General features: G+C 42.6%; 10 protein-coding genes across 18 annotated transcripts in view; 4 read left to right on the top strand and 6 right to left on the bottom strand.

Moving 5' to 3' along the window:
* Window positions 1-20,485: 20,485 nt before the first annotated feature.
* LOC121305322 (transcription factor Maf-like) lies at window positions 20,486-27,218 on the bottom strand. The gene is made up of 3 exons (XM_041236931.1): window positions 27,129-27,218; window positions 23,837-24,052; window positions 20,486-20,782 (listed from the first exon to the last, which is right to left on the bottom strand). The coding sequence occupies exons 1-3, from the start codon at window positions 27,216-27,218 to the stop codon at window positions 20,618-20,620; spliced, it is 471 nt and encodes a 156-aa protein (XP_041092865.1). The 3' UTR covers window positions 20,486-20,617.
* Window positions 27,219-54,359: 27,141 nt separating this feature from the next.
* si:ch211-119o8.4 (somatostatin receptor type 5) lies at window positions 54,360-55,695 on the bottom strand. The gene is made up of 2 exons (XM_041236922.1): window positions 55,479-55,695; window positions 54,360-55,256 (listed from the first exon to the last, which is right to left on the bottom strand). Exon 2 carries the CDS (start codon window positions 55,170-55,172, stop codon window positions 54,468-54,470), a length of 705 nt encoding a protein of 234 aa, XP_041092856.1. The 5' UTR covers window positions 55,173-55,256; window positions 55,479-55,695; the 3' UTR covers window positions 54,360-54,467.
* Window positions 55,696-60,126: 4,431 nt separating this feature from the next.
* On the bottom strand, window positions 60,127-84,917 carry LOC121305271 (copine-6-like). 2 transcript variants are annotated; one of them, XM_041236843.1, is made up of 16 exons: window positions 84,546-84,917; window positions 81,943-82,099; window positions 81,551-81,751; window positions 80,480-80,554; window positions 78,018-78,092; window positions 75,940-76,023; window positions 75,374-75,463; window positions 74,937-75,035; window positions 74,245-74,331; window positions 71,609-71,668; window positions 71,129-71,262; window positions 69,205-69,259; window positions 67,125-67,176; window positions 65,060-65,193; window positions 61,522-61,758; window positions 60,127-60,879 (listed from the first exon to the last, which is right to left on the bottom strand). In XM_041236843.1, exons 2-16 carry the CDS (start codon window positions 82,093-82,095, stop codon window positions 60,748-60,750), a joined length of 1,668 nt encoding a protein of 555 aa, XP_041092777.1. In that variant the 5' UTR covers window positions 82,096-82,099; window positions 84,546-84,917; the 3' UTR covers window positions 60,127-60,747. The 2 variants fall into 2 exon arrangements, with proteins under 2 accessions (XP_041092777.1, XP_041092776.1); XM_041236842.1 differs by having other exon boundaries at window positions 60,128-60,879; window positions 81,943-82,102; window positions 84,546-84,916.
* An 8,173-nt stretch (window positions 84,918-93,090) lies between these two features.
* Window positions 93,091-144,885, bottom strand: carmil3 (capping protein regulator and myosin 1 linker 3). Of its 5 annotated transcripts, none has more exons than XM_041236790.1 (39): window positions 144,163-144,881; window positions 141,314-141,408; window positions 130,090-130,140; window positions 124,668-124,727; window positions 123,710-123,831; window positions 123,369-123,466; window positions 123,188-123,258; window positions 122,382-122,455; window positions 121,638-121,713; window positions 121,195-121,283; window positions 120,533-120,627; window positions 120,252-120,338; window positions 117,899-118,008; window positions 117,663-117,740; window positions 116,974-117,050; window positions 115,285-115,389; window positions 114,632-114,701; window positions 114,066-114,147; window positions 112,792-112,888; window positions 111,796-111,850; window positions 110,261-110,433; window positions 109,624-109,692; window positions 109,438-109,531; window positions 109,061-109,159; window positions 107,383-107,511; window positions 107,134-107,247; window positions 106,627-106,802; window positions 106,372-106,459; window positions 105,833-105,967; window positions 103,807-103,873; window positions 103,414-103,625; window positions 103,041-103,123; window positions 102,261-102,690; window positions 97,061-97,205; window positions 96,401-96,531; window positions 95,404-95,530; window positions 93,850-93,954; window positions 93,445-93,546; window positions 93,091-93,218 (listed from the first exon to the last, which is right to left on the bottom strand). In XM_041236790.1, the coding sequence occupies exons 1-39, from the start codon at window positions 144,206-144,208 to the stop codon at window positions 93,181-93,183; spliced, it is 4,155 nt and encodes a 1,384-aa protein (XP_041092724.1). In that variant the 5' UTR covers window positions 144,209-144,881; the 3' UTR covers window positions 93,091-93,180. The 5 variants fall into 5 exon arrangements, with proteins under 5 accessions (XP_041092724.1, XP_041092725.1, XP_041092726.1 ...); XM_041236791.1 differs by having other exon boundaries at window positions 96,401-96,528; XM_041236792.1 differs by having other exon boundaries at window positions 93,109-93,218; window positions 93,445-93,559; window positions 144,163-144,882.
* A 4,091-nt stretch (window positions 144,886-148,976) lies between these two features.
* LOC121305190 (zona pellucida sperm-binding protein 4-like) lies at window positions 148,977-154,017 on the top strand. The gene is made up of 7 exons (XM_041236733.1): window positions 148,977-149,355; window positions 150,104-150,228; window positions 150,771-150,926; window positions 151,092-151,155; window positions 151,452-151,679; window positions 152,385-152,563; window positions 153,668-154,017. The coding sequence occupies exons 1-7, from the start codon at window positions 149,151-149,153 to the stop codon at window positions 153,986-153,988; spliced, it is 1,278 nt and encodes a 425-aa protein (XP_041092667.1). The 5' UTR covers window positions 148,977-149,150; the 3' UTR covers window positions 153,989-154,017.
* A 10,261-nt stretch (window positions 154,018-164,278) lies between these two features.
* Window positions 164,279-166,140, top strand: LOC121305318 (E3 ubiquitin-protein ligase TRIM39-like). The gene is made up of 4 exons (XM_041236928.1): window positions 164,279-164,295; window positions 164,632-164,658; window positions 164,745-164,771; window positions 165,115-166,140. The coding sequence occupies exons 1-4, from the start codon at window positions 164,286-164,288 to the stop codon at window positions 165,600-165,602; spliced, it is 552 nt and encodes a 183-aa protein (XP_041092862.1). The 5' UTR covers window positions 164,279-164,285; the 3' UTR covers window positions 165,603-166,140.
* A 4,006-nt stretch (window positions 166,141-170,146) lies between these two features.
* On the top strand, window positions 170,147-183,785 carry LOC121305306 (E3 ubiquitin-protein ligase TRIM39-like). Of its 2 annotated transcripts, XM_041236912.1 has the most exons (10): window positions 170,147-170,377; window positions 172,787-172,892; window positions 173,400-173,435; window positions 173,972-174,085; window positions 175,381-175,416; window positions 178,337-178,399; window positions 181,901-181,927; window positions 182,278-182,304; window positions 182,391-182,417; window positions 182,760-183,785. In XM_041236912.1, exons 2-10 carry the CDS (start codon window positions 172,826-172,828, stop codon window positions 183,245-183,247), a joined length of 885 nt encoding a protein of 294 aa, XP_041092846.1. In that variant the 5' UTR covers window positions 170,147-170,377; window positions 172,787-172,825; the 3' UTR covers window positions 183,248-183,785. The 2 variants fall into 2 exon arrangements, with proteins under 2 accessions (XP_041092846.1, XP_041092847.1); XM_041236913.1 differs by lacking the exon at window positions 178,337-178,399 and having other exon boundaries at window positions 170,148-170,377.
* An 8,732-nt stretch (window positions 183,786-192,517) lies between these two features.
* On the bottom strand, window positions 192,518-198,775 carry abhd4 (abhydrolase domain containing 4, N-acyl phospholipase B). Of its 2 annotated transcripts, none has more exons than XM_041236877.1 (7): window positions 198,648-198,775; window positions 197,785-197,873; window positions 196,200-196,638; window positions 195,543-195,727; window positions 194,680-194,791; window positions 194,204-194,390; window positions 192,518-193,698 (listed from the first exon to the last, which is right to left on the bottom strand). In XM_041236877.1, exons 1-7 carry the CDS (start codon window positions 198,668-198,670, stop codon window positions 193,609-193,611), a joined length of 1,125 nt encoding a protein of 374 aa, XP_041092811.1. In that variant the 5' UTR covers window positions 198,671-198,775; the 3' UTR covers window positions 192,518-193,608. The 2 variants fall into 2 exon arrangements, with proteins under 2 accessions (XP_041092811.1, XP_041092812.1); XM_041236878.1 differs by lacking the exon at window positions 198,648-198,775 and adding an exon at window positions 198,570-198,645.
* A 4,299-nt stretch (window positions 198,776-203,074) lies between these two features.
* LOC121305323 (dolichyl-diphosphooligosaccharide--protein glycosyltransferase subunit dad1-like) lies at window positions 203,075-205,504 on the top strand. 2 transcript variants are annotated; one of them, XM_041236932.1, is made up of 3 exons: window positions 203,076-203,415; window positions 204,594-204,751; window positions 205,330-205,504. In XM_041236932.1, the coding sequence occupies exons 1-2, from the start codon at window positions 203,205-203,207 to the stop codon at window positions 204,722-204,724; spliced, it is 342 nt and encodes a 113-aa protein (XP_041092866.1). In that variant the 5' UTR covers window positions 203,076-203,204; the 3' UTR covers window positions 204,725-204,751; window positions 205,330-205,504. The 2 variants fall into 2 exon arrangements, with proteins under 2 accessions (XP_041092867.1, XP_041092866.1); XM_041236933.1 differs by lacking the exon at window positions 205,330-205,504 and having other exon boundaries at window positions 203,075-203,415; window positions 204,594-204,757.
* Window positions 205,505-206,942: 1,438 nt separating this feature from the next.
* The window catches only part of LOC121305258 (protein-glutamine gamma-glutamyltransferase K-like), a 28,320-nt gene continuing 7,762 nt past the window's right edge, over window positions 206,943-227,500 (bottom strand). Inside the window, exons 2-14 of the mRNA XM_041236816.1 lie at window positions 222,147-222,412; window positions 220,833-221,024; window positions 216,654-216,905; window positions 214,832-214,950; window positions 214,398-214,505; window positions 213,446-213,623; window positions 212,165-212,303; window positions 211,468-211,660; window positions 210,905-211,058; window positions 210,426-210,710; window positions 209,683-209,843; window positions 209,043-209,179; window positions 206,943-208,640 (exon numbers count right to left, since the gene is read on the bottom strand). Coding sequence (XP_041092750.1) covers window positions 208,496-208,640; window positions 209,043-209,179; window positions 209,683-209,843; window positions 210,426-210,710; window positions 210,905-211,058; window positions 211,468-211,660; window positions 212,165-212,303; window positions 213,446-213,623; window positions 214,398-214,505; window positions 214,832-214,950; window positions 216,654-216,905; window positions 220,833-221,024; window positions 222,147-222,411 — 2,328 coding nt within the window. The 5' untranslated portion in view covers window position 222,412 and the 3' untranslated portion in view covers window positions 206,943-208,495. The remainder of the gene's footprint in view (window positions 208,641-209,042; window positions 209,180-209,682; window positions 209,844-210,425; window positions 210,711-210,904; window positions 211,059-211,467; window positions 211,661-212,164; window positions 212,304-213,445; window positions 213,624-214,397; window positions 214,506-214,831; window positions 214,951-216,653; window positions 216,906-220,832; window positions 221,025-222,146; window positions 222,413-227,500) is intronic.

Genomic DNA, 227,500 nt, shown 5'->3' with positions numbered 1-227,500 from the left:
CTAATTGCTTATGCCTCAAAAGTATAGAAAATGGCTATTATTCCCCACAAACTTTGCTTTTGTGACCAGGACAGTGATATTTCAAAATATCACTATTTCCAATGGGAAAACGGGCAAATGTGTGTCTTTTCGTTCACATAAAGTCAGAAAAAAAACAACAACATATGAATCCAAATTAACATTATACTAAAGTAATACAAAAATGACTACAAAAGATTTAGAAGTGAGTAGTTTTTCGAGATTTACGATTATACTGCAAATTTACTCATATCGTGCTTACTCATCCATTGCGTGTTTATTTATTTTTTTAATTACGGTTTTGATCAGTGTCGCTCTCTCGCTTAAAAAAAGCAAGCTAATAATGCATTGCATACATCTCGATCATCCCTCCAGCACCACATTGCTTAGCGCTGTACAAGAGGCACTATGACAGGTGAGTTCCCTATTACAATGGGATCTGTAGCGCTGTACGGGAGGCACTATGACAGGTGAGTTCCCTATTACAATGGGATCTGTAGCGCTGTACGGGAGGCACTATGACAGGTGAGTTCCCTATTACAATGGGATCTGTAGCGCTGTACGGGAGGCACTATGACAGGTGAGTTCCCTATTACAATGGGATCTGTAGCGCTACGGGGGGCACTATGACACTATGACAGGTGAGTTCCCTATTACAATGGGATCTGTAGCGCTGTACGGGAGGCACTATGACAGGTGAGTTCCCTATTACAATGGGATCTGTAGCGCTGTACGGGAGGCACTATGACAGGTGAGTTCCCTATTACAATGGGATCTGTAGCGCTGTACGGGAGGCACTATGACAGGTGAGTTCCCTATTACAATGGGATCTGTAGCGCTGTACGGGAGGCACTATGACGGGTGAGTTCCCTATTACAATGGGATCTGTAGCGCTGTACGGGAGGCACTATGACAGGTGAGTATTACAATGGGATCTGTAGCGCTGTACGGGAGGCACTATGACAGGTGAGTTCCCTATTACAATGGGATCTGTAGCGCTGTACGGGAGGCACTATGACAGGTGAGTTCCCTATTACAATGGGATCTGTAGCGCTGTACGGGAGGCACTATGACAGGTGAGTTCCCTATTACAATGGGATCTGTAGCGCTGTACGGGAGGCACTATGACAGGTGAGTTCCCTATTACAATGGGATCTGTAGCGCTGTACGGGAGGCACTATGACAGGTGAGTTCCCTATTACAATGGGATCTGTAGCGCTGTACGGGAGGCACTATGACAGGTGAGTTCCCTATTACAATGGGATCTGTAGCGCTGTACGGGAGGCACTATGACAGGTGAGTTCCCTATTACAATGGGATCTGTAGCGCTGTACGGGAGGCACTATGACAGGTGAGTTCCCTATTACAATGGGATCTGTAGCGCTGTACGGGAGGCACTATGACAGGTGAGTTCCCTATTACAATGGGATCTGTAGCGCTGTACGGGAGGCACTATGACAGGTGAGTTCCCTATTACAATGGGATCTGTAGCGCTGTACGGGAGGCACTATGACAGGTGAGTTCCCTATTACAATGGGATCTGTAGCGCTGTACGGGAGGCACTATGACAGGTGAGTTCCCTATTACAATGGGATCTGTAGCGCTGTACGGGAGGCACTATGACAGGTGAGTTCCCTATTACAATGGGATCTGTAGCGCTGTACGGGAGGCACTATGACAGGTGAGTTCCCTATTACAATGGGATCTGTAGCGCTGTACGGGAGGCACTATGACAGGTGAGTTCCCTATTACAATGGGATCTGTAGCGCTGTACGCTGGAGGCACTATGACAGGTGAGTTCCCTATTACAATGGGATCTGTAGCGCTGTACGGGAGGCACTATGACAGGTGAGTTCCCTATTACAATGGGATCTGTAGCGTTGTACGGGAGGCACTATGACAGGTGAGTATTACAATGGGATCTGTAGCGCTGTACGGGAGGCACTATGACAGGTGAGTTCCCTATTACAATGGGATCTGTAGCGCTGTACGGGAGGCACTATGACAGGTGAGTTCCCTATTACAATGGGATCTGTAGCGCTGTACGGGAGGCACTATGACAGGTGAGTTCCCTATTACAATGGGATCTGTAGCGCTGTACGGGAGGCACTATGACAGGTGAGTTCCCTATTACAATGGGATCTGTAGCGCTGTACGGGAGGCACTATGACAGGTGAGTTCCCTATTACAATGGGATCTGTAGCGCTGTACGGGAGGCACTATGACAGGTGAGTTCCCTATTACAATGGGATCTGTAGCGCTGTACGGGAGGCACTATGACAGGTGAGTTCCCTATTACAATGGGATCTGTAGCGCTGTACGGGAGGCACTATGACAGGTGAGTTCCCTATTACAATGGGATCTGTAGCGCTGTACGGGAGGCACTATGACAGGTGAGTTCCCTATTACAATGGGATCTGTAGCGCTGTACGGGAGGCACTATGACAGGTGAGTTCCCTATTACAATGGGATCTGTAGCGCTGTACGGGAGGCACTATGACAGGTGAGTTCCCTATTACAATGGGATCTGTAGCGCTGTACGGGAGGCACTATGACAGGTGAGTTCCCTATTACAATGGGATCTGTAGCGCTGTACGGGAGGCACTATGACAGGTGAGTTCCCTATTACAATGGGATCTGTAGCGCTGTACGGGAGGCACTATGACAGGTGAGTTCCCTATTACAATGGGATCTGTAGCGCTGTACGGGAGGCACTATGACAGGTGAGTTCCCTATTACAATGGGATCTGTAGCGCTGTACGGGAGGCACTATGACAGGTGAGTTCCCTATTACAATGGGATCTGTAGCGCTGTACGGGAGGCACTATGACAGGTGAGTTCCCTATTACAATGGGATCTGTAGCGCTGTACGGGAGGCACTATGACAGGTGAGTTCCCTATTACAATGGGATCTGTAGCGCTGTACGGGAGGCACTATGACAGGTGAGTTCCCTATTACAATGGGATCTGTAGCGCTGTACGGGAGGCACTATGACAGGTGAGTTCCCTATTACAATGGGATCTGTAGCGCTGTACGGGAGGCACTATGACAGGTGAGTTCCCTATTACAATGGGATCTGTAGCGCTGTACGGGAGGCACTATGACAGGTGAGTTCCCTATTACAATGGGATCTGTAGCGCTGTACGGGAGGCACTATGACAGGTGAGTTCCCTATTACAATGGGATCTGTAGCGCTGTACGGGAGGCACTATGACAGGTGAGTTCCCTATTACAATGGGATCTGTAGCGCTGTACGGGAGGCACTATGACAGGTGAGTTCCCTATTACAATGGGATCTGTAGCGCTGTACGGGAGGCACTATGACAGGTGAGTTCCCTATTACAATGGGATCTGTAGCGCTGTACGGGAGGCACTATGACAGGTGAGTTCCCTATTACAATGGGATCTGTAGCGCTGTACGGGAGGCACTATGACAGGTGAGTGTCCCTATTACAATGGGATCTGTAGCGCTGTACGGGAGGCACTATGACAGGTGAGTTCCCTATTACAATGGGATCTGTAGCGCTGTACGGGAGGCACTATGACAGGTGAGTTCCCTATTACAATGGGATCTGTAGCGCTGTACGGGAGGCACTATGACAGGTGAGTATTACAATGGGATCTGTAGCGCTGTACGGGAGGCACTATGACAGGTGAGTTCCCTATTACAATGGGATCTGTAGCGCTGTACGGGAGGCACTATGACAGGTGAGTTCCCTATTACAATGGGATCTGTAGCGCTGTACGGGAGGCACTATGACAGGTGAGTTCCCTATTACAATGGGATCTGTAGCGCTGTACGGGAGGCACTATGACAGGTGAGTTCCCTATTACAATGGGATCTGTAGCGCTGTACGGGAGGCACTATGACAGGTGAGTTCCCTATTACAATGGGATCTGTAGCGCTGTACGGGAGGCACTATGACAGGTGAGTTCCCTATTACAATGGGATCTGTAGCGCTGTACGGGAGGCACTATGACAGGTGAGTTCCCTATTACAATGGGATCTGTAGCGCTGTACGGGAGGCACTATGACAGGTGAGTTCCCTATTACAATGGGATCTGTAGCGCTGTACGGGAGGCACTATGACAGGTGAGTTCCCTATTACAATGGGATCTGTAGCGCTGTACGGGAGGCACTATGACAGGTGAGTTCCCTATTACAATGGGATCTGTAGCGCTGTACGGGAGGCACTATGACAGGTGAGTTCCCTATTACAATGGGATCTGTAGCGCTGTACGGGAGTCTTACCACACCGGCTCTTCTGCACAGCGCTGTCGGCGCAATGCTTCAGTGCGAGAGGTCCCCCGGGTCCCCACGACTGCCACGGGGTGCAGGAGAACAAAAGACCGTAAGAAAGTTTACAAACGAGGGGAGGAAGCCCCATCTTGCTCGTTTGGTTGTTAGTAGCTTATTGATCCCAGAATCTCATCAAGCAGCTTCTTGAAGGATCCCAGGGTGTCAGCTTCAACAACATTACTGGGGAGTTGATTCCAGACCCTCACGATTCTCTGTGTAAAAAAGTGCCTCCTATTTTCTGTTCTGAATGCCCCTATTTCTAAACTCCATTTGTGAGAGAGAGAGTACACGATCAGGATAAATAGCCGCTGAAACAGTTTATATGTAATGTTTTAAAAACACAACATATTCCGCCAGACCTGGTCATTCAATCAACACAGTTAGCGTCGATATAATCAATAGCATCAGCAGATTATAAAGAAGTTTAGGAAATATAATCTAATGTACACATAAACTGTGACATGTTTGATAAGGTAAGCTAGAAATCAAAACAAAAAAAATCTTATATTTTATAAATATCTTCTTTACAATCCGCAAACTGTGTTGATTGAATCGCGCTATAAGGCCAAAGCGTGCGAATTCTGGCAGAATTTCGTTTTTTGCAAACATGAATTTAATTTAGTTTGCAATGGTTAACAACACAAACACCGGCGGTGTAAAACGCAGTTTAATGAGGAAATACCGACATTTACCCGAAACGTACATTCTTTTTCTCCAAAGCTAGAAGTTTCTTAATTGCATGTCTCAAAACTGAACGAGTTGTCACATCAAAGCGCTCGTCTTTGCAAACACTTTTAGTTAGCGCTAGTTTGTTAATTGCGTGGTTCGGCGTCTTAATTATACCAAGTGTCGTTTATCTCAACGCTTACTTCTGAAGTGCAAATTACAGCAAGAAGCAGCAGCTACTGTTCAAATTGCCGGAGTCGAGAAGAGACAGATCGGACCTGTACGCGTTTCCTTTACTTCATCCTGCAGTGTGTAGGCACGACCAGCAGAGGGCAGCAAAAGAGCGCCGCTCTTACTTCACAACACAGATTGACTATAGATATTAATTTGCTAGGATTTAGCTTGCTTACATTTGAAATATCTATCTATCTATCTATCTATCAGTATCTATCTTTCTATCTATCTATCAGTATCTATCTCTCTATCTATCTAGGAGGTATTATGTTTTTCCCCGCTCTTCTCCAGCTCAGATTATGCAAAGTTGTAGAGGCCGTTGGCAAGAGGAAGTTACAGGGGAATGGCTGATAATCCTTGCCCTAGGAGTTTAGCTTCGCCGCACATAAAACAAAAGTCCCCGCTATATATTTAGATAGCAGCGTTTGGGCCTTCAACGAACCACATAAATACGGGGGTAAGATTCAACGCTTATCAAAAAAAAAAACAAAATCATTCGGCTAGAGCCTCTGCTATCCGATCGATATCTATCTATCTATCTTGCTATCCTCTAACCTCGATCGCGCTATCTTCTCTCTATCTCTTCAGATAGCTTACTCTCTTTCTATCTCTCGAGATTTACGCTATCAGCGGTCAGTATCGCTCTCTCGATAGTCTATCTATCATAAATCTATCTCTCTATCTATCTATCTATCTATCTATCTATCTATCTATCTATCTATCTATCCTATAGATGATATACAAAGCATAGCTTCTCTCGAGCGTTAACTAGAGGATAAACGGCAAGTGATGATCGATAGCGTCAACAGATAGTTAATCTACTTTTCTTGTGAGAGATAATCTCTCTCTCTCTAATATCATGAGAGAGATCTATAGAGAGATCTATCGATCGTACATATCGAGTACGGATAGACTAGCTACTCTAAACTATCTATCTATCTATCAGACTATCAGGATCACAGTAACGCGAGCGAGCCTATCGAATAAGCTCGGCGAGTCATACAGATGAGCTAAACTATATAGAGCTAGATCCGCATTAGATTGACCAGCTAGAAAATAGCAAGGTATACGAATCGTTATATCTATCTCTCTATCTATCTATCTATCGAGATATGACATAGCGACGATATAGTGCGAAGCGAGCGAATCGTGGCATCGTCCGTAGCGACTTACGATCTGAATTAGAATCCTATATCGATGTTTAATATATATCTATATAGTCATAGAGTCTTAATATTCTATCATCTATCTATCTATCTATATATCTATCTATCTATCTATCTATCTATCTACAATATATATCAGTATCTATCTCCAGTATCTAGATCTATCTATCTATCTATCTAGATCTTATCTATCTATCTATCTATCTATCTATCTATCTATCTATCTATCAGTATCTATCTATCTATCTATCTATCATCTATCTATCTATCTATCTATCTATCTATCTATCTATCTATCTATCTATCTTCATATCTATCTATCTATCTATCTATCTATCTATCTATCTATCTATCAGTATCTATCTCTCTATCTATCTATCTATCTATCTATCTATCAGTATCTATCTATTGATACAATAGATAGCTATAGCATATCTCGATCTATCTATATATATATAACTAGATCTACTAGCTAATCTATAGATCCTAACTAAGATAATAGATCCAGATGAGTCCTAGCATAGGTAGTCTCTTGCTAGATCTAGATATAGTCTATATCTATGATCGAATCATAGATCTATGCTATATTATCATAGAGTACTATCTATCCTATCGATCTTCTATCTACTCATCTATATAATCTGTCTAACTATCTATCTATATCTATCTATCTATCTATATCTATCTTATAATATCTATAAAATAACTATATATATATATACTTATCATCTATCTTCTATCTAGTCATAGTATCTAGCTATCTATCTATCTATCTATCTATCTATCTATCTATCTATCTATCTATCTATCTATCTATCTATCTATCTATCTATCTCTATCTATCTATCTATCTATCTATCTATCTATCTATCTGTGTATCTATCTATCTATCTATCTATCTATCTATCTTCTCTAGCAATTATACTATCTGAGACATCCTACTATATAACTATCCAATTATCATCTGGCACTTATCTATACTCTATCATTAGCTATAGTAAATCTATCTATCTATCTAAATCTATATTATCTATCGTTACCAGCCTATGTCTTTTCACTATATCTATAGGATCTGAACCTTAAGTACATTTATTAATTATGCACATGGGCTATCAATACTCTACATCTGTAACTTGCATTGTAACTGCATTTTACTATCACTGGACTGGACTGGAATCATTACATTGTAACTGCAGTTTAATATCACTGGACTGGACTGGAATTACATTGTAACTGCAGTTTAATATCACTGGACTGGACTGGAATTACATTTTAACTGCAGTTTAATATCACTAGACTGGACTGGACTGGAATTACATTGTAACTGCAGTTTAATATCACTAGACTGGACTGGAATTACATTGTAACTGCAGTTTAATATCACTAGACTGGACTGGAATTACATTGTAACTGCAGTTTAATATCACTAGACTAGACTGGGCTGGAATTACATTGTAACTGCATTTTAATATCACTGGACTGGACTGGAATTACATTGTAACTGCAGTTTAATATCACTAGACTAGACTGGACTGGAATTACATTGTAACTGCAGTTTAATATCACTGGACTGGGCTGGAATTACATTGTAACTGCAGTTTAATATCACTAGACTGGACTGGACTGGAATTACATTGTAACTGCAGTTTAATATCACTGGACTGGACTGGAATTACATTGTAACTGCAGTTTAATATCACTAGACTGGACTGGAATTACATTGTAACTGCAGTTTAATATCACTAGACTGGACTGGAATTACATTGTAACTGCAGTTTAATATCACTAGACTGGACTGGAATTACATTGTAACTGCAGTTTAATATCACTGGACTGGACTGGAATTACATTGTAACTGCAGTTTAATATCACTGGACTGGACTGGAATTACATTGTAACTGCAGTTTAATATCACTAGACTGGACTGGAATTACATTGTAACTGCAGTTTAATATCACTAGACTGGACTGGAATTACATTGTAACTGCAGTTTAATATCACTGGACTGGGCTGGAATTACATTGTAACTGCAGTTTAATATCACTAGACTGGACTGGACTGGAATTACATTGTAACTGCAGTTTAATATCACTAGACTGGACTGGACTGGAATTACATTGTAACTGCAGTTTAATATCACTAGACTGGACTGGAATTACATTGTAACTGCAGTTTAATATCACTGGACTGGACTGGAATTACATTGTAACTGCAGTTTAATATCACTAGACTGGACTGGAATTACATTGTAACTGCAGTTTAATATCACTAGACTAGACTGGACTGGAATTACATTGTAACTGCAGTTTAATATCACTGGACTGGACTGGAATTACATTGTAACTGCAGTTTAATATCACTAGACTGGGCTGGAATTACATTGTAACTGCAGTTTAATATCACTGGACTGGACTGGAATTACATTGTAACTGCAGTTTAATATCACTGGACTGGACTGGAATTACATTGTAACTGCAGTTTAATATCACTAGACTGGACTGGAATTACATTGTAACTGCAGTTTAATATCACTAGACTGGACTGGAATTACATTGTAACTGCAGTTTAATATCACTAGACTGGACTGGAATTACATTGTAACTGCAGTTTAATATCACTGGACTGGACTGGAATTACATTGTAACTGCAGTTTAATATCACTAGACTGGACTGGAATTACATTGTAACTGCAGTTTAATATCACTAGACTGGACTGGAATTACATTGTAACTGCAGTTTAATATCACTGGACTGGACTGGAATTACATTGTAACTGCAGTTTAATATCACTAGACTGGACTGGAATTACATTGTAACTGCAGTTTAATATCACTAGACTGGACTGGAATTACATTGTAACTGCAGTTTAATATCACTAGACTGGACTGGAATTACATTGTAACTGCAGTTTAATATCACTAGACTGGACTGGAATTACATTGTAACTGCAGTTTAATATCACTAGACTGGACTGGAATTACATTGTAACTGCAGTTTAATATCACTAGACTGGGCTGGAATTACATTGTAACTGCAGTTTAATATCACTGGACTGGGCTGGAATTACATTGTAACTGCAGTTTAATATCACTAGACTGGGCTGGAATTACATTGTAACTGCAGTTTAATATCACTAGACTGGACTGGAATTACATTGTAACTGCAGTTTAATATCACTGGACTGGACTGGAATTACATTGTAACTGCAGTTTAATATCACTGGACTGGAATTACTGGAATTACATTGTAACTGCAGTTTAATATCACTAGACTGGACTGGAATTACATTGTAACTGCAGTTTAATATCACTGGACTGGACTGGAATTACATTGTAACTGCAGTTTAATATCACTGGACTGGGCTGGAATTACATTGTAACTGCAGTTTAATATCACTGGACTGGGCTGGAATTACATTGTAACTGCAGTTTAATATCACTGGACTGGGCTGGAATTACATTGTAACTGCAGTTTAATATCACTGGACTGGGCTGGAATTACATTGTAACTGCAGTTTAATATCACTGGATCTGGAATTACATTGTAACTGCAGTTTAATATCACTGGGCTGGAATTACATTGTAACTGCAGTTTAATATCACTAGACTGGACTGGAATTACATTGTAACTGCAGTTTAATATCACTGGACTGGACTGGAATTACATTGTAACTGCAGTTTAATATCACTGGACTGGGCTGGAATTACATTGTAACTGCAGTTTAATATCACTAGACTGGGCTGGAATTACATTGTAACTGCAGTTTAATATCACTGGACTGGACTGGAATTGTAACTGCATTTTAATATTGGGCTAACATTGCACTGCAGTTTAATATCACTAGACTGGACTGGAATTACATTGTAACTGCAGTTTAATATCACTGGACTGGACTGGAATTACATTGTAACTGCAGTTTAATATCACTGGACTGGGCTGGAATTACATTGTAACTGCAGTTTAATATCACTGGACTGGGCTGGAATTACATTGTAACTGCAGTTTAATATCACTGGACTGGACTGGAATTACATTGTAACTGCAGTTTAATATCACTTGACTACTGGAATTACATTGTAACTGCAGTTTTATATCACTGGACTGGGCTGGAATTACTTTGTAACTGCAGTTTAATATCACTGGATTGGGCTGGAATTACATTGTAACTGCATTTTAATATCACTAGACTGGACTGGAATTACATTGTAACTGCAGTTTAATATCACTGGACTGGACTGGAATTACATTGTAACTGCAGTTTAATATCACTAGACTGGACTGGAATTACATTGTAACTGCAGTTTAATATCACTAGACTGGACTGGAATTACATTGTAACTGCAGTTTAATATCACTAGACTGGACTGGAATTACATTGTAACTGCAGTTTAATATCACTAGACTGGACTGGAATTACATTGTAACTGCAGTTTAATATCACTGGACTGGGCTGGAATTACATTGTAACTGCAGTTTAATATCACTGGACTGGACTGGAATTACATTGTAACTGCAGTTTAATATCACTAGACTGGACTGGAATTACATTGTAACTGCAGTTTAATATCACTGGACTGGACTGGAATTACATTGTAACTGCAGTTTAATATCACTAGACTGGACTGGAATTACATTGTAACTGCAGTTTAATATCACTGGACTGGACTGGAATTACATTGTAACTGCAGTTTAATATCACTAGACTGGACTGGAATTACATTGTAACTGCAGTTTAATATCACTAGACTGGACTGGAATTACATTGTAACTGCAGTTTAATATCACTAGACTGGACTGGAATTACATTGTAACTGCAGTTTAATATCACTAGACTGGACTGGAATTACATTGTAACTGCAGTTTAATATCACTAGACTGGACTGGAATTACATTGTAACTGCAGTTTAATATCACTGGACTGGACTGGAATTACATTGTAACTGCAGTTTAATATCACTGGACTGGACTGGAATTACATTGTAACTGCAGTTTAATATCACTGGACTGGACTGGAATTACATTGTAACTGCAGTTTAATATCACTGGACTGGGCTGGAATTACATTGTAACTGCAGTTTAATATCACTGGACTGGACTGGAATTACATTGTAACTGCAGTTTAATATCACTGGACTGGACTGGAATTACATTGTAACTGCAGTTTAATATCACTAGACTGGACTGGAATTACATTGTAACTGCAGTTTAATATCACTAGACTGGACTGGAATTACATTGTAACTGCAGTTTAATATCACTGGACTGGACTGGAATTACATTGTAACTGCAGTTTAATATCACTGGACTGGACTGGAATTACATTGTAACTGCAGTTTAATATCACTTGACTGGACTGGAATTACATTGTAACTGCAGTTTAATATCACTGGACTGGGCTGGAATTACATTGTAACTGCAGTTTAATATCACTGGACTGGGCTGGAATTACATTGTAACTGCAGTTTAATATCACTAGACTGGACTGGAATTGCATTGTAACTGCAGTTTAATATCACTAGACTGGACTGGAATTACATTGTAACTGCAGTTTAATATCACTAGACTGGACTGGAATTACATTGTAACTGCAGTTTAATATCACTAGACTGGACTGGAATTACATTGTAACTGCAGTTTAATATCACTAGACTGGACTGGAATTGCATTGTAACTGCAGTTTAATATCACTGGACTGGGCTGGAATTGCATTGTAACTGCAGTTTAATATCACTGGACTGGACTGGAATTACATTGTAACTGCAGTTTAATATCACTGGACTGGACTGGAATTACATTGTAACTGCAGTTTAATATCACTGGACTGGACTGGAATTACATTGTAACTGCAGTTTAATATCACTGGACTGGACTGGAATTACATTGTAACTGCAGTTTAATATCACTGGACTGGACTGGAATTACATTGTAACTGCAGTTTAATATCACTGGACTGGGCTGGAATTACATTGTAACTGCAGTTTAATATCACTGGACTGGACTGGAATTACATTGTAACTGCAGTTTAATATCACTAGACTGGACTGGAATTACATTGTAACTGCAGTTTAATATCACTGGACTGGACTGGAATTACATTGTAACTGCAGTTTAATATCACTAGACTGGACTGGAATTACATTGTAACTGCAGTTTTAATATCACTGGACTGGACTGGAATTACATTGTAACTGCAGTTTAATATCACTAGAGACTGGACTGGAATTACATTGTAACTGCAGTTTAATATCACTGGACTGGGCTGGAATTACATTGTAACTGCAGTTTAATATCACTGGACTGGGCTGGAATTACATTGTAACTGCAGTTTAATATCACTGGACTGGACTGGAATTACATTGTAACTGCAGTTTAATATCACTGGACTGGACTGGAATTACATTGTAACTGCAGTTTAATATCACTGGACTGGGCTGGAATTACATTGTAACTGCAGTTTAATATCACTAGACTGGACTGGAATTACATTGTAACTGCAGTTTAATATCACTGGACTGGACTGGAATTACATTGTAACTGCAGTTTAATATCACTGGACTGGACTGGAATTACATTGTAACTGCAGTTTAATATCACTAGACTGGGCTGGAATTACATTGTAACTGCAGTTTAATATCACTGGACTGGACTGGAATTACATTGTAACTGCAGTTTAATATCACTAGACTGGACTGGAATTACATTGTAACTGCAGTTTAATATCACTAGACTGGACTGGAATTACATTGTAACTGCAGTTTAATATCACTAGACTGGACTGGAATTACATTGTAACTGCAGTTTAATATCACTAGACTGGACTGGAATTACATTGTAACTGCAGTTTAATATCACTAGACTGGACTGGAATTACATTGTAACTGCAGTTTAATATCACTAGACTGGACTGGAATTACATTGTAACTGCAGTTTAATATCACTGGACTGGACTGGAATTACATTGTAACTGCAGTTTAATATCACTGGACTGGGCTGGAATTACATTGTAACTGCAGTTTAATATCACTAGACTGGACTGGAATTACATTGTAACTGCAGTTTAATATCACTAGACTGGACTGGAATTACATTGTAACTGCAGTTTAATATCACTAGACTGGACTGGAATTACATTGTAACTGCAGTTTAATATCACTAGACTGGACTGGAATTACATTGTAACTGCAGTTTAATATCACTGGACTGGACTGGAATTACATTGTAACTGCAGTTTAATATCACTGGACTGGACTGGAATTACATTGTAACTGCAGTTTAATATCACTAGACTGGACTGGAATTACATTGTAACTGCAGTTTAATATCACTAGACTGGACTGGAATTACATTGTAACTGCAGTTTAATATCACTAGACTGGACTGGAATTACATTGTAACTGCAGTTTAATATCACTAGACTGGACTGGAATTACATTGTAACTGCAGTTTAATATCACTAGACTGGACTGGAATTACATTGTAACTGCAGTTTAATATCACTAGACTGGACTGGAATTACATTGTAACTGCAGTTTAAGCCAATAAGAGGTCCGATAATGGATTTTAAAGATGGTTAGCACTCTTTTAAAGAGGGCCAGTGATTAATGTTGCTACAGTAAGAGGTAAGATAATGGATTTTGAAACCTTACTGGATCACAAAAGTGTTAGCTTGTAACATAATTTCAGATAGTATCCTGAATTAGAAAGAAAAGGTAGTTTTGTTCTGGGTGACAAATGAAAGTGGTTTTCATGACTCATCCAGAAAAGCAGCTGCAAATTACTGGGCGACGTCAAGCCGATAAAAAGACAAAAAACAAACAAAAAAAGTTTGAGTTAGCTGGCTGCGTCAGAGTCAAGGAGAAACCCATTAAAAACAGACTTAACCATTTCTTGCAATGTGCAGCAAAATTCCACTAACAGTGTATTACCCTGTTAAAACTGTAGAGAGAAAACCGCACAATGGCTTGAGATACAGTTGCACAGTAGAGACACAGACAGGTACTGTAGCACGCTGTCTGCATTGCCATTGAAGATCATTGAGGGTATAGTCAGCACACTGTGGTCCCATTCTACCAGCCTCACCCCATTGCAGCTGCCCTATACTTGTGCTACCATTGCAGTGTAATACAGAGCCATTGCAGTGCCACTATCTGTCTGCATTGCCATTGAAGATCATTGAGGGTATAGTCAGCACACTGTGGTCCCATTCTACCAGCCTCGCCCCATTGCAGCTGCCCTATACTTGTGCTACCATTGCAGTGTAATACAGAGCCATTGCAGTGCCGCTGTCTGTCTGCATTGCCATTGAAGATCATTGAGGGTATAGTCAGCACACTGTGGTCCCATTCTACCAGCCTCGCCCCATTGCAGCTGCCCTATACTTGTGCTACCATTGTAGTGTAATACAGACCCATTGCAGTGCCACTGTCTGTCTGCATTGCCATTGAAGATCACTGAGGGTATAGTCAGCACACTGTGGTCCCATTCTACCAGCCCCACCCCTGCAGCTGCCCTATACTTCTGCTAGCATTGCCCCCAGTGAAATACAGAGAGGTATGTGCTCCATACTAGTGTCAGGACCCATTTGCAGTGCCACTGTAGCCTGATTGCCAACCGCGATCACGGAGGGTATATAATACACCGGTGTGGAGGTCCCATAACGGTAAAACCAGTCCCATGCTAAAAACCCCATTGTGCAGCTGCCTATATGTTGTGCTAACGTCGACGTAGCTTGCACCGACTTGCAAACAGACCCATTGGCAGTGAAGATCACTGTAGTCTGCAGTTGTCCATTCTGCGTCTAACTTTGCAGTGGCCAGTGAATACAGACCCATTGCTGTCTGTGGTCCCATTCTACCAGCCTCGCCCCCATTGCAGCTGCCCTATACTTGTGCTACCATTGCCCCTCAGTGTAATACAGACCCATTATTGCAATGCCATTTAGCATGTTTTAAAGGTGATAGGGTCCAATTTGGACTGCCAATAATACAGAGTCCCTTTATATTTTAAACTTTACCCTCAATGATCTTGCTGTGCTATTGACAGTGCTATGGCAGGTGAATCAGTCCCATGCTGTGCTATTGACAGGGCAGTTTAAACCGGGCAGTTTAAACCGGATTTAAGGCTGGGAAGGAGAGCAGGAAATCACTTGAGGAAGTTCGAGTGTAAGTCAGGCTCATGTGACTTTCAATCGGGTGATTCAGCTCCTGTGTATTCTGCTTGAATTTCTCCGATTTCAAAACGCACTGTGTCTAATTAGCTAAGACTGGAGGATTGTGTTTTTGTGATTGTGTCTGTCTGGCACACAAGCCAGTGACTGACAAACAGAACATGAGAGTGAAGGTTTTCTGTCTCTGTCTGTCTGTCTGTCTGTCTGTCTGTATCCCGCTCCGCAGACTGTCCTAAGACTGAGAGTTCTCTCTCCTCCTCTCGCCCCTGTCACCCAGTGTTCCTCCTCCCCTCGCCCCTCTCTCCCTCTCTCTCCTTCTCTCCTCTCCTATCTCGCCCCTCTATCACGCCCTCTCTCCCTCTCTCCTCGCCACCCCTCTCCTTCCCCCTCTATCCCTCTCTCTCCCCCTCTCTCCTTCTCCACCCCTCTCCTTCCCCCTCTATCCCTCTCCCATCTCCCTCTCCCCTTCGCCACCTCTCTCCTTTTCCCTCTATCCCTCTCCCCTCTCCCCTTCTCCACCCTCTGCTTCCCCCCTCTTCCACCACTCTCCTTCCCTCTCCCATCTCCCTCTCCCCTTCTCCACCTCTCTCCTACCCACTCTATCCCCCTCGCCTCCTCTCACCTCTTCCCTTTCCTGTTCAAATTGCCCTTCGGTTCAGATTTTTATTCTGTTAGGAATATGATTTCGGAATCTGGTATTTACATACTGTGCAGAATCTGAGGGTTGTGATAACTATAACCTCAATGATCTTCAGTGGCAATGCAGACAGACAGTGGCACTGCAGTGGGTCTGTATTACACTGCAATGGTAGCACAAGTATAGGGCAGCTGCAATGGGGCGAGGCTGGTAGAATGGGACCACAGTGTGCTCACTATACCCTCAATGATCTTCAATGTCAGACAGTGTCACTGTTCGTGTCTCACTATGTGTGTGTCTCTATTCTTTCACAGTATGTGTGTGTGTGGGGGGGGGTAAGTTGAAAAGTTACTTTGTTTCGGAGCATGTAAATAGCTGACAGGGCTAGTTTGGCCCCCCCACGTGGGTCAGTCCTAGATTAGCCCTCCGGCCCCCCCTCCTCTCTCACAATAGCTGGGCCAATGCTCCTTCAATGGGGTTTTCATAGAACTAATCCCTCTCATTGAGACAGTGCAGCCTGGGCTGAATGAGGTCACAGGGACTGTGCACAGACAACTGTACTGCTCTCCATCTGTGTGTGTGTGTGTGTGTGTGTGTGTGTGTGTCTGTGTCTGACTCTGCATCACAGGGAACTGCACAGAGATCTACACTACGAGACAGAGACACAATACAGGACAGGTCCCTATCTGGCTGCCTCTCCCCCTCTCCTCTCTCCCCCTCCTCTCTCCCCTCTCTCCACTTTACTTCTCCCCTCTCTCCTCTCTCCCCTCCTCTCTCCTCTCTCTCTCCTCTCTCCTCTCTCTCCTCTCTCCCCTCTCCCCTCTCTCCTCTCTCTCCCCCTCTCCCTCTCTCCCCTCTCTCCTCTCTACTCTCTCCCCTCTCTCCTCTCTCCCCCCTCTCTCTCTCCCCTCTCCCCTCTCTCCCCTCTCCCCCCTCTCCCCTCTCTCCCTCTCTCCTCTCCCTCTCTCCTCTCTCTCCCTTCTCTCCTCTCTCCCCTCTCCTCTCTACTCTCCCCTCTCACCTCTCTACTTCTCCCCTCTCTCCTCTCTCCCCCTCTCCTCTCTACATCTCCCCTCTCACCTCTCTACTTCTCCCCTCTCCTCTCCTCTTTACCTCCCCCTTTCTTTCCTCTCCTTCCTCTCTTTTCTTTAGTGAGCACTTGGTTAATTTTCACACAGTTGTATTAAATGGAGCCTCCTGTCCGTTCTGAATTATTAATTTGAGGTTTCAGAAAGCTGGGCAGCACATGAAATCTGATCACCTCTGAATGAATAAAAAAATATAGAAACATTCATTAACCTCCCCTACACCCTATTGACAGTGCTATGGCAGGTGAATCAGTCCTATGTTGTGCTATTGACAGTGCTATGGCAGGTGAATCAGCCCCATGCTGTGCTATTGACAGTGCTATGGCAGGTGAATCAGTCCCATGCTGTGCTATTGACAGTGCTATGGCAGGTGAATCAGTCCCATGCTGTGCTATTGACAGTGCTATAGCAGGTGAATCAGTCCCATGCTGTGCTATTGACAGTGCTATGGCAGGTGAATCAGTCCCATGCTGTGCTATTGACAGTGCTATGGCAGGTGAATCAGTCCCATGCTGTGCTATTGACAGTGCTATAGCAGGTGAATCAGTCCCATGCTGTGCTATTGACAGTGCTATGGCAGGTGAATCAGTCCCATGCTGTGCTATTGACAGTGCTATGGCAGGTGAATCAGTCCCATGCTGTGCTATTGACAGTGCTATGGCAGGTGAATCAGTCCCATGCTGTGCTATTGACAGTGCTATAGCAGGTGAATCAGTCCCATGCTGTGCTATTGACAGTGCTATGGCAGGTGAATCAGTCCCATGCTGTGCTATTGACAGTGCTATGGCAGGTGAATCAGTCCCATGCTGTGCTATTGACAGTGCTATGGCAGGTGAATCAGCCCCATGCTGTGCTATTGACAGTGCTATGGCAGGTGAATCAGTCCCATGCTGTGCTATTGACAGTGCTATGGCAGGTGAATCAGTCCCATGGTCTACACCCTATTGACAGTGCTATGGCAGGTGAATCAGTCCCATGGTCTATACCATATTGATAGTGCTATGGCAGGTGAATCAGTCCCATGTTGTACACCCTATTGACAGTGCTATGGCAGGTGAATCAGTCCCATGGTGTATACCCTATTGACAGTGCTATGGCAGGTGAATCAGTCCCATGGTCTACACCCTATTGACAGTGCTATGGCAGGTGAATCAGTCCCATGGTGTACACCCTATTGACAGTGCTATGGCAGGTGAATCAGTCCCATGGTGTACACCCTATTGACAGTGCTATGGCAGGTGAATCAGTCCCATGGTGTACACCCTATTGACAGTGCTATGGCAGGTGAATCAGTCCCATGGTGTACAGATAGACAGATATATTTGAAAAAGTTGTTTTAATACCCCATTGTCATATAGGTTTTTAAAATAATTTTATTCACACATTTTAAAACCTGAGAATATAATACATCTTTTCATTTTGTTTGCAATATGTCACTTTTTCCCCCCCACTACTTTTTTTGTAGTAAATAATAAGCAAGTCTAAAAAATGATTTCTAATAAGCACTTCTGACGACAATAAATATGTATTAAAAGCTCGGTATTAATGCCAGGCTAGAGAAAGTGGTCTAACCCTTATACAAATTCACCATGATATAAGCGCCTTGAGATCACTATGATAAAAGGCTCGATAGAAACGCAAATAAATAGATAAATACAAAATCTGCATGGTCCTTTCCCCCCCCAAAGCTTTTTCCCATGGCTATGCAATGCATTTCCCATAGTTTGCCATGTTTATTAAACTACTCTGTGCTTTACTATGCTTAGTTTTCACTGTGCTTTATTACGCTGTGCTGTGTTTTTACTCTGGGGAACTTTTATAAGGGTTAGTTTACCATGGTTTACCAGACCTCTCTGTTTTATGCTTCCCTATGCTATACCACACTTATATGTGCTTTACAATGCTTCCCTATGCTTCACCAGACCTCTCTGTGCTTTACAATGCTTCCCTATGCTTTACCAGACCTCTCTGTGTTTTACAATGCTTCCCTATGCTTCACCAGACCTCTCTGTGCTTTACAATGCTTCCCTGTGCTTTACCAGACCTCTCTGTGCTTTACAATGCTTCCCTATGCTTTACCAGACCTCTCTGTGCTTTACAATGCTTCCCTATGCTTTACCAGACCTCTCTGTGCTTTACAATGCTTCCCTGTGCTTTACCAGACCTCTCTGTGCTTTACAATGCTTCCCTATACTTTCCCACGCTTTCACTGTGCTTTACTAGTGCTTTTACTGTGGGAAACGTTTACTGTAAGGGGGAACGTTGATAATCCTCAGTGTCACAACTATTAGGAGGCTAGTTCGGATTTACTGAATACAAACTTTACATAATTGCAAACTGAACAAAATGTTGGTAGTAACAACTATAATAATACTGATATAAAATAATGATATAATAATAATAATAATAATAATAATAATAATAATAATAATAATAATAATATAAAACTTTAAACTATAAGCTTCTTCAAAACCCTTTATTTAAGAGACTGACAGCTGTCAGAAATTCAGATTCCTTCAAATATATTTGATATTTGTACTGGTTCTCTCTTTCTTACTCGCAGGGGGCAGCTTTTGGCTCTTTCAGGGATAAGGATAGGGATTGAATTCAGGGTTTTAACAGCGCTTGGAATTCTTTTATTGCCTACTTTTCATAAGAGTCACAATTCTGATGTCAGAGTTTAGTTTTCGTCCCTCCAAACCAGTTTCATCCCGTTTGCGTTGTCCTTCGAATGGGAGTCCAGTGGAACGGTAGGCCGCCCAACAAATTCTGAAGTCTTCCTAGGGCTGGAGGTGATTTTGTAGATTTTCAGGATTGTTGGTTCATTTTTTAATATATATTAATATATGTATTGGTGATTTCTTATGATTTGGTGATTTCTGATTTTTTGTTTGGTGATTTTGTTTCTTTGGTTGTATTTGTCTTCTCTCTCTCTGTCACTCACTCACAAGAACAGTCCTGTGGTGAGGTAGTTCTGTGTGATTTTTAGTTGATGAATTTAGGATGATTTTTCAGATGATTTCAGCTGATTGATATTCTACTGTTCATAATACAGAGTGATGGTTTAAACGTGATTAACATTTATTATTATTATTATTATTATTATTATTATTATTCAGATTGTCCAGGTGATTTCAGATGACTTTAAAGGTAATTCATGTGATTTTTCAGGTGATTCAAGATGACTTTTCAGGTGATTGTATGTGTGATTTTTGCTGATTTCTTCCAGGAAGAGAGGTAGGCAGGTTGCGAGGTGATCCCAGAGCCTCTTCTTGTTATGTGATTTTGTCGTGTGATTTCGGGAGACAGTTCAGGTGATTTTGGGGGGGGGGGTTGATTTTTCACAGGAAGTAGTCCCGTGGGGAGGTGGGGCCGGGGTTGCCTGGCCCCCCCGGAGGAGTCTCTGTGTTCTGGGACAAGCTGCTCGAGACAAGCTTCTCGTAGCGGGCTTTGTACGCATCTCTCTCCCTCAACACTCGGGCAAGTTCACACTGCAACTGATCCAACTAGAGACAGAGAGACAGAGAGAGAAACCATCAATACTGTGCACTACAGATAAACATAACTACACAGAGAGAGAGAGAGAGAGAGAGAGAGAGAGAGAGAGAGAGAGAGAGAGAGAGAGAGAGAGAGATAAAAACCATCACTATGATGTGCACTACAGTACAGAACTAAACCTTAAAGAGAGAGAGAGAGAGAGAGAGAGAGAGAGAGAGAGAGAGAACCAACAAAACTGTGGCACTACAGATAACATAACTACACCACAGAACAGAGAGAGAGAGAGAGAGAGAGAGAGAGAGAGAGAGAGAAACCATCATACTGTGCACTACAAATAACACATAACTACAATGAGTACTGATGGACACTTAAACATAACTTACAGAGAGAGAGAGAGAGAGAGGAGAGAGAGAGAGAGAGAGAGAGAAACCATCAATACTGTGCACTACAGATAAACATAACTACACAGAGAGAGAGAGAGAGAGAGAGAGAGAGAGAGAGAGAGAAACCATCAATACTGTGCACTACAGATAAACATAACTACACAGAGAGAGAGAGAGAGAGAGAGAGAGAGAAACCATCAATACTGTGCACTACAGATAAACATAACTACAGAGAGAGAGAGAGAGAGAGAGAGAGAAACCATCAATACTGTGCACTACAGATAAACATAACTACACAGAGAGAGAGAGAGAGAGAGAAACCATCAATACTGTGCACTACAGATAAACATAACTACACAGAGAGAGAGAGAGAGAGAAACCATCAATACTGTGCACTACAGATAAACATAACTACACAGAGAGAGAGAGAGAGAGAAACCATCAATACTGTGCACTACAGATAAACATAACTACAGAGAGAGAGAGAGAGAGAGAGAGAAACCATCAATACTGTGCACTACAGATAAACATAACTACACAGAGAGAGAGAGAGAGAGAGAGAAACAATAATACTGTGCACTACAGACTAAACATAACTACACATAGTATTATGTGAAACCAGCCTACCAGATAAACATGTCTCTACACACAGAAGAGAGAGAGAGAGCTTTGAAACCATCAATACACGTGTGTCCTACAGATAACATACTACACACAGACAGAGAGAGAGAGAGAGAGAGAGAGAGAGAGAGAAACCATCAATACTGTGCACTACAGATAAACATAACTACACAGAGAGAGAGAGAGAGAGAGAGAGAGAGAGAGAGAGAGAGAGAGAGAGAGAGAGAGAGAGAGAGAGAGAGAGAAAGATCTCAAGAACTACAAGACATGGTCTATGTGCACTACACATAAACAGATCGAGAGAGAGAGAGAGAGAGAGAGAGAGAGAGAGAGAGAGAGAGAGAGAGAGAGAGAGAGAGAGAGAGAGAGAGAAGAGACTGTGCACTACAGTTAAACCCAACGACACAGAGAGACAGAGAGAGGGAGAAACCGTTAATAATACTGTGCACTCAGAGAGTCAACAACAAAGAATTAAACATGTTAAAACCACAACAGGATCTACAAAAACAGACTGAGTGTGTTGATATCAGTGTTTTGTGTGTTTTTAAATTAGATTGAATGATATATAATGTTTCTAAGTGTTTGGTGGCTCCCTTTGATCAAGCTGAGAGTGTACTTTTTCACTTGATTTATCTGTGGGTTGTTTTCTACTGTGTAGCTGTGTTGTTGTGTAGCTGTGTTGTTGTGTCGGTGTGTTGTATTGTTGCATTGTCTCTCTACTTTGTTGTACACCGCTGCTAGAATTCTGACTAAGCCAGGAAAAGTGACCATATTACCCCTGTTCTGGCTTCTTTACACTGGCTCCCTGTGCAGTATAAAATTGATTTAAAGATTTTGCTGTTAACTTACATGACTTGAATGAATTAGCACTGAGTTATTGCAGGAGTTACTGACCCCGTAACTGATCAGAGGATGTGGGGCTGCTAGTTATTCCTCAGATCAACAAAAGCAACACGGGAGGAGGGAGGGCTTTTTCTTGTAGAGCTCCGAAATTATGGGATGCTCTGCCTTCGTTTGTCAGGGAAGCTGGGACCGTTACAGTTTTCAAGTCAAGACTAAAAACGCACTTTTAGAAAATGAGTTTCTTATCTTAGTGGGTTTCAATGTATACAAATGTACTGTGTGTTTTGTTGTTGTGTAGCTGTGTTGTGTAGTTTGCGTACCTGCTGTGCCAGGTGGCTCTTCTCTGACTCCAGCACGTGTTTCTGCTGTGCTGTGTTGTATTGTTGCATTGGTGTGTAGCTGTGTGTTTTGTTGTTGTGTAGCTGTGTTGTGTAGTTTGTGTACCTGCTGTGCCAGGTGGCTCTTCTCTGACTCCAGCACGTGTTTCTGCTGTGCTGTGTTGTATTGTTGCATTGGTGTGTAGCTGTGTGTTTTGTTGTTGTGTAGCTGTGTTGTGTAGTTTGTGTACCTGCTGTGCCAGGTGGCTCTTCTCTGACTCCAGCACGTGTTTCTGCTGTGTTGTGTTGTATTGTTGCATTGGTGTGTAGCTGTGTGTTTTGTTGTTGTGTAGCTGTGTTGTGTAGTTTGTGTACCTGCTGTGCCAGGTGGCTCTTCTCTGACTCCAGCACGTGTTTCTGCTGTACTGTGTTGTATTGTTGCATTGGTGTGTAGCTGTGTGTTTTGTTGTTGTGTAGCTGTGTTGTGTAGTTTGCGTACCTGCTGTGCCAGGTGGCTCTTCTCTGACTCCAGCACGTGTTTCTGCTGTGCTGTGTTGTATTGTTGCATTGGTGTGTAGCTGTGTGTTTTGTTGTTGTGTAGCTGTGTTGTGTAGTTTGTGTACCTGCTGTGCCAGGTGGCTCTTCTCTGACTCCAGCACGTGTTTCTGCTGTGCTGTGTTGTATTGTTGCATTGGTGTGTAGCTGTGTGTTTTGTTGTTGTGTAGCTGTGTTGTGTAGTTTGTGTACCTGCTGTGCCAGGTGGCTCTTCTCTGACTCCAGCACGTGTTTCTGCTGTGCTGTGTTGTATTGTGCTTTACAATGGTGTGTAGCTGTGCTTTAACAATGTGTGCTTTTTGCTTTGTTGTGCTTCCCTAGCTGTGTTGTGTAGTTTGTGTACCTGCTGTGCCAGGTGGCTCTTCTCTGACTCCAGCACGTGTTTCTGCTGTACTCTCTTGAAGCGGCAGGACTGCGCGTAGCCACGGTTCTTCAGCGTGCGTCTCTTCTGCTTCAGCCTCACAATCTCCTCCTTGCTGAAGCCACGCAGGTGACGGTTCAGCTCGCGCACAGACATGCTCACCAGCTGGTCATCTGAGAATCGCTCCTCCAGACGCAACTGCGCTGCCACCTAGGGACAGGAAGAGGAACACACACCGGTATGTAAACATTTACCTGTGCGGCAAACCTCTCTGTGCTTTACAATTTAACTATGCTTTACCAGACCTCTCTGTGCTTTACAATGCTTCCCTGTGCTTTACCAGACCTCTCTGTGCTTTACAATGCTTCCCTGTGCTTTACCAGACCTCTCTGTGCTTTACAATGCTTCCCTATGCTTTACCAGACCTCTCTGTGCTTTACAATGCTTCCCTATGCTTTACCAGACCCCTGTGCTTTACAATGCTTCCCTATGCTTTACCAGACCTCTCTGTGCTTTACAATGCTTCCCTATGCTTTACCACCTCTCTGTGCTTTACAATGCTTCCCTTTGCTCTTGCTTTAATGCTTCCCTATGCTTTACCAGACCTCTCTGTGCTTCCCTATGCTTTACCAGACCTCTCTGTGCTTTACAATGCTTCCCTATGCTTTACCAGACCTCTCTGTGCTTTACAATGCTTCCCTATGCTTTACCAGACCTCTCTGTGCTTTACAATGCTTCCCTGTGCTTTACCATACCTCTCTGTGCTTTACAATGCTTCCCTATGCTTTACCAGACCTCTCTGTGCTTTACAATGCTTCCCTGTGCTTTACCAGACTTTACAATGCTTCCCTGTGCTTTACCTCTCTGTGTTTTACAATGCTTCCCTGTGCTTTACCAGACCTCTCTGTGCTTTACAATGCTTCCCTGTGCTTTACCATACCTCTCTGTGCTTTACAATGTGCTTTACCAGACCTCTCTGTGCTTTACAATGCTTCCCTGTGCTTTACCAGACCTCTCTGTGCTTTACAATGCTTCCCTGTGCTTTACCAGACCTCTCTGTGCTTTACAATGCTTCCCTGTGCTTTACTACACCCCTCTGTGCTTTACAATGCTTCCCTGTGCTTTACCAGACCTCTCTGTGCTTTACAATGCTTCCCTGTGCTTTACCAACCTCTCTGTGCTTCCCTGTGCTTTACCAGACCTCTCTGTGCTTTACAATGCTTCCCTGTGCTTTACCAGACCTCTCTGTGCTTTACAATGCTTCCCTATGCTTTACCAGACCTCTCTGTGCTTTACAATGCTTCCCTATGCTTTACCAGACCTCTCTGTGCTTTACAATGCTTCCCTGTGCTTTACCAGACCTCTCTGTGCTTTACAATGCTTCCCTATGCTTTACCAGACTTCTCAAAACTTCAAAATGTTCAATCACAGTAGGACCAAACTAAGAAACTAAGTCAAGTTCACTGGGCAATGCTGGCAGGACCACACTATATAACACCAATATAAAACCCTGTACAGAACTACAGCAGCTACCCAACATGGTGTCTATATAAAGTTGTAATCTAGTGCACTAGCATTGCCTGCTGTATGCTGGGCAGAGCCTGGCTTGGCTATACTGTACACTGGGCAATGCTGACAGGACCTTCTCGATTCCAGTCTGACAAGAGTAAAACTATATCCTTCCTGAGTCACATGTACAGGGCACAGACACACACACAGACACGCATGCACACGTGCAGACACACTCACACACACACGGAGACACAACAGACGAGTCCCACATGCGTTTAATTTTTCCACCCTCCCCCTTCCTTCCTTCTTTATAATCCTGGTGTCCGTAGCTGACAGTAAGCAGGCTTATTGGTCACAATTATAGCAAAATATAATCTGCAGATCCAGTGCTAGTTATGAGATTATGCAGCTCATGGTAGTTCAGGGAGTTCTACCCAGAGCATGCAAACATGTTTACCATCGGGCACAGCCTGAAAAAACTACAGTAAATGTTCCTCTCATCACATCAATTCCCCACCCAGCTCGGGAGACCTGAAGCTTCTACTTAAATCAATTTCTATTCATTGCAATTACTGTATCAAAAAGATATGAAGAATCAATTACTGATTCAGTGATCCCAGACTGTGTTAAGCACAAGGCAGGCAATGCTAGTGCACTAGATTACAACTTTATATAGACACTATATTGGGTAGCTGCTTGGAACAATAATAAACTATTATTGCATTGCTGTTGTAGTACCACTGTCTATTTGCATTGTCATTGAAGAACACTGAGGGTATAGCCAGCACACTGTGGTCCCATTCGTCTAGCCTCATCCCATAACTAGGGGTTACTTCTGGTAGATGTTTATGTTAGATTCCCTCTGTGTAAACTGTTCAAATGTTATGTTTTAGTTTCTAATAGTTAACTCTAAATCTGACGTGCAAATTAGTTGAATCATGATGCCTAGTCTATGCTATCAGTGTGTTTGGTAGTTTTACAGACTGTTGGTCTCAGTAGAGAAGTGATTGTTTGGGACTGCAGATAGTCATTGAATACAGCGGTGGCCTTAATATTGTATTCAGGGGTGGTCTTAATGCTTTCATACTGAGGTGGCCTTTAAGCAAGGTTTCAGTGTGTTTACATTTTTAAAAGAAAACAATAAGACACAGTACTTGAGTAAGTACAATAAAACCCACTCTGAATAAAACCCTAAACCGCCCCTTACCTGTTGGTTGTGATGATGGTGCTCGAGGTGGTGATGCGCCTGGCTAACCAGCTCCTCCACTGACACTGGAGAAGTCATGGCCACTCCCAGGTACCCTGGAGGATCCATGCCGCCCCCAGCGGCGGGATGTGAGATCTGCAGGCTGGGGTGGTGATGGGGTGGGAGCTGGGCGGGGTGGCCTTGCTGGGAGTGAGCCCCGGGCCCCGCGCGGAAGGAGTCCAGGCTCTGGAGCTGAGTCACGCCTGCCGCTGCCGCTGCTGAGTTGATGAGCGCCTCGACCGCGTCCTCAGGGCTCAGCCCCAGCGGGTCCGAGCCCAGCTGCTGCTGCAGCGTGGCCATCCAGTACAGCTCCTCCAGCGAGCTGCGCGACTCCGACCCCAGACTGGCAGAGCAGGACGCTCCCGGGCCACTCGTGTCGCTGAAGGTGGGGGAGGGGGGCACAGAGCTGCAGGGGGTGGAGTTCAGGGACCCCCCCACCACCGCGCCGGGGAGCCGAGGGGCCGTGCACCCCCCGGGGTTCGGGGGAAGGGTCTCCGAGGGAGGCTCGCGCTTCACGTCAAACTTCATCAGGTCGAAGTCGTTCACGTACTCCATTTCTAAAGGGCTGGTGGGGAGCGAGTCCGGCAGCTGGAGAGAGGCAGACATCTTCTAGAGGAGCAGGGGGAAGAGCCTTTAATGAGCAATGCGTTGAGCTGAGGTTACTTTTAGTGTAGTGTATTATAGCATAGCAGAGTATAGTTTAGTATAGTATAATTTAGTAAAGCACATTATAGCAGAGTTTAGTTTAGTTTAGTATAGTTTAGTATAGTATAATTTAGTAAAGTATAATATAGCAGAGTATAGTTTAGTATAGTATAATTTAGTATAGTATAATTTAGTAAAGTATAATATAGCAGAGTATAGTTTAGTATAGTATAATTTAGTAAAGTATATTATAGCAGAGTATAGTTTAGTATAGTATAATTTAGTAAAGCACATTATAGCAGAGTTTAGTATAGTATAGTTTAGCATAGTATAATTTAGTAAAGTATAATATAGCAGAGTATAGTTTAGTATAGTATAATTTAGTAAAGTACATTATAGCAGAGTATAGTTTAGTATAGTATAATTTAGTAAAGTATATTATAGCAGAGTATAGTTTAGTATAGTATAATTTAGTAAAGTATATTATAGCAGAGTTTAGTTTAGTATAGTATAGTTTAGTATAGTATAATTTAGTAAAGTATAATATAGTAAAGTATATTATAGCAGAGTATAGTTTAGTATAGTATAGTTTAGTAAAGTTAGTTTAGTATAGTATAATTTAGTAAAGTACATTATAGTATAGTTTAGTATAGTATAATTTAGTAAAGTATATTATAGCAGAGTATAGTTTAGTATAGTATAATTTAGTAAAGTATATTATAGCAGAGTTATAGTTTAAAGTATAGTATAGTTTAGTAAAGTATATTATAGCAGAGTATAGTTTAGTATAGTATAATTTAGTAAAGTATATTATAGCAGAGTATAGTTTAGTATAGTATAATTTAGTAAAGTACATTATAGCAGAGTATAGTTTAGTATAGTATAATTTAGTAAAGTACATTATAGCAGAGTATAGTTTAGTAAAGAAAGTAATTGATAAACTGTTTTAATAATGAGCACCGCGATTTGTCTTGTGCCTTGTTCAGATAGCGTGGTAGAAATAGTCGGGCAGGCTGGTGATGTTTAAGTTTATTTCTCTCTGATCAAGGCTGAGGCCGAAAACCTTGCAGCTCATCATCAAAACAGTTTTCAGTTGATCAATTACTTTTCTTTTTAGTAAAGTATTTCTGGTCATTGGTGAGTATCCAGTTTTATTCTGATTCTGTTGCAAATAAATATACAAATACAATTGAAAAAGAAACCCGTAATAAATCGCCTGTCTGTCGATCGCAATAAAACCAGAAGAAAACGTTACATGTAGGCTATACCTAAATACTAGTGTTATCAAAATATAAATCACATCTGAATATTAACATATGTTTAGAATCTGCTGCAAAAGATTAATGTCACCCCCAACGCTGTTAAGAGGGGATTAGTAAAATTTAAAATAAAATGATCTTAAAATTTCAAACATCTATATATATATATATATATATATATATATATATATATATATATATATATATATATATATAGCTTATATATTTTATATATTAGCTAATATCTTATTGCCAAATCAATATTTCATTGATGTCAACTTGAAGTACCAGATCTTCTTTTCCTGTTGAAAAGTTATAAACTTTACATACGATAATCAATATAATTGAAATTGATAAGAACTAGAATATAATAATAAGTTCAATCTGTGTGTTCCTCGCTATTATTTTTATACAGCTCTCGTTACATTGTAACCCATTGATCGAACTTGGAGCATATGTAATAATTGGGTAACTAGCTTGATTCTCTTATTATTATTATTATTATTATTAATAATAATAATAATCCTTATTATATTATAATAATAATATATAATTATTATACTATAATAATATTATGTAATTATTTATGCAAATTCTATAACCTTTAAGGTATACGGACATCGGGATTAAATGTAGTAATTTCAATTCCAGACAGTTAAGGTCATATGAATGTGTATACTCTCTATGTGTACTTTGACTGAAAGATTAGTGGGATATATATTTATATATATAATGTGTGTGTGCGTGTGTGTGTGGTGTATGTGTGTATGTGTGTGTGTGTGTGTGTGTGTGTGTGTGGTGTGTGTGTGTGTGTGTAACCATACTCCCGTCTGACTATATGAAATTTATGGGGGGATAGCGCATGGGATATATGTGTTCTCTCTAATGGTGTTAGGAAATTTGATAATATAAAGATATGACGTTTAAGACGATGTCGTATTTTTGTGACGAATGAGAGACCTCAATGTACCACTAAATGGTACACACACACACACACACACACACACACACACACACACACACAAGCGTTTGTATTCCTATACTATTCCCTACTTCCTATACTTCTCATTGACTCTCACTGTATTTTTATTGACTATTTCTAACTCCAGTCAGACAAAACTCCACACAGGGTGAAAAGTCGACAACAAACTCAATATTTTTTGGCACTTTTAGTTTTTTTTTTTGTAAAGGCATATTTAGTACTTAAAAAGGTGTTTTACAAAGCGGGGACGTCCCCACAACGTCGTTTTTTCAGGAGTCACTATCTTTGTGGGGACATTTTCTCAAATTTTGTCCGCACGCTGATAATAATACCCCCCCCCCCCCCCCGCCACACACACACACACACACACACACACACACACACACACACACACACACCACAACAACACAACACACACACACACACGAGAGCTATGAGTGTCTTATCTGCTAGTTTAGTTTGCGGTTAGAGCCACGCAGCTAAGCGGTCAGTTATCTTTTGCCAGCACCTTCTGTCTTCAATGGGAGCTCGATTCAACCGGGTGACAAACTCCGCAGCGCTGTCATGTGTTATTGAAAAACAATAATAACAATTAACTGTTTTTGTTATATTAGTGAAAACAACGTTTTTTCTTTTTTTTGGTTTTGGGTTGGATGTTTGCGACTAAACAACGCTCTGTTACTGTGCTTACTGATTTGAATTAATACGTACACTATAAAAAATATATATATATATATATATATATATATATATATATATATATAATATATATATATATATATATATATATAGAATAAAATAATAATAATATATAATAATAATAATAATAATAATAATAATAATAATAATAATAATAATAATAATAATAACAACAGTTCGGAAGAAGATGTTTTGTTCGGAAGAAGATAACGTCAAAAAGGCATTTTAATGGAGAGTCGGTTATAGGTGATGCAAAGTCACAAATCGCATGTCAAAAATAACGCTCCCTTTGTCTTTACTGCTTAAAATTGTCGGCGGACGGGAATAATTTCGTTTTTCAAACTCTTAGTTAAAAAAAAAAAAAACAAACAACAAAAAAACTAAAACAAAAAAAACCCCAAAACAACCCCGTTCAACGGATGCGACAGTCACTCTACATAGTGTGAAATACAAACGGGGACGATGCTGTCGCCAGAATAGGGTTATAATACCGACCAATAGACGCTGAGCCTGTGGGCGGGGTCATGTGGCAGGCTCACCTGAAGTCAGGTGCCTTATTCTTATAAGTCCTTCTTCTTGGTGTCTGCGTTAGTTTGTTACATTCTCCCAGAGTTTAGTTTCATAAAGCCGCAGACACAATTATAACTGCATTTTGCTGTAGGTCAAACTCACTCCCACGGTCGAGCCGCAATCAGACTGCGTGACCTACAGCTAACAGGAAGCAGCAGTCATGGGCCAGTGATCATGTTAATAAAGCTAATAAGAGGTGAGAGAATGGATTTTAAAGATGGTCAGCGCTCCTTTAAAGGGAGGGGCCGGTGATCCTGTTAATAAAGCTAATAAGAGGTGAGAGAATGGATTTTAAAGATGGTCAGCGCTCCTTTAAAGGGAGGGGCCAGTGATCCTGTTAATAAAGCTAATAAGAGGTGAGAGAATGGATTTTAAAGATGGTCAGCGCTCCTTTAAATTGTCCTAACATATCTTCAATGGCAGACAGACGGACAGTGACATTGCAATGGCAATAATGGTTCTGTGTTGTTCTAAGAGGCAATGGCAGCACAAGTATAGGGCAGCAGCAATGGGATAAGGCTGCCATTGGTAGAATGGGGTGCTATTATCATTATTGCTGCCCCTTCTCTCCTGTTGATCTCTTGTTATCATTGTAACTGATATAGCAATAGATCAAAGCAGTACTTTTCAATTTTTTTTTTTACTGTATTGTAGTTTTATACCCCTCTTGCTACAAACTACTGTCTCTTAACTAAACTAACAGAAGTGTCCAGTTGACTCCCCTCTCTCTCTCTCTCTCTTTCTCTCCCCCCCCTCTCTCTCTCTCTCTCTCTCTCTCTCTCTCTCTCTCTCTCTCTCTCTCTCTCTCTCTCTAAGTGCTAGTTAAAAGGAGAAGGTTTGAATTTTTTGTTGTGTTTACTGTCCCCTGGTTGCTATATGAGAAACTACAGAAAATGCTTTAGCCAATAATACTAGCATAACATATTTAAAATCCATTCTCTCACCTCTCATTAGCTTTATTAACAGGATCACCGGTCCCTCCCTTTAAAGGAGCGCTGACCATCTTTAAAATCCATTCTCTCACCTCTTATTAGCTTTATTAACAGGATCACTGGCCCCTCCCTTTAAAGGAGCGCTGACCATCTTTAAAATCCATTCTCTCACCTCTTATTAGCTTTATTAACATGATCACTGGACCCCTCCCTTTAAAGGAGCGCTGACCATCTTTAAAATCCATTCTCTCACCTCTTATTAGCTTTATTAACATGATCACTGGCCCCTCCCTTTAAAGGAGCGCTGACCATCTTTAAAATCCATTCTCTCACCTCTTATTAGCTTTATTAACAGGATCACTGACCCCTCCCTTTAAAGGAGCGCTGACCATCTTTAAAATCCATTCTCTCACCTCTTATTAGCTTTATTAACATGATCACTGACCCCTCCCTTTAAAGGAGCGCTGACCATCTTTAAAATCCATTCTCTCACCTCTTATTAGCTTTATTAACAGGATCACCGGTCCCTCCCTTTAAAGGAGCGCTGACCATCTTTAAAATCCATTCTCTCACCTCTTATTAGCTTTATTAACATGATCACTGGCCCCTCCCTTTACAGGAGCGCTGACCATCTTTAAAATCCATTCTCTCACCCCTTATTAGCTTTATTAACATGATCGCCCTATACTCATGCTACCATTGCCCTCATTGTAATCCAGAACCATTATTGCATTGCTATTGCAGTGTCTCTGTCTGGTGAATCTTAACTAAACATGCAAACAGTAGTGAAGATGATAGTTAATAGTGTAGATAATGAGTTTTAATAGGATTTGACAGAATTAATGAAACACTGCTCATTAATTAAGATGTGCTGCTTCAGCATTCTTCAGTCTTAATACAGAATTAGGAGATTTACGAGTTCAAGCACACACTGAGACACACACACTGAGAGAGAAGTACTCTCTAGCACACTGAGATACACACAATGAGACACACACACTGAGACTAAATGTGTGTGACTTACTCTATGTGTGACTCTCTCTGTGAGTGTGACGCTGGTGTGTGTACTGCTCTGAGAGTTTACTCTCACTGAGACACACACACCAGATACACACACACTGAGAGATACACACACTGAGACACACACACTGAGAGACACACACTGAGACACACACTGAGCTCTATGGTGTGACTCTCTATGACACACTGTGTGGGTGACTCTCTATGTGTTGACTCTTGTGTGTGTACTCTGTGTGTGTGACTCCTGTGTGTGGTGTCTCTTCCACACACTGAGACACACACACTGAGACACACACACTGAGACACACACACTGAGAGACACACACACTGAGACACACACACTGAGACACACACACTGAGACACACACACTGACACACACACTGAGACACACACACACAGAGACACACACACTGAGAGACACACACACAGAGACACACACACTGAGAGACACACACACAGAGACACACACTGAGACACACACACTGAGAGACACACACACACACTGAGAGACACACACTGAGAGACACACACTGAGAGACACTGAGACACACACACTGAGAGATACACACTGAGAGACACACACACTGAGAGACACACACTGAGAGACACACACACTGAGACACACACACTGAGAGATACACACACTGAGAGACACACACACTGAGAGATACACACTGAGAGACACACACTGAGAGATACACACAGAGACACACACACTGAGAGATACACACACTGAGAGACACACACACTGAGACACACACACTGAGAGACACACACACTGAGACACACACACTGAGACACACACACTGAGACACACACACAGAGACACACAACACGACTGTGTCTATGTGTGTCTCCTGCCCGTCTTGTGACTGTCTCTCTGTGTGTGTCACTCTCCTATGTGTGACCACTCTATGTGTGTTACACGTGTGTGACTCTCTGTGTGACTCTCTATGTGTGTGACTCTCACTATGTGTGACTCTCTATGTGGACTCTCTCTATGTGTGTGTGTGTGTGTGTCTCATGTGTGTGACTCTCTGTGTGTGACTCTCTATGTGTGGTGACTCTGGTGTGTGACTCTTGTGGTGACTGGAGACACACAGAGATACACACAGAGAGACACACACACTGAGAGACACACACTGAGACACACACACTGAGAGATACACTGAGACACACTGAGAGATACACACTGAGAGATACACACTGAGAGATACACACTGAGACGCACACACTGAGACGCACACACTGAGAGATACACACTGAGACACACACACTGAGAGACACACACTGAGAGAGACACACACACTGAGACACACACACTGAGAGAGACACACACACTGAGAGATACACACTGAGAGATACACACTGAGAGACACACACTGAGACATACACACTGAGAGATACACACTGAGAGACACACACAGAGACACACACACACTGAGAGATACACACAGAGACACACACACTGAGACACACACACTGAGAGATACACACTGAGAGATACACACAGAGACACAACACTGAGAGATACACACAGAGACACACACACTGAGACACACACACTGAGACATACACACTGAGAGATACACACAGAGACACACACACTGAGAGATACACACACTGAGACACACACACTGAGACGCACACACTGAGACACACACACTACACACAGAGACACACACACTGAGAGATACACACTGAGACGCACACACTGAGAGATACACACTGAGACGCACACACTGAGACACACACACTGAGATATACACACTGAGACGCACACACTGAGACACACACACTGAGACATACACACTGAGAGACACACACTGAGACGCACACACTGAGACACACACACTGAGACACACACACGACACACACACTGAGAGACACACACACTGAGACACACACTGAGACACACACACTGAGACACACACTGAGACACACACACACTGAGAGACACACACTGAGACGCACACACTGAGACGCACACACTGAGACAGCACACACTGAGACACACACACTGAGAGATACACACTGAGACACACACACTGACCGCACGGTGTGATACGGGCCACACTGAGACACCAGGCACACACTGACTACACACACACTGACTTCACAACTGCGAGCACACACTTAGACCACACACTGAGAGATACACACTGAGACGACAACACACGTAGAGACCACACTCTGTCACACACTGCGTGTGCACTGGTGTGATGACTCTGTATGTGGTGACTCACACTCTATGTGTGTGGACTCGGGCACTGTGACCACTCTGGTTGTGACTCGACTATGTGTGGACTCTACGTGTGTACTCCACACTGGTGACTCTGTGTGTGACTGCCACACTGTGTGTGACTCTGCTATGTGTGACTCTGTGTGTGTGACTCTGTGTGTGTGTACTCTGTGGGTGTGACTCTGTGTGTGTGACTCTGTGAGTGTACACGTCTGCCTGAGAGACACACACTGAGACACACACACTGAGACACACACACTGAGACACACACACTGAGAGACACTGAGATACACACACTGAGAGACTGAGACACACACACTGAGACACACACACTGAGACGCACACACTGAGACACACACACTGAGAGACACACACACACACACACTGAGACACACACACTGAGACACACACACTGAGAGATACACACTGAGACACACACACTGAGACACACACACTGAGACACACACACTGAGACACACACACTGACTGACACACACACTGAGAGACACACACTGAGACACACACACTGAGACACACACACTGAGACACACACTTGACACACACACTGCGTGTGACTCACACACTATGTGTGACTCTGTGTGGTGCACACACTGAGACTCTGTGTGACTCTGTGTGTCTCTGTGTGACTCCTGTAGTGTGACTCTGGTGTTGTGTGACCACTGTGGGTGTGACTCTCACATGTAGTGACTCCTGTGTTGTGTGACTCTCTGTATGTGTGACTCTCATGTTATCTCTGTGTGTGTGACTCTGTTTGTGGACGACTGTGTGTGTGTGACTCTGTACACACACTCTGCGTGTGTACTCTCTATTTGTGTGACTACACAACTGAGTGTGACTCACTGAGACTCTACCACACTGAGTGTGTTGACACACTGAGTGTGACTCTGCCACACACTGAGACACACACACTGAGACACACACACTGAGACACACACACTGAGACACACACACTGAGAGATACACACTGAGAGACACACACTGAGAGATACACACTGAGACGCACACACTGAGAGATACACACTGAGACACACACACTGAGACGCACACACTGAGACACACACACTGAGAGATACACACTGAGACACACACACTGAGACACACACACTGAGACATACACACTGAGACGCACACACTGAGACACACACACTGAGAGACGCACACACTGAGAGATACACACAGAGACGCACACACTGAGAGATACACACTGAGACGCACACACTGAGACACACACACTGAGATCTCCACACTCTCTCACACACTGAGAGATACACACAGAGACACACACACTGAGACACACACACTGAGAGATACACACTGAGTGAGACACAAATATTGAGAGATACAAACTAAGAGATACACACTGAGCTACATAGATCACACACACACACACTGGGATACGCAAAGGATGTGTGACTTCTCCAGGTGTGGCTGTCCATGTGACACACTGAGAATGGAGTGACTCTGGGACCGCTCTGTGTGTGTGACTCTATGCGCTGAGTGAGCTCCTCTGTGTGATAATGATAGACAGTGCTGGATCGCCCTAATGGGTCCGAGTAGCTAGTGTGAGTTGAGGGCTCTCTACTGATCCTGTCATGGTAGACGCGGTCTCTAGAGATCTCGGGCCAGTGTGTCTGAGATACAGGAGAATGCCCTCGAGGACTGATAGAAGTATGCGAGGAGAGGAAGGGAGACTATGAGTCTGCTCTTTCTTCTTAGTGAGCTCTCAGATATGTGACTCTAAGAAACCAGCTGGAGAGACTCGAGTGTGGTCTCGCTCCCTCGCTCCTCCTCTCTCGACTTCCCGAGTCTCTTAGAGCTCTAGGTCCTGCTCTCAAGCTCTCTCTAGTAAAGTACGACAGAGTTAGATATGTCTCTCTCCACCTATCATCCTCTTTTCTTAGAAGACTCTCTCCTGGATCAGAGGATGAGAAATAGGCGAAGATATATTTAGGGGCTCCCCCTTGGAGAGTCGGGGATAGCGAGATAGGATGTACAGAGGAGAGAGCGATCCATAATATATAAAACTATGCAGATCCCTCCCCTGTCTCTCTCTCTACCTCTCTCTCCCTCCCCTCCCCTCTCTCCCCGGGTTTGCTCTCTCCCCTGTCTCTCTCTCTACCTCTCTCTCCCTCCTCTCCCCTCCCCTCTCTATCTCTCCCCTATTGCTCTCTCCCCTGTCTCTCTCTCTACCTCTCTCTCCCTTCCCCTCTCTATCTCTCCCCTATCTCTTTCTGTCTCTCACTCCAGTTCTATCCAGCGGGATTATGCCTGAATCAACATGACCTCACTGCAGAGCGAGGGACAAAGAGGGAGGAATGCAGCTTCCGCCTCTCCCTCTATCCCTCGATCCATCTATCCACTCGCCCATTCACACCATCACAACACTGCCTAGCCATCTTTCCATCTCTCTATCTCTCCATCTCTGTATTGGTGAGATGGAGAAAAAGAAAGGCTGAAAGAACACTGTTTGGCATTGCTGTATAATATACTAAACTATTGATTGAAGCTCAGGGGGGCTGTCTGAATGTGTTTGGTGTTGCTGTATAATATATAAAACTATGCAGATTGAAGCTCAGGGGGGCTGTCTGAATCGTGTTTGGTGTTGCTGTATAATATATAAAACTATGCAGATTGAAGCTCAGGGGGGCTGTCTGAATCGTGTTTGGTGTTGCTGTATAATATATAAAACTATGCAGATTGAAGCTCAGGGGGGCTGTCTGAATCGTGTTTGGTGTTGCTGTATAATATATAAAACTATGCAGATTGAAACTCAGGGGGGCTGTCTGAATCGTGTTTGGTGTTGCTGTATAATATATAAAACTATGCAGATTGAAGCTCAGGGGGGCTGTCTGAATCATGTTTAGTGTTGCTGTATAATATATAAAACTATGCAGATTGAAGCTCAGGGGGGCTGTCTGAATCATGTTTGGTGTTGCTGTATAATATATAAAACTATGCAGATTGAAACATATTAAGACAATAGTCTTGTACAATTAAATGGGGGTGAGGTGAGGGTGAGGGGAGTCAGGTGAGGTGAGGGTGAGGGGAGTCAGGTGAGGTGAGGGTGAGTGGAGTGAGGTGAGGGTGAGTGGAGTGGAGTGGAGTGAGGTGAGGGTGAGGTGAGGGTGAGTTGAGAGTGAGGTGAGGAGGTGAGGGTGAGGTGAGGGTGAGGGGGGTTAAGTGAGAGTGAACATATTCCGACAAAGTCTTGTACACTTAAAATGGGGGTGAGGTGAGGGGTGAGGGGAGTCAAGAAAGGGAGAGTTGAGTGTGAGGGTGAGTACGGAGTGAGGTGAGGTGGTGGCGTTTAGTGTAGTGAGGTGATTGTGATGTGAGGGTGAGTTGAGAGTTATGTGAGGCGGGAGGTGAGGTGAGGGTGAGGGGGGGTTAAGTGAGAGTGAGGGGAGTGAGGGTGAGGGTGAGGGGTGAGGTGAGAGTGAGGTGAGGGGGTGAGATGAGGGTGAGGGGAGTGAGGTGAGGGTGAGGTGAGTGAGGTGAGAGTGAGGTAAGGGAGTGAGGTGAGGGTGAAGGGAGTGAGGTGGGGGTAAGGGGAGTGAGGTGAGAGTGAGGGGAGTGAGGTGAGGGTGAGGGGAGTGAGGTGAGAGTGATGTGAGGGGGTGAGGTGAGGTGAGGTGAGATGAGGGTGAGTGGAGTGAGGTGAGGGTGAAGGGAGTGAGGTGAGAGTGAGGAGAGTGAGGTGAGGGGGTGAGGGTGAGGAGAGTGAGGGGAATGAGGTGAGGGTTAGGGGGTTGTTAACTGGCTAGATTATGTTATAAATTACACATTGAGAGCTGTAGACACCAGCTAATTCAGTTAGACAGTTAAGCCTACAGCTTTGCTGTCAGTCTGATGGGAATGTTTAATCAGATTAAGACATTTATCCAAAAAATCTAGTTAAATTCCCTACCCTACCTCATCAGAGCAGATTAGCACCCTGACACCAGAATTTCACAGCATCTGTTTTATATATTATACAGAAACACAAAATACGATTCAGACAGCCCCCCTGAGCTTCAATCTGCATAGTTTTATATATTATACAGCAACACCAAACATGATTCAGACAGCCCCCCTGAGCTTCAATCTGCATAGTTTTATATATTATACAGCAACACCAAACACGATTCAGACAGCCCCCCTGAGCTTCAATCTGCATAGTTTTATATATTATACAGCAACACCAAACACGATTCAGACAGCCCCCCTGAGCTTCAATCTGCATAGTTTTATATATTATACAGCAACACCAAACACGATTCAGACAGCCCCCCTGAGCTTCAATCTGCATAGTTTTATATATTATACAGCAACACCAAACACGATTCAGACAGCCCCCCTGAGCTTCAATCTGCATAGTTTTATATATTATACAGCAACACCAAACACGATTCAGACAGCCCCCCTGAGCTTCAATCTGCATAGTTTTATATATTATACAGCAACACTAAACGCGATTCAGACAGCCCCCCTGAGCTTCAATCTGCATAGTTTTATATATTATACAGCAACACCAAACACGATTCAGACAGCCCCCCTGAGCTTCAATCTGCATAGTTTCCCAAATGGAATGGAATGGAATGGAATGCTCCTAACAGTGCTGCAGTTGTATAGAAGGTTAGAAGAGAATGGATATCTTCAAGCTCTGTTATAGTTCAGGAGGAAAAACTAATACAGGGTTTTAAAAAACGATTATCTTTCTTTCTTTTTTATAGAAAGTGAATGTTACTTGCTGGCATTACTGTGAATCTTCATTGATTCTGCCTCGCATGACTTCACCAGTGCAGCTGTACCTTACAGGAGCACTGACCATCTTTCAAATCCATTCTCTCACCTCTTATTAGCTTTATTAACAGGATCACCGGCCCCTCCCTTTAAAGGAGCGCTGACCATCTTTCAAATCCATTCTCTCACCTCTTATTAGTTTTATTAACATGATCACTTGCCCCTTCCTTTACAGGAGCGCTGACCATCTTTAAAATCCATTCTCTCACCTCTTATTAGCTTTATTAACATGATCACTGGCCCCTCCCTTTAAAGGAGCGCTGACCATCTTTAAAATCCATTCTCTCACCTCTTATTAGCTTTATTAACAGGATCACTGACCCCTCCCTTTACAGGAGCGCTGACCATCTTTAGAATCCATTCTCTCACCTCTTATTAGCTTTATTAACATGATCACTGGCCCCTCCCTTTACAGGAGCGCTGACCATCTTTAAAATCCATTCTCTCACCTCTTATTAGCTTTATTAACATGATCACCAGCCCCTCCCTTTAAAGGAGCGCTGACCATCTTTAAAATCCATTCTCTCACCTCTTATTAGCTTTATTAACAATAGGATCACTGATCCCTCCCTTTAAAGGAGCGCTGACCATCTTTAAAATCCATTCTCTCACCTCTTATTAGCTTTATTAACGTTATCACTGGTCTTCCCTTTAAAGGAGTGCTGACCAAGATATTAAAATCAGCTTAATTAACATAATATAAGTAACAAAAAATATTTTAATGATTGGTTAGGACTCCTTTAAAGGGAGGGGCCAGTGATCATGTTAATAAAGCTAATAAGAGGTGAGAGAATGGATTTTAAAGATGGTCAGCGCTCCTTTAAAGGGAGGGGCCAGTGATCCTGTTAATAAAGCTAATAAGAGGTGAGAGAATGGATTTTAAAGATGGTCAGCGCTCCTTTAAAGGGAGGGGCCGGTGATCCTGTTAATAAAGCTAATAAGAGGTGAGAGAATGGATTTTAAAGATGGTCAGCGCTCCTTTAAAGGGAGGGGCCAGTGATCCTGTTAATAAAGCTAATAAGAGGTGAGAGAATGGATTTTTAAAGATGGTCAGCGCTCCTGTAAAGGGAGGGGCCGGCGATCCTGTTAATCAAGACAAGAGTTTAAATAATTGAATGTTTAACATTAAGTATATTTTCAGTTGTATTTGAACATATTTATTTGTACTTCATGCTCTTGACGATCACCTGTATTGATTTCCATTATGACAATGGGTAGCTGATTGCCTTAATAGGCCGAGTTTGAGCAGCTCCAAGCTTGTTCATTATTTGATATAGGAGGGGGGGAAGCTGAACTGCTTAGTGGACATAACTAAGAGTAATACTTACCCATCCAAATTATCCGGTTCCCTCGTCGTATAGGTTCGAACAAGTAATAAACATATCCTCCCCCCTCCCCCACCCCCAACGTCCCCCCCTCCTACCCCCCTCACACCCTCGGACATGGCTGGTGTGAATAGACAGACCCTGTCAATCTGTTGTAATCAAGATGTTAGCTATTCCTCAGCCTGGTTGCAGGGGTTATAATGAAGGCTTGTAGGTAGTTAGCCTAATCTGGGATCAGATCAGGACTTAGTCTAGCTGCCAGAATCAGACCCCCAGAACGGGGCACCCTGTGACAGATGGAGATTAGAGGGGGGGGGTTAGAAAAGAGGTGAGTGACAAAATTAGCCTTTTAGTTGCCAAGGAAGAAAAACAGTTCTATTGGGTTTAAATAGCATTGTCTTGTGTACAGTGCAGCACAGCGCAGCGCAGCGAGGCTCTGCCCGGCACACAGCAGGCAATGCCAGTGCACTAGATTACAACTGTATATAGCCAGGGTAGAATGCTGTAGATCTAATGATAGATGGACACACAGATCAGGGAAGCTTGGTTTGAAGCTCTCCTCTCAGCAGCAGAGAGAAGGGAGGGAGGGTGGGAGAGAGGGATGAGCGTCACTCGTTTGTCCCATTATCCCCCATCGTAGCCTTCATCCTATTCATTGTGACAGCGCACGTGTGTTAGCGTGTAGCTTGTGAGGCAACACATGTGCATAGGTATGATTGTCTTGAGGTAAACTAACCCTTATAAAAGCTTCCTCATAGTAAAAGCACAGCAAAGTGTAATACAGTACAACAGTGAAAGCATGGTAAAGCATAGGCAAGCATTGTAAGCACAGAGGTGTGGTAAAGCATAGGGAAGCATTGTAAAGCACAGAGAGGTCTGGTAAAGCATAGGGAAGCATTGTAAAGCACAGAGAGGTCTGGTAAAGCATAGGGAAGCATTGTAAAGCACAGAGAGGTCTGGTAAAGCACAGGGAAGCATTGTAAAGCACAGAGAGGTCTGGTAAAGCATAGAGAAGCATTGTAAAGCACAGAGAGGTCTGGTAAAGCATAGAGAAGCATTGTAAAGCACAGAGAGGTCTGGTAAAGCATAGGGAAGCATTGTAAAGCACAGAGAGGTCTGGTAAAGCACAGGGAAGCATTGTAAAGCACAGAGAGGTCTGGTAAAGCACAGGGAAGGATTGTAAAGCACAGAGAGGTCTGGTAAAGCACAGGGAAGGATTGTAAAGCACAGAGAGGTCTGGTAAAGCATAGGGAAGCATTGTAAAGCACAGAGAGGTCTGGTAAAGCACAGGGAAGCATTGTAAAGCACAGAGAGGTCTGGTAAAGCATATTAAAAAACAAACCATGGCAAACTAATCATTATAAATGGTCTCATGGTTAAAGCACAGTAAAGTGTATTTTTTTTAATCTCGATTCAGAGTGCGTTGATAACAAAATTCCACTTGGTGGTGCCAAAGTATTAGTGGTGTACAACTATAATTGTTTCAAAATCAGAGTCATCGGGACTGCTGGCTGGCCAATTTATTAGACCCTTGAAATCAGATTGTATCTTGCACACTGCACCCTATGATATATATATATATATATATATATTATATATATATATAGATATATATATATATATATATATATAAATATAGGTAATTACCTATATTATACCATGTAATTTGATTAAAGAGTCTAATAACTTTACATACAAGGTAAAGTATTCGACATAAGCGTAGTTAATGTCCCAGACAATATATTATATAATTAATGTATATGTATACAAGTACGTATATATATATATATATATATATATATATATATATATATATATATATATATATATATAATAATATATGCGGTGAATATTCACAAATTAACGGGGTAAAGTGTTTAATTGCCCCACTAAGAACAGAGGTTTATTAGGATAGCAATTATCAGTGGAATTCCTAATTCATTATGTTTTGGGTAATTATCAGCAGACTGCAATGCGAAGTATAGATATGCAAACCAGGCTGAATTCTTTACAAATTATTTTAGTCATTTCATTTTTTAATGTACTGTCAAGTCGGTTTATAATTTAAACTTGGCTTCAGTCTCCCTTGCCTGCAATTACACCAGTTGTTAAGGGAGGAGAGATAAGAGGGGAGAGAAAGGGAAGGAGAGAGAGGAGAGAGGGAGGAAGGGGGAGGAGAAAGAGGGGAGAGGGAAAGGAGAGATGGGGTATGGCGGAGGACGGAGGATCGGAGAGGTGGAGGAGAGAGAAAGAAGGTAGAGAGGGGGAGGATAGGAGAGAAAGGGGATAGGGGAGAATACCATTATACATTTTTACCACTGTAACCTCTATTACACACTACTGTATCAATCTGGTGCTTCAGGCATCGGACCGCTGTTTACATCTAAAGTCTGATACTGTCTTTAGCAAGCTGAAGCAGGAACTGCATACTCTTACTTTACATTGCTTGCTATTTGCATAATGCCTGGGTTTTATCCCTGTGGCACAAAGCCAGCCTGCCTGTCTGGCACCAAGCACGCCTTGCCGCATTTCTCCAATTGTACACTGGAGAAACGTCTCTCCTGCAGCTTTCCACGGCGCTATCCCCTCTCATAGAGAGGTGGCTGCGTCCTCACCCCACGGCCTCGGGACACTGCTGTGGTGTCTCAGTAGGTAGCAAAAATGGGCTATTTGTATGGTACAGAGGACGGGTTCAATCCCAAGTGGGATGGTGGCCTCAGACCAATCCTTGTCCGCAGGCAGGTCAATCTTTATCTGAGCCGGACGAGGTTCAAAATGTTGACGATGCAAAATCTGTTGTAATCATTCAGACCCGGCGACCGGTTCACCAGGGTGGACCTCAAACACGCCTATATCCACATCCCCATAAATACCAGCGCAACTGGGAACACCGTACGCGTTCAGGGTCCTGCCGTTTAGGCTCTCTCTAGCTCCCCATACCTTTTTGAAGCACAGGAAAGCTGAACAGGCTCTACTGAGACTCAAAGGTGTCAGAGCACACATTGTATTATTTGGACTACTGGCCCACTGTACCCAGGCCAAAGCTCAGGCAGACATTCACGCGCTACTGGTCACCAGCCAACGGTTGGGTCTTACAGTGAATCACGCGAAGAGCCTGCTCACGCCTTCCCTCCTAACTAGGAGTGTGCTTGGATTCCACTCTGTCTGATGGCCGAGTGCAGAGAATAGTGTTTAGAGCTCAACAGAGCGCTCATGTTAATGACGTCCTGGAACTTCTGGGCTTGAGGCACTGCCTTTTGTGCTTGTCCTTGCAGACGACGCAACAGTGGTGACTTACATCGACCACAAAGGTCGCCCTCAGGTCTCCCAGTCCCGTGGCCAGTAAACTTTGTTCCGTGCGCACGAGAACCTGCTCTCACCGTGGGCAGTACACATGCCCAGGGTGAAAAAAACTGGCTAGCTGACCTCTCAAGGAGGGTCCCAGTGCCTCAGTGTGGAGGCTTCACCCTGAGGGTGGCAGCCTCATTTGGGAGAGGTTCGGGAGAGCAGATATATTCTCTCCCAGGAACCCACTCACTTCCCCCTCTGGCGATCTCCATAACAGGAGGCAGGGACCTGCCAGGGCAACTGTTATATGCCTTTCAACCGCTCACCTTGCTCCCACTGTGTGTGGAGGAAATCGGCTGCCTTTGTTCCTCGCTGGAGGTTGAACGTGGTGCTCAATGCCCTCTTGAAGCCTTTATTTGAGCCCACGCAATTCAGCTGAGTGGAAATGTTATCACTCAAGAGACTGTTTGCTTGCTATCACCTTCGCAAAGTGGGTGAGCACGATGCAGGGTTTCTCCTTAGCGAGAACCTTTTTAATTTTTACAGAGACCAGGTCAAGGGTTATGATCCTGTCTTTTACCAGATATTAGCATTCCATGTCAACCAGTCTGTGGGTTTGGAGGCCTCTGGTCTGACAGGGAGCTGCGGTTCCATGCGCTCTGCCCAGTGCGAGCCTGGACGATGTGTTGTCTGCTGTGGGACTGTCCCATGGTCAAGCCTTGTCTAGCAGAGGTTGTGCAAGTGGATAGCAGACACAGGCAGGATGGCCTAAGAGCTCACTGCCCATGCCTTCAGGGGCATGGCAACTTCGTGGGCTTTATTCCAGGGTGCATCTGTCAATCAGCACGTTTACATGACAAAGCGTTTTCCGAAAACTAATGCTTTCGGAAAACCGAATCAGAAAACTGATTTTCCTACATGATTAACGATAGAAAATCAATTAGAATTCAACTGTATACATGGATTGACGTTTTCGGAAAAGGCAGGATATTTTTGCATGCAAAGTACTGTAGTAGCCTAAGCACGATTTGAACAGACCGGACGTTTCTGCGACAGAGCGGAGACCAATCCAATAAATCAAGTGCTGTATCGAAGTGTCAGGTCTTCAATTCAAAGACTACTGTCCTATACCTCTATTCAGATTCCCCACAATGTGCAATCAGCCTTTCCACCCTGTTCTGTATTACCACTTCCTTTCAGACATTATTTAAAATTCTCAGGTCATTGTAAAGCTGGAAAACATTTGTTGCTTCACTATGGGCTATCAACAAATACACACAGACCTTAACAAATGTATTACTTGATCCCTAACTAGACAAACTGATGCATGCAGACTGACTTATTATAGTTTTCTCTGTTTTCTAAAACCACGTGCAGGAGAAAAGGATCAAAGTGTGCACATGCGCAGGATGCCATTTCAATAAGTTTTCCGAATTATGTTTACATGACATACTTTTTGATAGCTTTAAGAAAATTAAATCAGAAATTCCTAGGCGCTGTTTTCCGAAAAATGACTTTCGGAATATTCCGATACATTTTCCGAAATACTGTGTTTACTTGACTTTTGATATCGGAATTAGTTTTCCCAAATGTATCGGAATTCTTATGTTCATGTAAACTCAATGAACGACATTTGCAGTGCAGTGGTGTGGTCTACTCCCCTTACCTTTTAATAGGATCTATGGGTTGTGGGTCCACAAAACCCTGGCTTTGGAACAAAAATACTAAGGGGGGAAGCTAGCGGGTCAACCCTCACAAATAGACATAGCCCTAGCTACTGGGGTTCCTATGGTAACACTCAAGTCGTTCTGCGATATTGCCCTTGCGAAGTCTCTGGTACACTAAACCATAATGGTTACATTTCATACTTGATAGGGAACGTTAGGTTATTGTCATATCCCTGGTTCCCTGAAATAGAAATGTAACCATTAGTCTTGAAGGTCGCTGTGTCCATGATTGCAGCATGCTTGAAATGATGATGCTGCCACCTGTGTCTGCATTCTTCGTGTGCCCTCGGGGGCGGGCGTGTCTGTGTCACAAGAGGTTGGCGCAAGGCTTTGTTGTACTTTAGCAGGTTTAAATGTCCGTTTCAGGGAACCGGGGTTATGACATTTCCCTCCAGTTGACCGTTCTGGTGTTGAGAGCGCTCTCTGTTGCATTGTAACAGTTCAATGGTGAGTCAGTCATTAATTGTTCACAATTGATGCCATTCACTGTAATTCAGGATTAAATCCTCGCTCTGATTCTAATTAACCTCATTGTGTCAGATAATTCTATTTCCCTGTGCCTTTATTTTTACATTTTTATATATTTTTTTTATTCAAGGTTTCTCAATTCAGTTGTTTTGCAGGATCAAGAGCTGACAATTCAACAGATTGGGGTCAACTGAAGAGTTTTATTCAGAGTGCAGGTGTGATTTCAATTGACTCTCTCTCTCTCTCTCTCTCTCTCTCTCTCTCTCTCTCTCTCTCTCCCTCTCTCTCTCTCTCTCTCTCTCTCCCTCTCTCTTTCCATCCCCCCCCCTCGCTCACTCTCACACTCTCTCATATGTAAAATTATTTTTCTTATAAAAGTGTGTCCTCTTTCCCTCTCTCTCTCTCCCTCCTCCTTCAGCCCCTGTATCTATCCCTCGCTCTCAAATTTTAATTAAAATCTTCATCATAGCAAAGCTATTGCAGAAAATGCACAGACATAGTTAACATTTATTCATTCATAGACATATTATAATCAAACCCTCTCGCTCTCCCACCCCTCTCTCTGCTCATTGTGTGTGGTTGCGTTGCTAGGTAGCAGCAGGGCTAGAGGCTTGAGTAAGTGTACATTCATTGTAGCTGCTCCATACTTGTGATGCTTTCAATAACAGTCATTGTTAAACTGCCTGGAGAGTTATTAGGGAAAATGTCATGCATTCATACACCCCGGGTTGGTGGAGCCCCCTTGTGGTGGATTTTAGTACACAGAATTTAGTAAGTTGCAAAAAAAAAAAAAAAAAAACTGTTTTAATAAACCCTTGCAGGATAAGATCAGGTTCTTTTGATGGTTCAAAACACCTTTTGTTTTAATAAGTGATGTTACCACAACCTTGGGCTAGTGCGTTCTTCTGTCACATAGACAAGATAAGAAACTGGTTTATTTTATGGTCTACACTATTATTACCTTATGATCAGAATCCTTTGTTCTTTGTTAATTAAAATACTGATTACGATCACAGGTACAAAGTGCCTCGGCTGGCCTTATCTTCAAAGACTTTGGTTCAGCAAACAAAATACTTCCTATTGCAGTGTCTCGATTCTAACAGCATCCCAAGAAGCTCTTGTCTGTCTGTGCTGGACCTTGCTAAAGATCTTCTTCAGCACCAGCTATTGAGAGTTAGAACTTGGGGGTGAATGGCGTCTGCATGTCTTGAGAATCGCGTGTCCATTTATGAGGTCTTATAAGATTGAAGTATTTAAAATCTGAATAGCCAAAGCTTGAAGTTCAAAAGAAAAACAGACCAGAGGTCACTGTGTGGACATGAACTGAAGAGACAGAGGAAAGGAGACACGTCTTCACACGGAGAGTGTGGAGAGGATGGAATGGGTTACCAAGGGCTCGCAAAAAAAATCAGTCAGCTGCTAGGAACTGGATGAGCTCCGATGAGCCAAACAGCCTCCTCTCGTCTGGGAATCTGTCTCTGAATGCTTGATTTCTCCGGCACTGCAAGCAATAATTGCTTTGGAATAATTTCCCTCGATTTAGAACATAAGAACATAAGAACATAAGAAAGTTTACAAACGAGAGGAGGCCATTCGGCCCATCTTGCTCGTTTGGTTGTTAGTAGCTTATTGATCCCAAAATCTCATCAAGCAGCTTCTTGAAGGATCCCAGGGTGTCAGCTTCAACAACATTACTGGGGAGTTGATTCCAGACCCTCACAATTCTCTGTGTAAAAAAGTGTCTCCTATTTTCTGTTCTGAATGCCCCTTTTTCTAAACTCCATTTGTGACCCCTGGTCCTTGTTTCTTTTTTCAGGCTGAAAAAGTCCCTTGGGTCGACACTGTCAATACCTTTTAGAATTTTGAATGCTTGAATTAGGTCGCCACGTAGTCTTCTTTGTTCAAGACTGAACAGATTCAATTCTTTTAGCCTGTCTGCATATGACATGCCTTTTAAGCCCGGAATAATTCTGGTCGCTCTTCTTTGCACTCTTTCTAGAGCAGCAATATCTTTTTTATAGCGAGGTGACCAGAACTGCACACAATATTCAAGATGAGGTCTTACAAGTGCATTGTACAGTTTTAACATTACTTCCCTTGATTTAAATTCAACACGTTTCACAATGTATCCGAGCATCTTGTTAGCCTTTTTTATAGCTTCCCCACATTGCCTAGATGAAGACATTTCTGAGTCAACAAAAACTCCTAGGTCTTTTTCATAGATTCCTTCTCCAATTTCAATATCTCCCATATGATATATTTATAGAAGTTATAAAAAAAGGAAGCGTATTAAAAGATCTTCGTGTTGAGAAGGGGTTTTGTTATCTTATATTTAACCTGCAGTTTGATACATTGAATTGATTGACGCTCCTAGAGATGAACAGAGAAAACGAATAGGAGAATTATAAATCCAGCTGTGCAATTGCCTTAGGTCATTTTCGTTAATGAGGCCATCAAAAACAAATTGGAAATTTAACAAAAAAATAATTGCTGTTGCAGAATTGAGATTACTCATACTCTAGTGCTGGGAGACTACGAGATGGGAGAGGAGGGTAGAGAGATGGTAGGGAGAAAGAGAAAGAAAGGGGGAGAATGGGTAGAGTGAGATGGTAGGGAGAATGGGAGTAAAGGAGAGGAGGGTAGGGTTAGTGGGAGAAGGGGGAGAGGAGAGTAGGGATAGTGGGAGAAGGGGGAGAGTGGGAGAAAAGGAGAGGATGGTAGGGATAGTGGGAGAAGGGGGAGAGTGGGAGAAAAGGAGAGGAGGGGAGGGTTAGTGGGAGAAAGGGAGAGGAGGGTAGGGTTAGTGGGAGAAGGGGGAGAGTGAGAGAAAGGGAGAGGTTGGTAGGGTTAGTGGGAGAAGGGGAGAGGAGGAAAAAGAGAGTAGGGTAGGGAAAGTGGGAGATAGAAAGGGAGAGTCGAAGAGAGAATGTACTTCCTTGGTCCGCTGGAGTGTGACATTGCCCCCACCCCTTCAATCTTTCCTCTTATTAACCAACCAGCTGTTGCTTCCCCTGTTGACTGACATGCTGTCAGAAAGTGACCCAGAAAACACTGCTGGGGTGACCTAGGAAGTGCTTGTGTAACACATTTCATGGAAGGCAAGGCAAGCAAACTGAGAACTTTCTCTAATCTGGAGTACAACCAGATGTCATTAAAATGAAAATACATGTTTGCAAATACAGGTTTCTTTCAAAACTGCACATTTGAGACCCTGTGTAGGGAATGCAAGTGCACAGTTCAGGAATTATTTTGTCAGCAGTAAATCAATCAATCAATTAATCAAAACCTTTAACTATCCAGATTAGTCAGTTCAGAACAAATTCTCATTTACAGTGATGACCTGACAAGAGCCTCACCACAGCACAGCAAACACCACAAACACGATAAACGAAAAAACACGTAATCAGCCATTTATGTAAGGTGTTAACACATTTTAAAATCAGAACGCCTGCAGATATTTTACAGAAAATGTATTAAAACAAAACAGTTTGTGCTCTAATCCCGCTCAGAAAGTGATCAGAGTAAGAACTGCAGAGCGGTTTGTGAGTGCGTGTTGATGTTTGAGAGGCAGGGAGTGTTTAAAGCTGTCTCTTCCTGTGTAAAGCTGCTTTGCTGTGGCTGCGTTAATTCCCTCAAAGACTGGCCTGTCATAACAAGCAGAGCAGCTCCGTATAGCAACCAGGCCAGCCGTCGCCAGGCAAACTGCCCCGTCACCATGGAAACGTGGCAGGCCTCATTTGCGGCCTAGTGGCCCTGCTAAATTAAATCCAGCAGCAAACATGTCTTAATTTCTCTCTCCACTTCACCCTCTCCCTCTCTCGCATAGGGAAGCATTGCAAAGCACAGAGAGGTCTGGTAAAGCATAGGGAAGCATTGTAAAGCACAGAGAGGTCTGGTAGAGCATAGGGAAGCATTGTAAAGCACAGAGAGGTCTGGTAAAGCATAGGGAAGCATTGTAAAGCACAGAGAGGTCTGGTAAAGCATAGGGAAGCATTGTAAAGCACAGAGAGGTCTGGTAAAGCATAGGGAAGCATTGTAAAGCACAGAGAGGTCTGGTAAAGCATAGGGAAGCATTGTAAAGCACAGAGAGGTCTGGTAAAGCATAGGGAAGCATTGTAAAGCACAGAGAGGTCTGGTAAAGCACAGGGAAGCATTGTAAAGCACAGAGAGGTCTGGTAAAGCATAGGGAAGCATTGTAAAGCACAGAGAGGTCTGGTAAAGCACAGGGAAGCATTGTAAAGCACAGAGAGGTCTGGTAAAGCATAGGGAAGCATTGTAAAGCACAGAGAGGTGTGGTAAAACATAGTAATAAACATGGCAAACCAGGATAAACTATGCTAAAAAGATGCCTGGATAGCACTCCTTCAATGGTAATGTTTCTATAACATCCACCCCTCGCTTTGCATTCAATATGAGAGCTCTCAGTGTGAGGAAAACGTCAATGACCATGACGTATATCAGAATAGAATAGTGTAGAATAAGAATTACCAATGAAATGTTTAATGACCAGATATATGGAAAAATATCATGTGACACACAGACAGATGACTAGATGGACAGACAGCCACCTTCATAAGCACATAATCTGATATTCTCAATAACTGGACTTGATAACGTTAATACCAAGCTTCATGATGTTTGCACAAGCGGTTTACCCAGAAATGTGTATAGTAGTATAGCCACTCGAAAAGCATAGTGGAAAAATGCAAAACTTTCGTAAAGTTCTTTCTCTACCCCGTTCTCTCTCTTTTTCTTAATCGTTCTTTATGTAATTTTGGTATTTTTGTCTGTTTGGTTTTGAATATTGATAATAATAATAATAATAATAATAATAATAATAATAATAATAATAATAATAATAATAATAATAATAATGTTATCTCCCTCTCCCTCCTCTCTCACCATCCCTCTCCCCCTCCTCTCCCCGTCTCTATCACACAAATTGCTAATTATCTGCCCTAACGAGCACTCATTTGCATACTAATTCAATTTCACCCATTCTCCTTATCTTGACAGCACTAACTAACGGATGGATGCTGTTTGTTATCGAGAGAGACAGGTGTCCACTGTCAGATCAACGCTATTCTTCGATGTTTTTGTTTGAATCTGAATTCCCCTTACTTGAAGCTAGCAAGGTGTTACTGGGTTCCAACGGGAACCCGGGGTGGGGTTTCCAATGGGGAACCCAAACGGTTTTTATACTTTTTCCTGCATATTGAATATATATAGGGACATATATATATATATATATATATATATATATATATATATATATATAGTACGAAAACTATCCGGAATATTCTGTCGAGGCCTTAAGAACCGCTCCGGACTGTGTTGATCGTCTAACAAGAACAAAAAGTATTATTAGACATGATAAACAACAACAGCGATTTGCATATTTTGACCATTTTCCAAGATGTTCAGTTCTAGTGGTTTCATATGCACAATAAATCAAATCTACAGAAGCAATGGGGTGTTCGAATAAATTTGCACACTACTGTACATAGGAAACATGAGCTCAAATGGCAGTCTAATGATAGATACACACATCCATGTGTGGCAAAGTGGCTGTATCTTCGTGAGTGTGTCTTCGTTTGTAAAAGGATCTGAGTCATACAGATTGCTTAACGATGCAAAACATTAACCTAAAAGTGAAACGTACATGCACAGCTAGTCCAGGCATTACAGTTCCATTATAGTGCGAAACCAGTAAACAGAAAGCTTTCGTTTTCAGAAGAGATTGCGTTAAAACAACTAGTGGATGCTTAAGGCTTACATCCTACTGTAGAAAAGGTGTCTGCTATTAAGAACGCACCAGACCTAATAATACATCTGAACTGTGTTCGTTTCTATGGTTACTAAATTACCAAGGAAGGGTTTTAGACAGTGAAGCCGCTATCCTGAAGCCATTGAATGAACTGCTACAAAAAGAACAGCAAAGGAAATGATCAGCCGGATGCGAAGAAGCATTTGTTTACTACCCAGTTGGTTTATGTTGTCTTCACATTTTATTATTTTAGTTTTCTTTGAAAACCACCACCCCAACCGTTACCCAGATGGAGTGTGCATTCATTACAGCCACGGCCTCACAGCTGACCAGTTTTGCTCTGGAATGTACACGCCATCACAATATATTTATTATTTATATAGCGCCTATAGAAAGTCTACACCCCCTTCAACTTTTTTCACATTTTGTTTTGTGGGGTGTAGACTTTCTATGGCATTTATATATATATTATAGATATAGAGATATATATGAGATATGCAGATTTAGAAAGAGAGATTTTAGCGAGAGAGAAGATATATATAAACCCACAGTCTATAGATATATAAGATATATATATAGAATACACGTATGTTACTCAGGTCAACACATCAGTGAAATCGGTCACAATGTAAAATGAAATTATATTACCATTTGTAAGATGGCATAATAAATTTGTACGTCAATATAGTTTCTATAACATCCACCCCTCGCTTTGCATTCACAGTGTTACTTTTTATTTAAAACTAATAATAAACCATTCTGCATTATTAAATACATGCATGAGATACAGGTGGCAATTTACAAAACATGATATTTCAAAGAGATAATCAAAAGTAGATTAATAATAATAATACCGCCACTGTATCCTCTCCACAGGTGTGGTGTTAATAAAAACTACCAAAATGGTTTAACAAGCCTATCAGTAACACAGTGAGAATGTCGCTAGTGCTAATAAGAGCTGAGGGAATGGAGTTGGGATTTTAAAGATGCCTGGATAGCACTCCTTCAATGGTAATGTTTCTATAACATCCACCCCTCGCTTTGCATTCAATATGAGAGCTCTCAGTGTGAGGAAAACGTCAATGACCATGACGTATATCAGAATAGAATAGTGTAGAATAAGAATTACCAATGAAATGTTTAATGACCAGATATATGGAAAAATATCGTGTGACACACAGACAGATGACTAGATGGACAGACAGCCACCTTCATAAGCACATAATCTGATATTCTCAATAACTGGACTTGATAACGTTAATACCAAGCTTCATGATGTTTGCACAAGCGGTTTACCCAGAAATGTGTGCTTATGACCGCCACTGTATCCTCTCCACAGGTGTGGTGTTAATAAAAACTACCAAAATGGTTTAGAGAAGAGTATGTCAGCGCTCCTGTAAAGGGAGGGGTCAGTGATCCTGTTAATAAAGCTAATAAGAGGTGAGAGAATGGATTTTAAAGATGGGCAGCGCTCCTGTAAGAGGGGCCTGTGATCCTGTTAATAAAGCTAATAAGAGGTGAGAGAATGGATTTTAAAGATGGTCAGCGCTCCTTTAAAGGGAGGGGCCAGTGATCATGTTAATAAAGCTAATAAGAGGTGAGAGAATGGATTTTAAAGATGGTCAGCGCTCCTTTAAAGGGAGGGGCCGGTGATCCTGTTAATAAAGCTAATAAGAGGTGAGAGAATGGATTTTAAAGATGGTCAGCGCTCCTTTAAAGGGAGGGGCCGGTGATCCTGTTAATAAAGCTAATAAGAGGTGAGAGAATGGATTTTAAAGATGGTTAGCGCTCCTGTAAAGGGAGGGGCCAGTGATCCTGTTAATAAAGCTAATAAGAGGTGAGAGAATGGATTTTAAAGATGGGCAGCGCTCCTTTAAAGGGAGGGGCCGGTGATCCTGTTAATAAAGCTAATAAGAGGTGAGAGAATGGATTTTAAAGATGGTCAGCGCTCCTTTAAAGGGAGGGGCCGGTGATCCTGTTAATAAAGCTAATAAGAGGTGAGAGAATGGATTTTAAAGATGGTCAGCGCTCCTTTAAAGGGAGAGGCCAGCGATAATGTTAATAAAGCTAATAAGAGTAAGATAATTAAGTTTAAAAGGTGATAACACAAGGCTCAAAATGAAAGAGTCAGTTCTGGACCTCCGTGCAAGGCAGCGGCCCGACCCTGTTGCTTCTCCTCAAGCAGAACCTGTGGGGTTGTCTGAAGATGCATTTGACATGGTTCCAGGCTGTCCGGGACAGAAGGAAGTAGAGGAAGGGATTCCAGCAGGGAGCCAGGCAAATCAGAATGATGGCCCACAGCGAGGTCACCTCCCACAGCAGCATCTCGGAGCAGGCAGGGCTCAGGTTCATGAACTCGATGATGTAGTAGGGCAACCAGCTCACCGCGAACGCCAGCGTGGAGCCCACCAGAAGCGCCGTGGCTTTGCCATTGTGCCGGCGGACCGCGCACAGCCCTGCCCCGGCACTGTGTCTCAGGTGCCCCACGATCCGACCGCAGTTCAGCGCGATGGCCACTAGAGGCAGAATATAATAAACCAAAAACGCCGGGATCAAGAAACCCAAGAGCTTCTTCCAGCCCACATTCCAGGGGCAATTGCCGTCGAAGCGCACATAGGTGACTTTGGGCAGCGCCATCGCAAAGGAGACGCACCAGATCCCGCAGACAGCCGCCAACAAGTGGCTGGCTTTTATGCGCCGCTTGGGGGCAACCACGGTGAGGTAGCGGATGGCGGACATCGCGGCCAGGCTGAACACGTCCACCCCGGCCGTCACAGAGGTCACGAAGGCCAGGCTCCCGCAGGTCCCGGCCCCCAGGCTCCAGCCCCGCATGCTGGCAGTGATCAGGGCACAGGGCAGAGTGACGAGCGCTAGCAGGTCAGCCAGGCTGAGGTTGAGGAGGAAGACTCTGCTGGGCTTCCGAGGTGCCGGCGGTAAAAGGAAAACATATATATTATCCATTTTTATATACAAATCCATTTTTTGTTCTGAATAAATAACTTAAAATTATAATTTAACGTCAGAAACCATTTCAGAATTTCAGAACAATATTTTCAATAATTCTTTTACGATTACAGATTTTCTGTGCTGGTTTTCTGATCCATTTTTCTGTAGTTTTTGGAGATAGTCCAAACTCACCCAGTGCAGAGGTGGGTAGTTTTCGTTTTTCAGTGCAGATCCTTCTTATTAAGTGGAGTCAGTGTGTTATTGCTTCTGTTTTGCCCTCTCTTACACTTACACGAGTTTCAAAGATAAATGCAGATTCTCTCCAGAAACTTTGCTGTTTGTGTTGTAGACACTCTGAGGTCAATTTCTATTGAGTTATGTGCTGTGATAATCAAACAGTATCCCTCCTCCTCCCTCGCTCTCCTTATCCCTCTATCTCCCGCTCCCCCAGATCTCTCCCTTCCACTCTCTCTCCTTTCCCTCTCCCTCTCCCTCCCCCTCTCTTCCCTCAGCTATCTCACTTCCCCTATCTCCCTTCCCTTCCCCCTCTCCCTCCCCCTGGCTCTCTCTCTCCCTCTCCTTATCCCTCCCTCCCCTCCCTTCGTCTCATTCTCTCACTCTCTTAATCTCATCCTCCCCTTCCCCTATCTCTTCCTCCCTCCCTCTGTATCCCTCCAGCTCTGTTTCCTTCCTCCTTCCTTTCCCTCTCCTTATCCCTCTATCTCCCCCTCCCTACACTTCCTCTCTCTCGCTCCCTCCCCAAATCTCTCCCTTCCCCTCTCTCCCTCCTTTCCCTCTCCTTCTCCCTTCCCCCTCTTCTCTCAGCTATCTCCCTTCCCTTCCTTCCCTCCCCCTAGCTCTCTCTCTCTCTTCCCCTCTCTCCCTCCCTCTCTCTCCCTCCCTCTCTCTCCCTCCCCAGCTCTCTCCATTCCCCTCTCTCTTCCTCCTCTCCCTCCTCTCACTCTTCCTTCCTCCCTCTGTATCCCGCTCCCTACCCTTTCCCTTTCTCTCTCCCTCCCTCTCTCTCTTCCTCCCCTCCCTCTTTCTCTCCCTCTCCCTCTCCCTTCCCATATCTTCCCTCAGCTATCTCCCTCCCTCCTTCTATCTCTTCTTCCCTCAGCTATCTCCTTCCCTCCCTCCATCTCTTCTTCCCTCAGCTATCTCCCTCCCTCCCTCCATCTCTTCTTCCCTCAGCTATCTCCCTCCCTCCCTCCATCTCTTCTTCCCTCAGCTATCTCCCTCCCTCCCTCCATCTCTTCTTCCCTCAGCTATCTCCCTCCCTCCCTCCATCTCTTTCTCCTCCTCCCACTCTCTCTCTCAGATTCAAAGGGTCTTTATTGGAATGACAAGGCCTGCAAGTGTTGCCAGAGTTAATGTGGTAAATGTACAGGATTATTTCTCCCCCTCCCTCTGTCTCTCCCTCCATGCTAAGCTTGCTTTCTTTCTCATTTAGACTAACAGAAGTGAATCTACCCAGTCAAACCCCATTTCCCTGTTTCTTATGGTACCAGACTTCTGTCTCTCCTCGTTAACCCTATTGAAGTGTAATCGACCCCCATTTCCCTGTGCATTTTTGTAGTGTTGTCATAGCTGTTATGTGATTCTACTGAAACTGTATTTTTCTTCTCTGTTTGTAAAGAGTACTTATTATCTTTTCAGGAATAAAGATATTTATTGAGTGGGCACAATAGTGGGCTAATGGTTGCCTTGACAACCAGAACCTTAAGTTAGCTATTCTGCGTTATTCATTAAGTCAGAGCTGTACAGTTCACTGAACACACTGGACACAAAATTAGGAACACCCAGGGTATGTAGCCCGCACTTTCACTTGACAGACAGACAGACAGACAGAGTCCCACATGTTCGGTCTGACATGCAGTATAATTCCTTGGACAGAGTCACCTCTGTTAGCTTAATGAAGAGACAAACACTATGCATAAGATGCAGGGAAAGGGCGGGGTGGGGGCGGGGGGGGGTTGAGCGAACAGATTCACCGAAAGAATAAGAAAGCAAGCGAAGAAAAGAAGGAAAGAAAGCAAAGAAAAGAGAAAGTAGAAAAAAAAGGCAGAATTGACCCGTTGTGCCTCTCTTTAATTGATCTGGAAAGCTTCTGAAATCAATTACTGGCTCTCTCCCAGCTTGGTGATTATAGTTCTTTAAAAATCTATTTCTTCACCATCTGTCAAGGGGCCCAAATCCAATGAATATGATTAAAAAAATCAAATATTGAGCAACGTCACCCCTATAATTACCGCACTCTGACGAGCAAACAGCCCCAATTAAGATTTTTATTTGAATCTTAGGGATGGAGATACAGTTCATAGATGCGCAATGAAAACACATGGTCATTTTCTTAATTAATAAATTCTCCTTAGCAACACCAGATATAAGAAACACCAGCAATGATTCAGACAGTCCCCCTGTGATTCAATAGCAATCGTTTTATATATTATACTGGACTGTGGCTCCAGCATATACTGTTCTATATTATACTCTATTACTGTATACTTTGATCTACAGATTCTTCAATTTGCAGGTAATTGCTTTAACTAGTGCAATTAAAATGTCCTTGATGGCATTTAAGCTGAACTGAAATCATTTGAATAATGGAAATTAATTTTAAAGAGGCCTTGTAGCACTGTTAGAGGGAGGGGCCGGTGATCCTGTTAATAAAGCTAATAAGAGGTGAGAGAATGGATTTTAAAGATGGTCAGCGCTCCTTTAAAGGGAGGGGCCGGTGATCCTGTTAATAAAGCTAATAAGAGGTGAGAGAATGGATTTTAAAGATGGTCAGCGCTCCTTTAAAGGGAGGGGCCGGTGATCCTGTTAATAAAGCTAATAAGAGGTGAGAGAATGGATTTTAAAGATGGTCAGCGCTCCTTTAAAGGGAGGGGCCGGTGATCATGTTAATAAAGCTAATAAGAGGTGAGAGAATGGATTTTAAAGATGGTCAGCGCTCCTTTAAAGGGAGGGGCCAGTGATCATGTTAATAAAGCTAATAAGAGGTGAGAGAATGGTTTTTAAAGATGGTCAGCGCTCCTTTAAGGGAGGGGGTGATGTTAATAAAGCTAATGTGAGAGAATGGATTTTAAAGATGGTCAGCGCTCCTTTAAAGGGAGGGGTCAGTGATACTGTTAATAAAGCTAATAAGAGGTGAGAGAATGGATTTTGAGCGCACCTTTAAAGAATGGTTAATTTTAAAGATTTTAAAGATGGTCAGCGCTCCTTTAAAGGGAGGGGCCAGTGATCATGTTAATAAAGCTAATAAGAGGTGAGAGAATGGATTTTAAAGATGGTCAGCGCTCCTTTAAAGGGAGGGGCCAGTGATCATGTTAATAAAGCTAATAAGAGGTGAGAGAATGGATTTTAAAGATGGTCAGCGCTCCTTTAAAGGGAGGGGTCAGTGATCCTGTTAATAAAGCTAATAAGAGGTGAGAGAATGGATTTTAAAGATGGTCATAAAGGGAGGGGTCAGTGATCCTGTTAATAAAGCTAATAAGAGGTGAGAGAATGGATTTTAAAGATGGTCAGCGCTCCTTTAAAGGGAGGGGCCGGTGATCATGTTAATAAAGCTAATAAGAGGTGAGAGAATGGATTTTAAAGATGGTCAGCGCTCCTTTAAAGGGAGGGGCCAGTGATCATGTTAATAAAGCTAATAAGAGGTGAGAGAATGGATTTTAAAGATGGTCAGCGCTCCTTTAAAGGGAGGGGATGTTCAGTGAGGGGCCAGTGATCATGTTAATAAAGCTAATAAGAGGTGAGAGAATGGATTTTAAAGATGGGCAGCGCTCCTGGGATAGGGTTTCTATTTCATAGTAATGGCATTTGCTTTGCTCAGCTAAGCGTTGACCATCTGCTGCTCTGCAATGTTTGTGTGTCTCAGAGGTCGTTATGAGATTTATTCAATTTCCTGTCATCTGTGTTTATGAGGGCTGTAAAGTAAAAGCGATAGCAGGGTGAAGGGGAAATGTGCTGGATGCGTTAGCAAATAGATCAGATGTACCCACTGTAAGAGTGTAAACCCACACTGAAACCAACTCCCACACACCACAAAGAGACACACACCCCCAGAGATATCACACACATAAACACAATACACAGATAACACACTGTGACAGGATAGCCAAAGTGAGGAGACTCAGAGACAGAAGCTGCAGCGAATAATATACTTCTAATTAAATAATAATTGCCAAACACAAAGGCACAATGGCCAAATCAACAGAACAAACACAAAACACTGAACAATAAATTCTAAACACAAAATACACTCTCTCACACAGGTCTTCTTACTCTTACAACCTCTCCCTTTTATACAGGTGCTGCAACTAATTGGACAAGTCATCAGCTACAGTACCTTTCACACATTCCTCACACAAACTCATTCACTCAGATCCACACACCAGACTCCCATCCACTCTAAACACCACAAAACACAAAGACAGGCTGCACCCTGTCACACACACAACAAAGAAACATACAGAGAAACACACACAGGAACACACAGAGAGATAGTACACACAGAAACACACACTCTCTTTGCATTCCTGTAGAGTACCCTGACTGAAATCATCTTCTTCTTCTTCTTCTTCTTGTTTCAGAGTCACTTTGTATCGTTCACTCGTCACGTCCTGGGGACTTTTTCAAAAGTTTAAAGCAAACCCTGCTCCCCCCCCCGCAACATTAAGTGACCCCAGCATGGACATTAATTAGACACACAGCAGACAGGTGATTGCATTGAAATACAACATCTAAACTTTTTTGTTGATTTGTCTGATTTTTTGTAATCATCAGGATCGATAGATCGATAGATAGATAGATAGATAGATAGATAGATAGATAGATAGATAGATGCAAGAAATAGAGGGCAATAATTCTAGAAATCACTGTCTTAAAAAACCCACGTGGAACTGGAACCCTTCGTAGGGTCGGAACAGAAGTGATGTGTGGTATCCCTTTAAGAGTTAAGGACAAGGGCTCCATTCCTACTTTTATTTTGTTAGTATTTTATTTCAAACACTTTGAGGGTTACACACTGATAATAAAGGAGGACCATGCACGGTAAACCATTGTGTGAATACACTGATTGAATAGGATGAGAGATACAGAGAGATTTGTGCATGTACGTATGTATGTATGTGCGTGTGTATGTGTGTGTGTGTGGACAAAATAACCATAACAATCCATAACTAGCAAACACGCAATAGCACTGAATGTGGAAATGCTGAAAGAAACAACCAATTCAATGACAAATGGTTCATCTTTATGAGGGTCTTCGACATTGAAAAAGACTCCCAGTTGAACGGTTTGTCATTGAGTGATAATGCTGCTATACTAAAAGGTAAGAAAATGGATTTTAAAGATGGCCAGCAGTGAGAATGCTGCTATACTAAGAGGGAAGGGAACAGGTTTGAAAGTCCTGGTCAGCTGAGTGCTGTGTGTCTGTGGTTACTGGTTGGGTTTGTCAGTCGTTGGCTGGGGGACTGGGAGAGCTGGTTTTGTGCTGCGTTGGTCCGATTCCTTTACTGGCGTAGTATTCCACCACCTGCTTAGGAACCTCTGCCAGGACACACTTTGCAAGGTCTGAGGCAGGGACCTGGGAGACAGAGAGACAGAGAGACAGAGAGAGAGAGTGAGAGACAGGGGACCAGAGAGAGAGTGAGAGAGTTTGAGACACGGGACCAGAGGGACAGAGAGACAGAGAGAGAGTGAGAGACAGGGGACCGGAGAGACAGAGTGAGAGACAGGGTATCTGAGAGACAGAGAGATTGAGAGAGTTTGAGACACGGGACCAGAGGGACAGAGAGAAAGAGAGAGAGAGTGAGAGGCAGGGGGCCGGAGAGACAGAGAGACAAAGAGAGAGTGAGAGACAGGGGACCAGAGAGACAGAGTGAGAGACAGGGAATCTGAGAGACAGAGAGATAGAGAGAGTTTGAGACAGGGGACCAGAGAGACAGAGAGAGAGTGAGAAACAGGGGACCAGAGAGACAGAGAGACAGAGTGAGAGACAGGGTATCTGAGAGACAGAGAGACAGAGAGATAGAGAGAGTGAGAGACAGGGGAACAGAGAGACAGAGTGAGAGTGAGAGACAGGGGACCGGAGAGACAGAGAGAGCGTAAGAGTGAGAGACAGGGCTGTCAGGAACATCTATCAGGGATCTGAGCAGAGAGAGAGATAGACAGACATGCAGACAGACAGACAGACAAGCAGACACAGACAGATGGATGGGGGACCCACGTTTTTGAAGTCACTGAACGGCACAAACTGGACGATGTCCCTGAGGGCCGGCTGTCCCTTGGTGGACAGCAGCGTTCCCTCGTCCCCGTCCAGCAGCCTCATGTCTGTGTAGTCTGCGTAGCCCACGCCCACGATGATGATGGACATGGGCAGGCTGGACGCATTGACCACCGCATCGCGCGTATCTGCCATGTCACTAATCGTGCCGTCAGTCAGGATCAGCAGCATGTAGTACTTCTGTTAGGAGAGAAACAGGGCTGAGAATCACAGGGAGAACCGACTCCCACAGAGAAACAGGGCTGAGAATCACAGGGAGAACCGACTCCCACAGAGAAACAGGGCTGAGAATCACAGGGAGAACCGACTCCCACAGAGAAACAGGGCTGAGAATCACAGGGAGAACCGACTCCCACAGAGAAACAGGGCTGAGAATCACAGGGAGAACCGACTCCCACAGAGAAACAGGGCTGAGAATCACAGGGAGAACCGACTCCCACAGAGAAACAGGGCTGAGAATCACAGGGAGAACCGACTCCCACAGAGAAACAGGGCTGAGAATCACAGGGAGAACCGACTCCCACAGAGAAACAGGGCTGAGAATCACAGGGAGAACCGACTCCCACAGAGAAACAGGGCTGAGAATCACAGGGAGAACCGACTCCCACAGAGAAACAGGGCTGAGAATCACAGGGAGAACCGACTCCCACAGAGAAACAGGGCTGAGAATCACAGGGAGAACCGACTCCCACAGAGAAACAGGGCTGAGAATCACAGGGAAAACTGACTCCCACAGAGAAACAGTGAGATAATAAATCTTTACAGCTCTGACGCTTTCGAGAAACAGGGCTGAGAATCACAGGGAGAACCGACTCCCACAGAGAAACAGGGCTGAGAATCACAGGGAGAACCGACTCCCACAGAGAAACAGGGCTGAGAACCACAGGGAGAACCGACTCCCACAGAGAAACAGGGCTGAGAATCACAGGGAGAACCGACTTCCCACAGAGAAACAGGGCTCAGATAATGTATTTACCTAGTAGCACTTCCTGTTCACAAAACAGATCTTTTTGCACCATCTGGTACTGCTCTAACTTCTCAATTTGTCTGGTTCGCCTTCCAGAAAGTCTGCTTTACTTCCTGGGTCACCCTAGCGGTGTCTTCTGGGTCAATGCCTGAAAGCATGCCAAACCTTTACCACAGAGAACAAATAGAGATACACCTTAAAGTAAATACCTGTGTAAACTCAGAGAACGGGCTTAAAACATAAGAGAGAATGCCAGACTTCCACTGAGAAAATTTCTATCTGTGTATTTGAGTACAAGCCCTGCTTTCAGAATAATGTTGCCGCATCTTCTTGTGTCCAAAACAGACGTAATCCTGGTTAAACTTGCTTTCTTAACCTTTCTCCAAATTGTGTCCTTGGCCTGACTTCCCCGAAAAGTCTGCTTTACCAGCTGGGAATCCCACTACGTGAGAACGACTCCCACATCAATGGAAACTGGAAAGCAATGACCAGTAGAGCTCTGCCCCAGAAGCAATGGTCCTAAACGAGGAGACCCGTCAGCGGAACCATTTTAAAAAAGAAATCCCCTTGATTTTTCACGAGGGAAACAGACTCCCACAGAGAAACATGTGCTTGATAATCACAGCTCTATAACTTCGTCGACTTCTCAGAGAGAAACAGTTTTTTGAGAAAGTCTCAGGGGATACACCCACGTCCCCCACTTAGAATGAACACATGTTCTACTAGAAGAACTCGACATCTAAAAAAAAAATGAGAATCTGGCTGTGTGAGTCCGACTGGAAAGCATCAGACCTTAAATACTGAATATCCTGCACTTGCTGGCTGTCTCGACTCTTCTGGCACGAAAACGGACTGGGCTCACAGAGTAGTCACTCTAACTCTACCTCTATATCTACGGCATTCGAACAGTCTCTCGAGTTATCTCTGGTCCTGGTCAACGAGCGTCTCGGGGTCCAGTGAAACAGAAAATCTGGCTTCGATGAGGGGGGGGGAGACCTCGAGATCGCTGTCATAGGGGACCAGGCCTGAGATCACAGAGAAGAGATCCGGGGGCGACGGACTCGAGGGTGTCTACATTCAGAAGTGCACTTTATAGCTGTATAATCACAGGAGATCCGGGTCTTGACTCTTACTATGGAGTTCGGGGGGGAAGAAACTCGAGATATCGCCAAAGAGCTCACAGGTGAGAACGAAACTCGAACAGAGACATCTAGTCTCAGAAAGGGGCTTCTCTTGGGAACTCTTCTCGGAAGAAAAAGGGGTCAGGTCTTTGACTGGTTCTCATCCTCAGGAGGTCTGGGGGACTCCCTAAGCAAAAAAGGTGTTACTGGGAAGATGGGGGTGTTCGACAGGGACAGTGAGGCTCTGGGTCTCGTTTCGAGAACAGGGCGAGGGGAAGGGGCACGGGGTAACGGCGGCACGGGACTAGTGAATCTGAGGGGGGGGAAGGGGGGAAGCTCAACACCCGCCAGCTTTCGTTACTCCTACCTCTCTTATCTCAGTAAGATGAATTCAAAACGTAATAAATCTACCTAAAGTTCCTCAAATCACCATTCATACTCGTCCAGATCTGGTGAAATGGGCGCTGTTCTTGGCTATCTTTCGATTCGTAAGTTACAAATGCAGTCCGAATGTAACGGGGGAAGGGGAAGTTGGAGAACACGGGGGGCTGGTTGCGAAAAGCCCAGGGGGAAGGGAGATACCGTTTAGGCGTCCAATAACCCCCCTGTTCACACAGACAACGGATTCCTGTACTGCAAAGATCGCTACCTCCACAACAATTCGAGCACTGTTTCCATTTACTAACCCCTATAATATGTGTCAATTTACTAAAAGGTAAACCTTCTAAAAGCCAGGGAAGGCGTGGTCCTCTGGGTCAAATATGCCTCTAAAGCAAGCCCATGGTAAACCTCTTTTTCAAAGCCCATTTCCCCCCTAAAACAAGGTCAAACCTGTAATGAAGTACAACAAAAATTGAAAACTAAAAGCCGGGGTGAAGACATTGTAAAAAAAAAAGCAACATGGAAGCCCATTAATCAAAGCAACAGAGTGAGATTTCTTGGTAAAGCATTGGGAAAGCATTGGAAAGCACAGAGATAGGTTTTTTTCTGGTAAAGCAACAGGGAAGCCATTGTCAAAAGCCACAGAGAAGGTTCCTGGGGGTTAAAGCCCCAAAAGGAAGCATTTTGGGTAAAGCCAGAGAGGTTTTCCTGTTAGAACACATTTTGCTTCATAAAGTGGAACCCCCTGAACGATGTTACGTTAACATATGGACTCACACACCGCTTTGTAGTTTTCTATATACTCTGGTAGACTTTTTGTAGTTTCTTTGATCACATGATGTTAAATAAAAGATCTAAATTATGTTCGAGAAGAGAAATTTTTTGTTTTTGGTGTTTTTTCCAGAGTAGAATTTCAGACACTACGTTTTGAAAGTCCGTCTCGACAAGATGGATTTGGAAAGCTGAGAGCCCTTTAACTGCTCAGTGATGAGTGAGGTAGGGTTAGGGTTACCGTGGCCGCGTTGCTTTTGAGCTCTTCTCTAGCCAGGCTGGCGACTCGGTTGATGATTGGAGACACGTTGGTAGGGCCGTAAAGCTGGATCTTGGGGAGGCAGCGCTTGTAGGCGTCAATAACCCCTTTGATCTCTGCCAGACACACAGACAGAACGGATTTTATTCTGCAAGAGCTGCTAACCTCAGCAAAGCTGAGTAGAGCTACTGTTACCATTACTAACCCTTATAATAATGTCCCATACTAAAGTATAAAGCATTCTAAAGCACAGAGAGGTGTGGTAAGGCATATTAAAAAAACAAGCCATGGTAAACTAACCCTTTTCAAAGCTTCCTCATAGTTAAAGCACAGCAAACTGTAATGAAGTACAACAATGAAAGCATGATAAAGCATAGGGAAGCATTGTAAAGCGGTGTACCATCAGGGTAAAAGCTTTAAAGCACCAGACGAGGTTTTCCCCATCTGGTAAAGAATTGGGAAGCATTGTAAAGCACAGAGAGGTCTGGTAAAGCACAGGGAAGCATTGTAAAGCACAGAGAGGTCTGGTAAAGCACAGGGAAGCATTGTAAAGCACAGAGAGGTCTGGTAAAGCACAGGGAAGCATTGTAAAGCACAGAGAGGTCTGGTAAAGCATAGGGAAGCATTGTAAAGCACAGAGAGGTCTGGTAAAGCATAGGGAAGCATTGTAAAGCACAGAGAGGTCTGGTAAAGCATAGGGAAGCATTGTAAAGAACAGAGAGGTCTGGTAAAGCACAGGGAATCATTGTAAAGCACAGAGAGGTCTGGTAAAGCACAGGGAAGCATTGTAAAGCACAAAGAGGTCTGGTAAAGCATAGGGAAGCATTGTAAAGCACAGAGAGGTCTGGTAAAGCATAGGGAAGCATTGTAAAGCACAGAGAGGTCTGGTAAAGCATAGGGAAGCATTGTAAAGCACAGAGAGGTCTGGTAAAGCATAGGGAAGCGTTGTAAAGCACAGAGAGGTCTGGTAAAGCATAGGGAAGCATTGTAAAGCACAGAGAGGTCTGGTAAAGCACAGGGAAGCATTGTAAAGCACAGTAAGCTGGTAAAGCACAGAGAGGTCTGGTAAAGCATAGGGAAGCATTGTAAAGCTAAAGCACAGTCTCTGTCGAGAAGGTAAAGCACAGGGAAGCATTGTAAAGCACAGAGAGGTCTGGTAAAGCAAAGGGAAGCATTGTAAAGCACAGAAGAGGTGTGGTAAAGCACAGGGAAGCATTGTAAAGCAAAGAGAGGTCTGGTAAAGCACAGGGAAGCATTGTAAAGCACAGGAGAGGTCTGGTAAAGCACAGGGAAGTATTGTAAAGCACAGAGAGGTCTGGTAAAGCACAGGGAAGCATTGTAAAGCACAGAGAGCTCGGTAAAGCACAGGGAAGCATGGTAAAGCACAGAGAGGTCTGGTAAAGCATAGGGAAGCATTGTAAAGCACAGAGAGGTCTGGTAAAGCACAGGGAAGCATTGTAAAGCACAGAGAGGTCTGGTAAAGCATGGGGAAGCATTGTAAAGCACAGAGAGGTATGGTAAAGCATAGGGAAGCCATTGTAAAGCACAGAGAGGTGTGGTAAAGCATAGGGAAGCATTGTAAAGCACAGAGAGGTCTGGTAAAGCACAGGGAAGCATTGTAAAGCACAGAGAGGTCTGGTAAAGCACAGGGAAGCATTGTAAAGCACAGAGAGGTCTGGTAAAGCACAGGGAAGCATTGTAAAGCACAGAGAGGTCTGGTAAAGCACAGGGAAGCATTGTAAAGCACAGAGAGGTCTGGTAAAGCATAGGGGAAGCATTGTAAAGCACAGAGAGGTGGTAAAGCACAGGGAAGCATTGTAAAGAACAGAGAGGTCTGGTAAAGCACAGGGAAGCAGTGTAAAGCACAGAGAGGAGCTCTGAAGAGCAGCTCCTGGATTCACAGCCAAAGCAACTCAGACTGGCAGATCACTAGATAGCGCTGGCTCGTACTTCTATAAACACACTTTATAAGAAAGTAAAATAACAGAAAGATGTTTTGACAAAATTTGGTTAAATTAACATGAGTAAACGCTCCAGCTTATCTTACCTTCGCATTCAGGATTGCTGGAGTTGAAATTAATAGGAAAATCATGCGAGACCTGCCAAGAGGGACAACAAAGACAGTTACAAGAGAATCGAAAGAATACAATCATGCAAAATCAGCAAATCGGTACGCAGCATTGATTTTTCAAGTGGTATTTATTCCTATTTTGTTATTAAATAATGCTGATAATGTGATTTCTGACGTTGATATGTAACAGATGCTTGTTGCGGTTTCAGTATATTCTGTGTGCTGGCTAGCCAATAAAAAGGCTGCTCTGCCAGAAAAGACGAACAAGAACATGTGCGTGTGGTGTTACTGAGGAAACAGGTAGAAGGAGCGGACGGTATATGAGGGACATCTCGCTACCGCCATCTAGTGTTGGTGGTGTGAGCGTGCAACCTCAAGGACCATAGTGCCAGGGTTAATGGTCTACCATATTAAGTAGATAGAACCTGGTAAATGTATGCAGAATAGGCCAGCTAGCTGCATTACAAATGCCGGTCAACAAGGCATCTCTAAAGAGGGCCCACGAAATAGCCACACCTCTGGTTGAGTGGGCGCCCACCTTACCAGGTGGGGGAAGGCCGGCATTAGTATAGGCAGTCAAAACCATGTCCACAATCCAATGGGACAGTCGCTGCTTAGAGAGGGCTTGACGTCGGGTCCGTTCTCCAAACAAAGAGCTGGTCAGACTGACTCAGCGCTCTCGTTCTATCCACACAGCATCTCAACGCCCGAGCTGGGCAGAGGGAATTCAATCCCCTATCTGACTCCTCCGCAAAGGGAGGGATATGGAAAGCTCCTGGTTCCACTGACTGATTCAAGTGAAAAGCTGTAATCATCTTGGGGGAGGAAAGCAGGGTCCGTGCGCAATGATACCCTGTTCCCATTGCCCCAATGGACTGCATGGACTGTGCCTGTAGCTCACTAACCTAGCTAGCAGAAAGGCTGTCTTCATAGAGATATGCCAGTTCTATGGAATGTATGGGCTCAAATGGAGCATCCATCTAGACTCCATTCGGGGAGGACGTCCTTTATCGAAGGATGTAAACGCAGAGTACCTTTTAGATAACAGGTTGCCAGAGCGAACAACTGTATTTTTCACATCCCTCTTTATAGAGGTGCGCACTGATAAATCCTCTCCTGATCACTCGTTTTATCACCAAACTCCTCAATAATGGGATCCCAGTCATTATTTTATTAGTGTAACATCTCAAAGCTCTGCAGGTGTCTGTGATGTTCTGAGTGCTGGGTGCAGAAGCAGCTCTCTCCTTTGTTATGTCTGTGTTATCTCTGTAGCGTACAGGGCTATGAGATCCGTCTCACTCGGCCATTGAAAGGTTTTCTCTGCTTTTTCTGGAGAAAAAACGACTAGAGACCCGGGCTTGACGTCTTTTTGTTGATGCGGGACAGGGTCCAGACATTGGACTGGAAAGGGAAAATTGTAATGTCAGACCCGGTCCGCCACAGGATCGCGAAGGGTTAATGGTGTTAAACCTGTAAAGACCGTTAAAACTTCAAATTAAATGAGTCTGTGTGATTTTCTTGATTATTATAAAAAGTTGTCTGGATGTATTGTAAGCCTAGTGCATGAACAATCCACTTGCAAGAGTTTAAAACATCTCTGTCCTCCTCAAACATCTCCCCTGAGTTTAAGAGTGTGAATCTGACACGGTGTTAATTGTCTTAATTTATCAGGCGCTAATTTGAAACAGAAATGTAGCAGATCACATCTATGATACAGTGAGAGTGTACAGGACCAGAGTTAATTTCTTACAAACTACCTGATAATTCAATATTTGTAGTTATGAAAATATTTAAGCCTCGTGGTTATGAATGAGATTTACTCACTTGTTTTAACCATTTCTAACCTTAAAACGTTTATTGTATTGCTAAGATAATATGCCATTATTTGCACCCAGTGTAATGTTACTACCAATAAATTATCAATGCTGCAGCTTATCTGAATTCAGAATATGTACATTAGGACAGCTGACCTCTACTGCAGAATTACACCAATACAAATTTCAATTAAAGAAAGTGTACTGATGCCTTCATTCACAGGGAATCGTCAGTCGCCTACCTCATAGTTCGGAGGGATTCTGGCACCAAAGCCAAACGCTGGGAAACGTTTATCACTGAAAAAGAAAATGAATTTCGATTTCGTTCACGATCTTCACAAATGAACAGTACGCAAGAAAAAAAAAAAACCTTGCTAATAAAATAAGGCTGCCAAATTTAAAAAAAAAAGCTATTATCAAAAAAAAAAAAAAAAAAAAAACTGAAGAAAAACGGTGACCACCTAAAGAAGGTGGATGAAGTGCTATGGAGTTCTGTACACAAATGCACGATTTCATTTTTTTAGACATGACATTTGTCCTTGCTACGTTGCGTTATACAAACTCTGTTTAAAAATGTTACTAATGGGTTTTAAAGATACTATGGTACCGGGGTCTTGGACCTCCTGCCCCCTCCCTGTATAAAGAATTATGTTCCACAATAAATGTGATCTGACATGCTTTGCCCAGAAAAACATACGTGAGTTAAAACTAGTTACGGAATGCCACCGATTGGCCTATTAACCAATGGTCTGGAAACAAATGCCTATACGAAGATAGTTTACAATACACTTACCAGACCTCTCTGTGCTTTACAATGCTTCTGTTACCAGACCTCTCTATGCTTTACAATACTTCCCTATGCTTTACCAGACCTCTCTGTGCTTTACAATGCTTCCCTATGCTTTACCAGACCTCTCTGTGCTTTACAATGCTTCCCTATGCTTTACCAGACCTCTCTGTGCTTTACAATGCTTCCCTATGCTTTACCAGACCTCTCTGTGCTTTACAATGCTTCCCTATGCTTTACCAGACCTCTCTGTGCTTTACAATGCTTCCCTGTGCTTTACCAGACCTCTCTGTGCTTTACAATGCTTCCCTGTGCTTTACCAGACCTCTCTGTGCTTTACAATGCTTCCCTATGCTTTACCAGACCTCTCTGTGCTTTACAATGCTTCCCTGTGCTTTACCAGACCTCTCTGTGCTTTACAATGCTTCCCTATGCTTTACCAGACCTCTCTGTGCTTTACAATGCTTCCCTATGCTTTACCAGACCTCTCTGTGCTTTACAATGCTTCCCTATGCTTTACCAGACCTCTCTGTGCTTTACAATGCTTCCCTATGCTTTACCAGACCTCTCTGTGCTTTACAATGCTTCCCTGTGCTTTACCAGACCTCTCTGTGCTTTACAATGCTTCCCTATGCTTTACCAGACCTCTCTGTGCTTTACAATGCTTCCCTATGCTTTACCAGACCTCTCTGTGCTTTACAATGCTTCCCTATGCTTTACCAGACCTCTCTGTGCTTTACAATGCTTCCCTATGCTTTACCAGACCTCTCTGTGCTTTACAATGCTTCCCTATGCTTTACCAGACCTCTCTGTACAATGCTTCCCTGTGCTTTACCAGACCCCTCTGTGCTTTACAATGCTTCCCTGTGCTTTACCAGACCTCTCTGTGCTTTACAATGCTTCCCTGTGCTTTACCAGACCTCTCTGTGCTTTACAATGCTTCCCTATGCTTTACCAGACCTCTCTGTGCTTTACAATGCTTCCCTATGCTTTACCAGACCTCTCTGTGCTTTACAATGCTTCCCTGTGCTTTACCAGACCTCTCTGTGCTTTACAATGCTTCCCTGTGCTTTACCAGACCTCTCTGTGCTTTACAATGCTTCCCTGTGCTTTACCAGACCTCTCTGTGCTTTACAATGCTTCCCTGTGCTTTACATGCTTTACTGTTCTTTTACTGTGGGAGACTTTTATTTGGGTAAGTTTGGGGTAAAACTGTCAATAAAATCAATATTAAGAAACAGCTAGTTTGCTTTTAAACACTCAATGTAGAAGTTAATCAGCACGGATTGATTTTCAGTTGTAAAGGTGGGGGAAGGACAACGATTCTGGTTTGGAAATCAACACATCACTGAAGGACAGGTACGAGTACAGGTTTGTACCTGTCGTAGTCTTGACAGATCTCCCCGACAGCAGATAGGGCCTTCAGATATTCGTTGGGCTGTGATTGGTCGATGTAGTGCAGGGACTGGTTGTTCTGAGGGTCGCCATTGGACGCTGTGAAATCGATCGCAACCTTGGAACCAATCAGAAACGAGTTTTCTCAGCCTACAGCTACTAAACACTTAATAGTGCTGAATTTAGAATCGTAATAAATTCAGTGACTTGAGGACCTTGGGAAAGACTTCTTGTGGAAACGTTTGCTTTGAATTTATTTCTTTCAGTATTTTTAGTGTTTTTTTACTAAATCTTGCATAGTTTCTGATTGAAGTTCGGGATGAACTACCATTAATATCACAAGACTCACTCAACACCCACAGGAGAAGAAACAGACTCTGGAAACAGAACGCTGGCCTGTTTGACTCAGTGTCTTCTAGTTTTAGAAAGGTATTTTGTATAAAAGGTAGAACACATAAACTTACTGTGAAATGAATCTGACACCCTCCCATAATGTAATCTAAAAATGTGTGGATTTTCTCAACCTGAAAAAAAAAAAGAAAAATGAACAAATTAGGGCAGTAGGGCATGGGACTGATCCACCTGCCATAGCACTGTCAATAGGGTGTAAACCATGGGACTGATCCACCTGCCATAGCACTGTCAATAGGGTGTAAACCATGGGACTGATTCACCTGCCATAGCACTGTCAATAGTACACCATGGGACTGATTCACCTGCCATAGCACTGTCAATAGGGTGTACACCATGGGACTGATTCACCTGCCATAGCACTGTCAATAGGGTGTACACCATGGGACTGATTCACCTGCCATAGCACTGTCAATAGGGTGTACATGGGACTGATTCACCTGCCATAGCACTGTCAATAGGGTGTACACCATGGGACTGATTCACCTGCCATAGCACTGTCAATAGCACAGCATGGGACTGATTCACCTGCCATAGCACTGTCAATAGGGTGTACACCATGGGACTGATCCACCTGCCATAGCACTGTCAATAGGGTGTAGACCATGGGACCGATTCACTAGTTAGCTAGATTCTGAGAATTAACATAATATAATAATATATTAATATATACACAAATGTGTCTACACTGTGAGTGATCTATTCTGATCATGAAGCATATTTCAAACACGTAATTTCCATGTTCAGCTTTGCTATTGGCATTCTGAACACGTCGCTTCATTACCCTAAAAGCTGACAGCATTTGAAAGTCAGCATAACCTGAGACAGCTACCAGAATGACAATATGCAGAACACGTGATTTACTGCAAGACAGGGATTTTAAATATCTTCAACGAAAGGATATGCTTGTCCTCTTACAAAAAAATATACAAAAGAATTTTACGATCAAACTATTTCCTCTCTCTATTCCCTTCTCTCTCTTCTCTCTCCACTCCCTTCTCCTCCACTCCCTTCTCTCTTCTCTCTCCACTCCCTTCTCTCTCCTCTCTCCACTCCCTTCTATCTCTCCTCTCCACTCCTCTCTCTCCTTTCTCCACTCTTCTCTCCTCTCCCTTTTATCTCCCCCCTATCTAGAGTGATGGGAGATAGAGATAGAGAGGTTAGGAGAAGAGAAAGGAGTAGAAATGGAGAGGAGGATAGGCTATCTCTCTCTCTCTTTCTCTCTCTCCCTCTCTCTCACCCTCCTGCCCTCCTCCCCCCCTGAAAGGAGGGTTCCCACACACCATACCCCACCCCCACCCCCCCCCCCCCCCACACACAACACACACACACACACTCCTCCAGCCTTTCTATAAATATATAAGTATTTATAATCTTAAAAGGAGTTTGCATAACTAACCCAAAACCAAGACACAGTGTGAAAATTAAGCAGAGACTTAGGACAGAGGGAAGGAGGCACTTCTTCACAGAGAGTGGAGAGGGGATGGAATGGGCTACCAAAGGGTTACAAAGGGCTACCGAGCCACGTTGCCGCTGCTGAATCATTGGGATCCTTTGACCCGACTTGGTGCTCGTGTTTTTAGAGTCAGTCCTGTGCTGGTTTCCCACTCTACTGCTTGTGTTTGGTATATTGTAGCACGGGACCCTGTGATAGCTGACTGGTGTTTTAAACCACAGCAGCACTCAGAGCATTCCCAGTCCTCTATTAGAGCTGGTGACAGGGCTAAGTAACTGTGATCAATCTTCCTATTAGACCCTATGGAGCCACCTCTACTCTCACGAAGGCAGTGTTCTGGCTTTACTGTCAAACAGGACAGTACCATCTCCATTATCAGCTGGAAGTCAGCCGAGTCATTATGAAGCTTTCGCCTGCTTGCTTGATGGTCAGTAGAGCTCTTTGAACCATGTCTAACTAAATGAATCACAGTCAGTGTAGCACTGAAGGATCTGCAAGGAGAGGTCAATACTTTTTTTTTTTTAAATAGCTTTGCAAAAAAATATCGCTAAAAAAATTGAATTTCTGTCGGAAGATGCTTCATGCATGGAAATGTGATGGCAATGCAGAATATAAGATTTCAGTTGAAGCATACAATGGAATACATTAATCAAGATACATGTTGTTTCTCTCTTTCTCTTTCTCTGTTTTCTCTCCATCTGTGTTTAGTTCTTTCTCTCTCTCTACGCAAGCTTGTTACTCAAGATGTACTGAAGAAACGTTTGACAGCGTCTTTCAATACATCGAGAAAGACTTCTAGTCAAAACCGTTGTCTTTGTATTTTTACACACTGAAATGTTGTAAAAAAAAAAAGAAAGGTAGGGAAAGAAAGATAAAAGAAAGAAAGAAAGGCAGACTTTAAATTAATGGAGGCTGAAACCTGATTTTTATAGGGCGCTGTGTTCGGAGTGTTCTACAAGCTGTAAATCTCACACCCCATTGACACTCATTATTCTCCAGAGCGCAGTGAGTCTGCATCTGAACTGCTGAGCTCACGCTGCTGGACCTCACTGTGAGATGAATAACAGCTCTCACACTGCAGCTGCAGTCAACAGCTGAGCTGAGTCTCTCTGGAGAGAACACACAATGTCGCTGTCATTAGCGCTGGGAAAGTGCAGGCTCGGGGCTGTGTCATTGACATTACTGTATTAAAAGCCCAGGCTTGGGATGTGGGTTGGCTGCCTGGTGCCTTACATTGCACTGCGTAAGGATGAGGATCCCTGAGTTCTTGTAGTTGCGCTTCTTTGCTTTGTATTTGGGGTTGATACATTCCCACCGCACCTGCAAGAGAGACCAAACACATGTGAGGGATCCTAACTGTCTGTCTGTCTGTTCATCTCCCTGTTTTTTGATTTAATGAAACTGAAGAATGTACATCAAGAAAAAACTGTAGCATCTAAATACCTTCTCCACTCTCCTCTCCCCTCTCCTCTCTCTCCTCTATCCTGTCCTCTCCCCTCTCCTCTCCTCTTTCCTCACCACTCTCTCCTCTCCTTTCTCACCCCTCTTTCTCTTTTCTCTTCTCCCCTCTCTCCTCTCCCCTCTCTCCCCTCTATCCTCTTCCCTCTTTCCTCTCCCCTCCCCTCTCCCCTTCCCTCTCCTCAATCCTCTCTCCTCTCTCCTTCTTCTCTTCCCTCTCTCCTCTCTCCTGTCTCTTCTTCCCCCTCTCTCCTCTCCCCTCTCCTCTCTCCTGTCTCCTCTTCCCTCTCTCCTCTCTTCTCTCACCTCCTCTCTTCTCTCCTCTCCCCTCCCCTCTCCCCTCTCTCCCCTCTCCTCTCCCCTGTCTCCTCTCTTTCCCTTCTTTCCTCTCTCCCCTCTCTCTTCCCTCCTCTCCCCTCTCCTCTCTCTTCCCTCCTCTCCCCTCCCCTCTCTCCCCTCTCTTATACCTCTGCTCCTGTGTTAGCTGAGTGCATGTCATTGAAGGTTGTGTAGATTTCTCCTATGAAGTCATGCTTTCCACTCGAGTCGTAGTCGTAGACAAGGAACTGCAAGAAGAAAACACACAAGAAACTTCATTGAAACAATATGTCTTTATAATCCAAATAAAATCATGTTACAATCTGGTTATATTTTTATAATCTGGGTACAAATCTAGTAACCTGGGTAAAATCAGGGGTGAAAATCAAGGGTCAAATCGAGCGGTTAAATTTTATAATCTGGGTAAAATCAGGTGCTAACATCTTTAAAATCTGAGCAAATCAGGCGGTTCTACAGTGATTCATAACTTGTACAGCATTGTCAACGTTGCATAAACTGCTTAAAATCTTGGAATAATTTGGAATAATGTTGCAATGTTTTTCTAGACCCTCTTCTGCAGTGTTACCTTGAGGGTCTTATTAAAGTCGCAGCTGCAGAGGGAGTTGAGAGACACTCTGAACGGCTCCCACTGCGGGTTCAGATTGTTCTTTACAACCTTCAGAGAAAAGAGAGAGGAATAAATACAGCTCCCCCACACAACTGCAGGCACAGCGGGGAACTGCAGCTACAATACTACTGCTGCTACTACTACTACTACCATAATAATAATAATAATAATAATAATATAATAATAATAATAATAATAATAATAATAATAATAAAAACAAGTATGTCAGCAACATCCATCCTCCAGCTGTAAAAATCCAACACCAGATGAGAATGAAGAAAACGTTAAGGACCACGATGTAGATCAACAGTATGTACAGAATGGTATAGAGAATATGAAATGTCATTAGGTAGTGAGTTGGCAGCACTAACAGAGATAGCGCCCCCCTCACTGTCTACAGGAACACCGCAGTACTGCAGCTCAACAATCATAATAATAATAGAAGAAAATAAGAATCCGTGCTTTTAACACAGTAATATTATGCCCATAGACACACGGACAGCACAGTCAACACCCGCGCTCACCTCTGTGCGTCGCACTAGCTGCTCAGTGCCATCGCTGTTGAGTTTGTAGATTTCCAGAAAGGGGTCTGACTTGCTAAACAGATCCTGAGAGAAAGAACGAGACCAGCCAGTGAGAGATCCCAGCCTTTCAGACACTTAAAAAAAAAGACCCTGGGATAGGGAATCACTGATCGCAGCTCACAGACAAACAGGATCTTCAGTGTCCTTCCAACAGCTGCTTTACATCACTGGAGGGGGGTCATGTGAAATGTTATCAGCCTGGGGGGGGGGGGGGTTCGTGTGTTATCAGTGGAACAGAAAGGGCATTGGTACGGGCATTCCTTTGCACAATGCACTGAGTATCAGAATCAGAGGATATTGTGCCTGTCTGTATATTAAACAGTTAGAAGTTTCAGATATCATGTTTACATTTCTTCATTCCCTTTCTTGCAATATTATAGTGTTCACTTCAATAATTCCTAGCGGTTCTGGGTTAGGGTTGCAATGTTATAATAATGATAAATATAATAATAATAATAATAATAATAATAATAATAATAATAATAATAATAATAATAATAATCTTTATCAACAGCAAAATGCCTTTCAAGATACAGCAGGGTGCTTTACAAGATACGAGGGTAGGGTGGGTGAGCCATGCATCAGCTGCAGAATCTCTTACAACAACGTCTCACCCCAAAGAGGCAGCACAAGGAGGTTCAGTGACTTGCTCGGGGTCACACACAGTGAGTCAATGGCTGAGCTGGGATTTGAACCGGGGACAAGCCTGTTTCTTTGATCATTGGACCACACAGCATCCAATAATGTTCGCTTCGATCATTCAGAGTGGTTCTGGATTAGGGTTACTATGTTGTAGTGTTCGCTTCAATCATTCAGAGCGGTTCTGGGTTTTGTTGCTCCACTATTGAGTTTTTGTCTAAACCTGCCTTCGCCGGCTTTGTGCTGCTTTGTCTTGTCTGGAGAATCCTAAGTGCCGGGGAACTGAACGTCCTTCCTCATTCCATTCACATCATGTGACCTTGCAACTGACCTTGCCTCCGCTACAAAAATAAAGGGGTAAAATAATTGATGGAAGGTACGTTAGCCCAGGAGTTCAGCGAGGTATGTTTCCCTTGAAATCTGGATAGAGGAAAATGTAGTCCTGACTTTAAACCGGGGGATCAGGACTACATTTCCCATCAGGCATTGCACTCACTCTGGGCTGCTCAATTACCTAAACCTGTATACACTTAGCCCTTGTACAAAAGGAAGGGAAACCCTGTGCACCTGAATGAGGAAGGCTGTTCAGTTCCCTGGCAGTTAAGATTCTCCAAACAACCTCAAAGCAATGCCTGCTAAAAGCAGATTTAGAGACAAATGATAAGAACTCAATATCGGAGAAACCCAGAAGCACTCAGAATGATTGCAAACATTCTCGAACAGTATTGTAAAAAGCTATTAGCATAATATTGGAAGCTACCTTTTCTGTTTTCTCCCCACAGACCCAAATGTTAAAGCCAAGTTTCAAGTTACAATGCTGCAGGACAGATCTGCACACAACAGGCATCAAATGATCTTTTTCTAGGCGGATTGCCAACTACTTATTGATTTTAAAAAATGCAGAGATTTAAAAAAAAAAAAAAAAAAAGTCATTTTCCAAGTTATTTGTGCTGTAGCAGGGCTAGGAGCCCTGTACAGGAGAAGAGGGCAGAACAAAGCCCTGCTCCTATAAAGTATATTTGTTTTGCGTTATTACTATTATTATTATGATATATTATGTAATTAAATGACTGCTCAAGCTGTGTGTTTTGTTACTGTTTTATTAAATGGACGGCAAAGAGCCGTGATTGGGAAGCCCTATTCACAATTAAAAACCTCCTGCAGAAGGTTGCCGTCTCCCTTTCAATTAATTGTTTAATTTCTTGCCAATTAAGAGATGAATTTAAGTAAACGCCGCACGCCGCATCTTTTTGCTTGCAGTACCTTGCCTGAGTTTTGTTCCTGCTTCTGGCGTGACGTCACCACACGGCTACCCTGTCACATGGGCATATGGAGCAAATCACAAAAAAAAAAAAAAAACAATCAAAACTGGATCTTACCTTGTTGTCAAGTTTTTGGGCGCAAAAAGACAGCTCAACAAAATCGTTGGTTCCTGAAACTTCTTCTGCAATGATCTGAAGAAAAAACCCAGACATTTAGGAATCTGTTTGGGGGGGGGGGGCTTGATTAAAGTCATTAAAATCTCTAAAGAGTTGACAAACCCTAGAGCCAATGCTTTACACATAGAAACCAGGATCAGAGGCACACAGTGTAGAAATGAACAGAGGAGACAGGAGCAGAGGCACACAGTGTAGAAATGAACTGAGGACACAGGAGCAGAGGCACAGAGTGTAGAAATGAACAGAGGAGACAGGAGCAGAGACACAGAATCTTGAAATGAACTGAGGACACAGGAGCAGAGGCACAGAGTGTAGAAATGAACAGAGGAGACAGGAGCAGAGGCACAGAGTGTAGAAATGAACTGAGGACACAGGAGCAGAGACACAGAGTGTAGAAATGAACAGAGGAGACAAGAGCAGAGGCACACAGTGTAGAAATGAACTGAGGACACAGGAGCAGAGACACAGAGTGTAGAAATTAACAGAGGAGACAAGAGCAGAGGCACACAGTGTAGAAATGAACAGAGGAGACAGGAGCAGAGGCACAGAGTGTAGAAATGAACTGAGGAGACAGGAGCAGAGGCACAGATTGTAGAAATGAACAGAGGAGACAGGAGCAGAGACACATAGTCTTGAAATGAACTGAGGAGACAGGAACAGAGGCACAGAGTCTAGAAATGAACTGAGAGACAGGAGCAGAGGCACACATTGTAGAAATGAACTGAGAAGACAGGAGCAGAGACACAGAGTCTAGAAATGAACTGAGGAGACAGGAGCAGAGACACACAGTGTATAAATGAACAGAGGAGACAGGAGCAGAGGCACAGAGTCTTGAAATGAACTGAGGAGACAGGAGCAGAGGCACATAGTGTAGAAATGAACAGAGGAGACAGGAGCAGGGGCACACAGTGTATAAATGAACTGAGGAGACAGGAGCAGAGGCACAGAGTCTTGAAATGAACTGAGGAGACAGGAGCAGAGGCACACAGTGTAGAAATTAACTGAGAGACAGGAGCAGAGGCACACAGTGTAGAAATGAACTGAGAAGACAGGAGCAGAGACACAGAGTCTAGAAATGAACAGAGGCGACAGAAGCAGAGACACACAGTGTAGAAATGAACTGAGGAGACAGGAGCAGAGACACAGAGTCTAGAAATGAACAGAGGAGACAGGAGCAGAGACACAGAGTCTAGAAATGAACAGAGGAGACAGGAGCAGAGACACACAGTGTAGAAATGAACTGAGGAGACAGGAGCAGAGACACAGAGTCTAGAAATGAACAGAGGAGACAGGAGCAGAGACACAGAGTCTAGAAATGAACAGAGGAGACAGGAGCAGAGACACAGAGTCTTGAAATGAACAGAGGAGACAGGAGCAGAGGCACACAGTGTAGAAATGAACTGAGAGACAGGAGCAGAGACACAGAGTCTAGAAATTAACTGAGGAGACAAGAGCAGAGGCACATAGTGTAGAAATGAACAGAGGAGACAGGAGCAGAGGCACATAGTGTAGAAATGAACTGAGAGACAGGAGCAGAGGCACACAGTGTAGAAATGAACTGAGGAGACAGGAGCAGGGACACAGAGTCTAGAAATGAACAGAGGAGACAGGAGCAGAGGCACACAGTGTAGAAATGAACTGAGGAGACAGGAGCAGAGGCACACAGTGTAGAAATGAACTGAGGAGACAGGAGCAGGGGCACACAGTGTAGAAATGAACTGAGGAGACAGGAGCAGAGGCACAGAGTGTAGAAATGAACAGAGGAGACAGGAGCAGAGACACAGAGTCTTGAAATGAACTGAGGAGACAGGAGCAGGGACACAGAGTCTAGAAATGAACTGAGGAGACAGGAGCAGCGACACAGAGTCTAGAAATGAAAAGAGGAGACAGGAGCAGAGGCACACAGTGTAGAAATGAACTGAGGAGACAGGAGCAGGGACTTACAGTATAGAAATGAACTGGGGAGACAAGGGAGATGGAATGGGCTACCAAGGGTTACTAAAGGTTGGGTTACCAAGAGGTTTAAGCCCCAACTTGACAAATCAATCAGATACAAGGAACGGGACGAGAGTATTCTCCTCTCATCCGGGGCGCTGACATCTTTACTGCCATACCATGGCCGGAGACTGACAATAAAAATATTTTATAAAAACGTCAGCTCCCCGAATGGGAGAGCAATTCACTTGCAATCGTCTTTTAAAACCCTCAGTGCGGAAGTTAATCATCGTGGATCGGTACCCAGTTGTAAAGACAAGGGAAGGATAGCTTTTCTTGTTTGGATCTCAATATGGATCTCAAAGGTAATTACAAGTATTAGCACACTCCTAATAGACAGTGGACCCTCAACGCTTGAGGAAATAACAGTACAAGATGAACTGTTTTATCCACAGCTGTGTTCTCACCGTCACTGTTGATTTTCCAGCACATTTTCCACTGCGTAGCAGGAGAGGTTTTGTCACTTTTGTCTGTGACACGATCTGCAATGAACAATCAAACAAACAAGAGAAGAAACAGACTCGAATTTCTAATATCTCTCTCTCTCTCTCACACACACATTACACTGAACAAACCCACAGGAGAAGAAACAGACTCTTCCAATATCTCACACACACACACACACACTACACTGATGAAGGCACAACATGTTTGTCTGTGTGTCTGTCTGTATACCATTGAAGATAATTTGGGAAGGGTTTAGTTAGAACACTGTGGTCCCATTCTACCAGCCTCACCCCATTGCAGCTGCCCTGTACTTGTGCTACCATTGTAGTGTAATACAGAGCCATTGCAGTGCCGCTGTCTGTCTGCATTGCCATTGAAGATCATTGAGGGTATAGTGAGCACACTGTGGTCCCATTCTACCAGCCTCACCCCATTGCAGCTGCCCTATACTTGTGCTACCATTGTAGTGTAATACAGAGCCATTGCAGTGCCACTGTCTGTCTGCATTGCCATTGAAGATCATTGAGGGTATAGTCAGCACACTGTGGTCCCATTCTACCAGCCTCACCCCATTGCAGCTGCCCTGTACTTGTGCTACCATTGTAGTGTAATACAGAGCCATTGCAGTGCCACTGTCTGTCTGCATTGCCATTGAAGATCACTGAGGGTATAGTGAGCACACTGTGGTCCCATTCTACCAGCCTCACCCCATTGCAGCTGCCCTATACTTGTGCTACCATTGTAGTGTAATACAGAGCCATTGCAGTGCCACTGTCTGTCTGCATTGCCATTGAAGATCATTGAGGGTATAGTGAGCACACTGTGGTCCCATTCTACCAGCCTCACCCCATTGCAGCTGCCCTATACTTGTGCTACCATTGCAGTGTAATACAGACCCATTGCAGTGCCGCTGTCCGTCTGTCTGTCACTGATGTCATTGAGAAGGGTATAGTCCTGCCCAGCTAGAGAGAGGAGAGAGAGAGTCTGTGAGAGAGTGTGTGTTTGTGTGTGTGTGTCTGTCTGTGACTCACCTGTCCCAGTGTGCACTCTGCTGACCCCAGGAAGTCATCGCTGCGTGCCTCAAACCCCTCCCCCTCCTCCTCCCCTTCCCCCTCCTGCACATCAAACACCTCGATCAGCAGAGCCTGCATCTCCTCAAAGAAATAATCCAGAGAGAAGACCTTCGAGAAGAGAGGGGAAAGGGTGCTTCTCATCACTTCTGTCCTGCCCAGCTAGAGAGAGAGCAGAGAGAGGGGTGAGAGAAAGGAAAGGCGAGAGGGGAGAGAGAAAGAGGATGAAAGAGAGGGGAGAGGAGAGAGAAGGAGGTGAGAGAGGAGAGGATAGAGGCGAGAGGAGAGAGGCCGTGAAAGATGGGAGAGGAGAGATCATAAGAAGGGGGGGAGGGTGTTTCGCAGAGTCTCACCTCACTCCAGACCCCCCCGTTCAGCAGTTTGATCAGCACACATGGGTTTGACTTGCTCAGTGTCTCCCTGCCCAGCAGGTTCTTGCAGGAAACTCGCAGCTCCACCCTCGACGCTCCCAAAGCCACGGGTTGGCTGTCCTTGCTGTCCGTCATCCTTCTGCTGTCAAGACAGACAATAACACTAAACCCAAACCCAGACCATAGCCCTAACCCTAGAATCAGAGGGGTAGAGGTTGTATGTCTATCTGACTAGTAGATAACTAGATAACCCCTTATACAATTATGACGAAACTTTAAAAGCACGTTCTTTATCACAAGTTATGCAGTGTAACCCATCTCCCTCCCACATCTCTCATCTCCACCCTCTCCCCCTTCTCCCCCTCTGTCCGTCATCCTTCTGCTGTCAAGACAGACAATAACACTAAACCCAAACCCAGACCATAGCCCTAACCCTAGAATCAGAGGGGTAGAGGTTGTATGTCTATCTGACTAGTAGATAACTAGATAACCCCTTATACAATTATGACGAAACTTTAAAAGCACGTTCTTTATCACAAGTTATGCAGTGTAACCCATCTCCCTCCCACATCTCTCATCTCTCTCCCTTCTCCCCCTCTTCCTCCTCTCCACCTCTCTCCCTTCTCCCCCTCTCTCCTCTCCACCTCTCTGACTTGTCCCCCTCTCTCCTCTCTCTCCCTTCTCCCCCTTTCCCTCCTCTCTACCTCTCTCCCTTCTCCCCCTCCTCGTCTCCCTCCTCTCTACCTCTCTCCCTTCTCCCCCTCTCCCTCCTCTCCACCTCTCTGACTTCTCCCCCTCTCTCCTCTCCACCTCTCTGACTTGTCCCCCTCTCTCCTCTCTCTCCCTTCTCCCCCTCTCCTCCTCTCTCTTTTCTCCCCCTCTCCCTCTCTACCACTCTCCATCTAAGAGTTTCCCATTGTAAAAAAACAGTAAAGCCGGCAAATTTACAGTGGCGAACTTTCATAAGTATCTCCCTGTCTCTCCCCTCTCTCCCTCTCCCCTCTCCCTCCTCCTCTCCCCCTCTCTCCCCCCTCTCTCTCTCCCTCTGTGATAATAGCCACCCATCACAGCCTTTCTCCTCTTGTCTAGTGGAGTGTGTGTTCTTGTATTCAAGACATTTCACAGTAATTGTATTAATTTGTAAGCCTGAGGGGGGTAATGTGATCTCTGGAGGGGGGGGAGTTGCCTGCCCCCCCCCCCTTCTCAGTCACAGCTGTTTTCAGGGAGGGGGGTCGGAAGGAGGGATGACAACCCAACAATAAACATTACAGTTGGACTGGCACTATGGCATTTCAGCATTGCAACGCCTGTCCTTAAAAAGAGCAGATTGCTCCAGATTGCATTTTATAGTGCAGTCTGTGGTGAGCGGAGAGGCTCCTGTTGTTACAGAGCCACACATCACATAGCAATTAGAAACCACAAACTTGAGAGAACTGTTATTAAAGATGAAAACTGTTGTTCTCTTTAAGGTCCCCTATTGAGGCAAAATTTGGCAAGGAAATTCTAGAACCAAAATTAGCACTAGAAAATTGATTTAGAAGTTTTGTCAGCGCTCCTTTAAAGGGAGGGGCTGGTGATCATGCTAATAAAGCTAATAAGAGGTGAGAGAATGGATTTTAAAGATGGTCAGCGCTCCTTTAAAGGGAGGGGCCAGTGATCCTGTTAATAAAGCTAATAAGAGGTGAGAGAATGGATTTTAAAGATGGTCAGCGCTCCTGTAAAGGGAGGGGTCAGTGATCCTGTTAATAAAGCTGATAGAGGTGAGAGAATGGATTTTAAAGATGGTCAGCGCTCCTTTAAAGTGAGGGGCCAGTGATCCTGTTAATAAAGCTAATAAGAGGTGAGAGCATGGATTTTAAAGATGGTCAGCGCTCCTTTAAAGGGAGGGGCCAGCGATCCTGTTAATAAAGCTAATAAGAGGTGAGAGCATGGATTTTAAAGATGGTCAGCGCTCCTTTAAAGGGAGGGGCCTGTGATCCTGTTAATAAAGCTAATAAGAGGTGAGAGCATGGATTTTAAAGATGGTCAGCGCTCCTTTAAAGGGAGGGGCCGGTGATCATGTTAATAAAGCTAATAAGAGGTGAGAGAATGGATTTTAAAGATGGTCAGTGCTCCTTTAAAGGGAGGGGCCAGTGAGGATGTCAATAAAGCTATAAGAGGGAAGAGAATGGATTTTAAAGATGGTCAGCGCTCCTTTAAAGGGAGGGGCCAGTGATACTGTTAATAAAGCTAATAAGAGGTGAGAGAATGGATTTTAAAGATGGTCAACACTCCAGTGCTCATGTTAATAAAGCTAATAAGAGATGGGTTTTAATGAAGCCTCACGCCCTTGACAGTGCTATCCTTACCGATTGCTGTTTCTAATGTGAAATTCTTAACGCATTCAAAAAATTTACGGCTTCACGGAGACATGATCTGATCTATCAGCGAGTTCACAGAGACTATTTTTAACCCCACTCCCCTCTCCCCCCACCCCCTCTCTCACTGCCCCATTCCCCTCTAACTCATATGGGTCAACTGGACATATTAACTGCTATAAGAGACAGGGATAACTGTGCATATAAACTTATAGCTGATCAACTTACCTTTAGTTTGTGCTTGTCCAATCTGCAATGTTTAAAAGATTCAAAATTCGCCTTTTTTTTCCTAAAATTCAATCTGCATCTTCTGCTTCCGAGTCTTGGAATGTCTTTTTTTTTTCCTGAATGAAGGAAAGAAAGAATGAAAGAAAAGAAAGAACAAAAAGAAGAAAGCACCAGGCCAGGGAAGGATTTGATCGAGAAGGTAAAATAATGTATGTGGCTATAGGATGTGCGTATAATCTATAGAATCTATTCAACAGCAACCAGGAAGATTCCAGGAAGGAAATTCCTGTCGCTGTTTCAGAGCTAGTGCTTGCTTTCCAGTCTAGGGATTGAATAAACTGTATCTCTCCCTCTCGCTCTCTCTCTCTCTCTCGCTCTCGCGCTCTCTCTCTCCAACCCTCCCTCTCTGCACAACAGTAATTGTGTCACACACTGTTTCTCTCCCCTCTCCTCCCTCCTTGCCTACTACCTTTCCCTCGCTCATCCCTCCCTTTATCCTTCTCCCCTCTCCCCTCTCCCTCTCAAATTCAAAATTTAGTGAAGTGAACCTTTTTTAAAACACCATTCTGAAGAGAGACGATGGATCTAAAGGTCTCCACTCTGCACTTTAACATGGAGGCTGCAGGCTGCACTGTACTGCACACATAGACTCCTGACACCTCTTTCCAAACTCATCTTTAAAAGGCAGGAACGAGAGGCTAGTGAATTAATCAGCCCGCAGTCTGTCTGTCTGTCTGTGCCCCCCAGAATGGAACCCAGGCCCCCAAAGGAAGGTGAAAGGCAGCAGTAATGGGCTAGTTAATTAATTGGCACCTGTATTGAAATTGTTAATTGAAAAGTATAATAAAGCAGGTGATAGAAAATAGCAGTGGACAGAGATAAACCCTTTCTGTCAGTCAATAGGGTGTACAACATGGGACTGATTCACCTGCCATAGCACTGTCAATAGGGTGTACAACATGGGACTGATTCACCTGCCATAGCACTGTCAATAGGGTGTACAACATAGGACTGATTCACCTGCCATAGCACTGTCAATAGGGTGTACAACATGGGACTGATTCACCTGCCATAGCACTGTCAATAGGGTGTACAACATAGGACTGATTCACCTGTCAATAGGGTGTAACCGTACAGATCGGACTGATTCACCTGCCATAGCACTGTCAATAGGGTGTACACCATGGGACTGATTCACCTGCCATAGCACTGTCAATAGGGTGTACAACATGGGACTGATTCACCTGCCATAGCACTGTCAATAGGGTGTACAACATGGGACTGATTCACCTGCCATAGCACTGTCAATAGGGTGTACAACATGGGACTGATTCACCTGCCATAGCACTGTCAATAGGGTGTACAACATGGGACTGATTCACCTGCCATAGCACTGTCAATAGCACTGTCAATAGTACAACATGGGACTGATTCACCTGCCATAGCACTGTCAATAGGGTGTACAACATGGGACTGATTCACCTGCCATAGCACTGTCAATAGGGTGTACACCATGGGACTGATTCACCTGCCATAGCACTGTCAATAGGGTGTACACCATGGGACTGATTCACCTGCCATAGCACTGTCAATAGGGTGTACAACATAGGACTGATTCACCTGCCATAGCACTGTCAATAGGGTGTACACCATGGGACTGATTCACCTGCCATAGCACTGTCAATAGGGTGTACAACATAGGACTGATTCACCTGCCATAGCACTGTCAATAGGGTGTACAACATAGGACTGATTCACCTGCCATAGCACTGTCAATAGGGTGTACACCATGGGACTGATTCACCTGCCATAGCACTGTCAATAGGGTGTACAACATAGGACTGATTCACCTGCCATAGCACTGTCAATAGGGTGTACAACATGGGACTGATTCACCTGCCATAGCACTGTCAATGTACACCATGGGACTGATTCACCTGCCATAGCACTGTCAATAGGGTGTACAACATAGGACTGATTCACCTGCCATAGCACTGTCAATAGGGTGTACAACATAGGACTGATTCACCTGCCATAGCACTGTCAATAGGGTGTACAACATGGGACTGATTCACCTGCCATAGCACTGTCAATAGGGTGTACAACATGGCACTGTCACGGTGACATGGGACAGATCACTGCTAAGTGTCAACGGGTGTACAACATATTCCCTGCCATAGCACTGTCGTCAATAGGGTGTCCGCAACACTAGTACTGTGAATGATTCACCTCCATAGCACTGTCAATAGGGTGTACAACATAGGACTGATTCCCACATGTTGTATCACTGTCAATAGGGTTGTACAACATAGGACTGATTCCCACATGTTAGCACTGTCAAGTGGACGGTACAACGTAGGACTGATTTTATGCCCATAGCACTGTCAATGGGTGTACTATCAAGGACCTGATATCCACCTGCCAATAGCACTATCAATAGGGTGTACAACATAGGACTGATTCACACATGCTTATAGCACCTGTCAAGTGGGTGTACAACGTAGGACTGATATCTGGCAATAGCCCAAACATGGACTGATTCACCTGGCCCTAGCCACTGTCAAGAGGTGGGTGGTCCATATGTCACGGTGATTCACCTGTGCTATAGCACTGTCAATAGGGTGTACAACATAGGACTGATTCACCTGCCATAGCACTGTCAATAGGGTGTACAGCATGGGACTGATTCACCTGCCATAGCACTGTCAATAGGGTGCACAGCATGGGACTGATTCACCTGCCATATCACTGTCAATAGGGTGTACACCATGGGACTGATTCACCTGCCATAGCACTGTCAATAGGGTGTGCACCATAGGACTGATTCACCTGCCATAGCACTGTCAATAGGGTGTGCACCATAGGACTGATTCACCTGCCATAGCACTGTCAATAGGGTGTACACCATAGGACTGATTCACCTGCCATATCACTGTCAATAGCACAGCATGGGACTGATTCACCTGCCATAGCACTGTCAATAGGGTGTACACCATGGGACTGATTCACCTGCCATAGCACTGTCAATAGGGTGTACAGCATGGGACTGATTCACCTGCCATAGCACTGTCAATAGGGTGCACAGCATGGGTGCACAACATAGGACTGATTCACCTGCCATAGCACTGTCAATAGGGTGTACACCATGGGACTGATTCACCTGCCATAGCACTGTCAATAGGGTGTCATAGGGACTGATTCACCTGCCAGCACTGTCAATAGGGTGTACAACATAGGACTGATTCACCTGCCATAGCACTGTCAATAGGGTGTACAACATAGGACTGATTCACCTGCCATAGCACTGTCAATACAGTGTACACCATGGGACTGATTCACCTGCTATAGCACTGTCAATAGGGTGTACAGCATGGGACTGATTCACCTGCCATAGCACTGTCAATAGGGTGTACACCATGGGACTGATTCACCTGCCATAGCACTGTCAATAGGGTGTACAACATGGGACTGATTCACCTGCCATAGCACTGTCAATAGGGTGTACACCATGGGACTGATTCACCTGCCATAGCACTGTCAATAGGGTGTACACCGGGACTGATTCACCTGCCATAGCACTGTCAATAGGGTGTACAACATGGGACTGATTCACCTGCCATAGCACTGTCAATAGGGTGTACAACATGGGACTGATTCATCTGCCATAGCACTGTCAATAGTACAACATGGGACTGATTCACCTGCCATAGCACTGTCAATAGGGTGTACAACATAGGACTGATTCACCTGCCATAGCACTGTCAATAGGGTGTACAACATAGGACTGATTCACCTGCCATAGCACTGTCAATAGGGTGTACACCATGGGACTGATTCACCTGCCATAGCACTGTCAACGTGTACAACATAGGACTGATTCACCTGCCATAGCACTGTCAATAGGGTGTACAACATAGGACTGATTCACCTGCCATAGCACTGTCAATAGGGTGTACACCATGGGACTGATTCACCTGCCATAGCACTGTCAATAGCACAGCATGGGACTGATTCACCTGCCATAGCACTGTCAATAGGGTCAATAGGTGTACACATAGGACTGATTCACCTGCCATAGCACTGTCAATAGGGTGTACAACATGGGACTGATTCACCTGCCATAGCACTGTCACTGATTCACCTGCCATAGCACTGTCAATAGGGTGTACACACATGGGACTGATTCACCTGCCATAGCACTGTCAATAGGGTGTACAACATAGGACTGATTCACCTGCCATAGCACTGTCAATAGGGTGTACAACATAGGACTGATTCACCTGCCATAGCACTGTCAATAGGGTGTACAACATGGGACTGATTCACCTGCCATAGCACTGTCAATAGCACAGCATGGGACTGATTCACCTGCCATAGCACTGTCAATAGCACAGCATGGGACTGATTCACCTGCCATAGCACTGTCAATAGGGTGTACAACATAGGACTGATTCACCTGCCATAGCACTGTCAATAGGGTGTACACCATGGGACTGATTCACCTGCCATAGCACTGTCAATAGGGTGTACACCATGGGACTGATTCACCTGCCATAGCACTGTCAATACACACATGGGACTGATTCACCTGCCATAGCACTGTCAATAGGGTGTACAACATGGGACTGATTCACCGCCATAGCACTGTCAACACATGCACATTAAAGCTATATAAGAGGGAATGAAGCTTTGTGTTAATAAAGCTAATAAGAGGGAAGAGAATGGCTTTGTAAGCCTGCAGTGTGGTTACGTTAATAATAATGTATGATCTTCAGTAATAAGATGCTTCTATGGAGCCTGTGGGTCTTCAGTAGAATGTTAAGCGGACATTGAAATATTGAAAATGAAGCACTCAGTGTCATTTTCATCAATTATTCAGGCTCCTGTCCGAGGAACACACTGAGGGAGGATTTACTGCAATGTAGGGTCACAGACACACAAACACACACACAGAAACACAAACATCTTATAAACACACACAATACACACACCACAGACACACACACACACACACACACACACTGTACACACTGTGTGTGTGTCACACAGACTGTGTGGTGTCGTTTGTGTACCACACACATGCACACACACACACACACACACACACAGACAGACACACACACACACATAACATTCACAAGTTTGTGACACACACACTGCAGACACACACACAACCATGGTTTTTCCGAGGACACACAGACACACACAGACAGACTGACACACACAATGACGTTTCCTTACTGGGAAGTGCAGCGTGGAAAAGACACACACGAGACATTCATCAGTTTTGTTGCACAAAGGTGGCACACAAACACAAATACACATTTAATACACACACAGACAGACACACACACACACACACACACACACAACACAAACAGTGACACACACACACACACACACACACACACACACACACAGTTTATCACATTATTTTTGCATTTTCCCATTCGTTTTCAGAGCGGTGTTTTGTCAGTTATGTTTCTTTGGGGGGATTTGAATATTTTAGTGGCATAGCAGATTAATAAAATCCTTGCTCTGCCGAGAATCGGAAATGTACCTAACTTGAGATGTGTCAGAAAGCCAAATATCTTATAAAGCCTTCCCTGGTAATAAAGAGCAGCATTTAGAACCATCTTTTGCAGAAGAAATATATTTCTATATAAATTCATTTTTTTGTGATGTCGTTTACTGCAGTTAACCATGGTTTTTCCGAGGATTCAGAATGTCAAATGCGTTTCCTTACTGGGAAGTGCAGCGTGGAAAAGACCACACGAGACATTCATCAGTTTTGTTGTTTAAAGGTGGTATTAAAAATCAAATACACATTTAATATCATGTGTGCCTCTCATACACAAAAAATGTGACATTTATAAAGAAAGTTTATCACATTATTTTTGCATTTTCCCATTGTTTACGCTGGTTTGCCATGTTCATTCATATGCGCTACCAGACCTCTCTGTGCTTTACAATGCTTCCCTATGCTTTACCGGACCTCTCTGTGCTTTACAATGCTTCCCTATGCTTTACCGGACCTCTCTGTGCTTTACAATGCTTCCCTATGCTTTACCAGACCTCTCTGTGCTTTACAATGCTTCCCTATGCTTTACCAGACCTCTCTGTGCTTTACAATGCTTCCCTATGCTTTACCAGACCTCTCTGTGCTTTACAATGCTTCCCTATGCTTTACCAGACCTCTCTGTGCTTTACAATGCTTCCCTATGCTTTACCATGCTTTCACTGTGCTTGATTACCCTTTGCTTTTACTATGGGAAACCGTTTAAAGGGACGATAAGACACATTAGAGCAGCATTCCTTCTTATCGCTAAACCTGCCTTTAGCTGGTTTTGAGCTGCTTTGAGCTTGTCTGGAGAACCATTAGTGCCGGGCACTGAGCAGTCTTCCTCGTTCCATTCACATCACGTGACAGTCATATTGTCACATGACTGAGGAGGAAGGCTAGTACTGGCACTTCAAATTCTCTGATAAGAACTCGATATGGGAGAAACCCAGAAGCACTCGGAGAGATTGCAAACATCACAAAACAGCAAGGGGCTTATACAGAGGATACTGCAGAAATCACACCTACAGTGGGGTACATGTCAGTCTGCCCTCTACAGGTGGGACAGTGTCATCACAAGCAGGGGTGCGTGTGTCTGTACAGCGTTCGCAAGTGCTTCTTTTTAGTCTTGTAAATTGGAATTGCTTTTAACGCTGGCCTCAGCGAAAACCCTGGAATTATCGATCAAGTTGAAACTGCTGTGCTACCAGTGCTGTCAGTATACACCTGACTAATGGGTTTTCCTTCTCAGTGAGAGCAGCGCATTTTTCCTACTGCATGAGCAATCTGAGCAGTGCTGGGACGTCTAGTTTCAAAAAACTCTCTGCAGTAGCTGCCCTGTACTTGTGCTACCATTGCCCCTCAGTATAATACAGAGCCATTGCAGTGCCACTGTCTGTCTGCATTGCCATTGAAGATCATTGAGGGTATAGTGAACACACTGTGGTCCCATTCTACCAGCCTCGCCCCATTGCAGCTGCCCTATACTTGTGCTACCATTGTCCCTCAGTATAATACAGACCCATTGCAGTGCCACTGTCTGTCTGCATTGCCATTGAAGATCATTGAGGGTATAGTGAGCACACTGTGGTCCCATTCTACCAGCCTCGCCCCATTGCAGCTGCCCTATACTTGTGCTACCATTGTAGTGTAATACAGAGCCATTGCAGTGCCGCTGTCTGTCTGCATTGCCATTGAAGATCATTGAGGGTATAGTCAGCACACTGTGGTCCCATTCTACCAGCCTCGCCCCATTGCAGCTGCCCTATACTTGTGCTACCATTGCCCCTCAGTGTAATACAGACCCATTGCAGTGCCACTGTCTGTCTGCATTGCCATTGAAGATCATTGAGGGTATAGTCAGCACACTGTGGTCCCATTCTACCAGCCTCGCCCCATTGCAGCTGCCCTATACTTGTGCTACCATTGCCCCTCAGTGTAACACAGACCCATTGCAGTGCCACTGAAATCAGTCCTGCTCAGATCTCAGGAAGAACTAACTAGTGTTTGTATACATCATGGCTCAGTAGTGTCTTGGTATGGAGGGGCTGCCATCTAGTGTATTCGATGTGCATTGCATTTTAATAAAGCCATGTCTACACTGCAATTTTTTATAACCCAAAACTCAAAATTAGAATAATGCAAATATTTAAAATTACAGCCAGTCTGCTATTATTTATCTTAATATATAAAGTATTTTACATACATACTTAAAAAAAATGAATGCATTCATCTTAATGGCAACTTTCAAACTTAAATATATATATATATATATATATATATATATATATATATATATATATATAATATATATATATATTATATATATATTTTAAAACTTTTGAAAAGACAGAACTACACACCTACCCAACATGGTGTTTATATGAAGTTCAGATTCTGTACAGAATTCTGTCTACATTTCAGTAATACAGATTAAAAAGGATTGAAGAGACAGTTTGGAGTTCTGTAAAAGTTTATTTCTTTTTTTTTTTATAACATATATGTTTTTGTTCTGGAATTGTTTTCAAGTTGGGATGTTTGAATTCTTGTGATTTTGTACACTGCCGTGACACTGTGACTATATACAGACATATACGTAGAGAATGGAATAGAACAGAACAGGCATGCTCCTTCTAGTACTGAAGCAGTATAGGAGGTTAGAAGAGAAACTTTCAAACGCTGTTATAACTCAGGAGGAAAAACTAACACAGGATTTACTTTCTTGATTGTATCCTCTATTCCCTTCTTTATTTATCCCTTCTTTCTATCCTGTATCCTGGTTGTTATTCTGGAGTTCTGGTTAATCACCCTGTACTGTTCCTATATTCCTGGGTGTGTGCACTCTCTCTCTCTCTCTCTCTCTCTCTCTCTCTCTCTCTCCCTCTCTCCTCTCTCCCTCTCTCTCTCTCTCTCTCTCTCTCTCTCTCTCTCTCTCTCTCTCTCTCTCTCTCTCTCTCTCTCTCTCTCTCCTCTCTCTCTCTCTCTCTCTCTCTCCTCTCTCTCTCCTCTCTCTCTCTCTCTCTCTCTCTCTCTCTCTCTCTCCAGTTGGATTGTTGATTGCTGCCTCGGAAGTAGTCAGGATTGAAGTTCTCTTTCTGTCTGATTGTCATTGCCTAAAAAAACAAAACAAGAAAAACTGGGTTTAACATTCCCTCTAAAAGACTGGCTAGCTTTTGCCTTCCTTTCTGTCTCTCTCTCCTTTTCTCCATCCCCACCCCCCCTCCCCTCTCTCTTCCTCCCGGAGGGTCTCCCACCCCTCCCCTCTCTCTCTCTCACCTCCCTCTCCCTCTCCCCTCCCTTCTCGCCTCCTTTCCTGTCCTCTCCCCTCCCCTCTCTCACCTGTTTCTATCACTAGTGGGCAGTTCATTAGAGGTTTTGCTTTCACGGCAGGCTTCCTGTCCGGGGGTCTTGTCTGTGGAGCAAGGGTGTCTTTCTGAGTGCCTGCAAGAAACATCTTTTTTTTTTTTAAATTATAATCACTTATCAAGCGTTAAGACTGTCAGATTGGCAGCTGGCTCATCTAAACTAAATTCCATATATCTGGCAGCTCCTGAACTGTGAGTCAAACCACCGAATTTATTACATATCTTTTAGTATTTCTATACCAGTACACAGCGCCACCTAGTGCACAGCCAGTGTATTGCCAGCAAAACAAACTTGATCCAAAGTGGCAGATCATGAGACAAAGACACTTGTTAGATAGCCCCTCCCCCTGTTGTCATAGGGATGGGTGGGTGTGGTTACCTTGGTTACAGGGGGGTGCGGTCACAGCAGTCTCATTCTCAGTAGAGTAAGTGCGTCGGGTTCGAAAAGGTTTGACTGGAGCACAGCCTTTAGGAAAATCCTGAGCTGCAGGCAGACAGACAAACATTTGGCCAAAAGTTAATCAGATAATATACCGGAAGCCATAACAGTCATACAGCAGCATTTAATGTTAGATTTCAAAATGTTACATATTCGTTGCATGTAACTCAATATGTTAACGTAACATTATTCAGTAGGTTTCATTCAACTTCATGAAGCAAAATTAGTTAATTCTATAGGGAGATGCAAACCTCTTACCCACAGCTGTAGACTCATTGCAATGCCTGACTTTCTTAAAGTGACTACCATAATTACTGGAATTTCTCAAACACTGTGTGTGTTTCTATTTTTATCGTTTGACGTTCCACATTGGTAGAAAGCGGTAGCATTCTTCTTGTGAGAGAATTACTTAGCATATTTTTGAAGAAAAGATAATTATCTATTCAGAGATATAACCCCCACCTTATCTGTTGCTAAACTTTTGAATACTGGCTCACAATAGTGCCTTTTTTCTGGTTTGGTGAAAAAATATGAATCTGTCCCCGAGTTATAGGGGGTTAAATTTTGGTTCTGAGCATGCTCGGTACAACTCTTGCAGTTAGAGGTTGGAGCAATTTGTCTCATGTCAAAATGCACTTTTTCGCGAGGATCAATTTCTGGCTGGTCAACCAGCTGAAGTTCAGTTGTGCTAGTGTTTGGTGGACAGTATACACGACCCACAGAGATTCCCTAAAACAATCAGGTACTGGTTGTTTAATAGGAAACCCATTCAGAATTTCAGAATACATTTACCAGTAAAACATGGAAAATGGAAAATCACCTATATGGTAACAGGGTCCTGGGAAACAGTCAGCATGGTTTTAGGAAAGGGAGATCGTGTCTAACTAACCTGCTTGATTTTTTTGAGGATGCAACATCGATAACATCGATTTTTCTTTTGGTTCCTGGGTAGTAAGTGTTATTTCCTAATTGCTTATGCCTCAAAAGTATAGAAAATGGCTATTATTCCCCACAAACTTTGCTTTTGTGACCAGGACAGTGATATTTCAAAATATCACTATTTCCAGTGGGAAAACGGGCAAATTTGTGTCTTTTCGTTCACATAAAGTCATAAAAAAACAACATATGAATCCAAATTAACATGTATTTATACTAAAGTAATACAAAAATGACTACAAAAGATTTAGAAGTGAGCAGTTTTTCGAGATTTACGATTATACATAAATTTACCATCCATCTCAGCTACATATGTGAGCAGGAGGATGACGGGAAATGTAGTTTGAGTGGTCCATGCAGGTCCATGTGACGCCATCTTGGAGGCAGTGGAATGCAATTTAAAAGTTACAAAAGTGGTCAAAATGTAAAAAAAGGTCCTTATACACCCTTTAAGTTCTGGATGAACTAACTCTAATATCACAAGATCAATGCAACAGTCAGATACTTCCAATATCTCTCACACACGTTACACTGATGAAGTTTAGTTCAATATCTTACCCGAATTCTCCCTCTCTCTCTTTTGAAACACAGGCTTGGAGCTAGGCGACGGGAGAGGAGGAGGAGCTTGCTTCTCATTGGCCACCTCCTGGGATGATGTCAGAGTTGAAGGTGGCAGGGGCGGGGCCTGGGGGTTATGTGACCAATTTGATTCGCTATCGGCACTCTGATGGCCAAACAAAAGCAAAAAGAACAACCCCCCCCCCCCCCCCCCTTGCATTTTTGTAGTGCTTCTCATTACTGCAGTGACTCAAATAGTGTATGACATTTCATAAACTATGGTTGACAAACTCAGCGGGGCTGTCTGAATCGTGTTTGGTGTTGCTGTATAATATATAAGAACATAAGAACATAAGAAAGTTTACAAACGAGAGGAGGCCATTCGGCCCATCTTGCTCGTTTGGTTGTTAGTAGCTTAACAAGTAGCTTATTGATCCCAAAATCTCATCAAGCTTTAAAACTATGCAGACTATGCAGATTGAAACTCAGGGGGGCTGTCTGAATCGTGTTTGGTGTTGCTGTATAATATATAAAACTATGCAGATTGAAGCTCAGGGGGGCTGTCTGAATCGTGTTTGGTGTTGCTGTATAATATATAAAACTATGCAGATTGAAGCTCAGGGGGGCTGTCTGAATCGTGTTTGGTGTTGCTGTATAATATATAAAACTATGCAGATTGAAACTCAGGGGGGCTGTCTGAATCGTGTTTGGTGTTGCTGTATAATATATAAAACTATGCAGATTGAAGCTCAGGGGGGCTGTCTGAATCGTGTTTAGTGTTGCTGTATAATATATAAAACTATGCAGATTGAAGTTCAGGGGGGCTGTCTGAATCGTGTTTAGTGTTGCTGTATAATATATAAAACTATGCAGATTGAAGCTCAGGGGGGCTGTCTGAATCATGTTTAGTGTTGCTGTATAATATATAAAACTATGCAGATTGAAGCTCAGGGGGACTGTCTGAATCATATTTTCATTTGGAAGAATCGTTACTCACTGTTTCTGGAAAGTTTGTCGTTTGTCTCTGCTCTTCCTCGCTCACCCTCTCCCTCTCTCTCTCCTCTTCTGCTAATTCCACGTCATTCTCTTCATCCTGAGCAGCTTCATTCTCCAGATAAAATGCAGCTACTTAGAAAAACAAACAATGATGACTTTGCTAAATGCTGACCACAACAATTTATTTTCAGTCAGAAACACTGAAAATGTGAAATAGTTCCTCTCTTCTTCTTCTTCTTCTCCCTCCCCTATCCCTCTGTTTTTTTATGCAACTGATTCTATACAAGTCTAATTAAATGTTGGCTTTAGTCTCTCCCTCACTATTTCTCGCTTTCTCTCTCCATCTCTCTCCTCTCACTCCTTTTCTCCATCTACCTTCCCTCCTTGTCTCTTCCTCCCTCCCCTATCCCGTTCTATCTCTCCCCTCCCTCACTCCCTCCCTATCTCCCCAACTCTCCCCCTCATTCCCATTCTCCCTTCTTTCCCTTCCCTCCCACTCCCTCTCCTTCCTTCTCTCTCCCACTCCCCGTCCCTCTCTATCCCTCCCTCCCTATCTCTCTCCATTTCTCCCATCCCTTCCCTCTCTCTCTCTCCTCTGTCATACTGAAACAGTCTCTATCTTTCCTAACATGGGACTCAGAAGATGTTTTTAAAATCTCACCAGATGTTTCCGAGACTTTGGTTTGTCTGAAGGTGGCCAAACTGGGTTTCAGAGACTGGGGTGGAGGCTGTGGTTTGAAACAAGTCTGAACTGGTTCCTGTCTGACTGTTTGTTTCCCCTCACTGGTTTTGTCCAAATCGTTTTTCTGAAAAATAAAAAACAAGTTAAAAAGGTTTAACGTCTGACTGTGGCCACTATAGAGTTCTCAAGCATGTCTCTCAGTATAATTGGTACACCAGAGTGGAACCATTATCCTGCCCCCTGCAACACACTGCTCTCTTGTGGATGGAGGGGGGAGTAAATAAAGACAGGGCAGAAATGAAATTCCCCAATAGGAAGAGGAAAGAGAAACTGGAGGGCACAGCGCTGAGAGTATTCAAGCTTTTTAAAAAACGAATAAAGGCAGACGGGAGAGCAGTGTAGTTGTTCACTTTCCCGATCTCCAGCTGTTCCTGAGTTTGGCTCAGCAGGTGATGCGCAACGCTGAAGCTTTAGGGATAGAAAAGAAAGAGAGATAGACTGAAGAATGTGATGAGTAAAGTGCTCTACTCTGAAAAATAACGATGTTTAAACACCTTCAATTACCTTTTCTTTTTCCTGTTTACTTGGTTTTCTTTCTAATTATGTGTCCTTACCTTTATCTACCCTCCCTCAATGCAAAACCTTACAGAGCTCTCTATACTCCCTCAGTGCAAACCCTTACAGATCTCTCTATACTCCCTCAGTGCAAACCCTTACAGATCTCTCTATACTCCCTCAATGCAAACCCTTACAGATCTCTCTATACTCCCTCAATGCAAACCCTTACAGATCTCTCTATACTCCCTCAATGCAAACCCTTCCAGATCTCTCTATACTCCCTCAATGCAAACCCTTATAGATCTCTCTATACAAACCCTTATAGATCTCTCTATACTATCTCAATGCAAACCCTTATAGATCTCTCTATACTACCTCAATGCAAACCCTTATAGATCTCATTCTATACTATACTCTCAATGCAAACCCTTACAGATCTCTCTATACTCCCTCAATGCAAACCCTTATAGATCTCTCTATACTACCTCAATGCAAACCCTTATAGATCTTTCTATACTATCTCAATGCAAACCCTTACAGATCTCTCTATACTCCCTCAATGCAAACCCTTATAGATCTCTCTATACTACCTCAATGCAAACCCTTATAGATCTCTCTACACTAAACTCCTCAATGCAAACCCTTATAGATCTCTCTATACTCCCTCAATGCAAACCCTTACAGATCTCTCTATACTATCTCAATGCAAACCCTTATAGATCTCGCTAAACTCCATCAATGCAAACCCTTATAGATCTCTCTATACTATCTCAATGCAAACCATTATAGATCTCTCTATACTCGCTCAATGCAAACCCTTATAGATCTCTCTATACTATCTCAATGCAAACCCTTATAGATCTCGCTAAACTCCATCAATGCAAACCCTTATAGATCTCTCTATACTATCTCACAGCAAATCTTTATAGATCTCTCTATACTACCTCAATGCAAACCCTTATAGATCTCTATACATTCCCTCAATGAAAACCCTTATAGATCTATAAACACTCCCTCAATGAAAACCCTTATAGATCTCTATACCCCCTCAAAGCAAACCCTTAGTTTGGGGATTCTGGATGTGAAGGGGTGTAGCGATACAGTAAAAACAGCTGGTCTTTTTGAGCATTTAATTCAAGAGTGAGTGTCGGCTTCCTCCAGGAGACACACTGATGATAATAATCACACAGACTGGGTCAGTGAGTGGGAGTGGACAGCCTCTCTCAACCATGGCTCAGCATCAGTCTCTGGAGACTGCTCTGTTGGCTGCGGACATCAACTGCACTGAAAATGAGCAATTAGACAGGAACAGCTCAGAGCCCCACCCCAGTTCAGTCAGGGATATTTGGAGGAATCTACACCCTTATGATAGACAGTACACATGGGCAAAAGGATCTCCTGGTCTGGTATCTTTGGCCAGATTAGATGCATTTTATAGTTTTAAACACCAGTTAAATTTATTTACACATTGTTCTATTCCTTCAGCTCATTTAAATCAACATATGGTCATCTGAAAATTATTATTCCCTCACGAGAGTTATAAATCATACTGGCTATTTAATATAAAGAGAGAGCTGGCGGAGGACAGCGCTCTGCAGTCTGTCTATGACAACAGGCTGTTCGAATGCTTGCAAACAAAACAAGAACTGACTGATCTGTTGGATGCACGGGTACAGGGGGCGCTGGTGCGCTCCAGGTTTCAAAATCTTTCACAGGTGGATGCCTCAACTCAATACTTTTTTGGGTTGGAGAAAAAGGCAGTTCAGCATAAGCTACTCCATTGTCTAAAGACCCTGGCTGGGCAGGTGCTGAGGGAGCCTGAGGCGATCCAGAAGCATGTTGTGGCTTTCTACTCAGTCTAGTACACGGAGGAGACTGTAGTGGAGTCCCAGGAGGCCCGGCAGTTCCTCGAGGGTCTGGCCCACGTTCCTGAGGAGGACAAGGAATGGCTTGAGGGAGGATTAACTTTCCAAGAGCTCAGTGAGGCTCCTGTAAGCCTCCTTTGCTCTGTTTATAAAATCCTGCCTAAGGCATTGGCCAACCGCCTGAAAACCCTCAAGGACCTTATTGTGCACCCCAATTAATCCTACTGTCTACCAAACAGATCTATCTTTGCTAATGTGTTTTTTTTAATAGCAGCCCCAAGCTCTTTGATTGTAAAGCTGGTCTAATTTCTCTTCAACAAAAAGCTTTTGACCGGGTAGACCACAAATATTTATTTCAGCTTTTTAGAGATATACGGTTTTAGCCCCAATTTTGTGGCGAAAATTCAGTTGCTCTACAATAACGTGTCCAGTGTGGTGAAAGTAAAGTGTGTTGAGCTCTTCTTTCCCAGTGCAGGCCCCTTATTGAGAAAATCAAGCAGCTCTTACACGGTCTCTCTATTCCAAATATCTCAAATCAGTCATTCAAAGTGGTGTCCTATGCACATGACATAGCACTGATATAGTCAAGATATTAATGTTTTGCTTTACTGCCAGGATATTTTTGAGAAAGTGTCACTGCTCGTGTCAATTAGGATAAAAGCAACGCTTTTTTGATGGGGGGATTAGCAGGGTACCAGATTTACCAGGGGGAGGTTTATAGTGGAACCAGAGGGTGTCTCGACATCTCAGAGTGTTCCTGGGAGGGGAGGGTACAGCACTAGAGAACTAGGAGGGAGTGTTAGATCAGGTGAAAGGGAGATTGCAGTCAAAGGTGCCTTTTGCTGAAGCTCTCCTATAGAGGCAGAGTTTTAACAATGAATAATCTGGTTGTTTCAATGTTCTGGCATAGGTTCTTGTGCGTGGAGCCCTCACCATCTCTTTTAAAGGAAATCCAGAGACTGCTTTTAGACTGCAGACTCTACAGCTGTTACTGTATGCTCCTGGCCCTCTGCCATGGAGGGATTTTGCTTTGCTTTCTTCCACAGGGTGGGAGGGCTGAATCTTGATAGGCAGCTTTTGCTAATGAACAACAGCAGGCTGGCCTTGTCCTGTTTTCCTGTGTTTTATCGTGGGATGCTGCTTACCTGGCCCACGGTGGCACTGAGAATGTTGTGTCAGTAGGGCTGCATTGGCTTAGAGGAGCCCTTAATTTACAACCTTGCTCTGATATGTCCAGTTTTAGTCTAACAGTTTTTTTTTTATCTTTGTTGGTTGTGGGAGTGTGACAGAAAGACAATGATTCTTGAGGTGCTAAGTAACGGGAACAGAGTACTCTGGACTGCTTGGCCTGACACTTCATTCCGAGGGTTAAAAGGAAGTCGGTCATGTAGAAAAGAGACCAAGCTTCGGTACACTAACTCATTGGAAGAGCGGCTGCAATCATTAACCAAGGGGTCATGAGTGACGGTATAAATAGGGGTTGAAGCGATGTTATCTGTTCCTTCGTTCGGTTTAAAAGCATTTGTAAGGACTGTGAGAGACCCCGTGAGGAACAAAAAGTGTTTTGTTTGTCTGTAACTGTCTTGTGTTATATATTACTACACAGTTAAATGAGATTCCAGAGCTGTCACCAGAAGCCAGCACAATCCTGGAACAGCATTGTATCACAATTGCACCACTAGCACTAATTCACACACTAACTGACTTGTGTATGTGTTTTGTGTGGGTGTATAATAAAAACAGGACCATTATTTGCCAGGCAAACCCAGGGATTATAAATTAAGTAAAACATGCTGCTGTATTACTCAACATCATTATTATTTACTGTTTGTTTCACTGGACAAAACAAACCTTTGCATCTTTGCACCTTTGCATTACTAAGACAGAGTGCAGACTCTCAGTATATTCTACTTCAGGGAAAACTCAGGGATTTACAATGGAGAGTGCTAGCCACAAACTCCTCTATGGCAATTATTAAGCCAGGACTTGAAGACAAGTGCCCTTACTGTTTGCAGAGAGAGACTGTGTTTCATTGTTGTATGTACTGCCCCAGCCTGCAGCCGCTGGGTTTCTGGTAGATACGTTTAGGGGTAAATTTTTGTGAAACTCTCTTTTTAGAGTGAGGTACTTCAAAAGGGCCAAGAATAAGTGCCAACTGACAATCTTTTTAATGGGGCAGGACAAACTAGCAATTATAAAAGCAGAAAAAATAAAGCGACTGATTTTCTGACAGGGGATGCGATTGCTGTATTCAAAGTGATCAAGGCATCCAGACCATAGGCATCTAACCCATAGGGCAGAAGGGGCACTTTCATTATTGGTGGTGGAGGGGGGGGGGGGGGGGGGGGGGTCAAACTAATTTATATATATATATATTGCCCCTCCTCCACTTTTTCCAATATATATATATATATTAGACTATGTTTGGTGTTGTTTTTGTCTTTAAAAGGTTTAAAATAAAATATAAAAATGGAAAATTATTCAGAGGATGGGCCACATTTATAAACAATCACCATAAGATAAGAACAAGGTTATTAAAAAACTAAAGCTGTCTGTCTCTGTCTATCTATCTACCTATCAATCCTACCGACTACACCAAATTACATGTTTAGATGCTGCATTTCAATACAGTACGATTACTTGTCTGCCTGGGTGTAATGTTCATGGTGACAGTACTCAGTCATTACTGGGTGTTAGTTGGGTTCACTTCTCGATCTATCTGTTAAAAGGTTTTTCTTGTTTGTTTAATGGCTCACCTGTTTCCCTGGATACCCCATTCCTAGTAATCCCATTCCAGGCAGTAGGATTCCCTGAACTGGTTTGGCCTCCACCAGTCCCCCTTGTGCCTTCCTCTTAGGGACCTCCTCAATCCCATCAGCCTCTGGGTCTGTGTGGGCAGGGCTGGCAGTGCTGGGACTGTAATTCTCTGTGCAGTACAAGGAGGAGAAGCTAGAGGGCACTGCGCGAAGTGACACTGAGGAGGAAGAGGAGGCGGTGACTGGTGATGATGTCACCGCAGTCCTACACTCCTCCCCACAGTCCCCTCCCCCCGACGGCTTCTCTGAGCTCTGATTGGTCGGAACGGTAGGCGTTCGATTTCTCCGGAACGTGAAAATGGAGCGTTTGTTTTTTCTTTTCTTCTGATTAAAGGGCAGAGTTTGGGATTTGGAATGAGACGAGGATTGACTGGAAGAAAGAAAGAAAGAAAGTTAGTAATATTTAACAATACTCTTAAAATACTGGTAAAATAAGTGTGTGTGTGTGTGTGTGTGTGTCTGTGCATGTGTGTGTGTGTGTGGGGGGGGTGTCTGTGCATGTGTGTGTGTGTGTGTGTGTGTGTGTGTGTGTGTGTGTGTGTGTCTGTCTGTCTGTCAGTGTGTCTGTCTGTCTGTGTGTCTGTCTGTCCGTAAGTCTGTCAGTCTGTCTGTCTGTCAGTGTGCGTGGCAGTGTGTCTGTCTGTCAGTGTCTCTGTCTGTCAGTGTGGGTGGCAGTGTGTCTGTCTGTCTGTCTGTCAGTGTGTCTGTCTGTCAGTGCACCTGTTTGGTAGAACTCTCTTGCTGTAGAAGTCAGGCAGCCCCTCATCTAGTTGGCTCACTCCCCCCTCACCCCCGTCACTGTTCTGTACAGCGAGAGAGAGGCTTTATTAATCTTAAAACAATTTCCTCTGTAACAACAATTAGATAGATAGACAGATAGATAGATAGATAGACAGACAGACAGATAAATAGATAGACAGTGCCTTCTAATGAGTGTTGCTGATTGCAATGAAGTTAGCCCATATAATCACTGACACCCAATACTGACTGAAAACTGTTAACATGGACAGTAGACACACAGACAGACACAGATAGATTGAGAGAAACAAAGAGGCACAGAGAGACAGACAGTCAGACAGATCTGTGTACTCACGCTGTTTGGTGGGGGGGGCGCGGAACTCAGCGGTTGCCGGGGGTGTCTCCGTGGGGGGCGGGGCCTGACACGGGTGACATGCTGCAGAGGTGCACCCTGGGTAGGCAGGACGTCCAGGCCCTCACAGGATGAGCTCTGTGAGAGAGAGAGAGGAGCGAAGCTGAGGGAGGAGTGAAGAGGGGGAGGAGAAGAGGAGCGTGGCTCTGACAAGCCTGAGAGAGGGGGGGAGGAGGAGCGAGGAGAGAGAAAAGGGTAGAGAGAAAAGGAAGAAGGAGAAGGGAGAGAGAGGAAAGAGGTGAGAAGATAGAGAGGTTAGAACACAGAATTCAATATTTCAATGTATGAAAAATTATTTATTTATGATTGAAAGCCCCCCCCCCCGCACACACTCACTCAGGAATGTCGAGACTGGACGGATTCTGCGAGTGCGAGAGGTCTGTTTCCGAATAGCAATGGTGTCCTGAGAGGAGGAGAGGGGGGAAGAGGGAGGGGAGAGAGAGGTGGGAGAGGAGGGAGAGACATTCTTAACCAGACAAACACACAGACCCACAATGCCTGTGTACAATTCAGACAGATACACAGATAATGACAGTGAACAATTCACACAGACACTCACTATGCTAATATACAGATTAAAGAGACACACACACACACAGACAGACACACACACACATAAAGACAGACACACAGACACACACAGACAGTCACGTAGACTCACTACGCTATAGTGTACAGTTCACATGTAGGGTAGAAGTATTCATAATCATATGAAAGAAAACGTGCTGGTAATGTTAAACAGGACTGCTAACAAAGCCTGCCTTGCAACAGGACTGAACAATGTCTGCAAACTGATATGAATTAGAATTAGGCCTAGAATGCTGAGTGATCATGCATGTGCAGGAATGTTTGACAAAGGAGAACTATGGTAAACAATGAACCACAGTGACCTTGTAAAAGAGAGTAGTTAGTGGTTGGTTGCACCAAGTGGAGTAACAGCTGAAAAACTCATTCTACTGCTGAGAACTATAACTAGTAAGATAACAGAAACAAACTGTAGCAACGTAGCCTCTGAGCCAACTAGAGCATACAGTAAATACAAGCCACAGAGGTGATACAGACACAGAAGGATTATCCTTATTTTTAAACTTTATACACACAGAGACTCACACAGACTATCACACACACACACACACACACACACACACACACGTCAACCCCTAAGTGTTCATGTGATTATCATTATTGGTCAACGTTATTAAAACAACGAAGCGCCATTTTACAGAAATACGAAACCAGTGTGTGCCGCTCCCCGTCACTTTGATAAGAGAAATAAAGAGAGATTGACATGCCATCAATTTCCAATTGTTCTGTTATTTCTTACCATAGGTCGTCTTTCTTTTTATTGGCTTTATAACCACTGGGACTGGAATAATAAAGAACATTATATTTTTCGACTTATTATATTCTCATTGATGTCCTGTGACAGGAATACAATGATTCTTGGTAAATCTCGAGAAAGCGAGAATACAGTTCCCTGGACGGGCTGGCCTGACAGTTTTTTCCCAGGGTTCAAGGGAAGTCGGACAGCTAGAAAGGGGGCGGGACTCCCTTGCAATAACGCATTGACCCGGAAGGGAAACGACGTGGCAGCTGCAGACTGGAGAGGAGGTTGAACTCGTTTACCAAGGGGATACACGTGACAGCCTAAAAGGAGCCGGAGAATCGCAAAGTGTTCCTTCGCTTTGGTTTGAGTTTTGAACCTGTAAGGACTGTGAGAAATAATGTATCATGAGTGTCTTGTTTTGTAAATTACTAGACAGCTAGCACAATTCCTGAGCTGTCACCAAGGGCCAGCACAAAGCTGGAACAGCAATGCACTACTGTCATTAATAAACTGTATTTCCAACCACAAGCACTGCGGCACGCACCCAGGACTGGGGACAGTGTCGCAGGTATTTGTGTTCATTGTTTGGGGACTGCAACACTGTTGCTATTTACTCTGTGCAATAACGTTGTCGTGTACTGCCAGGGTCTTATCATTCGGCTGCCAGACCTGGATACAATAAAGTCCCATTCCAACTGGATTATAACTCTCTTTGTCTGTTTAATCGCGCACTGCATCTCTCCCGCGCCTGGACCCGCCCCTCCACTTTGACTGTCCTTTGACTCTGTCTGAGTTACGAAGTGCTGTGTACAGAAACAAAGAAAGCTCGCGCAGACAAACTGTCAGTTGGAGACAACAAGACAATTCTATGTTTGGAGTAAGGGGGGAGTTTGTGTAGCAGCTACAGGAATATAGAATGGTAATGTACACCTCTTCATGGACCTCCCCCTCCCGATCCCTGATCCATGGTCTCATTCACACACATTGAATCTCACACACTCACACACACACACACACACACACAGAGAGACGCACTATGCTGGTGTAAAGCTCCTCGTCTGTCATGTCCTCAGAATTCCGATGTTTTCTCCTGGAGCTTCGATCCTGCAGCGTTCCCAGAAATCCTGCTTCCTGTTCGGCCAGACGCCTCAGCTGGGAGATGTGACGAGTCTGTGGGGGGGCGGGGGACCCCAAAATTAGAGCAGAGTTTACAAGCATAAAGCTAAACCTGTCTTTACAGCATCATTTCTAATGAACTACACCTCCCATCATCCCTCGGATGGAGCAGCATGCTGGAAGCTGTAGTTTTGTATACTGATGTATGCAGTAAAGCCTAAAGCCTCATGAATTTTCACTCTATAAAAAACTACAGATCCCATCACCCCCCACTATTACTGCAGGTGCTGAGCTGCTGTTTAAATTGCAATTCTTCCTTTTGCAGGGAACACCTGCACTTATACTACAGTCAAACCTGTCTTTACAGCCACCTGAACTACAACTCCCATCACCCCTCACTGTTACAGGCATGCTGGGACCTGTAGTTCTTGAGCCTCTTCAGTGTGCCTTGCACTCACCAGTTTCTTGTGAGAGGAGTAGAGCTCCTGCAAGATTTCATCCACAATAGAGTTGGTGAGATAGGTGACCACGTCAAGCTTAACCTCACTGAGAAGAAGAGCAGAGGAGTCAGGTGAGACATGCAGGGAACAGACAGGCTACAACGCTAACGTCAAACTGAGTTAGACAATTGGACACAGCCACACACAGACACACACGATCAGGTAAGTCAAAGACACACAGTTAGACAGACAGTCAGATGGGAGGTGTTTTACTCAAGTCTGTTCTGGATGTCCTGCCCTGCTCTCTCCACCAGGGCAGCCTTGACCACAGAGCGTGGGACGGTGACACGCTCAGAGACAGAGGAGAGGGTCTTATTGTGAGACTCGGCCTGGAACACAGCCAGGGGACAGAGCTCCTGAGAGAGAGACGACATGGACTCCAGAATCACCTGGGGAGAGGAGGATAGAGGAGAGGAGAGAAAAATTTGTTTTTGATGAAAAAGCCATTTGGTGGAATAGAGCCTTCTTAAAACACCTTCTAGAAGCGCTATACTGTTATACTCTTTTACATAGAAATCTAAATATATATACTGTGGCAGAGTAGGGGGTAAGATAAGGAAACATGTAGTCCAGGGGTTGATACAGGACTACATCCCCAAGAATGCCTTGGGGTTTGAAATAGAGCAAGGAGGGGAAACCTGGCTCTAATGAAATGACAGAGAGAGAGAGAGAGAGAGAGAGAGAGAGAGAGAGAGAGAGAGAGAGAGAGAGAGACTGTACCTGCAGCTCCTTGTCCACAGCCTTGGACACGTCGCTGGCCACTGACTCGAGACGATGTCTCACTGGACCGTCCACTGCAAGGATGTGTCCCAGTTCAAACAGACTGGGGAAGAGCTGGGGACAGAGAGACACTGTGAGACAGGACAGTGACAAATACTCTGGAGCTGGGATCATTTGAATGAGCATTTTGAATGTGTGAGTGTGTATGTGAGTATGCAAGTGTGAGAGTAGCAGTAGTGTTTTACTCACAGCTCTGGAGTTGCGCGCCTCCTTCAGTGTGTCTCTGGCCCTCTGCAGGTCCTCCCTGACTGACTCCACAGGGCAGCTCCTCAGCACTCTCACACTGTCCTGCACTTTCACACAGAGACGCTCCAGCACCTAGGACAGAGTGTCACTTTACTCAGGGGTTACTTGATATTTACTGTTTCCACTGTGTCTCGTCAATAGTTACCGTTTACTAAAAAATTACCTAAGGCTAACTTTGTTTTACTCTGTGTTTAGTCACTGCTTACACTGTGCTTACTCAGTCTTTACTGTGTGTTTACTTAATGGTTACTCAGTGTTTACTCAGTGGTTAGTCTCTACTGTCACAAGTCACCCCAAAATCATTCCTTCCTTGTACAAGGTAGTTGCACCCTTTGAGTGGAAGGTATATGTAGCAGAGATGCAAGGCCCTTTGATTGAGCTGGTTTTATTTCTATGGGATGATGAAATGCAAAGATGGGAGCCTGGATAACAGAGTTCAAGTATTTTGCAGGCAGCAAGTCCTCAGGAGCACATCTGCGAAGCGCAGAAATGGATAAGGAGCCTGCAATCGCTTTTACAGATCCACGAGAGCTGAACCTGAAACACATTTCCAAGCATGTCAGGAGCAAGCGAACATTTAGAGAATGTGATTAAATAAGACTTTGTTGACTATAAAAAAAAAACTGCTGACGGCAAATTATATTATTGAATCTTGTAAAACTATGCACTGTGTTTAGAGGATAGTAACACCAGAAGCCCCACATCGGTCACTTTGGCAGTTGTTGGTTTTAAAATGTCATTTTCTCCAGTCGTGTAACACATACGGGGCTGTGCGTTCATGTACCTTTCTGTCCGTATGTATTAAATATTCTCACAAAGCATGAAGCGCAGGAAATAAAGGAGATATATTAAATTATTCCTAAAAGCCCCGAGAGAAGTCACATTGATGGCCACGCAGAAAACAATTGTGATTTTACAGATGAGTGCTCTACTTTATCATTTTTATTTACCAGTCCGCAATGTGTTTAGCCCTGTAATCAGATTAGTCTCTACTCTCTGCCTGAGTGAATGACTGACAGCCTATTGCTTTTAATTTAGCTGCTTTGGTCAGTCGATTAGCATCAGGATTAGTGAAAATAAATACCAGAGACCGTGGAGTTTTACCAAGCAACACAATGTGGAGTTGATGTTTTGGATCAGATGGCACGGAAGAATTCTGTGAAAGCTGGCTCCCAACGGCGTTCTTTTCAGGTGTTTTACAATGTATTGAACCTAGCAGCCATCATCTCCTGGGTACTTTACAAAGAATGCACAGAGAAGAATTTACCAAGGAGAGAATATATTTTACAATTAGCACAGAAACTTCGCAAGAAGCATTTGGAACAGTGGGAGACTGCCAAGCGTGTGCCCACAGCCGAAGCTGGCAACCCCGCTGAGAGCCGCAAGAGACGCCAATGCCAGGTTGGCAAGTGCAATAAAAATAAAACTTCGGAACAGCTGTGCCCTGTGCTGAAAGAGAGCGTGGAGAAGTGTATTAAGAGTGTATTAGATAATAAAAGGAAGCACATAAACGTGAAACTACTCAGTGTTTACTCAGTCTCTACTCAATGTTTACTCGGTCTCTACTCAGAGTTTACTCAGTGTTTACTCGGAGTTTACTCAGAGTTTACTCAGTGTTTACTTGCTCGGTAGTGCTGGTCACAATGCCCTGGTGCAGTCGGAAAGCTTGCTGCTGAGAGAATCGTTGGCTCTGGTTGTTCCGAAGCAAACTCCTCTGAATCTGAAACCCAGAGAAACCCAGAGAAACCCAATCAAATCAGGCCAAGAGGGAAGAAAAGCATTTCACAAGATCAGTCAGACCGACGGACAGACGGATACACTCGCCTCTCATGCCTGTCTTTTACCTTTCTCTGGAGGTCTGGGGGACTAGGGGCATACATAGATAGACTTACATATAATGTGCTAATGAATTCACTCGCCTCTCATTCCTGCCTGTCTGCAGAGAGACACACACAGACACACACACACACAGATAGAGTGAGTTCACTCCCTAGGTACCTTGTGTAATGCCTCTTCTGTCCTCTCGGGGGCGCTACGGTAGGCCTGAGTGACATCGCTGAGTGGCACAGGCATGAACTGCAGAGTGAAGTTACTGCGGAAACACAAGGAGAGAGGAAACACTTACAAGGGGCAGTTAAAAAAAACAACAACAGAAAATGAAATAAATCCTGTGGTGTAACTCACTGGTCCAGAGCCCGCGCCACATCCAGGAATCCCTGAGCAGTGGTACCGTTCCTGTCCCACGTGACTGTCCTGCAGGAGTCAAGAGAGGACGGGAATGAAGTGTGGCCAGCTGACCACTCAGACACCCAACACTGACTGAATACTGATAGTCTGGACATTACACATGTAACACAGACTGTATTGAAATGCAACATCTAAACCTTGGCCGTAACTAGCCGTGAGGACACAGAGGTCGTGTCCTCGGTTTTTTGTTTGCATCATCAGTGCTGATGCTCATATAAAAATGCTGGTAAAGTACAAAAGACTCCTTAATTTTCTCCGTTTGTAACATAGATTTGAATAGTAAATACCAAACAGTCATATAAGTACTGCAGCTATAGCTTGAAGCCTCAGTTTGACCTTGGTAGAATATCAGCTCTCGTTACAACACTGATCCAAACCTGTATAGTCATGTCACTAATGAGTCAACAAGGGCTTGCAACGGTGAACTGGGATACAAATAACAACTGGGCATTCCAAATGGGGGAGAAAACCACGGGAGAAAACAACCCCCCCCCCCCCCAAAAAAAAACCTGATCTGCACACAGACACACACACATAGGTAGACAGAGTGATATGTACACTGATAGCTCTGTACCTCAGACTGCTGTTGATCTGCAGGGCCTTGGCTAGCATCTTTGCCCCAATATCCTCCATGCTGTTCCCACTCAGGTCCACTCTGCGCAAGCAGGTGTTGCTTCCCAGCGCGTTCACCAGGATACTCGTGCGAGACTTGAGCCTCGAGTCCGTGAGGGACAGGGACTGGAGAGACTGGGAGAGGACAAGGGTACAGACTGGGACTCCAGAACTCACTCTGTAAACTGGTCCTAATAATAGATGAACTGCCCTGCACTCACTACACAGGACCCACATGTGCAGTTTTGAAAGAAACACATGCTACAGCAAACATGCATTTCCATTTTAAAAACAGACATCTGGTACTACTCTAAGTTCTCAGTTTGCTTGCCTTGCCTTCCGGGAAGTCTGTTCCTGCTTAGCTCCAGGTTTCTGAATGCATGTCAGTCAGCAGGGGAAGCATATGCGTTTATTGACAAGAAAGAATGAAGTCAGTGAAGGGGTGGGGACAACTTCCAAGTGACCCAGGAAGTGCAACACAAATTGAAAACAAGTTCAGCACAGTATTTTTGTACTGTATTTTAGCAGGTTTCCCCCCATGATTTTTCTATGGTTATACTATGAATTAACCATTGTTTAACATAGTTTTATTAATATGCTTTACCAGACCTCTCTGTGCTTTACAATGCTTCTCTATGCTTTACCAGACCTCTCTGTGCTTTACAATGCTTCTCTATGCTTTACCAGACCTCTCTGTGCTTTACAATGCTTCTCTATGCTTTACCAGACCTCTCTGTGCTTTACAATGCTTCCCTGTGCTTTACCAGACCTCTCTGCGCTTTGCAATGCTTCCCTATGCTTTACCAGACCTCTCTGTGCTTTACAATGCTTCCCTATGCTTTACCAGACCTCTCTGTGCTTTACAATGCTTCCCTATGCTTTACCAGACCTCTCTGTGCTTTACAATGCTTCCCTATGCTTTACCAGACCTCTCTGTGCTTTACAATGCTTCCCTATGCTTTACCAGACCTCTCTGTGCTTTACAATGCTTCCCTATGCTTTACCATGCTTTCACTGTGCTTTATTACACTTTGCTGTGCTTTTACTATGGGAGACTTTTATAAGGATTGTAAACAGATTTATTTAACCCAGTGAAGAACCAGATATCACTGTGCTTTATTACACTTTGCTAACCAGATATGAAGAACCAGATATCATGTTTTAAAATGAAAATAAAGCAGATGAGACCAATACAGTGATGTGCATGGCGGTGATAATTTAAAGAGCTATTAATTACCTACAACAGGATGGAAATAAGACTCCTATTGCACAGCAGTGTGACCCATTCCTGGTTTTGCTATGAGTTTAATAAGACATACCTGAGCTTATAACCAATACACACTAATCAAGCTCATAGTAAAACCTGGAATTGGTCACACTGCTGTGCAATAGGAGTCTTATTTCCATCCCTGTGCAATTACTCAAACAAGGAAACTGCTCTAGTTAGCCCCTTCGAAGCTGGTCTAAACATAGAGTCCTACAACAGGCTGTACTTACACAGTCTTCCTCTTGGATCAAGTGAACTATCTTTTGCAAGACATCTTCCAGCATCCTAGAACAGGACGAGAAAATTTAGGTTTTTTACAGTAGCACCTTGGAATTGGTGACTTGTCTTTTCAGAACACTCTGGGGAACATTATAGAGTACTTTAGAAGCCACACAAACTTTTTCACTTTCATTCATCACAATGTTTCGTTTAGTTTTTTAGCATCAGGTATGTTTTTATTATTATATGTAGAGAGACATGTATAAAAAAAACCTGTTATTCTATGATCTGAGGGACCTTGCAATATGTCCTGAAAGTTTTGTTGAAAAATATTGATGTTTGGAAACGTTACAAGACTTTGGCTGGGTTTACATGCGTGTGAAAAACTACGGTCATGAGTGTGTGACGTTGTCAAGCAAATACATCGTGAAAAATCAAACGAACGTCCTTTGGTCAGCGCCATTTTAAGGGCAGGGTCAACTGCTTTCTCATGATAAAAATAGCTGTAAAAACCCAGGTAAACCGAGCAGGACTCCTGCTTGCGTTTCACAAGATCACCTAAATCAGAACAGCATAGCAGTGCATTGTTTCACCTGAGTGATTGCAATGACACAATCATGTATAAGCAATAATGGACAATACTCTCGCTTATATTCTCAAAATAAGTATTTATAAATAAAATTCTAAACAAGTCCCTATGTCATGTTTTGTTTCTGCGTGGCTGCTGGTAAATATCCCCGCCCTTTCAAAATGAAATGTCCGTCTCAATCAAGAATCAGGCAAATCCAAGCCCTCCCCTATCCAATGATATGTGTCTGCAGTTTGTAGTGCAAAGTATGGTGGCCCAGTAAGTCAAATAAAAAATAAAAAGTGTATTCCATCGTGTTTACCCGATCATGGGCCCAGAATGACACTTCAGTATGATCGTGTCTACACCATCACGGTTTTTAAAGGGTTACAGCAAACCCTGTGGCCTCAATGCAACTGTTTCGCGCCACCATGCCTACCTGTTCTTCACATTGAAGTTCTTTCCAAGCAGGATGTGTCTGAGGGATTTATTTTGCCCCAGCGCTGGAATCACAGTCAGCAGATCGGAGTCAAATCCTGCAGGAAGATTCAAAGACAGGCTTCACAGGGAATATGAAGAACAAGAACTACAGGGAAGTGAGCTGTACCAAAACCAAATACTGTGTATTGCATTGTCCACACAGGTGTCTAAAACAGGTGTTTATAGGTGTTGGTGAAAGAGGTGAAAGAGGTGTATGTGTATGTTTGTGTTCCATGCTGCCCTGTCCTGTCTCATGGTAAAATTTGTGCGTTTCTGTAGAACCTTTTGTTTTGGCCCCTGTGCCGTTTGTTTTGGCCCCTGTGCCGTTTATTTTGTTCATTGTGTTTTATCAAGTGTTTTGTCCGTGTTTATTTGTTAATTAAACTGTGCATTAACGCATTAAGCTTGCAGCTTTCTATGTCTGAGTCTCTCTGCCTGCCAATACCATCTGGGCTGTGAAGCTATCGCGCCACAGGGTGCTACTGAGATCTATTAGACACAAAGATCTTTTTTAGGTTGGTGTTCAACTGATCCAGTTTCATGATTCATCACTTATCGTTACTTAGCAGATAGCTTGCTTTGTCCATTGTTAAAATGATATTACAGTGTGACGTGGTACACCCCACCCCTGTGTTTATTTGCATTATTTGTGTATTTATTATTAGTAGTAGTATTATTACTGTTATTATTTCAATGTATTTGGTTTTATTAGTGTAGGTGTGTGGCAGAGCGTCAGGGTGTGTGCTGTGGGGGGGGTATTGGGAGGCAGGGAGGGAGTTAAAATCCTTTCTGCAAACACACGTGGGAATGTGGCTGGAGCTGGCAATTGAATACCTGCTTAAATGATTAATTAAGGCTCGAGCCACGGGGGTATAAAAGGTGCACACGGGTGTTAATGAGAATTAGTGGTGGTGAGAATTCACGTTGGTGGAGGAGAGGGTTTTGTGCGATGTGAGTAAATATATAGTTCCGCTGGGGTGCAGATTGGAGTTTGTGAAGACGTTCTTTAAAATGAAAGATATTCTTTCTGTTAACCTGTTTGTTTTGGCCGCCGTGCCGCTGTTGTTTTATTAGTTGTGTTATAATTAAAAGTGCAGAGTCGTGTTTAAACCTGCAGCTTTCTTGGGTCTGAGTCTCTTTCCTAGTCGAAACAGCCTGACCAGTGACATCATCAGACAGGAAGACAGAGAGACAGACAGGCAGACAGACAGACAGACAGACAGGCAGTCTCACCGTTGTCTGAGATGTCGAGGGTGGAGATGCACGAAGTGCCTGAAAAAAACTCCTGAATCACAGAGGCGCCCTGAGATCGCAGCTGAGACAGGGGGCGAGGGAGACGAGACAGGGGAGAGAGGAGAGAAAGATTTTCCTATTAAATATTGTTTGTAAACTCGTTGTTATAAAAGTCAGACACACACACATGCCAAATTGCCCTTATATAAGTTTCCCATAATAAAAGCACAGCAAAGTTTAATAAAGCACAGTGAAAGCATAGTAAAGCATAGGGGAGGACTGTAAAGCACAGAGAGGTCTGGTAAAGCATAGCGAAGCATTGTAAAGCACAGAGAGGTCTGGTAAAGCATAGGGAAGCATTGTAAAGCACAGAAAGGTCTGGTAAAGCATAGAGAAGCATTGCAAAGCACAGATAGGTCTGGTAAAGCATAGGGAAGCATTGTAAAGCACAGAGAGGTCTGGTAAAACATATTAAAAACATGACAAATCATACAAAATGATGACAAATGCATAGTATAACCATGGGAAAAGCATAGGGAAACAGACAGACAGACAGACAGTATTACCTCACAGGCACTGATATCCAAGTGAACATCATTAAGGTGAGCGTTGGAAGACAAACCCTGAAAGAGAGCTCTGAGAGAGGGAGGGGAGAGGGGGAGAGGGAGGAAGAAAGAAAGAGGGAGGGGAAGAGGGTAGAGAGTAAAGAAAGGGAGGGAGGAGAGTCAGAATAATTAAACATGTGCAGAACTTCAAACACAAACTTCCATCTTAAACTCTGCACAGGTTAAAAACTAGAAGAAACTAAGAGAGTCAAGCAGCAGACCAGCGTTTCTGCTACTGCCTTCATCAGCGTGATGGGTGTGGGTGTAAAATATTGGAAGAGTCTGTTTCTTCTCCTGTGGGTTTGTTCAGTGTAATGTGTGTGTGTGTGTGTGTGTGTGTGTGTGTGTGTGTGTGTGTGAGAGAGATACTGGAAGAGTCCGTTTCTTCTCCTGTGGGTTTGTTCAGCTCTGCACAGGTAAAAACTAGAAGCAAATAAGAAAGTCAAGCAGCACACAAAATACTAATTCCTTCAACAGTGAGAGATACAGCTATTAACTACTTAGCCAAATGCTGGGCTGCTGGACATTGTAGGAAATTGTGGCAGCCATCTTGGCTCCAGTCATTAGAGCTCAAAACAGGAGTCTGGCTCCGTGCTTGAACCAAAATGTCCTACCTGAGGGCTTCGGCAGGCAGCTTTACTCCAGACAGACTGATGTGGTTGAGGCTGAACGCAGAGGTAAAGAACTGCTTGAAGGAGGGGAGAGTTTCTTTAGATTTCCTGAAACAAAGACCCAGAGAGAACATGTATTCTTACAGGCTGCCAGAACTCTGCTAGCATGAGCTGGTGCTGAACTACAGCACAATACTGTGGGTGCAGAGGTGTGAAGGAAACACCAGTTTATAATATGTTTAAATATATATTTGTTAATTTTAGTAGGATTTCTAAAAGGTCAAATGAATTGCACTCTTTCATAGGACAAAAGCATGAATTGCTTGCAGACAATTGTAAGGTGTTGAAACCTTTTGCCCGACACCTAAGGAATTTTAGAAATCTGATGTTAAATGTCCATCAAAACAAGGATTCACAGCACCCTCTGGTGGGTAATGAAATAAAATAAAATCATTTTCAGTTCACCAACAATCACAGGAATTCGCCTTTAGTAACACTGTTAGATCCTAAAGACAGGAGTTACAATTGTGAACATTAAACGCACGTTTACACATTTGGTATGTAAATGTAAAATCACAGTCATTCACAAAGTCTAAGTGCTGGCACAAATCACACAGTCCCTGCGCTGCCTTTGCGCATTTGGCACAGCTTTTGCACATTGGGCAGATTTACCATTTTGAAGTCAGGCGCTTCTGGTTTGCTTCAAATCGAAACGCAGAAATGAAAGCTTCTAATTCCTCCAAGGGCATTGAGCAGGGATCACCTTGTAGCTGTCAGTGGGCTTCTGCTTCAGTGCAACGCTGAATGTGGTGGAGCGTGTGCATGTCAATCAATAGGCGAAAAGCACAATGCACTCTCATCAGTGTTGCATTCTGCATATGCCGTGGGCCCTGGAACTGCCCTCAAAATATTATGTTCACCCCTTCTAGCTGCAGCTTCAACACCAGGATTTATAATGCTCCAAACAGTGCCGTCATTACCAGGCAGTCAGTTATCCTTCTCACTGTCACTGCTGCTGCAAGGTTAATCTTCGCAAAACAGTCTGCTCCAGAACCAGATTCATCACTGTCCATCGCTGCTGCATCAGAATCCTTGTTTGGTAAACTTTGCAGTAATGCCAAACACTGCTTTGCTGTCCTGCATCTTCTGCGATCCGTTTTCAATGTGTATTGGGGTAACAATGAATTTCTTAGAAAACCAAGTAACCAGACTGCATTTAATACATAGATCAGAGGAGTAAGGTAGTGGCTCACACAGGTGATAGACTATCACACAGACAGCTAGGTGCTGTGAGCAGAAAGATGGGCTATCAATGAAATGCCAAAAGACCGCTCACTTGAGGAATGCAGACTGATATAATCAAACTTCTATAAATGGCTGCAAGTCCTGACTGATAAATACAAATAATACAGCAACATTACATTGTTATAATATGTTTTATATGTAGCGGTCAATTTCTGTGAGCCAACTTAAACTTTTCAAACTTTTAAAAAGGTCAAAGAGTATGTAGCAGGGTTTCAAGAAATATAGCGTGACACGTCCCCACGTGGTGCTACAACTGTTTAAATAACATACCTGTCATTTGTCTTTCATTGTTAACATCCTTTAAATCTTAAAATATAGCTCACAGACGCATGCTGGGAGCTGTAGTGTTTAAGGCTGGTGCAACATACACAGCTGAGAGAGACATACTTGTGTGAAAAGGCATTTCTGGAGAGGTTGAGGTAGGAGAGATCAGCGCAGCATCCACGAAGCAATGCACAGCACAACTGGAGAGAGAGAGAGACAGAGAGAGATGAGAGAGAGACAGAGACCTCTTATTAGCTTTATTAACATGATCGCTGGCCCTTCCCTTTAAAGGAGGGCTGACCATCTTTAAAATCCATTCTCTCACCTCTTATCAGCTTTATTAACAGGATCACCGGCCCCTCCCTTTAAAGGAGCGCTGACCATCTTTAAAATCCATTCTCTCACCTCTTATTAGCTTTATTAACAGGATCACCGGCCCCTCCCTTTAAAGGAGCGCTGACCATCTTTAAAATCCATTCTCTCACCTCTTATTAGCTTTATTAACAGGATCACCGGCCCCTCCCTTTAAAGGAGCGCTGACCATCTTTAAAATCCATTCTCTCACCTCTTATTAGCTTTATTAACAGGATCACCGGCCCCTCCCTTTAAAGGAGCGCTGACCATCTTTAAAATCCATTCTCTCACCTCTTATTAGCTTTATTAACAGGATCACTGGCCCCTCCTTTAGTGCTGACCAAGGCTCCTTTAAATCCACTTTTGATTTATCCAGCTGCTATCACAGCACTCCTAAGCTGGGTAAAGCAGTCTGTCAAGTAGCAGGCAATGTCAATAGGGTAGTCAGTGATACTCACAGTGTCAATAGCACAGTCAGTACCAGACAGGTCCAAGTGAACCAGACAGTTAGGCTGGGCAAGAAACAGGTAGAGATTCTGAGAGAGAGAGAGGAAGAGATTCTGAGAGAGAGAGAACGAGATGGGTGAAATTGCTTTACAGTGTTTCCTACAGTGACTTACTTTATAAGTTGCATGACAAATAGCTTAGTAGCCTTTGAAAGTTTGAAGTGTAAGCAATGAAAGTGAGGACTCACTGCTGCTTCCTCCCCAGACAGGATCCCAGCATTTTTACTGAGATCCAGGTGAAGAAGTGAAGAGGAGAACTCATTACTGGAGCAGAGAGCTTGAGAGAGAGACACCAGACCTGCAGAGAGAGAGGGAGAGCTAAATACACACTGAGAGAGAGATAGAGAGATAGAGAGAGCGAGAGAGAGAAAGGGGGTGAGGGAGTGAGGCAGAGAGAGAGAGAGAGAGACACCAGACCTGCAGAGAGAGAGGGAGAGCTAAATACACAGAGACAGAGAGATAGAGAGAGCGAGAGAGAGAAAAGGGGGTGAGGGAGTGAGGCAGAGAGAGAGAGAGAGAGAGATCTCTAACTTTAGACACTGAAGTTAGAGGATAAGTTGGTAATTATTCTGGGTGACAACAGCAACACAGCACTCACAGATATACAGATTATATATATATATATATATATATATATATATATATATATATATATATATATATATATATATATATATATGTATATATATATATATAACCTGCATATATCAGACAGAGTCCTGAGCCAAGACAGGACCAATAAAACAGCAGGGCAGGTTTACTGAGATGGGCCAGTCACATTTTGTGGCATATGCTAAGAGAACATTTATAATGAAGACAGTTAGTCAGTGGTGCAGTGTTAAAAGATGCTCAGATTGAGCTGGATGGGTCAGCGGCACACGTGTGCAGTCTACTGCTCCCAAAACGTTGGGGAAACCAGAAATGTCATAGAAATGTGTTTTCAAGGCTTGTAAGTACAGCCTGCTTGAAATGCATTGAGCACAACTAGCAATGGATGAGAAAAGCAGACTGGGAAAGGCCAGCAACAATTGTGACTGTTTCATATGGAGGGCCATTTGTGCCAAAACTATTCATCAATTCATTCATCAATTCATTAATCAATTCATCAATTTATTCATCAATTTGTGCAGCAATCCATCAATTAATTAGTCAAGTCATCCATTCGAAAGGCTTGATGGGCTTTGGAGTGAATCGACTAATGGAGATTAGACAAAGGGGCATTCAGAACAGAAAATAGGAGGCACTTTTTTACACAGAGAATCGTGAGGGTCTGGAATCAACTCCCCAGTAATGTTGTTGAAGCTGACACCCTGGGATCCTTCAAGAAGCTGCTTGATGAGATTCTGGGATCAATAAGCCACTAACAACCAAACGAGCAAGATGGGCCGAATGGCCTCCTCTCGTTTGTAAACTTTCTTATGTTCCTATGACTGCTCCACGATTGACCTGCTAATTCATGAACTGAAATCCCAATTACCACCTGTCAATCTCACACTGCGCTAAAAAGACAACCACCCTCAAACAAAACTGCTTCAGCCAATAACCATACAGTTTACTAGAAAAGGTGTTCCAATCACCTCAGCCACCTGCAAAAAATAAATAGAAACGTTTTACTTGTGGTGTCACTGAAGCCCTGAACCGCAATGAAAAAAAAAACAACAACAACCCACAAACACAGAGCAGCTGCAACTAGTGCCTGAAACCACACACACAACAGTACAGTCATGAGTCTACAAAGACTTTAACTGCATAGGGTAAATAGATATTGTTTGTTTTTTTTGCTAGTGGCTGGGGTGATTGAGATGCCTTTTCTAGAGCTGCAAGGTTATTGGCTAAAGCAGATTTGCTTGACACTGGACTCTCATTGGTTGCAATTTTAGTACCTGCTCCAATTGGCTAGAAATGGTTACGCCTTTTTTGACACAGTGCGAGATTGACAGTTGGCAACTGAGACTTCAATTCATTCATTCTCAGGTCAAGCCTTTCGTATGGATGAAATGACTAATTCATTTCTGAATTATATTGATCTATTCTTGAAACGCAAACAGAAACTGCAGCTGCAAAGCATTCCCTAAAAAGCCGCAAATAGCACTACGCCTGTCTAGTACACTCACCCAAGACTTCCGACTTGTTTGCAACTGTTTTGCAACTACTGCGACAAGCACAAGACTTTACTAACCTACCTGTTACAAAGAGACTCCATTACACTTCCCTTACAGAAACCCCCTTCCATCATACATGTACAAATAAGTATCCTTATATGTGTCTGTTGTATTTAAATATGTTTGTACCTTCTTATATAGATTTATTATTCTGTAATAATTTGGTATGATGTTTTTATTTTTGATTATTGATTATCATTTATTTTGTAATTGCTCTAGTGTTACTTCTGCTTTATATGCCAAATGGAAAGAGATGCACTGAGACACACTCCCTCTTCCTTTCTCCTCTCTCCCCCTCCCTACGTTCTTTCTCTCTCTCCCACCCACACACCCTCTCCCTCCTCTCCCCCCTTTCCCCCATTCTCTCTCTCACTCTCACCCCTGGAGGTGATGGCTGTCTTGGAGAAGTTGAGAAGTCTCAGTCCCTTCGGAGAACGACAAAGCTGCTGAACCAGAGAGGATACTCCTGGAGAGAGAGAGAGAGAGACAGAGAGAGAGAGAGAGAGAGAGAAAGAAAGGGAGGGGGAGAGAGAGGGATGAAGAGTTGTGTTATATTGTGCTGTGCTGAGTTACCAACCAGCTCATTGTGAGAGAGGTTCAGTGAAGGTGTGTCTCAGTGTGTGTAATGTTTGTTATGTGTCAGTGTGTTGCGGTCAGTACCTTTGTCATCCAGCTGGTTGTGAGCCAGGTTGAGCGAGTGTACCACACAGACGGGGTTTTCAGACAGAGCCAGTGCCAGCTTCAGAGCAAAATCACTGCAAAGCACAAACACAGACTGAGACACAATCACCCTCTAACAACACACAACACCCACTAACAACACACACTGAGACACAATCACCCTCTAACAACACACAACACACACTGAGACACAATCACCCTCTAACAACACACAACACACACTGAGACACAATCACCCTCTAACAATACACACTGAGACACAATAAGAAACAACCACAATCTTACAACAAACACACACAGCCACAATCACAATCTTACAACAAACACACACAGACACAATCACAATCTAACAACAAACACAATCACAATCTAACAACAAACAGACACAATCACAATCTAACAACAAACAATCACAATCTAACAACAAACACACACAGACACAATCTAACAACAAACAATCACAATCTAACAACAAACACACACAGCCACAATCTAACACCACACAATCAGATAACAACAACACAATATCACACAACGAGAACTTAACTACACAACACATAAAATACAGTGAGACTTGAACACACGTATCAAAACCCTCTCTAACTTCAAACTCTTTTTCTGGTTTGCATTTCTTTACTCACGACTTGAGTCCCGAGTTCTCCAGCGTGATGTCTTCCAGACTGCTGGACTTACTGAGCGTGTGCAGAACCTGCTCTGTGACCTCTGACCCCTGCAGCAGAAACAACACAACATCACCAAACATCAAACGCACAGGCTGCTGTCCCATTAAACTGTCTGGGATACCAGGTCTAAAATGCTGGCGCCACCAAGTGGACTTTAGCGCCATTACAACATGTGGTTCTGCAAAGCTGCATTCAGTCTCACATAATTGTGTTTAGTTATACACTAGAAAGTAGAAAGAAAGACCCATTAGAGTGCCACTGTCTGTCTGCATTGCCATTGAAGATCATTTGGGAAGGGTATAGTTGAAAAGAATGTGAACAATATGAAAGAAAGCAAAGAAAGACAGACAGACAGAGAGAAAGACAACAACACTGGCGGTCTGTGTGTTTTCTCCACTCACCATCTTGATGTCTTTGCAGTAGAGTTTAGTAAACCACTGGTTGTAAGCCATCGATGCCACGATCACAGCCAGGTCCCTGAAAAGCACGGACAGGAGAGAAAGAGAGAGAGGCTGGTTTAACACCCGTACCTCCAAAACAACCCTTAGAAAAGGACCAGAGTAACAGCACAGTATAATAAAGCACAGTGATACATGGTAAAGCACAGGGAAGCATTGTAAAGCACAGAGAGGTCTGGTAAAGCATACAGAAGCATTGTAAAGCACAGAGAGGTCTGGTAAAGCACAAGGAAGCATTGTAAAGCACAGAGAGGTCTGGTAAGGCATAGGGAAGCATTGTAAAGCACTGAGAGGTCTGGTAAAGCATAGGGAAGCATTGTAAAGCACAGAGAGGTCTGGTAAAGCATACAGAAGCATTGTAAAGCATAGAGAGGTCTGGTAAAGCATAGGCAAGCATTGTAAAGCACAGAAAGGTCTGGTAAAGCATACGGAAGCATTGTAAAGCACAGAGAGGTCTGGTAAAGCACAGGGAAGCACTGTAAAGCACAGAGAGGTCTGGTGAAGCATATTAGAAACATGGAAAACTATGATAAATGTAAAGTATAGCCATGGAAAAAGCATGGGAGAAGACTGTGCAAATCTACCTGGGTAACCGTTAATAAGGTGCCAGGTAACACGTTAAGTATACAGAAGAGTTTGATCTGAAATGTCGTTCCATGTGAGTCTGGTTCTAACCCTGCCTCTTACCTGCTGTCCAGGTGACTGAAATCCAGCAGGTTGAATTCTCTATTGTCCTGAGAGTGATAGATCGTATCCACATCCTGGAAAAAGAAAAAAGGGGATGGAGAGGGGGAGGGAGAAGAGAGGTATATTGTATGCATACTGTTCTAGACTGTGTGTATATTGTATGCATACTGTTCTAGACTGTGTGTATATTGTATGCATACTGTTCTAGACTGTGTGTATATTGTATGCACGCTGTTTAGACTGTGTGTATATTGTACGCATACTGTTCTAGACTGTGTATATTGTATGCATACTGTTCTAGACTGTGTGTATATTGTATGCATACCTTTCTAGACTGTGTGTATATTGTATGCATACTGTTCTAGACTGTGTGTATATTGTACGCACACTGTTCTAGACTGTGTGTATATTGTACGCACGCTGTTCTAGACTGTGTGTATATTGTACGCACGCTGTTCTAGACTGTGTGTATATTGTACGCACGCTGTTCTAGACTGTGTGTATATTGTACGCACGCTGTTCTAGACTGTGTGTATATTGTACGCACGCTGTTCTAGACTGTGTGTATATTGTACGCACGCTGTTCTAGACTGTGTGTATATTGTACGCACGCTGTTCTAGACTGTGTGTATATTGTACGCACGCTGTTCTAGACTGTGTGTATATTGTATGCACGCTGTTCTAGACTGTGTGTATATTGTATGCACGCTGTTCTAGACTGTGTGTATATTGTATGCACGCTGTTCTAGACTGTGTGTATATTGTATGCACGCTGTTCTAGACTGTGTTTGAATGTGTTTTCTTACCCACTGCACTTCCTCCTTGCAGCCGATCCCATTGTAATCACAGAGAGCAGCGTACGTCTCAGAGAAACCACCTGAGAGACAAAAGAAAGAAAGAGAGCAGAGAGGAGAAAGGGGGTAAGAGAGGAGAGAAAAACCGCGAGTCTCTGTCTGCCTGCCTGCCCGCCTGCCAGCCTGTACTCACCACACGCTCCCTGCGTTGCTTCCAGTGAAGTGTCCGAATTTGGGGAAAACTTCCGACCGCCATCCGACAATTCAGCATCACCCAGACGAACAGAGGGGCTGAGAGAGAGGAGGGGGGAGGGAGGGGAGAGGAAGAGAGGCAACGGAGGGGGGAGAGGGGGAGAAAGAGAGAGGGACAAAAAGAGAGGGGAGAGAGGAAGAGGGGTACGAATGCTTTTTAAATTGTTTGGTTATTACTGCAACCTTTTAAATGAAGCTTAACAATGGCAGCTGGAGCTGAATAAAGATTCTTCTACACCCCACAGCGCCCTCTAGCTGCTAAGAAAGTTTTATTCAACTCACGCAAAAGTTGAGCTGTGGAAGATTTTAGAGAGGGCAAAGTTCACGTGGCTGATCACGTGATCCACATCGTCCAATGGCTGGAATCGAAGGCAGTAGGTGGACTTCTCTGTTTCTATGACAACCTGCAAAAAAAAGAAAAAACACAAGTTTGGCATAAATGTTATATTTATAGGTCATTTAACGTCAGCAGTGTCTTATTGGTCATGTTACAGGATGAAAGCATGCCAGTCAATGGGGGAAGCAGCTGATTGGTTATTGGCAAGAAAAAAAAGCCAGGGAACGGGTGGGGACAATTCACCCCCCCCCCCAGGAAGTGCAACACTATCTGAAAGCAGGGCTGTGCAAACAGAGATTTATTAACTCTAGTGTAGTACCAAATCTTTTAAAAATACAATAAATCTTTTCTTTCCAAACTACACATTTGAGACTTTTAACAGTAGGGCAGGCTGTGGTTATTGCAGAGTAAACAAAGTGGACCAGGAACAAAGCCTGCCTGCTATTAAAAACCCGAGAAAGGACTGCACGAAGCAGATACAAGTAACTGGGTAATTGTAACTGCCATGCTTCCAATAGGAAAGATGGGGGATTCAGTTAATCAAGGATCAGGGGGAAGAATATACAAAGTGCTCAGACAGGTTTGAGAAAGGAGTGGGTGAACATATTGTTTTTCACAGTTATCGTTTTCTGTTCTTTTTCATCAGTTCAAGAGAAAAAAATTGTAAACCAAAGAGAAAACAAACAAATCACCCAGCTGAGCTGAATCACCTTTAATAGAGTCCAGTCTGGATTCAATACAATTGTGCCAAATCGGCATTAAAACCCCTGTGTCTTCTTGCTCCCCATGCTCTCTGCTCCAGTCACACACCTACATAGTGCATGGGTGTGCATGGAAGCTACAATCACTGCAAAGATACAGGAATTACAGTTTCAGTTTGTCTATTGAATCCAGTTACCTCACCTGGTTTTCTGCTAAACTGTTGATACTCCGGATCTCCAAAACATTAAAGGTTATTTCAACCTGAAAAGAGAAAGAAAAACACTGAAGATCAATAGGGAAGGGTACAGTTAGCACATCCCATTGCAGCTGCCCTATACTTGTGCTACCATTGCAGTGTAATACAGACCCATTGCAGTGCCGCTGTCTGCCTGCATTGCCATTGAAGATCATTGAGGGTATAGTCAGCACACTGTGGTCCCATTCTACCAGCCTCACCCCATTGCAGCTGCCCTATACTTGTGCTACCATTGCAGTGTAATACAGACCCATTGCAGTGCCGCTGTCTGCCTGCATTGCCATTGAAGATCATTGAGGGTATAGTGAGCACACTGTGGTCCCATTCTACCAGCCTCACCCCATTGCAGCTGCCCTATACTTGTGCTACCATTGCAGTGTAATACAGACCCATTGCAGTGCCGCTGTCTGTCTGCATTGCCATTGAAGATCATTGAGGGTATAGTGAGCACACTGTGGTCCCATTCTACCAGCCTCGCCCCATTGCAGCTGCCCTATACTTGTGCTACCATTGCAGTGTAATACAGAGCCATTGCAGTGCCACTGTCTGCCTGCATTGCCATTGAAGATCATTGAGGGTATAGTGAGCACACTGTGGTCCCATTCTACCAGCCTCACCCCATTGCAGCTGCCCTATACTTGTGCTACCATTGCAGTGTAATACAGAGCCATTGCAGTGCCACTGTCTGCCTGCATTGCCATTGAAGATCATTGAGGGTATAGTGAGCACACTGTGGTCCCATTCTACCAGCCTCGCCCCATTGCAGCTGCCCTATACTTGTGCTACCATTGCAGTGTAATACAGAGCCATTGCAGTGCCGCTGTCTGTCTGCATTGCCATTGAAGATCATTGAGGGTATAGTGAGCACACTGTGGTCCCATTCTACCAGCCTCGCCCCATTGCAGCTGCCCTATACTTGCGCTACTGTTGCCCCTCAGTATAATAGACAACCACTATTGCAATGCCATTATAGTGCCACTGTCTGTCGTTGAAGATCATTTGAGGAGGGTATAGTTAGCATATTGTGATCAGATTTTACCAGCCTCACCTCACTGTAGCCGTACCAATGACTTGATCAATAAAATGCATATTTTTTAAAAATGATTAGCTATTCAAGGATACCAAGTAAGTGGAATATAAGGGGCAAAGAATGGCAGTGTAAACACAGATGTGTTTTTGTGTACATGAATAAAACGAAAAACATTATGTTTAGTAAAGAAAAGTTACCCAAAGTCACCCACTCAGGTTGGCATGACCAACTGCTATTGTTTCAATGGGTTTGTCAAAGCGCGTGCAAGCTTTAAAATATATTATAGACTGCTCGGGATCTCTCAGCCAATCAGAGCGCATGTTTCAGCTTCAGTATTCCAAGACACCTCCATATCAGCAAAGTCTAAGTTCCAAACAATGACATCGCAATCGAGTACCTTGGCCACTTAATGATAATATCTTTATCAACCCTTTCCCTTCAGTCAAACTGACCACTGACTGCATTCTGAGCTTGTGTATTAATATTACAGCAGTATATAATAGATTTAAAGGACTGTGTTATGTTGGCACTCCCAGCGCGTTCACTTTTACTTCAGCCAATGTTACCCACATACACAACCATCCTATAACCATCCTATATTCTTACCTTGATCCTTCGTACTAGACTAGATATTCAGTCTATGAAACGCTGGAGGTCTTTGTGAAAATGTGTGTGATTTCAGCAGTGCTTAGTCAAGCAACTGTCAAGTCATGTTAACTTCACTGGCACACAGATGTTCATAGGTTTGTCAAGAAAAGCAGACAGACAGTGTCTCTTATTTTAACAAGCCATTCTAGTAGAAAGAAGGGCTGATATATATATTAGGAGTGTGGTTTAAAATCCATTTTCTTACCTCTTAGCAGCTTTAGCACTGGCCCTTCCCTTTAGGAGCGCTGACCACCTTTAAAATCCATTCTCTCACCTCTTATTAGCTTTATTAACAGGATCACCGGCCCCTCCCTTTAAAGGAGCGCTGACCATCTTTAAAATCCATTCTCTCACCTCTTATTAGCTTTATTAACAGGATCACCGGCCCCTCCCTTTAAAGGAGCGCTGACCATCTTTAAAATCCATTCTCTCACCTCTTATTAGCTTTATTAACAGGATCACCGGCCCCTCCCTTTAAAGGAGCGATGACCATCTTTAAAATCCATTCTCTCACCTCTTATTATTACAATATTATCACTGTTCCCCTTTTAAGGAGCACTGAGCAAGAACACTTCATAATCCTAGCTCTTTCCTAGCACAAGCAGCATTCTAGCCTCGTGAGGTGTTTTCATATTGAGTTCAGAAGCTGCTCTTCAATTCCGCTGCACTGCCACAGACGTGTGTAGATCAGCCAAAGTGTCTTTATAGAAGAGTCAGCAGCGCCATCTTTGTTTTGCTGGCAATACAATAGATGTGCCCTGGTGGTACCACTAATGTAAAGTCCATGTTACAGAAATCTGTGACAGGCAACTAGAATTGAACAGCAGCTCCTGAACTCACAGTCAAAGCTACACAGACTTATACAAAATAAACGCAATATTTGAGTCATTGCAATATGCTCAGTGTGGCAGTGTAGTGTTACGGCCCAAGCTGTTACCGGCAGAAAGAGAGACTCGGAGACAGAGGCTGCAGTGAAGCGCTGTTGCGCTTGTTTATTACACACACAAACACAGAAACAAACAAAACAGGCACAAGGGCCGAAATAAATGGTCAAACAAAACAATATAATATTAGGTAGGCTGGGCATTCGCCTTCACTACAGTTACAAACACACAGCTCAAACGTGCTCAAACACACAGCTCAAACACACCGCTCAAACACACCGCTCAAACACACAGCTCAAACACACCACTCAAACACACAGCTCAAAACACCGCTCAAACACACAGCTCAAACACACCGCTCAAACACACAGCTCAAACACACCGCTCAAACACACAGCTCAAACACGCTCAAACACACCGCTCAAACACACCGCTCAAACACACAGCTCAAACACACAGCTCAAACACACCGCTCAAACACACAGCTCAAACACACAGCTCAAACACACCGCTCAAACACACAGCTCAAACACACCGCTCAAACACACCGCTCAAACACACAGCTCAAACACACCGCTCAAACACACAGCTCAAACACACAGCTCAAACACACCGCTCAAACACACAGCTCAAACACACAGCTCAAACACACCGCTCAAACACACCGCTCAAACACACAGCTCAAACACACAGCTCAAACACACCGCTCAAACACACAGCTCAAACACACAGCTCAAACACACCGCTCAAACACACCGCTCAAACACACAGCTCAAACACACAGCTCAAACACACCGCTCAAACACACCGCTCAAACACACCGCTCAAACACACAGCTCAAACACACCGCTCAAACACACCGCTCAAACACACAGCTCAAACACACCGCTCAAACACACCGCTCAAACACACAGCTCAAACACACCGCTCAAACACACCGCTCAAACACACAGCTCAAACACACCGCTCAAACACACAGCTCAAACACACCGCTCAAACACACCGCTCAAACACACAGCTCAAACACACCGCTCAAACACACCGCTCAAACACACCGCTCAAACACACAGCTCAAACACACCGCTCACACCGCTCAAACACACACGCTCAAACACACCGCTCAAACACACCGCTCAAACACACAGCTCAAACACACCGCTCAAACACACAGCTCAAAACACGCTCAAACACACAGCTCAAACACGATCAAACACACCGCTCAAACACACAGCTCAAACACACAGCTCAAACACACCGCTCAAACACACCGCTCAAACACACAGCTCAAACACACCGCTCAAACACACCGCTCAAACACACAGCTCAAACACACCGCTCAAACACACCGCTCAAACACACAGCTCAAACACACAGCTCAAACACACCGCTCAAACACACAGCTCAAACACACAGCTCAAACACACCGCTCAAACACACCGCTCAAACACACAGCTCAAACACACCGCTCAAACACACCGCTCAAACACACCGCTCAAACACACAGCTCAAACACACCGCTCAAACACACAGCTCAAACCGCTCAAACACACCGCTCAAACACACAGCTCAAACACACCGCTCAAACACACAGCTCAAACACACAGCTCAAACACACCGCTCAAACACACCGCTCAAACACACAGCTCAAACACACAGCTCAAACACACCGCTCAAACACACAGCTCAAACACACCGCTCAAACACACCGCTCAAACACACCGCAAACACAACACACCGCTCAAACACACCGCTCAAACACACAGCTCAAACACACCGCTCAAACACACAGCTCAAACACACAGCTCAAACACACCGCTCAAACACACAGCTCAAACACACCGCTCAAACACACCGCTCAAACACACCGCTCAAACACACCGCTCAAACACACAGCTCAAACACACCGCTCAAACACACCGCTCAAACACACAGCTCAAACACACCGCTCAAACACACCGCTCAAACACACCGCTCAAACACACCGCTCAAACACACCGCTCAAACACACAGCTCAAACACACAGCTCAAACACACCGCTCAAACACACAGCTCAAACACACAGCTCAAACACACCGCTCAAACACACCGCTCAAACACACAGCTCAAACACACCGCTCAAACACACCGCTCAAACACACAGCTCAAACACACAGCTCAAACACACCGCTCAAACACACCGCTCAAACACACAGCTCAAACACACCGCTCAAACACACCGCTCAAACACACAGCTCAAACACACCGCTCAAACACACCGCTCAAACACACAGCTCAAACACACAGCTCAAACACACCGCTCAAACACACAGCTCACAATCAAACACACCGCTCAAACACACCGCTCAAACACACAGCTCAAACACACCGCTCAAACACACCGCTCAAACACACAGCTCAAACACACCGCTCAAACACACCGCTCAAACACACAGCTCAAACACACCGCTCAAACACACCGCTCAAACACACAGCTCAAACACACCGCTCAAACACACAGATCAAACACACAGCTCAAAAACACACCGCTCAAACACACCACTCAAACACGATCAAACACACTCCCCCTCCAAACAAAGGATTTTGCTCCCGTTTATACAGCTGGCCACTCAATTACCTAATCAGGGAATAGCCACACCTGTGATTGTTGGCATGGACAGAATTAACCCCCTCCCTGCCATCCTTACATTCCCACACACACTATTTACACACTCCGAATGATTACACAGTCAGAATGCTTGCAAACGTTACAGAAAGCAAAGGGCCAGAAGAGAAGTTACTAACAGCTGACATTAATAAAAGCCCTACCTTTGTTGGAACTCTGGCAGCCAAGAGGTACAGTCTCCATGATGTCAGAACCTAAATAAAACCAGAGAGAGAGGAGAATTGGAACCAGAATAACCATCTTATCATTTATCAACTCCATCGGTATATACACACAGCGAGTAGGCGGGGCTGGCCGAGTTGAAAGGTCACACTGTCACATGAAGAAGGCTGTTCAGCGCCTGGCACTTAGGATTCTCCAACAAAGTCAAAAGCAGCTCTATGCCAAGGAAAGGTAGATTTAGAGACAAATGATAAGAACTCAATATCGGAGAGACCCAGAAGCACTCAGAACGATTGCAAACATCACAACTTAGTAAGGAGGACTAATTAGTTTTCATCTTGTTCAGATTCACTTTGTATCGTTTTCTGTTTCAGTCTACAGACGTCAAACCCTGTAGAGCTCTCAGAATCACGTCTGCAAGCAAGGCTGGTACACCAGAGTGTAACCGTTAACCTGTCCCCCTGGAACAAATGCCACCTGGAACAAATGTCAGAGTGTTGCAGGGGGGCAGGTTAATAACGGCTCCACTCTGCTGTACCTGTTGTTTAGATATGATTCCGAGAGCTCTATAAGCCCTCAGGGTTTGCTTTAAACTTTTGAAAAAGTCCCCAGGACGTGACGAGTGAAACAGAAAACGATACAAAGTGACTCTGAAACAAGAGGAAGAAGAAGATGAAGAATACAGTAGTTTTGATATTTCACTCCCAAGTGAAGTGTATTTGTCAACCGCTCTTCAGTGTGAACTTTTCACAGCGTAAAGGTCTGTGCAGAGAGAGAGAGAGAGAGAGAGAGAGAGAGAGAAAGAGAGAGCTTTATCCTGGCAGTAAATACACTAAAGGAAAAAGCCAGAAGAGCTTTTTATGCCATCAAAAGAAGATTCTATAAAATGAATATACCTGTCAAAATATGGCTGAAATTAATTGACAGCGTTATCCAGTCCATTGCTCTGTATGGGAGTGAGGTTTGGATTACACTAAATGGGACAAACACCCTATACTTATAAATATTTATAACACTTATAAATATTACGAAAAGAGCATTTGAATTTTGGGTAAAGAACAGTGAGTCCAACTGACTCCAATATAAGGCCCTCCAAACACAAGACACAGATAGACAGAGTCACGCAATCCTGTTCAGTTTGAAACTACAATATAATTCCTTCTTGGTGTCTGTGTTAGTTTAGTACATTCTGGAAAAGAGTTTAGTTTCATTACAGCTGCAGGCAGACAGAGCCCCACAATCCTGTTCAGTTTGACTCTACAATAAGGAGATTGCTAGTGACATTTTGTGAAAACACTCGAAACAGAATTACATTCTTTTTCTCTGATTAACTCACAAGACTTAAATAAAATAGTTATGCACGTTAAACCCTCTCTGTGTCTTCTGGATCCTATACCAACCAGTCTCTTGAAGGAGCTGTCCAGTGATGTCCTTGACATAGTAAATAGCTCTTTGTCATCAGGAAGGTTTCCTTCTTCTTTAAAAACCGCCTTAGTGAAATCGAATCTGGATAGTTCCGCTAGAAGTAATTTTAGACTTATTTCACACCTTCCTTTTTTTTTTTTTTATCAAAGGTGCTTGAAAAAGTCGTTTTTAAACAAATTAATAGTTTCCTTGGAAATAAACATCTTCGAGAAATTTCAATCAGGATTTTGCGCTAACCATAGCACTGAGACTGCACTTGTCAAAGTGGTAAATGATCTACTCATAAGTACAGATTCTAAGTGTTTACCTGTACTAATCATCTAATTAATCGTCTTACAGGATGGGTGGTCCTTTCTGGTACTGTCTTAAACTGGTTCATATCCTATTTAAAGAATAGACAGTATTTTGTTGCCTTAGGAGAATCTACATCTGGACTAGCTAATATTACATGTGGTGTTCTGCAGGGCTCCATTCTTGGTCCCATGTTATCTTCTTTATACATGCTGCCACTCGGGGAGGTTATTCGTAAACATGGGGTGAATTTCCACAGCTATGCAGATGGCACACAGATTTATATATCTGTTAAACATGGTGACACAACAGGTATCAATGCCCTTTTCAAATGCCTAGCCGATATTAGAAGCTGGATGTCTCAGAATTTCTTACAGTTAAATTCTGACAAGACAGAAGTCAGATCATTCTTGTCCTTGGATGATGCAAAGAAACTAGTACATGCTTTTGTTTTTTCTAGGTTAGATTACTGTAACGCTTTATTTCCTGGACTTACAAGTCATGCTATCTCACGCCTACATCTGCAGCAAAGGTCATTCAAAATGATCTAGACAAGATTCAGAACTGGGCAGACACATGGCAAATGACATTTAATAGAGAAAAGTGTAAGGTACTGCACACAGGCAATAAACATGTACATTATAAATACCATATGGGAGATAGTGAAATTGAAGAAGGAATCTATGAAAAAGACCTAGGAGTTTTTGTTGACTCAGAAATGGCTTAATCTAGACAATGTGGAGAAGCTATAAAAAAAGCCAACAAGATGCTCGGATATATTGTGTTGAATTTAAATCAAGGGAAGTAATGTTAAAACTGTACAATGCACTAGTAAGACCTCATCTTGAATATTGTGTTCAGTTCTGGTCACCTCGCTACAAAAAGGATATTGCTGCTCTTGAAAGAGTGCAAAGAAGAGCGACCAGAATTATTCCGGGTTTAAAAGGCATGTCATATGCAGACAAGCTAAAAGAATTGAGTCTGTTCAGTCTTGAACCAAGAAGACTACGTGGCGACCTAATTCAAACATTCAAAATTCTAAAAGGTATTGACAGTGTCGACCCAAGGGACTTTTTCAGCCTGAAAAAAGAAACAAGGACCAGGGGTCACAAATGGAGATTAGACAAAGGGGCATTCAGAACAGAAAATAGGAGGCACTTTTTTACACAGAGAATCGTGAGGGTCTGGAACCAACTCCCCAGTAATGTTGTTGAAGCTGACACCCTGGGATCCTTCAAGAAGCTGCTTGATGAGATTCTGGGATCAATAAGCCGCTAACAACCAAACGAGCAAGATGGGCCGAATGGCCTCCTCTCGTTCGTAAACTTTCTTATGTTCTTATGAACGGGGAATTAAAACAAGGTAAAGGCAATCATCCAAATAAAGCTGAAGCGCTAACGGATAACAAGGCAGAAGTCTGTAGAGCCCTGAAACATGACATTTAAAAAACCCAGCTGTCCTGCTGAACCTCGTCTTCTTTAATATTAGCATCACAAGGGGAACCATGTATTATAAAAAATAACAGACGGGCCTCTTCAGTGAGTTACAGAAAACAATTCCATCTCGGGTTTCTGTGACAGTTTATAAATTACTCCCCCTTCGCTCTTGTAATTTATGACGTCTCAGGAACCCTAGATGGAATTATTTTCCTGTAACTCACTGAAGCACCATAGAGAGAGACAGAGTGAGAGAAAAAAACAACTTATACAGGAGAAGGCAGGAGTCTAGCACAAATGAGAAGCGACAGAGCGAGAAAGAGACAGACAGAAAGACAGAGAGAGGGAGAGAGAGAGAGAGAGAGAGAGAGAGAGAGAGAGAGAGAGAGAGAGAGAGAGAGAGAGAGAGAGAGAGAAGGGCAGCGGTGTCTGGATTCATCCTTCCCTGGGGGGCTGAGAAGGGAAAGAGATGTGACAAGAAGAGAAAGAAAGAAAGAAAGAAAGAAAGAAAGAAAGAAAGAAAGAAAAGAAAGAAAGAAAGAAAAGCCTCCTAAGGAAAGAAATATTGGTTTCTTTTGGGGGAGGAAAGGGTGGTAAGGGAAAACGAGGTTAGAGAAGGGCTGTTTGTGGGGCAGACAATTCCCTTTTTCTAAAACCCTGTATTAGTTTATCCTCCTGAACTATAACAGAGCTTGAAGATATCCATTCTCTTCTAACCTTCTATACAAGAGAAGCACTGTAGGGAGCACGTGACAATCCTGCGCCACTCTGATTCTATCCTAATTAGCAGGCAGGCCGGTTTCAAGGGGGGGGGGGGGGGGGGGGGGGGGGGGAAGCTTGTGTCCCTACAGCAAACAAACCGGACTGTCAACGAGGTGTTTTTTTTTCTTTCTGATATAGAAAAACTCTTTTTAGAATGTAGTAAACTAACACGACCATCAAGAAGGAATTATATTGTAGAGTCAAACTGAACAGGATTGTGGGGCTCTGTCTGTCTGCAGCTTTAACGAAACTAAACTCTGCAAGAATGCAGCAAACACAACCTCAAGGATTGTTCATAATTGTGTGATACTGAATATGACTGCATAGACTCTGCTTTGAAAAGCTCATTAATATTTCAAAGCCTGTCTTTGGGGAGGGGGGATGGGGGACCCCCCTCAACTAGTCTTGGGGGAGTTGAGTGAGTCAGTTCTGATGGTGTCACTTGTCAAATTAATAAATTTTAGACCTATAGCGTCGTGAACTGTAAAGTGTCATGTGTGTGTGTGTGTGTGTGTGTGTGTGTGTATGATATATATATATAATAATTATATATATGTCACGGATATCATTCATAAGTAGGTAAAGGATACTGTGAGGATTTATCATTCCCATATCTAATCGAGTATGCATACGTTGGTTACCCCAATGTCTTTCGAAATTATTAATCAGATATACCGCGGTAGAGTCTCGGTGGTTATGACTCTTCACCAAGCCTTAATTAAATACACCTGTCTCTGTAAGGTCCCACAGTTGGGTAGTGCATTCAAAGCAAAGATACTACCATGAAGACCAAGGAGCTTTCAAAACAACTCCGGGATAAAGTTGTGGAAAGGCACAGATCAGAGGGGTATAAAAGATTTCAAAGGCATTGAATATCCCTTGGAGCACAGTCAAGTCGATCATTAAGAAGTGGAAGGTGTACGGCACCACCCAGAATCTGCTTACAGCAGGCCGTCCTCCCAAACTGAGCAGCCGGGTAAGAAGGGCATTGGTCAGAGAAGCCATCGAGAGGCCAATGACAACTCTGAAAGACCTACAGCGTTCCATGGCTGAGATGGGAGAAACTGTCCGTGTGTCAACAATAGCTGAGGTACTCCACAAATCTGGCCTGTATTGAAGAGTGGCAAGAAGGAAGCCATTTCTGAAAAAAGCCCATGAAAAATCCTGCTTGGAATTTGCAAAAAGGCATGTGGGAGACTCCGAAAAGATGTGGCAAAAGATTCTGTGGTCCAATGAAACAAAAATGGAACTATTTGGTCTAAATGCAAAGCGTTACGTCTGGGGCAAACTCAACACAGCACATCACCCAGGAAACACCATCTCTACTGTGAAGCATGGTGGTGGCAGCATCATGTTATGGGGATGCTTTCATCAGCTGGGACTAGGGAGCTCTCCAGGGTAGAGGGCAACATGGAAGGAGCTAAATACAGGCAAGTCCTTGAGGAAAACCTGCTTCAGTCTGCAAAAGACGTAAGACTGGGACGGAGATTCACCTTTCAGCAGGACAATGACCCCCAAGCACACAGCCAAAGAGACACTGGAGTGGCTTAAAAACAAGAAAGTGAATGTCCTAGAGTGGCCCAGTCAAAGCCCGGACTTGAATCTGATTGAGAATCTGTGGCAAGACTTGAAGATTGCCGTCCACCAACGATCTCCATCCAACTTGACAGAGCTTGAACAATTTCGCCAAGAAAAATGGGCGAATATTGCACGATCCAGATGTGCAAATCTGGTAGAGACTTACCCCAGGTAGATTCAGACCAGTTCAGATAAATTCACGTGAACCTGTCAGAAAACAAATATCAATCCACACTTTTGACTTTGTATTTATTTATAATCCCAACGTGATGTGTTCCTAAAAACCACAGAGTGCTTTGTTTCACCAGTCACCTCTTCTTTCTGAGACAGCTGAGGGAGCGTTTACATCCCTTCCCTATCACTTCTGATTGGCTAGCTGTAGAAAAGGCCGCTCTTCTATTGGGTGGCCAAGACAGCCCCTGGCAAGACGCTGACTAATCTCTCAAACTTCTTTGCGCCTTTAAGGTATAATTTACATTTTAGTAAATTAGCAATTAACTTGTATTGCTTTCTTAATAAATAAACCTGACATTTAAATGCATAAATCGAATAATGTTACTAAAAAAAGACACAGTCGCTAAAGTATTAGCTGATTAGAAAAAAACATGTGGGCAATTTATTAAATTATTAGTCTGTTTTGTGATCAAGCGTGTACTTGCTGGGATAATTAATTAATTATTAATACTAATAGTACTAATAATAATAATAATAATAATAATAATAATAATAATAATAATAATAATTACTGTTTAGCATTTCAGGACAAATTTTTTTCTTTTGATGTAGCCTGCTAACCTAATTTGCTGTTTGCCATATCCCACCCTTGCCCCTGTCTGACTCACTGTGTCACCCTGAGCAAGTCGCTTCACCTCCTTGTGCTCCATCCTGAACCTGAGATGTTAAATCAACATCCTATTGCAAGTGACTCTGCGTATTATAATGCCTCCAGCAAAATCTGTAGTTACTGAACATAAGAACATAAGAACATAAGAAAGTTTACAAACGAGAGGAGGCCTTTCGGCCCATCTTGCTCGTTTGGTTGTTAGTAGCTTATTGATCCCAGAATCTCATCAAGCAGCTTCTTGAAGGATCCCAGGGTGTCGGCTTCAACAACATTACTGGGGAGTTGATTCCAGACCCTCACAATTCTCTGTGTAAAAAAGTGTCTCCTATTTTCTGTTCTGAATGCCCCTTTTTCTAAACTCCATTTGTGACCCCTGGTCCTTGTTTCTTTTTTCAGGCTGAAAAAGTCCCTTGGGTCGACACTGTCAATACCTTTTAGAATTTTGAATGCTTGAATTAGGTCGCCACGTAGTCTTCTTTGTTCAAGACTGAACAGATTCAATTCTTTTAGCCTGTCTGCATATGACATGCCTTTTAAGCCCGGAATAATTCTGGTCGCTCTTCTTTGCACTCTTTCTAGAGCAGCAATATCTTTTTTATAGCGAGGTGACCAGAACTGAACACAATATTCAAGATGAGGTCTTACTAGTGCATTGTACAGTTTTAACATTACTTCCCTTGATTTAAATTCAACACTTTTCACAATGTATCCGAGTATCTTGTTAGCCTTTTTTATAGCTTCCCCACATTGTCTAGATGAAGACATTTCTGAGTCAACAAAAACTCCTAGGTCTTTTTCATAGATTCCTTCTCCAATTTCAATATCTCCCATATGATATTTATAATGTACATTTGTATTTCCTGCGTGCAGTACCTTACACTTTTCTCTATTAAATGTCATTTGCCATGTGTCTGCCCAGTTCTGAATCTTGTCTAGATCATACTGCCGAGTCTACAAACGCAAAAGATCAGTATGTTTTGCACATTTTGTTTTCTGTTTGTTCTCCAAAGACTATCGAATACCTTTGAACTGAAAGCAATATTAGCCAATACAGTTAATCTGTACTCTGTGAATATCTCATCGGTGGCACAGGGCATTGTGAAATATCTTGAAGTTAATTTTAATAATGTCACTGGATTTGTCTCCGATAATGCCGGTTACATGATCAAGGCATAGAATTACATTCCTCGAGGTTTACTGCCAAATTCAGCGCATTCAACTTGTGGTGTCCACATAATAGCCCTTGCCAGCAATATCTGGGCAAATAATTTTCCGAAAACAGACAAGCTGATTGCAACCGTTAAAAAAAACAGCTTACCATTGCCCAAGCAGAAAACTACTTCTTAAACACCACCTGCAAGACGCAATCCAACAAGAAGGTTGTATTTTACCCATAATGTTGCCATCTGAGCCATGCATAACACAATGGGGCACTTGGTATTCTGCTGCTGACTATCATTCCAAATACATCCCTTTTTACACAGGCTTCATGGCAAAGGAAAGGCACATTTCACCAAACACTGTAGTGTTAAAACAACTGTTGAAAATCTCGACTCTCCCTAATAGCGACGTACGCCAAGGGACTGGTGGATCTGATTCAGTGGTTTGAAAGTGAGAGACAATCAAACGTATAATAAAGCATCAGAATTAATAAATACATACAGAGCAATGGACAAGAGGCACACAGCACAGACACTGCAGTAAACAAATGAAGTGTAAAAACCTGCCATGACGTTTCAGAAAAACGGACTCATCACTTCAACCCGGATCAATGCAATGCTGCCAGTGTGCGTTAATAGAATGACTAATTGAGATGATTAAAGGAATCAGGAGATTATTAATCAATAAGTGGTTTTATTAGGCAGACTACATGACCACCTTGTGGTGGGAAGAATGAAATGCAGCCTAAGAAAGCAGATTGTGTAAGACGCAGGGCCCTACAGATTAGGCGATCTGTACAACGTTGCATTATTTAAAACAATAAAATACAGACTGTAAATGTCATGGCATTGCAGTGTAGGGAAAGCATATCCACCCAAAAAAAAGCCCTCAGGGTTTCAAACCAGGATCACTGTTCCAGACAGACATCACGGGGACCCAGCTTAGGGTTAGATGAGGACAAGAGCTGTTCAATGTTTTAAAAAAAAAAAAAGTTTATAATAGAAATAAACCAAAGAAGAAAAAAAAAGATCTTGTCTTTGCAAAATTAGATACTGCTGAGACTAGCCACTCGAACGACTATACTGTAAGGACTCTGAAATACGAATTCCCAGAACACAAGATATCAGACAGCAACGTTGAGTCACACAGTTTCCCTGGTTGCTCTAATCAGCAGGAGATGGTTGAGCTTAATGTAAATACTGCACGCTCATTGGGGTTCAACAGTTACAAATCTGAAAGAACATCAAGCAAATCAGAACTTCACCAAGCAGTAATATTTGTCAATATTCCATATCTGTGATGCAACAAATTAAAACAGTTTATAGAAAACAAGGGGAACAAGCACTAGCAAGTGTGTGTCTCTCTCAGTGGGTGTCTCTCTCAGTGTACGTCTCTCTCAGCGTGCGTCTCTCTCAGTGGGTGTCTCTCAGTGTGTGTGTATGTCAGTGTGTGTGATCGAGTCTCCCACAGAGAGAGTCACCCACAGAGAGAGTCACACGCAGAGAGAGTCACCCACAGAGAGTCACCCCACAGAGAGAGTCACACGCAGAGAGAGTCACCACACAGAGATGAGTCACCCGCAGAGAGAGTCACCCACATAGAGTGTCACAGAGATGAGTCACACACACAGTGTGCGTGTGATCACTCACCACAGAGAGTCACCCACAGAGAGAGTCACACTCAGTCTCACATTGTGTGTGTCTCCTATTCACAGAGAGCACTCTCGTGTGTGTGTTTCAGTGTGTGTGTATGTCAGTGTGTGTGTCTGTGTGCGTGTCTCTCTACGTGTGTGTGTATGTCAGTGTGTGTGTCTCTCTCAGTGTGTGCGTCAGTGCGTGTCTCTCTCAGTGTGTGCGTCAGTGCGTGTCTCTCTCAGTGTGTGCGTCAGTGTGTGTCTCTCTCAGTGTGTGCGTCAGTGTGTGTCTCTCTCAGTGTGTGCGTCAGTGCGTGTCTCTCTCAGTGTGTGTATGTCAGTGTGTGTGTCTCTCAGTGTGTGTGTGTGTGTCAGTGTGTGTCTCTCTCAGTGTGTGCGTCAGTGCGTGTCTCTCTCAGTGTGTGCGTGTGCGTGTCTCTCTCAGTGTGTGTGTGTGTGTGTCTCAGTCAGTGTGTGTGTGTGTTACCAGTCCTCACACACAGTGTGTCCACACACACAGTCACACACAGTGTGTGAGAGTGTGCACGCACGCACACACAGTCACACACACAGAGAGAGTCACACACACATACAGTCACACACACAGAGAGTCACGACACAGTCACACACAGAGAGAGTCACACACACAGTCACACTCTCAGAGAGAGGTGTCACACATACAGTCACACACACAGAGAGAGGCACACACACATACAGTCACACACACAGAGAGAGTCACACACACAGTCACAGTCACTCAGTCACACATGTCGTGAGTGTGTCACACCGTCTCTCACACAGAGAGAGTATGTCACACAGACAGAGGGTGTGTGTGTGTGTCAGTGTGTGTGTGTGTGTCAGTGTCACTGTGTGTGCGTCAGTGCGTGTCTCTCTCAGTGTGTGCGTCAGTGCGTGTGTCTCTCAGTGTGTGCGTCAGTGCGTGTCTCTCTCAGTGTGTGCGTCAGTGCGTGTCTCTCTCAGTGTGTGCGTCAGTGCGTGTCTCTCTCAGTGTGTGCGTCAGTGCGTGTCTCTCTCAGTGTGTGCGTCAGTGCGTGTCTCTCTCAGTGTGTGCGTCAGTGCGTGTCTCTCTCAGTGTGTGCGTCAGTGCGTGTCTCTCTCATGTGTGTGTATGGTGTGTGTGTCTCTCTCAGTGTGTAAGGGTCCGCACAGAGAGTCACGCACACACAGTCACACACACAGAAGAGACAGTCACACACACGCAGTCACGCAAACAGATAGAGGGGTGTGCGTGTGTGTGTCAGTGTGTGTGTCTCTCTCAGTGTGTCGTCAGTGTGCGTGTCTCTCTCAGTGTGTGCGTGTGCGTGTCAGTGTGTGTGTGTGCGTCAGTGTCAGTGTGTCTGTGTGTGTGTCAGTGTGTGTGTCTCTCAGTGTGTGTGTCAGTGTGTGTCTCTCTCAGTGTGTGTCAGTGTGTCTGTCTCTCTGTGTGTGTGTGTCAGTGTGTGTGTCTCTCTCTGTGTGTGTGTGTGTGTGTCTTTGTTAGAGAGAGTCACACACGCATACAGTCACACACACAGAGAGAGTCACACCACTGCACAACACAGTCACACCAGAGAGATGTCACATCACATTGTCACACACAGAGAGAGGCACACACATACAGTCACGCACACAGATAGAGGTCACACACAGTCATACAGTACACACCAAGAGAGAGTCACACACTGTCAACAGTACACACCACAGAGTCGTGTCACTGTCAGTCAACACAACAGTCACACACATTGTGTGCGTGTATGTCAGTGTGTGTCTCTCTCAGTGTGTGCGTATGTCAGTGTGTGTGTGTCAGTGTGTGTGCCACAGTCACACACAGAGAGTCACACACACATACAGCACACACACAGAGAGTCACGTCACACAGTCACGCACAGAGATTGTAGTCACACACGCAGTCACAACCGGTGTGTGTGTGTGTGTGTGTGTGTGTGTGTATGTCAGTGTGTGTGTCTCTCTCCGTGTGTGTGTATGTCAGTGTGTGTGTCTCTCTCAGTGTGTGCGTGTGTGTGTCTGTCTGTGTTTTCAAGAATTAATAACAGTGTATAACATTTACAACTCACCAGAATCTTATCTTCAAACCTGTTACTTTTGAGTTGAAGTTTGATGCGCTGAATGACCTTGATTGAAGATTTATCCAAAACTTTCTTCACGCTGTCTGTAAATCAAACAAAAAAAAATCAAGATTCAATTCTGTTAACATGAAGAGTTTAGAAACTTGATTTCCCAGAAGCCTTGGTTAGCAGCTAAAGAGGTCAAATAAACGGAAAACTGAAAGTTTGGCATTTCAGTTAAAAAGAGGAAGAGGTTTCTACAGTATCAACAAATCACAAGCCTGTCTGATTTATTTAAAGAACAGTCTACCACAAGCACCTGTTTACAATTTGAAACCCTTTCTACAGTAAAAGCACAGCACAGTGTCGTAAAGAGAAGATAATGAAGCAGCCCCCTTCTCAAAGTTTCGAGAATGGATTTTAAAGAAGACTTGGTTAGCACTACTTTAGTTAATTCTCAGAGTCTCTGCGGGGCTAATCCCTTGGGTATTAAAACCCAATCAGGGGAAATTAAACAATGTGGAGCCGAGCCGTTTAAATCGAATGAGCGAGAGGATTGCGGAGATTAATTACTCAGCCTTTGTTAACAAGCCAATTAGGAGCAATTTGAGGAGATTGCTCCCATCGATTCCAGTTACTGCTGTCAGTCCATTTATCAGGCGCTGGACAAAAAAATAGGAACTTAAGAACATTCCTGAACGAGAGGCGATCAGAACTCGTCCGGTTCCGAGCAGCTGATTGATCTCAGAACTTTGTCAAGTCGGGTCGTAAAGGATCCCAGTGATTCAGCATCAGCAACCATTCTGTGTAGCACTTAACGCACTGGTTCAGGTTAAACCATACCAAATATTTTAAAGACTTCAATTAAGCCCCTAATTCTTCTCTGTTGTAAAGACTGATTCACCTGCCATAGCACTGTCAATAGGGTGTTCACCATCAATCATTCAATCAATTTTATTTTTATATAGTGCCTTTCAACGACAGGTCGCCACAGAGCGCTTTACAGGGATAAAAGCAATACACATTCCATAAACAACAAGCAGTAAATAAAAACAAAAATAATAATAGATACAAAAAGGGTAAAACATTAGGATATAGAAACTATAATATAACAATGTGTTTTCAATCTAGTTTTATCTAGATGAAAGTGCCAGGCTATAGAAATGGGTTTCAGTCTAGGGTTGAATGCATCGGCTGAAGATGCTTCTCTAATTGCGAGCGGTCCTAGTTGTTCCATAATTTTGGTGCCATATAACTAAAAGATCTACCAACCTGAGGTGTTTTATTTATTTTTATTTTTTTTTCTGGTAATAGGTACAGGCAGTAAGCCAGCATCCAGTGATCGGAGCAGGCGATCATAGGGTTCCAAAAGATCTTTGAGGTATGGCGGAGCGAGACCATTTATAGAGTTTAAGTTAAGAGCAGCACCTTAAAATCTATTCTAAAACTAACAGAGATCCAGAACAAGGATGTAGCGCAGGGGGGATCTGCTCTTGCCTCGAGCATTCTAGCAGCAGCATTTTGTAGAAGTTGGTGCTAGTCCCAAAGAAAAGACCATTGAAATAATCAATCCTAGAAGCTAGGGCTGATTCACCTGCCATAGCACTGTCAGTAGGGTGTAAACCATGGGACTGATTCACCTGCCATAGCACTGTCAATAGGGTGTAAACCATGGGACAGATTCACCTGCCATAGCACTGTCAATAGGGTGTAAACCATGGGACAGATTCACCTGCTATAGCACTGTCAGCAGCACGCCATGGGACTTATCCACCTGCCATAGCACTGTCAATAGGGTGTACACCATGGGACTGATTCACCTGCCATAGCACTGTCAATAGGGTGTACACCATGGGACTGATTCACCTGCCATAGCACTGTCAACAGGGTGTACACCATGGGACTGATTCACCTGCCATAGCACTGTCAATAGGGTGTAAACCATGGGACTGATTCACCTGCCATAGCACTGTCAATAGGGTGTACACCATGGGACTGATTCACCTGCCATAGCACTGTCAACAGGGTGTAAACCATGGGACTGATTCACCTGCCATAGCACTGTCAATAGGGTGTAAACCATGGGACTGATTCACCTGCCATAGCACTGTCAATAGGGTGTAAACCATGGGACAGATTCACCTGCTATAGCACTGTCAGCAGCACGCCATGGGACTTATCCACCTGCCATAGCACTGTCAACAGGGTGTCCACCATGGGACTGTCATTTTTTTATTCAGTCTGGGATACGCAAGGAAGGAATCACCTGCCAACCGATCGCTCTATCAAAGTCTGTCTCAAACAGGGCGGTGCAATTTTCTTTTAGTGTATTACAAAACAAACAACAACCCAACCTGACACCTCAATTCCTGGCTTTCTCTGTCACGAAGCAACTCGGAATCCCTGAACAGATCATCGTCTCAAATACTGAAACATTTTTGTCACACACACACACACACACACACACACACACACACACACACACACACACACATATATATATATACAGAGAGAGAGAGAGAGAGAGAGAGAGAGAGAGAGAGAGAGAGTCAGAAGTACACGTCTTTGGCCTTGCTCTATATTAATTATTGATACAGTATATGACTAATATATCCAGGAGATATATTTTTCCATGTACTGAACAGACACATATACAGATACAATGCTTCTACATATAAAACGCTAAACAGTTTGAAATGTAAATAAACACGTTATCAATTGCATACCATTTCAACATAGACTCAAACACACGGTTCCGCAGTATATATATTTTTCCCATACAGTCGCGTAACCATTGAAATATTCCCGACAACAACAATAATAATATCAATATTAATACTAATAAAACAATAACTTACCTAGCACCTCCCTAGTCACCTCCGCGTAGGGTTTACTGCATGCCATAACGCCAAATTCACGGAGACCGGCTGGAAATACCACCAATTAAACTACAAATCTCCTGCTGAATTTGGGCTGAGCTGCACATAATAATCGGACCAGAAATCAATAAATACCGCGACTGATTTTATAAAGATACTAACTAACAATGCAATATATCATACAGGCATATGCTGTTGGGTCGAGTATTTATTATTATTATTATTATTATTATTATTATTATTATTATTATTATTATTATTATTTAAAATTTAAAAATTTAAAAGAAAAAAAAAATGCTTGAAATGTAATAAATCTAATGCGTTTTAATTAAGTCTAGTGCTATCATTATCGACCTCGACCAAAAAATAATCCTGCCCGTCTATATTCTGTATTTAAAAGCGAAAAATGAAATGCATAAGAGGGCTGTATAATTACACTATACGCTCATGTAATTAAGTCCCTGCTAATCTGTATTCCCTAGCACATTTTTAATACCCGGTCTAACGCAGTGCAATCTTGATATCATTTCATAGCACACTCTGGTGTACAGTACCTCTCTATCGGCAATGCTACAATCAATGCTAAGGTAATTCTGTCTAGTGTAATTTAATAGCGCATTGCCGGTGTATCGGTTTTAATGTGCATGGCTGTGTGTGCGTGTGTGTGTGTGGGTGGGTGTGTGTAAGTGTTGGGTTTGCTAGAGATGCTCTTTTAGTACAGTGCGCCTGACGAAATTTAAGCCGGTAGCATTTTTTTATTTATTTTTTTTGCAAAGATGTCGCAGCGTGCATGATCCGTTCCCCTGGGCACCCGTACCCCACCCCACCCCACCCCTCCCCCTCCCCTCCCCTCCCCTCCCCCTTTTTTGTTTGCATTAAGAAACTGGTTGCTCCAATGCAGACCCCCATTGGATAACCTATAGACAGGCGAGAGCCAACATGGTGGGCAGTGGCCGGCAGTTTCATGACGTTCAGAGTGTTTCGGTCGAGTTGACATTTCTAAAGCGTTTCTGGTTTTTAAGTTCTCTCTATCGCCACAATAAGAAACAAAACAAAAAACGTTTTTATTTTTTACAGTGACTCAGTTTTGGTGCTGACAAATTTAAACGCAGCAACAAAGCATGATTACACCTAAATATATCTCGAGAACCTGTCTGTCTGTGTGTCTGTCTGACCCTGACTGTGTCTCTCTGTCTGACAGTCTGTCTGTGTGTCTGTCTGACCCTGACTGTGTCTGTCTGTCTGACAGTCTGTCTGTGTGTCTGTCTGACCCTGTCTGTGTCTATCTGTCTGACAGTCTGTCTGTGTGTCTGTCTGACCCTGACTGTGTCTATCTGTCTGACAGTCTGTCTGTCTGTCTGACCCTGACTGTGTCTATCTGACAGTCTCTCTGTGTGTCTGTCTGTCTGACACTGTCTGTGTCTGTCTGACACTGTCTGTCTGTCTATCTGACCCTGTCTGTGTCTGTCTGTCTGATTTACATTTTAAATATATCTCCAGGACCACTGGTCTTTCTATTTGTCTGACACTGTGTGTCTGACTCTGTCTGTGTCTATCTGTCTGACACTGTCTGTCTGTCTGTCTGTGTCTATCTGTCTGACAATCTATCTGTGTGTCTGTTTGTCTGTCTGACTAATATTTTAAATATATCTCGAGAACCACTGCTCCAATTGTGACGAAACTTGACAAGAACCTTCTTTAGCATGTTATTGAGAGTATCAGAAAGGGGGGGGGGGGGGCGCTCACATTTTGGAAAGAGCTTTGAAACACACTTTAAAGTTAGAAGTGTGAAAAGTTGTCAGGATTTTAACAATGAAAAGAAATATGACAGGTACTTTGTTTAACCTTTAAGCTGGGCATTGGAAAGTGCCCCCTCCCATTTGGCAGGACAGAGAACAAAAGAAGAGAGAAAGACCGGCTGACTAGGGAGAAAGTTGGAATCAGTGGAAGAAAAAATATGAGACAAGGGGTGCTTTGTTAGCCCAAAATCAATAACTGAAAACGCCATTATAGGCCATGTCTCCATTGGAACCTATTAGCAGCTACACTTATAATATCTCTGAGAGTGTAGAGTTGCACTCAGAGTGTCAGCGACAAACCATTTGAATCGTAAACCACAACAGCTTCTGTTAAAACACGAAACAGCTTAATATCAGGGTTTTATGTGTTTTTAAATTAGATTGAATGAGTTATAATACGTTTAAGTGTTCGATGGCTGCCTGTAATCAGGTTGAGAGCGACACAGCAGAGCAAGAGAATGAAACCCATTCTCAACACGATCAGAGGGAGCCAGCAAACATTATTTCTCCTGCCATCATTCGTAACTATTAAACACTCAATAGTGCTGAATTACTAGTACTAAACTAAACTAAACTTCAATTGAATGATGAATGTTTCACGAGGGCTCTTTCTTAAGGTCTTTAATTCAGTGACAAACTTTTAGGCAACACATTCTCAACACAATCAGAGGGAGCCAGCGAACATACATTATCAACTCTAGTTCAGGGAGTTTAGTTGAGTTTAGGCTGCTTTCACACTTTGTGTCCATATTTGGTTGTGAGGTTTATATATATATATCTATATCTATATATCTATATATATATATCTATATATATATATATATATATATATATATATATATATATAGATAGATATATATACATATATCTTATAAAACACACAGACTCACACACACACACAGACTGACACATGCAAACAGACACAGACTGACGCACGCAGGCACACACACAGGCACACAGACACACACACACACACACACACACACAGTGATTTTAAGCTGCATCATTGCAGAAGCTCAGAGCTCAAGTTTCAAGCCCTAGTTACAGGAAACGCTGCTGAGACGTTTTTTTTGTTGTTTTTTCTTTTTTTTTTTAAATAGACATGCGAACGGAAATGCAGTCATGTACCAAAAGCATTGCTGCTGGGTTGAGTACCAGCTGTAGAGGAACTGCACAAGAAACACAGGCTACTTTCGAATCTTAAGTGATTGTAGCCAACAAAATGATTCTGCAAATTCCACACACACATCTATGCACCACATTGGTCTCAAGTGTGTAGTATTGCATGCATTTTTATTTTAACACGATATATGGTTCTACAGTGGGCTAAAGAAATCACTGCTCTCCGGCTTTGCTTATCAGACAGTGTTGCACTTCCTTAGAAACTGTGTTTCAAGTTCTGGGTGAACTACTATATCACAAGATCCACTGAGCAAACAAATAAACTCACAGAAGAAGAAACAGACTCTTCCAATATCTCTCACACACATATCACTGATGAAGGCATTCGCAGAAACGCTGCTCTGCTGCTTGACTCTCTCAGTTTTTCTAGTCTTTGTCTGTGCCGAGTTTTGGATTGAAGTTGTGGCTGAAGTTTTGGATGAACTCCCTATAGCACAGCACTGTAATACCAAAGACAAACATTTTGCATCACCACCCTATAGAATGTTTTGAATGGAACCTCCTGGATAATATTACGTTCACATAATGAATTACATGCGGCTTTGTAATTTTCCATATACTTAATGAAAAACTGACAAATTGAAGCATTTCGTAAATCTACAATACTATACCTGTTACTACAATACTACAAATCTATATCTACTATTACAGCTTCCTGTACACTTGTGTGATACCATTGTGTAGCTTCTTCGATTACATGATTAATAAAATATCTAAATGATGTTCATATAGTCTTAAAAAAATATATATACATCCCAATCCTAAAATTGTAGGTGATGCAAAACCCTTGGCCGTAGCTATAGGGTTGGACGATATAAAACCCTATGGAAGGTCATTGTCAATATTTTTGCACACAAGTGTATATTGGTCAGAACTGTAAAACCTTTTTTTTAACCATATATGGATATCTCTTTAAAAAAAGAAAGAAGAAACGGAAACTCTAAACATGTCATGCAAGTGTTTTGTGGTTTTAACTCAGCTTAAGACACACATTTTGACCAATACCCTCCACAAAATGACCGTTCTCTCCCCAACACAGCAAACCACCTCCTGTCAATCTTACCTTATATGTATTGACTTGACTTTACAGCCCTCACATTTCTATTATAAAAAGCTGCAAACAGGATGTGAAACGTGTACTTGATGGGTACTAGTAATGTTTCCTTTTTAATGTCAGTTTTGATACTGACTAAACAAAGTGCTTTTTTTCTTTATAGTATAAAATAAGAATTATAAAGTTGTTTCGTCTCTTACAAAACAATTGAGATATTCAAAGCATTACAAACTCTAAAAGGTATTGTCGACCCCAGGGAACTTTTCTGACCTGAAAAAAGAAACAAGGACCAGGGCTCACAAGTGGAGATTAGATAAAGGGGCATTCAGAACAGAAAATAGGAGGCACTTTTTTACACAGAGAATCATGAGGGTCTGGAATCAACTCCCCAGTAATGTTGTTGAAGCTGACACCCTGGGATCCTTCAAGAAGCTGCTTGATGAGATTCTGGGATCAATAAGCTACTAACAACCAAACGAGCAAGATGGGCCGAATGGCCTCCTCTCGTTTGTAAACTGTCTTATGTCCTTATATTCTAAAATGAAAAAAAAAAAACATCAGCATAGCAGTTTTATTTGTGCGCAACATGGTTCCCACATAATGCAAACATGCACTCAAATCTGATAATTAAAAACTTTGCTTTATATATATAGTTACATTTTACATGAAAATCAACCCAATAATTAAAAAAATAATAATCATGTTCTTGTGTCAGCAATCACTTTAATTGCATTAAACGAAATTGTTAAGCACCTCCATTCACTCACTGTGTGGTCAAATACCTTGAAGCTCACGATATTAATTGGTTTTGTTTAGTAATTAGGGCGGCGGCTTTAAATGCCCTTCGGCTAGCCCGTTCTTTCCCCCTCACCCCCTGGTTATCCAGTTCGACTGTTTACGTGATTATTTGATATATTTTAATAATCGCAAATATGTTAAGCCCAAGTGCCGCGTACAGCTCTGCCTCGGCGGGGTCGACTGACGGGCTCCAACGCTGCCTGGTCACTCTCCTGTGGGTAGCGCTTATCACTCCAGCCCGAGGATCCAAGGCCGGCGCCGTGGTGGTGGAATGCGAGGAGGAGTACGTGGAAGTTCGTATTCCGAGACAACTCATCACGTCTCCAATTAAAGTGCTCGGTCAGGCTTGTGTTATATATCTTTGTGCGTGTATTTTGTTGGTTTTTTAGGGATGCACCGAAACCAGGATTCTGCCCGGCTAACTATTTCGGATTCATCCCTAGTTTTAAGGAGTTTAGGGCAGGGCTTCTCAAACTGGGTCCTGGGGACCCCTTGCTGTGGATGCTGGCTTTCATGCCAACCGAGCTCTCATTTACTGAACCAGACCCTTAATTGAACTGATAATTGCTTAATTAAACATTTTGTATTTGTTTTCAGCTTTTGCATTTATAAATAACTTGAACTGCAACTGTAAGAGCTGAAAACATGTAGAAAAATGTTTAAGCAAATTATCAATTATCATAAGCGCCCATTCCGGGTTTGACTACAGTATCTGTTCTGCAAGAGAGAATTTAAATACAAACTACAGCTCCTGGCTCGTCTGTGCAACCGCAGTACCGGTGAGAGGTGATGGGAACTGCGGTCCTGAGCTTGGCTTTGAGGGCTGGTAAGGTGATTGCTTGGTGGTTAGGCTCTTACTGTATATACCTATGTTCCCACCATGCATTGTAATGAAGTCTTGGGATAAATTTGAACAGGAATAAAGCTATATAAAGTAATTGTTTAAAGATTGAGAAAAAAAAATTGCATTGACACTTGAGCGACTTTTGTCAAACGACTGACATGTATTTAAAACAGTCAAATCCTACATGTAAATAAAGCCTTGCTTTTGTTTTAGTAAGTCGCGTCGCCCATGTTGTGTTTACAGATGAGCACGGCTATGCCCTGAACGCCCACAGAATCGCTACAAAGTGCGGCTACACCCTGTCTTCAGGCTGGGACGACACCCTGGTCTTCAGAACCACCTACTACAGCTGCTATGTGCATGAACAGGTGACTTGCGGCACGCTGGCGCCATCCGCTCCATTCCTCTAGGGTTACACTGCTATGTTAAAGTGGCTAACCAGTGTTAAATAGTTCTTGATGGCTTTATAAAAGCTATTTTGTTGTTATAGCAACAGTATCGCTGCTCTCCTTTTATAAAGGAATGCTAACTGAGGCTTGTTGGGGTGAGTTTGACCTACAGCACAATGTGATGAATGAGGCTCCAGATGGAGCGACAGCTACTTCTCATCTGGACTGTGTAATAGCGTTCCTCTTTAAAATAATTCTCATAAAAATTCTGGGGGTCTAGGTGAATCGTGTGACTGCAGCACAGAAAGCAGGCCCAGAGGACACCCTTTAGTTAGAAGGAAGGAGATGCTACAAAAACGTGTAGATTGGGCTATGCGGCCACGCCGTTTCTGATGAATTGTTGCGATCCTTTCAGACTCTACTTCATACAAAATACTTTCCTCAAGCCGGGAGGGAAAGAGATGGGTATTGCTTAACAATGGCAAATGAATGCATTTCTGCATGTTTCTGTTCCCTGCCAGAGGAATGGTTGGTTCAGCTTTGTGCTGCAGATAGAGGGCGCTCTCTTGCCAGTGACGTGCCGCCGCGGGTCAGGGCTGAGCCCAGAGACTGATGGCAACGTAAACATCTGGGCGGTTGCCAAGACAACGGCGAGAAACATCTGGGGAGCCGTGAACGTAACATTCACAGCATCACCAACCGCAGAGAGAGAGGTGGGGCGGTTTAGAAGAGTGCTGGCCAAGGCTTTCTCCTGCCTCGTACTAGCTCTAACATTATCGCTGGTCCTTCCCCTTTTAAAGGAGTGCTAACCATCTCTTAAAATCCATCTTTTTAAAATTCAGGAGATTCCAGTAATGGTTACTGATGTGAACATCTTGCCTGTCAACTTCAGGCTGAAGACCACAGGTGAAGACTGAGCTGATATGTGGAGCGGTTCTTGAGATCCTAGGTCTAGAACTTCCATTGCAAAGGAAGAAACGAAGAGTCGAGCAGCAGACTAGCGTTTCTGCTAACGCCTTCATCAGTGTGTGTGAGATATTGGAAGTGTCTTCTGCTGTTTGAGGGGATCTTGTGAAACCTTGCTTCACAGCCACCTGAACGCTGAATAAAGAACTACAGCTCCCATCATCCCTCACTGATACTGTGGGTTCAGTGGCATGCTGGGAGCTGTAGTTCTAATTGTGTTTCCGGTGTGTAAGCAGTGGAGTATTCTTCTCTCTTTCCCTCCTCCCCAGGTCCCCCTGCGGTCAGGTTTGTGACCCCAGATGCAGGACTCTGGGAGATAAAGACTGAGTTACCCAGGGTGACAGAGTTCCTGAGCCACGGGCTGCGGTGTGGGGCTGACGGGATCTCTGAATCCGAATGCATCCGCCTGGGCTGTGCCTTCGACTCTGTGCACCACAGCCCCCCCTGCTTCTATAAATACACAGGTCAGCCCAGGGTCCCAACTGCTCTGTGTTTAGCTGGTCCCAGGGGGTAGGTGATGAGGAAACTCCTTTTTAAAAGCACAGAATCTAGTCTTTTTATATGTTCAAGTGTTTTAGATCCTCCTACTTCACCTGGGCTATTTCATGCATTTATAACGCATGTTACAAAAAAGTGATTCCTGCAATCTGTTCTAAACTTGGAACACTGTCTCAGTGCTAACCAAGATCAGAGACAGAAACACAGCACCAAGGGAAACCAGAAAATAAATCTATACTGAAATAAATGTAAATTTTATTGAATCTTTTCATGCATTTTTTTTTTTTGGGGGGGGGGGGGGGGGGGGGGGGGGGGGGGGGGGGGGGGGGGGGGGGGGGGGGGGGGGGGGGGGGGATTAAATTTTTAAATACAAAATTCAAAGAAACAACAACCCTGATATTGCAAAAGTGTATTGGAAGCCATTAGTACAGTACTATTTCATGTTGGATTTTGAAATGTCGCTGTTCAATTTGTCAGTTTTTTGCTAAGCATATGGAAAACCACAAAGCAGTATGTAATTCAATATGTTGACCTAACATTGTTCAGCAGGTTTCATTTGACTTTATGAAGCAAAATTAATTTTATATAGAGGGTGATGCAAAGCTTTCCCCAAGAGCTGCACATGGGGACACATGGAAGATGCAAATATATGATAACCCCTCTCTTTCCAGGCTGCTCTCGGTCGGGTCACTTTGTCATCCTGGTCAACAGCAGCTCCACGACCCCGCCCCTTCGACTGACATCTGCACGCGTGTCACAGGGTCAGGGGGCACAGTGCCAGCCCAAGTGGATGACCTCTGACCTGGCAGTGTTCCACTTCCCGGTCCGTGATTGTGGGAGTGGGAAACTGGTAAAACTGGTCTGTTTGTAAAGAATCCATACCTGTGAGGTGAGGGACTGACAGACCAGCGCCGGCGCTAGGATTTACTGGACCCTGATGCAAGACTGCGAATATAATCTATCTTTATCGCACGTCTGCATCTCAAAACTTTGCCCATAGTACAAATTCATTCAGTACAACTCCAAGCAACAAAAATCAAACACAATTAACAAATTTAATATCCCAAGAGCATGTAGTTTAAATATTGAACTTGTCATCAGTTGGTATCGCATCTGCCAGCAGAGCGATCTCATAACCTTAACACTTCCCTACTGCCACAGCGCTCTCTCTGTGTCCTGCCTCCAGATCGATAATTTGTTGGCTTGTGTTTTTGACAGTCCACCAATACTACCTTGCTACAGTCTATTTTATTAATACTAGTCAATTTTAGACTGCGTCTAATATGCAGTGGGGACCCCAGCCCCAACGCTGGCCCTGGTCCAGACAGACAGCACTGGAGAGCAAAGTGTATCTATATCCTCTACCTATGGATCCAGCCGACTATCGGATTGCAGGTTTAGATGTCGTACGTCAATACAGTATGATCACCTGTGTGTTTTTGTATCTTCTTTATTGGGTGTTGAATTCAGTTTGTAGCGAACTGTCTCCTGTAAGAGATGGAGATTGCTTGTAAATTTATCCCTCTCCCCTTTTGGCTCACTCAGTTAATTGGAGACTAAATCCTGTACAAGGTTAATTCTCGCTCCTCTTCACCCACTAGCCTCTCTTCTGTTTACAAGAGCTGTAATCCTGCATGAGGATTTATTCTTCTCTTCCAAGCGCATGAGACTTATTAACTGAGATGGATTATCTAATGAAATCTCCAACTTTTCACCTTTTCAACTCATGCCATGTCCCCTCTACCTATCCTCTCCCCTCCATCCTTTCTTCAGCACGAGACTCAATGCTGTACAAGGTAACAAATCCCCACCACCACATCTCTCTGCAGATCATAGGAGTCTCGATCCTGTATGAAGGAATTCATTTTCTCCTCCCTCCCCTTTCTTGGCTAAAGGGACACTTGATCCTGTGAGACGATCCTGTTTTTGAAGTAATGCATTCTCCTCTCCCCAGCTCGTAGGAGACTCTGTCCTGTACGAGACAGAGATCGTTGCTGATCGGGATCTGGTGACTGCGCTGAGCTACGCTATCAGTCGTGACAGTGGGTTCCGGCTGCGTGTGCGCTGTGTGTATCAGGCGAGCGGGGACGCCAGACTGGAGACCATCGTCAACCCCCCACCCGCCTTCAAACCCATCTCTGAACTGGGAACCGTGAGGCTGGAGCTACGCATCGCAAAAGGCAGGTCAAGCACAGTCGCTGACACTCGGAATATCCATTGCATTATTGCTGCGAATCAAGGCTTCCTTAATTCTAGCCTCCTTATTGGCTATTAACATTCTTTTCCCCTCCCCTTTTAAAGCATTTTTTTTTTTTTTTAAATCCATTCTCTTGCCTCCTATTGGCACTAGCAAATTCACCCTCCAGAGTGCTGTCCAAGTCTCTCGCCCCTATGTGTGTGTCTTCTCCCCAGACAGCTCCTTCTCTTCCTGGGTTTCCCTCTCGGAGTTTCCCTTGGTGCGGGTGCTTTTGGACCCTGTCTTTGTGGAGGTCCGAATTCTCGACAGAGAGGACCCCAGTCTTGAGCTGCTATTGGACAACTGCTGGGCGACCTCCGACCCCAAACCAGGGCAAGGGGCACAGTGGCCGCTACTGAGGGACAGGTGACCGACTTTTCTCTCCTGTAGTATTAATACCAATAGGCTGCAGTGATAAAAAAAATTCACTTGGTGGCGCCAAAGCCTTGGAAACATTAGCATAGTTTTATATTCCTTTAAATGTCCTGTTAATCTTTCTAGATGGCTTGTACTTTTATATTGCAATGTCAAACCTGTCTGTCTGCAGCTTTAATGAAACTCGCAGTGGTGTACAAAGTGTGGGGCACCCCCCGTAAGGGGGGGGGGGGGGGGGGGTGACCTAAAGAGGCAGTTATATAAAAAAAAAAAAATTAAGGATAGATCTTATCAAATACATACATGACAGCTAATTAGTCCATGTTCTTATCTTTCAAATTAGCTGTTGGCTATCGCTCTCTAGGGGAATCATGTGTTAAGTGTCTGTGAAACTGCAGTGAACCTAGCTGAAATGCGGCTTTAATGTTGTGGGAGATGTAACCCAAAAAAAGTACTGATTTTATTAATACCTCCATGTTCAACACGTCGGGTCGATTTTGCAGTGTAGCAGTGACTTGGTCCGCATCAAGTGGACTTAAATGCGGTCTAGCAAATCCTGCAGATCTGTACTATGTGTGATTGCTAATCCTGAGAATTGGTTAGCTGACCTGAACTGGCAAGACTGCCTTTATTTACTATGGCGCGGGCATCCTCCCCCCCCACCCCACCACCACCCTCCATCCGAATTATTCCCCTTTTTGTATGCAATATGCGCAGTGCATAATAACAGGTGTGCATTGAAAAGTGCAATAGAAAAATGAAACCAAACTCGTCGGACACTTTGTTCTTCAATCATACACTACACTGGTAGTGTATTTAAACTACCAGATACAGTTGTCTAAAAAATGAATAATTGCCTAATTCAGTGAGTCAGCACTAAGGTACATTCTATCATTGCGTAGTACAATTGAGGATTTTTCTGTGACTGAGTGAACCTTACTGAACCAAATGGTTCAGACTGATTCAAACCGCTTCACTGCACTAGAAGAATGTGGTAAACGCACAAAGAAGGAATTGTATTGTTGTCAAACTGAACATGATTGTGGGACACTTCTTTCCTGTATTCTGTATCTTTTTTTTTTTACACACTTGCGAGAAGGTGCCCGTTTCTGAGTGACAACTACCAGACAGTGCTGCACGAAGTCACAGTGAAAACAGACTTGAAGTTCCCCTCGCACAACAAGAGATTTGAGTTGAAAACATTCACCTTCGTCAACCAGACCAATGGCATCCCCTTCAACTGGCAGGTGAGACTTGATCCAGTCTACAATCCCCCTCCCAGTTTCCTGCTATGAGACTACTATCTCCTCTCTAAACTAATAGAAGTGAATCTGTCCGGCAGACCCCCTTTCCTGTTCTCATGCTGCAAGACTACTGAATGGATGTCATATTTAAGTACGTGTATTTTTCAATGCATTTTGTTCTATATCCACAGTTGTATATCCACTGCAGTGCAGTTCTCTGTTCACCAGCAGGAGATCTGAGCTGCCAAACTAACTGCAGCAGTTCAAGTAAGTGCAGAGTAGCCCTTCCCTTCACCTCACCCACCCAGTAGTGCCTCCTGGAGGTGAACACCTCCCTGCCCAGCACACTGGGCCACTCTGCTGATCCCTCCCCTGTGAATCGCACTTGTGAGCTGTCCTGTGCAGCACTGTAAATACTATTTGGCATTTAAGAGTTTACACAGTTGTCATAAATGGCAAATGTGGGTACTGCCTTTCTCAACAAGGATATCAGTAACAATGACTGGTTTATTGCCCTAAAGTATGTTTGGGGAATTCAAGGACGTGTTGTAGACTAGTTATTCTTGCCTATTAGAACATCGTTTACAAATGAGAGGAGGCTATTCGGCCCATCTTGCTTGTCTGGTTGTTGGTTAGTATTGTTATCCAAGGAAATTCGTTAACAGGCCCAAACAAAGGTTTGGATTAAACTTTTACCAATTCTGTATTTATACTGAGTTATGATAACCTGAGCTTGAGTGCTGTATTTCTTTCACACAGGGTTGAGAAGACGAAGATTATCAAAGAGATCTCGCAGCCAAGAGGGTTCAGTTGTAGTGTCATCGCGAGGCTCGATAAGATTCGTCCGCTCCACTCATCGCCGTAGCAACCACAGAACGACACGCTCCCAGCTCGACCACAGGCCAGGTAAGCAATCTTAACCCTCGCTGGCAGGGACACTGGGTACAGTTTGGCAATATTGGGACAAGTCTAACACTTAACATTTTGTTAATTGTTAGTTTTAATATATTAAAGACCAACAAACTAATAAATAGATAAATTCAGTTTTTTTTTTCTCTCAATAAATTGTTTTAATTGTTTTTTTTTTTTCCCCTAGCTCTGTCAGTCCGAAGGGTCAGTGCACTTCCCATAGTGTCTGTGTCATTGCTGGGGGTCAGCGTGGCCATCTTTGGAATGCAACTCGCACTGGGATGTTGGCGAAAAAGACACAACGTAACGTCTCAACTGTGTTCCTAATAAAAAAAAAAAAAGAAAACAAAAACAAACTCCTGTCTCATTAATGGCTTTCAAATCCATTCTAAAAGATTAAACTGTTGCGTTTTATAGACTTATCAATTTTATATAATTTCTCTCCCTAGTATGAAAAGCTACATACTCCTCGTACACCAGCCAGGATTTAAGATTCTCAAACCAAATGCAGTAGGGATTAAAGGACATGCATGTACATGGATTAGGGAGTGGTTAACATGTAGAAAACAAAGTACTGATTAGAGGAGAAACCTCAGAATGGAGTGTGGTAACCAGTGGAGCACCACAGGGATCAATATTAGGTCCTCTGCTATTCCTAACCTACATTGACTTAGATTCTGGTATAGTAAGCAAACTTGTTAAATGCCTTGTCAGATGACACAAATAGAAGTGGCAAACACTGTTGCAACAGCAAAGGTCTCTTCAAAATGATCTAGACAAGATTCAGAACTGGGCAGACACATGGCAAATGATTTTTAATAGAGAAAAGTGTAAGGTACTGCATGCAGGAAATAAATGGGCATTATAAATACCATATGGGAGATACTGAAGAAGGAATCTATGAAAAATACTTCATCTAAACAATGTGGGGAAACTATAAAAAAAAAAAGTTTGAATATATTGTGAAAAGTTAAAACTGTACAAAGCATTAGTAAGACCTCATCTTGAATATTGTGTTCTGGTCATCTCACAACAAAAAGGATATCGCTGCTCTAGAAAGAGTGCAAAGAAGAGCGACCAGAATTATTCCGGGTTTAAAAGGCATGTCATATGCAGACAGGCTAAAAGAATTGAATCTGTTCAGTCTTGAACCAAGAAAACGATGCGCCGATCTGATTCAAGCATTCAAAATACTAAAAGGTATTTGACAATGTCGACCCAAGGGACTTTTGACTTGAAAAAAGAAACAAGGATCAGGGGTCACAAATGGAGATTAGACAAAGGGGCATTCAAAACAGAAAATAGGAGGCACTTTTTTACACAGAGAATCGTGAGGGTCTGGAACCAACTCCCCAGTAATGTTGTTGAAGCTGACACCCTGGGATCCTTCAAGAAGCTGCTACTACAATTTTGCCGTTTGTATCTCTTAGACATTTTACCTTCTCTTTGAAAGCTCTCTTGCTGTTATAATATTGGGAAAAACTTTCTGGAATTGGTTTTAGCCCCCTTAGCAATGTTCATTTCTATCTCTCTCGTGGCCTTTCTAACTTCCTTTTTGATTTGTGTTTGCAGTTCCGTGTACCTTTATCTTGGTCCCTTTTAAACGCTCTGTAAAGTGCCTTTTTTTCCTCTGATTTTTAATTGATCTATTAAACCATTTTGTTTTAGATTTTGATTTGTCTCCTTTTGGGATGTAATTGCTTTGCGCCTCTAGTACTACATTTTTTAAAAACAGCCATCCTTTTTCCATGAATGTTTTCTCTACAACCAGCACAGTACCTGTTTAGTTTGAACCATTGTGTCTGTTTGTTTTGTTTTGTGTACCAGTCTCTTGTTTTTGTTTCAATATTTATGAAAAAATTAAAAGAGCGCATGTGAGACTCACCTGTAGTACCTGGCTTATGTATTTATTTCCTGGTCTGTGGCCTCGCCACTCGACCATCCTGTCACAGGCTTTGATAATGTAAATGTCAAATACACCTGCAGGAAAAGGAGGAGGACAAAAAAACGAATCTTTCAACCTCTACCGTTTATTTCTGATGTTAATTAGTTTCACTTTGACGATTCTCTGGAACAGGTTGCACTTTGGACAGTAACAGTAAAGATTATTATCAGCTAATCAAACAGTTCAGACACAGAGAGAGGTGGCTGACTGAACGTCCATTGAAAACAATTTCCAAAGGACATTTTGTTGAAACATTTTTCTAAAGTGTAAAGCGTGTATCGGCACAGCTGTGTAGAATACAGAGTTGTTTAGGTAACTAGTTCCAGTACCAAGTTACTTGAAAATAGGTCGAAATATGACTACTTATTACTGTGTATTACCTTTCAGTTCAGGTGTAGTGAAAAAGATTAAGCTGACAAATGGTTTTTGATTCAAAAACACTTTATATACAAGAAAGGTACACCTCCAATACAATCATATAAGCACGAGATTTAAACTGACTTCGTTCAAGGCCTCAGTACAGCTCAGTGCATACGTTTGTATCAGAAAGCACGGATATCCATGGAGTCAATTCGAAAGGGATGAAAAGACAACACTTTACCCTTTTGGGTATTTATACCTTTGTAAACAACTGTTGACTCCACTCCCATTTGTATTTCTGTCCAACGATAGGGGTCTCCACTCTCATTGCACACTCCCTCTGCGGGGGGGAAAGGGGGTGCTGCAGACCACGATGTACCTAGCAGGGCGCATCCATCTTGTCTTTCAGTTCCCCTTTCCCATCTCACACTATCTCTGCTAATCTCCTGCATTTTGGACACCCATCTGTGACTTTGAGTCGTGTTAGGTTGTGCAGAACTGCACGTAGCTGGTTTTGCCAATGGGAGATGAAAGAACTCAAAACTTACACAATACTGTATAGAACCATAATATAAAAGCATGTTAAAGCAACTGTATAGCAAGCACATTAAAACGACTATAAAAACACATTAAACAATGGTTAAAAACAACTTAACTATAAAAGACACACATACAATGTAAAACTTACAATTAATAACATCATTAATACCTCATGCAGAAAGACAGGCGGTGAACGTCAGATGTAGTAGCCACTAGTGGCCTCTAGAGGCTGTGAAACAAACTGTTGAAATAATGGTTAAGAGTGACAGAGTTAGTTGTGTGGGTTAGGGGTTAGGAGTTTGGTTTAGGGGTAGAGGTTAGGGTTAGGGGTTAGGAGTTCGGTTTAGGGGTTAGGAGTTCGGTTTAGGGGTTAGGAGTTCGGTTTAGGGGTAGAGGTTAGGTTTTGAGGTAGGGGTTAGGTTTAGGGGTAAAGGTTAGGTTTAGGGGTTAGGTTTAGGGGTAGGGATTAGATTTAGGGGTAGGGGCTAGGTTTAAAGATTATGTTTAGGGGTAGCGGTTAGGTTTAGGGGCTAAGTTTAGGGGTTAGGTGTGAGTCGCATATGACGTGGCACGGACTGAAGTTGGCCATGGATAAATGAATGTTTTTGCTAGTAATCGTAAGTGAGTTGGGTGCTTAAAAAAAGAAACTGTTTGAGCTGAATGAGAGCCGAAGCTGTACGTATTGTAATGGCTGTATTTTGTTTTACTATATGTAAATAAGTTTAGCATTTCTCTTCTTTATTAATATAATAAAGGTCAGGGATGAGAATTTTGGTAGAATTGTGTTTTTGAGAGTGTGAGTGAAGTGTGCCGTACCCTGCAAGCAGTTCGCCGTTCGTAGACCTGTACTATTGTATCCTAGTTTTTTCGATGTGTTGGCAACATCTTTCTTTTTCTTTTTTGGTGGTGCAGAATCCATTGCTTTCCACTCCTCCACTTTTGTCTGCATGGATAGTGGATATGACATTGATGCGTGAGCGTGACGACAACTCGAAATGCATCATAGGATCTGTAGTCCTAAAACAGCACTAGAATACAAAACAGAGGCACTAATCTGGAAGCACGGGAATACATTTCCCAATATCCTTTGCACGCAGCTGTTCAAACTAGGGCAATTCCTTTTATTCAAATTGTTCTTCCCTGGGGGTGGGGCGCTCCAATATAATTTGCACTACCAGGAAATTAGTTTGAAGTGAACTTGTATTATAAGAATTCATTTTCAATAAGTGACGGCAAAATCTGGTCGGGACCATGCAGAAAATTGGTAGCGACAGGAAATGTGTCCAATCCCTGTTCATTGTAACAAGCATTGACTATACATGATGTCTTATGATTCTTTTTAAAGTGGTGAGTATTCGACTCTGAAAGATAAGTCAGTGATCCACCCAAATCACAATGCATAGATCTATAGCACATCCACCATGAGACTGCCCTGCCAGTGTGTGCTCTTGCATTGGGAATTGTTCCATATTCTGCATGTTTAATATACTGTGTTGTAAAAGAAAGAGAAAGAATGTGTCAATTTGTAATTATCTTTTTCCAATTTCTAATTTAGACCCTTCGAATGTGGACTGTTATCAATCTGTGAACGGCAAGTTCAATAATAAACATTGCAGAGGTAATAGTGATATTGCAGTATAATGCAGTACAGTGAGCACAGTAACCATTCAATACAGTACAGAATAGGAGATTTGTAGTAGTACTGAAGCAAAACTGCAACCCAAACACAGTGTCAGATTCGATTCGCCTCTTTTTTCTAAAGCAGTGTGTAAAGCGTGTATCAGCATAGCTGTTTAGAATACAGAGCTGTTTACATAACTAGTCCCAGTACCAAGTTCATTGTAATCAGAAACTTATTACAGAGAAGTATTACTCTTAAAACTGACAATTAGTAAGTAATCAGATTACTTTGTGTTACTTCAGTTGGGAATCTTACAGAAACACCTGTGTACAAATAACATTTCCTTGAGAATCTGGGGCTCGTTTCTATATTGCGAGATCCTAACCAGTTGCAATTGGTCTTTCCACAACCTATCACCTGCCAATTTGATCAGTTATCACCAGTTTCTATAATCCACTCGAATCGGTGTGGGTGTTGTGTTTCTATATCCCATGGATACCGTGTATTTTGAATGTTCTACAAAAGTACATTTGCGTAATCAGCACACATGTAACAGACAGAAATTATTGGGTGTGTGACAGACTGGGGTGTTTTGTCACTGTCCTTTCGGGTCTTGAACACAGTCTGTTGGGAACCAAGCACTCTGGACCACAGTATTTTGTTTTAACCAGGGCGCGGCCTGTATGTTTATTTCAGGCGGGTGCTCTCTTTATCCAGAGTCAAACAAATCAAATTCCAACAATGTAAACAAAACAAACCCTAGGTCTTTATTACCGAGCGCTACCTAAACCTTACAGCTATCTTTTAACTCTCCTTTCTACAAGCCAGACAGCTAAGCTGTTTACTGACTAACCACAAACATGCCTTAAACTAGGCAATAAATGTTTCCCCCTTAAGTAGAACACCAACCTTTTAATCTGTTTCAGCCTTTCCATCTGTCATCTCCTCTACACACCTCACGTTTGGAAAAAAAAAAAACATGCTCTTTTATGGCTGCCTAATTGGAGACAGGTGAAAACCCTTGTCTCAAAATGGTCGCCCCTGTGAAACTCTGGGAATTGTAGTCTTTTCTGACTTAGCAGTCAAAGACTGCAATTTACTTGTGTGACCCAAATTCAGTGGAGAGGATACAGGCTACTGTCACTCTGGACCAATATACACACCCTCCACCACTTTGCCATATACTTTATAGTTCACTTTGTCACAGGTGCCTTAGCTTAAATCTTGTATTTTTTTTTTCCCCAGATTTAACTTAAATCTTTCTATTTTTTCCCCAAATTTATAAATGTTGTGAAAATAAATCAATATTTGTTTAAATGTATACATTCAGATATAATTTATAAATCTAGTTACAAGATTTAACATTTAGCAAAATATTTAACTGGCCAGCTAAATCTTTAAAAAATATTTAACATTTAGCTACTCTGCCCACTTTGTGCTTTCACACGATATGATTGGCTCTTGCAATGCTGAGATGTCCATATTCCCCGATTAGCATTACAAGAGCCAATCAAATCGCGTGAGAGAGATTTAAGAATTAGTTAAATATTTAGCGAAATGTTAAATCTTGTTAAGAGATTTAAGTTTTAGTTAAATATTTAGCGAAATGTTAAATCTTGTTAAGAGATTTAAGTTTTAGTTAAATATTTAGCGAAATGTTAAATCTTGTTAAGTGCCAGAGAGTCCCAGGTCAGCGAGGGAGGACAGGAGAATAGGGTGGTCAACCGTGTCAAAGGCTTCAGAGAGTCGAGGAGAATTAGGACAGAGGGAGGCGGCACGGGCAGTAGAGAGTTAATGACAGAGGGAAGAGCAGTTTTCACAGAATTTATTGACAGGAAAGCAGAGAGCTGGCAATGTACCGAAATATTATAGAAAATAGGATTGGCTCAGCATGGAAAAGTACTGACATCTTGCACTCCTATAATCTTGCTCACACAACCTTGTATGCTTTGCTTAAGATAAAGTTTTGCCTACATTGCAGCTTCAGCTGTGAGACAATGGATAATAGGATGAGCCAGACGTGCCTTTTTAAACTATACACACAAAGCAGCCATTCTGTTATCTGCTTGCTTAGCTCTATGCCACATATGCATAGTCGTGTCCTCGGTTGTTCTCAAGCATCATCGATGCAGATGCTCATGTAAAAATTCTGGTAAAGACAAAAGACTTAATTTTCTCTGTTTGTTTTGCCTTGTAACATAGATTTGGAGGTTGAATAGTAAATACCAAGCAGTCATATAAATACTGCAGCTATAGCTTGATACCTCAGTGTGACCCGGTAGAATGCCAGCTCTGGTTACGACGCTGGAGGCAGGATGGTAGTTATGGAGGGAGGGTTTTTTTAAGATGGGTTTTATGCAAGACTGTTTGAAGGCAGAGGGAAACCGCTAGAGAGCAGAGAGGTGTTGAGAAGAGAGTGTATTACAGGTAGCAGCGAAGAGTCAATTAATAAAGTGACAGTCAACTAACCACACACTTCAATTCAAAGGAGCAGCAGCAGCATAGTCATGTTTTTGCTAGTGAACTAGCGATGTCAGGTTTGAATTGTATTCAGCTGTATGAATTGAAATGGAAAGTAGTTGTGAAGCGTGATGTCTTAGATGGAGGGGAGTCCAATCCATTAACATTGAAATGACATTTTAGAACATTAACAAACAGTGAATTCCAAGCAGTGTTCAAATCTAGTGACAAACAGCAAAGTGTTACAAAACTGTCCATCTATCAGTCGTTAACCAGGCATTATGAAATGCATCGTTTATTCATATTTTTAGTAAGTATTATTACCTCAGCTATTCATTCTACCCATCAGAATAAAATATGTACATAAGCTAAACTTGTATTTATAAGCTAATCTTTTTATTTTGTGTTTTTTAGAACAGGAGATTGAGACACTGAAACAGGGTGAGTTCATTGAAGTGATAAAGGAGAGTGCATCACATCAGCTTTTGTCAGAGACCCAAACTTTAATCAACTAGCTTCATTTGCAAAGCTCTCTTTGTTCATTTTCTAAAATGTGACGAATTGAAGGAGAAAAATGGCAAGTTTTATTTATTGTATTTTAAATGATATTTCCGTTCATGTTTTACTGTTATTTCTTGTAACTGATACTGTATCAAATGGTTCAGCAGTTATTATATTATGAATTATGTGTGTGTGTGTTTTATAAGTTAAACTTTTCATTTTGTGTTTTTAGAAAGTTTAGAAAAGGAGATCGAGGAACTGAAACGGGGTGAGTTCATTGGAGTGATCAAGGAGAGTGCAGCATGTTACAATCAGCTTGTATTATTGTTCCAATAATGAACGTTTTTCTTTGCTTCTTTTCTAGATTTTGATGACATTCGAATGAAATTCAGTAAGAACATCAACTCTTTATTTTCTCAGATATTGATTAACTAGGTTGCATGGAAGGACAGATATCTGATCTGGAAATGGGCATGCAAACCTGGAATGTTGTTTATACACAGCCATTTCTGAATCCTGAACACTCTTGTGTCTATTTTTATTTTATTGGAATAATGTAATTATTTTACCATTTGAATGCTGGTATGTATGCGTTATACAGAAAACTGTGATCCAATGCTGGTTAAATTAATTAAGCATATTCAGGGAAATGTATTATCTGGTTAGGAGAATTGAAATTCCCTACAATATTCACTCAACTTGTAACACATTATCTTCTTCGATTTAGATGCAGTGGGATATGTTGTAGAAAGAGGTAAACACTGCAAATCTGTATTAGTTCATTTACAGTAATGAGAATGTACTGATTGAGTTACTCATCCATCTTTTCATTCATTTTAGAATGGAGTAGCATAACTACGTGTCAAGGTAAGCTTTGTACTGAATTCTTATTGCACATATTTCTTGTATTCTTTTTAATATAAAAGCATATAGTATATAGGCTAAAAATGTTGACTGTTCCAATGTATATCTGTACATATGGAAAGTATACACCTTAAAAAAATTACAATATGCAGACAACTGTTCTCAAGTAAAAAAAAACAGTAATTTATTATATTTTGTAAATGCTTTTCTTCCAGTACCTTTTCTGCTTTAAATACATGAGAAAAAGTGAGAAGTGTCCGCGTCGAGCTGAAAGACCTACTGTAGCCATGTAATCATATGTTCTGCTTTAAACATGTTACATTGACTGAATTCTGTTTGTCATCAGCTAAAGTGACCCTGAACCCTGACACAGCCAGCCCCAGCCTCACAGTCTCTCAGGATGGCTCACAAGTGAGATTCAAAGGGGATGGATCAGCAGGGTGGCCCAGTGTGCTGGGTAAGGAGGGGTTCACCTCCGGGAGGCACTACTGGGAGGTGGAGGTGGGGGAGAAGGGCTACTGGGCTCTGGGCATCACCACATACCTTGATGAGAAGAGCATACCTGAGAAACCAGAGGAGGGCTACTGGCTTCTGAGGCTGTGTAGAGGAAATAAATATGAAGCTGTGAGCCAGTCCCTAGTCCCTCTCACACTGCAACGCAAGCTCTATAAAGTGGGAGTGTATCTGGACTATAAGAAAGGAGAGTTATCATTTTACAATGTGTACGATGATAGCATGAGATATGAAATCCACACTTTTAATTACAAATTCACTGAGGTCTACCCCATCTTCAGCCCAGGGTCTCGAGATAGAGGACCTTTGAAACTTAACTAAAGTTAACTAAACTGATTAACATAGATTCATATGGTGTTTTTAATTTTCTGGTACAAAAATGAAATTGCTAATTAATTGCAATGACTAATTTAAGACTGGCTTGGTTAGTCTGACCTGATGGGAGGGGAACCTTAAAACATGTGGGAATGCGGTCAAGCTTATTTCATGAATTAATTGCCAATTTATAAAGGCTCAGCTCACTACAGCTCTGTATGCAGGAGCAGCAGGTTGTTCAGCATGGGTGAAGTATAGTTTTGTTTTTGTAACAATGTGTTTGGCAACGCTGAACCTCTGGGCTGATTGCTTGATCTGATTATGTGGTGGTGGGGAGGAATATCATTGCACAGTAGTTATATGGATGCATATAAACTGAAATTATTTTTATTATGCGTTAATGTCTAGAATGCTGCCCTTTTGTTACCAAAAGACTGGGGTTCTGGAACCAAATGAAATCTTTTCCTTGGTCAAACTTCTTTGTGTTGAGTTGTGTTTCTGTCACCAGGTTGTGGAGGCATATAATAAATATGTATATAACAAATTACAGTGTAAGAACGATGGCTTCTAATGTGTGTTTTATACAGTGAGTTTACTGTTTTAGGAAGAAACTAGAGCCATTGTAGTTGCATCTGTAACCCTTCTTTGGTCACTCTGAACCAGCCAGCGTGCTGACAAGGTAAATCCCGCACTTTCTTGTCTGAGCGCCTGATGTTAACTGAGGGTCTACAGTAGTAAGCTTTCAGGATATCCTGTTTCTCAGTGGTTGATGTTGAGCTGGCTGGAATTCCCCTGTCCTGGCTGCAGATGTGTTCAGGAAGGAGTATGAATGATATCTATGGCACGATGTCTTCACCTGGATAATACTGTACAGACTAAACTAATGTGCCACAAACGTGTATCTCCCAGGAAAAATATATCTCACCCACACTTTCAGCAACAGTTAAAATGAAAGTATGATGTGAAAACGTAAACACACACACACACACACACACACACACACACACACACACACACACACACACACACACACACACACACACACACACACACACACACATTAAATTGAGCAAAAAGGTTTTGTTTAATTTTACCTGAGGGGAAAAAATAAAACTAATTCTAAATTAAGGGGCAGTATGCAATGTGAAATCAAACGAAGTTGACAAATAATATCTGGGCAAATGTCAAACAAATTATTCTATTTAACTATTGGAATTTTATTCAAATGTAATAACCTTTGAGCAACCAAATGCAATGAATATTAATAATTAGCCTATAACAAAGTACAGTACTTTGATACTATACCATAAAATAATTGTTTATTATATATATTGTATTATATATGTATTATCTATATAAAATATTATATATTTTGTTTTGAAGTATACAAAAAGCAAAAACAGCAGAAGTGGATCAGATGAGGCAGAGGATGCATAGCGCTGCAAATACTCCTGCATTGAGGTGCGTGTTCACACTGACAATAAAAGAACATACTGAAAACTAAGAGACACATTCAACTAAAACAAGAAAGTGAACCGAGAGACAAACAATCCATTTATGAGGTTTTACACGTGCTTTAATAAAAGACAGCGCAGAATGACTGTGTTAATGAGTTTCTGAGAGCGCTGTGCTTTGCTGGACAGCCACTGTTTATTGCAGATGTATGCACTATTAGTGACTTTGTGCGACAGTACTTTCTGTCCGTCAGTTAAACACTGCCTAAGCTGACAATCTTAATCGTAAATAACTGACAGAAAATGGTGATGCTTTAGTTGGTAAACTTACATGCATTGGAAATGTCCAGAGTGATTTTTGACCTGTCTCCTGATGGCTTGCGCCACCCAGTTCTGTCAGTTTTCTTTTCATGAGTTCAAGGTGAATACACCTGGCTTGTTTTCTGCAGATGTCATGCTCACTCCATCTGTAGATACTGTTTCCGTCTGCACAGCGATTGCCCAAACGTTTGCAAAGCACCAGCTAACTTAGGAAAATGTGACTTCGACTTGCACAGATTCTGCTTTATCATACATGCCAGAGACATTATTAATCAGAAACTAGAAGTGCTTTAATGTAAATCTGAACTTAGTGCCTCATTTACTAAGAGAGAACACATTAATTTACATGGACAGTGTTTGGCAAATTTAGGTCAAGGAGGACAAGGACAGAGGGAGCAGCAGCATTAAGCAGAAGATCATTTACAATCTGGAGCAGAGCAGTTTCAGTGTTGTGATGCAGCTGGAAGCCAGACTGGAGAGATTCAAGCAGATTGTTATCTGTGGGATGTTTCATCAGCTAGCTGGCTGCAGTCTATTCAAGATTTTTGAAGAGAAAAAGATTGCATATGGGATGGAAGTTAGACAGACAGCCGGGTCAAGGGAGGGTTTTCTAATCACTGGCGTTACTGGGGCAGTCTTGAGGGCAGCAGGAACCAGGCCTGAAACCAGGGACAGGTTGAGAGTGTTCATAATGGAAGGAGTGACCATGCATGGTGGTCAGAAGCATGAGTTGGACGAGACTTGTTGGCCAGGGGTCCAAGGGGCACGTGGCAGTAGCTGATTTCAACAATAGGCTGGAGACATCAGTAATGGAGAAAGGAGAGATTTGTAAACACCGCACAGGTGCCCAGTTTTATTAGTTTCTTTATCTTTCTGCAGGGATTTATTTTATCCTGCAGAGGGCGCTGTTGTCCGTGGCCTGATTACCGACAATGGTAATCAGGTCCACCATAATACCAATAACGGTACAGTCCGTTGCTTCAGAACTCACAGGTGCTCAAAAGAATAATAAAAACCAAAGGCAAAAGAAAAAGGGAAACTAAAACGCAGTAATAAAACTATAAAACAAAAGTGTTGCTTACGCAGTGCCCCCACTGCCACTAAGCTGGTCAGCTTGGGTCTCTGTCCTACACTTTGCTGTGCACTATACACCTGGGTGGCCAAAGTTTCCCTATCGCTACACACGTTCCCTCGGGCACGTACCCATACATTTAATAATTGCTTTAATTGCTAAGGCTGGTTGTCTTTCTCAGCCGTGCTTGCCTGATTTTGGTCGCTCGTTCCAACCACTGGCGTTCGTGCCTGGTCTATGTTTACACCAACATTCTCCGCTGGTGTCTCTGTGTGTTCTCAATCACGGACCCCCGAATGCACAACCAAGCGCAGTATTTATGGGCCAAGCAATCCCCCAAGGCCCGCCTCTCATCCACTCAGAGAGAGGGAAAGCCCACACACCCTCTTTCCCACCTCTCCGTGTCATCGTCATGACTGACGGGTGCCCTCGTCCTGCAGTACCACGCATGTGCCAGACAGTCTGTAAAGACCTGCTACCCATGGATATATTGGACTGTAAGTCTTCATATAAAGATTATTATCAGCTAAACAAACAGTTCAGACACATTAAAAGGTGGCTGACTGTAGGTGTTTTTTAAAATTGTTCCAGAGGGATGTGAAAAGGAAATTATTTTGAAACATTCTTCTTCTAGAATCTCATCTTTTTCCTCAGGTAGGACAAACTAAATAATACTAAAACAAACTGTAGTTGTTTTACCTGTGCAGAGTTTCAGAGTTTAGGAGAAGTCGTGTTCAAGTGGATGAATTAAAATACCTATTATAACACGACACTGAAAGTTCCACTCAACAAACAAACACTTCCATTTGGCACACACATTACACTGATGAAGACATTAGCAAAAAAGCCTGTCTGCTTGACATTCTTAGTTTCTAGTTTTTAGCTGTGCAGAGTTTCTGATTGAAGTTCTGGACAAACTCCTTATAATATCACAAGATCCACTCAACAACCTAACACTCTGGAGAAGAAACAGAATTTTTCAGTACACTTATGAGGGCATTAGCAGAAACGTTAGTCTGCTGCTTGACTTTCTTAGTTCATTACAGTTTTTTTTTTACCTGTGCAGAGTTTGTGATTGAATTTCTGGATAAACTACCTATAATACCACAAGACAAACAAACAAACAAACAGCAGAAGAAATAGACACGTCCAATGTCTGTCACACACACATTACACTGACGTCATTTGTCATATGATTGACTTGCTTAGTTCCTGTTAGTTTTTAACCCGTGCAGAGTTTAGGTTTTGAATGAAGTTCCTCAAATAATACTGGGATTGCTAAATTCAGAAATGGGAAATTAGAAACTGGAGGAAATCATTTTGAAAATCTTATTCAAAGCACCTTGTTAAAATGCCTTGCCAAAATGATCACACGTCTTGAGATCACACTAATGTCCATTGTCTGTCAGTTTGTTTGTCTTGGGGCTAAGTGAGACCACTGATCAACCAAAATAATTTTACTTGAGTAGCCAGATTGGAACCCAGGCCTCTGCATTTTAATTCCAGACTATAAGACAAGAAAAGGTGAACATTTTGAAAGGGGGTGTAGACTTTCTATAGGCACTGTACCTCTGTCTGCCTCATCTTGACAGGCTGTTTTCTGTTGATCTAAGGATAAGGACTTCACAAACACTAACAAAACACTTAAGTTCCAGCTGGGTAGTACCCTTCACGGACGCTGTAAGTTTCAGTTTCGTTTTTTGTTTTTTTCACTCTCTGACACTGTCCCGTTCTTCACTTCCCAACGCCAACCCGGAGTGCAGATACACAAACACAAAACACAGTACAGGGGCTGAGGGGGAAACCGCGTTCTAAAAATAAGCAACTAAATGTACAGGCGTGTTATATACAAAAGGTACACAAGTGACGCTAGTGAGGGCTGGAGATTGGTCTTTATTCTTGTTTCAGAAGAGGTTTGATTACTTTATGTCGTGGTAAGTCATAATTACGTGCTTGTTTTGCAAAGTGTAAAGTCTGATTAAAGCTTCTGTAATGTAAACGCTGTGAATTATTGAAAACACTTCTGTGTACCTGTCACCGAAATGTCTCAACTGAAAAATCTGTTATAATGGGAGATCAACAGGAATCTGTTCTACATGTTTTTAATGCACGCATGTTTTTTTTTTTTTTTCAAAGTCTTCACAGTACAAAGTCTAATAGCCCATAAGCAAGACACAATAGGGAAAACTTGGCCCCCATCTTTACTGTTAAAAAAAATATACTCTTTGTTCGTACTGCAGTGAAAATGGGGAATTGCAATACATCTTTACAGGCTGGCCCTTTTTTTTTTGTATATAACGTTTTGTAGATATTACATCTGTATGTGGCTGGACCTTTAATACTATTTTGGTATATGGCTGGTTCTTTTCTTGTAAATAACTTGGGCCACTCTGCAGATATTGCTGTCTGTTCCCTTTATGCTAACATTTTTGTACATTTGGATAGATCAATATATACATCTCAGTGGCGGAGGAATAGCTGGTGGGACCATGTTTAACAATGAGAACATCCTTTACAGTTACGTTTGCAGGACGAACTGAATTCTAAGCACGCCTACCCTAAAAATAAATAAATAAATAAATGAATAGGAAAGATGAAATTTGGGTTGAAAACATTAAAAAGGCCTGGAACAAAAAAGATGGCTTAACAGATGCTGACATGTTAAGGTAACATGTAGTGGGTATTTGATGCAAGAGACCAGGCTTGCATGAAGTTCAGTTAATGGCTGCTTTTGTAACAGAAAAATAGCTACACCTTTGCTTGTTGCTTCTGTGACCTGTACTGTGGGACACACCATTTACAGCAACAGGGCTTCTGCACTGCCACGGTGTGGGGGGGTAAGAATTATTCAATTTTGTACATGGTATGATCCTCTGCCTTTAACACACTGTTCTGTTTCCCTTTAGCTGAACACAGACCAGAAAGCTATACCTTTGCCTGTTGCTTCTGTGACCTGTACTGTGGGTCAAAGTCGGTGCTGCATTGTTTTGATTTAGGTTGCTAAAATCTAGTTTTCAGCATTGCAGGTAAAATAGTAGAAATGGATGACAAAGCAAAGTATATTTCGGTGATTGATCGTGTCGAGATATTGTACACGCAAATGGAAGGAAATTGTTTTGCATATCTCAATGAGTCTTTGGAGAAAATACATGCCTGAGCTTGAACCATTAAATCGGTCTCAGGCACATTCTCCACGTGAAGCCATTTGGCAGGGGAGGCATTGACCTAAAACAACATTGCAAGTACATAGATTTAAATAATAATAACACAACAAAGAGGAAATACGCACAGGGATGGGGTGTACCTCGCCACACATATATAATCATCAACATTTAAATTTACAAAAACATACTTGTTCAGTAAAACTACTACTGGTGTACAGCGGTCAAGGTTGCAGGAGTGCTGTCACGTTCATGCTGTAGCTACAGTATATTTCACTATCCAGTGTGTTACTACTGAATCAACTGTTTAAAGTTGCTGAAAATGATTTTTAAAATCACCCCTAAAGATTGGGTCAATGTTTTGGGCAATTGGCAGAAGTATTTGTAATGTTTAAAGTAACATGGTAAGTTTGTTCATTATTGATTGATGAGCTTGTAACTTCCTTAGAATATAAAGTGTACCAATAAGTACTTCCTGTGTTGACTGTTACTCAGCAGTACTGTTTGTGTGTCTTACGTTATGTGATGGGAGGATTCCATTATTTTTTTTTTTATCGGGGAATTTCTTTTTTTTTTTATTGCGGAAAACTAAGATCCCCGATGATCGTCAATGTAACTTAAAAGGAGAACAAACAGGCTATACAAAATTAAATGATTCTTTTGCTTAAGTATCATTCGCGGTGTTTGGTTTTCAATTCTTGTTTTGTTTCTGTTTTTCATCACATCCTTGACGTTTTGAAAAAAGTTTCAAGGTTGTGGAAAAACTGAAACTAAAATAAGAATTGAAAACCAAATATAATGGCTGGCTACCGGCGGGAATTAGACCCACAGACAGAATGTGGCAGTTTAAGCACATATGTGCGCGTTGATTAAATACAAAACATACAAAAAAGAAACAGGAACAAACAAAACATGGCATGTTGGCCAAAATATAAGGTTTAAACTAGTGGTGCATGACACAGGTCCTGGAGGGCCGCTGTCCCTCCTGGTTTTTGTTCTAACCATACCCTAATATATTATATTATATAAAAATAAAATTGATTGATGGATTGATTCTTACATTCCCCCCCACACACCATTTACAGCAACAGGGCTTCTGCACTGCCACAGGGGGTAAGAATTATTCCATTTTGTACATCGTATGATGCTCTGCCTTTAACACACTGTTCTGTTTCCCTTTAGCTGAACACAGACCAGAACGCTGACATTTCTGTGTAAAAAATGAAAACGAAGAAATTCATGATTTTCGTCCTGACTGGTGTGCTGATTGTTTATAGTGTGTTTGCAGGTGAGTAGGACACATCAATCACAATGTCCTTAGCCTGGATAAACACAATAAGCTGATATGAGAGACAGAGTTGACTGGACATATTAACTGCTATGAAAGACAGGGTCGACTGGACATTTTAAGTGATATAAGAGACAGGGTCAACCTGACATATAAGCTGATATGAGAGACAGAGTTGACTGGACATATTAACTGCTATGAAAGACAGGGTCGACTGGACATTTTAACTGATATAAGAGACAGGGTCAACCTGACATATAAGCTGATATAAGAGACAGGGTCAACAACATTAAAAAAGCTGTCTCTATTTATAAACAGCTCCACATCTGAGGAAATATGGCAAGATTATTTTTGAATTCTATTTTTCTTTTTAAATTTTCCTGACTTTTTTTAATATGATTTCATGGTGATTTGCACAAAACGGAATGAAACAAATCTACGTTTGAATCATTATCACATTGTTTTTTGAGATTGAATACAAACTGAACTCGTCCTTTTCCTTTTCAGACACTGAACAAACAGGAAAAGATCATGTGCAGCATGGTGAGTTATGGGATCCTTCAAGAAGCTGCTTGATGAGATTCTGGGATCAGTAAGCTACTGACAACCAAACGAGCAAGATGGGCCGAATGGCCTCCTCTCGTTTGTAAACTTTCTTATGTTCTTAACTCTTTCTAGAACCTTATCTAAGAATATCAAATTATTCAGGGTCCAAACTGCGTTTCTTAAGCATGGCTTTACCACTCTACCTAATGTGCTGAGAGAAATATACCAGAGGGAAATGGACCGTTTATAATTTTTGTTACTGTGCTCCATTTTTGTTGAGGAATTTGGAAAAATTCAGTTTTTTCTGTCCATGTTCTGATAAAGTAGGATCTAACAGGACTGATGAACATTAACTACACTGCTCATATGAGGGGTGTTACAATCCCTCAATATTTGAATAGGGCAAGGGGATTTAGGGTTCATAAAAATATGATATATTCTATAGTGGAAAATTGTAATTCAGACCAAAAGTATATTGCTTCTGTCGCTGACTGAGCTTGCATGTGTTCATTTGTTTGTTTATTTGTTCACAGAAGGCTGTTTCGAATTTTGTTCAACCGAGAAGATTATTTGGATTGTTTTGGTTTTTTCATTATTTGTGTCGCTGATCTTCAACGTTGTGTGCTACGTCAAGAACAGAAAGAGAGGTATATTTTCTTTGTGAAGTTAATCACTAGTTACCTGTCTGAAGGAATAACCATTCCAGTTACAATGTAGTTAAAATGTAATCGGATTACAGCAATGTATTACATATATGTAATTTACAGCAATGTAATACACAATGTTATTCCTTAATTGCTGCTTAAGCAGTTATATATAGTTGTAGTCAAAAGTTTACATACCCCAAAATAAATTTATAATTTCTCGAAAAACAAATAATTATAGGAAAAATCTTTTGTAGCAAAAGTTTTGCTTTTGTGGATGAGGAAAAAAGTTAGATGTCTAAAATTATTTATTTCAGCAAAATTGCTAATTCAAAAGTATTTATACCCTGACAAGGACAATGAAATTATAGCTAGTTGAGGAACTTTTTGCAATAATAACCTCTTTTAAATGATTAGGATTTTTGTCAGTGAGCTTTTGGCATGATTATTTAGTGATTTCTGACCATTCTTCAAAGCAAAATTTTTCCAGTTCATTCAAATTCTGAGGACTTCTCTTGTGAACAGCCTTCTTCAATGCATACCAAAGATTCTCAATCGGATTTCAATCGGGTCTTTGACCGGGCCGTTCCAGAACCTTGATTTTATTCTTTAACCATTCTGAAGTAGATTTTGATGTGTGCTTTGGATCGTTGTCGGGTTGAATGTCCAGTTGAGTTTTAAACCACGTTTTTGTAGCAGAGGCTTTCAGATGATTGGCCAATATCTTTTGGTATGCTGTGGAATCCATTTTATCATGTAATGGAACTAAATTTTCTGTGCCATTAGAGAAAAAACAGCCCCATAGAAGAATATTACGACCTCCGTGGTTGACAGTAGGTATGGTGTTCTTTTCTTTGTACGCTTCACCAGGCTTTCTCCAAACGTAACGATAATTTGCACTACCAGGAAATTAGTTCGAAGTGAATTTGTATTATAAGAATTCATTTTCAATAAGTGACTGCAAAATTTGGCCAGGACCATGCAGAAAATTGGTAGTGACAGGAAATGTGTCCAATCTGAGTTCATTGTAACAAGCATTGACTATACATGATGTCTTATGATTCTTTTTAAAGTGGTGAGTATTCGACTCTGAAAGATAAGTCGTTGATCCACCCAAATCACAATGAATAGATCTATAGCACATCCACCATGAGACTGCCCTGCCAGTGTGTGCTCTTGCATTGGGAATTGTTCCATATTCTGCATGTTTAATATACTGTATTGTAAAAGAAAGATAAAGAATGTGATTCAGTAAATCAACAGCTTTATTTGTAATCTATCTTTTTTTTCTAATTTAGACTCTTCGAGTGAGTACCTGCATCCACTTGTAAACAGTAAGTTTAACAATATACGAAATAACTCAATTTGCAGAAGTGCACTGAAGCAAAACTGCAACCCAAACACAGTGTCAGATTTGAATTTTCAAACTGGCTGCTGATTGTGAACAGGTGAAGAGGTGACGCAGTGCAGGAATAGCCACAGGCAGATAATTGTAACCCGGCTTGGAAAAGGGACTTTATCTTGTAAATCCCGGTCAGGAGACCAAACCATAGACTCTGGCTGTACAGATCAATGTGTAAAGCACGGAGAACAAAGACAGGGATTGCAGCCCAAATAATAAACACACGTTAGCCACCCCATAATAATACCAGTCATGGTACCAGCCTGGGTGCCTGCTGTAGTGCTCATGGTGGGTGATAACAATTTTTTATAGTGACTGTGGTGCTTTGTTCCAGCTTTGTGCTGGCCCAAGGCGACAGCTCTGGGTTCGTGTTAGTCGTCTGGTGGTTTACAAACACAGACAGTTACTAACGGACACAAACAAACAAACAAACACTCGTGAATATTCTTTATGAACAGGTTCCTCTGGGTCTCTCACGATCCTTCTAGTCTCAATACAAAAACCAAGCAAAGGAGTAGATTGTGATTCTCCGGCCCCTTTTATGCTGTCACGCATGACCCCTTGGTAAAGGAGTGCAGCTGTCTCTACAATCTGCAGCTGCTATGTCGTTTCCCTTCCGGGTCAATATATTCTTCCTACGGAGTCTCGCCTTCTTCCAGACTTCCCGACCCTGGGAAAGAACTGTCAGGCCAGCCCGTCCAAAGGACTCTACTTTCGCTGCTTAGCGCCCCCACAGGTCGGGAGGAAGATTTACACCAAGATTCATTATACACAGTTGTTTAATACAGTTGTCTAGGTAACTAGTCCCAGTACCAAGTTACTTCAAAATAGGTCAAAATATGAATGCTTATTACTGTGTATTACCTTTCAGATCAGGCGGTAAACGTCAGATGTAGTAGCCACTAGAGGCCACTAGAAGCCACTAGAGGCTGTGAAACAAACTGTCGAATAATAGTAACAGTTTAATAGTGACAGAGTTAGTTTCATGGTTTAGGGTTTAGGGTTAGGGGTTAGGTTTTGCGGTAGGGGTTAGGTTTAGGGGTAGGGGTTAGGTTTAGGGGTTAGGTGTAAGTCACATATGGCGTATGTAGGAACAATTCAATAATTGATCATGTAATATCTGGGATGGTTAGTTCTCTTACTAACAAAATTTAAATTGACGTGTTCAAAAGATTGAGGATTTACTGTGAACGCGCAGACACAAGGAAATATGACAGCGCCTGCCTCCTAACACATCTGCGGCAAGCAGGCTGCGAGGTAGCGTGTCCCTGTGGTAGAAAATGGCACATGGCAGAGTATTAGCTACGCATAATGAAAGAGTACACGTTACTTGTACTTTTCCAAGACCTGTTGTTTTTTCTACCATATAGGCTTTAGCAAATTACTATATAAAGAACTGTCTAGTAAAAAGGAGAAGTTACCACAAACTGACAAGCGCTGCAGTTTTAGGGAACTGTAGCTGTCAAAATAGAACAGTAGGTTGAGTGCACATGACTTTCCACACGAACACCCAACCATCTACCCTGTGATTAAGCTTGCTTTTGTCCCAGTGACAACGTAGACATAATTAAGCATTATTATGGGATGCTCTTATGCTCAGTTGTTCTGTTATGATTGGCTAATGTATATGTATAATGTTAGTAACTTACTAGTGTTAAGGGTATATAAGGAACTAATCTGCTTTTGTATGTTGGAACACTGATCCATGATTATGAATATAGTACAGTAAGCTTATTAATGGTATGTAGAATAAGTATATGGCAAGTTTACTTTTAAAGAAATTCTTCATATAACAATATGAGTGTGCAAACTAAATAATTAACAGTTCAATTCTATGTCAATGTGTTACAATTAATTCATTTAGTTCCATGAAAGGAAAATGCAACTGGAATTATACTCAACGGTTCCTTGAAGCTTAGACTTTTGGTCTGCTGGCTTGGAAACGCAATCTGTTGAAGTGTCCAGTACAAAACTCTTCTCTCCACAACAAAGTCTTCAGTCCCACCTTGGCTCAAAACTTGGCAACAAGGTTTCAATTCTCGATAGAATCAACAAACAGCTGCAACAAAGTCTCCTGTCCTCGGTATAGGATCCACAACAGCTCCTGTCTGCTCTGTCCTCTTCGTGGAATCTTTAGCTATGCCAGTTTGACAAAGCGTTTGTGGGAATGTTGAAATCTGCAGCAACATCTTTCTTTTTCTTGTTCGGTGCTGTATTATCCAGGTTTATTTTGTTTTTGCGCTGCTGCTACAGGGAAATGGCATTGATGCGTTAGCACGATGGCAACTCGAAATGCATCATAGGATCTGTGGTCCTAAAACAGCACTAGAATACAAAACAGAGGCACTAATCTGGAAGCACGGGAATACATTTCCCAATATCCTTTGCACGCAGCTGTTCAAACTAGGGCAATTCCTTTTATTCAAATTGTTCTTCCCTGGGGGTGGGGCGCTCCAAAATAATTTGCGCTACCAGGAAATTAGTTTGAAGTGAATTTGAATTGTAAGAATTCATTTTCAATACGTGACTGGAAAATTTGGCCGGGACCATGCAGAAAATTGGTAGTGACAGGAAATGTGTCCAATCTGAGTTCATTGTAACAAGCATTGACTATACATGATGTCTTATGATTCTTTTTAAAGTGGTGAGTATTCGACTCTGAAAGATAAGTCGTTGATCCACCCAAATCACAATGCATAGATCTATAGCACATCCACCATGAGACTGCCCTGCCAGTGTGTGCTCTTGCATTGGGAATTGTTCCATATTCTATATGTTTAATATACTGTGTTGTAAAAGAAAGAGAAAGAATGTGTCAATTTGTAATTATCTTTTTCCAATTTCTAATTTAGACTCTTCGAATGTGGACTGTTATCAATCTGTGAACGGCAAGTTCAATAATAAACATTGCAGAGGTAATAGTGATATTAAGAACATAAGAACATAAGAAAGTTTACAAACGAGAGGAGGCCATTCGGCCCATCTTGCTCGTTTGGTTGTTAGTAGCTTATTGATCCCAAAATCTCATCAAGCAGCTTCTTGAAGGATCCCAGGGTGTCAGCTTCAACAACATTACTGGGGAGTTGATTCCAGACCCTCACAATTCTCTGTGTAAAAAAGTGTCTCCTATTTTCTGTTCTGAATGCCCCTTTTTCTAAACTCCATTTGTGACCCCTGGTCCTTGTTTCTTTTTTCAGGCTGAAAAAGTCCCTTGGGTCGACACTGTCAATACCTTTTAGAATTTTGAATGCTTGAATTAGGTCGCCACGTAGTCTTCTTTGTTCAAGACTGAACAGATTCAATTCTTTTAGCCTGTCTGCATATGACATGCCTTTTAAGCCCGGAATAATTCTGGTCGCTCTTCTTTGCACTCTTTCTAGAGCAGCAATATCTTTTTTATAGCGAGGTGACCAGAACTGCACACAATATTCAAGATGAGGTCTTACAAGTGCATTGTACAGTTTTAACATTACTTCCCTTGATTTAAATTCAACACTTTTCACAATGTATCCGAGCATCTTGTTAGCCTTTTTTATAGCTTCCCCACATTGCCTAGATGAAGACATTTCTGAGTCAACAAAAACTCCTAGGTCTTTTTCATAGATTCCTTCTCCAATTTCAATATCTCCCATATGATATTTATAATGTACATTTGTATTTCCTGCGTGCAGTACCTTACACTTTTCTCTATTAAATGTCATTTGCCATGTGTCTGCCCAGTTCTGAATCTTGTCTAGATCATTTTGAATGACCTTTGCTGCTGCAACAGTGTTTGCCACTCCTCCTACTTTTGTGTCGTCTGCAAATTTAACAAGTTTGCTTACTATACCAGAATCTAAATCATTAATGTAGATTAGGAATAGCAGAGGACCTAATACTGATCCCTGTGGTACACCACTGGTTACCACACTCCATTCTGAGGTTTTTCCTCTAATCAGTACTTTCTGTTTTCTACATGTTAACCACTCCCTAATCCATGTACATGTGTTTCCTTGAATCCCAACTGCGTTCAGTTTGAGAATTAATCTTTTGTGCGGGACTTTGTCAAAAGCTTTCTGGAAATCTAAATAAACCATGTCATATGCTTTGCAATTATCCATTATCGATGTTGCATCCTCAAAAAAATCAAGCAAGTTAGTTAGGCACGATCTCCCTTTCCTAAAACCATGTTGACTGTCTCCCAGTACCCTGTTACCATATAGGTAATTTTCCATTTTGGATTGTATTTGGATTTGATTAAATTGCAGTATAATGCAGTACAGTGAGCACAGTAACCATTCAATACAGTACAGAACAATGGGAGATTTGCAGTAGTACTGAAGCAAAACTGCAACCCAAACACAGTGTCAGATTCGATTCGCCTCTTTTTTCTTAAGCAGTGTGTAAAGCGTGTATCGGCACAGTTGTGTAGAATACACAAGAGTTGTTTATGTAACTAGTCCCAGTACCAATCAGATAACGTTTTTTTAATAACTTATTACAGTAAGTTACTAGGGGGCAGGGTGGAAGCTCTGCTGAGGCACAGGTATGTGTGTGTGTGTGTGTGTGTGTGTGTGTGTGTGTGTGTGTGTTGGGGGTGGATATTGGGTGGCACGGAGGGAGATAAAATCCTCGCTGCAAAAACATGTGGGAATGTGGCTGGAGCCAGGAATTCCATATATGACAGGACAGCGTCACTAACTTTTTACCAGGAAGCGAGCCTCGGACATGGAAGGTACAGTGAAGCACTAATGCGCACGTTTAATAATAATAAATAAATAAACAAAACACTAAATAGACACAAACATGTCAAGAAAATAAGAGGCACAAGGGCCAAAACAATACCTATACAAAACACTCGCGGATGAACGGCACAGCACAGAACACCAAAAACCCATCCCGTCTCTCCAGTACCAACTTCAACTGCACACTACCCATTCTAACAGCCGAGACCACCCACTTTACACTCCTGTGGCTGGAACCTTAATTAATCAGTTGTTCAATTCCTGGCTCCAGCCACATTTTTTTTAAAGACACAGGTGTGTTTTTTTTTTTTTTTTTTTTAAAAGGACCCATTTCACTTATTAGAAACGCTTGGGTAAAATGTATTTGATACTAATAAAAAATACACAAAATAAAAACTGTTCTGTGAAATAGATTTGTTAAAGTAACTAGTTACAGTATTGTGTTGCATGTAATCAGATTACTTTTTTGAGTAACTGTGACAAGCAGGCTGTAGTGGTGACTTCAGGCCCGGAAGAACCATAAATTTAATAAATGAACAAAATAAAAGGTTTAAACAAAAACAGCATACGGCAGTTGAGGCCCAAATAAATAGACAAACAAATCGTACTAACAATAAATGAAACAGACGCTAACAAACAGCGGACGAACGCTAAACAAACAAACAGATGATAAACAATAACAAGTATCGTGCTCTTTTATAAGCCAGTACATTTTAACAATTGTTATTTTCCTTTTTGAAATTGCTTTTACCTCCCCTCCACTCCCGTCCTCCACTCACTGAACACACAACACCGAGTGAGTGAAACTTGCATCTACATATGCTGTTGTGCCAGGATTCAATTACTATTCACTTGAATCCCAGCGCGTGAACTAGTCTGTGATTTGATTTCCATTACAGGAGAACAGATATTGAACTTCATGCTGATTTGAACTCTGCTCTCACCAAGATAAGCACCAACTAAGATGCAGCTTTACAGTAAACTAATGTGTGATTCAAAGGAGAGGTCTGGATCAAAAATTGCACCTAGGTTTTTTATCTCTGCTCTAGAATCTGTACAGAGACCGTCAAGTAGAAAATCAGATGAATCTATGTTCTTTTATTGCTTCTGAGATCTCATTAGCATCAATTCTGTTTTGTCTGAGTTTAGTATTTAATAAAAAAAGTTTTTAAACATCCAGTGTTTAATGTCAGCAAGGCAGGTATTCAATGTATGAGCAGAAGATACATCCCAGTTTGAGAGACAGGTAAAACACTGTTGCAGCAGAAAAGGTCATTCAAAATAAACTAGACAAGATTCAGAACTGGGCAGACACATGGCAAATGACATTTAGTAGAGAAAAGTGTAAGGTACTGCACGCAGGAAATAAAAATGTACATTATAAATACCATATGGGAGATACTGAAATTGGAGAAGGAAGCTATGAAAAAGACCAAGGAGTTTTTGTTGACTCCAAAATGTCTTCATCTAGACAATGTGGGGAAGCTATAAAAAAGGCCAACAAGATGCTCAGCTGAAAGAATTGAATCTATTCAGTCTTAAACAAAGAATACTTTTTATTTTGTGTTTTTAGAGCGTTCAGGAAAGGAACTGAAATGGGGTTCATTGGAGTGATCAAGGAGAGTGCAGCATGTTACAATCAGCTTGTATTATTGTTCCAATAATGAATGTTTTTCTTTGCTTCTTTTCTAGATTGTGATGACATTCGAATGAAATTCAGTAAGAACATCAGCTCTTTATTTTCTCATATATTGATTAACTAGGTTGCATGGAAGGACAGATATCTGATCTGGAAATGGGCATGCAAACCTGGAATGTTGTTTATACACACTAGTTTTGTCCCAGCCATTTCTGAATCCTGAACAATCTTGTGTCTATTTTTATTTTATTGGAATAATGTAATTATTTTACCATTTGAATGCTGGTATGTATGCGTTATACAGAAAACTGTGATCCAATGCTGGTTAAATTAATTAAGCATATTCAGGGAAATGTATTATCTGGTTAGGAGAATTGAAATTCCCTACAATATTCACTCAACTTGTAACACATTATCTTCTTCGATTTAGATGCAGTGGGATATGTTGTAGAAAGAGGTAAACACTGCAAATCTGTATTAGTTCATTTACAGTAATGAGAATATACTGATTGAGTTACTCATCCATCTTTTCATTCATTTTAGAATGGAGTAGCATAACTACGTGTCAAGGTAAGCTTTGTACTGAATTCTTATTGCACATATTTCTTGTATTCTTTTTAATATAAAAGCATATAGTATATAGGCTAAAAATGTTGACTGTTCCAATGTATATCTGTACATATGGAAAGTATACACCTTAAAAAAATTACAATATGCAGACAACTGTTCTCAAGTAAAAAAAACAGTAATTTATTCTATTTTGTAAACGCTTTTCTTCCAGTACCTTTTCTGCTTTAAATACATGAGAAAAAGTGAGAAGTGTCTGCGTTGAGCTGAAAGACCTACTGTAGCCATGTAATCATATGTTCTGCTTTAAACATGTTACATTGACTGAATTCTGTTTGTCATCAGCTAAAGTGACCCTGAACCCTGACACAGCCAGCCCCAGCCTCATAGTCTCTCAGGATGGCTCACAAGTGAGATTCAAAGGGGATGGATCAGCAGGGTGGCCCAGTGTGCTGGGTAAGGAGGGGTTCACCTCCGGGAGGCACTACTGGGAGGTGGAGGTGGGGGAGAAGGGCTACTGGGCTCTGGGCATCACCACATACCTTGATGAGAAGAGCATACCTGAGAAACCAGAGGAGGGCTACTGGCTTCTGAGGCTGTGTAGAGGAAATAAATATGAAGCTGTGAGCCAGTCCCTAGTCCCTCTCACACTGCAACGCAAGCTCTATAAAGTGGGAGTGTATCTGGACTATAAGAAAGGAGAGTTATCATTTTACAATGTGTACGATGATAGCATGAGATATGAAATCCACACTTTTAATTACAAATTCACTGAGGTCTACCCCATCTTCAGCCCAGGGTCTCGAGATAGAGGACCTTTGAAACTTAACTAAAGTTAACTAAACTGATTAACATAGATTCATATGGTGTTTTTAATTTTCTGGTACAAAAATGAAATTGCTAATTAATTGCAATGACTAATTTAAGACTGGCTTGGTTAGTCTGACCTGATGGGAGGGGAACCTTAAAACATGTGGGAATGCGGTCAAGCTTATTTCATGAATTAATTGCCAATTTATAAAGGCTCAGCTCACTACAGCTCTGTATGCAGGAGCAGCAGGTTGTTCAGCATGGGTGAAGTATAGTTTTGTTTTTGTAACAATGTGTTTGGCAACGCTGAACCTCTGGGCTGATTGCTTGATCTGATTATGTGGTGGTGGGGAGGAATATCATTGCACAGTAGTTATATGGATGCATATAAACTGAAATTATTTTTATTATGCATTAATGTCTAAAATGCTGCCCTTTTGTTACCAAAAGACTGGGGTTCTGGAACCAAATGAAATCTTTTCCTTGGTCAAACTTCTTTGTGTTGAGTTGTGTTTCTGTCACCAGGTTGTGGAGGCATATAATAAATATGTATATAACAAATTACAGTGTAAGAACGATGGCTTCTAATGTGTGTTTTATACAGTGAGTTTACTGTTTTAGGAAGCAACTAGAGCCACTGTAGTTGCACCTCTATATTAACCCTCCATTAAACATGACTGGCTACAGTATCGCACAAGATTCCAACTTCTCCATACACTGCGACAGAAGAACTGCACTGTCTATACTAAGAGTGATCTATGTACAATATACAGTAGTTACAAGGTGTAATATGAAAAAAAAAACAAGAATGTCAAGCATTACATTGCTTTCTTGTTTGTTTCAATTGTTAACCAAAACCTTGGTGGCTCAGACAGACAGACAGTGGGCTGTTATTCACTACCCTTTCACCTTTCTCTGGAGGCCTGGGTTCCAATCTGGGGGAGTAGGTGGCACAGACAGGCTGACTAAGTGAGTATACTAGTGTGACCTCTCCTGAGCTGTGAGAGGCAGCTCTGATTGCACCGGTCTGAATAAAGCCAGTGCTTTTGCCCATATACCTCCTCTTCCTGCTTATTCAATTCAAGGGCAAAGTCTGTTTTTGTTAAATCTACATGGAATACACAAAAAACCCAAGAACAAAGGTCAACCTGGTTTTGTGATTGTGCTGAAGAATGACGCGAGGTAAGACTAATTAAGAACAACAAAACTGTTCTAATGGTGTAAAGCTAGCTAAAAATTACTTAAGATTGAATTGCTCCTTCCCTTATAACATTTTCTCCTAGTAAAAGCATATCAATGTGAAATAAAGCATAAGAATGCGTTAGAAAGCATAGGTAAAGTTTGTAGAGAGTCAGCCCAGAGAGGTACAGCAAACCATGGTAAACGCATATTATAACCATACTATATGGTAAGGTGTTCCTGCTACTGAGCTATTTTTTTGCTAGTTACAATATTCCTCTCAGAAAACATGCTTTTGCCATTGCTCTGGTTTCAAAATGCGTCTTTATCCTGCTCATTTTACAGCAGAACGGCTTTTGATTCATATTGAATGTTTATTATATTAACATTTGATTAAAATAAAGAAAAATATATTGAAATTCATTGTAAAAATTGTATATATTTAAATAAATTTAAATATACATAGACATATATTTTAATATAGCTAATATATCCCAACATATAGTATGAAATATAAGGGAACATGCTTCCATATACTTTGAAATATGTTTGGAATATATTTCAAACATATATTTAAATATATAAAATGTACATAATGAAATATAAGGGAACATATTTCAAAGTATGCTTCCATATTCTTTGAAATATACATTGCAACATTACTGCTACAGATGTGTTCCACCCAGAAGTGATGACAGGTTCAACAGAGTTAAATCAACCAACTTTTATCCATCCAACCCCTACAGCTGCAGAGCATAATTTGACACACCGCGAGGGGGGGGTGGGGGTCACACCAAACGACTCACACACACTATACTGTAACACAAAACACTTGCCCTAACAGGTATGGCAAGCCAAATTGTCATTTAGAGATATCTCAAATTTATTTATAGATATCTCTAAATATTGGATGATAAATACTTGACGGTCTCTCTAAATCATTTCCAGATATCTCTAAATATTTGAAGATATCTCTAAATCATTTTAAAATATCTAAACTACATTTAGAGATATCTCAAAATGATGTGCAGATATCTTTAAATGGAGCTTTAAATTAGATATTGAAAATGCATGTTTAGATATCTTTAAATTGTTTTAAGATATCTCTAAATCATTTAGAAATCTCTCTAAATAACGTCCTGTTCATTTAAAGATATCTGTAAATCATTTGAAGATATCTTCAAATGAACAGGAAGCCATTTCGAGATATGTCAAAATGACTTCCTGTGAAAATGCTCTATGTTTTCAATGGACTTCCTGTCCATTTAAAGATATCTTCAAATGAACAGGAAGTTACTTAGAGATATCTTTAAAACCCTCACTTTAAGATCTCTCTAAATGTCAGTTTGGCGTGCCATGCTAGCACAATCCACATGGTTTCCATAGTATTTAAACATATCTGTAAATCAATTTGAGATATCTCGAAATGTTTTACAGATATCTCAAATATTTGAAGATATCTTAAAACGCAATGACGTATCTCTAAATGGGCTTGCCATAGACAGGACAGGGTGGCGATTCCATCCCCTCACCACTCTCTATATGAAGAAGGGTCTTTTCCCCTATGCCCTTAGTCTATTTCCACTTAATTTCTAACTGCGTCATCTGGTCATGGTTTCGGTACTGCGCTTAAAGTTCTGGGGTTAACTCTGTGAACTCTTTTTAACATTTTAACAGCTTCAATCATGGCCCCCTGTGATAGAGAGAGAATGAATTCTAGTCAGCAATTTAACTTGTAGGGCGCTGTGTAACAGGAACAGTGTGCCCCGGACTGGATGGTTTGGCAGTTCATTCCAGGGCCAGTGGATTTTAACTATTGCAGTAGCGAGTTATTTGCTGAATCAGCATAAACTCCTAGATGTTTCTCTTAGATTCCCCTTTCTTCAATTTCAGTATCTCCCCTATGGTATTTATAATGGACATTTTCATTGCCCGAGTGCAGTACCTTACACTTTTTTATATTAAATGTTAACCTACTATCTGTGGTTCGGTGGCAGGTGCTAGGCTTGCCCTTTGATCTCCTTTTATCAATTATTGTGTGAAATTTAATTACTTTAAATTTAAAAGGAAGTTGATGTGGAAGTAAATAAGACAATTACTTCACAGAGTAATTTTAAAAGGTCCTTTATTATTTCACACACACACGCAGTTACATACACAGATGCTATACTGCGAATAACAATATCCCTAACGGGACACAACCCAACAAGGTTACATACAAAGATTATATTAATCACAGATCAATACAATCCATGAGACACAACTGAACTAATTCTTACCCTTCCAAGCGGATCGGGAGAGCCCTTCGACCCTGGTAAGAGAAAGCAGCTGTCTCCAAGAAATTACCAAGCAGGACTGCGCGCTAATCCTCACGGCTGACTCTCATCAGAGCAGAGGAGAACCCCGTCCTTTATAACTTACCAAGTTAGGCTTTTGCACGCGAGAGAGTAATTGGCCAGATCACTCCCTCGAGGCTCGGCCCTCTGAATAAACCATTCCTTTCCCTAGAACATTCTAACCAAAACAAGTTACATAAACATGACAAAAACAAGTTATATAAGATACGGGGTTATTATAGGGCAAGGGCACAGATGAACTCGAACGCATTTCTAGAACTTTCTAGAACACACTTTTTTTATTACATCAATCAATTCTACTTACTATTCAAACCATTAATCACACCCTATACTTCCGTCTAGTATTTTTTTTCATTTTGGTTCTGAACCTTAGCGGATCGCAAGACCCCCCCCAGCTAATTTCTTTCAGCTTAAAGATTAAAGAAAAATCAAATATGAGTACTTGCATCTCTTCCTTGGATTAGGAAGTTTTTCGAAGATAACTTCTTGTCTGTGTCAGAACATTCTCCGACAGCTTCAACCAGGGTGTGGCCAGTCCACCATTCTAACCTCTATCAGCCTGATTTAAATATGTTCAACAGGATTTGCAGTGATCTCACAGCTAACACATGCAGGGTCTGCGGTTCCACTGGCCACTCGACCTCTCTCTGCCCAAAAGCTGCCATCACATCAACCTCCTCCAGACCAGCAGTCTGCATCACTCCTCTCTGGTTTTCAAACAGAATCTAGATCCCTAACTCTACCCATTCTTCAGCCCCACCTGAACAAGCCACAAAGGAAGACAAATCCGGGCGAAGAATCAAATCTTCAATAATTTCAGCTCTGGTATATGCTCATTCAGGCAATGCAAAAACATCCATACGTGCTGTTTCTACAGGGACGCTCATTCCAAAACTATCCGCTCAGTAGCTCCAAAGTGATTCTCTTCAACACTAAAAGTTTCCACTCCCACAAATATACCCATTTTAAAACAAAAATTTAGGAATCACCCAGATAAGATCTTTTTCAACTATTTAATTGACAGAATGTATTCCACAATAGTTTTATGATATTATCAGGGTACAAAATCAAGTGGTCCAGCCTGCCCTAATGCCCTTGAATGGTGTGACGAAGGGCAATGTTTTACCCTCAAATATACCCGTTATTAGACATTTTACATAACTTGGTGTAGAAATTTACCCGCCTCTACATTCCATCACAACTAAAAACTTTAATAAGATTTTTAGACACTTTGGATTGGATAAAAATGTGGGGGGTTTCTTGTTGTTTGTTCCCCAAATAAAAGATGTGATAAAAAAATTGTTTTATGAGAAGACATTATATTTGATTGCAAACTTTGTTTTAAAATAAGCAGTTCAATTCATGTACCAGTCAACCTTATTTCCTTGTGTGAACTCAAACATCCCCTTTTCTCATTAATAAACGTGTCCTTAGCGAGGGCTGCCACTGCTGCCTTAAACTTTTATGCAACAGGCCCATTCCAAATACCACCCGAGGACGTTTTGGTCAAGAATGCATACTTTTTCTCCTTTGCCCCCTGCACAGCAACAAAAAGTGAAACAGGTTTTTATGACTTTGCGTTGATTGTGTGCACGTTTGCATTTGTGCGCCTCCTGAGAATGGAGATTTTTTTTCTAAAACTTTCTAATCACCTTGTGTATGTGTGTGTGTATATTCTATGTTACAATGGCAACAGAGCCCTAAACTGGAAAAAAAGAAATCCTTATATCAGTTACGTTCACCTTCTTCAGTGAGCAGTGCCGGCTTGCAATGCCAACAGCCACCAAATTTAGTCAGAGAAATAAGAGAATTTCACCAGAAACCTAAAAACACCTGGACAACCTTTTGAATTTCAGCTGGTCAGTAAAAAGCATCTTGCAGTGTTGGCAGTTCCCTGCACAGGCATATATGACAGCAGAATCGCAGTTTACACAAACAAAAGCACCTTAAGAAAGAAGACAAAAAAACCATACATAACCACACAAAACTACCTTGATTACATTAAAAATATAAGCCTAGCTTTTAGACGATGTGGTCAGCTCAATGTAATATTTCTTACCTCGGCATAAGGGCATTTATGTCTGTTAAGGTCCACCTCTCGCTGTAAAATTGTACCAAGTTAGTATAAACCAATTTCAATTTATTTTATTTTTAGCAAAATAATTCCATAAATCTTACCTGTCTCAAAAGTACAGTTCTGAAAGAATTGCATGTTCTAGTAAGCATGTATTTTAAATTGTACCCTGCTACTACACAAGGTTAAAAGAAATCTATTTGCATGCCATACTTCAGATAGTGTCACACTTCCGGGGTCATCTGCAGTGAGAAACTGTACACACCCCTTAGGGGCCTTCTATCCTTTAATAGCCAACCAGCTGCTTCCCCTACTGACTGACATGCTTGGAAGCCAGTAACATGCTTTCACCTGAGAAAATGCAAGTGTAAGAGATCTCCTGAAAAGGCAAGCAAAATGAGTAAATAGAAACACTGATTTTTCAAAAGACACACACATATATTTTTAATAATATTAAAATGTTTACAAAATACATACCATGGATATATTCGTATACAGTAGTGCCCACAGAGTATCGGAAAGTAGTGACCTGCTTTTTAACTATTTTTTAACCACGATTGGGTGAGCAAACAAAATTATATGTCTAAAAATCCATGCTTGCTGTGTTCAGATCATTCCCAGTAGCACTGTAACTTCAATATTGGCTATTGGGGAGCATGGCTTTACCATTGGGGTCTAAGTGGGAGGGGCAGGGGGAGAAATAGTCTTATAACTGAATTGTAACTCGAGAAATTGGTGGGTTGTGGGGGGGGGGGGGGGGGGGGGGGTCACTTAGGATGTGGGTCACTTAGGATTCTCTAGACAAGTTCACAGCAGCCAAGTAATAAAAGGAATTCCCGTACCAAGTGCTATTGCCATAAGAATACCGTTTCTCAAGATACCGTTAAAAACTCCAATTTCTGTTCAACATAGTCTGGCCCACAATCAGTCTGAACTTTGGGGCCAATCCATTTCAAAACAGACAGAGGGGTGTGGGGAGATAGAAGAGCACACGTTGAGAAAGACGTCTGGTTGAAACATCATTGAACCTGAAGTTTCTTTCAGTATTCCTGCATGTTTCAGTCTGTAGCTTAAAGATATTTTGTCAACAATTGTCATTTTCAAAATGTGATATGCAAGTGACAGTTGTGACATATGAAACAGTTCTATGTAACAGAGCGCTTTATATATACTCTTGTAACATTCAAGGTCGCCTATCCTCCTGACTGACATGACCACAGCAGCACTCCACAACGGATAATTTTATATAACAAGTGCAATGTACGTCAACAGTGCTTAAACTTCAAATTAAACAGCTGCATTCAAACTTTTTGTGTTAATGCTTTTTCTTAATGAGACTTGCCATAAATAAATAGGGATGTTTATAGGAATGTACTATACACGTGTATTCAACAGTCATTTTAGGGTGCTACATTTCCATAAATCAGGGTTTGTAAACTTTGGTCAACCACTGTATACCCACACACACACACACAGTATAAATCTATTCTCCAGCAGTTTATAGGATTACATTTTTAGGTGCCCTGCCAAACAGACAAAGAACGTTTCTATATATTGTGGTGGCGGCCAAAATAAACACACCAAAGGCAGTTTTGTGGCCAAAATAGCGGAAGCCAACAACCACGGTTCATTTCGTCCTGGAGAAACGGACGCTCCGAGAAATAGGATGTGGGCTGGTGCTGAAACTTGGAAAGTAACTGCTTTGCAATTGAGCAGCAATACGAGCCTTACTGACACCGCTGAGTCGTATAAAACCTGCACACTGAGCGGGCCGGGAGGGTCCCTGCTATGTGACGCCTTTGTGAACTTGGCCGAGTCTTCTGGGATTTGAATTTTGTTTTTGGGGGTGATGTCGTAGCGCTGTCCCGGGCAGTCCTGTAATGGGCGGTGCATCCTACGATTTGACGGCTATCAGAGATTCCCAATGTAAATATGTCAGCGTACCCTTACAAAAGTTTACCCCACTAATTCTGTAGTTTTATCCATATAGTAAGCATTTACCAGATCATGGTTTGCCATACCTCTTGTGCTTTACAACACTTTCACTGTGGTTTATTACACTGTGCTTTTACTCGTGGGCACTTTTATAAGGGTTAGCTTACCAGGGTTGGTTTTTTTAACGCTAGAATCGACACGGTAGTCATTCTGATGGCTTTCACTTTTAAAACTGAAAATTAGGGATGCACCGAATCCAAGTTTTGGGGATTTGGCCGAATACACCTCAAAAGATTGGGAACCGAATACCGTACTTCAAAAACTGTCAAGACAACTGAATGAAAAACAGACTGGCAGCTACTAACCACCACAAGGGACGCGCACAACATATGGGTTTGAGCCTTTTAGTTAACAGTATTTCTTTTTTTATTACCGAATGGAAATGTATCCTTGAAATAAGATCTCAGTTTGAAACTTGCACCATTTACCGCTAGCCCCCCTCCCGACAGAAACGTCAAAATACAGAACCGTTTACTTTACTTTTACAAGGAGAGCTGCATCTTTGCCGCTATTTTCTTTAATCACGTTTGAGCCTGTGAGTGTGAATTGTACGAACTGTCGCTGAATTAATTTAATTGTTTAACTTGGTTGTTAGAAAAAGCACGCATACCTGCCAGGTTCGTTTCCCTCAATCACACCTATACAGCGGCTTTGGCTTTCTGAGTCTCTGCCTGGGCGGGACTGTGTAAAAGTACGAAATATTAAAAAACACACTCTATCTGCTGTCACAAGGATAAATGAGAGAGTGCAGGGGAGTGCAAAGTTATCTATAATAGTGGTGTTTCACTATTTTGACAGATATTGTTTATTATATAAAAAAAATTAAAATCATGCAATATGATTAATCGTTGTTAAGAGGCTCTCCGGAGAGAATCGGCACCACAACTAAATACATTTACTAATCTGCTAAATCAATTCACACTTACTTTACATGTTGAATACACTGCAGTTTAGAGAGGTGAGTTAAAACAGCCGAGAGCTATGAGGAAAAGATTACCGCGATGAGTGACCTGAATCTCCCTGTGAAATAAAACTCACTTTGACTTAAATGCAGGGTGCGTGTAACATGTATCAAATAGGCTACAAAACAGTTTTAAAAATATTTTAATAAAACAAAGCAGTTTCCCCCCCAAAAATCAACTTGTATTGGCACATTACAATAACGTAATTTAATTCGTCTTGCACATCTGAGTTGTAAAGTTAAAATATATATATTTTGTGCACCCATTTTTTATTTTTTGTTATTAATCTCAGTATGATCTCTAGAACACGCCTGACAGACAAAGCAACAAAGCACAACAGTCTACAACAGTTTGCTGTTACTATATTTTACAGGTTTACTGCAAAACTTTACTCCAGAACAGTGTGATGGGCTGTTGCATACAGGGGCATGTGTATAGTGTGTGCCCCACCAGTAATTTAGGGAGGTCAGACCTGCGACAGAGTTCATCTTGTTATTGAAAGGATGCATTAAAATGGATGTTCTTCTGGGCGGATTGAACCCGATCCCTGCTCAAAAAGCAGGTATTCGGGCCGAATCCTGGATTCGGTCCATCCCTATTTAAAATTACTCTGCATGTGTTAAAGCTCCATGATTGTCTGTTCTTGACTTTTCCAAAATACATGTATTAAAATACCCTGACGGTGTTTGAAAGTCAAAAATCACAAAAATTATAAGTTACAAGCACTTCAACCTAGAACCGCCAAAAGTAATCATTTTGACGGTTTGTTACAACACCTTTTATTGTTACTATAACTTACAATACGCTATTTGTTACAAGTGTACAAGCCAGTTTATTATCTCTACCTCCAGTGACTTTACAGCAGTGTGTATTTGAATAGAATATTGCTCTTGAATGTGTGTTATCCAAATATCTATTGTAATCCTACCAATTCACTGGAGAGCTGCAACGGTGGCTGTCTACGTGAGCATATACTGGTCTTCTGTCTTATAATATTACTATTACAAGAATTTTTCAAGAATTCGGGATCCAGTTTTGACTGGCAGCGGACCCTGCCTGTGCAAAGACAAAACTGCTGCTGGTCAGAGACGGGGTGACAGCGTGGTACTTAGGCTGATGTAACCGTGCTTACGAAGAGAGGGGAATGTTACCAATGCCAATTTTTTACATTTTTTTTTTATTATTATTTCACTGTAATTAGCAAAACAGTTGAAAAAATAAAATAAACTGCTTGTTTGGAACAGAATTTCGATTTTACAATTCTGTACGTAGGCCGACATATAACCAGTTTACAGCTGGGTACACCATATTTTCTTTTGAAATGTTTCTTTTATTATATAGTTTTTTATTTATAGTTTGTCATGCATTATATGCGCTAATTTCGGAAATAAAGCCTTTTGTAAATAATTACTTTGTTTTTACAAGTTTGCACGTACATATAGCGGTTTACACAATATCTTCTTCTGAAATGTTTATTCGAGTAAGTGCTAATTTAAAAAATAAAGCCTTTTATGTTCTTTTTTTCATTTAAATATGGGGTTTCTGCTATGCGAATGTTAGTTGTGATGTACAGAAATAAATCTTTTGAGCTGTATCTGATAGTTTGTGCTTCATTTTCATATTGAAGCTGTTTAAAATGTACCCATCGAAATGACGACTGCTGGTTCGAGGAAGTGGCATAAACCAGCTGGTTCTAGTGTTAACACACTTTACCACACCTCCCTGTGCTTTACAGTGCTTACTGACATGCATGCCTATTACACTTTGCTATGTTATATTTTAGAAGGGTAACTGGAATGCTGCCCCCTGCACTGTGCTCAATTGACAGAGTCGCAGATTTCTTGGATGACTCTGTTGAATTCGTCAGGCTGGTCGGCGTAGACGTGGTGGGAGGCGCCCTCTATAATCTGAGAAAGAAAACAAACAAAAAAAAGAAGTAAAAATCTAAACCTTGACAACATTGAAAACTAAATTAAAATTGCATTTGCTTTGTGACTGCGATAATCACAAAAAAATAGGTGCATGGGCTTGGGTAAACAACCCAGGTCTCCGAAACCTGATCATTTCAATAAGATACTTCTTAACAGGGGTTCCGAACCCCAGGACTGGGCGCAGCAGAGCTGGTGCAAGTTTCTGACCCTGCTCAAATCTCCATGCTTTTCCCATGGTTAAATTATGCATTTACCATAAAGTATTATTATTTATTTTTTTATATGCTTTCCAAGTGATGGCGTTGCAACCATTCCAGGCTTGAATAAGATCTGGATTAGCCACTGTGTGTACTGGTAACAAGCTCATAAAACCAGGAACACAATGGCAGCCTTATTTCAATCCCTCTCTGTGCTTTTCAAAGCTTCCCTGTGCTTTCCCATGCTTTCACAATGGGACACTTCCAGAAAGGAGTGCACTCACAATATTCTTCACGTAGGATCCCGGCCTCAGGGTCCGGATCCTCTCCCCTGTGCTGCTGTCGACCCAGGAGAGCGACCCGTACAGGACAGTCATGGGAGTGTCCTGGGACAGGAGTGGCATTCGGGGGAGCATGGGGCACTTCGCCCAGCCAAAAGACTCAGACATGGCTCTGAATGCAATCTCACCACTGAGAGAGACAGAGATAGAGAGAGATGTATTTTATACAGCACCTTTCATGAAACAGTCAACACAATGAAGCTTTATCATGGTACAAGTCTGTGTAGCTGTGACAGTTATAGTTGCTTGCCATAGACATAGCAAACGTTGGCTGGATCAGCCACCACCATCTAGTGCACAGCTAGCGAAAAACTGCTTTTCACAAATCACTAGATGGTCATTTAAACCCAGCTCTTACTACAGAACCCCTGCAGTGTTTACAGTAAGCCCATCCCGTTCTGTTCTGACGCTACACTCGCCTGGGTATCTGCGCGTTGCAGTGGTAGATGTAATCAGTCATGGTGTTGTCCTCAAAGAGGTCTTCAAACTTTCTCTTGAAATCAGGACGAAACCTTTTTACTAAACCAGGTCCTGGGGAAGGAGGGGGGAGGGTTAAAATACACACTGTGAACGCTGCTTGTGTGCTGGGCATCAATCAATCGACTCCAGCAACAATGAATCATTGAAAATACCGGATTCTGGTACCGATGGAGGTGTGTGCCTGTCTGTCTGTCTCACCTGCTACATACCTGCAGAATCGCTTCTCCAGTTGCCATGAAGCTTGGTATTATCACCATTCAGTTTAAGTTATTGAGCGTACCAGACTCTGGGGATATGGGTGTCCATCTTCCTATCTGTATGTTACACCTATATTTTTTGCATATACAACAGGTGCCGGTTATTAGCAACCCTGATAAAGACAACTTTCGTTTATTAACAACGTTTTCCTAGGAACCAATCCTGTCCCGCAGACTTTAACGTTAATGCAATTCTGATATTAATAACCAGACTTTTTAACACTAACATTTAAAACTCATTTCAGTGCCACAGGTGTACAACTACAGTACATATCGTTCCATTTAAATACTCGCTTACCTGCAACTTTTTGCTGGGAACCGAGAAGTTGTTAATCTACTGTATCTGGAGAACTGCTTATCAAATTGTGATTGAACATTTCACTGTGAATTCATATTCTCTACTATTCTGTACATGCTGGTACACTGTATATCAAGGACATCAGCTTTTTCATCACATCACTGATTTACAGCTATTGCACAGACTCTCTCTCTCTCTCTCTCTCTCTCTCCCTCCCTCTCTCTCTCTCTCTCTCCGTCCCCCTCACCCCAGGGTCCCGCTGCTCGGATCACAGCCAGTGGGTTGAAGTACATCAGGACGCTGGCCACGCCTTTGACCCAGAGAGGGGGTCCGCTGGGCTTCACCTCCCCGCCGGAGGACTCTCCTGTCTGGGGCCGAGCGGGGGGGTGCTCAGGGAACCCCCAGGGGTCCACGAGGATCAGGTGACGCACCCTGAAAGTGAGATGAGAGGAAAGAGTAGCATGCTCCATGCCCATTTTTTGTATTTTCTTCTTTAATTTAAATGTTTTTCATTCATTCAACATTTATTTCAATTTTTTCTCTTTTTTTTTTAAACATTAAAAAAATGATAGCAGATTGATCCATTCCTGGTTTCACTATGAGTTTAACAAGACACACCTAAGCTTGTTACCTACACACACTGGGGCTTATCAAGCTTTTAGTAAAACCTAGAATGGGTCAAACTGCTATGCAACAGGAGTCTTACTTCCATCCTCTACTGCAGTACTTGGGTGCAGGTTACAAAAAATGCCTCTCTGATTTGCAGACACAGTCCAACATCCGCGCAGCCAGCTGCGTGTGACGTCACTCAGCTGTGGCTAACGTTCGGCTGCACAGAAATGAGCAGATCTGAAAAAAAACTGCTTATGGGGGGGGGGGGGGGGGGGGGGGGGGGGCAACTCACCTCTGAGGGTGTGCCAAAGCATAAGAAGCAGCAAGGTACCCTCCCAGGCTGTGGCCCAACAGGATCACACTCTCCAGCCCCATGGCCCGCCTCCACTCCTCAATGGAGTGCACCAATTGGTTCTCCGCTTGCCCTGGATCAGTACTGAAGGCAGGACGCGAGCTTCTCCCGAAACCAAGCAGGTCAAAAGCGTGGACAGTCCTCTTCTGGGACAGAGCGTCCAAATTATGCACCCAGAGCCCCACCCCACCCCCAAAACCGTGAACCAGCACCAGCGGAGTCCGCCCCATACTGTGAATACTGGTATGACTGGTCTGAGTGGAGCCGATACTGGTCTTGGAGGAAGCTGCTTGGTTCTGGTTGGGGTTGACGGTCAATGTCCAGATTTTGTCTTGGCTTGGTAGAGACACGAAACGAGATACTAGATCATTGCGAATACCTGGACAGAGGGGGGTGGAAATAATACATTAGTGTTGCTGTAATACTTAGTCAGGGTTGGCAATAAGACTCCCATTGCAGAAAAAAAAAAAACTAAGAGGAGGAAGTTAAAAATGATCGGCCCCTACAGTTCTCACCTCACTCGCTTCACTATCTAGCTCTGCTAAGGGACTACATGAGCAGTGAAAATGGCAAAGCGTGGAAGTATTTTGAAAAACAAGACCCCACACTTAATGTAATCTCTGCAGCATAAGTGTTTCGAATCATAAAGCAACATCTAAAATGCAAGCACGCATCTGCTACTTTGGAAGAAAGCACAGAATGTGGGGGGGGGGGACAGAAGTGGGGGGGGGGGGGGGGGGGGGGGGGGGACAAACAAGCATTGCATCTTTTACTGTGCGCAGTGGTCAGCGATGTGATGCGTCTTGGGCTGAAAATAAAAAAAAGAAAGCATGCAACATTAAGCCTTTGCTGTTTGAGTTCTGCTGTTACCGGTCTCCCACTGGTATCGGCTCGAGTCCGGAATCAGACTTTTTTTTTTTAAATGATTATGATGTTATGGAATCAGCAAGTACATCTCTTATGTTCTAGTTTATAGTACCTGTTGTGTGTTTTATATGAGTTGTGAAAGGGTGTTAAAAAGCCCACTGCTGTGTATTCTTATTTCTTACTTATAGTTTAAATCTTTTTCAATTTTTTTTTCACTTTGAATACATTAGATGCCTTAGCCGTTTCTGTTGTTGCTGATGTATTTATCTATGCGTCTGTGTGTGGTTGCACCTGGTATGTTCCAAGGACCTGTCACTGTTATGAGTAATCAGAGGTCGAGTATTCAAAACTTTTACTCTTGGTATACTCGAATATCTTCTTATTAAAAATTCCCGCCCCTAATTAAGCCACACCACAGCTTATTATCTACACACTGGCTGATCAAGCTTGTGTAAAACCCTAGAATGGGTGGAACTGCCATGCAATAGGAGTCTCATTTCTATGATTGTTTGTCAAACATCTGAAACATCCATCTCTCATTGCCACAGCAGGAAACCCAAAAGTGCTATGGAAATGCAATACAGGTATGATTATTTTGTTAAGTGCAATTACTTGAAAGAGAGCGTAGTTTCAGACAGACAGAAACAGACAGACTCACAGGCGAGGATCTTGGCCTCGGTGTTCTTCAGCAGCGACATGGATGTCGGGCGCCAAGACGGGACCCAGCTAGACAGCCAACCCGGAGCGCTGTGGGGCGGAAGAGCACGAGTGAGGTCACACCGAGATGACACCAAGTAACCCTAAACAGAACCTTCTGAAAGCACAGGGAAGCATTGTAAAGCACAGAGAGGTCTGGTAAAGCACAGGGAAGCATTGTAAAGCACAGAGAGGTCTGGTAAAGCACAGGGAAGCATTGTAAAGCACAGAGAGGTCTGGTAAAGCACAGGGAAGCATTGTAAAGCACAGAGAGGTCTGGTAAAGCACAGGGAAGCATTGTAAAGCACAGAGAGGTCTGGTAAAGCACAGGGAAGCATTGTAAAGCACAGAGAGGTCTGGTAAAGCATAGGGAAGCATTGTAAAGCACAGAGAGGTCTGGTAAAGCACAGGGAAGCATTGTAAAGCACAGAGAGGTCTGGTAAAGCACAGGGAAGCATTGTAAAGCACAGAGAGGTCTGGTAAAGCATAGGGAAGCATTGTAAAGCACAGAGAGGTCTGGTAAAGCACAGGGAAGCATTGTAAAGCACAGAGAGGTCTGGTAAAGCACAGGGAAGCATTGTAAAGCACAGAGAGGTCTGGTAAAGCACAGGGAAGCATTGTAAAGCACAGAGGTACAGTAGCATATTTAAAAAAAAAAAAAATAATTGCCGCGCTATCTCGAGTAGACCTATTAAACAAGGTAACACTTGCGTCTGATTTTTTATTTGATTTTTAACAGGATCATACAATCGTCTGTATTTTGCAGTGGCTCGGTCACGTCGTCTTCACGTATTTCTAGTCGCTTTAACTACAAGCCGTACTTACTCCGCTTCAAGCTCCTCGTCCATCGTTATATCACTGAATGGCTGAAGCTACACAGCCGCCGGCGTGACCGGTTTCACAATCTCCATTTGCTTCCTGCTTTGGAAAACCAGCTGACCGACCTTTCCAGAAACGTCACGATCAAGCCGAACGAAATTAAGACGTGGCGCCTTCATTAATATTCATGAGGCGTGTTATTAATAGTCATGAGCTGCTTCGTTAATAGTCATGAGGTGTTTCGTTAATATTCGCGGGGTGTGTCGTTAATATTCATGAGGTACTTACTCTACCGGTATTCATTTATTCATCGCCGTGCTTACTTTGAGGGGGTTGTTCTGTGTGACACGAAATTCTTACTCCTAACTCTACCGGTATGAATTTTATTCATCGCCGTGCTTATGAACTTACCATAAATTTTAGAGATATATTATATATATATATATATATATATATATATATATATATATATATATATATATATATATATATTAGCTATAGAGCCAACTGCTCAAAGAGCCACTGCCCCGTATTAATATATATTATATATAGATTATATATAATCGAGTTTCTCGATATATGCAAAGTTATATAAACATTGTATAGTTTTTAATTTTGTCCAAATGTTTGACGGCATGACAACTACTTGTTATTGTTTATATTCAAATCCATGATTTATTCTTACATGATGTAATGGTGTTCTATATGTGACATCACTTTTACTTATATCTTTAAATCTATATTAATTCTAATTAACATTATTTTATATAAACTTATATTTATATTATCATGCAATGCTGGCTCTGAGGATCAGCCTTGATTTTGAATTGGATTTTGTTTATTTAATTATTTTTAACTTTTATATATTTATTGGAATTAATTAGTTCATTCTTTTCTGTTGAGTCCAATTGACATAATTGTGTTTAGTCTATGTATCCATTTACTTTCTTTTATTCTTCTATATGTCGCATTATCTAATTTTACTTGTTCTAATACTACAAACTTTATATCATTTATGTCATGTCCTTGACTGGTGAAGTGCTGTACTATTGGTTCATTCATTTTTTTTATTTCTAATTAATGAAAGGTGGTTCTGAATTCTTTTATATAAAGTTGTTCCAGTCTCTCCAACATATTTTATTTCATCACATTTTTCACAGGCTATTCCATAAACAACATTGCTATTTTTACAGTAGATATTAGTTTTTAGTGGATATGTGGTGTTCTTATGTTTAATTATAGTGTTACTTTTGTACTTTACAAACTTTACATGTACTCGTATAAGTATTTGTAGAACCTATTCTGTCAATTATTCTACAGCATATATATAATTTTCTACACAGAAAGAATTTTCTCAAAAAATATATATATTTTGAATTATTTAAATAATTTAAACCAGTGTCTCATTTTTGTACACTTATTCATCCTTCAGATATACAGAGCTACGTAATTAATTTAGCTGATGCCTGTATCCAGTATAATATAGTTTTGTTGTAACATTACTGGCATTCCTGTCTGCAGTTGCGTTGCCATGTTTCATTGCTATGTGTATTATGCTAAACCGTGCTTTGCTATATTTTGCTATCCGGTTCATTTAAAAGAATGTGTTTGTAATTCTGCGTTATTGGGATTAGCCATACCTAGTAAACGAGAGAGAGAGAGAGAGAGAGAGAGAGAGAGAGAGAGAGAGAGAGAGAGAGAGAATTACCAACAACTAAAAGAAACTCCCTGACAAGCGTTTCGACTAGAAGTCTTTTTTTTTCAATGTCTTGTGTACGTTTCTTTAAATATTTCCGATTCATTGACATCTTTTCAAGGTGTGATTTGCCAAGTTTTGAGATGAATCAGCTCCGATCGAGTTGATATGCAGTTTAATGCATATAGTAATGTTAATATACCGATGCCTTGACCAGACTGCACCCAGATACCCCCAGACCCTCATCTCTCCCTGCCCCCAGACCCTCATCTCTCCCTGCCCCCAGACCCTCATCTCTCCCTGCCCCCAGACCCTCATCTCTCCCTGCCTCCGGACCCTCATCTCTCCCTGCCCCCGGACCCTCATCTCTCCCTGCCCCCGGACCCTCATCTCTCACTGCCCCCGGACCCTCATCTCTCCCTGCCCCCGGACCCTCATCTCTCCCTGCCCCCGGACCCTCATCTCTCCCTGCCCCCGGACCCTCATCTCTCCCTGCCCCCGGACCCTCATCTCTCCCTGCCCCCGGACCCTCATCTCTCCCTGCCCCCGGACCCTCATCTCTCCCTGCCCCCGGACCCTCATCTCTCCCTGCCCCCGGACCCTCATCTCTCCCTGCCCCCAGACCCTCATCTCTCCCTGCCCCCAGACCCTCATCTCTCCCTGCCCCCGGACCCTCATCTCTCCCTGCCCCCGGACCCTCATCTCTCCCTGCCCCCGGACCCTCATCTCTCCCTGCCCCCAGACCCTCATCTCTCCCTGCCCCCGGACCCTCATCTCTCCCTGCCTCCGGACCCTCATCTCTCCCTGCCCCCGGACCCTCATCTCTCCCTGCCCCCGGACCCTCATCTCTCCCTGCCCCCGGACCCTCATCTCTCCCTGCCCCCGGACCCTCATCTCTCCCTGCCCCCGGACCCTCATCTCTCCCTGCCCCCGGACCCTCATCTCTCCCTGCCCCCGGACCCTCATCTCTCCCTGCCCCCGGACCCTCATCTCTCCCTGCCCCCGGACCCTCATCTCTCCCTGCCCCCGGACCCTCATCTCTCCCTGCCCCCAGACCCTCATCTCTCCCTGCCCCCAGACCCTCATCTCTCCCTGCCCCCGGACCCTCATCTCTCCCTGCCCCCGGACCCTCATCTCTCCCTGCCCCCGGACCCTCATCTCTCCCTGCCCCCGGACCCTCATCTCTCCCTGCCCCCGGACCCTCATCTCTCCCTGCCCCCGGACCCTCATCTCTCCCTGCCCCCGGACCCTCATCTCTCCCTGCCCCCGGACCCTCATCTCTCCCTGCCCCCAGACCCTCATCTCTCCCTGCCCCCAGACCCTCATCTCTCCCTGCCCCCAGACCCTCATCTCTCCCTGCCCCCAGACCCTCATCTCTCCCTGCCCCCGGACCCTCATCTCTCCCTGCCCCCGGACCCTCATCTCTCCCTGCCCCCGGACCCTCATCTCTCCCTGCCCCCGGACCCTCATCTCTCCCTGCCCCCGGACCCTCATCTCTCCCTGCCCCCGGACCCTCATCTCTCCCTGCCCCCGGACCCTCATCTCTCCCTGCCCCCGGACCCTCATCTCTCCCTGCCCCCAGACCCTCATCTCTCCCTGCCCCCAGACCCTCATCTCTCCCTGCCCCCAGACCCTCATCTCTCCCTGCCCCCAGACCCTCATCTCCCTGCCCCCAGACCCTCATCTCTCCCTGCCCCCAGACCCTCATCTCTCCCTGCCCCCAGACCCTCATCTCCCTGCCCCCAGACCCTCATCTCTCCCTGCCCCCAGACCCTCATCTCTCCCTGCCCCCAGACCCTCATCTCTCCCTGCCCCCAGACCCTCATCTCCCTGCCCCCAGACCCTCATCTCCCTGCCCCCAGACCCTCATCTCCCTGCCCCCAGACCCTCATCTCTCCCTGCCACCAGACCCTCATCTCTCCCTGCCCCCAGACCCTCATCTCTCCCTGCCCCCAGACCCTCATCTCTCCCTGCCCCCAGACCCTCATCTCTCCCTGCCCCCAGACCCTCATCTCTCCCTGCCCCCAGACCCTCATCTCTCCCTGCCCCCAGACCCTCATCTCCCTGCCCCCAGACCCTCATCTCTCCCTGCCCCCAGACCCTCATCTCTCCCTGCCCCCAGACCCTCATCTCTCCCTGCCCCCAGACCCTCATCTCTCCCTGCCCCCAGACCCTCATCTCCCTACCCCCAGACCCTCATCTCTCCACCCCGCCTGATCTAGAGCTGGCCGTACCTCCTCCACGCTCCCCTGCCTCCAGAGCCCGCTCCTCCTCCACCCTCGCCCCGCATCGGAGGAACGACCTTCCTAGGACTGCCCAGTCCCTGAACACCCTCCGGCGCCTCCTCAGACAACACCTGGAAAACTCGACTCTTTTCCCTTCGGGACAATATAGCTCTCTGCCTTTAATGCACTTTAATTTGCACTTCCCTGCGCCCTGTTTTACTGTATTTCATCCTGCACTTACTCCAATCTGTAATATTTTGTATTGCACTTACACAAGTAACTAAACCCTGGTGTAAGAATTGCCCCGATATCAAATCGCACTGTGTTTTGTATTTGCTCTTATTAGGACTGAAGTCATTGTGTTTTGTATCTTATAACTGTACTGTAATTATTTATTGAGATGTATTTTATGTTGGGTAAGGGCGTCCTATAATAATAATAATAATAATAATAATAATAATAATAATAATAATAATAATAATAACGGAACAAGTGTGAACGAGGCATGGACGGGAAGGATTTGAGTGCGACGCCGTCTTCCTGTGCGCTGAGCCACGTCTGTCTCCTGCTCTGGATTCGGGATTCACCTGTCGGTTCACTTTCTGACCCCCTAAAAAACAAAACAAAAAAAAAAAGAAGAAGATGTCTAACTCGGTGCTTTGTGTAATTTCTCGGTTTTTGCATGAATACGGCGGCTCCACGCCGAACAAGCTGAAGTTGGTGGACGCCTATATGCTGTACATTGTGCTGACCGGAGCGATGCAGTTCTTGTACTGCCTGCTGGTGGGAACTTTCCCCTTCAATTCATTCCTGTCCGGGTTCATATCGTGTGTCGGCTGCTTCATCCTCGCAGGTAAGAAGCTAGTATTATGTGGGTAGGGGATTATATTCTGGCAGGAAAGGGGTTGAAGGGTCTTTTTCAGACTCGTGTTGCAGTAGTTTGCCCATTCCAGGCTTTACCAAGAGCTTCATTAGCCAGTACCCAGGTAACAAGCCCAAGTGTGTCTTATTAACGCATGGTAAAACCAGCAATGGATCAGACTGGGAGTCTTATTACCATCCCAGGACATGATCTTATTGAAAGTGAGGATTCAGCCTTCCAGAGTAATCGAGGGACCCAGGGTATATCAGGAGAACTTGCCCCACACCAGGGCAATCCAGTATCTTAATAAAGTGTATATAGAGAATGGAAGGTTTGTTGAATTTTTTGATTTCGATCACTATAAATACCTGTTACTAGGTATTACCTTTTAATAGAACCAGTGGAGTTTGTTGTAACCTTATCCATATCCCAATTATTACTGGCCAAATAAAATCACATCAGTGTAATAATCTTCATTTGGCGTTCTTTAATCTTAGATCACTGTCCAGTAAAGCACCATTAATGTATGATTATTGTAGATCGAAAGCTTAGTATGTTGTCTCGCACCAAAACCTGGCTTGTGGTAGATGATAATGTCTCATTGAGGCATCCCCTCCACACTGCTCCTTCTCCTACTAGTGAGAGAGGAGGTGGACTTGCTACAATTGATAACTGACCTTAATATTAAACAAGGATTATTTATCGTTTTAATCAGTATTATCTGTGTACATTGGTTTTGTGTATCGTGAAATGAATTTTTATCTTTGTGTCTTTCCTTTCTTCCAACTGTGATGGAGTTTTTCTGTTGGGTGATTAACATTCATGTAGATGTTGAATCAGACAAGTGCTCAAGCCTTTCTGAATTTATTTGACTCTTTAGACTGTGCCCAGCATATTACAGGTCCCACTTCTAGTCATGGACACACGTTAGGTTTAGTAATTTCGCACAACCTAAATGCTATGGAATTTAAAGTTACCAGTCTTACCATTTCAGATCATTTTGCTGTTATTTCTGAGGGTAATGTGTCCGTACTTATAAAGTGACACACACTTTTACAACTCAGGATCTTAACCCTTCAACTACTTTAAAGTGTTCAGAGGCTCTTGTCTCTTTATTACCTTTGTACTCTGAAATTAACTATTAACTCTCCTCTCTGTCTCTCTCACAGTGTGTCTTCGTATCCAGGTAAACCCCAACAACAAGGGGGAATTCCTGGGGATCTCCCCGGAACGTGCGTTTGCTGACTTCCTGTTCGCTCACACAGTCCTGCACCTGGTGGTCGTCAATTTCATTGGCTGAGCCCTCCAGACCACGCCCACGTCACAGGTACAGTGAGTGAAGCTGTGAAGTGACGACTGGCAAGCAGTTACAATGCACAGCAGCAGTGAATTTAGCTGGAGTCCAGCTTTAACAGCTTCTGGCTAGCAATATGATTAATTAATGTAATGCTTTCCACCTTTCTCTGGAGGCCTGGGTTCCAATCTGGTGGGTAGGTAGTGCAGACAGACAGCAGACAGACAGACAGACAGACAGACAGACAGACAGACAGAGGAGCCTGGTAAATAATGATGTAAGAAGAAATGCAGTAGAGAGGTCATTAAACAGGTAAGACATGAATATTAGGAAAATCAGAAGACATTAAAAAAAGACTTGAAACGTTTGCCATTGAAATCGGCGTTTCTTTTACTGTTTCTATATTTAGTACTGTGAGTGTTTAATGGGTATGGTGGTTTATCCTCTGTTGCTCGAGTCCCCCGGGGGGCTGCAGTGGTGAACCTGGATAAAAATAATAACTGGGCATTGCAAACTGGGGAGAGAACAGCGGCAAAAACCATTGGCCACAACTATGTTATTTTAAAAAATAAAAATAGCCTGTCTGATTGTTACCTTTCTGTTTCTTTCAGGTTCAGGAAAAAAAAAATAAACATCACAGTATACCAGCCCTGGCAAAGTGGTCCGGTCGAGTGACTTTTGGAGGGGACGGATTTCATTTCTGGTTCCGTTTGTTCGTATTTCATCCAGGTTCTGTTGATTTGTGACGAGAAGCTTTTGTTAATAAATCAAATTTACATAAAAAAAGAAAAAAAAGGTTTGTTCTTTTCATTTAATCCTGAATTCAGTCAAAGCAACGCAGAGATTAAAAAACAGTGTTTGAGTTAATGCAACAACCACCACTCAGAATGATTGCAAACGTCCAAAAAAGGTAAGGGGGCTATCTATACCCCTGTTGGATGAAAGAAAACTAGCCTTGAATTCCTGCAACAGTGAAGTTGTATTGTGTTGTATGGCATTGCAATGTACTGTACGGTACTGGTGGAAATCAGCAGTCAGGTCTGTTCTCCGGTACAGACAGTAGAGAGTCATGTCATTGCTGCTGTTCCTCTCAAATCAGCAGGGATTATTAGTGCAGTGCAGGGGACTGTGTGGGCATGGGGGTCAGTCTCAGATTCTATTATAACCTTACTGGACAAACCTTCACCTGTTATTGAATTAATTCAGCCTCTGGGGTCCTTCTTGGGGTGGGGAGGGGGTTTAGTGTAGAATGTGGTTTTTTTAACACATTCTACACTAAACCCCCAACAACAGGATCTGATTTGATGAACGCGATCAGCCAGCAGACGCAACCAGGAAGCAAGGGATCGCAGCCACCCAGGGGAGACTTGCAATCTATTTCAACCTTTTACTCCAGTAATATAACAGTGCTTGTCTTTTCAATTACATTAATAAACAGCGACACGTCTTCTGTCTTGTGGTGATTCTTGTGGCAGTCTGTCTGCCAGGGTGTTTTCTTTCTTGTCTTTTGCATATTGATCTGCACACTGTGATTCGTTCGCTTAGATGATTTGGTTTTGCTCGTTAACTATAGATTGTTGTTTTCTCTTTGGGATTTTAATATTTAATTTGCACATGGTGGTTTCTGATATTCTTCAGGCTGTTGAGGACAGGCTGCTTTCAACAACATCCTGGGTGTTACCATTCAACATAATTGGTTGCTGTCTTATGCTACATTGTTAAAACTGCTTTTGTTTGATTCTATTTGTGTGGCTAATTATAATAATCTTATTTTGGTCTGTGTGTCCACATAGGTAATAAACATTATTTAAACAGTGCCTTCCTTGTACTTAGATTTATTTCCTAGGGTTCCTCTTCTCCTAGGTATTGAAAGGGAGGTGACACAGTCAATCATGACCACTAAGGGGTGCTATATAGTTAAGAATATCGCTGTATTTCATGGTGGTGCACAGTAGAGGTCACACATTGCAAGTATCTAGCACTTCTCATATCTTTCTAATTCCTGTGACTGGAGGTGAGGGGTGTGCTCTGTGGTTGCAAATACATTACATTTCAGCGCCATCTAGTGGTCAGGAGCTGCGTTTCAGTTGTAGTTGCCCTGCCACAGAGACATGTGCAATGCAGCCTGGATCAGCCAGAGTGTTTTATTTTAATACTTTGAAATCAATTAATTGTGTGAAAAAATAAACACAACAACTTTACTGGATCAAACGCAGGCAAAAAATTGACCAATTGCTTTTATTAATAAGTAGTTAAACAGTCCCACAATCCCGTTCAGTTTGACACTACACTATAGTTCCTTCTTGGTGTCTGTGTTAGTTTACTACGTTCATCCACATCGTAGCCAGCACCTTGCTGTCCAGTTTGTCTACATTCTCCAAAGGTTGTTATTTTCAGCTGTTGGCACCCAAACTACCTACCCCACTGGCACATGTAATGTCAGTTATTAGAAATGTACCACATTACTCTTTCTTTAATACATTTGTTTTTATAAAATAAAAAATAAAATGTATTTAGTTAGTCTTATACTATAAGGGAAAGGGGGGTCGACAGGACAGATTCACTTCTATTCGTCTTATAAAGAGAGACAGTCTTGTATAATTAAAAAATGTTTTTTTCCACAAATCAATAATACATTTTGAGCAACTCCTTTCTGAGCAATCTATTTGCTGTAAATATTGTATCTCTTTTAAAGAAGTGCAAACTCAGGCTTTGCCTCTTATTAGCACCAGTGACATTACCAGGGGGACCCTTCTATTGTGCTGGAGATACTGGATTAAGTTTGACCTACAGCACAGGAAGTAGTTATCCAACTTTTGTTTGGGTAATTTGTCAAGTAGAATTTATGAAAAATATAAAGATACAATATTATTGAAAAACATATTAAATCATACATTACACATCTTAAATAATGTTTTGAACAGATCACAGTTCTACATAATATTACATAGAAAACACATACAAAAACGAATTTATAATGTCCTTCATCAACAGTAAATTATTGCTTTTTAATACTGTGGGTAGTTTAACTGCAGTTTAAATTGATATATTTCAACTTTCTCGCCATTTATTTGTGTAAACCTTACATTCATTCAAATGAAAAGATATATTTTTTACTGATTATTAAAAAAAAAAAAAAACGTTATATTATGGCTCCTATTTTCCAGACAACTAGCTGTCTGAAATGTTGAAAAATATTTAGTTTTATGGCAAAACTGGTATACAGCGTTCATTAAATAGCTGTGTTTTAGTGAAAGAACTATTATCCAGACTAATTAAACTAACTCCGGCTGTTTCAATAGTATTAAAACTGTGTTTTATTTTAATTTTTTTTGTGCATCTCCTTGCTACTGGTGCCACCTTCCTTGTTACTAGGCAGATTCTGAGTTCTGCACAGTTCTGATTGGCTGTTTATTTTTATCGTTCTTGAATCATTTGTTGTCAGGTAAATTTTGAATATTATGTATTTATTACTTGTTTGTACTGTTTTTAAGTATTTTCATTTCTGTATTTTGTCTTAAAAAATATGTTTTTGTTTTCATTTCTTTTCACCTGTTTAGTGCTTTGAGGCAATTCTTTATGAAAGGCACTATGTAAAAATAAAAGATTGATTAATTGAAAGAAAAAAGGCATTGATTAAGAGAAAGTGCTGCCATCTTGGCTCATGCAGAATCAGCATTCTGTCTAAACTAAAGAGAAACCTGGAAACAAAATGGCAGACCCTGGGAAACAGCTTCACACACACCTCTAAACCTTTCAAAGTTTCGTTCGTTTTTTTCACTCGTCTTGAACCATGACCTCTGCGAAACCGTGAACCTGGGTCAGCTGCCTGCAGTGCAGGTTGACGATGAGCTTGCGAGGACCAGATTTGGCAGGAACAAACGTTTCTGTCAGGGTGATTGTAGAGTGACGTGCCACATCGCTGGGGGGGGGGAGGTAGAAAATATTAAAAGATGAGAGGAGAGGAGCTGAGAGACAGACAGACAGACAGACAATGCGTACTGGCTCTTATCGGTTAGTGATTCATCAGACAGTCAGACACACACACACAGAAAGCAGAGATCAGTCCACTCATTTGATTAATTGGTTATTGATTGTCGGCTTCTATTTTGCCATGCCTCAATTAAACAATCACTGATTGATCAATAGGCATTGTGTCCTATTTGTAGTGTGGACTGAATTACAGCATAGGCATGTTTCTGGGTCTATTTGAACACATTGTTTTGCACACACACACACACACACCCACACACACACATATATATATACACACACACACACATATATATATATACACACACTGACTGACAGCTGCTTCTCTTACCCGATGTTGATTCTCTTGGGGGTCTGCAGGCCCGGCCCTTCCACACTGATCACTGCGCTCGTCAGTGTTCTGGGCAGCGGGTTGGTGAAGATGATTTTGGCTTGCATCTTCTGACCCACCAAAGCACTGCCTTCAGGCTGGAGGAGAAAAGTGCAGCGCATTGCAGACATTGAGAAGACTTCTAGCAGAAACAACTGACACTGAACCTTTCGTATTTCTTAACTCAACGCTATTGAATGTGTAATAGGCATGGATTGCATATTACAGCACAATATCACAGTGCAGTAACACACTATACATTTATACATAATTCAGTGCAATAGCACAGTGCATTAACAACATTTATATATATTTACATATATATATATATATAGTGGCAGACAGGGGAAGGAGAAAGATTGTAGTCCAGGAGGGATTACAGGCACTACATTTCCCAGAATGCCATGAGACTAAAGCGCTATTTAATTTTATTACAAGACACAGACTGTGTCTGGCTCTGTGTGTGTAAGGATGAACTTTCACTCGCCAGTCGGTCATCCGTACTTACATTATATATATATATATATATATATATATATATATATATATATATAAAAATTCAGTGCACTATTGCTCTGGTTTTCCTGTGCCTGGCTGGTACCTGGATCTGCAGGTCTGGAGTCCGCAGTCTGAATGCATGCTGAGTGACCAGAACCTGACCGGACTGGCTGACCCGACCCGCCACAGTCACCATGAGAGCAGCCTGGTCCACCAGCTGGTCCTGATAGTCCGAGTACGTCAGGACCCACTTCACTGTCTTCTCTGTGTGAGCGAGCACAGAACACAGTCAATAACGCAGTCAATAACACACACACACACACACATTCCTCCCATCAGAGCTCGTCTGGCTCCTAGTAGCTGATCGATCTCAGTGATTCTGCATCAACAACATGACCAGATAACCCAAGGTAACCCATTCCATCCCCTCACCACTCTCTGTGAGAAGAAGAGTCTCCTTCCCTCTAGTCTATCTCCACTTAAGTTCCGACTGTGTCCTCCAGTCTTGGTTTCTCTGCTGCCCTCGCTAATGTTACCTCTGTCCTAGAGGAGTAATTTAATGACAGGCGCCATTCTGGCTCTGCCGCAGGGTCCGCTCTGTGTACAAATAGGAGGCACTTTTTTACACAGAGAATTGTGAGGGTCTGGAATCAACTCCCCAGTAATGTTGTTGAAGCTGACACCCTGGGATCCTTCAAGAAGCTGCTTGATGAGATTTTGGGATCAACAAGCTACCAACAACCAAACGAGCAAGATGGGCCGAATGGCCTCCTCTCGTTTGTAAACTTTCTTATGTTCTTATGTTCTTATGTACAAACCCCAGTATGTATGGCTCCAGTTTCTTACCCTCGCCAGGCAGCAGGTCCGTGTTGATGGTGTCCTTCTTGACGGTTGCCTTGATAACCCCAGTGTAGTACATGACTGCGATCTGGCCGTGCAGCACCACGCTGCGTGCGGATTGGCTCTTGTTCCTCAAGGTGATTCGGATTGAGGCGTCTTGGCCCATCTGTAGCTCCGCCCCATCAGTGCTGACCTCCACGCTGACGTCCGCCACCTGGCGGATCGAGTACACATCAGGCTTGGTGCCGTAGCGACAGGCCGTCTCCACGGCAATGCGCTCTTCCTCGCTGCCTAGCAACCCGAGAGACAGAGAGAGAGATTTAATAACATCCCGTACAATATCCTATGCTGTATTGTTCTATATTACAACATACTGTGCTATGCTATATCAGAATATACTGCACAGTACTCTAATGTACTTTGATGTTCTATAGTCCTGGGCTGACTCAGCCCTGTACTGCTAGACCTTCTCTCTGTTCTCTCACCCTCGGGGTGCTTGTACAAGTCAGTGATGTCCTCCCTCTCCTCAGACCCCACTGCCTTGGTGCTGATGTAGTGCCCCACTGCCTTCTTCTCAGTGAACACCTTGGTGAAGGAGCCATCCGTCTGCCGCTGCCAGTAGATCTTATCACTGTTTACCTGTCGTGAGAATCAGGAGAGAGTCTGTTACAGTGCTGAGGACCTTCCAGCCAGTCAGCGATAAAGCTGAATACGAAAGAGTTCTAGGACCAGGAGCGGCTGTGATATTACCCGTATGTATAGATCCTATTACCTCCGATTGCAACTTGGTGTGCACCTGTCAGTGTCCACTGATCGGTTAGAGAATACAGGACATCTGTACACAAGACAGGGGAGGGAAGAGGCTACAGGGTATGTGTTGTGAGTGTAGTACACCAGGGTACAGGGTGCAGTGTGTGGTGTGCAGGGGTGCAGGGTGCAGGGTGCAGGGTGCAGTGCAGGGGTGTAGTGTGCAGTGTGCAGTGTGCAGGGTGCAGTGTGCAGTGTGCAGGGGTGCAGGATGAAGTAGCACTGCGTATTGTGTCCACACCTCTGCGAATATGAAGGGTGTGTCGTGGGTGTAATACACCAGTCCGTTACGGATTGCCACGATGGAGGAGGGGCCGCAGCAGAAGGTCCCCTGGCTCGTCTCCTGGGGCGTCGCGTCCACTGCCTGCCAGCCCCCCATCCCCGGGGGCAGGTCTGGTCGAGCCATCCAACAGTCATTCCACACATGGAAGTTCCTGTGGTAAATTTAGATACAACACAACAGATCACATATCAGCACAGCAGTACTACCACCCAGCATTCATATCAAGCAACCATGAACACCCACAGCACCACCACACACACAGACACGTGGACTTCCACCCACCCGGCACTCACTCCACCCATAGTACACAAGATCCTGAAACTACCAAAGCATCAGAACACCGGCATCAGCACCATGACCAGCACAGGGCACAGGGGGTAAGAGATATAGGGTAGGGTAGAGGCTATTGGGGGAAGGGTATAGAGGATACGGTAAAGGGAGTATGGTATATTGTGTAGGGAATTTGGGATAGGGGTAGGGCACAGTGTATAGGACAGAGGGTATAGGTACTTGGTAGGGTATTAGGGTCTGTGTTATAGGGCAGTTTGAGGGGCTACAGTGTAGCTGATCTTGTTCCTGTTCTGTTAATGCTTGAGTGACAGCAGCAAGAAGGCAGTAAACAGACTGGACTGGTAGCAAGGCCTGCGGTACTGACCAGATGGAGTCCAGGTTGAGCTCCTCCAGGGGCTCCATCTTCTCATTGAAGTAGACGTCCATGGTGAGAGACACGTCCGTGTCGTGAGCCGAGCAGAAATTGGTGACGCTGCGCGTGGGGATCCCTAAACAACGCAGCACTGCAGGGAGAGACAGGGGGAGAGAGGAGCACACTGTGAGAGCTGTGATTCTGACTCCAGACACTCCACACACACACACACACAGAGACACACACACAGAGACACACACACACACACACACACAGAGACACACACACACACACAGACACACACACACACAGAGACACACACACACACACACACACACACACACACACACAGAGACACACACACACACACAGAGACACACACACACACACACACACACACACACACACACACACACACACACACACACACACACACACACACACACACACACACACACACACACACACACACACACACACAGACACACACACACACACACACACACACACACACACACACACACACACACACACACACACACACACACACACACACACACACACACACACACACACACACACACACACACACACACACACACACACACACACACACACACACACACACACACACACACACACACACACACACACACACACACACACACACACACACACACACACACACACACACACACACACACACACACACACACACACACACACACACACACACACACACACACACACACACACACACACACACACACACACACACACACACACACACACACACAGACACACACACACACACAGAGACACACACACACACACACACACACACACACACACACACAGAGACACACACACACACACACACACACACACACACACACACACACACACACACACAGAGACACACACACACACACACACACACACACAGACACACACACACACACAGAGACAGAAAGGCAGGCAGACGGAGAGACACATATCGACAGAGACAGGCAGACAGGCACACAGACAGGCAGTCAGACTGACCTAGGGTCAACAAAAATCAGGGCTTTTTCTTGTAAATTGTAACAATGTGGAACGTTCTGCCTGCGTCTGTCAGGGAAGCCGGGACCATTGCAGTTTTGAAGTCAAGATTGAAAATGTACTTTTATAAAATAGCTTTATTGTCTTAGTGGGTTTTAATGTCACTTTTATATTGCTGCATTTCTATTATGATGATGTTGAAGATGATGATGCTTTGAGATACTACTCATAAAAATGAAAATAAATACAAACCAGTGGTGGTGACTCCTGAGAAGACCCAGCACTGCCCGTATGCGACCGGCTCGCCCCCCTTGCGATGGTACTGGGTCAGGATGTCCACACTGCCGGACCAGGCTGTGGGAGCTGTGCCCAACGAGTAATCACCTGACCAGTTCCCAACCAGGACTCCATCATCATCCACTGAGTTCACCTGGGAGAGGTGGGTGAGAACAGTAATGCAATGAGCAGGAGGGAGCGTCCAGGAACTGCAGCTGAGAATCATAATAAGAGCAATAACACTGCTGCTGCTATGACTACTGCTACTAATAATAATACTATAAATAAAATACAGTAAGCAAGAGAGAGCGCCCTCTCACTCCGTACAGGCACAACAGAGAACTGCAGCTCAGAATAACAGAAATGTGTAATAATAATAATAATAATAATAATAATGACAATAATAAAACTCCTAGTACCACTACTGCAGTAGTCTCCGCGTATATGGAACACCTCCTAAGAGAACACTTTGGCTAAGAGAACACCCTTGTGGGGAAACCAATTTTTTCCATTTCGAATGCTCTACCTAAAGGAACAGGAGCTTCGCTTAAAAGAACACCTTTTTGGCACCGATACTGAATCGTTCACAACGGATGCAGTTCTGTTGTGTAACCTGAAAACTCATCATCATCAAACTTAAAATGGTTTGTTCAGTCTTTTCAAATGTGACTTGTCATCGCATGAGCTATTTGACGTTTCCCGTTCTGGTTAGTTGCTTCACCATTCTGTTAAATCATTTTGTGCATGCCTTCAATCTTGATTCATTCATATTGTGTCTGTTGGTCTACTCCGTCTTAAAGAACACTTCGGCTACAAGAACACTTTGCTTTGCTTGGTTTTCTATATCGTAAGCAAGAGACAGCGCCCCCTCACTCTGTACCGGAACTGCAGCTCAGAATAAAAAGTATAAAAATGCAACAATTGTTACCAAGGCAGAGATGACTCGAACCACATTGACTGGGTCCCCCCTTCCAGCGTGAGGCATCCCACTCCGATCCAGAATAAAGAGGCAGGCCTCTAGAACACCGGCATCAAACTGAAGAGAGAGAGGATAGAGAGACAGAGATATATTCACAGCAACACAGAGAGAGAGGACAGATATATATATATACTGCAACACAGAGAGAGAGAGGACAGAGAGACACCCAGACAGACACATGGACAGACAGACAGACGCACAGAAAGACACAAATGGACAGACAGACAGACAGGCAGATAGGTACTTGTACTGTATTGAAACACAGCATCTAAATATGTATAGAACTACACAGCATGTAATTCCTCACAGTCAGCAGGATGTGTAGACAGACGGACAGACACACCAACACGCAGCCATGTAGACATACAGACAGACACACAGACCTGTCCAAAGTTCCAGGTTCGAGCTCCGATCTGTTTTTCAGTCCCGTAGTAAATTTTCCCGGTCTCATTTAGGACATATTCCTTTAAGAATTTCTCATTATCCATAAACACTGTGTCATCTGAAAAACAAGATGCAGACACAATATTATACAGAGCAATCTCAAAGGGAGCTAAACTGTGTCCCGTCCAGTAGCAATGCAAAAGGTAATGCTGGAATTAAAGACTGTGATTTATACAGTCTTTGTGAAAATTGTTCCAAACGTTAGGATTTGCCTCGGTGAACCAGAACAATTCATACTGAGGCAGAACAAATTAAAACTCAGTACAAATCAGATTCCAAACCAGTTCCCTGAACAAGAATTTCACCCAAAACACAGGCAGGGCCTAAAAAAATACTGAATTAGTGACACCCAACAACCAACTGAGACTGGTAGAAAACCCAGATTAAACCAGAAGCCCAGAGATGCCTGACTGTGTGGCAGCAAGCTGGCAGAATGAGAAGGGCGAAAGGGGATGAGGAGAAAATATTTTTTGGGGGGGGGGGAATAGAAAGAAAGTGTTAGGAGTCTGTACGCAATATAGTGCAGCCTGCAGCCTCTTCAGAGCCTTTCAATACAGCGGCTCTGTTCGTACTGATGTTTTTGCAGAGAGAATACACAGTTCTAATCAGATCGCTGCTAATTTATATATTTTTTGTGTTTGTTATATTTGTTAAACAATGGGGATTGCTGAACTCAGTTTCAACCTTATTTATGTTTTCTGGAAGCTTTGTGTGTGGAGCAGCTGCTGAGATACTGCGATCTAGCTAGGTGTGGCAATTTAAGAGATCTAGGACAGGACTTTCAAAAAACAGCGTTATTGTATCGAACTCGTGGTATAGTAACAAGAGCTTTAGCGCCAGTGATATTCAAACGAATTGTGTTAATGAAATCAACCCGTTCATGCTTTGAAATGGAGTTGACAAGGTCATTAATGAACGCATATCTCATTGAAAAGCTTAAAGGTCACCAGCGAGCTGCAGCCAAATGGAAATACAAAATAGTGGGAATAGCTATTTTGTGTATAATTTGTACAGTTAATTTAAAATTGCCCATTTTGTCACGCAGAATGTATATTTATTTAGATAATATAAAATGCAGATTTAAAATGATCCTGTATATGCACTTTTAACTATTAGACAAAATGTTTACAGATTAATTAACAACTGGAGGAGGGGGGCAGAGTGTTGAAGGAGGGGGGCAGAGTGTTGGAGGAGGGGGGGCAGAGTGTTGGAGGAGGGGGGGCAGAGTGTTAGAGGAGGGGAGCAGGCTAATAGGTGCACTCTGGTCTTCCAGCTGCACTTAGAGACATGTTTGAGAGCTCTATAGAGATAACAGGGTTTGCTTTAAACAGGATGGGATGACTGTAACAGCTAGACAAAGTGAGTAATCTGTGCAAAGAGAGTACATTAAGACAGCTGTGATACTTCAGACCCAAACTGCTATTCAAGTTTTTTTGCTGTGTGTGTCTTATCTAGAAATTCAGAAGCAGATACATAAAACAGTGTGAGAAAGGAAATGGCTTTGAGGGCCAAGCTGGAAAAACAACTCTTCCAGGAATTTGAACTTTCAAAATCGTTCCAAGAAAAACTAATATATTAGCAACGCACAAACATGCCCAACTGTGAGACTAAATCAGTAAAACACACACACACACACACACAACAATAAAACCAAGTCTCAATCTTTCTTTTGTCTTTCTTTTTTTTTCTTGCTCTGATTGTTAGGTAGGAACCAATCTCCCAAATAAAACTGAGCCTCATTGCAGCGGGGAAAGCACTTACTTTCGCACCAGGGGTTGAACAGAAAGGTGATGTCGTTCTTGGGGTTGTGTTCCATCTTGAAGTCTCCCCCCGGGCTGTGAGTGGCCACAGCAAACTTGTACCGGCCAATCACAGCTGTCACCGGAGAGCTGACAGACAGTTTAATCTTAGACCCCACCCTCTGCACAATTTTGGCTTCCCATCGGTTGTCTTCCAGCTCCTCGACCAATGGAATGATGACATGTGTGCCCTTTGACACCTGTGGCAGTGGACCTGGAAAGAAAAATAAATATTTTTCAAAAATGAATAACTGCTGCTATTATTATTACTATTATTAATATAAGGTTCCATTGCACAGGCAGAGATTAATTCACTTGCCTTTCACCTTTCTCAGAAGCTACAGAACCATTATTGCCATTGCAGTGCCACTGTCTGTCTGCATTGCCGTTGAAGATCATTGAGGGTATAGTGAGCACACTGTGGTCCCATTCTACCAGCCTCGCCCCATTGCAGCTGCCCTATACTTGTGCTACCATTGCCCCTTAGTGTAATACAGAGCCATTGCAGTGCCGCTGTCTGTCTGCATTGCCATTGAAGATCATTGAGGGTATAGTGAGCACACTGTGGTCCCATTCTACCAGCCTCGCCCCATTGCAGCTGCCCTATACTTGTGCTACCATTGCCCCTTAGTGTAATACAGAGCCATTGCAGTGCCGCTGTCTGTCTGCATTGCCGTTGAAGATCATTGAGGGTATAGTCAGCACACTGTGGTCCCATTCTACCAGCCTCGCTCCATTGCAGCTGCCCTATACTTGTGCTACCATTGTAGTGTAATACAGAGCCATTGCAGTGCCGCTGTCTGTCTGCATTGCCATTGAAGATCATTTGTGAAGGGTACAGTTAATTTGTTAAGTGGGCTCAGCTCTACATTACTGCTGAAATATTCTCTGGCTGCTGACTCTCCTCTCGTTCTCTCAGCTCAGTGCAAGGTATGCTGGCCTCTCCAGGCAAATATTTTTCCCCTTCAAGCCTCTCAGGAATTTCACAGACTTAACTCTTCAACTACCAGATAATCTTCTTGAAAAATGCCAGCCCCACAGTCAGACTATTAATTACTACTGAGTACCTGTGCAGTCCAGTATGACACAACAATATAATTCCTTTTTTATTGATGTGTGTGTTAGTTTACTACACTCTGCGAGAATTAAGTTTCATTAAAGCTGCAGACAGACAGAGCCACACATTCCTGACAATATAATTTATTCTTAAAAAAAACAAACCATGGTTTACTAACCCTTATAAAAGTGTCCCATAATGTTTTATATTAGTTTTAAGATCACAACTGAGAAACACTGTGTTGGAAAAACTATTTTTAAAACCATATGGGAGTTCAAAGTTTATGAGTGGGTTCAATCTAATGACTAGTTTTCAGTTTGAATGGGAAACCACAAGGCGTGTGACTATTAGAATGCAAAGTAAAACTCAGGAGGAATCTCTGAATCATGTTTAGTGTTGCTGTATAATATATAAAACTATGCAGATTGAAGCTCAGGGGGGTGTCTGAATCGTGTTTGGTGTTGCTGTATAATATATAAAACTATGCAGATTGAAGCTCAGGGGGGCTGTCTGAATCATGTTTAGTGTTGCTGTATAATATATAAAACTATGCAGATTGAAACTCAGAGGGGCTGTCTGAATCATGTTTAGTGTTGCTGTATAATATATAAAACTATGCAGATTGAAGCTCAGGGGGGATGTCTGAATCGTGTTTGGTGTTGCTGTATAATATATAAAACTATGCAGATTGAAGCTCAGGGGGGCTGTCTGAATCGTGTTTAGTGTTGCTGTATAATATATAAAACTATGCAGATTGAAACTCAGGGGGGCTGTCTGAATCGTGTTTAGCGTTGCTGTATAATATATAAAACTATGCAGATTGAAGCTCAGGGGGGCTGTCTGAATCATGTTTGGTGTTGCTGTATAATATATAAAACTATGCAGATTGAAGCTCAGGGGGGCTGTCTGAATCGTGTTTGGTGTTGCTGTATAATATATAAAACTATGCAGATTGAAGCTCAGGGGGGCTGTCTGAATCGTGTTTGGTGTTGCTGTATAATATATAAAACTATGCAGATTGAAGCTCAGGGGGGCTGTCTGAATCGTGTTTGGTGTTGCTGTATAATATATAAAACTATGCAGATTGAAACTCAGGGGGGCTGTCTGAATCGTGTTTGGTGTTGCTGTATAATATATAAAACTATGCAGATTGAAACTCAGGGGGGCTGTCTGAATCGTGTTTGGTGTTGCTGTATAATATATAAAACTATGCAGATTGAAACTCAGGGGGGCTGTCTGAATCGTGTTTGGTGTTGCTGTATAATATATAAAACTATGCAGATTGAAGCTCAGGGGGGCTGTCTGAATCGTGTTTGGTGTTGCTGTATAATATATAAAACTATGCAGATTGAAACTCAGGGGGGCTGTCTGAATCATGTTTGGTGTTGCTGTATAATATATAAAACTATGCAGATTGAAACTCAGGGGGGCTGTCTGAATCGTGTTTGGTGTTGCTGTATAATATATAAAACTATGCAGATTGAAACTCAGGGGGGCTGTCTGAATCGTGTTTGGTGTTGCTGTATAATATATAAAACTATGCAGATTGAAGCTCAGGGGGGCTGTCTGAATCATGTTTAGTGTTGCTGTATAATATATAAAACTATGCAGATTGAAGCTCAGGGGGGGCTGTCTGAATCGTGTTTGGTGTTGCTGTATAATATATAAAACTATGCAGATTGAAGCTCAGGGGGGCTGTCTGAATCATGTTTGGTGTTGCTGTATAATATATAAAACTATGCAGATTGAAGCCCGGGGGGCTGTCTGTATATCTAGAAAGCAATCTCTATAGATAGACTGCATTTTGAAACATGACCTTGTGCCTGAATTGATGCAACCAGACACCCCAGGTTAAAATTAGGCCTCCACTCTTCCACTGCTACCCACACACTGCAGACAACTGCTCCCATATTGTGACCATGTCCTGGGCACCTCAATCTTACCATTCTGTCACTCCCTTTGTTCCTTTCCTGCCTCTCACCACGACTCCCATTGCATAACAGTTTGAGTAATTCTTAACTGCATTATGAGTTTAATAAGTCACACGAGATTATAATAAGATTCCCTTATTAGGACCTGTCCCTAATATCAGGTCGAAACCCCACTTGCCTTGATCACAGCCTTAACATGTCCTAGACTCACAATGTGTCTTGAGGGATCCATTCACTCTTTTTCATGACAATGAGATAAGCGCTTCTCCAGCTATGTGTTGGAATGTGTGCAATGCAACACCCGTATGACCGTAGTTATCAAGTAACGCCGGTGCTATAATGCAGTGCACATATTTTTGTGTGGCTGTCTGGCGCTCTCAGTTCAGAATGAACGCATTATTCTGTGCCAGGAAGTGCCTGGTAGTTTTTGAGAAATGAACACAGTCATGAGACAGCCTGCTGATGCAGTCTTCAAACTCAATTGGGGAACTGAAATCAGGAATTGCTGTTTATAAAAATTGAAAGTGGGTCAAAAGTTGACTGAAGACGCAACTTAAGGGCAGTTTTAAGGTGAGGACCAATGTTTCCACAAGCAGTATTTTTCAATGTTGTAGCTCAAAGTTCAGTATTTCTATGTTGTAACAGCTCGCCCCTCTGACATCTCTAAAGAATTCAAGCTTGTAGTTTCTTATTGTTTTTTACTGTCCCTTTAGCGTGTTATGTTTGCAATCTGTCTGAGTGCTTCTCATTATTACATCACTCAAATATGATTTTAATTTTTTGTCTGTGTTGCTCTGACTGTGAGTTCAGGAGCTGTTACATGTGTAACACAGGCTAGATTGATTTATTTTGCCTCCTTATATTTCTATTGCAAATAGTCAAATATTGTGTTTTAATTGCTGCTCATCGGTTCAGCTGCCTGTCATAAATATCTGTAGTCTTGAAAAATCTTTATTGAATTAAGTGATCTAGTGATCTGACACTTTGGATCAAGTTTGTTTCGTTGGCAATACACTAACTGTGCACTAGATAGCGCTGTCTCCTACTAACATAAAGACATTTCCGCTATCTAGCCACCTTGGACTAGTGCTTTTAAAAGCAAGCCCCCTCATCTTGTTATGATGTTTGCAATAATTTCCCAGTCTCTACTCACCAATCTGTAGTTCCAAGTGCATGGTGTCAGTGTCAGGGTTGAAAGGTCGCGAGAACTCAATTTCCATGACAAACGATTGGCCACGGCGCAGGATTAGGTAATCGTATTCAAATTCGTCTGTGTGATGCTCCTTCCGGTTAATTCCAGACCGAGATTGTAGCAAATCAACGCTCTTTACCGATAATATCAGATCTGCGAAGAAGAAAAGGAAGAATTATTGATTCACTCATTTATTTATGCTAACTTCTCAAATGATCTTCAATGGCATACCACGGCATGATAGCAGACAGACAGACAGAGTGCTCTATAGGTGTCTGTCTGTTCTGTACATCTAGTGTGTATAGACAACACAATTCTGAAGTTTAAAAGGGTTTGTATGTTTAATAGCAGCTCCAGAGTACAACCCTAAGTTAAAACCTTGTGTGTAAAGTGTCTCTTGTTATAACAGAAATCAGTTGGCACAGTTTGAACGGCACGAGATGAGACCTCTTCTTTTTTTTTAATTTAGTAGTCGTCCATTGATTTTACTCCACTTTTCTCCCAATTTGACATATCCAATTGTATTTTAGGCTCAGCTCACCGCTGCCACCCCTGCGCTGACTCGGGGCGGGGGCAAAGACGAACACACGCTGTCCTCCGAAGAGTGTGCCATCAGCCGCCCGCTTCTTTACATGCTGCAGGCCCGCCATGCAGCCACCTCAGAGCTCGGAGGACAACGCAGTTCTGGGCAGCTGACAGGCAAGCCCACAGGGGTCGGTGGTGTGCAGTGAGACGAGGGAAATCTCTTATACCAAGATGCATAAACACATAACCTACTGACGAATATATAAAATGGGCTATGTGTTATTAAGTTATTGCTTCTGATTGTTTCAGGGTGAATTTCAACAAGACTGGAGTCTGTGCAAACAAAACGGGAGGCCAGTGATGGGGCTCCCTTAGTCTTGGGTAATAAATAAGCTTGTCTTGTTTGTGCTGTTCAGACTCAGACTAGGGCCAACATTCCAGAGCAGGGAGGGGAGAGGAAGAGAGGGGAGGGGAGGGAGAGGGGAGAGAAAGGATGAAGGTGAGAGCAGAGGAGAGGGGCGCGGAGGGGAGAGCATAGGGGAATAACAAAATGTATACCCATATATATATATCCATGCTTGTGGTATAAACACACACATGCACAAATATACACACAAATTACAACCAAAATAATAATAATAAATACAAAGATGAAGAAAAAGAAGAAGAAGAAGAAGAAGAAGAAGAAGAAGAAGAAGAAGAAGAAGAAGAAGAAGAAGAAGAAGAAGACCACTACAGTACACACAGTACCTGACAGTGCAACACTGTGCTTGTCGTCGTCCTCCTTGGTTGCCGTGGAGCCGTTGTTGTCGGTCGTGTCGTCAGCGCTCTGACTGCACACGCAGGGGCAAACTCTCCTCATCCAGCTCATGCAGCGACTCTCCTGCCTCTTCGTCCCGACCTGCGAGTCCCCAGCGGCGGGCTCCTCATCCTCCTCGCCGATCCCCCCCAGACTCACCGTGGGCCAGCGCCCAAGCTCGGAGCGCCGCCGCACTGACACAGTGTTTGCAGGCATCCTGCAACCACACAGAAACGACGTTCCTTTAATCATTTATTTCTGTATTTAAAAATATTTATTGACCAATACTTTATTGTGTTATTGACAGGCATATCAAAACTGGAATAAATACTGCTTACATTCAAAAAAGTAGACCTATTTGGTAAGCATACTGTATTTTTATGATAACATAACTATTATTATTATTATTATTATTATTATTATTATTATTATTATTATTATTATTATTACTAGCACCTGTATAGCTTCCAAGGAGTTATTGTGAAATTTAAGCATTTTGATGGCTGCCACCCATTGGTTGCCATTTTCTGCTCAATATATGCAACTTGAGCAATGCTGAAATTTGATTGGCCCACGGCAGCCGTGTTTTTTACTGTAGCAACTTAATTTGGGCAAACTTTAAAGAAAACCACACTTTGATCATGTATTTCAAGTTTTGCTTCGATCCGATTGGCGGTTTTGGAGAAGACGACATTTGTGTGTTAATTAGGTTATCCAAAATGGCCGCCATACCCCTGAACCAATCAGCTTCATTTCGAGCATCTTGGACAATCCCTGACCACATATACCAAGTTCCAGAACTCTGTGATAAGTGGTTTCCGACAAGATGTTTACCATTGGTGGCTACAACTCTGTGAAATTTCAAACGTTTTTGTGCAACGGTTTTCATTTTAAGCAACTTTTAAGGTTTTGTTGGTGGAAAGAAAAATAATAATAATAATAATAATAATAATAATAATAATAATAATAATAATAATAATAATAATCTGCTTTTGATTTTAGCGGCTATTACTTTATTACACAACTGTACCAGCATTGAAGAGCACACGAGCAACACTGTTCTTGCTATGGGTCAGAAAAGTCATTTTTCAATTATCAATATGGCCGCCAAACCATGTGAGCAAAACAAGCCATTTTGAAACATACACTGCTTCACATTACCCTCTACTATTATAGTCAGTTTCATGTCTCTAGTGTATTGCAGTATGGATTTATACTTTAATATATGTAAATATAACAATCGTGAAACTGTTGTTTTGCTCGCTGCGTCCATGTTTTCTAATGAAAAACCGCAGATTTTACCAAACTTAGAAAGGACTTTGTCATGAGCAAACGTGACAATTTTGGTGCCGATCAACATTGCGGTTTCAGACAAGAAGATATTTGAATATTTTGCACAAATCCAACGCTGTGAGCAAAGCAGCCGTCCAGTTGATTTTGTTTCAATGTTTTTGTCAGGCAGCCATCTTGTTTAACGCAAGTTTCTTAAAAGTCTGTTATATTGCTACAGTGTCAAGGATGATGCTTGTGAAGTTTCGAGTTAGTCAAATAAACCATTTGTCAACTGAGGCAGTTTTAAATTTCAGACGTAAACATACACTGGTGGCCATCTTGTTTTATAAAACATAACAATTTTGACATATTTGTATTTTATTGTTACTGAGACGATAACTACCCTGTTTGGAGTTTGTTGGACACACGGTTTTCAAACAGCAGCAGTTTGTTGTTAGGGGCGCGTTTCGATAAGATTTGTGGCAGCCATTTTGACATTAAAATTTATCACAGCAACTTTGCAAACTTGATGTGGGTTTGGATGCTGATGATATATGACGAGTTTCAGATCAATCGCTTCACCGGTTCCCAAGAAGAAAATTTCGAAAGGTTTTATCGAAAAATGCATCATGGCACCAATTGCAAGGACGCAGCAGCAAAATTTTTTCAGCATCTGACAGCCAATGTATCCAGCTTGTTCCTGATCAGTCACACAGCTTCGAAGCAGCAGCATTTTAAAGTTTTGGGAAGAAAAATAATAATAATAATAATAATAATAATAATAAATAATAATCTTAACAACAATCTTGTTTTAAAAGCAGAGACACTTGGTGCTTCCCTTACAGAACTAGGCAGATCATCCCAGAGTTCTGGGGCCCTATAGCTGCTGGTTTTTTTGTTTTTAATTTGTGGGACAGCAATCCACCTGGCATTCTGTGATCTACGTGGTGCCTAGGAATATAAGGTATTAAAAAATCATTTGAATACGATGGTGCAAGACCATCTAATGCCTTAAGTTAAAAGCAACACCTTAATCTATACTGAATCTGACCAGAAGCCAATGCAAAGATGCTAGTACAGGAGTAAATGTGATCTTGTCTCTTAATCCTTGTTCAAATTCTAGCTGCAGTATTTTGTATAACTTTCAGTTGAGCTATAACATGGCTATGAGTACCAGAGAATCGGGCATTACAATCATCAATTCTAAGAATGCTTCTCAATTTGGTGATATTTCTTTCATGACATTAACACATCTTAGTGATATTCCTGATGTGTGTCTCAAAGATTTGGGTCGAGGATCACACCCAAACTTCTCATTTCGTCTGCAAGTTCATAACAGAAGCCACCAAGGAGTAAATCACACATTGCTTTGTTGCTTCTGAGAGCCCAGAATCATCACTTCGGTTTTATCTGAGCATTAAAGGATTTTCAAACATCCATTTTTTTTTATGTCAGTAAGGCAGGTGCTTAAAATATTAACAGCCGAGGTGTCGCCCTGATTGAGGGATAAATATAGCTGTGTATCATCAGTGTAACAATGCAAACGAACCCCAGAGCTACGCATAATATTGCCCATAGGCAGCGTATACAAAGAAAACAGAGTTGGGCCAAGAAATGAGCCCAGCCAAGGAATGCCTGTGGCAGAGGATGCTGACACATCATTAACCACTCTAATAAGTGCTGTCTCAGTGCTATAATAAAGCCGAAACCCAGATTGAACTCCCCAGTAATGCTGTTGAAGCTGACACCCTGGGACCCTTCAAGAAGCTGCTCGATGAGATTCTGGGATCAATAAGCTACTAACAACCAAACGAGCAAGATGGGCCGAATGGCCTCCTCTCGTTTGTAAACTTTCTTATGTTCTTATATGTTATGAACTGCAAGAAATATGTTAAATTGCTCGGCAATTACTCTTTCTAGAAGTTTAGACAGAAACGGAAGATTTGAATTAGCCTGTAGTTATTAAGAACATTGTCATCTGAGGTAGATTTATTGAGTAGTGGTTTTACCATGGCAGTCTTGAAAGAGTTAAGATACCTGATCCAAGGTATTTTGGAGAATACTTCTTTAAAAAGTGGAGTAGCGATAGCATCTAACGCACATGTAGTGAATTTCGTCTTAACTACAGCCAGATCCATTTGACTAATCAACAAAAAATGGAGGAGGATTAGTTAAACTGAAATGTAGGGTAATTCTTGTTTATTTCAATGAGATTTGGATAATATGCTGATCGTGCAGAAGATAGTGCAGCCCTATATTTCAAAATATTATCTTTCCAAATTAAATAATGGACCTGAAGTCTAGTAGCCCTCCATCGAGGTTCTAGTTTGTGACGCATACGTGTTGTGTTGTTAAACCATGGGGAGAATCTTTAAGTACCCACTTTCTTAATTTTATAAGCTGCAACAGTATCTAAGATGTTTGTTGGAATATCGTTAGAATGTTCCACCAGCTCTTCGACTGAGCCCGACTCAGTGAAAGATGAAGCGGACAGTGCTTCCAAGAACTTGTCAGCAGTTGATGAATTGAAAGATCGAGTTTTAATGCATCGAGCCGGGAGTTTTACAAAACCGGGTATTAATACAAAAATAATAGCAGAGTGATCTGAAAGCGTAAGATCAATGATGGCCAAGTTCTGAATGCTTAGGCCATGAGAGATAACTAAATCTAGAGTACGGCTGTGAATATGAGCAGAGCCAATAACATGTTGAGTGAAACCAAGGGACTCCAGCGATATCATACAATCTCTTCCAAGAGGATCTTGTTCTACATCAATATGCACATTAAAATCACCTAACGCCACAATCTTATCCCAGGCTTCATTTTTTTGGATGTTTATCTTTCGCTGCATTTTTGTTGATTTTAATTATTTATAATTGTATTTTGCGCCTCTCTTTTTATCAATCGGAATATTTTTTTTTCTGTACTCTGTGTTCAATTACTGTATTCTTTATTATATTGTAAACACTTTGGGACACTTTGTGTGAAAGGCACTATATAAATAAATAAATCTGAAACTTCAAATCATACCAGTCAAACCCCACTAATACGTTCCTTGTTGAATTTCGTCTGTTTTATTTTTGTGTGCAGTTTTATGACATCAAAATGAAAAGAGCAATCTAGGCCAGCCAGGCAATCTAAGATCGAGCTGTCGCCGTGGTTATAACACACTCAGTTCCATGTGCATACCAGCACTCCCTCTATTCAAGTAAACTCTGGAGCCACCTAATCAGCTAATTCAGCTAGCTAGAGCATCCCATCACAGGAACATAACATGCAAGGGAGTCTCCACATTGCAGACATTGTTCCACTGTGGCACAGCCCTAGCCAGTTTCACAAACATCCTCTAGAAGGCTCTTATCAACCTGACAATGAGACCTTTACATTCTTGAAATATTACACACAAAAAAAAAACAAGTAAGGAGCCAGGTGACGTGCTGTGCACACTGTCTATTGAAAGTTCATATAAAGTGTGCAGTTATTACTAATTGAATTAGCATTGAATCCAGTCACTTCATCTGCAACATCTTGTCTTCCTTGTTATCCTGAGGATAAGATAAGGATATTGCAGCAGGCAATGTCAAAATTGATGCATATAAAACTATAATGCCTTCAGAAGCGGTTGATCGATATCGGTGTTTTGAGAAACAAAAGCCTGCATTTTATTCATCTTAATGCTAGATTTTTGTTACCAAAGAATTTTGGAGCCGAGATATATTGCATTAAAAACAAAAGCTGCTTCCTAAATCAACCCAACTGGAACTTGTTATCATCCTCCAAAAAGTCAGTAGTTTTTTCTTTGAAGGATTATTAACAAAAATAAGTACAGATTGTGAACTATATAGTCTTGGAGATTTTGTATACTGTACATACCGTATGTGTCACAGCTTTACAATGAGTCTGTGCCATACTCTTGCCGTTATTGTATTTTCAGTGGCAACCGCACATAGTCATGCAGTGGTATTGCTCCCGCTGAATTGTGTGAGCGTTCAGAATTCTTCAGTTATAAATAATATTAGTTATTAATAATAAT

This window comes from Polyodon spathula, chromosome 42, assembly GCF_017654505.1.
Source record: "Polyodon spathula isolate WHYD16114869_AA chromosome 42, ASM1765450v1, whole genome shotgun sequence".
NCBI classification, from domain to species: domain Eukaryota; kingdom Metazoa; phylum Chordata; class Actinopteri; order Acipenseriformes; family Polyodontidae; genus Polyodon; species Polyodon spathula.
Note: the sequence above shows the minus strand (reverse complement) of the source record. Positions and strands in the feature narration are given on the sequence as shown.

What these genes read in the sequence shown, in the direction of transcription:
- LOC121305318 (XM_041236928.1), top strand. An exon ending in GGGATATGTTGTAGAAAGAG is followed by an intron (nt 164,659 to 164,744) that starts GTAAACACTGCA and finishes CATTCATTTTAG; the next exon opens with AATGGAGTAGCATAACTACG. An exon ending in TAGCATAACTACGTGTCAAG is followed by an intron (nt 164,772 to 165,114) that starts GTAAGCTTTGTA and finishes GTTTGTCATCAG; the next exon opens with CTAAAGTGACCCTGAACCCT.
- LOC121305271 (XM_041236843.1), bottom strand. Translation starts at nt 82,095, where the DNA reads ATGACGGACAGCAAGGACAGCCAACCCGTGGCTTTGGGAGCGTCGAGG. An exon ending in ACGGGGGGGTCTGGAGTGAG is followed by an intron (nt 81,752 to 81,942) that starts GTGAGACTCTGC and finishes CTCTCTCTCTAG; the next exon opens with CTGGGCAGGACAGAAGTGAT. An exon ending in ACTTTAATAAGACCCTCAAG is followed by an intron (nt 75,036 to 75,373) that starts GTAACACTGCAG and finishes TTCTTCTTGCAG; the next exon opens with TTCCTTGTCTACGACTACGA.
- carmil3 (XM_041236790.1), bottom strand. Translation starts at nt 144,208, where the DNA reads ATGGCATGCAGTAAACCCTACGCGGAGGTGACTAGGGAGGTGCTAG. An exon ending in GGTGACTAGGGAGGTGCTAG is followed by an intron (nt 141,409 to 144,162) that starts GTAAGTTATTGT and finishes TTTGATTTACAG; the next exon opens with ACAGCGTGAAGAAAGTTTTG. An exon ending in TGATCCAAGAGGAAGACTGT is followed by an intron (nt 110,434 to 111,795) that starts GTAAGTACAGCC and finishes GTCCTCTCCCAG; the next exon opens with TCTCTCCAGTCCCTGTCCCT.
- LOC121305322 (XM_041236931.1), bottom strand. Translation starts at nt 27,218, where the DNA reads ATGTCTGCCTCTCTCCAGCTGCCGGACTCGCTCCCCACCAGCCCTTTA. An exon ending in TCGACCTGATGAAGTTTGAC is followed by an intron (nt 24,053 to 27,128) that starts GTGAAGCGCGAG and finishes GTGGCAGCGCAG; the next exon opens with TTGCGTCTGGAGGAGCGATT. An exon ending in AGAGCCACCTGGCACAGCAG is followed by an intron (nt 20,783 to 23,836) that starts GTACACAAACTA and finishes CTCTGTCTCTAG; the next exon opens with TTGGATCAGTTGCAGTGTGA.
- abhd4 (XM_041236877.1), bottom strand. Translation starts at nt 198,670, where the DNA reads ATGGACGAGGAGCTTGAAGCGGA. An exon ending in GACGAGGAGCTTGAAGCGGA is followed by an intron (nt 197,874 to 198,647) that starts GTAAGTACGGCT and finishes TCCGCCCCACAG; the next exon opens with CGCTCCGGGTTGGCTGTCTA. An exon ending in GCTTTGGCACACCCTCAGAG is followed by an intron (nt 195,728 to 196,199) that starts GTGAGTTGCCCC and finishes TCTCACTTTCAG; the next exon opens with GGTGCGTCACCTGATCCTCG.
- LOC121305323 (XM_041236932.1), top strand. Translation starts at nt 203,205, where the DNA reads ATGTCTAACTCGGTGCTTTGTGTAATTTCTCGGTTTTTGCATGAATAC. An exon ending in CGGCTGCTTCATCCTCGCAG is followed by an intron (nt 203,416 to 204,593) that starts GTAAGAAGCTAG and finishes TCTCTCTCACAG; the next exon opens with TGTGTCTTCGTATCCAGGTA.
- LOC121305190 (XM_041236733.1), top strand. Translation starts at nt 149,151, where the DNA reads ATGTTAAGCCCAAGTGCCGCGTACAGCTCTGCCTCGGCGGGGTCGACT. An exon ending in CTTCAGGCTGAAGACCACAG is followed by an intron (nt 151,156 to 151,451) that starts GTGAAGACTGAG and finishes GTGTGTAAGCAG; the next exon opens with TGGAGTATTCTTCTCTCTTT. An exon ending in ATTGTGGGAGTGGGAAACTG is followed by an intron (nt 152,564 to 153,667) that starts GTAAAACTGGTC and finishes TCCTCTCCCCAG; the next exon opens with CTCGTAGGAGACTCTGTCCT.
- LOC121305306 (XM_041236912.1), top strand. Translation starts at nt 172,826, where the DNA reads ATGAAAACGAAGAAATTCATGATTTTCGTCCTGACTGGTGTGCTGATT. An exon ending in TGACATTCGAATGAAATTCA is followed by an intron (nt 181,928 to 182,277) that starts GTAAGAACATCA and finishes TCTTCGATTTAG; the next exon opens with ATGCAGTGGGATATGTTGTA. An exon ending in TAGCATAACTACGTGTCAAG is followed by an intron (nt 182,418 to 182,759) that starts GTAAGCTTTGTA and finishes GTTTGTCATCAG; the next exon opens with CTAAAGTGACCCTGAACCCT.
- si:ch211-119o8.4 (XM_041236922.1), bottom strand. Translation starts at nt 55,172, where the DNA reads ATGCGGGGCTGGAGCCTGGGGGCCGGGACCTGCGGGAGCCTGGCCTTC.